Raw genomic sequence first — 288,358 nt, 5'->3', positions numbered from 1 at the left:
TATTATTACCAAAGCATTTGTAATTGCAATCATTTTCTGGGAGAAATTGAGCATTATCTGACAGAATTGCAGGGGTGCCATTACTTTTGGCCAGCAGTGTATGTTCAAAAAATAAATAAATAAAATAAAATATCACACGTCCTTGCGATGCGAGTATTGCGCATCTGCACAACGCGATAACAATGATCAAACTATATATCATAAAGGCCTCCTTTAGAAACAACCTTCTCTTGTTCACTCACGATTCCGAAAAGAAGAATTCACCTGATTGTCATGAATGGGAACAGGGGCATTTCCGGGGCCATTGAAATTAGAGGTGGGGCCAGTGCCCCTGTGGCCCCACCCCTAAAACAGCCACTGAATCTGGGTCACTTTGGTAGCCTAAGTAGTTTTACATCGAATATGAGTAAGATTTTTTTGAAATGTGACTGCTGTCAGTACAGTCCTGAAATCATAATTCTTGGGTGATGATGTAAATTTGTATTGCTCAGCAACAGGTAAATGGTTGAAGGACGACTTCGACAGCAGTGTGCGGTGTGCAGCAGTCTGAATGTAGCCTAAGGCAGAGTTCTTACTGCCACTATTAATGCATGAGTAAGTTGAGTTTGTTGTTCACATTGCTTTCGACATACAGTTGCACCCTTTTACATCAAATCCAATACTGTAGTTTTTCAAGTATTGCCTCTTCAAGTTGCTGTTTGTCACCACTCCACAGATTCTCAGTTGGGTTGAGGTCAGGGAATTATAGCAACACCACATCCACCAGGTATCTCAAAGCGAAGAGTTCTTTTTTTCATTCAAGTTTAAGTTAACATTGGTTCAGATGCTTTAGTTTGCATTAAAAGAAACAGATGAGAGGAAACATGCCTTTGTGTTTCATGGGGAGCATCTGCGTCTTATGCAGTGTCATGCTATGAATAAGTGAAGCTAACTCCTTCAATCCCACCCCCTCTTTTTTCTTGCTTCTGTCTTACATTCTATGTTATCTGTGAATAGAAAGGGTTGTGATGAATACAGCCTTTGTTGAAACACAACACAAGGCAGAAAATTGAGCGATCAATTTGTCAGAATACCATATTCCACCCTGAGTGCTGTTGCCATGGCTTTGGGAAAAGCAGTAAACATAGTGTGGTCTCAATCTTATATATATGAATAAATAAGTAAATGCTGTTTTAATACATTATTTCACATGATGCCACGGCCAATTCCAATCACATCCCAGATCAGGACGTACATTGATAGTTGATGACTATGAGATTACGGCAGATGACAGAAAATGAGATGAAGATGTGTAGCAGGACTAGGAAAGATTTAAATGTAAATTATGAATGCGGGAGAAATTGAGAGTGCCCCCAAAAATAAGAAATTGGGGGAAAAAATCTCCTCATGCCAGTAATAAATTGTCTCAGTGCAGGTTTTGCATTTATCAACTGCTCTTTGTAAAACAATCTGGTACATAAAGCGATACATTTTCCAGTAATTAACCTTGAGTGGAACCCGGCTGGCTAGGCAGAATCTCGCCTTCATCACACAGCATCTGAACAGCATACTTAGTAAATTAATTATTCAGGAATCTTCATTAGAGATGTGTTTCTAAATGCGTCCCTTTGGTCCTCACTGCTCAACATTGCCGATTGAAATCCAAACTTTTGAAATGTTTCGCAAAACATTCTGAGCATGCAGGCTGTGTGCAATATTACTGGAAATAAAATGTCAACAAATAACATACTTGTCTGAGATCTACACTTTGTCCCGAGGTGGATATTTTCCATCTCCATTTATATCCATATGTCTGTATAACCCTCCTGCCTTCTGGTGGCCAGGATGTGAACACCAGTAGGAGTATCACAATGTCCATTGAATGTCAAACGGGGCAAAAATGTGAATATTTTCTTTAGCAGTTTTGGGAGGATGGGAAGGTTTAATGGTATTTATTTTCATTTCAAAGAAAGATGAGTTGTGATACAAGTGTTTGCTGTTGGAAACATGCGTTCACAAAATTCTCTGCACCACTGGAGACAAAAAGCTTACAAATGACTCACATTATTTTGTGTTGAACGTGAATGACACCATACACCAGCCCTCCCGCTTGAAATGTCTATCATTGTCAAAGACAGTCAATGATTTAACAGTGAAGAACATATTCAATTTCTATTTATTTCAATAGTCTTATGACTAGATTTTTTTTTTTAATGTTCTGTCAACCACTTTTATTTTATATTGCAGGTAGCCAATGTTCCCTCTAATTTTTCATGTGTCTGAGCAGACACACATGCACCCTGAGCAGACTAAGAACCACTGTGAGCAACATCAGATGTGTACGCTGTGGCCACACATCAGTATTACGCCTGTTAAAAACCCTGGATCATTGCAAGTTACATTGCTTGTTACGAATGTTGTTAAGAATGAAAATACAGCATCAATTTGCATTAGTTTACTTTTAATATAATTGATTTGGCCCACTTAAAATAAAAATGACAAAAGTCTCATTGTTCATGAGATGTTTACTATGTTCTATGTGAGTGTCCCGCTATAACCATGGGAAGAGTCCTGCTTTGGCCTAGAAAAGGTCCAATTGTGGCATAGGTGAGTTAATAAGTAAAACTAGGGCTGTCAAATTTATCGCGTTAACGGGCGGTAATTATTTTTTTAAATTAATCACGTTAAAATATTTGACGCAATTAAAGCATGCACGGAATGACCCGTTCATGCGTTGCCTCAAGCAGTTTACATGACGCCGTTTTAGCACATTGAGAGCGAAAAGGCAGAGAAATGCGAGTGGACATAGGCGTTCATCGGACCGCGCCTTTTATTGGCTTAAGCTTTGGCAGCCACCACTGACAGTCATGGTTGCCCAACTTTCCATTATCCATTTGGGCGGAGCAGGAGACGTTCTTTTTCTTAACACGCCTAAATGAACACAATGCAGAACATACAGTATACCATTAGCAGCCACCAATGACAGTCATGGTTGCCCAACTTCCCATCATGCATTTGGGCGGAGCAGGAGAAGTTCTTTTTCTTAACACGCCTAATTGAACACAACGCAGAACATACTGTATACCATTTGCAGTCACCACTGACAGTCATGGTTGCCCAACTTCCCATCATGCATTTGGGCGGAACAGTTACGTTGCTACAGTATCATTTAGTGAAAGCACAAAAATAATGTTCACAAAAAGAAAAGCGCACCGTGCAAAGAGAACTGGCATTCCTAATCAAAATAGCTATGCAAAATACACATAAAACTTACTCTGACTTTGCCTTGGCTAGATCTCTTTGTTTGTTTGTTTGTTTGTTTGTTTGTTTGTTTGTTTGTTTGTTTGTTTGTTTTTTAACCTGTCCTGTTCAGCTGTTTGACACAGAGAATGGAAGTCTAAGTGCCCGGATAGTCTGAACAGTTTTAATGTTTCACATTGAGAGTCTGACATACTCCCATTGTGATAATTCAAAATACCTTTTTATTATGACAAAGCAGCGAACAGGAAGGGATTATGGGGGGACAGAAGAAAAGAAACAAGAGAAGAAAGAAAAGAAACATACACAAACAACAACAAGAAATACATTGAACATCTAGACTAATTACTAATATGCTGTTGCCATCGTCAGCGAGATGTATTTCCGGTTTACACCATGTGGGGGCCTATTGGCCAGTGAAAGAGGGGGACGGGGGTGGGGGTGTCTATAAGCTAAGTGATTGAAAGGGGTAGAGTGTACACAAATCAGTTCTGTGATCTAGAACCCAGTAATCGTGTGAATCTCTTATGAGTGTGAGCCCGTTGGCGACCAACCCAATGCCACCCCATCGCCAATCCTGGCACCAGGACCCCCAACCCGAGCATGCCCTACCACATCCAGTAGCATGCGAGCCCCACCCGGTGCGCGACAGCCACGCAGACGGGCGGAGAAGCCGTGCGGGCGCCAACCCAGGGCCACGGCCCCCACCCAGCCAGCCCGGGGAGGGAGGGGAGGCGGGTGGGTGGGGGGTAAGCGCAGTCCATCCCTCCTCCGGCAGCCCAGCAAAGGAGCCATCGCCCCCCCCCCGGGATCCAGGGTGGTCCCCCGGGCCACCCGCGCACCCATCAACCGGCCTTCAGGGATGGCAGGAGGGGATGCACCACCAACCCCACGCCTACCCCGACCGCCGTCCGCCCACCGGCCAACCGGCACGACACGCCACGGGACCCCCAGCGGCCCACCAAGCCCAAGGCAGGGCAGGGTCCCCCGCCGGTGCAGGCAACACCCCGCTGATACACCGGCGCCCAGCCAGCGACCCGCGACGGAGCCAGAGAAGAGAGGGGAAGGCGGAGGCAGGAGAACGCCAAGGAACTGCCACGGGGCGATGCAAGATCGGAGCCCCGACCCCCCACCCCACTCCCGCGGCCGGCAGCCCAGGCAGAGGGGAGGCCACACCCCAGGAGCCACGCCATAAGGAAAAAGCGTGGGACCCACCTACCACCCTATTACTGTGGCTGCCATCACCCAGCACCGTGATGGGATTGTGAGTGGAGGGTAGTGCAATGTATGCATTAAAATAGGAGAGCTTGGCTTGGGGCAGTGGGACCACAGCATGGAGATCTCTAATTAATTTAAAACTCACCATTGACACCTTGTGGTGTATTTCACCTTTCGTAGTTAAAGACACGGTGGAAGAACGGCAGGGAGCCCGATGTGAAGTCACCGCTCGGCGACGTCAACAATGGCAAGCTATTAGTTTATTTTTTGATTGAAAATTTTGCACATTTTATTCAAACGAAAACATTAAGAGGGGTTTTAATATAAACTTACTATAACTTGTACTCAAATTCATATTTTAAGGACTTCAAGTCTTTTTATCCGTGGATCCCTTTAACAGAAAGAATGTTAATAATGTTAATGCCATCTTGTGGATTTTGTTATAATAAAGAAATACAGTACTTATGCACAGTATGTTGAATGTTTATGTCGGTCATGTGTCTCATCTTTCCATTTCAACAATAATTTACAGAAAAATATGGCATATTTTAGAGATGGTTTGAATTGCGATTTATTACGATTGATTAATTTTTAAGCTGTGATTAACTCGATTAAGAAATTTAATCGTTTGACAGCCCTAAATAAAACATAATGAACAATCACAATGGAAGTATATCAAACTCCCATATTAAAACTGTTCACACAATAAGGACACTCAAGCTTCCTATTCTCCTTGTCTAAGCAGCTATACAGGACAGGTTAAAAAAAAAAACAGAAAAAAATCTCACTCAGTTTCACCGCTTCTATTTGCACATTCTGTACTCTATAATAAGGGGTTAGCATTTGCGTCCATACTCCGCTGCACTGTTGTTGGCTAGCTAACCTGCAAGGCTGCGTTGCGTAAGTGAAGTGAACTGTGTCACATTATTGGCTAGACACCTGTTGTTTATTGAGTTACGTTGCAAAATGGTACATAAAACCTTCCGTATATCAGCACAGGACTCCGCACCCACCGAGGTCATGCACCTCACAACTGTATACAATCGTGGTGTAGTAACCAACCAATGGGAGCGTCGCGTTGCCGTATCGAATGCACCAATAAGAGAGTCACGTTGGAGTATGGAACCCATCATAGAAGGAGTTTGACTTTTGGGGCAGGGGAGGAACACCATGTTGATGACCCCGAAAACGCAGTGTCAGCAATAAAATTAACTTACAAGAATATTTATTATAATAATATGACAATGAGCGTTTTTTGTTTCCCATCATTCTTGAAGGGAATTCTAAATCAGAATTCTAAATTTCGTCATCAATTGAAATATGGTATGCCCACTGGTGTCGTGCCAATGTAGTTAAAATTTGTATCCCCTGGGCGGAGCCATATGGAGGAAGATTTGTGTCTTTATTATTCAATCAAAAAAAAGTTGCTTCAATTAAAAAAAGGTTGCTTCAATCAAAATATATATTTTCAACCAAAAAAAAATAGTCGCTTAAATAAAAAACGTGTTTGAATAAAAATATAAATTTGAAACTCAAGATGCATGTGAAAGCTTTTTTTTTTTTTTTTTTTTTTTTTTTTTTGATTAAAGCAACTTTTTGATTGAAATAACGTTGATTTGTGTTTGGGCCACATTTTGAGAAGGACAATTTTGTCTTTATTATTCATTAAAAAAAATAAGAAAAAATAGATATTTTCAAAAAAAATCACTTCAATCAAAAAAAGATAAATTTCAATCATGGAAAAAGTTTTTGAATGCAAAAAAATATTTGAGATTGAAAATTTTGCATTTGAACACTTAATTTTTCATCGGAAAAGTTTGATTAAAGCAGTCATTTTTGTGTTCGGGCCATATTATTTGTGTCTAAATCATTTAATCCCCCAAAAAGTTGCTTCAATCAAAAAAATATATTTTCAATCAAAGAAAAAAAATCCTCTGAAAAATATAATTGCCCTCCCCTAATTTTTTTTTGGAAAATTATATGCAAAGCAAATGACCATCTAAGTTGCTAATCATATGATCTGTACAAAAAATAATTTTGACCCATTATATAAATATATTTTTTGTTCATTTCATTCATTTTTGTTGCAGTTTTATTGCTTTATAACTTTTATATATACAGGAAAGTCAATTACATGCAATGAAACTTTTCACCTGACCCCACTGGCCCCTCCTGAAAATCCGCTTATGGAGCCCACCAATGGGAGCGTCACATTGCCATATCAAACGCACCAATTGGAGTGTCGTTCTGCGGCGCCGACAGTAGTCCTAGTGACACCACAATACCTTTATGTTGAATTTTATTTTGTGCGTTGCATCGATTTTCTTGTGTGCTGAGTTTGTGCAAGCAGTGTGCGATTGCGCACGTGCGCAGTTTAGAGGGAACATTGCAGGTCGTCCCCGGATTACGAATGAGTTCCGTTCCTATGCTGCCGTTGTAACCCGAATTTCATCTTAAATCGGAATTAACCCTTAAGGTACCCCTAAATTTCAAAATAACTATCCAAAAACTCCAAAAGTATTGCATTTTATTTAATGATGGAGAATACACTGCCCTCTGGTGGCAGCGTTGGGTCTGGCTGGACTGTCGCCCTGTATGACTGAGGAGCAAACTCAGACGTCTGACATGGACAAAGGAGAGCTGTGCTCTAGTTCGGCCCACATAAATCTGTAAGTTGTTTCAGCTAGTATATGTTTGTGTATGCATTTTTAATTAAGTTTCGAGTTATGTTTAAACAATTTGATATGAGAATTGTAAATATTTTAGCATTCGTAGCATTTAAGTCCTTTGCTCCCAAAAACGTATAAATATGTTCTATTTTTAATTGTTTCAGTGTTCCAAAAACGTATTCAAACATCTTTTACGTTTTTTTTTCTCAAGAGACATCTCTAGGTTCTGATGCAACTTCGCTCCAAAGCACAATGGTCAACATTTATTTTAAAGCAATAAAACTGGCCACTGGAGGGCAGTAGCGCATTTGGTAAGAAGTCATATGTCAGGAAACGGAAGTCGGAATAATCAAGAAGCGTGAGAAAAATGCGGAGAACGACCCAGCCGGAAATGCGTACGGCCATATCAGTTCCCCTCCAGGAACACAACATGCCCAACACAAGCTCCCCAGGTAAACTCACCCACACAATTCCCCCCCCAGAATCCACCCACACAGGCCCACTAGGCGCAACCCGATTTAACGGAACGAATGGTCGAGCCGCACGGCCAGGGCGCCGGTGGAAGACGACCGAACGAATGACCAGGAGGACATCCAGGACGCCAGGTTTGGGAAGTCCGAGCAGGACGACCGGGAGGACGTGTCACGGATCGCGGGAAGGCAGGTGGTGTGGAAAACGGCAATGTTAAAACAAAACTTACTCAATTGGAGGGACTGGTACTCGAGGGCTTGGACAGGACTTGAAATTGACATTGACAATGACGCAACAAGGAGTGAAAAGAAACTGGGAGCTTATATACACACTCGCAGACAAGGGGTAACGAGACAACGAGGAACAGCTGGGTGACACAGGAGGATGCAGATTGGAGGATACCCTAGGAGCAGGGACAACAGGTGAAATCATGGGCGATCACAGGGACACACTACGAGGGAACCAACACAGAACCTAGGCGATGAACAACCAAGCGCGACGACCAAGAGGACATCAGGCGGCGGACGACCGAGCAGAACAATCGGGAGGACGTCCGGGATGCTAGGTGTTGGACGACTGAGCAGAACGATTGGGACCACCAGTGTAGCGGATGATGTTGTTGAGTCTGTGTTGCTCGTTGAGTAAAGTTCGCTTTGCCATGTTCGGCCGCTCGTGTCTCTCGTGACTCTCTAGTGCATGGGTGTCCAAACCTGTCCGCAAGGGCCGCTGTGGGTCCTAGTTTTTGTTCCTACCAATCGAGCACAGACAGTTTAACCAATGAAGTTTGTGCTAAAACAAGCAGCACCTGGCTGCAATCAACTGATTACACTTGTGAGACACCAGATTGGTGTAAAGATGTCATCTTGTTTTGTAGGAATGAAATCCAGCACCCACTGCAGCCCTATGTGAAATAGTTTGGACACCACTGCTCTAGTGTCTCGTGACTCAGCCGGAAACACGCACAACAGTGTCATCTCTCAGTTCAATAGTTTAGTTATGTGTAAATAAATTGTTACTTTGGTATCAAAGCTCTATTTGTCTTGTTGTTTATGTTATTTTGTAGAAGGAAAACATTATTCAGATGTTTGGGATGTCACAAAAGCAAAAAAAAGCTGTGTTAAAGTCGAAGTTATGTTTAAAATGTATGCTTTTACAAAAAGCTCAATTTCTCTTTTTTTTCATCAGAATTTGGAAAATTGCTAAGCTAAGCTATTTTCTAATGCTGATTTCCAAAGAATGAAAAAAGATATGAACTAACTTTTTTCCTGCTGAAAGAGGAGAGTCTAATCTTTCTTTTGGTGAGTTCCATGTTTATATAGCAATACAACAGAATTTTCTGTGGGCCTTGCAAAATCAGTCAAAATCCAGTAAAACGGCCGGGAACGAAGGGGGTTGCTCCGGTGAAAATGGGTGGGAGTGAATGAGTTAAGCTAGTGGACATTTTTCATAGGCAAATTAGGCTAATTTAATCTACTAAATTTACATATTGATCAGACTAGATGGACATTTCAACACTAATTTTTTTGTGTCAAGCGTTCCATTGTTACAGCTTTACAAATTTTCAAAAGTGAAGGAAGTAAAAAGCTTCAAAAATCACAATTGCCTTGTTTGCTGTCTGTGAAGCTGAAGAACTTCACGTTTAGTGAGGACAGAATGTAAAGTAAAAAAAAATAAGACAGTGTGAGGTACAATAAAGGTACTGTTAATGCGACAAAAAAAACAAAAAAAAAGAACGACTGGAGACAAAATAGCGGACAAGCCTCCGGCGTCGTAAAGTCGAAATCGTGTAAGTCAAGTACTTTGTAACCCGGGGACTACCTGTATTATATAATATTTTTAAATACTGATTACAGCATTCTCAACTCTCCAGCACTCGACTGTTGTCATAATATAAAAATCAAATGAAATCTTCAGATCTGCTCTGCATCACCACCAATGCAAACATGCAATCGATCCCTGATAAGGTGTTGTCATCCTGAGGGCTTGCTAATGAGCTTGTGAGCTGCTTAAGAAGTCCAAACCGTTTGGAGCAAAGAACCCCTTTCACCTGGAGATTCGGCGGGGTGGGGCGGGACCTTAACCTTCACTAGTGAGGGCCTATTTGAAAAGTGCTGTCAAGGCAAACACCAGGATAATTGCAGTGTTTTTTTTTTTGTCCAGACATTGAGATGCTCAGCAGACGGCGGCGAGCGATGGTATTTGCCCGCCACATCCCCCCTATTGTGACCAGACAAAAGTAAGTGATGCGAGGGAGCTCTTTTGATTTTAAACAGCTCAGGCTAAATGTCAAAAGCAATTAGCAAACAGCGAGGTTGGTGAGGTAGCGAGATAGCCTGCTGTTACTATGGCCTTTCAGGGCTTCTTGACTTTTGTACTTGTTGCATAAAAAAACTAATGCACAAGAAAAAGAAGATCATGAAGTAAAAAGTAGCATCATGCATTGGGTTTGGCTAATTTTACCCCCGGTCTGGGGTCTTCGTTGAAGGTTTTGCGCAGGTAGTACAGATACAGTGACCTAGTGGTTAGTATGTTTGCATAACAAGGTTCAAATCTCATTTTCTTGTTGATTTCCTCTGAGTACACTCGCTTCCTTCCACGCATTGTTTTTATTTGACTCAGAATTTCCCGTAGGTGTGAACTTAAACGTCAGTGCTTGTCTAGATGTTCCCTGCGATTGTCTAGCAGTCCAGGATGCATTATGAATCCCACTAATGATCTACGAAGGGCTAGAAAGTTGATAGTCAGTGAAACTGGTGGTTGCGTTTATAACAGCAGGTACAGTGGGGCAAATAAGTATTTAGTCAACCACTAATTGTGCAAGTTCTCCCACTTGAAAATATTAGAGAGGCCTGTAATTGTCAACATGGGTAAACCTTAACCATGAGAGACAGAATGTGGAAAATATATAAAACGCCCAAATGATGAAGTGTGTCCAAACTTTTGACTTTTGTTTCAGGGTCATCAACATGTTTTGACCCCCCTACCACAAAAGTCAAGCTCCGCCTATGGTTACAAACTGTAACTATAAAATGTACATAAAGGATGGTTATAAACTGTAGAAGTGCTAGCTGTCTTGTCACCTGTAGGCTCTGTTTCGAGTTTTGTCGCATTGTGCTGTAATTCCAAGTGGTTCCTTGAATTAGATGTGTAGTTTTTAGCGGTCGACAGTCATTTTGAGCCAGCGCAAAGTTTTCAACACACTGAGATATTTTTGTCATTTTTACTGGACAGGAATGTGAAGCAATGGCTGTATTTCCAGTGAGCAAATACTGCCGTTTGTGTTATCTCTCCTGCCTTTTGTTCGCGAAATGCTCTTTGTACATGACTACAGGCATATGAGGCAACAACAAAATAGTAACGCACAGGCAATAAGGAAACTATAATCAGTTTACTGGTTTGGAAAAATAAACTCGGTAAATTCCTGGTTACTGAACGAAAGTAATCAGATCACACTGTTGTTTAGCCTCAACTGGATTACCTTATTACTTTTCATCCTTCACACAGCCGCTGGAAACAGAAATGTTGTTTAATCCATCTGCAGGCGACCTCATGATTTTACGACACTATGCGTGTGTGCGCTGGTCCTCATGGGAGACGCAGCACTGGTCCTCATGGGAAACGCAGTCTTCTTTTAGCCAAAACAGTACTTTGTCCACCGGCGTCGCTAAAATCGACCAAAACTGAAAATCTACCAAGTGTTGCTTTAATATTTTTAGTGCTTTGAAATTGAATATGTATTATTGTGTCCAGTGTGCATGGATGCCAATAAAGTCGATTTCCATTAAAAAGCCCCTTTTAGCAAAATAATGTTCTGGTACTGATAAATTGCTGCTCCTTGTGCGTTTTCAAATAAGTTAATAACAACACAATAGGGCCTGGCATGATTATGCGTGCAACAAACTGGCAGCAGTAGATTATACAAATACTTAATTTCAAGTTAATCCCAAGAGCTGCATGATTACAGGACGGCACCGTCACTGTGTTCTCTGCAGGATTTAGCTAAAAGTTAATTTACTCCAACGCGCCGTAACGCCACTGTTCATTTGCGAAGCGACTCCCTTTGCGTCTTCTCTCGTCAAGTAAATGTCAGTCGGCCGCTGTCTGCCGTTAATGAAATCATTTGCTCGTTTGGAGTCTGCGGGTCCTGTGTTTAGTTTTAAAACTCATGAGGAAACAAGTTTGCCCTGAAGAGACACAGATGAACCTATTAAATCATTCACTGATTTCTTCACAACGTTGAATATAGATAGAAAAAACTGGCTTTATTAAATAATGTCCTCAGCCACTGCATCACATTTCGCGATGGAGAAATAATTCTGTCAGGACTCGATGAATTGGCTTTCTCTATGAGGCAATTGTACAGTCAGCAGAGTGTAATAACTGTCTATAATACAGCATTTGAAAAAAAAAGTTTCCTAAGAAAAAGGACTTATTATCCATTACAGGAACCTTTTACTGAAATTTCTTATAAAGAGAAACACTGCATGATTGCTCAGTAGATGGATGAATGGACGGACGGACGGACGGACATTTATCCCTTTTCACTTGCTGAATGTGCCGGTCCATTTTTTTCCTCTCAAACGCATGTTTGATTGATGACTTGAGCCGCCGTGCCCCCCAGCCACACACACGCACACCCCCACAGCCCCAACAGATTCATTTTATTCATTCAGATTCATTTTAACAACATGCCGCCTCCTCTTTGAAGAGAAGGGGTATTAGAATTTTTGTTCGGCCAGCAGCAGCCACCGTAAGTACTAAGGGTGTAACGGTACATGTATTTGTATTGAACCGTTTCGGTTCGGGGTCCTCGGTTCGGTACGAGGGCGTACCGAACGAGTTTCTGACGAAATGTAAAGTGCTGTCAAATTTAGCGCGTTGACGGGCGGTAGTTAATTTTTTTGAATTAACCCTTTAACACCGAACGTGTCGGCAGCGACGCGTTTACGCATATCGTCTTTGAAGCTTCATCACGCTGTAATTATGTCACCCACGTGCTGCTGGTTGGTCTCGTTTGAAAGTGTGGAAGTTGATGTCCACACCAGTTTTTATTTGAAGTCAATCGGCCAAGAAAAACGGGATATAATGTCATTTGAGTTTTATAGTTTTATTGCACTCATAAATATGCATTAAAACGCTGCATGGACCATGTATCCATCTCCATATTTCCATTATTTCTTGTCCTTTTTCAAAACCGAAAGCAGCACAAAAGACTACACATCCCAAGAGCCGTTGTGATGTCAAGAAGGACGAACCGAATGTGATCATTTTTAATAAATTTTCGAGCGAGGCGCCAACTATTGAAAGGGAGGCATGCAAGCAAGCGACTGCCGGTGTTGTGTCGAAAAATAGCCGCCCCGCGCGAGCGACTTTGAAACGTGCAGAATGAATCTAAAATTACATTTAGCGCAAGCTAATGCATTATTTCATTAACTCAAGGAAGAAGATGAGCCGTATTTGTCATTGTTTTCTTGGGATGAGTCGGCGTCTCGGCGAGTAGAAGTGACAGCAGCGCGCAAAGCCGCAAACGGCGACAGAGTAGGCTGTGTGACATTGTGTGTGACGCAGCTCCGTGATCTGTTCAAGAAGAAGCTTTATTGAGTGCCCAAAAAAAAAAAAAAAATACTTTATTGGGTCGCATGCCTGAAAATTTTGAGTTGAACTGAACTACTTGTCAATATTTTTTTAAATATTATATATAACATTGTATATATTTTTATTTATATATATATATATATATATATATATATATATATATATATATATATATATATATATATATATATATATATTATTATTATTATTATTATTATTTTTTTTTTTTTTTTTTTTTTTTAGGGCTGTCAAAATTATCGCGTTAACGCGCGGTAATTAATTTTTTTTAATTAATCACGTTAAAATATTTGACGCAATTAACGCACATGTCCCGCTCAGACAGTATTCTGCCTTTTGGTAAGTTTTACAGCAAGGCTTTTTGTGCTGTCTAACAGCAAACTCTTGTGGTCGCTTTGCGACATGGTTTATTGTCTTCTTGCCAGTTCAATATGGCTGCACGACGTCTCGGGCTGATGCCTACGTTGTAATGTTGTGCTTATATGATCCTTGGACAAGATTTGTCAGTAAGTATGGTTGTTGTAAAGAATGTACATATAATGTTAGTAAGCGAAATGTTATATTTTTTGTATGAGACGCTTTTTGTTTATGTTTAGTGAACCTGTATAGCGTGCTAAGCTAACGTTGTTGCTAATGCAATGCTTGTGTACTTTTTTTTGTAGTTTTTCGACGGTCTAAAGAGGACAATGGTTTGAGGCCATTTTATTAATAAATCAGATGAAAAAGGAAGAAGTCTGATTATTAAGGCATCATTCACTAGCTGTCTAGCTTTGGAAAAAGTAGACGCTTCGGAGTGATGACAGCATAGACAGATTTAAATGACAGTAGAGTGAAATGCCCACTACAGTCCTTATGTACCGTATGTTGAATGTATATATCCATCTTGTGTCTTATCTTTCCATTCCAAAAATTTATTTTACAGAATGTATATATAATTTACAGAAAAATATGGCATATTTTATAGATGGTTTGAATTGTGATTAATTGCGATTAATTAATTTTTAAGCTGTAATTAACTCGATTAAAATTTTTAATCGTTTGACAGCCCTAATATTTTTTCTTCACTATAATCTTTTCAATTTTTATGTAGATGTGTGTTGGAGAAGCTTGATTGCATGTACGTATATACTTTTGATAAGGTGATGGGTACAACACCTAACTTCACAAAAAGAGATATCCTCCAAAACCTTTTTGTGTTAGATGATATATATAATTTTTTTTCTCACTATTTTGCACTGTGTATTACCTGTTTTGACCACAGTATATGTAAAGGCCAAAAACGCCTATGACCATACCTGCTGTTTGTGTTGAATTGTCAAACATAAAACTATTCAATCTTATTTTTTTCTACTGAATGTTTATCCTAACAAGTTGAATTAATGTTATGAAGCTTCAAAACGGTTGGTCGAGCATGTTTGGTTGTCAATGGGACATCAACATTACAAATTTTGAAAAAAGATTTTGGGATTTTTTTGTCTTTTTGGGTCCAAAATGTGGATTATAGTTGGTCAGTGAAGAAAACAACAGTTTAGACATGAAGTTCGAGGTGTCCTGAAAAAAGGGACCCAACTTGGCCATTGTAAACAATTTTGTCTTTGAAATATAAAGGCAACATCAAATGCATGCAAATTCGGCCAAAATAGGCTTAGGTGTTAAAGGGTTAGTCACGTTAAAATATTTGACGCATTTAACGCAAGCACGGAATGCCCGCTCATGCTTCCCATAATCCCACTGTTACGTCCCACGGACGGCTGCTAAGGGCATAACATAAAACGAGACACGCACACAAGTTGCAAGTGGACACAAATTTATTCACACAAGTCGAACTCGCAATGTACAAAATATACAAAATGCGGAAGAAGCTGGCTTCAGCGTAAGCCCAGGCCAAAACAACAAACAAAATGAAACTACACTTGAACCCCACCTGCTAAGTAAACCCTGATCGTAAAAAAGAAAAAACAATACAGCCACTAACCTGGCTTCTACACTAAACAAATCGGGTTGAACGAAAACGGCAGTTTACCTCTACTGCTGCGGTGCTCTTATTTACAGTGGTGAACAAAAACGATCCAATAACGAATGAACACAAAATACCTCACCGAAAGAGCGGGAATGTAACAAAATAGCGATCAAATGCACAGGTGAATGAATAGCGAGCAAACAGCTGGCGAGGAGGTACGCGGCACGATTGCTGTCAAATGCAAAGTTGCGAACTCTGAGTGTTGACTGTAAAATGACGAGCGGTCAGATGACTTTTGTTAACGCTGCCTTGGTAAACAAGACTCAGGCACCATACAACACACACGCGGGTAACGGCCTAATAGTATTACCCAGAGCCGTATTACCGTGTATCGCATTGACGTGCGGTGAGGTTCATGGTTGGTGAGGCACTGACTCCTTTAGTGTCAGATTTCCAAATATATAAACCAAAAAGGGTAGCTTATTCAATTGGCTACTGGTTATTTCATATCTCATCAGCATTCTTCACAAAACACGCACACACGGTACATATTATCGATATGTAAAAGTAAGAAAATAACATGCATTTGCGATAATTCATGCAACATAAATGAGGGTAAAGAGTGGTGTACGAAACCACAGAATTCTGACCTTTAGGGAAATATTCAGTTTTTCAAACTTGTAATTCTGATACTTTAATCAATTTATTACAGATTGCCAAACAAACAGTGTGAAAAGAAAAAAAAAGAATATTTTATTTAAGGCCAAAATTTAGTTTTTAAATATTCTATTGTATTTTTCTTAGTCTAAGCTCTTTTTTTTTTTTTTTTTTTTTTTTTTTTTTATAAGATTGAAATGAAAACTGTTTGTGGTCTTGCGCCTGTCCTTCACCACAAAAACCGCCGTTACTTTGGAAGAGCATAGGTTTGGTCTCAACATTCGTAGGGACGATATAACAGCATAACCTGCATGTAGGTACACTTTTTGCTGGGGACGGGACATTAATAAGACCAAACAGATTGGATGAAGGGAGCAAAGGGCCACATTTCTCATGTATATGAACCTAGTTAATTAATATGCAAAATGATCAATGCAAAATACATCCTTATCTACTGATAATAACTTTTATGTGCATTGGTTCAGATGATACACTGTTCGATTCAAACCTTTGTTTTCAAAAAATACTAAAACATTTTGAAAACTTCCTGAATACATGTCTGGTTTTTATTAGCATAAACATAATGAAAATAATTCACTTAATAATGGTAGGGTCAATTCTATCCTTACAACATATGGAACTATTGAAAGATCTAAATTCTCTATATAACTGAACATTATATCATGCAAAAAAGGTAACGTTGCTTAAACGTTGGTGGGGACAATTTTAGCATCCTGAAAAGTTGGTAGTGTTATGTCCCTACCGTCCCTATGCAAACCTACGCCCTTTTTATAAAAGTCCTCCTTATTTTCCTTTACTTTAAAAAAATCTCTCCGCCTCAATGGAGAGGCTTGCTTCAATTAGATCGCTGTGTTCTATTTGACAAGCCAGAACACATAGTGGATGTGTCCAAATGTCTAGCTAACCTTTCATCTTTCTCAGCAAAACCATGTAATCGTTCTACATATATGCCACGTTTAGAAGAGCTTACACGCTCATCGTTACCACGAAATGCTAACTCCTGTTTAGCTAGGATGCAGGTTGCATTAATGAGGTATTTCAAACTCTTTACCTTAGCATTCTGGATGCTACCGTTGAGCTTCCGCTTTTCGTCAAAGCCAAATCGATCCTTGAGCTTCCAAAAGTTCTTAAAGCAATCAGGCTTTGAATGTGAGTGGTCGAGCTCTCGTGTTTGCTGAGGCTTCGTGGTAGTTTTTTAATGTCACAATATCTCGTGTTAGTCCAGACATTGGCACAAGTTGAGAAAAAAAGGCAGGGAAAGCAGCAAAGCCGATTTTTTCGAAGGACAGCCACATAGCCAGTCTTTTCGGGTGTACCAGTCCGTTTGAAAAGCGCGAGTTATCTTCTGTCCCGTAGTTTGAAGCAAACCTTTTAGCTCCGGTGTTGTTAATCACGTCCACTTTTGACGGAAAGTCCAGTTTCACGTACGCCCCCTTTCAGTGCGGCAGAGTACTACCTGCCGCAGCCTGTGCCTTTTCACTGCGGTTTTATTTCCCATCAGCAAAACTAAATATGTCGCTAACAAACATTAAACTTTAAGGGTTAAAGACATTAGCCAGACTGTGGAAAATCAGGTCAAATAAACGTATCTGGAAACATTATAATGGCGACATGCAGTTGTACGGCAACCAGCACGCTCCAATTCCATGTATCAACCCAGTTTGTTATGGATTGCGCAATCAGAGGTGAGGCTTTACTCGTTGCTGCCGCACCTCTCGTTTCATTTTGTTATTTGAACAGGAAATGGGCAAATTCAGCGATTTTGACAATAAAAAATGTTTGAAATGAGTCATACATAAAGAGCAATGGACAAATATTAATATAAATTTGATGCTATAATTATTTTTTTGTCATGATGACAGGTGAGGCTCTGCCTCACCTGGCGCCCCTGACCGCACGTCACTGGTGTGTCCGTATTGTCATTGATCGTAGTTTCTAAAGGTGGATTCACTCGCAAGTTATGGAAGCCCCTGTGCTTTCAGACGCTGTAAACTCATTGGATGAGTTGCATAAAAGCCGTTATTTGGAAAAGCTTCGGTCGATCCAGTCGCCAGATCCATATTTGATGCCCAAACCGATGTTTCCTCCAGTCCAGTCCCGTCCCCTGCGTCAGAGCTCTTCCTGAGACCACAAAATTTCCAATCATACTCCAGTTTATGTCACGATGAGGAGTTGCGTACCCAAAATCGGCACCGGCCCGAATATAAACTGACATTTGGTCAGCTGAGCGTCACTGTTGTCACGATTGTAAAATGAAACTTGATCGACAACGGGCCGGTGTGTGCCGAAAAATAGCTGCCCCGCGTGAAATGTCCACCCTGACGGGAGCGCTTATTTATAACGCTTTATTGACCTAAAAACATCAAATGTTTTCATGGACGCCTTACAGTAATGGATTTACAACTGTAAGATCAGTTTTAAATAATTAAGTTACACCAAATATTAGTACTGTATTTTAGTAACAAATCGTGGACTGGGCCACATAACCATCTTTGAACATAAGTGTATTAGTCTACAGGTTTTCACGACCATATCCAAATGACAATCACACAGGTATGATATTTATTAGTTCAAGCAGAGTAAAATAATACATATTCACGGTACAAGAAAGTCGTTTTCGTGTGGGCGCTCCCGTCAGGGGGGACATTTCACGCAGGGCGGCTATTTTTCGGCACAACACCTGTTGTTACGCTCACCTTCTTGCTGCGCGACTGTGGCGACAAGCTTCGTAGTTTCCGTCTGATTATGTCTGCGATCGTGTTGGCATCATATTGATGTTTTCGCCGCTGTAAACCGTGCTGCTTTCGAGATTTGCCCTTTTAACAATGGGCACACAGCAACTACTAAAATGACCGTTTATCTTCACTGTTACTGCAACCAACCGCCACACATGCCTTCACTATTTTGATTAATCAATGTAAACGATTCTCAGGAAGGTTTTTGGGTTCGTTTACCAGGCTGTGATTCCTTAGACAAGCAGAAAAACACGCAGTAATAGGAGGAATGTATGTTTGCGGTAATATGTAAATACGATGAATTGACGGACAATATGGCGGCACCAGTCAGGGAGGCGGAGTTGTGTCGTCACGTGATTGGGATCTATTGGCAGAGGGGGTGGAAGGGGCGCTCCCGTAAAGCCCCTAAGTAACAGGGCGCACAACTGAAAATGCCTTAATTTCAGGTAAAAAGGCGCATTTTTTTATTTTGCCATGCGCTCGTGTGTCACTGGTTAACCCTTCGCGTGCCAGTGCTGACACGCGTGTCATAGGTTGCCGACCCCTTGTGTAGAGCAAAGAGTCTTAAATGTCATTCTTAACACACCCCACACCACAGGATAATCTGAAGAAAATAATCTTTTCTTCAGACCAACTTTGATTGAAAGTGGTGAGTCCAATCCCATAAAAGACCAAATTATCACTATGCCCTGACAATCAATCCTGATTGTTTGTATGTGTGTTTCTCCTTCCAAACTACATATTTGCGAAGAGAGGATATGAGCAGCGGGTGCTGTGAATCGACAGCTGCGGGACTGCTGACAACACTCGGGTGGGTGTTGACACGTTTTGACTATTAACTGGTATTTTTGAACCTCATCATCTGTCAGTGCGTAGAAGAAACAGTACAGAAGCGAAGCCCCCGGTGCGACACATAATTTACTTGTATAATGTCACTGGGTTTTTTTTGCAGAGTGTGCAGAAAGGGCTGTCGCGGGCCACATCACGATCCTATAATCTGCGCAATAGCAAGAAAGTTTCAAGATATCCTTGAAGGTGTTTCATTTCCACAGGGGTTTGGCAAGGTTGCTGATTCTCGATGGTTGATTTGAATTTAAAGAGGACTGATTTATGGTGAATCACCAAGGGACTGTATTCTCTGGAAGCAGCTGGATGTTTAAGAGCGTTTAAGCGGCAGCCCAAATGGTGCGCACGCAAGCACAACAAGATGGATTTGGGCTCGATTCGCAGAGTGGACGCACAGTACGGCGTTAGGTGATTTGCATACGAGCAGAACAAAGAGTCTTGCGTATTTGAATGCAGAGAGAAACAGAACGAAGTGTGAAGACAGGCTGCTAGTGCCTCTCCAGCAACACTCGCTCATCAATATGCACATAATTGCTCCTCAGCTTCGGCAAGTCTGTTAATTGTTTTGTGCAACTCTATTATCGAGAAGACTTGTTTTACTTTAGGCTTGACCAACACACTAGGAAATGCTGAAACACGCATGCAAACGTCAAATACCTGAAGCGTACCTGACAAATATTAGCATATGTTTCCAGAAATAGTCATGTAAATTAATCGCGTCTCCCTAGGACTTAATAATGACCCTCAAATCGCAAAATACTTTGGCTCGAACTGAAGACAAAAAATAATTTTCGTTGTATTTATTTATGTAATTTAAATTTTTATGACGGAAGAAAGTGACACTTTTTTCTGTTCTGGGCAAAAGAGCTGGTGCTGGAGCACCACTTGAGGTCTGTTGTGTGCACGTGTCCGACCAGATTAATACATCATAGCTAAAGATGTCGATCGGGTCCGATCACGTCATTTTCAAAGCATCGGAATCGGCAAAAAAATATCAGACATGCCTTTTTTTTAATATATATATTTTTTTTAATTAAATCTCTTTTTAATTGGCTAAAGCCTTAAAATCCCTCCCTCAACAATTGGAAATATCGTGGGAAGCAATGTGGGGAAGAACGGTAGTGGTTTATCTTTTCCTTAACACCCTATGTTACTTCCCAACGCAGAGAAGATATATCAATTGGTGCCCCTATGCACAGTCATGGTTGCACTTCCCATCATGCATTTGGGCAGAACAGTTAAATGGCTACAATATCATTTACTGAAAGCTCAACAAATACACTAGATGGCAATATTTAGTCACAATATACAAAGTCACATTTATCCTTTAAGAATTACAAGTCTTTCTACCCGTGGATCCCTCTCACAGAAAGAATGTTAATAATGTAAATGCCATCTTGAGGATTTATTGTCATAATAAACAAATACAGTACTTATGTACTGTATGTTGAATGTATATATTCGTCCGAGTTTTATTCATTTTTTTCTTAATGCATTGCCAAAATGTATATGATCGGGGAAAATTATCGGGAAAGATTGGAATTGAATCGGGAGCAAAAAAAAAAAGCAATCAGATCGGGAAAAATGAGGATCGGCAGATACTCAAACTCAAACGATCAGGATCGGATCGGGAGCAAAAAAACATGATCGGAACAACCCTAATCATAGCATTTCTCGGCAACTATTACATTGAAGACAGGAGACAATCAAGAACATTTAATGCTAATCTCTGAGCACTGGCACAATTTATATGGTGCAATTACTAGATTCTCTTAGCCTAGATGAGCTGTGCAATATATTAAGCACATTAAAGGGCAACGGAAGAGCTTTCCGGATTTGGGTGTAATTTTACGAATATAAACTTTGGACGAGTTCGTCAAAACAACAATGACATTATCAACACGTAATTGCAAGGACAATTTGCGTTTTTTTTTTTTTTAGTTTTTTTGCACTCCGTTAAATGTCCCTTCCCAAACCCGGAAGTGTGACGTAAATTCCCCGACGCAACAGAAAACTAGTATCCACAGCTAGCATAGCAGCAACGACTATATCAGTGATATTTCCACCAAAGATAACCATTCAGGATCGCTCTTTCGTGACGCTACCGATGGCAAAGGCTCCCAGGAAAGATGATCTACAATTAATCCCTACATGTTTGAACCTGAGGCGTCAGATGACGACGATTTACTTGACACAACAGATGTCGTCATGACGCCAATTGACAGCTCAACACTTCACCAACGGGAGAGTCAGTGGTAAGCCTAAATCCAGCATCATTATTTTTCTATTTGAGAGAATGCGATTACATGGTTGTATATATTTTCCATTGCTCTCCACATACAGTTGTGGTCAAAAGTTTACATACACTTGTGAAGAACATAATGTCATGGCTCTCTTGAGTTTCCAGTTATTTCTACAACTCTGATTTTTCTCTGATAGAGTGATTGGAACAGATACTTCTTTGTCACAAAAAACATTCATGAAGTTTGGTTCTTTTATGACTTTATTATGGGTGAACAGAAAAAAGTGATCAAATCTGCTGGGTCAAAAATATACATACAGCAGCGCTAATATTTGGTAACATGTCCCTTGGCCATTTTCACTTCGATTAGGCGCTTTTGGTAGCCATCCACAAGCTTCTGGCAAGCTTCTGGTTGAATCTTTGACCACTCCTCTTGACAGAATTGGTGCAGTTCAGTTAAATTTGATGGCTTTCTGACATGGACTTGTTTCTTCAGCATTGTCCACAAGTTCTCAATGGGGTTTAAGTCAGGCCATTCGAAAACCTTAATTCTAGCCTGATTTAGCCATTCCATTACCACTTTTGATGTGTGTTTGGGGTCATTGTCCTGTTGGAACACCCAACTGCGCCCAAGACCCAATCTTCGGGCTGATGACGTTAGGTTATCTTGAAGAATTTGAAGGTAATCCTCCTTCTTCATTATCCCATTTACTCTTTGTAAAGCACCACTTCCATTGGCAGCAAAACAGCCCCACAGCATAATACTACCACCACCGTGCTTGACGGTAGGCATGGTGTACTTGGGGTTAAAGGCCTCACCTTTTCTCCTCCAAACATATTGCTAGGCATTGTGGCCGAACAGCTCGATTTTTGTTTCGGCTGACCACAGAACTTTCCTCCAGAAGGTCTTATCTTTGTCCATGTGATCAGCAGCAAACTTCAGTCGAGCCTTAAGGTGCCGCTTTTGGAGCAAGGGCTTCCTTCTTGCACGGCAGCCTCTCAGTCCATGGAGATGCAAAACACGCTTAACTGTGGACACTGACACCTGTGTTCCAGCAGCTTCTAATTCTTGGCAGCTTGGCATCTGCTTTTTGGTGATTCTCGGTTGAATCTTCACCCTCCTGACCAATTTTCTCTCAGCAGCAGGTGATAGCTAGCGTTTTCTTCCTGATCGTGGGAGTGACAAAACAGTGCCATGCACTTTATACTTACAAACAATTGTTTGCACTGTTGCTCTTGGGACCTGCAGCTGCTTTGAAATGGCTCCAAATGACTTTCCTGACTTGTTCAAGTCAATGATTCGCTTTTTCAGATCCATGTATGTATATTTTTGACCCAGCAGATTTGATCACTTTTTCTGTTAACCCATAATAAAGTCATAAAAGAACCAAACTTCATGAATGTTTTTTGTGACAAAGAAGTATCTGTTCCAATCACTCTATCGGAGAAAAATCAGAGTTGTAGAAATAACTGGAAACTCAAGAGAGCCATGACATTATGTTCTTCACAAGTGTATGTAAACTTTTGACCACAACTGTAGCTAAAATTGGATATTAGGTTATGGGACACAAATCAGATCTAAATATGGTAATGTTAGCCCAAATGTGGCTAAATAAATGATATGTTATTGATTTTTCAAAATAAATGACAAAACAATTTTATTTTCCAGGTGTTGCTGTAAACAACGTCGTGTAAACCTGTGTCGTCAGGAGATCCCAGACGTGAGAGCCAAACTTGAGGAGGCTGAAGCACTGACAGGGGCATGAATTACATTAAAAAAATAAAACCATAAATTGTAAACAACATTGAGATATTTTGTTGACTGTTTAATGTATTCTGTTGGTATATAATATATTGTAATTATATTACATTCTGAAACAATATTCAATAGGCCACAATAATAAATGATACCAGATTTATGTTGAATCAGCATCAGCTTTCGCTGTCAGATTGTGACACAACATAGGAAGCTAAGTTATACCAAGCAAACAATGGCACACATCAAAGAACATAATTTAGTAAGCAACACAAAGTTAGGATAGCAACGGACTAGCGCAACATTGAAAAATGATAATGGCAGTGGGAAATATGTATTTACTTTTTTCGGTAGCATTAAGGCTTCTCTATACAAAGATAAATCATTATTATTAAAATATGAAGGTAACTAGATTTTAAAAATGCGTACTATATATATGACTAGTTTATGATTTCATGTCATCAAAATTTGCTACATTTATTTCTCCTAAGTCATCGTCATCTGATGTCGCAGACGGAAGAAATTCAGCATCTGGCAGGCCTCATAGGATCTCTTCAGTCGTCATCACTGGACACCGCATCACTTGGGTCATCATATGACTCGACCCACTCTCTCTTGATTTTGGGAAACTGGGTGGCCACTGACTTGCAACGCTTTTTTCATTGTGTTGAGGGTTTCCGCCGCTTAATTTTTTATGTTTGGCTTAGTAAATGGCATGTGCTCTTTGGGTGTGTGCTTATCATATCGGAGCTGCTCACACGTTAAGGGAGCCAGGCGGTCATTGTTTATTTGAACTTGAGTTTCTCAGTATTATGCAGGGCTATCGATCAAGGGCGTAGGTTTGCATAGGGACGGTAGGGACAAAACACTACCAACTTTTCAGGGTGCTCAAATTGTCAAATTGCAACTTTTAAGCAACTTTATTTGCGTAATATAATGGCTTCAATTATATGGGTCATTTAGATTGTCTTTCCATGTTTTAATTGTTGTAATTGACCCTACCATCGTTAGGTGAATTATTTTCATTATGTTCACACTTACATGTACCTCCTTTCGCTTGCTAAATGTGCTGGTAAATTTTTTTCCTCCTAATTGCACATTTGATTGGCTGATGAACACACACACACAGACATTAGATATTAGGGATATTAAAGGTTGTTTTTTTTCTCCAGCAAGCAGCAGCCACTGTAAGAAATGTAAAAAGACGTCATTGTTGTGGAAGAGGGGGACACACCACTAATTTTGCTACTGAAAGTCCGACCTGCATCAGAGTTACCATGACATTAAACTGTGTGAACTTGCTAACCTGCAGAACTCGAGTAGGTAGCTGCTTAGAGAGAAGTGTCCTTTTGTATGTTTTCTACTGTTAACGTTAAACTATGAGAAATGTCGTGAACCGAGTTTTACCCCCTTCTTCCCAGTTTTACTTATTATTTTATTTATGTGATCTTAAGCAGCCCATTGGAGCTTTCATTTTTTTGTTGAGTTTGGCTGTGCTTGTGGACAAAAGCAGTTTTTTTTTTAACCTGAAGAACAGATCCATTTTTTATTTTTTGTTATTCCCTGACAAATAAGTTTTTTCGGTTATATTTAATTTCTTAATTTAGACAAAGTGGTCTTCAGACAAATGTTTACTTTTTGGCATTCCTGCATAGTTAAGAGATGATTACCAAGCTTGTATTTATTGTGTACGTTAATATAATTTATGTTCAAATAATGCGATTTAAATTTGCTCATAAAATCTGGACAGTTTTCAAAATGTTTGTTTTATAATTTTTTAAAACAAAGGTTTGAATTGAACGGTGTAGGCTGAACCAATACACATAAAAATTAGTATAAGTCAATACAGATTTATTTTTCATTGATCACTAAGAATGTCCCGTCCCCAGCAAAAAGTGTAAATGCAAGTTATGCCATATTGTCCCTACCAATGTTGAGACCAAACCTATGCCCTTGCTATCAATATAGTTGTGCTATATAAATGACAGAAAACTATATTTGCATTTGAGCACATTTCAGACCTAGTTGTTGTTTTTTTTAACATGTGTGTATGTACTCCTTACTTAACCCTTAAAGACCTGCAACATGAAGCAATTATCAGAGAATCCCAAATTTGAAAAATAAGGTCCTAATTAGTGATGCACGATAATGCATTTTTCAGCCGATACCGATAACCGATAATTTCCTCCTTGTTCCAACCGATAAACGATAATGTCAAGCCGATAATTTTATTAAAAGATTTATGTAAAATTTTAAAGTATACACAAGAGAAAATATTACTGTGCAAAAATATTATTGCTCTTTTTTTCCAACATCAAATGTGAACAAGTAGTAAATTCCAACATCTAAATAAAGACAGATTGTCTGACATTGTGTAATGGTAAACTTTTGGCAACAATTACTTACAGAGTAAATACATAAGTTGCACAAAAATGGCTTTAAAAGTAAGCCATTCCTAACGTATAACATTACTACACAGCAAAAACACAACTCCTTAAAACTAGTTAAATTCACTTGTTTTCAGTGTAAATCTATTGGAAATAAGTGAAATTAACTGCCAGCACTTCAAGTATATTTCACTCAGATTATCTCTAAGAAAAATAGCCAGATGAAAATAAGCTTAACAGCGTTATTTTAAGCGATAAATTATTATACATAATCCTAAAAAAAAAAAACTTGTCAGAAATGTTTATTCAAGAATATGTATGGTTCAAAACATTATTTGAAAGCAATTTTTTTCTTGATTTAGGTGAAAAATGACATTTTTTTTTTAGATGTTTGGGCTTAATAAGAACAAATGGCAATATTTAGTTCAAGTAAGTGGAATAATCTGGTGCATTCATCTGTTAACTAGTCTTCAACACTCAAACAAGATGGGGAAATTATTTGACTAGATTTAAGAAGAATGATCTGATTAAGACGTCATAAATTTAAAGCGTACTGAATGCATTACTGACTGGATGACTTCTTTGTGTGGTTTGGTGCATGTTAAAATTATCAACTAACCACTGTGCCGTCATGATAAACATGCTTTCTTGACATCACTTGTGTAACTGTCCGTGGTAAAACTGATGTGATCGGCATGTCTTTCACGAAGAATCGTGGTTGTATAAACTGCATTGTTTTTTCATCCAGGGGTTTGGCTATCGTGTCATTTCGGGAATTTCCTCCCGCCTGTGCCCTTCAGTCCGCCCGGCTGCCAAATTAGCACCCGTGCCAGGCCTCTGTCTTGAACTGGAGTGGCGGCGGCAGCTAAGTTCGTACCGGATATCCGCCCGCCCCGGCCGGCTCGCTGCGGCGTATTCGGTGCATGGCTCTGCTCTGCCCGCCTAGGGCGAGGCGGCGGCCTGCCGGACCAGCGGGCTCCGTCGGAAGACAGCTACTTGTCGACTATCGCTCTCGTTAGGTGTTTAGCCATAGATGGGAGCTTACCACCCGCGTTGGGCTGCATTCCCAAACAACCCGACTCCGGGAGGACCGCAGCATCTCTGTATCGTCACAAGCCCCGTAGCTTCTTTTATAGTTTGTGTTTACAATAGCTTTAGCATTCGCGCTAGCAGCAGCCTCGTATTCGTTCCAAAAATCATTGTAATGCAGTTTTAAATGGCTGCTGGGTTAGTGGTGTTCAATGAGGACGCTTTCTTTATGCCTCGTGGAACTGTTTTGTAGCTGGCGAGAGCGTCGTTTATTTCATTTCACACACGGGAAAATCAACGCACGCTAGTGAGAGCGCCTCAACACTGATAACACCGCCTCCTCTATGACGGCGTACTCCTCAACCCCTCCTCCCACTGGGGCTTCAGAGAGGGGAGGGGTTGAGCAGGCGGCGGTGGAGAAGTGGAGAAAACTGCTTGGTTTCGCACATTTGGAGGCTAAATCAGGTATATAATTATCGGATTGCATTATCGGTTGATTTTTTTTTTTTTATCTGTATTATCTGTGTGACGTCATAATTGCCATTATCGGCCGATAATTATCGGTAACCGATATTATCGTGTATCTTTAGTCCTAATGAAACTTTTTTTTCAAATTTGTAAAAATAAATATCAAAATGAATATGTGTAATAAGCGCTCTAATATCTATAACCCTAGCTAAATCCTGTTTTTTTTTTCTCATGGAACCTGCAGATGCATATGTTGACTTGCATCCATCTTTTTTTTTTTTCCAAAAAGAAATGTCAAAATTCTGAATTACTCTCACTGTCATGAAATTTTAGGTGTATCAAATGTGATACATTTGGCAATAAAGGGTTAACTCATTTGGTCTTTCGATCGCCGGCATCTCCCACTCAAAAATGAATTGGACTCCTACAGCTGTCAATGGATGGTTTTAATATAAATGTTACCTGGCACTAAATGAGTTAAATAGAGTGTGGTGTGGTTACCTTTTTCATATAGGTTCCAATAAATATCAGCCAAGTACTTCATTCTCTTAACATGGTCACAAAATAATAAAGGACATTTGTGCTAAATTTTGCAGTGGAATGAACACTTGACTTTCTGCATCCCTCCAATTAGGAGCCCTGTGATTACGTCACAACGTTAAGTATTAATAGATGGGTGAGCATCACCAGAAGAACCACTTTCACACATGCAATGGAGAAGGAAGGTGGACTTTTGTGGACTTGGAGCTTCCCATTCTACTGGGATTCTTTTTAAGACTACATTTTTGCTGCACAGAAGAGGAGGAGGATGGTGGTGATGATGAAGAGGAGCTGTCAGAGGACGAGTCCATTGGAGCGCCATGCAGAACCTTGAGCCCCCATGGAGACATGGCACAGCGGTTCCTCTCGTCCGCCTTCATGTTGACCGTCTCGCTGTCGTGCACCTACCTGTGCTACAGTATCATCTTCGGCCGCACCAGCGTCATCTCGGGCCGGGCGTACGAGGGCAGCCGATGCCCGCCGAGCCCCAACGCGGCCGGGAAGAAACTTCTCGCCCAGTCGGAGCACTGTGCCCGGCTGCGGGGGGTCCACGCCACATCCGCCGCCGAAGCACAGCCCGGTATTGTCGGCTCTCCCCCTCCTTCGACTCGCTGGGTGAAAAATTCGAGTTCAACGCAAAGGTACGGGAATAAAAAACTCCCCAGTGTCTTAATAGTGGGAGTGAAGAAAGGAGGAACCAGGGCGGTGCTGGAGTTCATTCGGATCCATCCAGATGTGCGCGCTCTCGGGACCGAGCCTCATTTTTTCGACCGGAACTACGACCGAGGATTGGGCTGGTACAGGTGGGCAAAGTTTTCCGCGTTTAAACATTCATTTCCATCATGTGTTATTCGCATTAACGCTGCGTTAGGTCAGAGAAAGTGAGAAAATGAATAAAGTCCCACTTAAGGGAGGTGGAAATGTATTTTTCCAGAAATGTGAAGATTTCAGTTAAGAAAAAAAAATAGAATTTGCTGTGCATCTCAAAGTTTGTATTATTAGGGTGAAAATAGCAATAAGGAAATAAATGATCTGCTAAATGATGCAGTGCACCGGCTTTATTTGACATGGAACGTTGTCTAGAATATTAATAGGATAATATCATAGGCGGAGTTTGACTTTTGGGGCAGGGGGGGCACAACATGTTGATGACCCCGAAACGCAATGTCAGCAATAAAATTAACTTACAAGAATATTTATAATAATAGATTGACAATGAGTGTTTTTTGTTTCCCATCATTCATGAGGGGAATTCTAAATCAGGCTGCTTAGGCAATACTTTTTGCCAAGATTGTGATTCACTGAATATGGTACGCCCGTCGGTGTCGTGCCAATGTAGTTACCCCAGTCAAAAATGGTATCCCCTGGGCGGAGCCATATGGAGGTAGATTTGTGTCTTTATTATTCAATCAAAAAAAGTTGCTTCAATCAAAATATATATTTTCAACCAAAAAAAGTCGCTTCAATCAAAAAAAAGAAAAAAAAATGTTTGAATGCAAAAATAAATTTGAGATTAAAAAAAATGCATGTGAAAGATTTTTTTTTTTTTTTTTTTGTCTTTTTTTGATAGAAGTCGTTGTTTTTTATTGAAGCAATTTTTTGATTGATGTAATGTCAATTTGCGTTTGGGCCACATTTTGGCTACACTGTAAATGCTAACATTCAAATTAATTAAATGTGATAAGTGATCTAAACTCAATTTTCATCAACCTGTTGTGAACACTACTTTTAAATAAGTAAGTAGTAATTTGGGGTTGGAGAACTTGCTTAACTTGATATATCCCAGTTAAGTCAAATTAGAAAAAATAATTTCTTGTACCCAGTGTCCTTTGGGCGTTCTATCAGACATGCGCAGATCTGCCCTGCCCACTTTCGCGCTCTTTCCAACACCTTTCTCAGTTATTTTCGCCATTGTGGGTTTACTTGTCCTCAGTACACTGATTTGGTAAGTACATATTTTACTCTTTTGTAAACCGTCGATTTGTCTTGTTGTAGTGTAGTAGCCTGTGTGCTGCCAGGGAGGAGAAGTGTCAATTACATCAAATATCACCGCTAGCAAGCATGCTATATGACCGTGACAGGAACCTCATCATTTTCAGAAACAAATGTAGACTACAGTTTATGGTAGACTCCCATTTTATGCCGGCCGGCGTTTTGAATTCTTGACAGACGGGGCTCGTAATGTTTTTAGGCGATGGGAGAGGTTTTTAAAACCGATTTAAAACAGTTACCGAGCGGTTTTAAGTTAGCTAGACCGAGGGGAGGTTCGCTTCCTGTTTTAAAAATAAAAACACTAATTCTATCGTTAGCGGGTGTTTTATTTTGTGAAACTAACAGGAAGTGCCTTAATCACTACGGCTAGCTTGAGTAGCGCCGAATTTGCACGTTGTGGATCTAAACGGCTACTTTCTCACGTAAAAATGTTAGAAATGTCGATAAAGTGATTTATTTACAGAGTTAGTGCTAGAATTAAGTCAGCTTCAGCCTGTCTATTTCGGCTCAGGTAAGAGCTAAATGCACAGTCAGACCTTATGTGCGCCAACGTAATCGGTTCTTGCGTTGGAGCAGGGGTCCCCAAACTACGGCCCGCGGGCCGGCCGGATACGGCCCGCCTCCACAATTGGTCCGGCCCCCTGAACCCCCCCCCCCCCCCCCCCAATAGTGTTATTATTTCCTGGCTTTTTTCTGTGAAGAACCCAGACAGGGTTATTTGGTTATTATCTATTTAATTAATTGTGTTATTATTATTCATTATTGTATGATATTATATTATGTTATAATTATTTTTATTTTATTTTGTTCCAAGAAGAATTCAGAAAGGGTTATTTAATTATGGCTTTCTGAAAAACAATAATTTTTTTACATTTAGGCACTGCTGCAATCGTCACACTTTTTCTGTTACAAACTGACCCGGCCCCTCATCAGAGAAGGGAAAAGTCATGTGGCCTTCACAGGAAAAGGTTTGGGGACCCCTGCTTTAGAGTGTTTGTCATCTGCCCTTCCATTTGCTTTTCTTCATGTGCAGTGCTCCCCCTCCATGTTTGATCAAACTGCACTGATAATTTGAAATTGTTTTAAAATGCATTAATCGCAAAAATCAGAGGACTAGATCACATTTCCCCCTGTTATTTCACCACTTTAACTTTGGTCTAACCTAATATAGGAATACAGATAGAAAGAGTGCAGAGATCACACTCGACGCCATAACAACCTGGTGTGTTTAAGGTTGGTCATTTATGTGCCTATATTTTGAAATTGTTGCCTTAATTTTGTGTTCTTTTTCACCATCCCCCAATCAGGCTGAAGCAAATGGTCAAAAGTCCACACATACCTCAGTCTCAGCAATTACAGGTATGTTTCATACACTGATCAATGAATCATTTAATATTTGTATTTGTTTCATGGGTTGGGATAACAAACATGCATTAATGTTTTTACAGATGGATTAAGAAATTAATTGTACATCTCAATTTGAATGTTCAAAAATAATCAATTACGTTAATTTAAAAATAACTCATTGTTAAACATTTTAGTTTGTGAATATTAAAATAATTTATTGCAGATTTTAATTTGTGATTAAAAATAATTGGACATTTTAATTTGTGACTGTTAAGAAAAAATTTAACTTTTTTTTTTTCTAACAAGTTCTCAATGCTGAAATTATCATGTCTTTTCAGGTCAACCAAAGCAGTATTCTCTAATGCAGTGGACTTGCAAGTACTGCACATTTTCTGCTGAAAAGAGCCTACTTGCTTAAGCATTACCGCTTAAAACATGGATACCACACTCGGACATCCCTACTCCCATGTCTTCATAAGGACTGCCTCTGCACATTTAAATCTTTTAATGCACTCAAAGTACACCTATCGACATGGCACTCTCAAAAAGATGCAGGCAAAAGTGGAGAAACTGCATTTGACCGTCAGTTGTGCAACTTTGTGGAGCCCTGCTCAGAAGCAGACTTCTTTACCCATTTGCGAGGACATCTTAAGCTGAGGCAAATGGTTACTTGCCCATATCAAGACTAACTTTCAGAGCAGTATTTATTCGACCTTCACTGCACACAAAAGCAAAGAAATGTGAAATGTGTTTGAGCCATAGTGTGGGTAGGACATTTGTGTCTAAATCATTCAATCCCAATAAAAGTTGCTTTAATAAAAAAAAACTTATTTTTAATCAAAGAAAAAGAACCTTTTGCAAAAATATATTTTTTTGAAAATATATATATTTTTAAATATATATTTTTTTTATTGACGTGTCACTTTTTTTTTAAAGGAAAAAGTTTAAAACTTTTTTTTTAAAGTGGAAAAAGTTTTGAACGCATTTCTTTTTTTCTTTTTGAAGTGGAAAAGGTTTTAAAGGCACTTTTTTTTCCGATTGAATCATTTTGACACAAAGATACGACTTCAACGCTACTTCCGACATGTTTGAGTGGCAGGTGACTACACCAATGGCATAAAAGAATGACTAATGGCCACCAGGGCTCCATCGAGCCATCGGACTCTGCTCGAGTCCAAGCCGAAAATAGGGCACTGGTACGGGGGGGGTGACATCGGCATCTCACCGGAGTGCCCGCGCTGGTATGGTGCGCTGCTGCTTAATGTGATTCAAGAGGGGAACTTCACCCACTGCCCTGACGTGACGGTTGGCAATCGGGGTCCAACCGCAGTGTCGCGACGCGCCGGTATGGGAGTGGCCGACGAGTGGCCCGACACTAGCCTGCCCAGTAGCCCGCGCCGGGAGCCCCGTCGCTTCAGCTTTGAATGAGTTTCGTGTCAGTCGCGGGCCGTCTACTCAACAGCCGGCCTCCGCGCCGGGGTAGTGATATCGGGGTCCGCCAGTGTGCCGCAACAGGGCACCGTACCATCGCCGGCACACCGGTGAGATGCCGATGTCACACCCCCGTACCGGTGCCCTATTTTCGGCTTGGACTCGAGCAGAGTCCGATGGCTGGATGGAGCCCTGGTGGCCATTATTTTTGCTTCCTGCTTTTATGCCATTGGCGTAATCACCTGCCACTCAAACATGTCAGAAGTAGCGTTGAAGTTGGATCTTCGTGTCTAAATGATTCAACCGAAAAAAAGTGCCTTCAAAACTTTTTCCACTTCAAAAAAAAAAGTGCCTTCAAAACTTTTTCCACCTTAAAAAAAAAGGTTTCTCAGGTGTATAACTCCAGTACACGTTTTGCATTTACTCTTTTAGTGATGTGAAAAAAACAAAGTATCTTGTTTACTGTTTCAGGTGTTAAAGTGAAATTTGAATTTGAACTGAGTTGTGTGTTTTAAAAAGAGTTCTGTATTTTTATGTTTATTTTATCACTGCTGCACAGTTTAAACCGTGGCACAATGTTGATTGTAGTTCCAGTTTTGATCACTAATATTGTTGGAGAAATCAGAACTGTTAGCTTTACCAGAGCTCAAGCTCATGTTGTAATGGGAAACTAGTTTGACGCCATGTCTTCAATGCTGAGTTAATGTCCTGAAATTATGATAATAGGATCTCGCCTGTTAGTCTTTGGAAATTACAGGATAGGAGTGGACATTGATGCAGTTCAGGTATTATTCAGTAATTTCTGTAGCAAAAGGTTATTTTAGGTACTTATACTTTATATGAGGTGCAAAATGTTTGCAAAAGTAGGTTTATAATTAATCCACTGATTGTTCATTGATACTGAGCGTTAACCAAACACCGTTCAGCCTGCCAGGAGCCAGTGTCTCTCATTAAATGCACTTTTGAGCATTTTAAAGTAAATTTTAATTCCATTGAATTAATCCAATGAGTGTTCTTCATTTATTGTGTTTTGGGGGTCATTACTGTTAGATAATGTGTTTTTAATGAAATTAGTATGTGCAGATGTAATTTCTATTGTGGAATTCTTTTAGGTCAAGAAAATTAAGTTGACCTGAATATGATGGGAGTACTGTGCACTCAAAATAAACAAGTTACTGTAATCCAGTTATTTTAGTTAGTTTGAGTACTGCCAACTCAATAAAAACAAGTGACTATAATCCAAATTTTTTAAGTTAATTTGAGTACTGCCAACTCACAATAATTAAGTTAATCAAATCTAATTCATCTAAGTCAACATAAATTAATTTTTTTAAGGCAGCAAGTTTGCATATATTTTTTTAGTAAAGTCAACTTTTAATATTTTACAGTGTAGGACATTTTTATCTTTATTATTCAATCAAAAAAATAAGTTGCTTAAAAAATATATATTTTTTAAAAAAGAAAGGTCTCTTTAATTTGAAAAAAGAAAAATTTCAATCATGGAAAAAGTTTTTGAATGCGAAAAAATATTTGAGATTGAAAAATTGAAAAGATTGAAAAATTTGCATTTGAACACTTAATTTTTCATTGAAAACGTTTTCTTTGATTGAAGCAATCCTTTTTGTGTTTGGGCCCTATTATGAGTAGGACATTTGTGTCTAAATCAGTACTTCTCAAATAGTGGGGTACTTGCACATCCACTCAGTGGGTGGCAGTGGCGCTCTCATTTTCAGAGTGCGCGCAGTATTTTTGAACTAAGGAAGAGCACTCAGCACACACTAGTGACGGGATCTGTCGTTCACTTGAGGAAACAAATCCATTTCAGTTCGTTCAGTAAAAAGATTCGTTCAAACGAATCGTTCAAACGAATCGTTCAACGAATCGTTCGCCCCCCTCATCTCCCTCCCCGCCCAAATGAATCGTTCGGTTAGTGAACGGGAAGTGACGTTGCCGAACGAATCACCAAAGACCGCTTCGCAGTATAACTGAACGGGAAGGGACATTGCTTGTTCCCTCCCTCTCTTGCACACAGGCTCCTCATTGACCACTCGTCGTAGTTTCAGAAATGAGTGACAGGCGATATCATTCTGCTTTCACAGCCTCGTCTCCCTCCCGCTGCTGCAAAAGCAAGGGAGAAAGTCCGCGTCGCCTGTCCTATTTCTATGGGATCAAAGTCATGGCTCATGCTTGCATTTCGATTTAGGACATGGTTAAACATTTTCCTTTTGTGGAGGGAGTGGGGGTTTGGGGTCAGGGGCGCACGGACTTTCTTTAGCATGATCTTGATCACATATACAATGCTGCTGCTACCAGCTAATGCGGCATGCTTGCTGTCACGAAAATAAAAATAAATCGAAAGTTTAATTTCTAAATATGGAACGACCAACACATCATATTTACCTCTCGCTCTGTTGTATTTTTGTTTTTATGCTCATCACTATTATTTTTGCTTACTATTGTTAAAACTAAAGTGTAAATAGCTAGTTGACAAATGCGCTGCTCTGAAATGAAAACAATACTACATTTTGATATTTGACAGTTTAATTGCAAATCAGTATTAAGAGGATCATATTGAATTTTTGCACTGGTATTAACAAATAAAATAATCCGGTCAGCTCCCCTGTCGTCCTCTCATCTCAGATCGTCAAATGCTGACGAGAAATAATTGTTTGCTCTTTACGATGTCGCCTTTCTACTCTCTTTAGTCTGTTGCGAAAAATGTAGACATATTGTGACATCTCCCGTGTCCGCGTGCGTTGTTTTTGAGTAGCACATGATGGACGGATGGACATAATTTGTCAAACCAACCAACACCCGCCACGCTTTGACATGAAAAAAATAAAACACTCGGGAAAAATTGACATGTATATACAGTTTCATTGCAAATCAGTATTATGTGATCATACTAAATACTCTTTTTTCTGTGCACATATGAGGTAAATATTGCTGCCATGAAGCCTCCATATAGTGACAGTTCTCTGCCCCCTTCACTGCCGTCACGCGACCGCAGCTCAGCTTTTGCTTGCCTCTTAGCTACCCGTGTTGTAAACTACTGTAAGTTTGATAATATGTCGTCATAGGTAGTCCCGAGTCTGTTGAGAAAAGTAGTACACCAAACCAAGCTCGCTAGGTTTGTGTGGTGTTTTTGTCTGTTTGAGCAGCATATGATAGGCTCCACATTAACAAATATGTGAGACAAAGTCATTTCCTTTCATTTTTTGACTCGTTCACCTCATTCCTGGAAAGTCAAGTTAGCAGCAAGCTAGGTCAGGAACCGGAGGACCGAGTCACTGAACGGGAAGTGACATATTTCATTCTTGCCCCCCTGCCTGCACGCTGGCTGCTTATTGGCCACACATGGAAGTGAGTGACAGACGCCCTGATTCTGTTTCCGCTCCCTCCCCTGCCCGCGATGAGGCTGGCGTCTGATTGGTCGTGTGCGATGTCAGAAGACGCTGCCGTTTGCTCAACGCCCTCCCACGCAGCAACAAGCCCCGACTTCATAGAACGAATCAGTGCAGATGGTGATTAGTTCGGTCTCGTTCATCCAAAGAATTCGTTCAAAAAGAACGAATCGTTCGCGACCGATACAACACTAGCAACAGATACAACACAGAAAACAGATATGAAGAGCAGTGTGCCGTTTTCCGACCGGACTCACTCACGCAGCGACCCACTGTCTTGTCCGGTTCTCACGTCACCGCCCGAGAAGTGCCATTTTCGGCTTGGGATCGTCACGACGACCGCCCTCACCTACGGTTCTACCTTGGCCGCCGAGAATGCGTTTTTTTTTCATGCCGTTTGCCTTTTAGCTTTGACTTTTAATACAGTGGGTGATGAGGAAAGACCACTGTTTACTGTGTCTAAAAATAATTATAGCAGACAGCCAGAAGCCAAATCAATTAAGATGCCACTTAAAGACATTAGACCCCAATCTCATTGATAAGCCGCTTGATTGTTTTTCACGTGCCGAATATTGCCAACAATCGTCCTGCTTTTCAGTGTTATATCAGTAAGCCAGTGAGCATTGTTAGCATGCTCATTGCAAAATAACTCCACACCAATGCAAAGGAGGTAAATACTGTGAGCAGCAAAAATAAAAACAGTCCTTCTGTCCAAGGACACTCTTTTTTTCTTTTATTCAGTTTTGTTTTTTCGGTCAAATTTTTTGGCATATTGTCCTCATGAGTGAATGTTTCCAATCAATTTTAATTTGTTATTATTTACTGACTTTATTACATTTTATTTTTCTGTATCAAATGGTAAAAAATGCACCTTGAGTGTATTTTTTACTGTTTGGATGTGACTTTTTTTTTTAATTCAGGCAAATTGATGCGCGTCAAGTCTTCTCTGTTTCAAACAAAACAATGTTGATAAAGTTATACTTTATTATAAGTTGATCAATGTTACTTTTTTTCTTTATTAGAAAAAAAAAGGACACAATGTTAGGCAGATGCATATTTATAATAGTAATTTTATAGACAAATGATACTATTTACAGTGGCAGCAGAGAGTTTGGGGGGGCCCGAAACATTTACGTCTTCCTTGGGGGGGCGTAACAGAAAATAATTGAGAAGCACTGGTCTAAATCATTTAATCCCAAAAAAAAAAAAAAGTTGCTTCAATCAAAAAAAAAAAAAGATCATTTGAAAAATAAAAATGCCCTCCCCAATTTTTTTTTTTTTTTTTTGTGAAAATTATATGCAAAGCAAATAACCATCTAAGTTGCTAGTCACATATATTTATTATAAGATATATATATACCTGCACTAACCTTTTCCAGCATGTCGTCAGATGTAGTAACAAATGGCAAGTCAAATTTTACGTCTGATGTCGAAAAGATCGTGTGTCGAGGTACCACTGTATATAAATAACTACAATGTGAATAAATACTTAATTAATGAAATTAAAATGAATAAAAAGAGAAATACATATTGTTTACGGCCCGAAGTAACACTCTAAAGTTTTGTTTTTTTTCATTGCATGCCATTGATGACGATATACGTCCAATTCAATTAAACCGTGAAGACAGGCAGTGAATGCTTATTTTTCAGCCAGTGCCATTGACGGCACTGGATGTCCAATCCATTTTGATTGGGAGAGGAGAATGAACAATCATTCGTGACAGCAATCGACACCCAATCGGTTTGAAACTGTTTCACTGGGTTGGACGACTATCGCCGTCAATGGCTGTGAATGTGCTAAAACACCTGTTCTCATTTGCACATTGAGAGCTGTTGTTCGACTTCTGAAATCTGACACAAACATCAGTAACACTTTACAATAAGGGTCCCTTAATTAACATTAGTTAATACATTTTTAGACAATAACTCTTGTTTAAGTAACATGACAATAATTCATTTAATCCCTTATCTAACATTTTATTAATATATTAATTAACATGAGTTAATGCGTTTTAAGACCATAATTAATGTTTAAGTAACATTACAATAATTAATATATTTGCATATCTAACATTTATTTATATATTTATTAACATGAGTTAATGCATTAGTTAATGCATAACCAGACAGTAACTAATAGTTTGGTAAAATCAAAAATACAGTTGTGGTCAAAAGTTTACATACACTTGTGAAGAACATAATGTCATGGCTCTCTTGAGTTTCCAGTTATTTCTACAACTCTGATTTTTCTCCGATAGAGTGATTGGAACAGATACTTCTTTGCCACAAAAACATTCATGAAGTTTGGTTCTTTTATGACTTTATTATGGGTTAACAGAAAAAGTGATCAAATCTGCTGGGTCAAAAATATACATACAGCAACACGAATTAGCAATTTCTTGTGAGTGATTATTGACTTGAACAATCATTGACTTGAACAAGTCAGGATAGTCACTTGGAGCCATTTCAAAGCAGCTGCAGGTCCCAAGAGCAACAGTGCAAACAATTGTTTGTAAGTATAAAGTGCATGGCACTGTTTTGTCACTGCCACGATCAGGAAGAAAACGCAAGCTATCACCTGCTGCTGAGAGAAAATTGGTCACCAAAAACATATCTGCCAAGAATTAGAAGCTGCTGGAACACAGGAGTCAGTGTCCACAGTCAAGCGTGTTTTGCATCTCCATGGACTGAGAGGCTGCCGTGCAAGAAGGAAGCCCTTGCTCCAAAAGCGGCACCTTAAGGCTCGACTGACGTTTGCTGCTGATCACATGGACAAAGATAAGACCTTCTGGAGGAAAGTTCTGTGGTCAGACGAAACAAAAATCGAGCTGTTTGGCCACAATGCCCAGCAATATGTTTGGAGGAGAAAAGGTGAGGCCTTTAACCCCAAGTACACCATGCCGACCATCAAGCACAGTGGTGGTAGTATTATGCTGTGGGGCTGTTTTGCTGCCAATGGAACTGGTGCTTTACAGAGAGTAAATGGGATAATGAAGAAGGAGGATTACCTTCAAATTCTTCAAGATAACCTAACGTCATCAGCCCGAAGATTGGGTCTTGGGCGCAGTTGGGTGTTCCAACAGGACAATGACCCCAAACACACATCAAAAGTGGTAATGGAATGGCTAAATCAGGCTAGAATTAAGGTTTTTAAATGGCCTTCCCAAAGCCCTGACTTAAACCCCATTGAGAACTTGGGGACAATGCTGAAGAAACAAGTCCATGTCAGAAAGCCATCAAATTTAACTGAACTGCACCAATTCTGTCAAGAGGAGTGGTCAAAGATTCAACCAGAAGCTTGCCAGAAGCTTGTGGATGGCTACCAAAAGCGCCTAATTGAAGTCAAAATGGCCAAGGGACATGTTACCAAATATTAGCGCTGCTGTATGTATATTTTTGACCCAGCAGATTTGATCACTTTTTTCTGTTCACCCATAATAAAGTCATGAAAGAACCTAACTTCATGAATGTTTTTGTGACAAAGAAGTATCTGTTCTAATCACTCTATCAGAGAAAAATCAGAGTTGTAGAAATAACTGGAAATTCAAGAGAGCCATGACATTATGTTCTTCACAAGTGTATGTAAACTTTTGACCACAACTGTATATATAGGCCTGTATAGGGTTAGGGTTTAGGGTTAGAGTTTGTTATCTTAAGAATTTATAATTTCTTAGTTAAGGAACACATGTGCTACACTTTACAATAAGGGTCCAAAAAGCATTCAGTAATGGTTAATAAAGGTTAAGGGGGGGAACTTAAGCATTTATAATTTCTTAGTTAAGGGGCACATGCGTTCGTAAGTATGGTATTATTTCACGTGAACGTACCTCATAAGTATTTCTTAACCTTAATTAACCATTACTGAATATTTTTTGGACCCTTATTGTGTTGTGATCCGCGGATGCGGAGAACAAGATTGAACCCAAAAACAGACAACAGAGGGGAAGCGTTCGGGGATTTATTAATCACAAGTAAAACAAAACACGCGAACGCGGTAAAAAGGGAATAACAAAAGCGGTCCGTGACAAATAGGTCGACAGGGATGAAAACGAAAACCGAGCGGAGGGCAGAGACCCAAAAAGACAAACAAAAATACACTCAATACCTGCACAAGGTAGAGGATCACAAAACTAAGACGTCCGACGAACTTGAAGGCAAATACAAAGCGACTCGAAAGCAGTACATGTGAATGGCGACCAGCAAGGGAAATATCTCGGCGTTCTTCTCCCGGATAGCCTGCGTTTATATATTATAGCTGATGAGCAGGGATTAGCTGCAGGTGCGATGTCGGCACGCCCCCATAGCTGGCTCTGCAACAAAAACAAATTCTGACAAGCAGCAGAACGCGACGTATTGTAAACTGTAGCATACGTATCACTTACGAAGCCACTCCTTTGTTGCCCTGGCTGTATGTTTGGGATCATTGTCATGCTGAAAGACCAAGCCACGTCTCATCTTCAATGCCCTTGCTGATGGAAGGAGATTTTCACTCAAAATATCTCGATACATGGCCCCATTCATTCTTTCCTTTACACAGATCAGTCGTCCTGGTCCCTTTGCAGAAAAACAACCCGCAAGAATGATGATTCCACCCCCATGCTTCACAGTGGGTATGGTGTTCTTCGGCTGTAATTGAGCATTCTTTCTCCTCCAAACACGAGAACCTGTGTTTCTACCAAAAAGTTCTATTTTGGTTTCATCTGACCATAATGCATTCTCCCAGTCCTTTTCTGGATCATCCAAAAATGCTCTCTAGCGAACTGCGGATGGGCCTGGACGTGTACTGGCTTCAGCAGGGGGATACATCTGGCAGTGCAGGATTTGAGTCCCTGGCGGCACATTGTGTTCCTGATTGTAGCCTTTGTTACTGTGGTCCCAGCTCTCTGTAGGTCATTCACTAGGTCCCCCGTGTAGTTCTGGGATTTTTGCTCATCATTCTTGTTGTCATTTTGACGCCACGGGGTTAGATCTTGCATGGAGCCCCAGATCGAGGGAGATTATCTGTGGTCTTGTAATGTCTTCCATTTTGTAATAATTTCTTCCACAGTTGATTTCTTTACACCAAGCATTTTACCTATTGCAGATTCAGTCTTCCCAGCCTGGTGCAGGTCTACAATTTTGTCTCTGGTGTCCTTCGACAGCTCTTTGGTCTTGGCCATAGTGGAGTTTGGAATGTGACTGACTGAGTTTGTGGACAGGTGTTTTTTATACCAATAATGAGTTAAAACAGGTGCCATTAATACTGGTAACGAGTGGAGCCTCATTAGACCTTGTTAGACCTCGTTAGAAGTTAGATCTCTTTGACAGCCACAAATCTTGCTTGTTTGTTGGTGACCAAATACTTATTTTCGACTCTAATTTGGAAATAAATTCTTTAAAAATCAAACTGTGATTTCCTGTACATGCCCCACTGTACATTAAAGCAACATGAGGCGACGTTTCAACCTTAATATAATCTTTTCACATCATTTGTGATGATATGTCGACTGACAACTAGTTGAATGACACTTCTTTTATATCTTGAGGGGGTCTTTATCGCTTTCACCGGCACTAATTATGTATGTGGTGTCCTTCGACAGCTCTTTGGTCTTGGCCATAGTGGAGATTGGAGTGTGACTGATTGAGTTTGTGGACAGGTGTCTCTTATACCGATAATGAGTTAAAACAGGTGCCATTAATACAGGTAATGAGTGGAGCCTCGTTAGAAGAAGTTAGACCTCTTTGACAGCCAGAAATCTTGCTTGTTTGTAGGTGACCAAATACTTATTTTCCACTCTAATTTGGAAATAAATTCTTTAAAAATCAAACAATGTGATTTTCTGTTTTATTTTTTTCTTCCCACATTCTGTCTCTCATGGTTAAGGTTTACCCATGTTGACAATTACAGGCCTCTCTAATCTTTTCAAGTAGGAGAACTTGCACAATTGGTGGTTGACTAAATGCTTATTTGCCCCACAGTAGGCCCATATATATTTTTAATTTTACCAAACCATTAGTTACTGTCTGGTTATGCATTAACTTATGCATTAACTAATGCATTAACTAGTGTTAATTAATATATTAATACATGTTAGATAAGCAATTACATTAATTATTGTAATGTTACTTAAACATTAGTTATTGTCTAAAAATGCATTAACTAAGGTTAATTAAGGGACCCGTTATTGTAACGTGTTACCCAAATATCAAACTTTAGAATTTTTAATATTAGTAATAGTAACTTGTCACTTGGGCGTCATGGATGCATGCAACTTTACAACACTGTCACAGAAGGATTTGACTACCCGAGCATGTGTACAAGAGCAAATGAAGGCCGTCAGGCAAACACGAGTGCGTGGACTACAAACGACGGCACTCAAACATTCCGGGCGTCATGTTTCATTATGTTTGATGCTCGGAAATGTACGCGCCGGCCAGTCTTCTAGAAAACACACCGCATCGCAACATGAACAAGTGAAGTGTTGAAAGCTGGAGCGTTGACGTTAAAAAAAAAAAAAAAAAGTCCATCAAGAGTCAAAGTGAATCTGTGGCCAAGTAGCGCTTTAATGTTTTGACAGCGTCATCTTTACTCAAATCCACTTTAATTGACACTTTAATTTCAAACCCTCGCAACGTCCCTGTTTGATGAACGACTCCTACAATCAATTACCAAAAATGTCACCCATTGATTTTCTCCTAACTGGATTTGAGGTGGGGTTTTTTTCCTCAATAGAATTACATTTTTGACCCTTGGATCAATTGGGTTGACTCAATTCACGTCAATCATCAAACGATTAAGTGCAAACACTTTATGGTTAACTACAGTTACGAAACAATTCTTTGCAGCAATCGAGATGTGATTGATTACGATTCCAGTAGAATTTGTTTTTATCTCAATGCGAGTCACTTCAACGTTTAGAGATCGACCGATATGAGTTTTTCAAACCCATTTTTGGAGCAGATATTCATTTTTAGTAAAAGTGTAAAAAAATAGGAGTGGGAACCTCTTGGTACCTCACGATACGATACGATTTGCGATACAAAACTCACGATAATGATGATCTGACGATATAGCGATACAACGATTTTCGATACATTTGTCAGGAAATCATTCTAGGATATTCTACAAAAAACTAATAAACAGAAAAACAAGCTTCTGCTGTGAATTGGACTGAGTTTATCACTAATAGACGTCCAATCCATTTGAACTGGGAGGGTGGCAGCGAATGAACATTCGTTCATTCGCTGCCATCCCTCCCACTTCAAACGGATTGAACGTCTATGGCTGTCAGTGGCAGCCAATGCAAGGCAATGAGTAATTTTGGGCAATTTAAGGTCATTTACCTGTTGATTTTCAAATTCTTCCTGTTGATTTTGGGGTATTTTATGGGTCACTTGCTGTTTATTTTGCGTTACAGAACAGGAAGTGACCTGAGAATCACCCAAATGAATAGGCAGTGACTCAAACTCAACAGGAAATTACCTGTAAATGCCCTAAAATGAAAAGCAAGTGACATGTAAATGCCCCGAAAATCGGACCGAATGACTGTGAATGCTCTAGTTTTGAATGAACGAACGTTCCCAGTCTAAATGGATTGGGCGTCGAGCACCTTCAATGGGCGCCATTTTTTTGTTTTTGTTTTTAATTGACACCTTTTTAAAACGATATCTCGATTCTTGACAGTAGCATATCGATAACTTTTTGGGATACAAAGTATAACGATATATCAACATTTCGATATTTTGTCACACCCCTATAAAAATTGATGTAAAAAAATTTAATTTTGAACACTGAACTTCATTGAAATGCCTAAAGCATGTTTATTGAATCAAACAAATAGAAACTAATAGGTGTAGAAATGCCTTAATTTCCTTCATTCCGAAACATCTCTTATAAAGTTGAATACAAGTTAAAATATAAATAGCTGTCAGGGAAATTCAACTTTGAACTTGAAGTGTTACCTCGATAGCTCGATTAGAGAAATGAATCAGACCCAACCAAAGATTGCCTGCTTCGAGGACTTACAGAAGACTTACACAAAAACCTGATATATAAAGGATACAATGGCGTGATCCGGCAAGGAGCCATGAACACGCAAGAGTACAAAGAAGTGCAATAGAGGCTGGACATTTATTCTGTTGAAAGGGCGTTACCCAAGGATGCTTACTGTGAAACGATACCTATGAAAACAAAAGTGAAACTTAAGTATCAACTCTGCTGGTTTTCCACAGAAAAACATAGTGACTTACAACCTTGAGAACCTGGCTGTGGCTGGCACCAAAAGGGAGTTAAAATCTGATAAGACAGTCTACAGAACATCTTTGTATTATGTTCAAAGAAATACAACACACGAACCTGGATGAATAGTCTAAAAAATTAATATAGTATCATACCAGTTATGTGTTTTATAAGCGTGAATAAAATTTCCCTCACAATTGTTCTCTAAAATTTTTCCATAGTAAATATATAGCCACCAATATAAAAACAATGCTAGACAAATGAAGAAACTAATCATAAAAATAACAAATGCAGTGGGGCAAATAAGTATTTAGTCATTAGTCAACCACGAATTGTGCAAGTTCTCCCACTTGATAATATTAGAGAGGCATGTAATTGTCAACATAGGTAAACTTCAACCATGAGAGACAGAATGTGGAAAAAAACACAAATGTGCACAAATCAGCTCTGTGATCTAGAACCCAGTAAACGTGTGAATCCCTTGTGAGTGTAAGCCCGTTGGCGACCGACCCTACACCGCCCCATCGCCATTGTTTATTTTTTTCCAACATAATGACTTTGTGTACAAATTTGGCAATCATTTTGTGCGGGGATTTTAATAAAATTTGATATCGTTGAGGTGTAAACATGACAAAAACTCCACGGTTATGGTTAATGCAACCAAGCAGGTAAAATGTTGAACAATACAAGATACAGTGGGGCAAATAAGTATTTAGTCAACCACTAATTGTGCAAGTTCTCCCACTTGAAAATATTAGAGAGGCCTGTAACTGTCAACATGGGTAAACATCAACCATGAGAGACAGAATGTGGGGGAAAAAAAAAAAAATCACATTGTTTGATTTTTAAAGAATTTATTTGCAAATCATGGTGGAAAATAAGTATTTGGTCAATACCAAAAGTTAATCTAAACACTTTGGTATGTACCCTTTGTTGGCAATAACGGAGGCAAAACGTTTTCTGTAACTCTTCACAAGCTTTTCACACACTGTTGCTTGTATTTTGGCCCATTCCTCCATGCAGATCTCCTCAGAGCAGTGATGTTTTGGGGCTGTCGTTGGCCAACACGGACTTTTAACTCCCTCCACAGATTTTCTATGGGGTTGAGATCTGGGGATTGACTAAGCCACTCCAGGACCTTGAAATGCTTCTTACGAAGCCCCTCCTTTGTTGCCCTGGCTGTGTGTTTGGGATCATTGTCATGCTGAAAGACCCAGCCACGTCTCATTCTTAATGCCCTTGCTGATGGAAGGAGATTATCACTCAAAATCTCTCGATACATGACCCCATTCATTCTTTCCTTTACACAGATCAGTCGTCCTGGTCCCTTTGCAGAAAAACAGCCCCAAAGCATTATGTTTCCATCCCCATGCTTCACAGTGGGTATGGTGTTCTTCGGATGCAATTCAGTATTCTTTCTCCTCCAAACACGCGAACCTGTGTTTCTACCAAAAAGTTCTATTTTGGTTTCATCTGACCATAACACATTCTCCGAGTCCTCTTCTGGATCATCCAAATGCTCTCTGGCGAACCGCAGACGGGCCTGGACGTGTACTTTCTTCAGGAGGGGAACACGTCTGGCAGTGCAGGATTTGAATCCCTGGCGGCGCATTGTGTTACTGATAGTTGCCTTTGTTACTGTGGTCCCAGTTCTCTGTAGGTCGTTCACTAGGTCCCCCCGTGTAGTTCTGCTCACCGTTCTTGTTATCATTTTGACGCCACGGGGTGAGCTCTTGTATTGAGCCCCAAATGGAGTGAGATTATCAGTGGTCTTGTATGTCTTCCATTTTCTAATAATTGCTCCCACAGTTGACTTCTTTACACCAAGCATTTTACCTATTGCAGATTCAGTCTTCCCAGCCTGGTGCAGGTATACAATTTTGTCTCTGGTGTCCTTCGACAGCACTTTGGTCTTGGCCATAGTGGAGTTTGGAGTGTGACTGACTGACATTGTGGACAGGTGTCTTTTATAATGATAATGAGTTAAAACAGGTGTCATTAATACAGGTAATGAGTGGAGCCTCGTTAGACCTCGTTAGAAAAAGTTAGACCTCTTTGACAGCCAGAAATCTTGCTTGTTTGTGGGTGACCAAATACTTATTTTCCACTCTAATTTGGAAATAAATTCTTTAAAAATCTAACAATGTGATTTTCTGTTTTTTCCACATTCTGTCTCTCATGGTTAAGGTTGACCCATGTTAACAATTACAGGCCTCTCTAATCTTTTCAAGTAGGAGAACTTGCACAATTGGTGGTTGACTAAATACTTATTTGCCCCACTGTATATAACCCAGTTTTAAATTGATTTTATTTTATTTTTTTCATATCAGCTGGTCGGATTAAAAAAATAAAAAATAAATAAAAGGCAGATACCGATACAAATACAAATTTCCAAATATCGGTGCTGATGATCGGCCCTGCCGATGGTCGGTCTATCTGTAATTATGATATGCGTCAATCCAATTACAGTACGATTCAGATTAATCACAATACAATTTCACAATGATACAATATTCACTCCAGTTAAAATGTGATTCACTAACATTCGAACTAATATGAGCCACACCATATATAAATCGTTACAATTAGTGCTGCAACAATTAATCGACTGACTCGAGTAATTCGATTAGAAAAAAAGATTCAAATAAAATTTTGCTGCTTCGAGTATTTGCTGAATTAAAGTGGTCTTGTAATGGTTTTTCTTTGAAGGTGTTTGCATTTAGTTTCATTGTTTTGGGTGGATACATTGCCCTCTAGTGGCAAGAGTGAATATGACATAACATATGAGCATATGAGCTAACGTCTTTTTAATGCATTCATAATTAGGAGTGGGAACCTCTTGTTACCTCACCATTCGATACGATTTGCGATACAAAGCTCAGGATAACGATGATTTGACGATATGACGATACAACGATTACGATACATTGGTCAGGAAATCATCCAAGGATATTCTACAAACAACTAATAAACAGAAAAACAAGCTTCTGCTGTGAATTGGATTGAGTTTATCACTACTAGACGTCCAATCTATTTGAAGTGGGAGGGTGGCAGTGAATGAATGAATGTTCATTTGCTGCCATCCCTCCCACTTCAAACTGATTGAACGTCTATGGCTGTCATTGGCAGCCAATGCCAGGCAATGAGGTAATTTTCAGCCATTTAAGGTCATTTACCTGTTGATTTTCAGTTACTTCCTGTTGATTTTGGGGTATTTTATGGGTCACTTCCTTTTGATTTTGAGTTACAGAACAGGAAGTGACCTGGGTTTCACCCGAATGAATAGGCAGTGACTCAAACTCAACAGAAAATGAACTGTAAATGAACAGCAAGTGACCTGTAAATGCCCCGAAAATCGGACAGAATGACTGCGAATGCTTTGGTTTCGAATTAGTGCTGCAACGATTAATCGATTAACTCGAGTATTCGATTAGAAAAAAAGATTCAAATAAAATTTTGCTGCTTCGAGTATTCGTTTAATTAAAGTGGCGTTGTAAGGGTTTGTTTTGAAAGTGTTTGCATTTATTTTTATTGATTTGGGTGGATACACGGCCCTCTAGTCTACCCCATTTCACATGGCTGAATCCATCAGTTCCCTGTTTAGACCAGCATAAGCTAAGTTTTTGTTTGAGCTAATGATTTTTTTGAATGCATTCGTGATTTAATTTAATATAAAAAAGCATTAGCATTTTATAGCATTTAAGCTAGCGGACTTTTGCTATGTAAGTTAGCCAATTGTTCTTATGTTGTACATGGATCCTCTTTTTTTATATATACCATGTGAGGCTCAGCTCAGGTATTTTACATTTTTATGTTCCTTTTCCGATTACTCGATTATTTGAACAAAATAGTTCATTGATTAATCGGCTACTAAAATAATCGATAGCCGCAGCCCTATTTCGAATGAACAAACATTCCCAGTCTAAATGGATTGGGCGTCGAGCACCGTCAATGGCAGCCTTACAGTTACCTGAGACACTATTATGGTGGAAGATTTTGGTAGCAACTTGTTGGTCCCTTTTTTTTTTTTAAACATTGCCACCTTTTTAAAATGATATCTCGATTCTTGGCAAGAGCATATTGATAACCTTTTGGGATACAAAGTATCACAATACATCACCATTTCGATATTTTGTCACACCCCTATTCGTAATTAAGTTATAGGTATATTTAGCTTCTTTTTTTTTTTTTTTTTTTTTTTTTTTTTTTTTTTGTGGGAATATGTGTTTGAATCATTTGTTAAGAGCATTGTTAAAAAAAAATAGAATAAAAAATAAACCTTAGCATTTTATAGCATTTAAGCTAGCGGACTTTGTTATGTAAGTTCGCCAATTGTTCTTTTGTTTTACTAAGATCCTTATTTTTTTTTTTTTTTTTTTAATACCGTCTGAGGCTCAGCTCAGATATTTTGTTTTTTTATGTTCCTTATCCAATTACTTGATTATTCGAACTAACTAGTTCATCGATTAATTGACTAGTAAAATAATCCATAACTGCAGCCCTAGTTACAATACAATTACAATACATCAGTCACAGATTTACTGCAGTTACAATACAATTTACATCACATATTCTAAAACGCCATTCACATTATGGTTTACTCCAGTTTCGATATGAGTGAAACCGATTCGATGGAAAACAATTTACTTCAAGTGTAACAAATTGCAAATCACTCAAAATTAACATTCCAATACAATTTCCTCCACTTACTAGTATATGATGTCATTCACTCCAATTAAAATTTGATGAGTGCACCATGTCTTTTGATTACGCCTACTTCACCTTTGCTCACTGCTATTTTAATGATGCAGAATCACAGCGAAATGTGTACTTTTCCTCGCTTCAATGCGAACCATCTCACTTTCCGTCCTCGTCAAGCTTTTTCTGACGTGTCCCCAGCCAGAGCTTCTTTCCTCCCCGAGCCAATTAACACGGATCCAGTGAGTATTTGTTGCCATGGTCCAAGCTCATACAACTTTGAACACTTTCCCCCACACCCCAAGGAAGTGTTTGAATCCAGGGAAATCAATAGACTTGAGAGATGCCCTTTCAAGTCTCCGAGATGAAGTTTGATCTTTTTAGGATGGAGGAGGCATCGTGTAGACACGCTTGTACAGTTTTCCATCCTGTGCTTAATGCAACAGGCTGCAACAGACTTGACTGAATAATTGGCAGTGATCCACTAAATAGTACATGTGGGCGTTCTCCGATTGCTGTCATTTAGTTACGAGCCAAACAAATTGAAATCTACGAATCAGAAGTGGAGCAAAAATGGATTTGAAACGATGTATCGTCCTAATTCTCAGTTATGTGATGGCCAGTTTTCATAAAATCCTGTCACAAATACAATTCAAGGTAAATAAGCAGTACAGGAGATGATTCAATAGTATAGTATAGGCCAGTCACGATAACAATTTTTAGTGGGCAATAAATTCTATCATAAATTATTGCGATATGCGATATTATTGCGCCCCACCCCAATTTTTTTAATCCCAATTTACAATAACACAGTAAGAATACGGTATATATTAATACCGCATTGGCCCGAATATAAGACGGTGTTTTTTGCATTGAAATAACACTGAAAAAGAAGGGGTCGTCTTATATTCGTGGTCTAGACATTACACCCATTCACGACGCTAGATGGCGCCAGATATCATTGAAGCGATGTTCTGTCATGACAGATCTCAGCTACTCTCCCCATTCACGAAGCTAGATGGTGCCGGATATCATTGAAGCGATGTTCTGTCATGACAGATCTCAGCTACTCTTTTTAATTTAACCAGTTTGCATTATTTTATTGCAATGTTTTTCCTTATTCAGATTTGTTGCAAGACTACAGTTACACTTAGACTTCACTTTGATGGTTAATGCATTTATTGCAATTTTGTTGTTTTATCACAATAGATTAGTTTATTTACATTTCAAAAACCAGAAGCCATTCATTTACGAATGTGATTGCACTTTAGTTTACACATTTAAATGTTCAGATATTAAGATTTGAATGAGGCAAAATAACATGCTTTTTTTCTCTGAAATATATTGTTATAATCATTTGTTTCGGATGTACTGTAATTATTTTCTGTATAAAAATTGATTTGGTGTTCAAAAAGTCTTTTTTCAAACTTGAGTCTTGAAAAAGAGGGGGTCGTCTTATAATCATGGCCGTCTTATATTCGGGACAATACGGTAATACTAAGTAATATTAAGTACACCCATTTAAATGCAATAAACGTTTAGTCAATATCAATACCGCACAGAAACACAGAATAAATGAAATGTCGTTTTCAAGAAAACATAAATTGCTCTTGAATAACTTAAGCATTTAGGCACAGAGGTATAAAGTTGTAGAAACACAAACAATTGCACTTCCACAACAAGAGACACATACATTAATTAAGTAGCAATAACAAAAATTTGACTTCACTAAGGCTAGGTTCATACGGCAGGTCTTTTAATGCACAAATCCGATTTTGTGTCATGTCTGGTTTTTTGGGGTGCCCGTTCAGACTGCCTTTGTCCAGGGAGCCCGTTCAAGTATCAGGCATCCGCACGAATTCGCAGTTGGAGAGTCAGCAAAGTGACCCGCGTACGCAGAAGCACCAAAACAAATTACACATTCTAGCTGTATGTCATTCCAGGGTGATCAGATTTTGATTTCCAAAAAGATAACACAAATAACAGACATCAATAATCCCAGTTTAGTCTTTTATTCAAAGTTTATATGGACTGATAGAATGCATACACGCACTTACATAAGCCTTGACTTGTGTGCGTGACATGACGTGGGTGTGGCAAGACATGTAACAAAGCATATGGATTACTGGAACCATGTCCTATGGTCTGATGAGATGGGTGTGCTTTCTTGTGTACCTTCAGAAGAGGCTTCCTCCTGGGGTGACATCCATGCACACCAATTTGATGTAGAGTGCGGCGTATGGTCTGAGCACTAACAGGCTGACCCCCCACCTCTTCAATCTCTGCAGCAATGCTGACAGCACTCCTGTAAGGAGTCACATGACATTTTGAAGGGAAAATGACAAGCAGTACTCAATTTGGACATTTAGGGATGCACGTGGTTCCCATGCGGTGTACTCACTTTTGTTGACAGGGGTTTAGATATTAACTCATTCACTCCCAGCCATTTTCACCGGAGAAGGTCCTTCGCTCCCAGCCGTTTTACTGGATTTTGACTGATTTTGCAAGGCCCACAGAAAAATCTGTTCTATTGCTATATAAACATGGAACCCACCAAAAGAAAGATTAGACTCTATTCTTTCAGCAGGAAAAAAGTAAGTTAATATATTTTTCCATTCTTTAGAAATCAGCATTAGAAAATAGCTTAGTTTGAGCAATTTTCCCATTTCTGATGAAAAAACAGATATTGAGCTTTTTGTGAAAGCATACATTTCAAACATAACTTTGACTTTAACACAGCTATTTTTCCTTTAGTTACATCCCAAACATCTGAATAATGTTTTCCTTTTCCAAAATAACATAAACAACAAGACAAATAGAGCTTTTGATAGCAAAATAACAATTTATTTACACATAACTAACTGAGATGACGAGGTTGTCGCCCCGACAACCAGGTAAACTTTTCACTCATCGCCGCCTGTCTCATAAAGATGGATTTTTTTGAGTCTCTGCGGGGTCTGCTCAGCGAGAAGCACGGACTCAACAACTTCGTCCGCTGCACTGGTGGTCCCTGTCATTTTGCTCAGTCGTCCAGCGCCTGGCATCCCGGGCGTCCTCTTGGTTGTTCTGCTCTGTAGTCCGCCGCCTGGCATCCTTCCGCCGGCACTCCGGCCATGTGGCCCGGCCGTTTGTTGCCGTTGAATCGGGTTGCGGGTCTTACCAAATGCGCTACTGCCCTCCAACGGCCAGTTTATTGCTTTAAAATGGATTTTCAGCTCTGTGCTTTGGAGCTCAGTTGAATCAGAACCCAGATATGTCTCTTATGAAAAAAAAAACGTAAAAGACGTATTTATACGAGGGCTGTCAAAATTATCGCGTTAACGGGCGGTAATTAATTTTTTCAATTACTCACGTTAAAATATATGACGCAATTAACGCACATGCCCCGCTCAAACAGATTAATATGACAGCACACTGTGATGTCCACTTGTTACTTGTGTTTTTTTGTGTTTTGTCGCCCTCTGCTGGCGGTTGGTTGCGGCTGATTTTATGGGTTTCAGCACCATGAGAATTGTGTAACTATTGACATCAACAATGGCGAGCTACTAGTTTATTTTTTTGATTGAAAATTTTACAAATTTTGTTAAAACGAAAACATTAAGAGGGGTTTTAATATAAATTTTCTATAACTTGTACTAACATTTATCTTTTAAGAACTACAAGTCTTTCTATCCATGGATCGTTTTAACAGAATGTTAATGTTAATGCCATCTTGTTGATTTATTGTTATAATATACAAATACAGTACTTATGTGCAGTATGTTGAATGTATATATCTGTCTTGTGTCTTATCTTTCCATTCCAACAATAATTTACAGAAAAAATATGGCATATTTTATAGATGGTTTGCGATTAATTACAATTAATTAATTTTTAAGCTGTGATTAACTCAATTAAAAATTGTAAGCGTTTTACAACCCTAATTTATACTTTTTTGGGAGCAAATGAGTTAATGGCTATATTTTGAGTTATTTTGAGGGGAAAATAAATTAACTCTATTATATATAAGCTGCACACAGACTACTTTTCTTTGTCTCAAAGTGTCATTTTGTCAGTGTTGTCCCATAAAAAGCTATACTTAAATATGTGCAGCAATGCGAAGGGTGTACTCACTTTTGTGATACACTGTATATCACCTTGCAGATAATGCAATCCCAGCAGTCACAAGTCTTGAAATTGCATTTTTAGACTCCCACCTCCACTATGGAGGACCAGATGGGACTGAATTAGATATGTAAATACATCTTTAAATAAATAATTATATGCATCATTATTCAATTAAAATTGGCAAACTTGGCAAAGTGCAGATGACAAGAAATTAGTCTTTGAATCTGCCGTTTAGCCCCTGCCTCTCATTATAGCTCTCTAGCGTCCCTGGCTGGAGCACGACGTCGGCAGGGTCATGATTTCATCTGATTTAGAATTCAGCCCATTGAGGGGGAATTATTCAGAACGAGAAAAATGCGACGAATACAGGAGCAAAATGTCATTGTTTCAATCTCTCTGCTCTTGTTGGCGTCATTTTGGCTCTTCGTTGCAGCACTTCATGAATTTATTAGCAAAACCTTCTGTCACTCGTCCTCCACTTGTTTGACCCGAGTAAAGAAAGCACCACATAGCGTATCAGAATATGTTTACTGGCTCTACATCGATCGTTTATCTAAAATCGACCCGTCTTGGCTTGATGTGCTGGTTCACCAGTCAAGTGTTAGCCCCGCCCACGGACTTTGACAGGTGAGTTTGACAGATAAAAGAAATTCATAAAGTGCTGCAAAACATGTCCGAGAAATAATTAATTGAATAGTTAAGTGATGTGTTTTTTAAAACATTAAATGGACTAGTATTTTAATAAATAAATAACACATTTAATGACACTTTTATTTATTTAATTGCAATTTTAATTGAATAATGACACATATAAGTATTTATATATTTAATTCAGTCCCATCTGGTCCTCCATAGTGTAGGTGGGAGTCTTAAAATGCAATTTCAAGACGGGTGACTGCTGGGATTGCATTATCTGCAGGGTGATATACAGTGTATCGCAAAAGTGAGTACACCCTTCGCATTTCTGCAGATATTTAAGTGTCTTTTCATGGGACAACACTGACAAAATGACACTTTGACACAATGAAAAGTAACATGTGTGTAGCTTATATAATAGAGTTCATTCATTTTCCCCTCAACATAACTCAAAATATAGCCATTAATATCCAAACCCCTGGCAACAAAAGTGAGTACACCGCATGGGAACTACGTACATCCCTAAATGTCCAAATTGAGTACTGCTTGTCATTTTCCCTCCAAAATGTCATGTGACTCGTTACAGGAGTGCTGTCAGCATTGTTGCAGGGATTGAAGAGGTGGAGGGGTCAGCCTGTTAGTGCTCAGACCATACGCCGCACTCCACATCAAATTGGTGTGCATGGCTGTCACCCCAGGAGGAAGCCTCTTCTGAAGACGGTACAGAAGTAAGCCCGCAAACAGTTTGCTGAAGACATGTCAACAAAGCACATGGATTACTGGAACCATGTCCTATGGTCTGATGAGATGGGCGGGCTTTCTTGTGTACCGTCTTCAAAAGAAAAAAAAGAAGAAGAAAAAAAAAAAGAAATGAAATGAAATGTTGTGTTTTTTTTGCCTAGGTGGCGCGACACACATTTACGCATATTTTGCATATTACGCATTACGCATATTTTCAAAGCGTCGGCGGGACAAAGAATGACTGCTAGGGGGCGCTACATAGTGTATTTGGAATTTGTCTTTACACAGTATCAAAGATTGCACCGGTCTTGATTTTGGTACATTTTGAAGCCTTCTAAGGGGGGTCAAATTGAGCTCAAAGGGGCTGCTGAACAAAGAACAACTGTAATAATAACAATAATAAAACCATGGAACCACAATAGGTTACCTAAAAAAAACATTGTCACCTGCATGTCCATAATGTTCACTTATGGATGTGTTCTAAGTCAAATAAAATCTAATGAACTTTTATTTGTTTAGACCAAACCACAACAACAGTTATCTCAACGATAAAACAAAACATATTTTAAGGTGCAGTAGCCTTACGTTGGATTTCGACTTACTTGAGCATTGTAGCATTTTTTTTTTTTTTTTTTGCCCCCCCCAGGTAAGACTAATGCCCACCCACACCTGGCATCCTGTTAACACCACTGGTGTTGTGGCAGTTCACATTCGTGCGTTTTTCTTTTGCATTCGTGTTGCTAGCAACTTGCCTTCGTGTTGTGGCAATTGGGGCTCGTGCTTTTGCAAATTTGCAGTCGAGCTTTGGCAAATGGGGGTTATGTTGTGGCAGTTTGCATTCATGCTTTTTTTTTCTTTTGCAAAGCGGTTGCATTTGGCATTTGTGTTGTGGCAATTTGAATTCATGCTTTTTTCAAAGTGTTTGGACTTTGCATTTCGCGTGATATTTCTTGGCCACCGTAGGTTCCTGTTCATTTGTACACTTACTCAAGGTTTAACAATCACTACCTCCAAAGGTAATCGTTTGATTTTTGTGAACACACTTGATTATTCTGTTCAGACTCGGCGGGGAATGTGCCATTCGCACCATCAGAGCCTCGTCACAGCATCGGCTGATTCATTTTTGGTAATGGCTGTTAATGCGACATTTCTTAAAATGGCTTCAATTCAGTGTCTTACTGCTCAAGGAAAGCAAATGTCAGTCATTTCCCTCTGCACTGCAAACCGTGAATAATTGTTATTCTAAAGTAAAGGCCTGCGGTTGGAGAACGAGCATTTCAAGGTCAAGGGTGTCATGCAGCTTTTTTTGTGAGTTGCGGAACTAGTCTGCTTTTTGTACTTAGATTTATCACTTTTTATCCATGCTGAACTCTCCACAGTAGGAAATCTTTGCATTTGATTCATGACCGAATGTCTTTACAGCTCTAATTTTAGAGTGATACTTTAATAATGGAGCAGCTCTCGACGGTCTATCTGTCATATTGGAATGAGAAAAGAGGAAGATGCCTTTTTTTGTCCTTTTTTTATGAGGTGCAGCAACTGAGACTTTATGAGAATCACTCAAGTTGAGGACATTTTCCCTCCGCGTTCAACCTTAGCTCTATTCCATTCATGGTGTGTCAGCTTTTCGGGGCATTTCGGGAGAAATGGGGCATGATTCCCCTAAATTAATGCCCAAAAGTTTTGACAGCAGTCCACTTGGACTGCCTGTATCTTACTCGTCTTCGACCTTCGACCTTATCCTCGATTTTACTATTTTGACCAGTGGTTCTTAACCTTGCTGAAGGTGCCGAACCCCGTGAGCTTCATACGTGCATTTACCAAACCCTTTGGACTTAGAATTTTTTTTTTTTTTTTCAAGCTAGCAAGCTAAAACCCAAGTAAATTTCCATTCACATTTCTTGTAATTTAGCTTGTTTTTATACAGGCCAAAATGTATGTTATCTTTATGCGTGCAGCATCATCAGATGGAGGAATATACAGTGGGGAAAATAAGTATTTAGCCAACCACCAATTGTCCAAGTTCTACTTGAAAAGATTAGAGAAGCCTGTAATTGTCAACATGGGTAAACCTCAACCATGAGAGACAGAATGTTGAAAAAAAAACAGAAAATCACATTGTTTGATTTTTAAAGTATTTATTTCCAAATTAGAGTGGAAAATAAGTATTTGGTCTCCTACAAACAAGCAAGACTTCTGGTTGTTAAAGAGGTCTACCTTCTTCAAACGAGGTCTAACGAGGTCTAACAAGGCTCCACTCGTTACCTGTATTAATGCCACCTGTTTTAACTCATTATCGGTATAAAAGACACCTGTCCACAATGGCCACACATGGCCAAGACCAAAGAGCTGTCAAAGGACACCAGAGACAAAATTGTAGACCTACACCAGGCTGGGAAGACTGAATCTGCAGTAGGTAAAATGCTTGGTGTGAAGAAATCAACTGTGGGAGCAATTATTAGAAAATGGAAGACATACAAGACCACTGATAATCTCCCTCGATCTGGGGCTCCATGCAAGATCTCACCCCGCGGCGTCAAAATGATAACAAGAACGGTGAGCAAAAAAAAAATAAAATAAAATAAAAAAAATGATAACAAGAACGGTGAGCAAAAATCCCACAACTACACGGGGGGACCTAGTGAATGACCTACAGAGAGCTGGGACTACAGTAACAAAGGCTACTATCAGTAACACAATGCGCTGCCAGGGACTCAAATCCTGCACTGCTAGACGCGTCCCCCTGCTGAAGCCAGTACACGTCCAGGCCCGTCTGCGGTTCGCTAGAGAGCATTTGGATGATCCAGAAGAGGACTGGGAGAATGTGTTATGGTCAGATGAAACCAAAATAGAACTTTTTGGTAGAAACACAGGTTCTCGTGTTTGGAGGAGAAAGAATACTGAATTGCATCTGAAGAACACCATACCCACTGTGAAGCATGGGTGTGGAAACATCATGCTTTGGGGCTGTTTTTCTGCAAAGGGACCAGGATTGATGATCTGTGTAAAGGAAAGAATGAATGGGGCCATGTATCGAGAGATTTTGAGTGAAAATCTCCTTCCATCAGCAAGGGCATTGAAAATGAGATGTGGCTGGGTCTTTCAGCATGACAATGATCCCAAACACACACCTAGGGCAACAAAGGAGTGGCTTTGTAAGAAGCATTTCAAGGTCCTGGAGTGGCCTAGCCAGTCTCCAGATCTCAACCCCATAGAAAATCTGTGGAGGGAGTTGAAAGTCTGTGTTGCCAAACGACAGCCCCAAAACATCACTGCTCTAGAGGAGATCTGCATGGAAGAATGGGCCAAAATACCAGCAACAGTGTGTGAAAAGCTTTTGAAGAGTTACAGAAAACGTTTGGCCTTCGTTATTGCCAACAAAGGGTACATAACAAAGTATTGAGATGAACTTTTGGTATTGACCAAATACTTATTTTCCACCATGATTTGCAAATAAATTCTTTAAAAATCCAACAATGTGATTTTCTGTGGGTTTTTTTCCCCATTCAGTCTCTCATGGTTGAGGTTTACCCATGTTGACAATTACAGGCCTCTCTAATATTTTCAAGTGGGAGAGCTTGCACAATTAGTGGTTGACTAAATACTTATTTGCTCCACTGTATCTTGTATTGTTCATCATTTAACCTGCTTGGTTGCATTAACCTTAACCGTGCAGTTTCTGTCATGTGTACATCTCAAACGATATCAAATTTAATGAAAAACCCCGCACTAAATGACTGCCAAATTTGTAGACAAAGTCATTATGTTAGAAAAAAAAATAAACAATAGCGATGGGGTGGTGAAGGGTCGGTCGCCAACGGGCTTACACTCACAAGGGATTCACACGATTACTGGGTTCTAGATCACAGAGCTGATTTGTGTACACTCTACACCTTTCAATCACTTAGCTTATAGACTTCCCCACCCCGTCCCCCTCCTTCCCTGGTCAACAGGCCCCCCACATGGTGTCAACCGGAAATACATCTAGCTGACGATAGCACTAACATATTAGTAGTTAGTGTAGACGTTCAATGTATTTCTTGTTGTTGTCTGTGTTTCTTTTCTTTCTTCTCTTGTGTTCCTTTTCTTCTTTTCCCCCATTACCCCTTCCTGTTCGCAAGAGAAAAAGAAAAAAGAGATAAGAAAAAAAGAAAGAAAAAAATAAACAACGAATCTTCTACAAATCCAATAAACAGTGTGAATTTACAACAAATAATTTTGCTTTTGATTTGCTTTTCACATTGGAAAATGAAATTAAACTTGATTCATTTCACACTTTCTATTTTTGTTTCATGTCGACATTCTCATTCTATCACATTCATGTCTCCCATGCTCTATTCATGGCGTAAAATGTGATGCAAATGTTGTTTTTTAATATAAACGTAGTGCACGTTACCCGTAGGTCTGTTGTACATCCTCATACCAAGTGAGAGTCAACCTCCACTGAGCAAACCAGTTTCTCTCGGACTAGCAGTTGAAAGAATTGGAAAAAAGCCTGTCAATTGGGGACTAACTAGTCCAAAACCTGGTCTAAAACGCCACTTTACCTAGATTTAGTCAGAGTCCAAAAATAGGGCCTTGTGTGTCTTAACCTTCACCGAACCCCTTAGAGTCTGACTCACCCACCCGCTCGAACCCTGGTTAAGAACCACTGATTTAGACGAAGCTCTCAAAAAACAGTGTAGCTTTGACTTTCGGGGCTGCAGGGCTGGATATTGTTTAATAGGCATAATTATTATTACTTACAAAGACAAATAGTTGTTGTCCAGAAAGAGACAAAGGCCATTCTTTCTAGTTTGATGAAACACAAAACAATTTTAAGGACAATTTGCGTGAACAGCCCTGTTTACAGTCACCGGCATTTATCAGTGTTAGTGTTGAAAAAACTGCTGTTGTGCCTGATTAGAAAGGCAGAACATATTTTGCAGCTGTGTCATTCAAAGACCAGTTTTCTCTTACATTTTGTCCTATTGGACACGTTTACATGGGTAGTTTTCCTCAGTCTGATTGGAATCAGTCGTATTAAGTGAATAGGATTTGATCTGTATACATGATGTTTGAGTAAAGAGTACAAGTACAATCTGTTCATGTGCTTTTGTTGTCGTAGCAAAAAACATAGCAGAGTAAGCAGACGCAGATTTCATTTTGATTTGTAGCGTGGGCAAAACCGTTATTGACCTATTAATTTATCAACTACAATTAGAAGAGATTGCATAAAAATGCAAACGGTAAACGGCAAACAGTTTTGTTTGTAACTGAACGTTTAAGCAACCAATTGTTAAGAAAAATAAGAATCGGTGTTTAGCAGTGGCACGGGAATAGTGGTGCTGAGGGTGCTGTAGCACCCCCTGGTGTAGGGGAGGGGGATTTTTTTGGTAGATTTTTTTGTTGTTAAAAATAAAACATCAGAACAGTATAGCACAGTGGTATGAAAAAGAATCTGAAGCTTTTGGAATTTCTCACATTTCTGCATTAAATCACCATCAAATGTGATCTATTCTTTGTCAAAATCACACACAAAAAAACAGTGTCTGCTTTAACTAAAACCACCCAAACATGTATAGGTTTTCATATTTTAATGAGGATAGTATGCAAACAAATTTGGAATTTCATTTTGTATTCGTATCTAACGCTCTTTTGAAAGTGTAATTTTAGCAAGCCAAAATAAATATTATTGCAAGCACAATCACTTATTTGTTTTACATATCTTAAAATGTATTCTACAACGTATTAAATAGTTGTAATCTGATTATTTGAACTAACTAATCGATAGATGCAGCCCTAGCTGACAAACAAAAAACGTCTTACCAAATCTTCATTAAAAAGTTGAAGGCAATCTGCAGGTATGGTAGGAAGTGGCCAATTTGATTTTATTAATGGGTGTCCTTCAATGACTAATTTGATCAAGCTATTTTAACCAATTGCTACTAAATTTGATAGCATACTAGACACTTTTCATTCTTTGTGAATGGCTTATGGTAGCAATGTTTGATTAATTGCAGTAAAAAAAAAGAAATGAGTCCTTTACAGAGAGGTTGTTAAGATGAATCCTTGTTTCGCTCCGATGAGTTGGTTTAATTTGTAACAACCTCCGCGTGAGTTTATCCCTCCCAAAATCCTTTTGCGTCTCTTGTCTCATAACGCTCCTCACTTGTGCTCATTTTGAGTTCATCGATTGTTAGCAAGGGGATGAGTCAAAGATGACCTTTTACTCGTGCTGATCAGAGGTGGTTAGTAACGGGTTACATGTACTCCGTTACATTTACTTAACTAACATTTAGAGAAAAATTTACTTCTAAGAGTAGTTTTACTTGGCCATACTTTTTACTTTTACTTGAGTAGATTTGTGACCAAAAGTCGTTACATTTTTCCTCATTATTCTACATATTAGATTTTTTTTTCTTTTTGCTAGCAATGCTATTGCCAAGAGCAGCGCTACTAATGTCACCAATGAGATGTCGTAACAATAATCACATGACTCCAATACACAAATCAGACACAAGTTTGCTATGCAAGCTATGATTATGCAAGCCTGTTCAATCACACGCAGTGGCGTTACCAGGATACCAGGTGTGGGTGGAATATTAGTCTTACCTGGGGGGGCAAAAAAATAAAATAAAATAAAACCTACAATGCTCAAGTAGGTTGAAATCCAGCGTAGGGCTACTGCACCTTAAAAGATGTTTTGTTTTCTCCTTGAGATAACTGTTGTCGTGATTTGGTTGAAACAGATAAAAGTTGATTTGATTTTATTTGACTTAGAACACATCCATAACAGAAAAGTATCGACATGCAGGTGACAATGTTTTTTTAAGTAACCTATTGTGGTTCCTCGGTTTTGTTATTATTATTATTATTATTATAGTTATTCTTTGTTCCGCAGCCCCTTTGAGCTCGATTTTTGACCCCCTTAGAATGCTTCAAATTCAATTCAATGCTGCACCAAAATCGGCAGGCAGGTGCAATCTTTGATACCGTGTAAAAACAAAATATCAAATACACTATGTAGCGCCCCCTAGCAGTCATTCTTTGTCCCGCCGACGCTTTGAGCCCTACTTTGACCCCCTCAGAATGCTTCAAAACTCACCTAACTCAACAACCAGGTGAACACTGGTGAAAACGTTGATAAAATGTAAAAAAATAATAATAATAAAAAATATATATATATATGCGTAAATGTGTGTAGCGCCCCCTAGGAACAAAACCAACATCTTAATTCTTTTTTTTCTTTTTTTTTTAAGGTGAAAGAGGAGGGAACAAGTTACGCAAAGGTTAAAATTTAGAACACATCAGTACTATATGAATGGGATACCATACGCGGTGCCCAGACTGACGTTAGTACTACATCCAGGTTTCTTTGAGTGGGAAGAGCGTGTCCGTGGGTGGGCACTGCCCACCCTTGCCGCCGCCGCCCCCCCCCCGGTAACGCCACTGAAATTCACACGTCTTTAAAACACCATAACAAATGTTTTTGACATAGAGCGCTGCCCTCAACATGAATCGAAAGCGCGGATCTCCCAGTTTTTATTTGTCACCGATTGACCACGGAAAACCGGAGATATGATCCTTTTAATTTCATATTAGTAACTATGAAGGAACTACAGTATTCACTATTTAAACTAGGAACTATTTTCTCCACTAGAGGGCAGGGCACTCATGCTCTTTGGACGAATAATGCTTCGTTACTGTTTTGTTTTTCTCTCTTTAATGATTTTTTTTTTGTTAATTTCTTTGGCCTAATGTGGTTTTGTAATGGGTTATTGTACAGTAACATTATAACTAGGGCTGTCAAACTATTAAAATTTTAAATCAAGTTAATCACAGCTTAAAAATTAATTAATCGTAATTAATCGCAATTCAAACTATCTATAAAATATGCCGCATTTTTCTGTAAATTATTGTTGGAATGGAAAGATAAGACAAGACGGATATATACATAACATACATAATAATACATAATATACATACGGATACTGTACATAAGTACTGTATTTGTTTATTATAACAATAAATCAACAAGATGGAATTAACATTATTAACATTCTGTTAAAGCAATCCATCTATAGAAAGACTTGTAGTTCGTAAAAGATAAATGTTAGTGCAAGTTATAGAAATGTTTTATCAAAACCCCTCTTAATGTTTTCGTTTTAATAAAATTTGTAAAATTTTCAAACAAAAAATAAACTAGTAGCTCGCCATTGTTGATGTCAATAATTACACAATGCTCATGGTGCTGAAACCTATAAAATCAGTCACACCCAAGCACCAGCAGAGGGCGACAAAACACCAAAAAACACAAATAACAAATGGACATGACACTGTGCTGTCATTATAATTTGTTTGAGCGGGGCATGTGCGTTAAATGCGTCAAATATTTTAACGTGATTAATCAAAAAAATTAATTACCGCCCGTTAACGTGATAATTTTGACAGCCCTAATTATAACATAGTTCATATTGATAACTGTGCAGAGAGGGGGGGAATCAAACAAAAATAAGCAGTTACTCAAAATGTTACTTAATACTTGAGTATTCTTTTCACTGGATACTTTTTGACCTGTACTTGAGTACATTTTTTGGATGACTACTTTCACTCTTACTTGAGTAATATTATTTTGATGTAACGGTACTCTTACTTGAGTAAAGTTTTTGGCTACTCTACCCACCTCTGGTGCTGATCAACAGACTGTATCTAAACTGTTTTTTGTTCTTATTCTTTATCAGTCTTTGCAAACTCTCAACCCCAAAGGACTAGTACGACATGTTGAGTTTGTTGTTTAAGCAATGCTGTCATGAGCAGATGTACCATGGACACAGGTGGGAAAAGGTGGTTAACTCGATGTCTTAAAACTGTTGTCTAAATAATTTGTTTACTCATTAGGGCAAAAAAAAAAAAAAAGCAGTCAACATTTTTGTCGTGGTGTGAGTCACTTGTTATCCCAGCGGATATGCACAGTGTGGAAGTATCACAGCATAATGGGCATTCCTTGCTACTTTGAATTAAAAGACATGGGTGTCGTCTTCCTCTATAACGATGTATCTGCTTCCCTAAGGGAAGCAAGAGTGAACCCCGGGACCTGGCGCTCCACAGCAGCTAGATAAATCGCAGAGCGACACAGCTAGCGGGTGCTCTCGGAGGTCGCTTCAGTAGTGAGCGCTCATTAAGTGAGGGAGCAGCGGGCGCCATGTGTTCCGCTCCTGACCCCAAGTACCTCAGAAGGAGCCTGCTAGAAAGGTGCTGTTGTTGTTGTTTGCGCCTCCTTGCTGAGAGTTTTACTAACAAATTGTAAAACTTGGCCGTGGTGCGCGGTCAGGGACAGTTTGGTAAAATTAGACCACTGTTGGATTGCTTTGGGACACATGTACTCTCATTATAGATTTTGTTCTACAGTTAAAAATTACTGGTGCACGATAATTATTGGTCCGATAATTATCGGTCCGATAATAGGAATTATGACGTCATCCCGATAAATCCAATAACATTTATAATATGTACTGTTCGGGCTTTACAGTTTTCACACTAGTATGGGAAATCAGTTGACCATTTGCGGGGCGTTGCTCCCACCTGCTGGTCAGAATAATTCACTGCATCTATTTTTTGTTACAGTAGTGTGGTTCAATCACTTACACAGTGCGGTGTCTAGCGGTAGCATTGACAGTCGTGAATGCTTTCTGTTACGTTTCCGCCTCGGAAATATATGTAAGTATTTTATGTTTATTATAACATATGGATGTGCAATATATGTTTACTTCTGTGGTGAAGGGTCATATGTACAGAACTTCATAAGTTGTGTTATAGAAGCCAGCCAATGCTTTAGTAGCTCAAGGTAGTGTGCTATGCTCTACATATAATAGTTGTGTATATAAGTGCAGTTTGCTGTATATTGAGCATTGAATATGTGTATTTTTCTGTTGTACTTTCACAATATTAAGATGAGTGTCTTCCCAAAAAAGAAAGAAAACACCGAGCCTTGTGGTTTATTTACATTTACATTTAAAAAATTATATATTTATTATCGGTTATCGGTATCGGCTTTGAGGAGCAGGAAGTTATCGATACCGGTTTCAAAAAAATGGATATCGTGCACCCCTATTAAAAATAACATGCAAGTTATTGTGTACAGTTGTGGTCAAAAGTTTACATACACTTGTGAAGAACATAATGTATTGGCTCTCTTGAGTTTCCAGTTATTTCTACAACTCTGATTTTTCTCTGATAGAGTGATTGGAACAGATACTTCTTTGTCACAAAAAACATTCATGAAGTTTGGTTCTTTTATGACTTTATTATGGGTGAACAGAAAAAAGTGATCAAATCTCCTGGGTCAAAAATATACATACAGCAGCGCTAATATTTGGTAACATGTCCCTTGGCCATTTTCACTTGAATTAGGCGCTTTTGGTAGCCATCCACAAGCTTCTGGCAAGCTTCTGGTTGAATCTTTGACCACTCCTCTTGACAGAATTGGTGCAGTTCAGTTAAATTTGATGGCTTTCTGACATGGACTTGTTTCTTCAGCATTGTCCACAAGTTCTCAATGGGGTTTAAGTCAGGACTTTGGGAAGGCCATTCGAAAACCTTAATTACCACTTTTGATGTGTGTTTGGGGTCATTGTCCTGTTGGAACACCCAACTGCGCCCAAGACCCAATCTTCGGGCTGATGACGTTAGGTTATCTTGAACAATTTGAAGGTAATCCTCCTTCTTCATTGTTAAAGCACCAGTTCCATTGGCAGCAAAACAGCCCCACAGCATAATACTACCACCACCATGCTTGACGGTAAGCATGGTGTACTTGGGGTTAAAGGCCTCACCTTTTCTCCTCCAAACATATTGCTGGGCATTGTGGCCAAACAGCTCGATTTTTGTTTCGTCTGACCACAGAACTCCAGAAGGTCTTATCTTTGTCCATGTGATCAGCAGCAAACTTCAGTCGAGCCTTAAGGTGCCGCTTTTGGAGCAAGGGCTTCCTTCTTGCACGGCAGGCTCTGTCCATGGAGATGCAAAACACGCTTGACTGTGGACACTGACACCTGTGTTGCAGCAGCTTCTAATTCTTGGCAGATCTGCTTTTTGGTGATTCTCGGGTGAATCTTCACCCTCCTGACCAATTTTCTCTCAGCAGCAGGTGATAGCTTGCGTTTTCTTCCTGATCGTGGCAGTGACAAAACAGTGCCATGCACTTTATACTTACAAACAATTGTTTGCACTGTTGCTCTTGGGACCTGCAGCTGCTTTGGGGACCTGCAGCTGCTTTGAAATGGCTCCAAGTGACTTTCCTGACTTGTTCAAGTCAATGATTCGCCAAAATTGCTAATTCGTGTTGCTGTATGTATATTTTTGACCCAGCAGATTTGATCACTTTTTCTGTTAACCCATAATAAAGTCATAAAAGAACCAAACTTCATGAATGTTTTTTGTGACAAAGAAGTATCTGTTCCAATCACTCTATCGGAGAAAAATTGGATTTGTAGAAATAACTGGAAACTCAAGAGAGCCATGACATTATGTTCTTCACAAGTGTATGTAAACTTTTGACCACAACTGTAGGCTAATCAAAGACGAGAAATTTCCCATTGATGTGAATGTTTGCAGGTTTTCACTGTCAGCCGCTGAGCTCCAGGGTCTTTCTGTGTGTATCGGCTCAGGTGAGCTCCAGCTCTGTCTGTATTGAAGAAGCAGATAAGACTCCTCCTGAATCCCAAAATGGAAGCCTTCGCAGAATTTTGATTATAATATTCAACAGAATAATGCAGCCAATACTGCATTCTTTTTCAAAACAAGAACTCTCAGGGTCAAAAAGATTATTAGTGTACTTGCAAAACCTAATGAGATCCAATATAAGAGCTGAATTTGTGTATTTGAAGTCATTAGCTTGTGCATTTAACGAGGTGTCCAGGATGGCGTCCGATAAACAAGCTGTCTTTTCTAATAGATTGTCCACTGCTCATTAAATGCGATGCACATAGTGAATAGATAATGCAGAATTAAATAATAATGTTACTTTTAACAGCCTCCACCAACTAATGGCTAACTCATTGGAAACTATTAAATATTGAAAATGCTGGATGCACAACTGTATATCTTATTAACTATTTACAACTAATTAAAGTTGTCAAGCAGGTGAGTACACTGTTTGCAATTACAGCAGCAGCACAGTCACTGCGTTAAGAGAATCGAGCGCATTGTCTTCGCCTCGCTCGTGGTCTTTTTTTCCCCGGTCATTAAAATGTCACTGCGGAGACTCCTAATGCATCTTGACTTAAACTTTAATTCTCCACCAACTCGGTGTGTAGGTGTGTGAGTAATTAGAAGATAAAGATGTAGGACTTTTACTGGATATGTGATTCTTCTTAGGACATGTGGAGTTTCTGTCGAATTGAGTTTTTGTTACTTTACACTTAGAAAAATCCAGGGGTGAAAGTAGGCCGGAACGGCGTTCCGGCATGAGTTTTGGAGCCGGAACGCCTTTCACACCTATCTCATCTCCAAGAAGAAAACAATCTACCAACATTAGATTTACATACACTACATACTACGGATGTCCCGATCCAGGTTTTTGCACTTCCGATCCGATACCAATATCGTTTTGCACTTCCGATCCGATACCGATACTGGCCGATACCGATACCGTCCTATCTGAGCATGTGTTAAAGTTTAAAGTTATTCAGCCTCCTTACTTAGTTGTCAGACTCATGTTGAAAAGGGTTTTAGTACTCTTGATAACAACTAGCCAGCTGAATTAGGTGAGTTTGAATAACACACAACGACTGGTAACAAGCAACCTGTTTATTCAGTGACAAACACAAAACAGTATAAATAACAAACAGAAATGGCATAGTCAGTCAGTAAAACGTGCAAATAATATTGTAAACTGTCTTAAAAAAGCAAAACACACAACATCAGTGGAAAATTCCCCAAACCCCCCCAAGCTATTAGATGCTTTTAATGTTTCGTGCATTAGTTACAGTAATTGTATAAAAAGCCTCTCAGGTTTAAATAAACGACTATTTCAGTATCAAGTTAACATTTAAAACAGTAAATAAAATACTCAAGTCCCCATTCTGTATAAGCAGCTTTAAACTACATTCAATTCATTTAATTTTGCGAATCAACTGTTAAAGTTGTTAAAATTGCTCCCATTATTCCATAATTTCCTTTCTGTCTACTTTCGACATGTGAAAGTTTTAAAACTGTTTTGAAGATAGATTCAAGTCAAGATTTTGTCGATTTAGGAGTATTGTAGCTGAAAAGTTAATTAGGTTCGCTTGGAAGGCTCACAACAGCCTACGAGGGAAGTCTCCTGCTTTAAGATGGCGGCTGTTTACTAACGCATCTAGTTTTCCATAGTTCAATGTTGCTAACGCCGTCAAGTCTGTCATTTTGCATCTAATTCTATATACATATGATATCTATTATCTGCAGTAAAACGATGTTGACGTGGTTTGTAGCAGCTGTCAGCAGCAGTCAGGTATTCTTGTGTTTTTATCCAGCGGCATGAGTTGAGCTAAAGCCGTGAGTCGAGCATTGGCATTACCCGGGTCTATGACAAGCATGATGTTTACTCTCGGGACGCAATGCGGTCCATTTCTCATTGCGTCCCGAAGACCGCGCTGTGTATTAGTTCCGCTTTACGTGACATATTTCAAGAATCGGAATTTGGATGTTTGTGAATCATTCTCGAATCTTCCACGGCCGAATCGCTCAAGGATGTAATGACGGCTGGGCATGTTGTACCGTGGTTCTAAGTGTTGGATGGTGCGTCTTTACTCACAAGAGATAATGGCTCATTATCCAGAGTGAATTCTTCGGCAATGACTCTTGTTATGCCCTGGGCTTTGGGACTGTCGAGTGCCAGTTTGTCACGCATAGCAAAAGTTTCTGCCAGTGTTAGTTGCGTAGGACCTTTCTTTTTGTCTTCGGTTTTCTTAACAGACTCCTCATATTGTTTGTGGTGGTATTTTGCTGAATGCTTGATATGGTTGGTTTTATTAAAACTTCTTACAGCTTTACCACCACACTTGACTTTATTGTGGCATGTGTTGCCTCTTCGTCTTTGTCGTCCTTTAAGGTAAATTGATCCCACATAGCTGACATTTTTACCAATAGTCTCTCGGTAAATTGGGAGACGGTAACGTAGTGTATTGAAGGTGTGCCATAAAATGCGGACCGGATTTTAAGGAAACCGAGGGCAAAAACTGGAATGGATTATGTAAATCGGTGCGCTGGAAAACCCGGACCGGACTTTCAAAAAAACTTGATGGGAAGTCTGGATCGGAATTTTTCCGTGTTGGCCGATCCGATACCGATGCACATTTTTTTGCCCATATCGGCGTCCAATCCGATCCAAATATCGGATCAGGACATCATTAGAATGTGGGAAAAAAAAAACAGAAAATCACATTGTTTGATTTTTAAAGAATTTATTTGCAAATCATGGTGGAAAATAAGTATTTGGTCAATACCAAAAGTTCATCTCAATACTTTGTTAGGTACCCTTTGTTGGCAATAACGGAGGCCAAACGTTTTATGTAACTCTTCACAAGCTTTTCACACACTGTTGCTGGTATTTTGCCCCATTCCTCCATGCAGATCTCCTCTAGAGCAGTGATGTTTTGGGGCTGTCATTGGGCAACACGGACTTTCAACTCCCTCCACATATTTTCTATGGGGTTGAGATCTGGAGACTGGCTAGGCCACTCCAGGACCTTGAAATGCTTCTTACAAAGCCACTCCTTTGTTGCCCTGGCTGTGTGTTTGAGATCATTGTCATGCTGAAAGACCCAGCCACGTCTCATTTTCAATGCCCTTCCTGATGGAAGGAGATTTTCACTCAAAATCTCTCGATACATGGCCCCATTCATTCTTTCCTTTACACAGATCAGTCATCCTGGTCCTTTTGCAGAAAAACAGCCCCAAAGCATGATGTTTCCACGCCCATGCTTCACAGTGGGTATAATGTTCTTCGGCATGATGTTTCCATGCCCATGCTTCACAATGGGTATGGTGTTCTTCGGATGCAATTCAGTATTCTTTCCCCTCCAAACACGAGAACCTGTTTTTCTACAAAAAAGTTCTATTTTGGTTTCATCTGACCATAACACATTCTCCCAGTCCTCTTCTGGATCATCCAAATGCTCTCTAGCGAACTGCAGACGGGCCTGGATGTGTACTGGCTTCAGCAGGGGGACACGTCTTGCAGTGCAGGATTTGAGTCCCTGGCTGCACATTGTGTTACTTTGTTACTGTGGTCCCAGCTCTCTGTATGTCATTCACTAGGTCCCCCCGTGTGGTTCTGGGATTTTTGCTCACCGTTCTTGTTATCATTTTGAAGCCACGGGGTGAAATCTTGCATGGGGCCCCATATCGAGGGAGATTATCAGTGGTCTTGTATGTCTTCCATTTTCAAATAATTGCTCCCACAGTTGATTTCTTGCCCAAGTCCGGTCCTCGAGAGCCCCTATCCAGCTTGTTTTCCATGTCTCCCTCCATGAACACACCTGAATCAAATGATCAGCTCATCAGCAAGCTCTGCAGGAGCCTGATAATGATCCTTAATGATACATTTGTTTCAGATGTACTGTCATTATTTTCTGTATAAAAAATAATTTTGTGTTCAAAAAGTCTTTTTTCAAACTTGAGTCTTGAAAAAGAGGGGGTCGTTTTATAATCAAGGCCGTCTTATATTCGGGCCAATACAGTAATCAGATTACTAGTTTGGAAAAATGAACGCCTTAGACTGCTCTTTACTGAAAGAAGGAATTCAGATTACAATAACGCATTACTTAGTAACATGTTAGTGACAACGCTGATTACTACCCCCTACAGGATTTGGGATTGTTGGTAGCACGAGGATTGATGGATATGTTTAGTTTTTTTTTTCCTTTGCATAGGACTTTTCCCTTATTCTAATTGCTATTCTTGTAATGCACTTCATTAGTCTGGTGTCATACTGTGAAGTCACAAAATGCAGATAGTGAAGTACCATACGGTAATGTGTGCTTCTTAGGTGTCAGTTGCACTATTTTAAGACACCATCTGCGACCTTTCACACTGTCAGCCCATTTTTGTGCAATTTGACAGCTTGCAGCAGACACCTTCCATACTCCGGTTCCATTCGTCACCGCAAGAGTATGCACACCTGTGAAAAAGGCCCACGAGTTGCCGTTTGCCGGGGGAAAAGGTGGCATTCTCATGAAAGATTAAGTTTGCTCTCCGGCCTCCAAGGTTCCGGCGCCCCCGACGACTCGCGATGAATAAAGCAAAGCGGATCGATAGCTGTGAGACTTTAGAGGTAACCTATGGCTGGAGTTTGAAAGGTTAGCTTTTAATCGAAGCTTGGCCACACTCATAATGAACAAATGTCATCTTTAATCATCCACACACTGAAGCACAGTGCTGTGAGAAATGGCAAAACAATGCTATGACACTTTCTTGTGCAGGTTGTAGACGCATTACTTTTACGATGATCACAGGTTGTACTCTGACTTTGGAAGTGATAGGTAAATCTGCGAATGACGAATTGCGAATTAAACCCAGGGCCTCCTACTTTAACACTAGAAGTCCCAGAGAACTCTGGTACTCCTAAATAGTCCCAAGCGAGGCCGATATGGCCTTTACCCGGGAAAATCCAGAAGTGGCCAAAATCATTCAAGTGCTTTTGAATTGGTAAGTCGCTGTCCCACAGACAACAGCCGTTCATATAGAAATGCAACCACTAGACATACATTGTGTTGGTATGCGGCCCAAACGGAGAACACACAGCGGTTGAACTGTTCATGTGATAGTTTGTGTCATTTCAAGTCAAGCTATAATTACTTATGGAGTTTTACACTTTTTACACCTTTTTTTAAACTCACTTCTTCTATACTCCACACAAAAACAGAAAAAAATGGCTCAAATGTGTATTTTAAATTCATCATCCATGCCCCTGATTCAGTCCTTCTAAACTATAGACACAACTCCTGCTTTACATCAAAATTGTAGTTCTAAAACATGTTTTTTTCAAAACAATGTACACATTTGGGCCATTTTTTTTCAGTTTTCCATAAATAAATGTAGCTTTACATGAACTGACACAAACTATCACATGAATAGTAAAGTCGTGGTGTGTTCCCTTCCGTTTGAGCCGCATACTAGCACAATTTATGTCTAGTGGTTGCATTTACATATGAATGGTTGCTGCCTGTCAGACAACGACTTACTAATTCAAAAGCACTTGGGTCATTTTGGCCAACTCTGGGTTTTTCCGGAGGAGAGGCCAATTCGGCCATTGCTTGGGAATATTAGGAGTATTTGTCCTGAGAAAGGCCGAGTCGGCCTCTGCTGGGTTTTCTAGTGTTAACTCATTCACTCCCAGCCATTTTCACCGGTCCAACCCCCTTCGCTCTCGGCCGTTTTACTGGATTTTGACTGATTTTGTAAGGCCCACAGAAAATTATTTTCTATTGCTATATAAACATGGGTCCCACCAAAAGAAAGATTAAACTCTCTTCTTTCAGCAGGAAAAAAAAGTTAGTTCATATCTTTTTCCATTCTTTAGAAATCAGCATTAGAAAATAGCTTAGTTGAGCAATTTTCGAATTTCTGATGAAAAAATTGAGCTTTTTGTAAAAGCATACATTTCAAACATAACTTTGACTTTAACACAGCTATTTTTTGCTTTGTGACTTCCCAAACATCTGAATAATGTTTTCCTTCTACAAAATAACATAAACAACAAGACAAATAGAGCTTTTGATAGCAAAGTAACAATTTATTTACACATAACTAAACTATTGAACTGAGAGATGACGCTGTTGTGGCCGTGACAGCCGGGGTAAACTTTTCCCTCATCGCCGCCTCTCATCAAGATGGATTCTTTTAGTCTTTCTTTTGTGGGGACCACTGCCTGGTGGCGGCGTTCGCCTGGAGAACTCGTGTTCCTAGGGGGGAACTGGTTTGGCCGTGCGCTTTTCCAGCTGAGTCGTGGGACACTGGAGGGTGCAGGGGACGCGAGCGGCCTAGCACGGCGGCGCGGGCTCTGCTCGGTGAGCAGCAGGGACTCAACAGCATTGTCCGCTGCACTGGTCATTCTGCTCGGTCGTCCAGCGCCTGGCATCCTGGACGTCCATTCAGTCGTCTTCCGCCAGCACCCCGGCCGTGCGGCCCAGCCATTTGTTCCATTGAATCGGGTTGCGGGTCTTACCAAATGCGCTACTTCCCTCCAGTGGCCAGTTTTATTGCTTTAAAATGGATTTTCAGCATTGTGCTTTAGAGCTAACTTGCTTTAGAACCTAGAGATGTCTCCTGTGAAAAAAAAAACATAAAAGTCGTATAACAACGTCTTTGGGACACTGAAACAATTAAAAATAGAATGTATATATACGTTTTTGGGAGCAAATGAGTTAATCAATAACTTCTGTTCTTTGTCATTTCCCCTCAAGGGGCCTCATGCCACGAACACTGGAGGGTCAGATCACGCTGGAGAAGACCCCAAGCTACTTTGTCACCAGAGAGGCACCACGCCGGATCTCCAGTATGTCCCAACAGATCAAGCTAATCGTCGTGGTACGCAACCCCGTCACCCGGGCCATCTCGGACTATACGCAGACTTTGTCGAAGAAGCCCGACATCCCCACCTTTGAGGAGCTGGCCTTCAAGAACAGAAGTCTGGGCGTAGTGGACACCTCGTGGAACGCCATCCGCATCGGTATGTACATTCTGCACCTGGAGAACTGGCTGCGCTACTTCCGCCTATCGCAGATGCACTTTGTGAGCGGCGAGCGGCTCATCACGGACCCAGCTGGCGAGATGGGCCGCATTCAGGACTTCCTGGGACTCAAGCGGATCATCTCAGATAAGCACTTTTACTTCAACAGGACCAAGGGCTTCCCGTGTCTGAAGAAGCCGGAAAGCAGCGGGCAGCCTCGCTGCTTAGGGAAGTCTAAGGGCAGGACTCATGTGCAAATAGAACGGGAAGTCATCGAGCAGCTGCAGGAGTTTTATAGACCCTTTAACGTCAAATTCTTTGAAACGGTCGGGCAGGATTTCAAGTGGGATTGAACAGGAACTTGTAGATGGGCAAGACCTAATACATTGCCTTGAAAACCCTAAAAATTTATAAAGGCTGCTCCACAAACTGAGCTTAAAGTATCCTAATAGTATTTACAGGAGATACAGTTATGAGACATTAATATGTCGTGCACAAGCAGGAAGAATTTCAAATACATTGCCCTGAAATCTTTATGGACAAAATGAATGATTGATTTCATACAGTATATGTATGCTTTTATGTACCGTAATTTTTGGACTATAAGCCTGCGGTTTCTAGTCCAGTGAGGCTTATTTGTTGATTTATTTGGGTTTATAGGTAACACTTTATTTAACAGCAGTGTCATAAGACTGTAATATGACCGTCATAATCGTGACATGACAATATCATGGGCATTACTGAATGCATATGACAGATGTCATTAAATGTCATCCAGCAAATTATGTCACTAACTCCATTTATGGCCAGCTCGGATCTTTTGCATCCATTCAAAAGTGAGATAATTTGCCAGATAACACTAAATGACATCTGTCATCATAATTATGTCGTCATAATTATGACATGACACTGTCATAAGCATTTATTCATGCTTATGACAGTGTCATGTCATAATTATGATTGTCTAATGACAGTTTTATGACACCACTGTCAAATAAAATGTTACCAACTGCCATAATTAGCAATGAATGAAACAACAGGAAGAGTAATTGAAGAATAATTAGCACAGAACATTCATTTTGATATTTACATTTGTAGCGCTGCAATGCATGCCAGGAGGCATGTTTGACAACAACAGTGTTGCAACAGCAGGTGGCAGCAGAGGTTGAATGTCTCTCCCAAGGGAGCAGTGATGCCAAATGAAGATTCTTGAAGTACAGAAGCTTTGCAACAAATTGGTTTGAAGTAGGGCTGTCAAACGATTAAAATTTTTAATCGAGTTAATTACAGCTTAAAAATTAATTAATCGCAATTAATCGCAATTCAAACCATCTATAAAATATGCCATATTTTTCTATAAATTATATATATATATTCTGTAAAATAAATTGTTGGAATGGAAAGATAAGACACAAGATGGATATATACATTCAACATATGGTACATAAGGACTGTAGTGGGCATTTCACTCTACTGTCATTTAAATCTGTCTATGCTGTCCTCACAAGCGTCTACTTTTTCCAAAGCTAGACAGCTAGTGAACGACGCCTTAATAATCAGACTTCTTCCTTTTTCATCTGATTTACAAATAAAATGGCCTCAAACCATTGTCCTCTTTAGACCGTCGTAAAACTACAAAAAAAAAAATTACACAAGCATTGCATTAGCAACAACGTTAGCTTAGCACGCTATACAGGCTCAGTAAACATAAAAAAAAGCGTCTCATACAAAAAATATAACATTTCGCTTACTAACATAATATGTACATTCTTTACAACAACCATACTTACAGACAAATCTTGTCCAAGGATCATATAAGCACAACATTACAACATAGGCGTCAGCCCGAGACGTCGTGCAGCCATATTGAACTGGCAAGAAAACAATAAACCATGTCGCAAAGCGACCACAAGAGTTCGCTGTTAGACAGCACAAAAAGCCTTGCTGTAAAACTTACCAAAAGGCAGAATACTGTCTGAGCGGGCCATGTGCGTTAATTGCGTCAAATATTTTAACGTGATTAATTTAAAGAATTAATTACCGCGCGTTAACGCGATAATTTTGACAGCCCTAGTTTAAAGCTTAATGGTGGTTCATATAGTCTAATGACAGTTGAGTGATGCCGCAGTCAAATAAAGTGTTAATATATTTTGGTGTGAATACCCCATAATAGAGTGAGGACAACTGCAGCTTATAGTCCAGTGCGGTTTATCAATGAGCAAATGCTGTTTCCGTTTCAAATTTGGTAGGTGACAGCTTATCATCAGGTACGCCTTATAGTCCGAAAATTACGGTACAAAAACTGTTAGGAACTTTGCTGTGGGATTGAATGTGTCACACATAAACTGGAAGTGGTACACGTTTGAATATAAATACTAAGCCCTGAAATATTCATGAAAGAGAGAGGACAAAATGAATATGATCTCATCCCAAAAACAGGATATGTACAGGAACAGAAATTAAGCTTAACCCTTTAAGGGGCCCTCATTTAAGAGTAAATTATGTATTTATTTAATTAATTAAAAATAAAGAGAATGACAGTACATATTCTTACTTATTTTACCTTTTTAAAACATTTATAATATAAATTGTTCATTTATGTATTTATTTATTTTAAAATGATTATCCTTTTATGTTTTTTTCACTAAGAAAATGGAATGTTAAGAAATGTTATTAATGTTTAAAAGTGTTATTAACCAGAGTGTACAGTATTTTATTTTCAGTTTGGCTTTATTAAAAATGTTTTCGTTCATAATTCTATGTATTTCTTCAAGAATAAACGCACAGTATATCATTATATACTTAGAATTGAGTCATATAGGCCACCTACGTAATCCAACATGTAATGTCCACATATGTGGACGCCAGGTCTTCATGAGATTATTTTTTATATGACCAACATAGAACCTCTTGGTACCTCACGATACGATACGATTTGCGATACAAAGCTCACGATAACGATCTGACGATATGGCGATACAACAATTATCGCTACGTTGGTCAGGAAATCATTCTAGGATATTCTACAAAACAACAACAACAAAAAAAATCCATTTGAACTGGGAGTGTGGCAGCGAATGAACTCCTCCTATTTCAAACGGGCCTAACCCACTTCTATGTTCGTCAGTGGCAGCCATTGCCAGGCAACAAGGTAATTTTGGGCCATTTCAGGATATTATCTGTTGATTTTCAGTCACTTCCTGTTGATTTTGGGGCATTTTACGGGTCACTTCCTGTTGATTTTAGGTTACAGGACAGGAAGTTGCTGTTGATTTCAGGTTACAGGACAGGAAGTGACCAAGGAATCTCCCAAACAAATAGGCAGTGACTCAAACTCAAAAGGAAGTGACCTGTAAATGCCTTAAAAATGAACAGAAAGTGTCCTGCAAATGCCTGGAAAATCGGAAAGAGTGACTGTGAACGCGTTTCGAATGAACAAATGATTATTTGCCTTTCCCAGTCTTAATGGATTGGGCGTTGAACGCCATCAATGGCAGCCATTAACTGAGACACTATCATAGTGGAAGATTTTAGTAGCAACTTATTAGTGGTTTCTTTAAAAAAAAAAAAAAAAATAGGAACCAACACCTTTTTAATAACGATATCTCAATTCTTGGCCTTGAGCGCATCAATAACCTTTTGGGATGCAATGCATCACAATATAGCTCCATTACGAAATGTTGTCACACCCATAATAAGTAATGGCCACTTGCCCATAAAGCAGGTTTGTCCAAACTTTTTGCAAAGAGGGCCAGATTTGGTGTTGTAAAAATTTGGGGGGGGCGACCTTGGCTGACGTCCTTTACGTAGAATGATATATTTAAGCAAATTTTAGCAAGCCATTCTGTGTGTCACATTTGCTTTATGATTATTTTTAATTAATAATTTCAACAATCTCAAAACTAGCCTTTGTGGCGTTCTCCTTCAACTCTCGGGCTCTTGCGAAATACTGCTGCTGTGAAATTCAACTAGCTTCAAGTTGCTTCAATTTCTCGCTACGCATCTTCCCTGTAATCTTGTTATACATGTCAGCGTGTCTTGTTTGGTAATATCGCCTCACGTTGAACTCTTTAAAAACAGCGACTGTCTCTTTGCAAATGAGGCAGACAGTTGTTGCGTATTTTAGTGAAAAAGTAGTCCAATTTCCACCTATCCTTGACGGGTCGGCTGTCGCAGTCAACGTTCTTTTTTTTGTGTTGATTGTCACCATTTTAGAAAATTGGGAGTAAAGGGTCACACGTGGTAATGTTGCTTAGAGTGCTGCTGCCTTTTAGTGGGTAATTGAGGAGCAGCATTTAGTGTGTAAGCAACGTCAAGTGCTGGTAGCAGTACTGCTGACCAATTTATTAAGTCTGTGTGCGGGCCAGACGTTATTGATTTTAAGATAGGGGCCGGGGGTCGGATGAGATTTGACCACGGGCCGCATTTGTTCTCCGGGCCGGACTTTGGACATGTCTGCCATTAAAGTTGTGACATCACTCCATTAAACTGATCAGAAGCAAGTTTGCCATTCTATGATCGCGCCAGCTATTTCAGTCATGTGGCATCTTTAAAGCACCATAAAAAATGAAGTATTTGACAGAGAGCGCTGCCCTCAACATGACTCGAAAGCGCGGATTTAAACCTCTCTCCCAGTTTTTATTTTGCACTGATTGACCAGGGAAAACTGGAGATATGATCCTTTTAATTTCATAATAGTAACTCTGAAGGAACTATTCACTATTCCAACTTGGAAATCTTTTCTCCGCTAGAGGGCACTCATGCTCTTTGGACAAATAATGCGTTATTTCTGTCTTTTTTTTCTCTTGCCGGAATTCAATGATGATGACAGCTCCGATCGGCCGCCTCAAAATAATACCATTGTTTAAAAATAAAAAAAAAATCAAACAAAAATAAACAGTTACTCAAAATGTTACTTATTACTTGAGTATTCTTTTCACTGGATACTTTTTTTTAGCTGTACTTGAGTACATTTTTTTGGATGACTACTTTTACTTTTACTTGAGTAATATTATTTTGAAGTAACGCTACTCTTACTTGAGTAAAATTTTTGGCTACTCTACCCACCTCTGGAAACTAAAAAGGAACAGTTGGTGAAAATTCGCTTAAGGTGCCGTTTATCTAAAAAATATATATATATATATATATATATATATATATATATATATATATATATATATATATATATATATATATATATATCTCAAAATCAGCTAGCGTGTAGCTGCCCCACACTTGCAAATGACATGAATAAATTAGCGGAACAGCAGCATTAATTCTTCAAGGCCTCCTTGGCGTTTGCGCCTAACGCCCATGCCAGTTGCGCCGCTTTAATATTCATTTGCTCCGATTACATCCCAACGCGCTCGGAACGCTCCGTTCGTTTTCCTATCGGTGCACTCCCAACACGGACTTTCGATCAGAGCAAAAAAACACGAGGTTGTCCGGTATTAAATTTGTCTAAATGACACTGAAAGTGACACAAATAAAAGGCTTGCTGCTTAATGAACCGCAATAGTATGTTTGTATTGCAAGGATTGGATTCAGGTAAAAAAAAAAAAAAAAAAAAAAAGATCAGATCTTTAAAATGTATTCATTTTTAAGAATTAACTCATTGGCTGCCATTGATGGCATTAGACGCCCAATCCAACTTGACCGAGGGGGTCGACAGCATCTCCTCAGTTGAAATGGATTTGATGCCCAGAACTGTCATTGGTAGTCAATGAGTTAAGTGAGAGAGATAAGATAAGAGAGATGTGACGAAAAATTTGGCACAGAAAACTATTGGCCAAAAAAAGATAAAAATGCATGATCGGTTTTCAGTTCAAATGTATTGAAGACTGAAAGTTTACCACAAAATAATGTGAAGAACAAGTATTTGATACACTGCCGATTTTGCTGGTTTTCCCACTTGCAAAGCATGTAGAGGTCTGTAATTTGTATCATAAGTTCAACTGTGAGGGACGGAATCTAATACAAAAAAACAGAAAATCATGGTGTATGATTTTTAAATAATAAATTTGCATTTAATTGCATGAAATAAGTATTTGATACATCACAAAAATGGAACTTAATATTTGGTACAGAAACCTTTGTTTGCTATTACAGATACCAAACGTTTCCTGTAGTCCTTGACAAGGTTTGCACACACTGCAGCAGGGATTTTAGCCCACTCCTCCATGCAGATCTTCTCCAGAGCCTTCAGGTTTCGGGGCTGCTGCCGGGCAACACGGACTTTCAGCTCCCTCCATAGATTTTCTATCAGGTTTAGATCTGGTGACTCGCTAGGCCACTCCAGGACCTTAAGATGCTTCTTAGGGAGCCACTCTTTAGTTGCCTTGGCTGTGTGCTTTGGGTCGTTGTCATGCTTGAAGACCCAGCCACGACCCATCTTCAGGGCTCTCACTGAAGGAAGGAGGTTGTCAGCCAAGATCTGGTGATACATAGCCCCATCCATCCTCCCCTCAATACGGTGCAGTCGTCCTGTACCCTTGGCAGAGAAGCAGCCCCAAAAAATGATGTTTCCTCCTCCATGTTTCACGGTTGGGATGGTATTCTTGGGGTTGTACTCATCATCCTTTTTCCTCCAAACACGACGAGCCGAATTTAGACCAAAAAGTTCCATTTTGGTCTCATCCGACCACATGACCTTCTACCATTGCTCCTCTGGATCATCCAGATGGTCAGTGGCAAACTTCAGACGTGTCTGGACATGCGCTGGCTTCAGCAGCGGGACATTGCGTGCGCTGTAGGATTTTAATCCATGACGGCGTAATGTGTTTCCGACGGTTTTCTTCGAGACTGTGGTTCCAGCTCTCTTCAGGTCATTGACCAGGTCCTGCCGTGTAGTTCTGGGCTGATCCCTCACCTTCCTCATGATCAGTGATGCCCCACGAGGTGAGATCTTGCATGGAGCCCCAGAACGAGGCAGATTGACCGGCAACTTGAACTTCTTCCATTTTGTAATAATCGCTCCAACAGTTATTACCTTCTCACCAAGCTGCTTGCTTATTTTCCTGTAGCCCATCCCAGCCTTGTCCAGGTCCATTATTTTATCCCTGATATCCTTACACTGCTCTTTGGTCTTTGCCATTATAGAGAGGTTGGAGTTTGTTTGTTTGAGCATATGAACAGGTGTCTTTTATACAGGTAACAAGTTCAAACAGGTGCATTTACTTCCGGTAATGAGTGGAGAACAGGAGGGGTTCTTAAAAAAGAACTAAGACCCGAAATATTTACTAGTTGGTAATATATCAAATACTTATTTCATGCAGTTAAAAACAAATTTATTATTTGAAAATTATACAATTTGATTTTCTGGATTTTTGTATTAGATTCCGTCCCTCACAGTTGAAGAGAACTTATGCTACAAATTACAGACCTCTACATGGCTTGCAAGTGGGAAATCCAGCAAAATTGGCAGTGTATCAAATACTTGTTCTCCCCACTGTAGTACTTTTGTGATGACGTAAGAAAGAAGAACAAGCAAGCAAGAAGCAACACGCTGGCTGACGCTGTCTTGCAAACACTCTCAGACGCATTTTGAGGTATCAAACAAATTTGCCTGGATAGCCATCTTTAAAATCTGTTCAGCTGAAGAATTTTTCCAGCTCATGTTTAATCAGCCACTTGTCCGACAAACACGCAGAATAATACGGCAGGTCGTGACCAATCCCAGTAGAGATTTTTACGTCGCCCTCTCGCGGTTGGCCGTGAAGGAATTTGAAGCCGCGGAAACAGCAACAGCCGAACCAAATGGTGTTCTGCTGGCACCGCTCCCGCAAGTCGGCCGGGAGCGGCCAATCCCACGAGTTCACTTAACCATTTGTACTGACTCCATTTTGAATGGTTTAAAGAAGGCTCACCGAAAACAGGTTGACAATTTATTCGTCGACAACGGTCAAAAACAAGGCATAAACAGACGACGGAAAGACAATGCTGGATCCAGGGTCGGCAAAACAATGGCTGCATAGAAATGTCCCCGAGAAGTGACAGTTGTTATCTAAATGTTCAGTCTTTTGAAAGCTCTTGCGGGGGCGGGCCGTAGGCAGGAAGAAGGGTGTGAAGAAGGAAGAAGAAGGGTGTGTGTGGGATTATTGTCTTTTGTTGATTGGACGGAAGGATTTGGGAGTTACTGTTGTCCAGGCAACGAGGATGTGGATTCTGCCCCCTCAGCATCAAAGGGGGCTCTTGGAGTCTTGTCAGTTGTGTTATCAGTTGGATATCGGGCGTTTTCCGATGCTACTTGTTTTAGGACAGAACGCCCTGCTCTTTGTCCTGGAGTGCCCGGGAGAACTGAGAGTTGGTGCGTCAATCTTGACGCACATTGAGCTTCTGTGATCAGATGGCGTTGTGAATCTTATACGCCCTCTATTCTGCTTCTTTTCATTAAACTATTGTATAATTGCTATTTATTTTGTATTATGTGTGTTAGAGTAATACAAACAGTCCTACAGTAAATATGAGAAACGATATTATTTCCTGATTGATTATATTAAGTGTGTTACAGTAATGCAAACAGTTATATGGTGCGTGCGAGAAAGGTAACTATTCCCTTCAGCCGCCATTACTGGAGTATTTACAGACCTATAGCAGCCCAGCGTCAATCAATTTAAACAGTAAGGTTAGCTGTTGTTGGATTTGCGTTGCAGGCGGCACTAGGGGTGTGCAATCTTAGGCACCCCACGATTCGATTCGATTCAATTACGATTAAGTGTGCTATGATCCGATTATTAAACGATGATCACGGTATTGACAATGATCACTGTTATCACGATTATCGATGCATCGCACATTACTACTTAATACAGTAGCCAAACAAATTTATGTCCATTATTCATTTAAAATATCCTAATGATTCAACAGGAACGATGGAATTATGCCCATACAACAAAAAGCTGCTCTTAAGCTGCTTTTTTATTTATTTATTTTTTACATGAAAGTGCAAAAACTTTTACCATTTTAAAGGGAGTACTTATTTTTCTCAACAATACAATAACATTTACACAGGTGGACTGAATTCCACATTTTCTGGAAACAAAGTGCCTTTAGAAATAAGACTTGTTTTTACCAATATAGTTTGTTTTCACAGAATTCTGTATTATTTCGCATGTTTGTAGTGTTGCCGCTGGACTTAATCGTGGTTTTACATAGCCTGGCTCTGCCAGACTATTCTCCCTGTATTTTTCAAACACTGATAGTATAGTCTGGAAACCATCCCATTAACGGCCTTTTCGAGCAGGTACAAAATCAATCGACAAATCAGATTCGTTTATTTGCGTGACGTGTTCTTCACGAGCAACGTCACTCTTGCGCGTCGAAAGTCGTCTCTTCAGCAGCACAGATGGTGAACGGCAGAGCCGAGAATATGTTCCAATCCACGGTAAAATCAGTTTTAAATGACCAAAAACACATCGACACGAGTCATTGACAACAGTCTGTCTCGCGCTAGCCATGTCGAATAAACTCCGCTCTCTTCGTATGTTTACTTCCGCGCGCAAGTCCATCGTCCTGCGGTCGCCATTTTACTAACGTCACGTCTGCCCGTCGCTGATTGGTCCACTCCGCTGTCTGTTTGCTGTGGCTTGCTCCGCCCTGGAAATTGTTTCCGTGGGAATGGTGGCCAGACTCAATAGCTGGAACAGCGTTGAGTCTGGTGTACCAGGCTAGGTTTTACACGCTCTGCATATGAAATACACGTTAGGCGAATTAGCTAATTAGCTTAGCGCTCGGTGCTAACTATTAACATCTCAAAAACAACAACAATAAAGGCTGAACAGTACAAGAGGGTTCGTGTACTCACCTCTTTTAGATGCACACGGGTCTTAGCAACACATTCAGGATATTTTTCAATTGAAATGCCTTAAAACTACTGCTGGACATCGAAATGACAAGGAGCAACGAACTATCTCTCTTCCCCTCTCGCTCTAAAAAAATAACATGCACAAAAGCGCGACCACCGGGTTTCGCTTTTGTCCCTGCCTCTCTCATACACAAATTTATTTTCCAGTCTTTTAAAAAGAAGTAAGTCTTTCTCTCAGTAACCAGCAGCATCCATCATAACGTGCGCGCGCCTGTAAAGGTGCCCGGCGGCAGACGTGTCTTGAATTTCGTTCTGCTACGAGCAGCTGCCATAAAGTTATGAGGGAAAAACATCGTTTTTGAACCTTTATGAATCGTAATCGAATCATCACGTGTCGAATTGCATTGCATGTAAAAATCGATTTTTTGGAACTCCTCTAGGCGGCAAACCTCAGCAATGCCGGAAGGGGTACTTACGGTCGTTTTGCTCGGATTAGTCAATAAGAAGAAACGAAAAAAAAAATTTCCTTCCACTTCCTCTGTGACGGAGGCTTTCGAGAAATTTAAAGATAAAAAAAATTGAATCGTATACATGAGCATTATTCGGCCTTTCGGTTTTCGGCCAATTGTTTCCAATATTCTGTTTCAGCCAAGAAATCATTACTTTTAATTTGTGGACTTGTTGTATCTTCATACTTCAATTATTCCGCACTTTGTTGATTTTGAATATCTAATGTTACGTGGCTGAGTTAGTCAAAATCTGTCAATGTTCTCTTCACTTTTCCAATAAAGCTCAGACTCGTCGGGATATTTGTCAAATCTATAACTCAAATGAATTTTCCCCAACTCTTGAGGTTTATTGTCCAATGTCAAAGTAAGAGCGCTATTGATTTTGAGCATCTGACGGGAGAAGATGAGTAAGGCAGCAAATCAATGCCTGTCAGATGAATTTTAGCAACGCCTTTAAGGATCCCCAAGCCCCAGCAAGAAATCATATTTTCCACCAAGACTTTTCCACATAATTTAAAGATTCACTATCCAATATCGAAACATGAACACTATTCATTTTGAGCAGCTGGTGTTTAATACATTGCATACATTTAATAATATTACCGTTAAACATTCCAATCACAAGGTAGAAAATAATCGACTTTTAACTCACATTTTTGATTTTTCAGAATTTTGATTGACAGGTCAATCGCGTCAGGCGTTTCGTGTCCCGCCGACCCGTCAGCGGCAAACGCGTCGTGTTTGCCAACTTTATCTTCCCTCAGTTAATTATATTTTTCCCCTCCCTGCCAAAGCCCAGAAAGCTGGAGGCTTTTTGACGCTAGACTCACAAAGTTTGGGTAATGTGATACTTTCCGTTTGACAAGTGATAAAACCTGCTCGGCGCAGCAATTTGGAGAAAATCTTCTTACGGCCTATCTTGTGTTTATTTGCTTATTAATGCAAGACTTGGTTTGTCATGCGTGCGTGTGCAATTGTGAGACTAATAGACGTACAGTATATTCAAAGTTCAAAGTGAAGGCTGACGATTGGTAATGAATGCAGAGCCTCAGGGATGGACGCACTAAGGGAGAACCCATCAGTGAGATGATAGTTCAACTTGTCATGGCGTCCGCTCAGGTTTAGCATTTCCATTATGTCTTTTTTTTTCTCGTCCTTCTTCTTCTTCCAGAGAAAATGGGTTCAATTCAGCCGGTGTCACCGTTCTGTCTATCAGCGTCGACCTCGGAATTAACATATTCATGTTTCACGACTTCCTCGTGGAATTATTGGCACTCAAAAGCCACAAAGTGAGGTACAAACTAATGAGATCCAATGCCAGGAATGTATTAGTAATGTTTGTTATTGCGGCCGCTGTTTGCAGTGCTGTTTCCAATATTTGTGTCTCTAAACGTGTTATTTATTACCGTAATGGCCCGAATATAAGACGGCCCTGATTATAAGACGACCCCCTTTTTCAAGACTCAAGTTTGAAAAACGACTTCTTGAACACCAAATTAATTTTTATACAGAAAATAATTACAGTACATGCAAAAAAAAATGATTATAAAAGTATAGTTGAGAGAAAAAGCATGCTAATTTGCCTCATTCAAATCTTAATATCTGAACATTTAAATTTGTAAACTAAAGTGCAATCACATTTGTAAATGAATGGCTTCTGGTTTTTGAAATGTAAATAAACCAATCTGTTGTGATAAAACAACAAAATTGCAATAACTGCATTAACCATCAAAGTGAAGTATAAATGTAACTGTAGTCTTGAAACAAATCTGAATAAGGAAAAACATTGCAATAAAATAATGCAAACTGGTTAAACTTGAGAGCAGCTGAGATCTGTCATGACAGAACATCGCTTCAATGATATCTGGCGCCATCTAGCGTCGTGAATGGGTATAATGTCTAGACCGCGAATATAAGACGACCCCCTCTTTTTCAGTCTTATTTCAATGCAAAAAAACACCGTCTTATATTCGGGCCAAAACGGTATCTTGTTTACAGTGTTGTCAAAGATTTTTTGAAAAATTATTTTAATTACTGATTACGCCTCAAAAACGAATCCAGTTACTTTATTGTTTACTTTATTATCAAAGTAACTAAGTTACTTCAAAAGTAATTTATCAGTTACTCTTTACCAATTTTTCTCTCTCTGCCGCTTCAACATAAGAACGACAACAGAAAAATGTCATCGCATGTAATTGACTTTCCGATAATTGAATTTAAAGGCGAAGATCAGAATTTTTCACATAGGGCATAATCTTCGAGTTAGGTTTAATATGTCGATGGAGTTCATTTCAACCTTCATTGACTAGCTAGGTTAGCCACTCTGGAGCCCTGAAACTCACAAATAACTGACAAACTGCATTTGTTGAAATCAACTCCACCGACTGCTAACGCGAAGATTAAGCCTTACGTCAAAAATTCTAAATTTCGGGTTAGGGTTAACAGCATATCAGTGCCATTGTGAGACGATGCAAATTGACTGCAAAATAATCAACAACACACAACTCAATTGCACTAAAGTGCAATAAACACAAAGGTGGGAGTGGACGCAGATGAGGGCGTACAACCCGGATGCACACCGTAGACACACACGGCCAATTTGGCCACAAAACGTGACACGAGACCAAAACAGGAAGTAAGTGTGAGCGGTTACCATGGAAACGGACACGTACCAGGAACCTTCCTAGCATTTGGTAATCAGGTTACTGGTTTGGAAACATGAACGCATTAGATTACTCATTACTGAAAGAAAGTAATCAGATTACAGTAAAGCGTTACAAGACTAATTGTTTATTCAATATCTTTTTTAGTTTTACCCAAAATGTATTTTTGTAATATACCATACAATTAGTCCTTCACGAAATTTTTTGTTGCTTAAAAAATATATATATACAACATCCCCTGTAATCGTTTAAATAGGAGGGGAAAAAAACAGATGATATTACTCAACATCAGGGGTGTCAAAGCTATGGCCCACAGGCCAACTGCGGCTAATAGCCCAGTTTGTAGTGGCGCGCAGCAATTGATGAAAATATCATTCAATATGGCCAGCACAAGAAATTTGAGTTCAGCCTATATTATGTTGCACTTCTTATCTTTAACACTAGAAGGAGCTAGTCGTTTAAACAGTGCCGCTCCACTGGCTCAGCAATATCGTAATACTACATATGGATTATTGTGTTGCTTGAGCCCTTAATTCATTCAAATCCATTTGAACTGGGAAGGCTGACATTGAGTGACCATGTTTTACTGCCTATCGTTCAACTGCTGCATATCGCCGTCAATGATTCTTGAAAATGAAAATAAATAAATACATTTTTAAAACTCGATCTCGTGTACACCAGAATGTTGTGATTGGGCCCGAATTCCGATGATGAGATTGGATCGGCGACATCCCTAATATAGTTCTGTACGATATGACGATACAGGTAGTCCCCTGTTTACGAGCGAGTTCCGTTCCTGCGCTGGCGATGTAACCCGGATTTCCGCGTAAATCAGAATTAACCCCTTAAATACCTCAAAATTATGGGGATTATGGGGACATCCTGTACTGTCATGCAGCTCCATCAACTCTTCAACAGTTAAACCCGGTCTATCACAGTGCACTACGTTTCATCACCAATGACAAATTTCTACACTCATCATTGTACCCTTTATCAAAACGTTGGTTGGTCCTCACTACAGTCAAGAAGAAATATCCATATCATGTTATTCATCTATAAGGCTTTACTGTGCAAACTTCCGATCTACCTCACATCTCTCCTGTCATTCAAATCCAGTAACTACAAAAAACGATCATCCAACTACTTAACCCTAAACATTCCATTCACTCGCACTAATGTTGGCAGAACTGGCTTTAGCTACTATGCTCCTCTTAAATGGAACGAATTGCAAACTACTCTTACACTACAGTCAATCATTCATCTTGTTGATTTTAAATCTCTTTTGTCTGATGTTTTTACTGATTATTGTAACTGTTTCCGTTAGTGTATTTTGTGTTGTTTGATATTTGTGAATGTTTCGTTGTGCTCAGGCCTCTCTTGTAAAAGATATTAATCTCAGTGAGACTGCCTGATAAAATAAAGATAAAATAAAATAAATAAAAAGAAAACACCCTCTAAATAAAAGAAAAGCTATCCAAAAATATGTATTATACGTCACTATACTATCCTCGCCAAGACAATGGAGCTAAGTTCGAGCTAGACAGTGAGCTAAGCTCCGAAAGGACGATGTCAGACGTCCGTGTAGTTTGCTGACTTTCGTCAGCTGTTCATGACAGCAGCACTTGCAGAATGAAACCAAAATTAAATTAAATTAAATTAGTCTTATCTTCAATAACAGCAATTCAATTTGTGTTACAAGAAGCTGCTGCATGGCAATAACAAACGATTAGCATGTATCAGTATCATCAAAAACAATCACATAAACTCGCCCCAAGTATTCGACCACAATGTAAAACAAACAATAAACAGTACAAAAGGGGTTATGTACAGTCCCTGACAAAAGTCTTGTCGCTTATCCATTTTCTAGAAACAATTGCTAATAACCTGACTTTTAATTACTCAATTGGTTTCAGAAATGGCTCGTATGAAAGCTAAGACCCTCCCAAATGATGTTGAATGTACCAAGATATATTTGTTTCGCTGAAAAAAGATTTATCATTTAATGAAGACATAAAGGTCAAATTTTGGTAAGACAAAAGTTTTGCCGCCTACAAAAAGTAGTAAATATCAACAAATTTTAGCTGCCTATTACATTCCTAACCATAAAAGGGACAAATTATGCAGCAGGATGCTGCTCCATCGCATACTTCAATCTCTACCTCAAAGCAGGGGCCATTTGGGGGCCCTAAGCAAAATGATGCCAAGGGGCCCATATTTTTGGCCCACCATTTCAAATGCATATTATGCCAATATTTTGTTTTACTACAATCAGCGGAAGCCGTACATTTGCAGTTGCCGACAAGTGACAACTTCCTCGGCTTTACTTGATTCGCTCCGGGCCTTCGCCCTGCAGCTAATGGCAATTACCAGTACGACATATGACAAGCTACGTGAACGTTAATGTCAGCTAACAAGCTCAGCTGACAACAACGTTCAAGTCAGAGTGTCTTGCACAACAACAACAACATGCTCTATTACCTTGATACTGTTGTTTCTTTTCTTCTCTGATTTTCTTCTTCTCTCGTTTCTCTGCTCCAGAAGGATAAATTCTCTTTGATATATTAGTGCATTTTCTGAGCAAGTTTGAGCACCAATCATCGCAAAGCAGGATCAACGTCACTCCCCAGGTTGCCAGATTGTAATGACAAGAAAATGGATGTTTGCATAGTTAAACGGCAAAGCGCGCCACATTATTCACACTGCTCTATTAACAAGGTATAAAAGGAGGTTGCCAGATTGGGGGCCCCCTAGTGCTCAGGGGCCCTAAGCAGCTGCATAGTCTGCATATAGGCTGGGCCAGCCTTGCCTCAAAGTTCCTCAAGGCAAAGGAGATCAAGATCGTGCAGGACTAGCCAGCCCAGTCACCAGACATGAACATCATTGAGCATGTCTGGGGTAGGATGAAAGAGGAAGCATGGAAGACGAAACCCAAGAATGTTGATGAACTCTGGGAGGCATGCAAGACTGCTTTCTTTGCTGTTCCTGATGACCTCATCAATAAATTGTATGAATCCTTGCCGAAGCTATGAAAGTCATACAAAATATTAAATTTGGATCTCACAGCACCACTACTTAATTCGCTTATGTTATGTAACATATTTTTGCATTTAAAGTACATTTTTTGTTCAATGTTCACACTACTTTCTGTAGGCGACAAACTTTTGTCTTGCCAAAATTTGACCTTTATGTCTTCATTAAATGATAAATCTTTTTTCATTGAAACAAATATGTTTTTGTACATTCAACGTCATTTGGGAGGGTCTTAGCTTTCATATTAGCCATTTCTGAAACCAATTGAATAATTGAAAGTCAGGTTATTAGCAACTGTTTCTACAAAATAGATGAGCAACCAGACTTTTGTCAGGGACTGTACAGCCGTCGCCTCCGGATTCTTCACAATCAACAAATGTGCGCACAGGCTGTCACCTCTTCACTCGGCTGCTTCCTCATGTGTGCGTGTGCTGTCACTACAGTGTGTAGGGTGGGTGGGTGTGTAAATGCTCCCGCGTGAGGGAGTAAAACCTGGTCTACGCTTCCTGCGCCAAAATAAAAGCATGCACCCCAAAACAAAAGTTAACATTTTGAAAAAAAATGACGAGACGCAGTCGAAATCGCATAAGTCAGGTCCGTCGTAACCCGGGGACTACCTGTATACTGAAATATGATTTCAGGTTGGCCCTTGCATACTTCAAGTTTTCTAAAAGCATCCCACGAAGAAAAAAGTTTCGACAGCCCTGCTCTACATTATATCGAGTGTCCAGAGAGAGCCTCAATTCTGATGCCCTTCAACTTCCTGCTGGATTAGAGCAAGCTCACCTCCTCTTTTGAACTCATTACGTTTCCGACGACTTGACACATTTCAAACGGTAGCAAAAAAACAAGCCGAAGAAGAAAAGACAGCAGGAGAGAAAAGCCGTGTGCGTGTTCTGTCAAGCTCTCGGCAGAGACGACTCGACAGTAACAAAAGGATGCGAGAGAAACGCGTGGCAAGTTGTGCGGTGCCTAGTTTGAAATGTAAGCGGATTATTCATGTCTGCTGACAACGCTGGGACTTCAAGTCAACTCCAGTCAAAGATGATTACAATAAAGCAGAGGTGTCCAGACTGCTGCCAGCGGGCCATTTATGACCCGCTGCCTAGTTTGTATTGGCCTGCAGCAAAAGTTGAAAATATCATTGAATGTAGCCTGCACATGATGCTTGAGTTCAGCTTACATTCGGTTGCACTTCTCAGCTTCAACACTAGATAGAGCTAGCCACTTTAACAGTGCCTCGTCATTAGCTCAGGGGTCAAAACCTGACAACATGTTGGAGTCAATGTAGGAAACTGTGGAATATCAGTTTTGGTTCATTTTGGGTTTTTTTGCATTATCCTTACACCCAGAGGTTGCGCTAGACATTTTCGTTGTCTGTCATTTTGACTGACAGGGTCATAAAAATCCGGTCATAATCTATTTTTACCCGTCACTTAAATTTTTAAAATGATAATGATGACATATTCAATAGTATTTAGTTTTCATTCATTTTTAATTAATATTGTAACGCTTGCTTGGCGGCGAAAAATTAGACACGGAAGTCGTGGTATTTTTCTCCCTCTTTTTACTCTGCTTACCACCAACAACACCAACAAAACAACAACTCCGCCCCCAAAGAAAAAGAGGCAGCTATATAGACCCCAATCACCAACGTCACACAATGATCTTAATTGTGGTTGTCAGGCCAAAATCTTCGAAATATATATTAAATGCATCTTACCAGATATAAAATGACTACTACATAGTCTGTGGTGATCGTTTGGCGCCCAGATTTCTTGTCGAATTACAGCAGTCCATCTCGCTCTCCTCTTCGGGTCTCTCAGAATACGGTAGAACTTCAAGTCTCTCCGTCTATCTACTCTGTTACTGCAACCAACCGCCACACACGCCTTCACCATTTTGATTATTAATGTTAACGAGCAGAAAAACACGTCGTAATAGGAGGCATGTAAGTAGCGGTAATGTGTAAACACGACGAGCTGACACACAATATGGCGGCTCCAGTCAGGGGGGCGGAGTTGTGACGTCATGTGATTGGGGTCTATACACAGGCGGCAATCTAGTCCACCAACTGGATGACGCGCTGGCACACCGGGTGCACCAATAACAACCTCGCGTTGATGTGTCAATCACGGTACCGCCGCCAGACCCCGGTGACGCTACAATATTCTGACAGAATAGCCAACGACGTCATGCATTAAGAGAGACAATAGCTAATTAATATGCTCACTCGCCACCCTGTGATCTGGGGTGTGAATTGCAACCTGTCAAAAGGACGGACTTCAGTTTTTTCCGTCACCGTTTCAAAAAACCGGTCAACGACGGAAAATATTTGGTTAACGCGACCCCTGCTTACACCTCTAGGTTATTTTGTTGCATGTAACTCTTAAAGTGCCTATGACAGCAAAAAGCATGTTTATTTCATATTTCACGTTGTATTTTATGCTCCTGAATGAAATGGACCACTTGGATGTGTGTGGAAGCGATCGTTTTATTTATTCAATTTTTGAATCCTGCACCATGGAAATGAGTGATTTCCGGCTCCAGTCTCGGGTTGCGGACAAATGCGAATGTGACGTCACTCGGGTCAGCATCTCACAATACAGCATTGCTTTATAGCAGTGTTTTTCAACCGGAGTGCCCCAGCACACTACAGTGCCTGACAAAAGTCTTGTCGCTTATCAATTTTGTAGAAACAATTGTTAACTAGAAACTGCAATTTCGGGAGAAATTACACCTGATCTTTCCTCTGTGGAGATACAAATCTAAGCCCCACGCAGGTCTATCACTAGAATGGACAAACATGCCTAACAATGGCATGAAACAAAGTAAACGCCATTAGAAATGAATGGGAAATTTGGACGTCCATGGCCGTCAATGGCAGCACCCTCCATAAGCGTCAATGCAATCGGGGACATTTGGGGTACACGTCCTATTGATATCTGGTCATTTCCTGTTGATTTGGGCAATTTTTTTTTTTTTTGCCATTGAAAATGAATGGGAAAATATTTGGAATTCCATGGACGTCAATGGTATCAACTTACATAAGCGTCAATGAAATACAAGTACATTGGCATCAATAGAATGAACAAACATGAAGAAATGCCATTGGAAATGAATGGGAATTTTCGACGTCCATGGACATCAATGGCATCACCCTCCATAAAAGGCAATGCAATCGGGGACATTTGGGGGACACGTCCTATTGATATCTAGTCATTTTCTGTTGATTTGGGGAAAAAAAAAATTCCCATTGAAAATGAATGGGAAAATTTTTGGACGTCCATGGACGTCAATGGTATCAATTTACATAAGCGTCAATGGAATCCAAGTACATTGGCATCAATCGAATGAACAAACATGAAGAAAATCCATTGGAAATGAATGGGAAAAAATTTGGACGTCCATGGACGCCAATGGCATCACCCTCCATAAGCGGCAATGCAATCGGGGACATTTGGGGGACACGTCCTATTGATATCTAGTCATTTTCTGTTGATTGGTGGGGGGGGGTTACCCATTGAAAATGAATGGGAAAATTTTTGGACGTCCATGGACGTCCATGGACGTCAATGGTATCAATTTACATAAGCGTCAATGGAATCCAAGTACACTGGCATCAATAGAATGAACAAACATAAAGAAATGCCATTGGAAATTAATGGGAAGTTTGGACGTCCATGGACGTCAATGGCATCACCCTCCATAAGCGGCAATGCAATCGGGGACATTTGGGGGACACATCCTATTGATATCTGGTCATTTTCTGTTGATTTGGGGAAATTTAGTTTTTTCCTCATTGAAAATGAATGGGAAACATTTTGGACGTCCATGGCCGTCAATGGCATCGACATCCATAAAGTCAATTGAATCCAAGTACATTGGCATCAATAGATTCGACATGCATGGCAGTCAATGGCATCAATGCAATGTAAAAAATTCAATTGGAAATCCCATTGTAAGTGAATGGGAAATGTTCTCATTAGAAATGAATGGGACAGTTTTTGGCAAATTCAAATTTATCAAAATTCTGTATAGAACTTTTATGCCCCTCACCGTCACGGAATTTTTGATGCCCAAATTATGTGATTTGGTCAAAAATTTAAGGACTAGATACATTTTGAAACTTTTCTTTGTTTCCCATTAAAAATGAATGGGCCAGTTTTTGGCAAATTGCCGGGAAACCGTACATTTTATCAAAAAATTTACGGGTGTCATTTTTATGCCCCTCGCCATCCCGGAATTTTTGACGCCCATCTTGTGTGTTTTCGTCAAAAATTGACGGACTAGTAACAGTTTGAAACTTGTGTTTTTTTCCCATTAAAAATGAATGGGCAGGTTTTTGGCAAATTTCCGGGGAACCGTATATTTTTTCCAAATTGTATTAATAACCTTTATTCCCCTACCTGTCCTGGAATTTTTGATGCCCAAATTGTGTGATTTGGTGAAAAATTGTAGGACTAGATACAGTTTGAAACTTTTTTTTTCTCATTAAAAATGAATGGGCAAGTTTTTGTCAAATTTCTGGGGAACCGTAAATTTTTTCCAAATTCTGTATACAACTTTTATGCCCCTCACCGTCCCGGAATTTTTGATGCCCAAATTATGCGATTTAGTCAAAAATTGTAGGACAAGTAGCGTTTTGAAAATTGCTTTCTTTTTCGGAAAATTGCCATTTACGGGCAAACGGAAAATTTTGGGGGGACTTTTGAAAAAGTCCCTGCGTCGCGCGAAAATTCCGGATGTGTCGATAATTGAATGGTGCCGATCGGTCAAGCGGTTCGGGCTGCGCAGCGCGCCGAAGGATTCCCATTCAAAAAAAAAACCTGAATAACATATAGGGGGAGGCCGTAGAATCTCACTACCTGATCTTTCCAAAGGAAAGACCAGGTAATAACCTGACTTTTAATTATTCCATTGGTTGCAGAAATGGTTCATACGAAAGCTAAGACCCTCCCAAATGATGTTGAATGTACAAAAATATATTTGTTTCAATGAAAAAAAATTTATCATTTAATGAAGACATAAAGGTCAAATTTTGGCAAGACAAAAGTTTTGTCACCTACAGAAAGTAGTGTGAAAATTGAACAAAAAAATGTACCTCAAATACAAAAATATGTTACATAACATAAGCAAAAAATTAAGTAGTGGTGCTGTGAGATTCAAATTTAATATTTTGAATGACTTTCATGGGCTTGAAGGACTGCATCCATGCAGTTCAGCAAGGATTCATACAATTTATTGATGAAGTCATCAGGAACATCAAAGAAAGCAGTCTTGCATGCCTCCCAGAGTTCATCAACATTCTTGGGTTTCGTCTTCCATGCTTCCTCTTTCATCCTGTTCATGTCTGGTGAGGAGGATCTTGATCTTCTTTGCCACCACCAAACTTCACTTGTGTTTTCTGAGTGAATCTCGAATTGTTGTATATAGTCGAATTGTCCCAAAATATGATTCTAATTCACATAATAATGCTATTTAAGATTTTTATTATGCCGTCACAGGCACTTTAACCTATTCGCTGCCATTGACAATTCTAGACAGCAAATCCATTTGAGGCAATTGTTCCAAGACTGCAAGGGAAGCTCAGCTTTCCCTAAAATGTCAAAAAATAAGCGATCAAATGTATACTATTGTCTGCACATGTCATTGACTAAATATGTGCTACAATGCGCTCAACTTTTTTTCAGAATTAGCTTCTTATCACTGGTTCCGATGCGGCTTGCATTTCATTCATTCGCGCAGCTTCACAGTCTTTTAAAAAGTGTGGAAGCTGTGCTTCTCTAGAGTTAAGAATACATTGTTCCACTACAGCGAAACGAAACGGGGGTCTATGGAAAGTGGGTGGGGCTCGGCTGGGTCGGGTGCTCTGCTTCTCTGCATGATGTTAGAATGATCTGTCTGAGGCTGAATCATTTTTTGATTGACAGTGAAATGAGCGAATAACTGATCTTGTCGTTTTAACATCCGCAAGAGGTTTCTGTCAATTTTCACTCCGTTATTCTGAGTTGAACCAGAAACTTTCATAATGATCCTAGCGACACTTCCATTGTTAAAAACGACTAGCGAATATCAAGCTTATATCTGCTGTCTATTGTAACTGTTTGTGTTTAGCGACTTGACTTCTGGCACTCTCGATTCTTTCCCTACCAAGCAGTGGGTGCTGCTGAGCCTGTCCACCAAGCAACACGTCACTTCTGCTCATTAATATTCATGACGTTAGCTACTGTTGCTAAGGGAGGACACGCGACCGTTTGTCCCCAACAGGAAATGAATGGAAATCGTGTACGAAGGAGATGTTTACAGAGCTAAGCCTACCAATTCTCTCCGAAAATGATGTCCCTGGTGCCAAATTCATTTGCAAAGATGTGGAAGAACATAAAAATGTTCAGTTAAAGAGATGGCTTGAGTGTCGATGGCTGAAAAAGACGGAAAAAAACGAGCCGACCTTAGCATAGCCTTAGCTTTTCTATCGACACCTTTTTCTTACGCGACTGACAATGACATTCTCCCGTTTTAACAAGCTATCCTTTACCACCAGCCCTGTCTTCCTTTTTAATTATATCCTCTGGTTGTCCTACGTCTCTGACCGTTCTTGGGGGTAATTTATATCATTAGTTTTTGTGTAGCGATCGTAAATGCTGCTCAGTGACAGCCAACGAACACTTTTAATTTTTTCATAGATCACAAACCTTAATTCTATAATTTATTTACACTTCCACCTTAGTAAAGTTTTTTTTTTTTTTTTTTTTTACAACAAAAAGGTAACAGTGGCAGTCAGATACCATTTTAATTCTTTTCAGGTCATTCATTGTCAGACAGAGGCAGCACAGCCCAACATGACGCTAAAAAATAAGTTAAAAATATTAAAATGGCTTATTTCTTTGTCCTCTGAAAGACCACACCAACCCAACAAAATGTTTACTGCATACTGTATGAAATGTGAATGAATTCACCGAGCTGTCGTTAGAAGTACGTGCAAGTTCTTCACATTTTTTCCTCTGAGTTTTTAGTTTCGGGAAGTATGAAGAAAACATCCTTCATATGTCGTAATGTCTAGAGTCGTTTGTACAAGTTCTAAAAAAGCAATGTGTGATCGGCATCTTCGTTTTTGAAAGATTACCGGAGAAAAGTAGCAGAATTTACATGGTTTCTATGCGAGGGTGGGTCTATAATGTCCCACTTCTGCTTTACGATGCGACGTCACGGTCTAAAAATTGCATGCGTGCGGTACGCCATTGGACGTCTATTGCTGTGAATGGCAGCCAATGAGTACTAGTTATTGCAATTAAATTGCAACTATTTAATGAGCATGGCTAAGCATCCAAAAAGGATGGCGCTATGGTCCGTTCATCGCTGCTCACAGCTTCAATTTGCGGTTGATTTCAATCAGCGCTATTGTGCTGTGAAAGGAATGAGCTCAAGTAGGAATTCATTGCCGCTTATCATGGTGAAAGATGATTATTCACCGGGCCAAGCCAGCACAGTGACTTTACATCTCACTGCAGCAAAGTGTTTCTGATGCTTTTATTTTCACAGCTAAAGAAAGAGATGTCAATCACGTTTTGACGGCACTAGGGGAAAAATTTCTCGAGGGGTTTTCAAGGGCTGTCTGCAGTTTGTTTTTCGCTAAGTTTGCTTTGCTTTGATGAAGTCGACTCAAGGTTTTTGCTGGAAAATTTCAAAGACGAGGAGTGAAAATTTTCAATAAAGTCGCTCTTAGGGATGGGAATCGAAATCCGATTCCAATTCCGAAGCGGTTCCTAGTAGAGGTGGGAATCTTTGGGCACCTAACGATTTGATTACGATTACGATTCAGAGACTCCGATTCGACTATAAATCGATTATTGATGCCCCCCTTCCCCCATCTTAATTTTTTTCATGTTTTGTATATTTGTTCCAAAATTGTTCAAAAATCCTCTCAGGCTAAATAAACCAAACTACTATTTTAGTATCAAGTTATCGGTTAAAAACAGTAAATAAAATACTCAAGTCCCCATTCTGTATCAGCAGCTTTAAACTACATTCAATTAATTTAATGTTGTGAATCAACCGTTAAAGTTGTTAAAATTGTGCCCGTTATTCCATAATTTCCCTCATGTCTACTTTCGACATCTGAAAGTTTTAAAACTGTTTCATCATTTAAAGATAGATTCAAGTCGAGATTTTGCCAATTTAAGGGTATTTTAGATAAAAATTAATTAGGTTCTCAACAACTGAGCCCTCTAGACAAGTCTACTGCTTTAAGATGGCGCCTGTTTACTAGCGCAGGAAAGTTTGTCATTTCACATCTAGTCTAGATATATGTGATATCTACCATAGCCGTATGTTGCCGTATGTTCGTAGGAACTAGCAACTGGACGCTGTTTGTAGCGGCTGACGGCCGCAGTCAGGTATTATTGTTTTTTTCTACCTAGCGGCATTAGCTGCACATGATATTTACTCGGTCCGTTCCTCATTGCGTCCCGAAGACCGCGCTGACTGCGTTTTATTTCCGCTTTACCTGGTATTATTCAATCATCGGAATTTGGATGTTTGTGAATCGTTCTCGAACCTTCCACGGCCGAATCGCGAATAATTTAAGAATCGGAAATTTTTCACGCCTCTAGTTCCTAGTGTTTCGAGGCCTCGACATCACAATGAAAAAGCCTTAACAATCCCTTTAACGATTCCTAAAGATGCATATTGCGTCGTGACTCTCTTGTTGTCCAGACGCATCAAACTAGCATGGCGCCAAGAACCACCCGCTCCAAAGTTTGGCAACACTTCACCAGGAAAGAGGGTGAAAATGAAAGGTTACGATGTTTTAGCACGAGCATTGCAGCCGTAAACATAACAATGACAGCAAGTAGGTTCAAACGCTCGAAAGTGTGTCTTCACTTCACGAGGAAAAATTACAACAAAACGACTTGCAGTCTTTGCAAGGTGGAGATAACTGCATCGGGAGGGAATAGACTGCACTGTCCTCACCAAGACAGCTATACAGCTAGCTAAACTCCGAAATGACGATACAGAAGACGTTGGTATAATTTGCTGACTTTATTCAACCATCACTTGAAGAGTGAAACTAAAACTAGAAATGAAACAAATCAATTTCGTCTCCAATAACAAACAGGTTTGCATCAACGTAAATCAGCGATGATTAGCTGCTAATACAGTAATAACAAAATGGTTAGCATGCGTTCGCTAGCATTAGCACATCGTTCAAACCACTACACAACTGGATTTAAGTGTCCGATCGCGAGTGGAAACACACAACAACAACACATAAGATGATACATACAGGCGTTGCCTCTGTAGATATTTTACAAACATAAACAAAGAACGTAGGTTCGTAGCAGTGCTTCCCTCTCTCACTAACTCGCTCACTCGCTTGGATGCGGCATTTCTTCTTCTTCGCGTGTAAGCGAGCTCTTCTTCACGTGAGCGCATTCTTCTTCGTGTGAGGAAGCGCAAGGTCGCCCCCACTTGAGCGTGAAAGCGCCATAAAAACTAAAAGGCATGCATTCAATATACTGGTAAATAACACACTTTAACAGGGGTCCCCAAACTACGGCCCGCGGGCTGGATACGGCCCGCCCCGACATTTGGTCCGGCCCCCTGAACAATACCAGAGAGCATTTTGTTTTTTGTTTTTTGTTTCTAAATAGTATTATTTATTTTCTGGCCTTTTTCTGTGAAGAACTCAGAGAGGGCTATTTGGTCATTATCTATTTGATTAATAGTGTTATAGTGTTATATATTATTTATTAGGGTTGTTCCGATCATGTTTTTTTGCTCCCGATCCCAATCGTTTTAGTTTGAGTATCTGCCGATCCCGATATTTCCAGATCCGATTGCTTTTTTTTTTTTTTGCTCCCGATTCAATCCAATCATTCCCGATAATTTTTCCCGATCATATGCATTTTGGCAATGCATTAAGAAAAAAATGAATAAAACTCGGACTATTATATACATTCAACATACAATACATAAGTACCGTATTTGTTTATTATGACAATAAATCCTCAAGATGGCATTTACATTATTAACATTCTTTCTGTGAGAGGGATCCACCGATAGAAAGACTTGTAATTCTTAAAGGAGAAATGTGACTTTGTATATTGTGACTAGATATTGCCATCTAGTGTTTTTGTAGAGGTTTCAATAAATGATACTGCAGCCATGCCCAAATGCATGATGGGAAGTGGAACCATGACTGTGCGTAGTGCGACCAATTGATATATCTTCTCTGGGTTGGGAAATAAAATGAGGTGTTAAGAAAAAGATCAATTACTACCTTGCTTCCCCACATTGCTTCCCACGATATTTCTAAGCGTAGAGAGAGGGATTGTAAGGCTTTAGCCAATTAAAAAAAGGCTCCAAAGGCTGCCAAAATTCACTCTACTCATTTTACGCTGCCTTTTAGCTCTCTTTATAAGTAAAACGGCGCCATTACAGATTGAGCGTGACAATGCGTGAGTGGGTCGTGCGCATGCATTATTTGCTTTAAATATTTTAACGTGATACATTTTTTAAAAAATTAATTACCGCCGTTATTGGGATATACTTGATAACCCTACCTTAAGCCTAAACTAAAGACTCTGGATGAGTGTAACATTTTATGTCTGTAACGTTAAATACAATTAGAAAACGATTTAATTAAAAAATATATACAGTATATATTAAAAAAAGGCACGTCTTATCCGATATTTTTTTGCCGATTTCGATATTATGAAAATGACGTGATCGGACCAGATCGATGCCGATCGATCGGGAAATCTCTAGTTGACAGGTATGTTTATGTCGCTAGAGTCATACTCTGGAAGCCCGGTAGCGTAACCATGTGACGTCACCGCCCTGCGATGTCAATAACAATGGCAAACTACGAGTTAAACTAATTTTACATATTGTTAAAAAAGGAAAACATCAAGAAGGGTTTCAATATCAAATTATTTAACTCATAACAATGTATTTCTATCTTACGGCCTCCCTGTGAGTTGAGTTCCCTGTTCTTGCATGGGTTTTCTCCGGGTATTCCCCAAAAATGTGCTGATTGAACACCCCAAATTGTCCATAGACGTGATCGTGTGCGTGAATGGTTGTTTATCTCTATGTGCCCTGTGATTCGCTGGCAACCAGTTCAGAGTGTACCCTGCCTCCTGCTCATTGTTAGCTGAGATAGGCTCCAGCACCTCGTTGGGATTGGCGGTTCAGAAAATGAAGGAATGTTAAACTAATGAGGGAAAATGGATCTCTTACAGACCCAAACATGGCCATATAAATTCTGGTAAGAAGCATTAAAGCCGTGCTAGAAGTTTATTTTAAAAAAGAAAGAGAAGAAAAAACTGTTTCTCTACCCTCCAGCTAAGAAGACATTACAGTAAAACAAAGGTGCGCAATCCGAGTGAAAGAAGATGATTCATGGGGCCAAGCCAACACAGCGGCTATTGTTAAATGTTCTGAAAACCCTCAGTGGCCTTTCCAAAGCTTCCCCGCCCAAACTCTGTCATGCGTTCTTGCATCTTTGCCCAACGGTCCCGAGACGGAACGATATGTCAGATCTTCAGCCCCGCTTGGTTCATCACAGAAAAGGTCACTTAGATCCTTGCACGGAGAACCTGAGCGGCATCCGAAAGGAGTGTTGACTCTTTAGAGGCTTCATTTGGATGCAGGATAAAGACTTTCACTTTTCTGTTAACTTCTATTAGGTGAATTGCAAGGACTATACATGAAAATGGTTAGTCATCTTCACGTCCATACATACTGACTGGGTAGTTGTTTTTCGTGTTAACTGGATTACTCAAAAACACTTCTGTGAAATGTGTTAGTTTTGTGATTCTCAATGTGTGGTACGAGTAGCACTTCCTCTATTGGTATGAAAAATATCTACTAAATTTAATTTTCAAACATGTACCGTTCAGCTGAATCCGTAAAAACATGTTGTAATACCATTTACCATGATTTTCGGACTATAAGCCAGTGCTTTATAGTCCAGTGCGGCTTATTTGTTGATTTATTTGGGTTAATAGGTAAACATGTATTTGACAGTGGTGTCAAAAGACTGTATAAAACCTAATAATTATGACATGACACCATCATGGGCATTACTGAATGCTTATGACAGATGTCATTAAGAGGGATCTGGCAAATTATGTAACATTTATGTCCACCTCGGATCTTTTACATCCTTTTAAAAGTGATATAATTTGCCGGAAGAAACTACAGTAAATGACATCTGATATAAGCATTCATTAACGCTCATGAGTGTCATGTCATAGTTATGATTGTCGTATGACAGTCTTATGGTGGCAATGTCAAATAAAGTGTTACTAAATACCATAACTAGCAATTAATGAAACAACTGGGACAATAACTGAAGAAATACTTAGCACAGAACATTAATTTTGGTTGTTATTTACATCTATAGCGCTCCAGTGCATGCTAGGAGGCATGTTGGACGACAACAGTGTTGACAGCAGGTGGCGGGAGAGGTTGACTGTCTCCCCCAAGGGAGCTGTGAAGGCCAAATGAAGCTTCTTGAAGCAATGAAGCTTGGCAGCCAGTTGGTTCAAAGCTTCATGGTGGTTCATTTAGTCTTATGACAGTCTTATGACACTGCTGTCAAACAAAGTATACCGGTAAATATCTTTTAATATAAATATCCCATAATACATTGAGGACAGCTGCGGCTTATAGTCCAGTGTGGCTTATCGATGAACAAATGTCGTTTTCGTGTCAAATTTGGTGGGTGGCGGCTTATAGTCAGGTGCGCCTTATCGCCCGAAAATTAAGGGTAGGTCAATTCTGAAGTACATTAACATAACGATTTAATTTTCTAAGTACAATGTTAATGGATTGGATGTCACACAGCAGTCACTTCAGCAGTCAATGCAACACTTGGTAACTTTTCAGTTTTGGTCGATTTTAGCGACCCTGGTGGACAAAACCGGTAGTGTTTTGCCTTAAAGTGCGTATGACAGGATAAAAAAAGTCTTAAAAAGCATTATTATGTGAATTACAATCACATTTTGAGACGATTCGACTATATACAACAATTTGGCAAAGCGCAGATGACGAGAAATTTGTCTTTTACTCTCCCATTTAACCCCACCTGCCATTATAGCGTTCCCTAATGGAGGATGACGTCGGTTAGCCTGGTACACCAGACTCAACGCTGTTCCAGCTATTGAGTCTGGCCACCATTCCCACGGAAACAATTTCCAGGGCGGAGCAAGCCACAGCAAACAGACAGCGGAGTGGACCAATCAGCGACGGGCAGACGTGACGTTAGTAAAATGGCGACCGCAGGACGATGGACTTGCGCGCGGAAGTAAACATACGAAGAGAGCGGAGTTTATTCGACATAGCTAGCGCGAGACAGACTGTTGTCAATGACTCGTGTCGATGTGTTTTTGGTCATTTAAAACTGATTTTACCGTGGATTGGAACATATTCTCGGCTCTGCCGTTCACCATCTGTGCTGCTGAAGAGACGACTTTCGACGCGCAAGAGTGACGTTGCTCGTGAAGAACACGTCACGCAAATAAACGAATCTGATTTGTCGATTGATTTTGTACCTGCTCGAAAAGGCCGTTAATGGGATGGTTTCCAGACTATACTATCAGTGTTTGAAAAATACAGGGAGAATAGTCTGGCAGAGCCAGGCTAGACGTCGGTAGGGTCATGATTTCATCTGATTTAGAATTCGGCCCATTGAGGCAGAATTATTCAGAACGAGGAAAATGTGACGAAGAGAGCAGCAAAATGTCATTGTTTCAATCTCTCTACTCCAATATTTTTACAGGATATTCTTTTTATCCAAGTATTTTTCTTCAATTGCTAAATAAATGGTAGGGTCATTACAAATAACAATCTTGTGCTAAATGGAATATGAAATATTAAAAATGCATTTATTCCGTACGACATGGCAAAATTACTCCATAATGGGCAAAACTGTCGACTTCCCCTTTACTGTCGCACCTCCCGAACGATATTTTATGCCACCGTATCAAATTCGGCTTTTGTCATTTCCCTGCTCCCGCTTCGGAGAATGTGACAAACCAAGAGGCGTGACAGCTAGCCGACATGCTAACCCGAACCGAGTGACGTCTCAAAGTCTTATTTGCGATCAGCAACCCGCCCGGCGGCGAGCGAGTTACAGCTCGTTCAGTGCTGCGGGCAGAAGAGCTCGTTTGCGGGGAAGCAGCTGGACAATGACCGCCGGACAAACCGGCCGACGTTGGAGTAATGCTTAGCTGCCACATGGTCAAAACGAATATGGCGTAAATTAATGCTTAACGACACGGCAAATATGTAAACAGTGAGAGAGCGGCGTGCAGTTGTTGTCTGCAGCTAACAAGGCAGGATGTGTCGTCGGAGAACTTTTTTACATGTTCATCCATGATCAAACATAAGTAAATATTCCCTTATTTATAGAAAGTTTGTAGTGTTGTAATCGCTGTATGCGCGGCCATTTTAACAGTTAATTTCTGATGGGGTGGAAAATTTGACAGAACACTGGGCGCACGAAGAGGGCCAAAAGCCAAGTACAGCGTTCTCCCAGCAGGGGTGGTGTCACCCGAGTGGCATTCTCGGTGGACAAGGAGCATTGGTGGACAAGGAGCATTGTCAGCCACAAAATGCAAGCAGCCTCCGTATTAAAACCTGTGCCATGATCCCAGTATATGACATAATGACATAAATGATTTTTACTCACTTCCTCGTGAGTCCAATGGTCCCAGAGTTGTCACACACTTGTCTTGGCCGATCTCGGGGTGGACGGGAACGTTCTGAAACCCAAAAAGGCTCACATGCCTCTCCCTGGTGCAGCTACAAAAGCCTGCAGCCGTTTGGCTGGCGTGATGGGAAAAATAAACGAATTAATCTGCAAAATCAACTGAATCCGTAGTCCATCTGCATGCTATAAAGCAATGCTGTATTGTGAGATGCTGACCCAGGTGACATCACATTCGCATTCGTCCTAAACCCGAGACTGGAATTAGTTACTCATTTTCATGGCGCGGGATTCAAAAATTGAATATTTAAAACGATCGCTTTAACACACATCCAAGCGTTCCATTTCACTCAGTAGCATAAAACACCATGTGAAATATGAAATAAACGTGCTTTTTGGTGTCATTAAGGAAGACTGCATTTCCCATGAGGACCAGCGCACACCCGCACAGTGTCATAAAATCATCAATCAATCAAAAATCAATCTACTGGTCGTCTGCAGATGGCTAAAACAACATTTCAGTTTTCAGCGGGTGTGTGAAGGATGAATAGTAATGAGAAAATTAATCCAGTTGTGGCTAAACAAAAGTATATGACAGTTAGCAACCGTGTGGCCTACTGAGGCTAAACCCCTTCACCCCACCCTAACTCGTCAGTGCTGACAAGCTCAGTTGTGGAGAGTGGGCTCATCACGCCAGCTAGTGAAAGCCGTGCCAATGTTTATTCTCTATATTATGGTAGCCTCCCTTTTTTTCCTCCTCAGACAAAACGTTTTGTCTCTTTTGTTACTCTGCCATCTTTGCAGAATTCGTGCAAAAACGTTCGCATTAACTTCTGTCTTTCTAATGAATGAGGAAAGGGGGAAGTGACACATGCCGTAAAGCAATCAGCACAGGGTTCCTGCCATCCTCCCCAAAGTTGATTAGTGCTGGTGAAAGCGATACAGACTACCTCAAGATATAAAAGTGGTGTCATTCAACTATTTGTCAGACAATATACAGTGGGGCAAATAAGTATTTAGTCAACCACTAATTGTGCAAGTTCTCCCACTTAAAAATATTAGAGAGGCCTTTAATTGTCAACATGGGTAAATCTCAACCATGAGGGACAGAATGTGAAAAAAAAAAACAGAAAATCACATTGTTTGATTTTTAAAGAATTAATTTGCAAATCATGGTGGAAAATAAGTATTTGGTCAATACCAAAAGTTCATCTCAATACTTTGTTATGTACCCTTTGTTGACAATAACAATACGTTTTCTGTAGCTCTGCACAAGCTTTTTACACACTGTTGCTGGTTTTTTGGCCCATTCCTCCATGCAGATCTCCTCTAGAGCAGTGATGTTTTGGGAATGCCGTTGGGCAACACGGACTTTCAACTCCCTCCACAGATTTTCTATGGGGTTGAGACCTGGAGACTGGCTAGGCCACTCCAGGACCTTGAAATGCTTCTTACGAAGCCACTCCTTTGTTGCCCTGGCTGTGTGTTTGTGATCATTGTCATGCTGAAATCAATGCCCTTGCTGATGGAAGGAGATTTTCACTTAAAATCTCTCGATACATGGCCCCATTCATTTTTTCCTTTACACAGATCAGTCGTCCTGGTCCCTTTGCAGAAAAACAGCCCCAAAGCATGATGTTTCCACCCCCATGCTTCACAGTGGGTATGGTGCAATTCAATATTCTTTTTCCTCCAAACAAGAGAACCTGTCTTTCTACCAAAAAATATTTTGGTTTTATTTGACCATAACACATTCTCTCAGTCCTCTTCCGGATCATCCAAATGCTCTCTAGCAAACCGCAGACAGGCCTGGACGTGTACTTTCTTCAGCAGGGGGACACGTCTGGCACAGTGCAGGATTTGAGTCCCTGGCGGCGCATTGTGTTACTGATAATAGCCTTTGCTACTGCGGTCCCAGCTCTCTGTAGGTCGTTCACTAGGTCCACCCTTGTGGTTCTGGGATTTTTGCTCCCCGTTCTTGTTATCATTTTGACGCCACGGGGTGAGGAGGGAGTTGAAAGTCCGTGTTGTCCAACGACAGCCCCAAAACGTCACTGCTCTAGAGGAGATCTGCATGGAGGAATGGGCCAAAATACCAGCAACAGTGTGTGAAAAGCTTGTGAAGAGTTACAGAAAACGTTTGGCCTCCGTTTTTGCCAACAAAGGGTACATAACAAAGTACTGAGATGAACTTTTGGTATAGACCAAATACTTATTTTCCACCATGATTTGCAAATAAATTCTTTAAAAATCAAACAATGTGATTTTCTGGGGGGTTTTTTTCACATTCTGTCTCTCATGGTTGAGGTTTACCCATGTTGACAATTACAAGCCTCTCTAATATTTTCAAGTGGGAGAACTTGCACAATTAGTGGTTGACTAAATACTTACTGTATTTGCCCCACTGTACTATCACAAATATTATGAAAATATTTTATACAGGTTGACAAGTTACCTTGTGTTGCTTTAAATCAGTGCCCTGTATGAATGATGGCTGTCATCCCACCCAGTTAAAATGGACCGGACGTCGAACACTGTCAGTGACAGCCAAAGAGTAAATATTTTTAACCCTTATATATTGTGCTATTCAACTCACATAATAGATATTGTAGCAAGACATACCATAGAGCAAAGGCTAGTAAACAGTATATCTCCCTACTGTCATTGCAGCTAATGAGCTGTGTTACAGTTTAACTCTCCCTTTGCCCGCGGCAGCCACTTACAATAATGAGCAATAATTACCCGAACAGCGCATTTATAATTGGGATTGTGATAATAGTTTTTTTTTTTTATGTGCATGCAAAATGCAGTTTGATTGGTTTCAGGGAGCTGTTTTGTACTGTGTGTGCCTCAAGAGGAGCGGTCATTTATATTCAAATCCTCACTGCCTGCTTCTATTGATTGCACTGCTTCTTAAATTATTATTACACCATGAAATGCTCTCACATGACAGTCTTTCATATTTGACTACAGTTTAAAATGCACTACGTGGAGAGTTCTTATGTTACGCTTGTATAGCTAAAAACAATCATATGGGTTGAATATGGTTGAATTTATATTATTTTAGTTACCTTCTTAGAGGTCTGAGTACAAAGCTCTGAGTAAGATGCAGTGCAGTGGTGTCCAAACTACTGCCCACAGGCCAACTGCAGCCCGCTGACCAGCTTTTATTGGCCTGCAGCAAGTTATGAAAATATCATTGAATATGGCTTGCATAAGAATATTACATTCAGCCGACATTCTGTTTCACTTCTCAGTTTTAACAATAGATGGAGCTATTCACTTAAACAGCGCCTCTTCATCAGCTCAGGGGTCAAAACCTAAAAACCATGTTGAAATCAATGTAGTAAGCAGTGTAGAATGTATGGGGCGCCATTTGTAAAGCAGCACGTGCGACAAATTACGACATTTTCTCACATTTAGCGCCACACAGTGTTTAAAACGTGGTGCAATTTATTTTTTGTCACTTTTTTTTGCACATTTACATTATTTAACAACTTAAATATTAATTTTTAAATAAGAAGTTTTGTACCTGAATGTTTAAATCCAGAAGAAAATATTTAATTTAAATCTTAAATTTATATCCAATATCCCAAATGCTAAATCTGGAAACGGTTGGGACTAAATATTTTGCTTAATATGCAAATTCACATGACTGGAGACCGGAAGTAACAAAATAAAAGCTGGAGGACACAAAATGCTCTTTAAATAGCTTCTCCTAAATATGTATTTTACCTATACAGTGCCCTCCATAATTATTGGCACCCCTGAAAAAGATGTGTTTTTTAGCTTCTAATATATATTTTTTAATTCAAATAATATGGGACCTTAATGGAAAAAAAGCGAAAAATCCAACCTTCAATCGTGCAAAAGTGCATTCATTCAGTGGGGAAAGTACCCCACATAGAGAAAAAAAAATTATTTGACATCAAATAATGTGTGTCACAATTATTAGCTTTCGGGCAGAGGGCAACATATTTTAACATAGCATCACACAAAAATACACACGGTCCAAGGCTTCAACTGGGACTGTGTGCTTTGGTCAGATGAGACCAAGATTGAGCTTTTTGGCAACAAACACTCTAAGTGGGTCTGGCGTGCCATGAAAGATGCGCATGCTGAAAAGCACCTCATACCCACTGTGAAGTATGGAGGTAGGTCAGTGATGCTGTGGGGCTGTTTCGCTTCCAAAGCCCCTGGGAACCTTCTTAGGGTGCATAGCATCATGAATGCTTTGAAATACCAGGACATTTTAAATCAAAATCTGTTGCCCTCTGCCCGAAAGCTGAAGATGGGCCGTCACTGGGTCTTTCAGCAAGACAATGACCCTAAACATATGGCCAAATCTACAAGCTCCTCCCATGGCCATCTCAGTCCCCAGACCTTGTTTTGTTGGCAAAACGGGGCGGTACAAAGTATTAACACCAGGGGTGCTAATAATTGTGACACACATTATTTGATGTCAAATGTTTTTTTCTTTATGTGGGATGTTTTTTTTCCCCACTGAATGAATGCACTTGTATTGACGATTGGATTTTTCTCTTTTTTTCCATTAAGGTCCCATATTGTTTGAATAAAAAAATATATATTAGAAACTAAAAAACACATCTTTTTCAGGGGTGCCAGCAATAATGGAGGGCACTGTATATTGTTATTATCCCAATGACTCATGTCTAAGAGCAGACTGCCACCATTGAGTAGGTTTTATTCATTTTCAAGCAACGTAAAGAGACAGTCTGAGCTGCTCCACCAGCTTTTATTTTGTTACTTCCGGTCTCCAGTCATGTGAATTTGCATATTATGCTGAATATTTAGTTCCGACCGTTTCCTGATTTAGCATTTACGATATAGGATATGAATTTAAGATTTAAATTAAATGTTTAGTTCTGGATTTAAAGAATCAGATCCAAAACTTCTTATCTAAAAATGAATATCTAAGTGGCTGAATAATGCTGTAAATGTGCACAAAAAAAAGTGACTAAAAATTTCACACCATTTTAAAAACTGTGTGGCGCTAAATGTAAGAAAATGTTGTAATTTACAGCATGTGCTGCTTTACAAAGGGTGCCCCATATGAAGGTCAGTATTTTCTTTAAAAATAATAATAATAATAATATTAATAAACTTAATAATCTAATGTGATAAATCGAGCTATGCTGATCGTGATGTGACTTGACTTTTTTTTTTTGCTGTTACTGGACTTTGTCTTTTATCTGTGAAGTTATTTAGTTGCTTGTACCCCCTGTATTTGTTTATTATGACAATACATTCTCAAGATGGCATTTACATCATTAACATTCTTTCTGTGAGAGGTGTTGGGGCAAAGTTGCAAAAGTCGATGCGGACCAAAGTGCGACCAAGAGACGGAAGTGGAGTGAAGGGTTTTTATTGAACAATGGCTATGGCTGTGGCTGTGGCTGAGGTTCAGGCTGTGGCTGCGAGGGCTTGGAGGGTGGATGTCCTGGTGGCAAAAATTAGGCAAAGATTAGGCAAGAGTTCAATGAAAGATCATCAAAAACTACAGGAGTAGTTGGCCGATGTACCAATGGAGACTGACGGAATCATCTGGCACCTGCTTGCTGCCCAGGCCGCGCCTTATAAGCAGTGTAGATTGCGATGAGCTGCAGGTGCACTCCCAGGTCTGCCACACCCAGCCTGCCAAGGTTGAACTCATGCCACATAAAAACAGGAAGTGTAACAACAATAAAAGCCAGTAGAGGGGAGTGTGGGCTAGGACCACCACAAGAGGGATCCACGGATAGAAAGACTTGTAATTCTTAAAGGATAAATGTGACTTTGTATATTGTGACTAAATATTGCCATCTAGCGTATTTGTTGAGCTTTCAGTAAATGATACTGTAGACATTTAACTGTTCTGCCCAAATGCATGATGGGAAGTGCAACCATGACTGTGCGTAGCGGCACCAATTGATATATCTTCTCTGCGTTGAGAAATAACTTGTGTGGGTGTTAAGAAAAAGATCAACTACTACCTTTCTTCCCCAAATTACTTCCCACGATATTTCTAATTGTTGAGAGAGGGATTTTGAGGCTTTAGCCAACAAAAAAAGGCTCCAAAGACTGCCAAAATTCATTCTACTCATTTTACGCTGCCTTTTAGCTCTATATATAGGTAAAACGGCGCCATTATAGATTGAACGTGACAATGCGTGAGTGGGTCGCGCAGCGCATGCGTTAATTGCATTAAATATTTTAACGTGATTAATTTTTTAAAAAATATACCGCCATTAACGCGATAAATTTGATAGCCCTACTTTAAGCCAAAATTAAAGACTCTGGATGAGTGTAAGACATTTTGTCTGTAACGTTAAATAAAATTAGAAAACGATTGAATTAAAAAATATATATATATTTAAAAAAGGCTTGTCCGATATTTTTTTGCCAATTCCAATACTTTGAAAATGACGTGATCGGACCTGATCGATCGGGACATCTTTAGATCGAAGTCCAATCCATTTTGACTGGGAGGGCTGGCAGCAATCGTTAATAAAGTTTAAAAACCTGATCATTTTTTATGCGATTCCGAACATCTGTTTAACAAGGTAAAGTCGAAGGATTTCAAGTTGGCCCTTGTGTTCTTTGATTTTTTTCAAAAGTTTTTACTCCCCTGATTTATCACATTCATGGTCGCATTCAATTGACAGCTATCCCAGCAGAATTTGTGGAAGAAAAAACATTCTTTTTTTTTTTTTAATCTTCAAACCGTTTTTAACTAAAAGGTCAATTTGACCCTCAACATAACAGGATTATCCACCGGCAGCAGCACTGCAAACAACCGCATCTGGTTGGCGACGCAGTCCGCTCCAAAAGTGTCGTGCTCTTGGCTTTATTTCTCAGCATTGATATTACAAGCACACATTGGGCAGGTTGTTTGAAACGCTTCTAAGCGCAGCCCGAAGCCAGAGTGTTCTTTGAACGCTGCAGATCAACGCGTCTCCAGAGATGGGGAACGACGGTGCTTACGCCGGCTCGCTTTTGAGCTGTTCCTTTTCAAACACTGCTGATTCCCTCAAACGCCGCGTGACCGCCACAGTGCACGAACACCAAATCAATCCCATGGATTTTGAGGACAGGGATGGAAAAGGTTTTAGCTATCTTAGCGGAGGTTTAACGAGACTAAGGTTGATTTAGGTTTTTGTACGGGTGATGTTTCTCTACACAGCTCAATGGCATTATGTGTATTAGGGAGGAAATCAGAGGTTCAGGAGACAAATTGTTGCATTTATTCATTCGCATTCTAAAGCTGACCTTGACAAGTTGACATTTTAGTTATTCGTGTTTTGAAATGAGTACAAACAGTTTATCACACACGATTAGTGAATAATTGTTGAAAAAAGAGGCATCAAGTTGTTTATTGTCAATACCAGTAAAAGTTTAAAGAATGACTACAAACAGTACAGTAAAATATGCAAACTGAAAATATAACTAGTCACGGTCATATACAGTGTTTTCAATTTTACTTTGATAAAGTTATTAGTAGGGCTGTCAAAATTATCGCGTTAACGAGCGGTAATTAATTTTTTAAATTAATCCCGTTAAAATATTTGATGCAATTAACGCACAAATGCCCTGCTCAAACAGATTAAAATGACAGCACAGTGAAAGGTGTACTTGTTATTTTTCGGAGTTTTGCCGCCCTCTGCTGGCGCTTGGGTGCGACTGATTTTAAAGGCTTCAGCACCCATGAACATTTTGTAAGTAATTATTGACATCAACAATGGCGGGCTACTGGTTTATTTTTTGATTGAAAATTTTACAAATTTTACTAAAACGAAAACATGAAGAAGGGTTTTAATATAAAATTTCTATAACTAGTACTAACATTTATCTTTTAAGAACTACAAGTCTTTCTATCCATGGATCGCTTTAACAGAATGTTAATAATGGTAATGCCATCTTGTTGATTTATTGTTATGATAAAGAAATACAGTACTTATGTACCGTATGTTGAATGGATATATCCATCTTGTGTCTTATCTTTCCATTCCAACAATAATTTACAGAAAATATGGCATATTTTATAGATGGTTTGAATTGCGATTAATTGCAATTAATTACGATTAATTAATTTTTAAGCTGCAATTAACTTGATTAAAAATTTAATCGTTTGACACCCCTAGTTATTAGTTACAGTTACAAAGGACTTCTCCCAAAAAGTAATTGAGTTAGTAACTCAGTTACCTCTTTGTAAGAATAATTAGTAAATTCTTGTAAATAAATGCTTAAATCCCCGACTTTTTTTATAGATATGGACGTAAAACAGTCTCGATTCTTGGTTAAAAGCAAAAAAACGTGCACTAAGCATTTATTTTACGTAAATATGTCGAAGTACAATCCTATTCTGTTAGTGAATGCAGCTAGCGGCCGTCTGATGTTAACAGAGGTTTTCTGGTGAAAAGTCTTGTGTATAAATGCTCAAATCCCCGAATTCTTAATAGATATGGACGTAAAACAGTCTCGATTCTTGGTTAAAAGCAAAAAAAAAACCAAAAAAAAACTGCAGTAAGCATTTATTTTATGTAAATATGTAGAAGTACAATGCTAGTCTGTTAATGAATGTTGCTAGTGGCCACCTGATGTAAACAGAGCTTTTCTGGTGAAAATTCTTGTGAATAAATGCTTAAATCCCCGAATTCTTCATAGATATGGACGTAAAACCGTCTCGATTCTTGGTTAAAAGCAACACACACAAAAAAAAAGTGCAGTAAGCATTTATTTTACGTAAATATTGCGAACTATGAGGCCAATGCCGTAGCAGCTAACTTCTCCCTTTAATTTTTTCCACAATGTTTCAAAATGCATGCATAGTACAAAAAATATAATAATTACCTTGAACCCTCGAACAAATCACTCCTCAGACAATCCTTCCTGTTTGTATACGGTACAGCTTTCGTACTTTTATCCTAAAGCTGGGTTGAATGCTGCATGTGTCGCTGCGACCGACTGCAAATAACTGAAGCGGATTGTGGGATGCCTGGCCACCTGCTTGAAGGCGTTGCGCGTTGCGCAGTGGCTGGCCGAATTGACCCGTCAATACAATTATGAAGTCTATGTGTAGATCACACTTTTTTCATTTTTTAAAATGTTACCTTTACTAGAGTGTCACGGTATAAAAACTTTAACTTTCAAATGCTGTGAGAAAAAAGACTTTTTGTTTTTCCTGTTGTTCTGCTCTGAGACCCCCAATTTGGCCAACTTTCAAAATTGTCCGATAAGCATGTGTGATACATTATTGGAAAGCTTAAAATCTCAATTTTCTGGGGGAAGAAAATTTTTGAACAGGAGGGCTTTTTTTTTTAATTTATTTATTTTATGTTTTTTAAACAGCAAAACCCTATCTGGAGGTGAGAGCAGAATTACAGACACCATGACTTTAACGAGATATTATCGCATACTTACCTTGTTTCGATCCAAAAACTCAATGTAGCATGTATCACCAAGTGTCAAGACACAGCTGTGAATAACAACAGCTGGATTTTTGGGGATTTTATGGGTTAGGGTTAGAAATCGCAGACATCAAGAAGTGATCGAGATTTTCTTTTTCATTTATTCAACTTTTTTTTTTCAATTTTTCTTTGTTTGGATCGATTATTTATCATCTAACATATCGGAGAAAATGCAACAGTAACAAAAAAAATACAATTAAGCGATAGTTATGAGGTAGATATCCGTGAATTTTTTTACAGATGCCATTTTTTTCACTGTCACATAATTATTTAAAAGTTTAAAGTATGTGAGTGAACAATTTTTTAAAGTAGTTTTTTTTTATTTATTTTTTTAAACGAAATATGAGACATCAATTAATGATTCTAAGCTAAAAACGACAGCAAGCATTTTGAAAAATAGATATAATTGGTTACCTTCGTTTTATGGCTGGGTTGAAACAAAAGCGGCTGCGCGACGTCTGTAAACGGGGGTTTTCGGGGTAGAACAGACAAATTAAAAATAGTTTGGAGGCTTAGTACGCCATGAATCTGCTATGGCAGCATATAGACATATTGTTATATCAAACACAACAGCTGTTTTGGCTTAAACAGCAGTTTTTTTAAAGAGGAGTACAAGAGCAGAAACTGCTTTTACAGCCTTGTCTTTATATACATATATATACATATATAAAATGGTATTGTAGCATCTACAAGGACAACATCAACTTGGTTATGATGCATACACAGGAAAACAGCACATTATTTTCAATTAATTGTACCCACCTGGACACCACGAACTGTATGCAAAAAAGAGCTTAAGTTGACGCTCGCCACGCTAAATGCTAATGCTAACGGGAATGTGAATGTTATGCTAACACTCCAAACCACCTAGCATCGTGTTTGCAACGGCGTCACCACCCATTTCCGTCCTCCTTGCTCCCGCTGTGCTTATTCCCAGGCAGCTGTGACAAAATCAGTCAACAAGCGGTTCATTCAACCCAACTGTAGTAAAGCCGCTAACACGCCCTTTCACATCCTCAGTGGCGGTAACGATGTTGCAAAGATGGGAAAAGCAATTAATTAGATTACTCAGTACCGAAAAAAAATAATGCTGTTAGTAACGCCGTTATACTATAACGCCATTATTAACAACACTGGTCATATACAGTATTCTTCATCCTCTGCATGGAGTGAGTAGCAGCAGCACATTGGCCACTCAGTTATTGCAGTCAGACATAAACTGTTGAATTCTTTTTAGTTTTATTTCCTGATGTTATCTATGCCAGCTCTAAGTAAACATCGTATGAGTTTTCAAGTCTGCATTCTTTACACCTTGCATGTAGGTAAGAGTGTTTGCAGTTTTGCACCTAATGATGTGTGTGTAATGATTTTCCAAACCCCCCACCTTTTTTTTTCTTTAAAGCAGACCTACTTTGCACTTTTACAGATTTTTTACATCAAAAGTTTCTGTCTAATTACGAAGACATGAGCTCTTGGTCGACAGCAGCACATTCCTTTGAGCCGACGTGTCCAAGCGGATCAACATCATCGTGTCTTATTCATAATGTATTACAAAGCATGAAGCAGCTTTTTGATCTTCACAATGGCCTGCAGAAGGACATTGTCTTTTCTTTTTTTTAAACTGATGATAAGCTGTGTATGATTGACTGCCTGCTAATCGCCGTTGCTGTCTGTGAAGACTTTGATGACTATTAGCTAAGGTGGGGGGCCTTGTGTCACATGACTGAACTCAAGTTAGGCTCTTATCGCCAATTTTAAGACTTAGGACTTGTTCGGCTATAACTTATGAAAGACTTGGCGAGACTTTTAATTCATATTCATGAGTGTCGCCTTGATATTGACTTGTATGGAGCGCCGTTTGTAAAGCACCACATGCTCAAACTTACGACAACATTTTCTCACATTTAGCGCCACACAGTGTTTAAAATGGTGTGAAATTTTATGAGGCACTTTTTTTTTTTGCACATTTACAACATTATTGAGCAACTTAAATATTTATTTTTAAATAAGAAGTTTTGGGCCTGATTGTTTAAATCCAGAATTAAATATTTAATTTACATTTATCCTAAATGTTAAATCAGGAAACGGTCGAAACTAAATATTTAGCTTAATATGCAAATTCACATGACTGGAGATCGGAAGTAACAAAATAAAAGCTGGTGGAGGAGCTCAGACAGTCTGTTTACGTTGCTTGAAAATTAATAAAACCTAGTCAACGGTGGCAGTCTGCTCTTGGACATGAGTCATTGTGATAATAACAATATATAGGTAAAATACATATTTAGGAGAAACTGTTTAAAGAGAATTTTGTGTGCTCCAGCTTTTATTTTGATTAGAGATGTCCCGATCGGGTCCGATCACGTCATTTTCAAAGTATCGGAATCAGCAAAAAAATATCGGCCATGCCTTTTTTTAATTTTTTTTTTTAATTAAATCGTTTTCTAAATGTATTTAATGTTACAGACATAATATGTTACACTCAGCCAGAGTCTTTAGTTTAGGCTTAAGGTACCAATAACGGCGGTAATTAATTTTTTAAAAATGTATCACGTTAAATATTTAACGCAATTAATGCATGCGTTGCACGACCCACTCACGCATTGCCGCGCTCAATCTGTAATGGCACCATTTTACCCATTTAGAGAGATAAAAGGCAGCGTAAAATGAGTAGAGTGAATTTTGGCAGCCATTGGATCCTTTATAATAGGCTAAAGCCTTACAATCCCTTTCCCTACGATTAGAAATGTCATGGGAAGCGATGTGGGGAAGCAAGGTAGCAATTGATCTTTTTCTTAACCCCGTATGTAATTTCCCAACGCAGAGAAGATATATGAATTGGTAGCACTACGCACAGTCATGGGTCCACTTCCCATCATGCATTTGGGTTGAATAGCTGCAGTATCATTTACTGAAAGCTCAACAAATACACTAGATGGCAATATTTAGTCACAATATACAAAGTCACAAGTCTTTCTATCCATGGATCCCTCTCACAGAAAGAATGTTAATAATGTAAATGCCATCTTGAGGATTTATTGTCATAATAAACAAATACAGTAATTATGCACTGTATGTTGAATGTATATATTCGTCCGAGTTTTATTCATTTTTTTCTTAATGCATTGCCAAAATGTATATGATCGGGAAAAATTATCAGGATTGATTGGAATTGAATCGGGAGCAAAAAAAAGCAATCGGATCGGGAAATATGGGGATCGGCAGATACTCAAACTAAAACGATCTGGATCGGATCAGGAGCAAAAAAACATGATCGGAACAACCCTAATTTTGTTACTTCCGATCTCCTGTCATGTGAATTTGCATATTAAGCTAAATATTTAGTTCCAACCGTTTCAAGATTTAGCATTTAGGATATAGAATATCAATTTAGGATTTAAATTAAATATTTAGTTCTGGATTTAAACAATCAGGTCCAAAACTTCCTATTTAAAAATAAATATTTAAGTAGCTAAATAATGTTGTAACTTGGCAAAAAAAAAAAAAAAAAAAAAACCACTATGTTTTAAACACTGTCTGGCGCTAAATGTGAGAAAATGTTGTCATAATTTTAAGCATGTGCTGCTTTACAAACGGCGCTCCATAGACTTGGACTACATGTCACTGCTTGACAAGCCACCCAGTTTACATTTCAAAACCTTCCATAGATTACATAAATAAAGACAGTGCAGCAAAAGCTAACTAATGCAGATTAAAGCCTGACTCTTGCAAGCTGCTTCATTAAATCTTTTGACCTTTTCTTGTTAAAACTGTACTACAATGTGAAAAAAGCAGCGCGCAGTTGTTATTGAATGCGCCCCGCATTTCAAGTTTCAGTGAATGCATTTCAAATGTATAAATTATTTTAAAGTCATTTCACCGCATTCATGGCCGCACCCTCATTAGCCTTCATTTGCACTCCTCATGCTCCAGAGCTCATTAGCATGCTAACGGTAATCTTTTAGCCCCTTGTGCTTTCCCCGACAGACTATGTAAATAAATAGCTGCGATTAAACATAAATTGCTTTGAACTGGGTCCCCTGGGGGATTTTTTATGTTAGCCTCGTTCATTTATTTGCAATAGAAAATACTTTTGTACAGGGGCGTTACCAGGGGGGGCAGGGGTTGCAGTGCCCACCCACGGACATGCTCTGCCCACCCAAAGAAAACTGGATGTAGTACTAACGACAGTCTGGGCACTAAGTATGGTATCCCATTCATATAGTACTGATGCTGAAGTTTTAACCTTTGCGTTGTTACCGCCTCTTGCACCTTAAAAAAAAGAAAAAGAAAAAAAAATTGAAATGAAATGTTGGTTTTGTTCCTAGGGGGCACTACACACATTTACACTTTTTTTTTTTTTTTTTTTTTTTTTTTTTACATTTTATCAAAGTTTTCACCAGCGTTCACCTGGCTGTTGAGTTTGGTGAGTTTTGTCGCAATCTGAGGGGGTCAAAGTAGGGTTCAAAGTGTCGTCGGGACAAAGAATGACTGATAGGGGGCGCTACACAGTGTATTTGGAATATGTCTTTACACTGTATCAAAGATTGCACCTGTCTTGACCTGCCTGCTGATTTTGGTGCATTTTGAAGAATTCTAAGGGGGTCAGATTGAGCTCAAAGGGGCTGAGGAACAAAGAATAACTATACTAATAATAATACAACTGAGGAATTACAATAGGTTACCTAAAAAAAAACATTGTCACCTGCATGTCCATACTGTTCAGTTATGGATGTGTTCTAAGTCAAATGAAATCAAATAAACTTTTATTTGTTTAGACCAAATTACAACAAAGGAGAAAACAAAACATGTTTTAAGGTGCAGTACCTCTATGCTGGATTTCGACCTACTTGAGCATTGTAGCTTTTTTTTTTTTTTTTTTTTTTTTGCGCCCACAGGTAAGACTAATGACCACCCACACCTGGCATCCTGTTAACACCACTGCTTTCGTAGTTATTAGCATATTAGTAGCTAGAGCTTTTTTTTACAAGCAAAAATAATTTTATTGTTGTCCCCAATTTGGTTTCTTTTTTGTTTGTTTAAAAACAAAAGCTTGTAGGGCACTTTTTTAACTCACTGGCTGCCAATGACGGCACTAGACGGCCAGTCCATGTTGACTGGAAGGGTTAGAGTCATAGGCGGAAATTGGGGGAAGCGGGGCGGGGCGGGGGGGGGTTAATGCCCACCAAGGTGGCCGAAATATGTCATTGCATGCAATTGATTTTCCCATCAATGAATTTAAGGGGATTTTTTTTTCAACAAATTCTGTGCAGTTTGTCAGTTATTAACCTCTGGAGTGGCTAAGCTAGCGCGAGTCAATAGTGCCTGCTTAGCATACCAATAAAAAATAACATGCATGCAAGAGAATCACGGAAGACACATGCAAACAATAGTGTTGGCTATGTTTTCAGGGTAAAGTTATTCAAACTTATTAAATTGCATGTCAATAATTGTAATATGAGCAGCAACATTTGTTATCCAGCAGCTCTGCAGGGAGCGTGCAGTCTAGTCAAGCAGCGCAGACACACATCTGTTTTTTCATCGCTATTTATTTTTTGCGGGAACGAAAGGGACTCCCCAGCAGACTGAGCACAAGTGGCCAAAGCACTCCTCTCTATCGTGGTTACATTACGCATCTTAAAAAACAATAGTACTACAGAATATAATGAATTGCGGCAGTTTGGTGTGACATTGTTTTAACCACATTGGTATTCCGAACAATGGTCTGCAATGTTCATTTATTTGACTAATTTAGATCCTCATTTTTTATTGGCATGCTGTTGAGGTAATTATCGAGGTTTGATTGATTAAATATTTGCTTGATTGATTGATTGAATATTTGCTTGTGCTCATATATACCATAAATAATACATATTGCCATATTTTTCTTACTAATATAACCAGTAAATGATTATTGCTTGCTATACCAGGTTGTAGTATAATGCTTAAGTGTTACAAAGAGTAAAAGAGAGTCGGGATGACAACTGCCTTGCTTCATGGCCGCATCATTGCGTAACTAGACCTTCCGAGGCATCTTCAGCACCTGGTGTCTGGACTTTCGTCTAGACCTTCGAGGACAATTTTCCATCCGAGGACATCTTCCATGGCCGCAGCGTTGCATAACTGAAGTGTCTGGGTCATTTTGACTGTTTACATGATTGTTTTGACTGTTTACATGATTGTTTACATGAGCCCTTGCCTATACACGTGTATTTACTTAGTTCCACCTAGGTGCACACACATATCCAATCGAAAACCACATGGGTGTCTCCAGCTTGCTCTCCCCCTCCCTTAGGGCGACACCCACTTTTTAAGACAAACCCCTAAATAAAATACCAAGGAGGATTTTTTTCTTTAGATCAATTTTGGTGACTGTCACTAGTCACTCTTTTGCTCTCCTTGGTCAAGAAAACTGAGTGTCTTCTCTCCTTATTTTTGGGTAATTTTACAATGTCTACCTAAGGATCTATTTTTGAACTTGACACATGCTAAGCAGGCACCATTGACCTGCACTAGCTTAGGCACTCCGGAGCCTTGAAACTAACAAATAACTGACAAACTGCACGGAATTTGCAAGATCTCACCCCATGGCGTCAAAATGATAACAAGAACAGTGAGCAAAAATCCCAGAATCACACGGGGGGACCTAGTGAATGACCTACAGAGAGCTGGGACCACAGTAACAAAGGCTACTATCAGTAACACAATGCGCCGCCAGGGACTCAAATCCTGCACTGCCAGACGTGTCCCCCTGCTAAAGCCAGTACACGTCCAGGCCCGTCTGTAGTTCGCTAGAGAGCATTTGGATAATCCAGAAGAGGACTGAGAGATTGTGTTATGGTCAGATGAAACCAAAATAGAACTTTTTGGTAGAAACACAGGTTCTCGTGTTTGGAGGAGAAAGAATACTGAATTGCATCTGAAGAACATCATACCCACTGTGAAGCATGGGGGTGGAAACATCATGCTTTGGGGCTGTTTTTCTGCAAAGAGACAAGGACGACTGATCTGTGTAAAGGAAGAATGAATGGGGCCATGTATCGAGAGATTTTGAGCGAAAATCTCCCTCCATCAGCAAGGGCATTGAAGATGAGACGTGGCTGGGTCTTTCAGCATGACAATGATCCCAAACACACAGCCAGGGCAACAAAGGAGTGGCTTTGTAAGAAGCATTTTAAGGTCCTGGAGTGGCCTAGCCAGTCTCCAGATCTCAACCCCATAAAAAATCTGTGAAGGGAGTTGAAAGTCCGTGTTGCCCAACGACAGCCCCAAAACATCACTGGTCTAGAGGAGATCTGCATGGAGGAATGGGCCAAAATACCAGCAACAGTGTGTGAAAAGCTTGTGAAGAGTTACAGAAAACGTTCGGCCCCCGTTATTGCCAACAAAGGGTACATAACAAAGGATTGAGATTAACTTTTGGTATTGACCAAATACTTATTTTCCACCATGATTTGCAAATAAATTCTTTAAAAATCAAACAATGTGATTTTCTGTTTTTTTTTCCACATTCTGTCTCTCATGGTTGAGTTTTACTCATGTTGACAATGACAGGCCTCTCTAATATTTTCAAGTGGGAGAACTTGCACAATTAGTGGTTGACTAAATACTTATTTGCTCCACTGTACATAAGCAAGTTAATGTTATTGCTGACACTGCGTTTCGGTGTCATCAACATGTTTTGCTTCCCACCAAAAGTCAAAATCTGCCAATGTTTAGAGTAAGCATTTACAGCCATTGCCCTGTTTTAAGTGAATTGGTCGTTTAGCGCCATCAATTTCCTACAATGAGTTTATACGATGAAAAAAAAATCAGCTTTAGAGACTAATAATTACTAATATATAAGTCATGCGACTGGCTGCCAACCAGTTTAGGGTGTACCCTGCACCCTGCCCGTTGTTAGCTGGCATAGGCTCCAGCACCCCTGCGACCCTTGTAAATATAAGTGGTTCAGAAGACGAATGAATTGATATTTAAGTTTCTTTAACAACCAAAATAGTGACTTGGAGTGTGAAAGGTCAAGAGGTCAAACGAAAATCACAATTTGTTTATGACGGGTTATGAAGATGTGTTGATGAACTTTTCTGTTTGACTTCCAGTAGTTTATTTTCTAAAAAAAAAAAAAAAAAAAAAAAAAGTTCCCGTTTCCTTTTGTGGGTAAACATAATGAAAGTGGAATTGATTTATGATTCAAGGACCTCCTTGCCAAACAAGCCAATATAAGGCTTTCAATGGTGCTCTGAAGCAAGGATGATGTCTTTGAATTCCCAAATTCATCGTGTTTTAAATATGCCAAAAGATTCAATAAATCATGTGTAAAGAATCTCTGACAAGCCTGCGATGACCGGCGCGGTCTTTTCTTCTTTATTAAATCGACACGGCGGCGGTCCAACTGACAGAAGATCCATCTGCGGAGTTACCAACCCCACCCCCCGTCCCCGTCCCGTAGCCGCCTCCTGCAACTAAATGGGGATTAATTACAGAGCTGTTCAGTGTGTTGGGACGGGAAATGATGTGCTGCAAGGAACCACGTTTAAAGGCACTCCATCTCAGTTACTGTGGCACATTTCGTCACTTTTCATTTCTATCTTTCTATTTATTTATTTTATTTTCCTTTCATTCTTCATTCCCGCTTCCTATTCATAGAAAGTTTTCTTGAAAAGCTGTATTAGAACTTTCTTTTCCTAAATTTGGGATTTTTTCCCTACATTTTCTTCCTTACATATTCCAGCCTCCTAAAATTAGTTATTCGTTAATTCTCAGTTCTTGTGGTATTATCACTCCTGAAAAATATGACTTTTCATTGTAATGTTACGACTAGGGTTGTTCCGATCATGTTTTTTTGCTCCCGATCCGATCCCGATCGTTTCAGTTTGAGTATCTGCTGATCCCGATATTTCCCGATCCGATTGCTTTTTTTTTGCTCCCGATTCAATTCCAATCATTCCCGATAATTTTTCCCGATCATAGACATTTTGGCAATGCATTAAGAAAAAAATGAATAAAACTCGGACTAATATATACATTCAACATACAGTACATAAGTACTGTATTTGTTTATTATGAATTATATTATTATAAATCCTCACATTATTAACATTCTTTCTGTGAGAGGGATGCACAGATAGAAAGACTTGTGACTTTGTATATTGTGACTAAATATTGCCATCTTGTGTATTTGTTGAGCTTTCAGTAAATGATACTGTAGCCATGCCCAAATGCATGATGGGAAGTGGAACCATGACTGTGCATAGTTCTACCAATTGATATATCTTCTCTGCCTTGCGAAGTAAGGTGTTAAGAAAAAGATCAGTTGCAACCTTGCTTCCCCACATTGCTTCCCATGACATTTCTAACTGTAGGGAGAGGGATTGTAAGGCTTTAGCCAATTAAAAAAAGGCTCCAAAGGTTGCCAAAATTCACTCTACTCATTTTACGCTGCCTTTTATCTCTCTATATAGGTAAAACGGCGCCATTACAGATTGAACGTGACGATGCGTGAGTGGGTCTTGCTGCGCATGCATTATATGCGTTAAATATTTTAACGTAATACATTTTTTTAAAAATTAATTACCGCCGTTATCGGGATAAATTTGATAACCCTACCTTAAGCCTAAACTAAAGACTCTGGATGAGTGTAACATATTATGTTTGTAACGTTAAATACAATTAAAAAACGATTTAATTTAAAAAAAAAAAAAAATATATATATATATATATATATATATATATATGTATAAAGGCATGGCCGATATTTTTTTGCCGATTCCGATACTTTGAAAATGACGTGATCGGACCCGATCGATCGGCATCGATCGGACATCTCTAGTTACGACTTCATTGACGAAAAATACACGTCTTTTTGAGTGCCATACTTGCGAACCACATATGATTTATCACCTCTCATCACATTTCCATGCTTGTTAGCATGCTCACATTTGATTAGGTAGATCAACATGCAAATATGTATGACATTATGTAATAACCAAAGACAACACTTTAGTTACGATAATGCATGGAGACGGTGAAGACGAATGTGCTAATGAATTATGAATACATTTGCTCTGCAGCTCCAAGGAGAAATGTAAAATAGCACCAATAAAAAGGAAAAAGCGTGGTGTGAATGTTGTTTTTATGGCACTACAAATTATCTAACCTCCTGAAAGTGTATACATATAAGCAAAGGTTTACTTGTTCATAAGGTTCGTATATTTGGTCGCTGGGCCTTCCTTTAATAACGCCAATGTTTAGACCAGTAGAGAAAGCCTCGCTGGCCTTGATCATTCACTCACCAGCGCCGCCTGTCACATTGCGTAATGAACTCACTCTCATAATGTGTGAAGAGCGACAGTGTATCGTACTTCCTCTGTACTTGCACCCCGACTGGGAAGAGCAACAGGCAGCTGGCGGCTGCAAATGGTTTCACACACGCCATGATGTTAAACATGCTAATTTGTTCCGAGAAACACTGATTTCTGAAAAAATACTGTCAAAGTAACTTACAAATGGTGGGCTATCTAACAAAGTCCCTGATTCGAGGGCACTCACTTAAAGACCAAATGTGAAGGAAGGTTGGCCAACCATGTTTTTGAATAATATCAATGGCTAAACAATTATAAGCATATTTTCGTTATTCTGTTTTAACGCAACCCTTCCAGATTCTTTGTTTAACCCATAGCAACGCCCTTGACAACGAAAATGCTTTTCTTCGACAATCTTCGGAAATTACGTCACACCAAGAACTGCGAGGGAAGTCCGCCATACACACAGTATTGTTGCATTGCTTCTCGGTAAGATGCCACGGCAGTGTTTGGCGATGTATTGTGCTCAATCTAAAGAAAAGTTGTATGAGTGGCTGAAGGATAGCAGGGCACGTAAATGGACATCATTTGTTTGCACTAAGCGAATGAATTTCACGCCATCATCAAGTCGTGTTCTCTGCTACAAAGACATCGAATATGCCTGCTTCCTCAACCGGTCTGCTTATGATCAAGGCTTTGCTGCTGAGATTGAAGAGGTGGGGGGTCAGCCTGTTAGTGCTAAGACCATACGCCGCACTCTACACTAAATTGGTGTGCATGGCTGTCACCCCAGGAGGAAGTCTCTTCTGAAGACGGTACACAAGAAAGCCCGCAAACAGTTTGCAGAAGACATGTCAACAAAGCACATGGATTACTGGAACCATGTCCTGTGGTCTGATGAGATGGGCGGGCATTCTTGTGTACCGCGCAATGCTGACAGCACTCCTGTAAGGAGTCACATGACATTTTGGAGGGAAAATGACAAGCAGTACTCAATTTGGACATTTAGGGATGTACATAGTTTCTATGGGGTGTACTCACTTTTGTTGCCAGGGGTTTAGATATTGCCATATTTTGAGTTATTTTAAGGGGAAAATAAATTGACTCTATTATGTAAGCTGCACACAGACTACTTTTCATTGTGTCAAAGTGTCAGTGTTGTCCCATGAAAAAATATACTTACTGTAAATGTCTGCAGAAATGCGAGGAGTGTACTCACTTTTGTGATACACTGTATAGAAGGGATCATGTAATAACGTGATGAACATGAAAAGTAACGTCCGTTACTTTGCCGAGTAACTAATTACTCTTACATTGAGGTAACGGCATTACTAACTCAATTACTTTTTGGGAGAAGTAATTTGTAACTGTAACTACTTTTTTAAAGTAAGGTTAACAACAGTGGAAGCTCAACACGCCTCACCACCTTCAGCCATAACCAAAGGATCGAGCACTGTCTGCTGCCCAGGACCCAGTGTGGTCCGCCTGGTCCATCCGAGTCACCCCAACCAGCTTCGGGAATCAGGCAAGGGTGCGCACAACCACTCTTTCAAGACCAGTGTGGTTGCAGCGGGAAAGAAGAAGCATGATTAAATTCCTTCTTTGAGCCACACAAAGTCAACACTCGGGAAGGGAAAAGTTGCCAAGGTCCTCGTTCATATTTCATTTCATTTTTTTTCCCTCTACTTTTGGTGTTGTTCTCATTTGAGCTTCCTTCAGGGAAGCCGTACAAAAAATATGAGTTGGAGATAATTTATGATATTCATTCTCTGTCAATGAGGCTGTTTAATAAAGTGTAAGCTTACGCCGCAGTCTGCTCTTAACCGTGATTCATTACTGACACACATAAGCCTACCGGTACATGAAAATAAAAGCGGTGCCTGAGGAACATTGCTTTTCAAATTGCCTTTGCATTCAACTCAAATGAATCTGCGATTGTACTTTATTCAACAAATAAAATTAACCTGTTTATATTAGGGCTGTCAAACGATTAAAATTTTTAATCGAGTTAATCACAGCTTTAAAATTATTTAATCATAATAATCGCAATTCAAACCATCTCTAAAATATGCCATATTTTTCTGTAAATTGTTGTTGGAATGTAAAGATAAGACAAGACATATATACTTTCAACATACTGTACATAAGTACTGTATTTGTTTATTATAACAATAAATCCACAAGATAGCATTAACATTATTAACATTCTTTCTGTGAAAGGGATCCACGGATAGAAAGACTTGGGATTCTTAAAGGGTAAATGTGAGTTTGTATATTGTGACTAAATATTGCCATCTAGTGTATTTGTTGAGCTTTCAGTAAATGATACTGTAGCGACTTAAAGCAGAAATGTGAAGTAATTTCATAACATGCCAAATAGGGTCACAATTAAAGTAATTAAACATTGTCCAACAAATAAAGCATGAAAAAATAATTTATATGTTGTATATTTGACAAAATAATCGCGTTTCCGAAGTTCGAGCCTGAAAGGGGATGAACCAGGAAGTGATACGTCACACCGAGAAGAGTGATGGCAGCGCTCCATACATGCGGCCGCCATACAAAGCCCTTCAAACAATGATTCAAACAGCGATATAACCGATAGATCGAGCGCAAGGGAGTAGATCCAAGTTTTTGAAGAGTTGGAGGAAGAAGAGGAGGTTGGAATTTTATGTTGGACCTAACATGTATTAGCCAGACGCTAATCAGGATGCAAAATATGTGCCTAGACTACCTGACATGGAATGGAGACAAGATCCATCGAGATTACAAGATTGGTAAGATATAGGCTGTTATTATTTTCATGATTTGAAGATGCAGGCATTTGCACATAATTTTATGTTTTTGTCTATCCGATGACATTGTTTAAAAAAATAATAATCAGACTTCATGTTCATATTGGCAGATCCGGTAGCTCTCGTGCATATAAAATAATAATATAAAAACGTTGGGGGGAAAGAAGGAGACGAGTCATTGATGGCTTTCTCCACTTTATTGTGGCAACAATAAGAAAACAAAATAATAGCGGACTGCCTTCACATTCGACCGCGAAGTTTTGCTTCTCGCTCATCTCCGCCTCGCCTCGTACTACCAGCTACTACTACTTCCAGTCCCAGCGTCTCTTAAACGGATCATGCATAGTGTCTTGTTATGAGCTTTTTGTTGACAAAGGTATTGAACACACGATGTGCTGACAACTTTGTTTCTTTATTAACACATGGAGCTATCAGTACAAACACAGCTTGGGGCTCTCGGCAGGAAGTGGCGTCTAATGGCGTGAGGAAATGTTTTTTCACACAAGCGGACAGATTACAAAGCATCACTTCAGTGTTGTCCCGAGACTACATTTCCCATGATTCACTGCGTGACTTGAGTCGCTCGCTGATTCGCTGCGAGATTGACTCGATGTCAACACGCTAGTTGTCACCTGTCAGCGGCTCTCGTAAAACACAAACTAGAAGGCTATCAAGCGATCACCGTGAAAGAAACGCCAAACTGTACAAATGCAATGCAATGTTTGAAGCATGACTGTGGAAATACATAATACAAATACAAATAAATGTGCACAAACTCACCGGCGGTGTGTGTCTCTTACGGCAACGTGACCATGAATTACCGCGACGCCGACCCGCTTATATGCACATCCACACCCCTTTCCCGATTGACAGTGGATTAACCCTTTCGGACAAGATCGTAGGTGACGCACAATTTAAACACGCTTAACCTAGCGAACACAACAACAACTATGATCAGGGATTGCCACGAGTTGGCTTTCGGCTAACATCGCTAGCTTCTACTGTACATTCCGCAACAGTTGGCAGCTCTGCATTGACAAAGTCATCAGTCATCTATCCAAAAATCACCCGTCAGACAGCGGCGAAAACATCAATAGTCGTGATGCCAACACGATCGCAGACATCAGACGGAGACTACGAAGCTCGTCGCCACGGTCGCACAGCAAGAAGGTGAGCGCAACAACAGGTGTTGTGGCGAAAAATAGCCACCCCGCGTGAAATGTCCCCCCTGGCGGGAGCGCCCACACAGAAACAACTTTCTTGTACCGTGAATATGTATCACTTTACTCTGCTTGAACAAATAAATCTTGTACTGTGAATATGTATTATTTTACTCTGCTTGAACTAATAAATGTCATACCTGTGTGATTACCATTGGGATATGGTCGTGAAAACCTGTAGACTAAATACATTTCTGTTCAAAGATGGTTATGTGGCTCAGTCCACGATTTGTTACTAAAATACAGTACTAATATTTTGTGTAATTTAATAATCTAAAACTAAAACTTACAGTCGTAAATCCATTACTGTAATGCGTCCATGAAAACATTTGATGATTTCACTTCAATAAAGCGTTACAAATAAGCACTCCCGTCAGGGGGGACATTTCACGGGGGGCGGTTATTTTTCGGCACACACCGGCCCGTTGTCGAACCACCGATCACGTATCATTTTATAATCGTGACAACGGTGACGCTCTAGCTGCCCAAATGTCGGTTTATATTCAGGCCGGTGCCAATTTTGGGTACCCGACTCCTCATCGTGACATAAACTGGAGTATGATTGGAAATGTTGTGGTCTCAGGATGAGCTCTGACGCACACGGGACCAGATGGGAGGAAACATTGATTTCGGCATCAAATATGGATCTGGCGACTGGATCGACCGAAGCTTTTCCAAATAACGGCTTTTATGCAACTCATCCAATGAGTTTACAGCGTCTGAAAGCACCGGGGCTTCCATAATTTGCAAATGAATCCACCTTTAAAAACTACGAACATTGACAATGCGGACACACAATGACGGACAATATGGCGGCACAATACAGCGATCACGTGATTGTGTGACGTTGTTGATTGGGGTCTATAGTTGTCGTGGAGGAGAATTTAAATTAAAGCTTTTGCCAATTAAAAGTATGTACTCCAATAGTCCACTCACTTGACGCTCCCGCTTAGCACTATATATAAGCGGCTCCATTGTAGGCTATTTGCGTCAATGCGTGAGTGGGTCGTGCCGCGCATGCGATAAATATTTTAACGTGATTCATTTTTAAAAAATCATTACTGCCCGTTAACGCAGTTAACGCACAGTATATTACTTCAATGTTTCAAGTGCCGATATGTCCACGTAAAAAAGTAAACTTACTAAATAACTGGTTTGTCTACAACCCACCGTTAATGGCAGCCATTGAAAAAAATTGACTTAACTCTCAAATATTTTGATCATTTTCTTATAAAACTCTAACTTTTTTCCTGTATTTGGCATTGGACGCCACATGAACTCTGTTTTGCTCACGCATCCTCCTTTTTTATTTAGCCGCTAATTAAAAATGCATGAAAGGAGACTCTTAAGGCCGCTGCAAGCTTCACACAGTCAAGGCCTCTCTGCTATGTTTTATTCATCGCCGTGTTTCCTTACATCATAATTATAGCCGCGGACTTAAAGAGTTGGCCTTCGAGTCACAGCCGATGTTTCCCAGAGGACCGTCTCTCCGGGGACGACTTCTTCACCTTTCTTTTGCAGCGCAGCTAAAATGAGCTCTTTAAGACACTCATTAGGTCAGCAATGATTCCGCATCCTCACCAAAATAACAGGGATGGAAAACAGTAAGTTGAGCATATTGTTGGATTCATTCTTATGAATTACAAATTAGTGTGAAAACATGTTATTTACTGGGTCAGTTTTTTATGAGTGACTTACAGTCACCCACTGGTTTTGCCTCGGTTCAGAATATGAATTGGTGATGAAGATGATGAAGATGAAGTTTGGTGCAACCTCGCAGGAAAAAATAACTTTCTGGGTTTTAGGCATCCAGCGAGCCTGACCTGAACCGGCAGGGGTTGCTAGGACTGGTGACGACTCATTAGTCGCTTGTTCCCCCTGGCATTGAAAAGTTCCTTTAAAATGGACGACTGGCTGTCTTGAGTGGTCGTTTTGCCCCACTGAGCGAGGATATTACTGCAAATTTACGCCGCCGGTATTCATTGTTATGCTCCAAATGTGACGGCTTTTCTTTCTGTTAATTAATCGAGCAGAATACGATGGATTTATGTTTTTTCCAAGTTGCCACGAGCATGACACGAGGCTATTCGGTGGCAGGGAGCACTGTCTTTGCCAGTAAAACTGGAACAAAACCAGTAGTTAACGACACTTCCTTATCATGGGAACTGTGCCCGTGGGTGTAAAAGAGGGCTGAGAGGCGCATGGTTCATTACAGTTCAACTTCATTCTCCTTTTGGAGTAAATTCATGACAAAAGTGAAATGTCTAACTGTGTGCTGTGGTGCAGAATGTGTTTTTAATGGCTTCAAATGCCATACTCTTACATACCTGTCAAGTTGTACGGTTTTGGCGTAATTTATACAAGTGAGCACAGATTTTTAAATGTGTATGCCATACGTTCAAAATCTGTATGTTTTTCATGCATTACGTTGTTTGTTTTTTTTTTCCGTTCAGATTTTGTCACCGTTTCGGCAACGAGACAATGTGCAACTACGTTGGTTGAATGACGCCAGAAAAGTCAGAGACGGTGAGAGGGAAGAGTGTTGTGACGCTGTAGCAAACGCGATGCTAGGCTAGGTGGCTCGAATTTTCCTGACTGTAGCCGACAGCCTACATTCTACGCCTAGATATCAAATGCTTATAGACCCTACTCACGTGACGTCACAGCCACGCCCCCGCGCCATGTTGTCCGTCTACTTGTCATGTTAACGCATTACCGCTTCGTAAATTCCTCCTATTATGGCGTGTTTTTCTGCTCGTTAACATTAACAATCAAAATGGTGAAGGCGTGTGTGGCGGTCGGTTGCAAAAACTGAGAAGATAGACGGAGAGACTTGAAGTTTTACAGTATTCCGAGAGACCCGGAGAGGAGAGCGAGATGGACTGCTGCAATTCAACGAGAAAACTGGGCTCCAAACGACTACCACAGATTATGTAGTAGTCATTTTATATCTGGTAAAATGCATTTAATCTATATTTAGAGGGTTTTGGGGTGACAACCACAATTAAGATCATTGCTAGGCTAATCGCCGACAACATACCGTTTCAAATTCAAAATGCTTATTTGTTCCACCATCTTTATTTTTCGAATAATATTTAGTTGGTAACAAGTGAAAGAAGCTGGCCTCGTCTACGGATCATCGGTTAAACAGGGGTGTCCAAACTTTTTGCAAAGGGGGCTTGATTTGGTGTGGTAAAAATGTGGGGGGCTACCTGGGCTGATTTACGTAGAACAATACATTTAAAGAAATTTTAGCAAGCCCTTCTGTGTGTCACATTTGCTTTATTATTATTTTTTTTAATACATAATTTCAACAGTCTCGTCTTTGTGGCGTTCTCTTTCGACACTCAAGCTCTTGCGAAATACTGCTGCTGTGCTAGCTTCAAGTTGCTATAATTTCTCGCTGCGTATCTTTCCTGTAATGTTGTCGTACATGTCAGCGTGTCTTGTTATTATCGCGTCACATCGAACTCTTTGAAAACAGCGACTGTCTCTTTGCAAATGAGGCAGACACAGTTGTTGCGTGTTTTATTGAAGAAATAGTCCAATATCCACCTATCCTTGAAGCGTCGGCCATCGCAGTCAACTTTTTTCTTTTTTTGATTGTCGCCATTTTAGAAATCACACAGGGTAATGTTGCTTAGGGTGCTGCTCTTAATGTTTTTCAAAGTTTCGTGAGAATAGGCCGCGTTTCTGTGGAAAAGATAGTTGTAGATATCAGGGTAGCAGATGTCAGGCAGAGAGGGCGAAGACAGCGGGTCGAAAAATATCGATTTAGGCATCAAATATGGATCTGGCGAATGGATAGACTGAAGCTTTTCCACATAACGCCTTTTATGCAACGCATCCAATGAGTTTACAGCGTCAGATAACACCGGGGCTTCCATGAATTGCTCTATAACTTGCACGACTAATTGAAAACAATGAGAATAGGTCAAAAAAATGATGGACAATATGGCGGCCGGATACAGCGACACGTCATTTTGTGACGTAGGTGAGTAGGGTCTATAGAACTACATGCGAAATGACAGACGACGGCGTTAATAAACAGCCGCCATTTTGAAGCAGTAGACTTCTCAGAAAGGCTTTGTTGTAGTGAACCTTCCTCGCGAACTTAAGTAACTTTTTATCTAAAATACTCCTAAATCGGCAAAATCTTGACTTGAATCTATCTTTGATTGATGAAACAGTTTTAAAACTTCAACATGTCGTAAGTAGACAGAAGGGAACTAATGCAAAAACGGCAGCAATTTTAACAACTTTAACAGTTGATTCACAACATTAAATGATTTCCAAACATAGCAAAAGTTACAATGAATTTTTTTTTTTTTTTAATGAAAAAAAAAACATGAAAGGTAACACCAGTTAGCAGTTACTTTGCCAGGTAACTAATTACTCTTACCTTCAGGTAACGGAGTTACTAAATTACTTTTTGGGAGAAGTAATTTGTAACTAATGAATTACTTTTTAAAAGATTAACAACACTGGTCATAAAGATGAAGACTGCAGATTGAAAAGTGACGAAAGCGGAGATTTCATACTGCCAATTTGTTGCCGAACACAATTTGTCTGCAACTATTGCTGATCACTTCTCAGAATTAGCAAAAGAAATGTTCCCTTACTCAAAGATTGCATCAGTAAGTTAATTTTATCAAGTCAAACTGAATTGCAAGCTGAAGTGCCACGAAGTGCAGCCATCAAGACATAATAGAAATTGCCAAAAGTGCTACATACAATTATAACAAATGTCACAGTTAAATTTTAGTAATCATGATGTAGCTGAAGATATTGTTCTTTGATTGCACCAGGTCATATGTTACAATATTACCAATAAATTCATATTATTTTAAAAATTGAGTTTTATTTTTGTTTCATATTGCACGCTATATACAACGTTCTAAGATTAGTCACCAATTTGTAATGGCATACGTGACTATTTGTAAGATTGCCAAAGGCCTCTGGTTGACAGGTATGCTCTTAGAAAATATATAATTCTACATCTGTAACAATATTTTGAAAATTTTGTAAGCATATGTGTTTTTACTGGGTCGCAGTCAAAATGGATTGGACGCAGGGGCGGAATTTAGGGGGGTGCTGGGCCCCTTTTGCAGGCCTAAAGTTGGCGTGATTGGGCAAGGGGAGGCTCAAACAGAAAGGTAACATGATGCGTGGAGCTGCAATACATTACATATATACAGTGAGAAAAATAAATATTTGAACACATGCGATTTTGCATGTTCTCCTACTTAGAAATTACGGGCGGGTTTGAAATTTTCATGGTAGGTGCTTGTCCACTGTGAGAGATAATCTTTTTTTTTTTTTTTTAAATCCAGAAATCACAGTATTTGATTTTTTTTAACAATTTATTTTTACTATACCGCAGCAAATAAGTACTGTATTTGAACATCTGTCTATCTGAGCCTCAAAGACCTGTCGGTCACCTTTAAAAATTCCGCTTACTGACTTTTTGAGTAACTGCATATAAACACATTTCCACCCCATACACCCCAAAGACCTGTCCAAAGACACCAGAGACAGAATTGTAGACCTCTACACGACTGGAAAGAGTTATGGGGAAATTGCCAAGCAGCTTGATTATTATATAAGACCCACCATTCGAGGAATTATTAGAAAAATGGAGGAAGCTAAACATGACTGTCAATCTCCCTCGGACTGGGGCTCCATACAAGATATACCTTGTAGGGTCTCAATGAATGGTGAGGAATCAGCCAAGAACTACACAGGAGGAGCTGGTCAATGACCTGAAAAGAGCTGGGACCCCTTTTCCAAAGTTACTGTTGGTAATACACTAAGACGTCATGGTTTTAAATCCTGCAGGGCACGGACGGTTCCCCTGCTTAAACCAGCACATGTCCTGGCCTGTTTTAAGTGTGCCAATGACCATTTGGATGATCCAGAGGAGTCATGGGAGAAAGTCGTGGTCATATGAGATCAAGATGGAATTTTTGGTCTTAATTCCACTCGTAGTGTTTGGAGGAAGAAGAATGATGAGTACCATCCCAAGAACACCCTGCCTACTGTGAAGCATGGGGTTGGTAGCATCATGCTTTGGGGGTGTTTATCTGCACATGGGACTGGACAACTGCACTGTATTAAGGAGAGGATGACCAGGGCCATGTACTGTGAGATTTGGAGGAATAATAATAATAATAATAAATTTTATTTGAAGGCGCCTTTCTGGCACTCAAGGTTGCCGTACAATCATTTAAAAAACTGACAAATTAAAGACAAAAATCAGTAAAAATACTTGAGTATAGAACGTTCAAAACAATAAAATACTTATCTATGAAAATAATTAGCAGCACAGTGAAACACAAAGAAATCAGGGATTATTATGGATATGCGAGTCTGAACAGGTGAGTTTTGATTGATAAAGGGGGAGTGAGTCTATGTTCCTGAGGTCGGGTGGTAGTGAATTCCAAATCCGGGGAGCAGAGCAGCTGAATGCCTATGGTGCTGAGGAATAAAGGGGATTTTAAGGGGGGGCCAGGCCCCCCCCTGGTGGCCAAAAAATATCATTGCTTGTAATAGACTTTCCTATATATATACATATATATATATATATATATATATATATATATATATATATATATATATATATATATATATATATATATATATATATATACAGTGGGGAGAACAAGTATTTGATATACAGTCAGTGGGAAAACCCATTGGCAGTGTATCAAATACTTGTTCTCCCCACTGTGTGTATATATATATATTTTTTCAATATATATATATATAGTAAAGCAATAAAACCGCAACAAAAATTAATGAAATTAACAAAAAAAAATATTTTTATAATGGGTCAAAATTATTTTTCGAACAGATCATGTGACTAGCACTTTAGATGGTCTTTTGCTTTGCATATAATTTTCATTAAAAAAATATTCGGGGAGGGCAATTTTATTTTCAAATGCTTTTTTTCTTTGATTGAAAATATTTAAAATAGTAAATATATTATCAATCAAAAAATAAATAAATAAATAAATAATAGCTTTCACATGCATTTTTTGGGGAGTTTTTTGAGTTTCAAATTTATTTTTACATTTAAACACTTTTTTTTTGATTGAAGCGATTTTTTGGGGGGTTGACAATATATATTTTGATTGAAGCAACTTTTTTTTAAAATTGAATGATAAAGACACAAATCTACCTCCATATGGCTCCGCTCAGAGCATACAATTTTTGACGGTGGTAACTACATTAGCACGACACCCGCGGGTGTACCATATTCAATGGATGACGATGTTGGCAAAAAGTATTGCCTATGCAGCCTGATTTAGAATTCCCCTCAAGAATGATGGGAAACAAAACAAAAAAAAAAAACGCTCATTGTCAACTTATTATTATAAATATTCTTGTAAGTTAATTTTATTGCTGACACTGCGTTTCGGGGTCATTAACATGTTGTGCCCCACCTGCCCCAAAAGTTAAACTCCGCCTATGTGCTGAGTCGAGCGGGGGGGGGACACACAAGTGTATGGAGGTGGAGGACTTAAAGGCAGGGGAGGGAGTTGTAATATGGAGGAGGTCGGAAAGGTAGGGAGGAGCAAGGTTGTGGATGGCCTTGAATGTGAGGAGGAGAACTTTGAACTGGATGCGGAAGCGGACTGGGAACCAATGGAACTGGCGGAGAACTGATGTGGTGGATGAATGGGGTACGGGTTATAATGCGAGTGGCTGAATTCTGGACCAGTTGCAGTTTATGGAGGGTCTTTTGAGGGAGGCCAAGGAGGAGGGAGTTGCAGTAATCCAAGCGGGAAGTGACAAGACTATGAACCAGGATGGCAACAGAATGGGGGGTTTGGGAGGGGCGGAGGCAGTTGATGGTGCGTAGGTGGTAGTTGGCAATCCGGGTAATATTATTGATGTGTGAAGAGAGAGTGTATTGTCTAGGATGACACCCAGGCTCTTAACTTGGGGGGAGAGTGAAACAGTGGATTTGTCGATGGTGAGGGGATGGCTATGGTATTTGGATATGGTGGATTTGGAGCTGATGAGGAGCACCTCGGTTTTACTGCTGTTGAGTTTGAGGAAATTTTGGGTGAGCCAGTTTTTTATTTCGGTGATACAGTCAGTCAGGAAGGTGGGCGGGAAAGAGGAGGAGGGTTCGGAAGTAAGGTAGAGCTGGGTGTCATCGGTGTAACAGCAAAATTTGATGTTGAATTTACTAAAAATATTGCCAATGGGAAGGAGGTGAACAGTAGGGGCCCGAGGACAGAGCCCTGAGGGACTCCGGAGTTAACGGGTGAGGGAGTGGATTTAAAGAGCATACGACACCAGAAAAAAAGTCTTAAATGGCATTATTATGTGAATTAGAATCATATTTTGAGACGATTCGACCATATACAACAATTTAGCAAAGCGCAGATGACGAGAAATTAGTCTTTTAATCTGCCGGTTAGCCACGCCTACAATTATAGGGCTTTAGCGTCCCCAACAGGTGGATGACGTCAGCGGTAGACTAGGCTCATCGGTTTTACTATTCAGCCCATTGAGGGGGAATTGTTCAGAACGAGGAAAACGAGACGAAGAGAGCTGCAAAATGTCATTGTTTCAGTCTCTCTACTCCCAATATTTTTACAGGATATTCTTTTTATCCAAGTATTTTCCCCAATAGCTATATAAATGGCTTGAGAAGGACCAGTCAGCCCGTGGAGGGGGAACTATTCACAATGAGGAAAACGCGACGAAGAGAGCGGCAAAATGTCATTGTTTCTGTCTCTTTACTTCAATATTTTTACAGGATATTCTTTTTATCCAAGTATTTTTCCCCAATAGCTATATAAATGGCTTGAGAAGGACCAGTCAGCCCGTCGAGGGGGAACTATTCACAATGAGGAAAACGCGACGAAGAGAGCGGCAAAATGTCATTGTTTCTGTCTCTTTACTTCAATATTTTTACAGGATATTCTTTTTACCCAAGTACTTTCCCCAATTGCTAAATAAATGGCATGGTCATGACAAATAACAATCGTGTGCTAAATGGAATATAAAATAATAAAAATCCATTTATTCAAGACGACATGGCAAAATTACTCCATAATGGTCAAAACAGTCGACTTTACCTTTACTGTCACACCTGCCGAACGATATTTTATGACACCTAAATCGGACATATGTCATTTCCCTTCCCCGGCTTCGGAGAATGTAAACAGACCAGAAGGAGTGACAGCTAGCCGACATGCTAACCCGAACCGAGGGATGTTTCAAAGTCTTCGAAGTGGAAAATCACACATAACTAGCCTGGATTATTTGACATGACGACCCGGTTGTCGAGTTTCTTTGCGGATCGGCAAACCGCCCGGCGGAGAGCAATTTACAGTTCGTTCCCTGGAGGAGGGTGGCTGGAATAGGGAATGGGACGTACTACGTCACTGTTTGGACGCGCCTCCATGCTGGCAACATGATTTACTTCCGGTTCGGCAGAGTCAATGCGGATTGTAACGTGTGGTAGTGCTAAGCTAACTCTTTCGGTGTTTTAGAAAGAAAATATGGGTGCTTATTGTTGCGTTACCGGGTGCAACAGCATCTCCTACGACAAAAAAAGGGGTTAGGAAAAATGGACTCACTTTTCACCGTTTTCCTGCATGGAGGACCAAATATCAGATCACGAAGGTACGACGGATGGCTGGATTGCAGCGGTTCGTCGGAAAAGCATTTCTTATGATCATATTTCTGCTGGAATGAGAGTGTGTTCCTGTCATCTCTACTCTTGTAAGTTGAACGATTTATCCACTTTTGGTTTCAATACGTTTTTCTTTTTTTACACCGTTGTGTAAATCTGCCTCGGTAGCAATGCTCGCCTACTACGACTCACCTACCTGTTGTATTCCTAGGTAAACCTGCTGACAACACATCCCGATTTGTCACCATCTCTCTTCTTGGATCATTTGACAAAGAAAATTTGTTCAATGGAGTGGTTCCATTTGTCCTGTGTCGGACTCAAACAAGCCCCTGCTGCAGACGCCATCTGGGTCTGCCCTTCTCGTCGATGAACTGCGGGCTTTTAACTTGTGAAAATGCAAGAACTGTAATGCACATATTTATTCTGCCTGGCTATTTAACTATGGCCAGTGACGTATTATTATTATTATTTTTTTTTAAACCACTTTGACAAAGACACGTTTCATTGTAATGTTGAATTTATATATTCTATTATTATTTTTAAATTATAATATTCTTATTTGCACTTATGGAGACTTTAGACTGTCAATTCAAATAGTGTTGGAAAAGTTGCAATACCTAAAATAGAAATGCAAGAACTGTAAAGTACATATTTTTACACCTTTATTTACCTAAGGCCACTGGATGTTTTTTAACTGCTTTGAAAAAATACAGGTTTTGTTGTGATCTTGTATTTATATAGTATATAGCTTTTTATAATGTATTATGTATTATAATATTTGCTGCCCCCTGCCAGAGTGTGGGCCATTTTGTACTAAAAGGATTTTAAACTGTCAGTTCAAATACTGTGTTGGAGACTAGTACTTGCAATACTTAAAATGGAAATGCAAGAACTTTAAAGCACATATTTATCCTGTCTGGCAATTTACCCAAGGCCAGTAAATAGTGTTTTAAACTGCTTTGACAAAGACACGTTTATTGTGATCTTGTATTTGTGTATTACTTATAATTATATAATATTTGCTGCCACCGTCAGAGGGTGGGCCTTGTTTGCACTAATTTAAAGATTTTAAACTGTCAATTCAAATATCGTATTGGAGAAATTGCATTACTTGAAATAAATCTATTGTAACTTATCAGTCCCAGTTCTTGTCTACAACACTGTCCAAAAATTGTCAATGCATATTCCAAATAGAATGACAAAATTAAGTCACCTGACTTTGTAATTATTACACCTGTTTATTATGAAGACCTGAAGTAAACAACAAGCAGTTACAGTTTGTCAAGAAGTTGTTCAAGTCATGTTTTGGTATTCATATTTTATTGACTTTTCACAACAACACTTTGTAAGAGCAGAGCAAACTGAAGTTTCAGCGTGCACTCTTCGCCTTTCCAACCTCTCATAACGCTCCGATGTGGTGCGCTTGACCTCAGAATAACCCAAGAAGAGATATGGTGACCAATCGGGATGTGTTGTCAGCATTTCATATGCAGGTTTTCCTAGTAACACAACAGGTAGGTGAGGAGGAGTAGGTTAGCATTGCTACCGAGGCAGATTTACACAACAGTAAAGAAAAAAACAAAAAACGTATTGAAACCAAAACGGATAAATCGTTCAACTTACAAGAGTAGAGATGAGGGGAATACTCTCATTCCAGCAGAAATATGATCATAAGAAATGCTTTTCCGACGAACCGCTGCAATCCAGCCATCAGTCGTGCCTTCGTGATCTGATATTTGGTCCTCCATGCAGGAAAACGGTGAAAAGTGAGTCCAGTTTTCCTCGCCCTTTTTTTAGTCGTAGGAGAAGCTGTTGCACCCGGTAACACAACAATACACACCCATAATTTCTTTCTAAAACACCGAAAGAGTTAGCTTAGCACGACCACACGTTACAATTCGCATTGAGTCTGCCGACCCGGAAGTGAATCATATTGCCAGCATGGAGGCGCGTCGAAACAATGACGTAGTACGTCCCATTCCCTATTGTTGTGTAGCTAACGTGCTAACTGCTAATGAGCGTGAGGATAGCTTTTTACATGCCTATCAATGATCAAACGTAAGTAGTCCTTTATTTAAAGGAATTTTATAGTGTTTACTTTGTAATCACTGTATTCGTATTTGACATAATACAAAACAAGATGTTTACTCACTTCCTTGTAAGTCCAATGGTCCCACAGTAAATATCCACGGTGAATGGGAACCTTTTGAAACTCCAAAAAGGCGCATACGCCTCTCCCGCATACAGAATGATTTTTCTGCAGCCGTTTGGCTGGCGTGATGCAAAAAATAAAAGTATTAATCCGCAAAATCAGCTGAATCCTTCGTCCTCATACACAACAGTACACTGTAGCGTGAAGAGGACGTCTTCTACCGTACACGTCACAGCGCCCTCCTCCTCAATGCGAGACCGAAGCCGGAAGTCACTCATTTTCCTGGCGCGGGATTCAAAAAACTAAATAAATATAGCGATCGCTTCCACACACATCCAAGCGGTCCATATCATTCAGGAGCATAAAATACCGCGTGTATTATGAAATAAACATGCTTTTTCGTGTCACAAGCACTTTAAGGGACTTGAGTTGTATGTAATGAGAACGTCCAGAAAGGTAGGGTGAGAACCAGTTCAACGGGGTGTTGGTGATGCCAATAGTGGATAGACGAATAAACTCTTTTCCTCAGTTAGAGCATTGAAAATGGGTCGTGACTGGGTATTCCAACACGACAATGGCCCGAAGCCATAACCAAGGAGTGGCTTCGTTAAAAGCATATCAAGGTTCTGGAGGGGCCTAGCCAGGTTCCAGAGCCTAAACCCAATTAAAAAACTATAAATGACAGTCCGGAAACCTGATTAATCTATCGAAGATCTGTGTGAACAGTGGTGCAAAACCCCTGCTGCAGTCTGTGCAAACCTGGTGAAAAGTTACAGAAAACGTTTAACCTCTGTAATTGTACACAAAGGCTACTGTACCAAATATTGACATAGATTTTCTCAGGTGTTCAAATACTTATTTGCAGAAGTATAATACAAACATGTTGTTAAAAAAATCATACACTGTGATTTCTGATTTTTTTTTTTTTTTTTTTAAACAAGCACCTACTATGAAAATTTCAAACCGGCCCATCATTTCTAAGTGGGAGAACTTGCAAAATTTCAGGCTGTTCGAATACTTATTTTTGAAATTGAAATAGAATTGAAATTTGAAATTGTCGAATAAAGTCAAGAACTATGACGAATCTCCAACTAGCTGAATATTTAATACGCAATCGAAGTGCTGCAGCCAAGTGTTGATAAATGGCTCTTGCGTAATTGATGTGAATATGGGAGCAAATACAGGGTGCTCATTAAGAGGCATTACACTGACGCTGAACAGTAAAGACGCACAACCCAGCCAGGCCCTTGTATTGTATTGTTGCAATAAATAACACTTTACCTATTTGACAAGCCTCATCAAATTTTTATTCTTCCTTTTATACAAGGTAGCGAGCGTGGGGCAGTAATAATGCAAACATTTATGCACTTACAAGCTCCTCCTGTCACAAACGCTCCTTTTAAAGGATTCACTGGGAAATAAAAACGGCCGGCGTGATGAATTGTTGCTCTCACACTGGTGACACACTGTGAGGATGACAAACACACAAGGTCTTGTTATCCCAAACTCATGATGAACGGTCTAAAAATAAGGTGTATTTGAAGCTGTCTATTTAGTTGTTGCGTTTGTTTTATGAATCTTTCAGGGGAATGAATCGAATTTCATTGACATTTTTAAACTACATAATTTTACAGTGACTTTAAATTAACAAAACTTTGGTCTTTGACTTTTTGGGTCACCTGGGCCTACTACTCTACTGTTTAAATGTTGTCATATTGAAATTGTTTTTTTTTAAAATTCTCCCAGAATCTAAGTGAATAGCACAAATGTAATCGTGCTGGGTTCATAATGTATATACTGTACAGTATTCTTATGTTTGCAAGTCTATTTTCACAATGTGATCATGGAGCCACTGTGGAAAGCAGCGCCCCCTGGTGTGAATAAACAAAAACTGATTCATATAAAATGACGTAATTTTCAATCTTTTCAAAATTTTATTTGACGTAGGTAAACCAGCAACATGTACACTTGTTCGGTTGAAGAAATCTTTAAAAATTAAAAAAATGAAAAAAGTGCATACATGATAAACAAGAAAAATAAATTAACAGAAAAGCTGGGTAATGATTAAAATGACATTGTTTTTTTTAATGTATACGAAAGCATAAACATTTAAAAACAATGAAAAACAGCCTCAGTAAACTTGTCATGTTTTTCATAGATTTATTGCAGATTGTAGGGCTGTACCTAAACTAAAAAAAAAATTAAAAAATTGAAAAAATTATTTCCAGTCATAAGTACAACCTGGCCACATGATGTGCTTTCATTTAGCATTGTAGTGTCATTAATTAATAGGTCTATCAAGAAAATAAAAAAGTGAACATTGAAAATATCCAGTTGAATTGGGAGACATTCACTTTTACAGCTCCTTATTTTCTTCATAAGGCTTCTTAAAAACATTCAGTACATTTCATACTCTTCCAAGACTTTCTATATATAATATACATTATATAAGCACTGCAAGTTTAAATAACATTTATCGTTCTGAATTTGTGAATATATTACCAGCATGTATTTTTGTCATTTGGTGTGTGAAATATGATCATCCCGCCATCATTTCCTCACAGTCGAATGTCATACTATAGTATAAAACTAGAAATGTTTGATCGTTATTGCATTTTGCTACTATTACTACTGAGCTAGTTAGTCGTCACAACACATTTACAAACAATGCTCTTGCTCTTGAAGGGGGTAAACATTTTGAAAAACAAACATGACAGCTGTAGTGTTGAGCATTGCTGGTGTACAACTGTAAATATAGTTGTTTTTTTTAAGTGGAAGTGAACAAAGTAAACAGTGGTGATCTTGAAAGATGTGCAAAAAAAGCTGTGTGATATTGAGGGACATGCTCTAGCACTAGAGACTTGCATAGTTTATGACAAGCATGCTAATTACTGTACATGCGTCCCTTCACAAGGTGACTATTACTACTACTCCTAAGCGACATGATGCTACTTTAAGACGACGGGAAGACGGGTTTATTGCGTTTTTTTTCCAAAGAGGAAGAGCCTCTTAAATAGGTCAAATGCGGCTGCTTGATATGAGATGGACACACGTCACAGTGTAGAGGTTAACATAGAGGCAAAAGGCGGCCTGTTACAAGTTGTTACTAGTCATACCAATCTTAAATCATTTAAAAAAAATATATATTTCGCTTATTACCGTATTGGCCCGAATATAAGGCGGCCCTGATTATAAGATGACCCCCTCTTTTTCAAGACTCAAGTTTTAAAAAAAGACTTTTTGAACACCAAATTAATTTTTATACATAAAATAATTTCAGTACATCTGAAACAAATGATTATAACAATATATTTGAGAGAAAAAGCATGTTATTTTGCCTCATTCAAATCTTAATATCTAAACATTTAATTATGTAAACTAAAGTGCAATCACATTCGTAAATGAATGACTTCTGGTTTTTGAAATGGAAATAAACCAATCTATTGTGATAAAACAACAAAATTGCAATAACTGCATTAACCATCAAAGTGAAGTCTAATTGTAATTGTAGTATTGAAACAAATCTGAATAAGGAAAAACAATAAAAATAATGCAAACTGGTTAAACTTGAGAGTAGCTGAGATCTGTCATGACCAGGGGTCGCGTTAACCGAATATTTTCCGTCGTTGACCGGTTTTTTAAAACGGTGATGGAAAAAACTGAAGTCCATCTGTCATTTTGACAGGTTGCAATTCACACCCCAGACCACAGGGCGGCGAGTGAGCATATTAATTAGCTATTGTCTCTCTTGATGCATGACGTCGTTGGCCTTACTCGGAAAAATGTCAAGGCAACCGAGTGTCCGAAGTTTCTTCAAAAAGCCCCAAAACGACGATGGTGTTGATAAAAGAGGTGGAAAAAAGAGGGACTGATGCAGTAGAGGATGAAGGACAGCCTCTGCAGCAATCCCACTTGAGACATTTGATTATGCACAAGCGGGCACGCAGTAGCGTATCGCACGCAGGCTATTTTTAGACCGTGACGTCGCATCGTAAATCGGAAGTAAAGCCGAAGTGGGACATTATAGACCCACTCTCGCATAGACCCAACGTAAAAAGTGCTACTTTTCTCCAGTAATCTTTCAAAAACGAACATACCGATCACGCATTGCTTTTTTGGAACTTGTAGAAACGACTCTAGACATTACGACACATGAAGGATGTTTTCTTCATACGTTTCCGGAACCAAAAACTAGGGAGGAAAAAAATGTGAAGACCGAATCAACTTGCGCGGACTTTAACACCAGCTCGGCGAATCCATTCACGTTTCATATGCAGTAAACATTATGTTGGGTTGGCATGGTCTTTCAGAGGACAAAGAGGTAAGCCATTTTTATATTTTTAACTTTTTTTTAGCGTAACGTTGTGCCGTACTGCTTCTGTCTGACAATGAATGACCTGAAAAGAATTACAATGGTATTTGACTGCCACTGTTACCATTTCTGTTATATATATAAAAAAAACAACTTTAGAAAGGAAGAAGTGTAAATAAATTATAGGATTAAGATATGTTATCAATGAAAAAATTACAAGTGTTCGTTGGCTGTCACTGAGTAGCATTTGCGATCGCTACACAAAGCTAACTAAATTACGGTAGAAGAACGGTTAGAGACGTAGGACAACCAGAGGATATATAAGAAAGACAGGGCTGATGGTAAAGGATAGCTTGTTGAAACAGGAGAATGTCATTCTCAGTCGCGTCGATAAAAAAGCTAAAGCTATGCTTAGGTCGGCTCGTTTTTTTCGTCTTTTTCAACCTTCGACACTAAAGCCATCTCTTTAACTGAACATTTTTAGGCGGAGAAAAAGTTACATATTCATCTGCTTGATGTGTGATGGCACGGTGTGGATTCTATGTTAAGCTTGTTCGGACAGAATATTAATTAAAAATGAATGAAAACTAAATAGTAGTGAATATGTCATTATTATCATTTTAAAAATTTAAGTGACGGGTAAAAATAGATTATGACCGGATTTTTATGACCCTGTCAGTCAAAATGACAGACAACGAAAAAGTCTAGCGCAACCTCTGCTCATGACAGAACATCGCTTCAATGATATCTGGCACCATCTACCGTCATGAATGGGTATAATGTCTAGATCGCGAATATAAGAAAACCCCCACTTTTTCAGTCTTATTTCAATGCAAAAAACCCCGTCTTATATTCGGGCCAATACTGTAGTTGTTTTCTCCACAGCGGGTGAATAGGCAATAGTTAATCCATTATCAAATTAATCGTCAATCAGTCAGCGTTTGTGATTTCTCAGTTACAATTTTGGAAATCTGTACACGTGTACCAGAGATGGGTAGAGTAGCCAAATTTTTTATTGAAGTAAGAGTAGCGCTACTTCAAAATATCACTCAGGTAATGAGTAACAGTGATTTTTTTTTTGTTTTAAACAATGGTATTTTTTTTTTCTCAGCACATCATCATCTATATGAACTGTTATTATTATACTGTTCCATAACCTATTACATGACCATATTGGGCCAAAAAAAATGAACAATAATCTTTAAAATCAAACTAGAAAATGAAACATTACCCGTCCAAAGTGCAAGCCTGCCCTCTAGTGAAGAAAAAAAAACATTTCCTACCATGAATTGAAAACATCTGTGTCAAATAAATCGGCTGCCAAATAAAAACTTCCGAGAAAGTTTCAAACAAATCTGCGCTTTTGAGTAATGTTGACTATGTCATATAGTTTGATTTTTACTTCTTTAAAGACGCCACGTGATTGAACAGGCCGGCCTAATTATATTATTGTTATGTCTTATTGGTATAATGGAGTCATGTGATTATTGCTGCGACATCTCAATTGGTGAAACGGGTAGAGCCACTGTTGGCATCTCTGGCAAAAATAAAGTCAATATGTAGAATAAATAGGAAAAATCTAGTGCTGCAACGATTAACCGATTAACTGGAGTATTCGATAAGAAAAAAAAGTATTCAAATTAAATTTTGCTGCCTCGAGTAATCGTTTAATTAGTGACGTTGTAATGGTTTGTTTTGAAAGTGTTTGCATTTAGTTTTATTGATTTGGGTGGACACACTGTCCTCTAGTCTGCCTCATTTCACATGGCTGAATCCAGCTGCCCCATGTTAAGACCAGCATAAGCTAAGTTTTTGTTCAAGCTAATGTTTTTTTTTTTTTTTTTTTAATGAATTCGTAATTTAGTTTGAAGGTATATTTAGCTATCCATTTTTTGTGGGAATATGTGTTTGAACTATTTAAGAGCATTGTTTAAAAAAAAAAAAAAAAAAAAACGGTGGCATTTTACAGCATTTCAATTAGCGGACTTTTGCTATGTAAGTGAGCCAATTGTTCTTTTCTTTTGTTGTACATACGTATATCCTCATTTATTTATTTTTTTTATACCGTTTGAGGCTAAGGTGAGGTATTTTCATTTTTTTATGTTCCTTATCCGATTACTCGATTATTCGAACTAGTTCATCGATTAATCGACTACTAAAATAATCGATAGCTGCAGGCTTTGAAAAATGTAATGACTAGTATCGCCCAGAGTAGCGGAGTAAGAGTAGCGTTTCATGTTCACAAATCTAAAATAAAATTAAAAAGTGTGGGGTGGAAAAACTACACTTAAAAGTAAAATTTTCTCAAATATTTACTCAAGTAAATGTAACGGAGGTTGCTACCCACCTCTGGTGTGTACGCAGATTTGTGTAGACTTTTACACACTGGACTGTCAAATTCAAAACAAAAAACACTTGCTCTATCAAGAAAATGCATCAGAATGAGGATATTAAGGTTTCGTACATTGTTAATTCTCAGATTAGAAAATACATGTTATTACTATAAAAGCATTTTTAGGCAGAAAAAGTATGCAGAGGTTACAAGTTAGGTTAGACGCTGACAAATGGGTTCTACTGAGTTTTGCTTTGAAATCAGTCAGAATGGAGCAGCACCGCGGGGTGAGGGATGTCATGTCACGTGACATGGATGTACCCTTTTATTCTAGTCGCTAGGCTAAGACATGAAACCACATGATGCTGAGAAGACGCATGAAAAGGTTACATTGTTAAAGTTTCTAGTGTTGTCTCTACATGAGTTATTGGAAGAGAGGAAACTAGTCATCTACTCAAAGTGCAGAACAATACAACATTCCTACTCAGTGATGCATACAGTAGTAGACTAGTTATGAGTTTGCGTTACTAGTGTTGAAAAGGCGCTTGATAACATTTCCATTTTTTCTTTTGGAAAGCCATTAAAATCAAGAGTTCATAACATACACTGTACCTCCTATACAGACATATTTATAGCTAATATTTAAATATTTTCTATTTTTAAAAGGTCATCATTCCAAAATGTTTTAAAAAAAAAAGTTCATATAAAAAACATTTCAACAAAAATATTTTTAAAATATCTGAAAATTCTTGAACAAATCTGACTCTAGCTACGATGGATGTTGGATATGTTGGTCATGATGAAGCCACTTTTTCTCCATAGCTTTGTTAGATCAAATTCAGTAGTGCTGAAATTATTTTTAAACAAATCTGTAGCTATGAAACACTTTTTGCGGGTGTTGCTAACTTTGTATGTGGAATCTACTGCAGATTACATTATCGCGATATCATAAAAGAAAAGTTGAAGTCCATAATTCAATTAAAATATAGTCTTAGGCTGGATCCAAACTGCATGTTTCAAGTGAGTTGTCAAGTGGCTCAAATGTGATAAGCGCGCCACAATCAACCATAACCTTACAAATGTGGGTTAAAAAAACTGATATGTATCAAATATCTGCCTATATGAATGCAGCATAAACACCCAAATTGGATGTCCCCTACCCTGACTTGTCAATAAAATACACCGATTGATGTACAGTGATACCTCAGCTCACGAACATAATTGGTTCCCAGAAAGTGTGTGTAAGGCGAAAAGTTCGTCTTCCGAACATTTATTTCCCATAAGAAACCATTAAAATGAGAATAATCCGTTCCCAGGTCCCATAAAACATAATTTTCTACTAAATAAGCCTTAAAACTACACAAAAATATACCTTATTTTATGTATAATAAATGTGCTATTGTATTATAATTAAAGAAATAAACTGTACTGTATAATAAAGTCGTTTTATTTACCTTTGTGATGGTAGTTGATGGCTTGATGGAATGGAGTGGGAGGAGGAGGGAGGGAGGGAGTTACTGTTTGGAAGGAGAGTGTTACAGGCAAAGTGCGCAGTTAGCGTAGACTCCACTGCTGTGCCCCCCACATGCTTTTGGTTGTTAATAAAAGTGCCCACAAAAAGCCATCCGACGCCTCTGGGTGTTTGTATGCACGCCGCCACCTTTCTGGAGAGGAAATCGGGCGAACCGAAGACAACCGACGACAACGAGCCAACGTGACTCGCCGGTCCACTTGTCACTATACGGTGGGAAGCTGAAAGCACCGCCAATTACCAGTCGAGGGCGAATTGGTAACACGAGTCACCTTCCATAAGGACTCTAGGTAACTCTTTTTCGGTCCCATAATAGCAAAAGTACACTCAATATGGTCCAAAATGTCTATCAAACACAAACCAGGTCCGCACTCAACGAAAGTGAGGGGATGAACTGGGACGCCGTGAGCGTGCGTCAGCTTCTCGTGGCGCTTTTCGACCGCGTGAATTGGTTCGTCCGCCGAAAACTAGTTCGTCAGCAGAGACTATATGCTCGCGAATTTAATGTTCTTGAGGCGAAAAGTTTGTGAGCTTAAGCGTTCGTGAGCTGAGGTATCACTGTATATACATCCGATTCTGTCCCAAAAAATACATACACTGGTTTAAAAACAAAAAAACGGTCAAATTAGACACACAAGCAAAATAGTTTTTGACAGTTGCCTGTTGGGCACATGAACTTGCAGTGTAAATCCAGCCTGTTTTTCCCCGTGAGTTAGCATGTACAGTTTGAATAATTATCGCTATGTGTAAAGGTAGTAGGCACAAAGAATGTACAGTAGCTGCATTCAGAAAGAAGTACGTACGTTAACCTTGTCACTGAGGCCGCCGGGTGGCTCGCGCGGGCGATTGCGTGCCTAGCGACAGTTTCCGGGAAGACGTCTTCTTTTCGAGGGGCTTCTTCCCGTTAGCGGGAGACTTGAGACTCACGTCGGCCGAGGAAGATTTTGACTTACCGACGTGCAGCAGGGATCGACCGAGTGGGCCCGAAGGCTTGAGGGGTTCCGATTTTGTAGTTTCAGCATTCGGCGGAAGAGCCGGGGCGTCCGATGCTGTTTCATGTTCAACGCCAGCATCCTTGACCTGTCCGTTCTGCTTGCACGTCCTCTCCGAGGCCTTTTTGAAGAGCAGCGTGCTCTTCCCCAAGTCAGCCGACCGGCGGCTTTCCCGTTGTCGCAGGGCACTCTTGAAAAAGGACAAGCCTTTCTCCTCCGACTTGCTGCTTCGCTGCAGGTCTCTGGAGGACACACTGGGCGAGCGCAAGCTGGTGACGGAGGAGCTGCTGCTGGAGCTGCGTACTGACCTTGGCTCGGGCCGGCTGCCGTCCGCTGCCTTGTGGAAAGAAGAGCGTGCCGTGACGCTTTCTCGCTGCATGCTGACCACAGAATCCCGACTGTAGCTCCTCTCGACCAGACGCTTGCGGCTGTTCTCTGAGTTTTTCTCAGGAACACCAGGGTTCTTCTTAGTTGTTGAGGAAGGCGACGCTGACGATTGAGGTGTGGAGCGCAAGCAGAGCCGATGTTGCGGCGTGGACTGAGGCTGGAGCGACTCCTTGGTTTTGGAGGGGGTCCCGCTGGGTGTAGAGGGGCTTTTCTTGTCGCTCTTATCTTTAGCGGTGGTCACCTTTTTACCTTTCACAGGTGTGCTTGTGGGCGTCTCCGAAGGCGAAGGTTTTTGGGTGGAGCATAGGCGCTTCTTAGAAGTTTTTCCTGGCTCCACTTTGGTGGTTTTGGTGGCGCCAGCGCTTTCCGCCTTGGAGACAAAACTGCCAGTGCTGCTCTTACGCTTCTGCTCCTTGGCAGGGGCATTTTGAATATTTTGGTCTATCGCTGTAATCTGGTTGTTGTTTTCCGTCGTCTTCTCCACAGGCGTAGGAGCACGGCAATACATCATGTCCAGAAATCTTTTGTTATTCTCTTGCTCGCTGTAGTTGGTTTCCACCGCGGACAGTGGCGTCCTAGCACCGAAGTAGCGTTCGTGTCGGCTGTAGCTGCCAAAACAGGAAGTGGACACACGGTCGTCGCAAGCCTCGCCGATCCTCTCCAGAGGCGGAGAGCAACGCGAGTCCAGGGAGAAACGAGAGGGCGAGTTGGGGCGCATTTGAAGCTTGGCTGCAAGCGACCACGAGGGCTTGATACTGCTGTCGCTGAAGGCCAACGGGCTGGCAATTGACGATCTGGAAGTCACGCTCTGACGTTGGATGCTCCTCACGAAGGGTCGCACGGAGAAACCACCTTCAAAACAAAGAGATATTTATGAAAGACAACTCATGCTAGTGTTACGAAGAAAACTGTTACATATTCCATTTCCTCGCTCTATGTGCGAGTTCACGTATCGGCTTATAAAATTTGTTTTGCTATTTACAGCACAATGCATAGCAGTTCCCAATATACAGTGGGGCAAATAAGTATTTAGCCAACCACTTATTGTCCAAGTTCTCCCACTTGAAAATATTAGAGAGGCCTGTAATTGTCAGCAGAGAGACAGAATGTGGGAAAAAAACAGAAAATCTCATTTTTTGATTTTTAAAGAATTTATTTGCAAATCATGATGGAAAATAAGTATTTGGTCAATAACAAAAGTTGATCTCAATACTTTGTTATGTACCCTTTGTTGGCAATAACGGAGGCCAAACGTTTTCTGTAACTCTTCATAAGCTTCATAAGCTCACACTGTTGCTGGTATTTTGGCCCATTCCTCCATGCAGATCTCCTCTAGAGCAGTGATGTTTTGGGGCTGTCGTTGCAACACGGTCTTTCAACTCTCTTCTCCCCCTGTGGCGTCAAAATGATAACAAGAACGGGGAGCAAAAATCCCAGAACCACACGGGGGGACCTAGTGAATGACTTACAGAGAGCTGGGACCACAGTAACAAAGGCTACTATCAGTAACACAATGCGCCACCAGGGACTCAAATCCTGCACTGCCAGAAATGTCCCCCTGCTGAAGAAAGTACACGTCCAGGCCCGTCTGCAGGTCGCTAGAGAGCATTTGGATGATCCAGAAGAGGACTGGGAGAATGTGTTATGGTCAGATGAAACCAAAATAGAACTTTTTGGTAGAAACTCAGGTTCTCGTGTTTGGAGGAAAAAGAATACTGAATTGCACCATACCCACTGTGAAGCATTGGGGTGGAAACATCATGCTTTGGGGCTGTTTTTCTGCAAAGGGACCAGGAAGACTGATTTGTGTAAAGGAAAGAATGAATGGGGCCATGTATCGAGAGATTTTGAGTGAAAATCTCCTTCCATCAGCAAGGGCATTGAAGATGAGATGTGGCTGGGTCTTTCAGCATGACAATGATCCCAAACACACAGCCAGGACAACAAAGGAGTGGCTTCGTAAGAAGCATTTTAAGGTCCTGGAGTGGCTAGCCAGTTTCCAGATCTCACCCCATAGAAAATCTGTGGATGAAGTTGAAAGTCCGTGTTGCCCAACGACAGCCCCAAAACATCACTGCTCTAGAGGAGATCTGCATGGAGGAATGGGCCAAAATACCGGCAACAGTGTGTGAAAAGCTTGTGAAGAGTTACAGAAAACGTTTGGCCTCTGTTATTGCCAACAAAGGGTACATAACAAAGTATTGAGATGAACTTTTGGTATTGACCAAATACTTATTTTCCACCATGATTTGCAAATAAATTCTTTAAAAATCAAACAATGTGATTTTCTGTTTTTTTTTTCCACATTCTGTCTCTTATGGTTGAGGTTTACCAATGTTGACAATTACAGGCCTCTCTAATACTTTCAAGTCGGAGAACTTGCACAATTAGTGGTTGGCTAAATACTTATTTGCCCCACTGTATTTGAGAGAAAAAGCATGTTATTTTGCCTCATTCAAACATTAATATCTAAACATTTAAATATGTAAACTAAAGTGCAATCACATTCGTAAATGAATGGCTTCTGGTTTTTGAAATGTAAAAAAAAAACCAATCTATTGTGATAAAACAACAAAATTGCAATAACTGCATTAACCATCAAAGTGAAGTCTAACTGTAACTGTAGTCTTGAAACAAATCTGAATAAAGAAAAACATTGCAATAAAATAATGTAAACTGGTTGAACTTGTGAGTAGCTGAGATCTGTCATGACAGAACATCGCTTCAATGATATCTGGCGCCATCTAGCGTCGTGAATGAGTATGATGTCTAGACCGCTGAGACCTGTCACGACAGAACATCGCTCTAATGATATCCGGCGCCATCTCGCATCGTGAATGGGTATAATGTCTAGACCGCGAATATAAGACGACCCCCTCTTTTTCAGGCTTATTTCAATGCAAAAAAACACCATCTTAAATTCAGGCCAATACGGTAAGTGTCTGCCTCTTCCGGCTCATATGTAACTCTGTCAAATACAATACGAGACAGGGCTTTAAGCATGTTGCCAAACACTGGTAATAGTAAATTACATAAGGGTGTGTGTGCTGGCCACAAGCTCCCATCTTGGACAAATGCTGACACGGCAGTCTGCAGCGCGAGCCCCTCATTACGTGAGCCACAAATAGCAGGCCGGGTCACATCTGTTTCAGTTTCACATGGCAGGCAAGCTTAGCCAGAGTGGAGGACCACCTCGCCTTGCCCTTCAACGCTGCCAATCAAATTTCAGCTTGTTTCACTGTTTTTATCTTTACAGCAACAATTCAAAAAAAAAAAAAGGAGGAAGTCCCAAAAGTTGACCTTGGTTTCATTTTACTCTTTCAACGTTGTTACTGGAGAGGCCATATTCCAAGGAAGAAATACGATAAGCTACAAAGAAAACTAAAGTGTTTCTTGACACCCACTGAAGTCAAAACCAATGTTGTGAATACGGACTTCAGAAGACTACTTTATATTCGAACTGCAAAAGGTTTTATTTTTTACAATTTGAAGCAGTTCAGTCTTCGTTATAACGTGCTTACTTCCAACAAAATACCCCAGGGATGAAGAATTCCAACACAGTTTTTAAAGGTACGTCATGGGTGGAGAAACTAAATTACACCCTTTGTGACACCAGAAAAGAGCAATGTTTTTTTTTTCTCTCCCACACTTTCAGATATTCCTCACCATCGTCTTCACTACGTTCTCCAGCGAACTCCACCGACTCCGCCAGCGAAGCCAGTGAGGTGCGTCTAGATGAGGCCCCGGACGCTAGACTAGCAGGTTTGCTACCAGGCAGCCTGTTGATCCAGTGGTCGCACAGAGAAGAACTGGTAGACCCTGAGTGATGGATGAGAGTTCCTTTTGAATATCAATCTTAACATTTTCACGCACAAATTATGATTTGTTTTCAAAGTAAAACAACAGTGCACCCAGAAAGAATTCATAGTAACTTTTGTCCATAGTATGCAAGTCAAATTTTTGGTTTGATTCTTGCTGGCATGCACTGTCAACAGTAGGCACTTATATAAACGTTGTTTCCCTCCCCTCCTACTCAACACATTTTTGAATATGGCTGTATGTGGCTAAATAACAATTTGGATAATTATTTATGTTATTTGTAAATAATTTATTTGGTTCTATATAAGGAGTTGTTGTTATTTGGTTAGGTATGACAGGATTGCTATTTGTTTATTCAGGTTTGGTGGGACGGGTTTGTGACGTCATGTCGTGCGATGTGAGTGGGCAGTGGAGGCTGTTTTGGACGAGTAGTAAGTCGGCGTGATGGCAGGAAGTATTAAGGATAGGGCTTATATAATTTTTTGACCTACGTTCTTTATGTCTACCTCCTTTTCAGTCTATCTCAGTTGCTCTTTTTTGTTTGTATTTGATATCAAGCCGTGGATTCATTTTTGTTGCGTAAAGAGCAGCGACGTGAGAGCGTTTCTTGGCTCGCTGTCTCGCGGTGAGGAGGAAGACAAGAGGACACCGTCAGATAGAAAGGCCTTTCGTTGCGGATTCTACAATGGCTTTAAAATAAAACATTTAAAAGAGTGAAACTCTATGAATATTTGCTAGATACACTTTATGTAAAATACTCTGACATAGTCTGACCTGCAACAGAGCTATTGGCAGACCAGGAGGGAATGGCAGTCCTGCGTTGATAAAACAATATGTAGGCAGTCTGTTGACACACATCTTCATCAGCCACCGGTGCAACCTCGCTGTCGTCAAAGCAGTACCACTGACCGTCAACTGAGTTTTTGCAGTAAGCTGTGAGTGCACACAAGAGGCACCGCTTTAAAAATGTTCCACATCACTGAGACTTTTTTAGCTCGGATGCCTATGTTACCAGTGTAATGGCCCCCATGCATGCTTCCGTGGTGGTTGCATACAGCGTAGAGATCGTACAGAAAGTCATCAGGGTTCCTTCCCAGGCCGTAGGGTCTTCTCCACGGTGACCAGTGAGAGGGTAGACTCCAGCTGCTCTGGCTTCTCTTCACCATGTGAGGTGCCATGTCCATACCCATGAGAGGAAACCTCACCATATTCTGCATTTTCACCCTGCGCTCACCCTCCTGAGGGCAAGCAAAACCCCATTCGTTTGTCATCTAAGATACAAAGTCATGCTTTTTCATCCACTTCACAGTACCTGCCTAAACCTTTTGAGATGCAGTATGAGCACATCCGGCAGCGTCCACAGGCTGAGCTTGATGCGCCCCTGTTGCAGCTGTTTGCAATGGGGGCAACGCCAGGCGTCATCCGGGGCCAGCTGAAACACATGAAACCCAAAGTAGCAATCATCAAGGACAAGCTGGTTAAAGTGGAAAAAAAGAGGTGTTGGCTTTTTCCTCCCTTTCTACATTATTTTCTAGCAACAGTGAGTCAAGCCACAGTATTTATGTTGGTCCTTGCTTCAAGTGTCTACTTAAGTCCAAACGTAGCATTAGGAGTCAAATACGCTGCAAAACCACAGAGCTGAAGACTGCTTTTAGCACCACACTGTGCACAGAGATAAACATGGAGAAAATCTTCCCACTGACGTGCTTTAAGTAAAACAGACAGACATACAAAACACTACTATTTTAATGCAAGTGAGCATTGGGGAACTTTTTCTTGATCAATGAATGGGTTAAATTACCAATTCAAACAAACAACAACAACTCAAACTGTATCATTGTTGTATTAGTTTATGTTGTTTAGACATGAAACCTTGCTTTACTCCTGTTTACCATCCGTTAAGTGTGGCACACGTTAATACTGTTGATGTTTGATTGATGAAATCACGCTCTGTCCAGGTTTGAGCAAATGAATATCAGGGTTTCCCCTACATATAAAAGATTGTGGCGCACCGCCACACCAAAATAAAACCAGCTACGCCTTGCAAATAACAAGTTTTTTAATTTTTTTTATTTAAAAGATATATTATTAAATTATACAAATTATAAATTAGAATGTGTCTAAATTAATATCTATAGCTCATTATTTACGCACTTTTTTGCCAATAGTCATTTCAAATAGCACGTTAAATACAAATTGCTCCTTTACATAATTTATTTTGAAAATCACATCTGTTCTTCTGTTGCAAGCAGTCTCACTACGTTGGCACAGTGTTGGAAATCGGGAGAAAAATCCACAGAAAGGTATTTCAAGTTAATGAATATAATTCTAGTTTAGGCCTGTGAAAACGACCTTCTTATTAACATTGATATGATTTTTTGGTTCTCTATGGCGTGTTTTACCCAAATCGTCACGTCCTAGCGTAGCATTTGTTCGTTGCTGATGTCACTTCTAGTATTTTCAGAGTATTTTGAAGTATTTAGAAAAGATTTAAGTTGTCAAAGGACGAGGGTCCGCTAACAGAAGGACTATTATTGTTAGTAATGTAGTGCATATTAGGGCCAAATAAAGAAAAAGAAAAGCGATGTAAGTCGTACTACTGTGACGAGGAAAAACAGTCGTATTATTACGTAAGGGTAATGTAGCTGTAATCAGCTACGCATTTTACATACATGTACCATAGCTGAGAGCTACAACGAAGCATTAGCATAAATCATTCTATTGATTATAATTTGACGTAGATGAGGCAAAATATTTAGGATATCCTTATTTATTACACAGATTCTAAAACACAAGATGCTTTCAATATTGTTGATTTTAACGGAAGCGGCAACGGACTACGTGAAGTACGTAGCTGCTTATTCAGCTACATTAGTCCTAAGTAATAATCCGATTTTTTATTCTCATACTATTAATCCGACATTCATTCTCGTAGTAATATTTCGACATTTTTTCTCTTGCCTCATCTACATCAAATTATTATCCATAGAATGAGTTATGCTAATGTTGCTAAAGTAGCTCCCAGCTAAGGTAATTGTATGTAAAGTGCATAGCGGTTCACAGATACTTTACTCTTACGTAATAAATGTATGATGTTTTTTTCCCCCTCGTAGCAATAGTACGACTTACATCTCGTTGTCCTTTTATTTACTCATTAATTTATTAAGCCCTAATACATCATCATAAATGTAGACAGTCTAGTTTCGAAATATTTCAGTATCCCGGCTAATCAAACATTTCAAATAGATTTTTTATGGTTCTTCTTGGAAAAAATTAATGTTAAATAAAATTCTCATTACTTATGAAGCAATTTCGCCACGGCACAACATGTGGGGCTGTCCGACTTCGATCCAGCCCACCACCACCACAGCTTCAAAAAATCCTCGGGGAAACCCTGACTATTGTGAGATTTTACCTGCTCCTCTTTAGTGTAGACATGGAAACACTGAGCCAGAGTACAGGCCTGTGGCTGGTGGTGCTGCTCTCTGTGCAGGTACACACTCTCAGCGTCGGGTATGTACTCCTCCTCCGTGTGTCCAAACAGACTGCGGTTCAAAGAAAGTTCATTTACTTGTTCTGTTGTTCTTGAATTAAATGAAACTTTATGTGTGTGGCAGAATAATCCCCACGTACTAGTCTTTGGTTTCTTTGTCCCACTCCACCACAATCTTCACATGGGGCGGTCCACCCTGTCCACAGGACTTGTATGCTCTAAAAGCCCACAGCCAAAACAACAACTCATGTAACTCAGGTTAAGTGACTTCAGTGAGTGCAAAGTGGAGCGTTCATTGAGCCAAACTGCAATTCCACACTATTTCTTGTTACAGACGAATGAGTTCAGAGTTCACCATATATATCATGACAGCTGCTCTAAGGGGTAAAATTCAACTATGATTTTGACAGATGCATCGTTGTGCTTGAACGGTGTTCTGGCTTGCTTTAAGCAGGCCAAGGAAAAAAAAACATGTTAGACTGGCATTTTAACAGACATGCTTGGGCATGTCATTAAAACATGCTGCAAGACTATAAACAACATGCTTCTTGTGCATGTGATTGATGATTAGATTGTTTTCCTTGAAGTAAAATTTGAGATACCAAAGAGCAGGGCTGACCTGTCAACTGTGGGGTGACACAAGGGTCGCTCATCTTGTGGGAGGAGGTAGGTGATCCCAACAACGCCAACCACGCGGAGGCTGAAAGGCCCCACCTGAGTGCAGAGATTGTTTTGCAACCTCAATTCCAAGATGGGACAATATGTCAAATATAAAAACAGAATGATTTGCAAATCACGTTCAATGTCTTCTACACATACATGATATTTAATGTTCACACTAATAAATGTTAATGCTTTTAGCAAATAATCATAAAAAACGAATTTCAGGGCTACAAGCAGTGTTGTTAATCTTACTGAAAAAAAGTAATTATAGTTACAAATTACTTCTCCCAAAAAGTAATTGCGTTAGTAACTCAAGTTAAGTTAGTTACTCGGCAAAGTAATTGGTGATAATTACTTTTTTTTTTTTTCCTCAAGAAAAAAAACAAAACAAAAAAAAAAAACAAAAAAAAAAAAACAAAAACATTGGCCACACTATGTGAAGTTTTTTGTGAAGGTTTTTGGTACAATTGGCCCGAGCCCAATTCTTTACCCTAATTTACCCTTTACTCTGAATCAACTGTTAAAAGTTGTTAAAATTGCTCCCATTATTGTATTAGTTCCCTTCTCTCTACTTTCGACTTATGAAAGTTTTAAAACTGTTTCATCATTTAAGGATAGATTCAAGTCAAGATTTTGCCGATTTAGAAGTATTTTAGATAAAAAGTTACTTAGGTTCGCTAGGAAGGTTCTCTACAACAGAGCCGTCCTAAAAAGTCTACTGCTTTAAGATGGCGGCTGTTTACTAACGCATCTAGTGCCGTGTCTGTCATTTTGCATCTAGTTATATCTATATACAGTATATGTGATATCTACCATGTCTACCATATCTACCATAACATGCGGGCGTAGTTTGTAGGCTATCGGCTACAACATGTATTATTGGAGCTACTTAGCATCGCGTTTGCTCGGCGTCACAACTTTCTTGCCTCCTCCCCACTCCTGCTCTGCTCTGTCGTCTCGGTGAGTCCGTCTCCCTCAGACTTTTCGACCAATATAATAACGCATAGTAACGCATGCCTTTCCGTCCTCAGTAACGGTAACGGCGTTGCCAAGATGAGAAAAGTAATTAATTAGATTACCCACTACTGAAAAAAATAACGCCGTTAGTAACGCCGTTATATTGTAACGCCGTTATTAACAACACTGGCTACAACACATTCCAAAAGAGTTGTGAGAGGTGGCAAAAAAAAGACTGGGAAAGTTGAGGAATGCTCAAGGAATGCTGATCAAACACCAGTTTGGAACATCCAAAAGGTGAACAGGCTAATTGGGAACAGAGGGTGCCATGACTGGGTATATAAAAGGAGCTTCTGTGAATTGCTCGGCCATTCACGAAGATGTGGCGAGGCTCACCGCTTTGTGAACAAGTGCATTAGAAAATAGGTCAACAGTTTAAGGACAATGTTCCTCAACGTATAACTGCAAAGAATTTAGGGATTTCATCATATCAGGTCATCAAAAAAGAATTTAGGGATTTCATCATCTCAGGTCATCAAACAGTTCATAGAATCTGAATTCTACGTTACTGATTATTAAATCGGAATTAACCCTTTAAGTAAACCTAAATCTAAAAAATCACTATCCAAAAACATGTATTATACGTCATTGTACTATCCTTGCCAAGATGTTCGAGCTAAGTCCAAGCTAGCCAGCAAGCTAAGCTGTAGTCTTTCCCTCTCTCTCTCACGCCGTTGTGTAAGATACTGTGAGGGACAATAAGGTACTGTTTACGCTAGAATACGATTTGCGCTACAAAGCTCGCGATAACGATGATCTGACGATATAGCGATACAACGATTTTCGATACATTGGTCAGGAAATCATTCTAGGATATTCTACAAAAAACTAATAAACAGAAAAACAAGCTTCTGCTGTGAAGTGGAATGAGTTTATCACTAGTAGACGTCCAATCCATTTGAACTGGGAGGGTGGCAGCCAATTGAACGAATGTTCATTCGCTGCCATCCGTCCCACTTCAAACGGATTGAACGTCTATGGCCGTCAGTGGCAGCCAATGCCAGGCAATTAGTAATTTTGGGCCATTTAAGGTCATATACCTGTTGATTTTCAGTTACTTCCTGTTGACTTTGGGGTATTTTATGGGTCACTTGCAGTTTATTTTGCGTTACAGAACAGGAAGTGACCTGGGAATCACCCAAATGAATAGGCAGTGACTCAGACTCAACAGGAAATGACCTGTAAATGCCTTAAAATGAAAAGCATGTGACCTGTAAATGCCCCAAAAATCGGACCGAATGACAGAATGCTCTGGTTTTGAATGAACGAACGTTCCCAGTCTAAATGGATTGGGCGTCGAGCATCGTCAATGGCAGCCTTTTTTTTTTTTTTAATTTATAATTGACACCCTTTTAAAACGATATCTCGATTCTTGACAGGAGCATATCGATAACCTTTTGGGATACAAAGTATCACGATATACAGTATCACAATTTTGATATTTTGTTACACCCCTAGTTTACACGACTTTAAAAAAAGGAAAAAAAAAATCAACTGAAGACGAAATCACTTAAGTTGGAACTCGGCGACTACCTGTACTCAATTAAATATGGGCTAAAAATGATTTCCAAATCATTGTATTTTGTTTTTACATTTTACCACAACATCCACACCTCACTGTAATTGGGGTTGTAGAAAACTATAAAGTCAGATTATACCGGATGTGTGTGTGTGTGCGGTACGGCTCCGCCAAGCTCCGTGTTGACTGTGAGCTCCACAGTACGTCAAAAATGGAACAAAACATACCAGCTGCGCACAACTGCTGTCCGGCAGCTCTGTCCCATCGTGAGATCTTGCGTGATCGCACGCGACAATGTGGCATTAAAAACAACGCAAAGAGAGCGGTGGACTTCATTTGAATGCAAATCTTTTCCCGAATTTTTTTTTTTTTTTTTTTTTTGCTTTTACCATGGGTTTGAGACACCCCGATCACGTCAACAACCCGTTCTCTACTATTTAATTACTTTTTTTAATTACATAACTTGTAGAGGTGGGACTCTTTGGGCACCTAACGATTCGATTACGATTACGATTCAGAGGCGACGATTCGATTTATAAATCGATTATTGATGACCCCCCCCCCCGCTATTAGCTGCTAATGTTTTGTGCATTAGTTACAAAAACTGTAAAAAAAAAAAAAAATTTTTAAAAGCCTCGCAGGCAGTTAAAAACAATAAATAACATACTCAAATCCCCATTCCGTATCAGCAGCTTTAAACTACATTCAATTAATTTAATGTTGTCAATCAACCGTTAAAGTTGTTAAAATTGCTCCTGTTATTCCATAATTTCCCTTTTGTCTACTTTCGACATGTGAAAGTTTTAAAACTATTTTAAAGATAGATTCAAGTCAATATTTTACCGATTTAGGAGTATTTTAGATAAAAAGTTCGCTACAACAGCCTTGCAGGGAAGTCTACTGCTTTAAGATGGCGGCCGTTTACTAACGCCCGCATCTACCGTAATTTCCCGAATATGACGCGCACTTTTTTCCCCCAAAATCAACTTGTAAACTCATGGTGCGCATTATAAACGGGTACATGGATGGAGACAGAAATATATATGTATTACATATATATATAAACCGATTTTTTTTCATTGACACAGCCACGTTGTGTTGAAGAAACGTATGCGGCGACCCGTTGCCGACCATTACGGTACGTGACGTCACCGTTTTGTTTCGGTAATACTTCACTCTAATCGGCCGAATGATTTCGTCTGTGTTAAATTCTGCTTTTTTCACTCTTCATAAAGCACAGAATTTAGTTTCTTAAACTCATTTGAGTCGACGTTTATTGCAGCTCCGCAATTCGGACTATAACAAATGTAAGGACACACACTTCCTATGTCCGTCAACTATATCGGTTCCTCGGGAAACTCAAACCCAAATAACAATAGTTCCTTTTGTTACTGTCGAGTTGACAGCTATGAGCGCTCACGGATTTTCGACTTACGTTCTCACTTTCATTTTACCGTATCAATCCATGGAAGAAACATTTATTCATCATGAGGAAACGAGCAAGTTATACAGCAGCCTTTAAAAGAAAAGTCACATCTGTTTTGTTTTCTCCTAGATTCTGGTAAGTTGGAGAAGTTGTCAAATCATATTATTACCGTGAATATTGGCAGTTTACGGTAATGTTTTGAACTACCAATGTGCTATGCTTGTGCTGTGTTTCACCAGTCAGTAAAATGACATCTCTGTATCTGTACACAAGCTCTGTTTTCTTCTAAAATTAGGGTGCGCGTTATAAACGGGTACAATAATTTTCCCTAGATTTTACAAGTAAATTTGGGGTGCGCATTATACACGGGTGCGCCTTATATTCGGGAAATTACGGTAGCTATCTCCACATGTGCTGCTATCGCCACAGAGTCTATTCTACATCTAGTCTTATATAAATATGATATCTACCTTAACATTATGTATTGTGGACGTACTTTGTAGCAGCTTTCGACAGCAGTCAGATATGTTGTTGTTTTTTTTAATCTCGCGGCATGAGTTGAGCTAGACCCGTGAGTTGAGCATTGGCATTACCCGAGCGGCTGGGTAATGACAAGCATGATGTTTAGCTACTCTCGCTCTGTTCCTCATTGTCCCGAAGACCGCGCGGCGCGCTGAGTGTGTTTTACTTCCGCTTTACTTGACATATTTCAATAATCGGAATTTGGATGTTTGTGAATCGTTCTCGAATCTTCCACGACCGAATCGCGAATAATCTAAGAACCGGAAATTTTGCACACCTCTAATAACTTGCATAACTCATAGTCCATTCTTATAGCTTCTGCTATGGCGTTCCATGCGGATTCCTTTTCAAATTTGTCCTTATAAAAAGGATCTGCTGTGTCGTAAATCACTTTGTGACTTTCCACCTCCATAATGAATCGTTCATCGTCCATGTTCGCTGGTGTTTAAACCGTGAATAAGCACCTGGCCTGTTGACTCCAGGCCTGGCTCCACCCATTTTGACGGATGCGTCTTCGGTAAAAATAGAAAATAGCCCAAATCATCTGGCGGGCTCCGGCATGGCGGAGCTTTTCCACAGTCAATCCATAGTGCATATGCAGCCGGTATAATTTGAACAATATGATAGAATGGAAACTAATTGGCTCCGCTGCTATATCTTGGCGGATACGTACCGCACACGCATCCGGTATAATTTGGCCTTAACAAAGAATTCGCGCTATTTAAAAATCAAAACAAAACCATTTCCTACCTGAATGTAAACACCTGGTCGTAAAAGGTGCCGCATTTTTTCCAGTATCTCCTTCTGCAGCATGTCCCACGTGGCTGTTCGCTCCATGTAAAGTACAAAAGGCAGTCCAAACCTAAAATAAAAACACTGTGTGATCTGCTAATTGCTTTGTACAATTGATTATCTACTTTACTGTTTGAGTATTTGTTCATTAGAAGCAAAACAGGAATTACTTAAGAAATGGTTGCATCACAGAAAAGATCCCAGGAATACCTTTTTGCCTGGTGTCCTGTGCAGGCTCTGTTGCACACCAGCAGGATCATTTTTTCAGGTGCAAGGTTCTTATTGGGCGATGCCATAGGGGTCCCACTCCCCTGCATAAAAGATGACGAGCGGACATTTTCCACACTGCACCTCAAGTTGTTGTGTGTCAGGTTGGCCAGTAGACTTCCTATATAAAGCAATTAGTTATATCAGGCAGATCCTTAGAAACATTTTATCCATGATTGGACGTTTTTCTTTCTAATTGAGTATATATTTTAACTGTGCCATTTGTGAGCATTTGTGTCACTTGAATCATGCAGTGCAAATACTGCCTTAAGTCTAATGTTGAGCAAAGCGAAAAATTAAAAAAAAGTTGCCTCTTTTTGTGCGTAGGTTGTCCAGTTTAAATGTCTCCGGTGTCTCGAAGGCAAAGATGGAGTCGCTCTCTTGGATGATATCCAGGTCGTCGTCATCGTCACAGAAGGAACGATGGAAGCCGTCGTAGTACATTTCAGTTAGAATGAACTAAAACAAAAGGCACGTAAACATGTGTACATTTCAAAGCACGGTGGATGTTGTTGACAAAAAGCAAAAGTAACACCTGGTCCATTGGCATCTTGGTCTCTCGCGAAACGGCGTCTCGGAGGCGGTACACTGTGCTGTTAAGGGGTACTGCCACTCCTATCCTCAAACAGTGAGAGTACTTTCCCTGGTAGACCACTGTGATGTATAGCGGCCTGGTTATTAAAAAAGAAAAAAAAAACATTGGTTCATTGAGTTTAAATGGGTTCTGTTTCTTGCAACAAGCCAAATGTGTACAAAAGTCAGAGCCACCATCCCTTTGTTTTTCACAGTAATGATGCAGTAAGCCATAGGATATACAGTGTATCACAAAAGTGAGTACACCCCTCACATTTCTGCAGATATTTAAGTATATCTTTTCATGGGACAACACCGATACAATGACTTTGACACAATGAAAAGTAGTATTGTAGTAGTAGTACAGTAAGACAGAAGTCCTTATAATAGGCCCGAAAAGTGTGAGATAGTCTTTAGCTGCCCAGATAATCATTCTGGACAATGTAAGTGTAGCCTCCAGCACCACAGTTGAAAACCTAGGAGTTTTATTCGACCCTGACTTATCGTTTAAAGCTCACATTAAACAAACCTTCTTTCATCTGCGCAACATAGCCAAAATTAGAAATATTTTTATCTAAAAGCGATGCAGAAAAATTAATTCACGCGTTCGTTACATCGAGATTGAATTACTGTAACTCCCTACTTGCAGCTTGTCCTAAACGTTCTCTAAAAGGTCTTCAGCTAGTCCAAAACGCGGCAGCAAGACTTTTAACAGGAACCAATTGAAGAAAGCACATCACCCCTGTGCTCCAGGCCCTTCAATGGCTTCCAGTCGAGTTTAGAATTAAATTTAAAATCCTCCTTCTTACATTTAAGACCATTAATGGGTTGTGGCCATCTTATCTCACCGATGCTCTGGTTCCATACCGCCCCAACAGAACACTCCGCTACCAGAATGCAGGTCTACTGGTAGTTTCCAGGGTTTCTAAAAGTACTGTCGGAGCTAGAGCCTTTAGCCACCAAGTCCGTTTCATGGAATCAGCTTCCAGCTAATATTAAAGAAGCCGAGACAGTCTGCACATTTAAGATTAGATTAAAAACGTTCCTATTCGACAAAGCTTATGGTCAGGCAAGTTGAAGTCGGAGTAGACTCACAGTTTAGTCTAAGCTGCACTAGAAGCTAAGGGAAGTACAGCCACTGAGTTCTATCTCCTTTTTCTCACTCTACCTACCACTTGTCTTACTTTATTTCTATTTTCCAATGTTAATATCTAGTTTTTTAGTCTCTTCATCACTAGTCATCCGGTGTCCCCTTTCCCCCCTCCCCTCTGTGGAGTGGCTATTTTTCAGCTGCAGCCTCCTGACTTTCCGGACCCCTGGCTGGATGGACGTCCTCGTTGCTACCCCCGTCTCATCTTGCTAGATGGACCTTTTCTTGTTCCTTTACTCCACTGCATCTTTACGGATTGTAACTTCGCCTGCTAATTCCCATTAGCAGTCCTGGGGCTTCCTGTCTATCTGTCCTGGGAGTGGATCTCTCCTGACTGTGGTATTCCCCAAGGTTTCTCATTTTCTCCCAAAGACTCTGGAGTTTTTGGAGTTTTTCCTTGCTGACATGGAGGGTCTAAGGATGGTGGATACCCAGGACTTGAACTTTATTTATTCATCTTTGTTGCTTCATTTGCTGTTCCTGATTGTGTATCATATTGCCTCTGCAAAGCCCTTTGAGACAACCTTGTTGTGATTCAGGGCTATACAAATAACATTGAATTGAATAGTAGTAGTTAATATCTAAACCCCTGGCAACATAAGTGAGTACACAGCATGGGAACTACGTACATCCCTAAATGTCAAAATTGAGTACTGCTTGTCATTTTCCCTCCAAAATGTCATGTCACTCTTTACAGGAGTGCTGTCAGCATTGCTGCAGAGATTGAAGAGGTGGGGGGTCAGCCTGATAGTGCTCAGACCACACGCCGTACTCTATTTTGAGTTATTTTGAGGGGAAAATAAATTAACTCTATTATATAATGCAGGAGTAGTGTAGTAGTTCCAAAAAAAACGATACATGCATCGCGATTCGACACGTGACGATTCGATTACGATTCATAAAGGCTCAAAAACAATGATTTTCCCTCATAACTTCATGACAGCCGCTTGTAGCGGACCGAAATTCAAGACACGTCTGCCGCGCGGACACCGTTAATGGACGCACGCATGTTATAATGGATGCTGCCTGTAACTGAGTGAGAGATTTACTCTTTTTCAAAAGACTGGAAAATAAATTTGTGTATGAGACATGCAGTTATTTTTTAGAGCAAGAGGGGAAGAGAGATAGTTCGGTGCTCCTCGTCTTTCAGATGTCCAGCTGTAGTTTGAAGTCATGTCAATGGCGTACCGCACGCATGCTATTTTTAGACCGTGACGTTGCATCGTAAAGCGGAAGTAAAGCCGAAGTGGGACATTATAGACCCGCCCTCGCATAGAAACAACGTAATTTGTGCTACTTTTCGCCAGTAATCTTTCAAAAACGAACATGCCGATCACGCATTGCTTTTTTTGGAACTTCTAGAAATGACTCTAGACATTACGAAACATGAAGGATGTTTTCTTCATACGTTTCCGGAAACCAAAAACTCGGGAGGAAAAAATATGAAGACCGAATCAACTTGCGCGGACTTCAACACCAGCTCGGTAAATCCATTCACATTTCATATGCAGTAAACATTTTGTCGGGTTAGCATGGGCTTTCAGAGGACAAAGAAGTAAGCCATTTTTATATTTTAAACTTATTTTTTTAGCGTAACGTTGTGCCGTACTGCTTCTGTCTGACAATGAATGACCTGAAAAGAATTACAATGGTATCTGACTGCCACTGTTACCGTTTCTGTATATATGTATACATATATACGTATATATAAATAAAACAACTTTAGTAAGGGGGAAGTGTAAATAAATTATAGAATTAAGATTTGTTATCAATGAAAAAAGTGTTCGTTGGCTATCACTGAGTAGCGTTTGCGATCGCTACACAAAACTAACTAAATTACCTCCAAGAACGGTCAGAGACGTAGGACAACCAGAGGATATAATATGTAAGAAAGACAGGGCTTGTGGTAAAGGATAGCTTGTTGAAACAGGAGAATGTCATTGACAGTCGCGTCGATAAAAAAAGCTAAGGCTATGCTTAGGTCGGCTCGTTTTTTTTCATCTTTTTCAGCCTTGGACACTCAAGCCATCTCTTTAACTGAACATTTTTATGTTCTTCCACATCTTTGCCAGTGAATTTGGCACCATTTCCTATTGGGGACAACCGGTGGCTTGTCCCTACTTAGCAACAGTAGCTAATGTCATGAATATTAATGAGCGGAAGTGACGTGTTGCTTGCGGTACGCCATTGAAAAATATCCTGAGTGTGTTGCTAAGACCCTTGTTTGTCTACAAGAGGTGAGTACACGAACCCTCTTGTACTGTTTAGCTTTTATTGTTGTTGTTTTTGAGGTGTTAATAGTTAGTGCCGAGCGCTAAGCTAATTAGCCAATTCTCTAACGTGTATTTCATATGCAGAATGTTTAAAACCATGATTAAGTACAGCGGCAACACTACAAACATGCCAAAAAGTACAGAAATCTTTGAAAACAAAGTATATTGGTTAAAAGAAGGCGTATTTCTAAAGACAATTTGTTTCCAGAAAATGTGGAATTCATTCCACCTGTGTAAATTTTATTGTATTGTTGATTGAAATAAGTACTCCCTTTAAAATGGTTAATGTTTTTGCACTTTCTTGTGAAAATAAATAAATAAAAAAACAGCTTACAGGCAGGTTTTTGCTGTATGGGCATGTTTCCATCGTTCCTGTTGAATCATCGGGATATTTTAAATAAATAATAGACAAACATTTGTTTGTCTGCTGTATTAATTAGTAATGTATGATGTATCGATAATTGTGATCGTCAATACCGTGATCATTGTTCAAGAATCGAATTGTAGCACCCTGAATTGTAATCGAATCGAATCGTGGGGTGCCTAAGATGGCACACCCCTATTATATAAACTGCACACAGCCTACTTTTCATTTTGTCAGTGTTGTCCCATGAAAAGATATACTTAAATATCTGCAGAAGTGTGAGGGGTGTACTCACTTTTGTGATACACTGTATATACTGTAGGTTCTTTTTTGAAGAGGCATTTGTAGAATACATTAAGGGCATTATGTAAGGCAGGGGTGTCCAAACTTTTTGCAAAGGGGGCCAGATTTGGCATGTTAAAAATGTGGGGGGCCGACCTTGGTTAACGACCTTTACGTAGAACAATATATTTAATCAAATTTTAGCAAACCATTCTGTGTGTCACATTTGCTTCATTATTTTTTAAAATAATTTCAACAATATCGCAACTAGCCATGAGGCGTTCTCTTTCAATTCTCGGGCTCTCGCGAAATACTGCTGCTGTGAAATTAAACCAGCTTCAAGTTGCTTCAATTTCTCGCTCCGTATCATCCCTGTAATCTTGTCGTACATATCAGCGTGTCTTGTTTGGTAATATCGCCTCACATTGAACTCTTTAAAAACAGCGACTGTCTCTTTGCAAATGAGGCAGACACAGTTGTTGCATATTCTAGCGAAGAAATAGTCCAATTTCCACCTATCCTTGAAGCGTCGGCCTTTCGCAGTCAACTTTTTTTGTTGATTGTCGCCATTTTAGAAAATTGGGAGTAATGGGTCCCAAAGGGTAATGTTGCTTAGAGTGCTGCTGCATTTTAGTGGGTAAATAAGGAGCAGCATGTAGTGTGTAAGCTACTTCATATGCTGGTGGCAGTACTGCTGACCAATTTATTAAGTCTGTGTGCGGGCCAGATGTTATTGATTTTATGACAGAGGCTGTGGGCCAGATGAAATTTGACCAAGGGCCGCATTTGGCCCCCGGGCCGGATTTTGGACATGTCTGATGTAAGGGATCACCACATATTCAGACAGCCCTACAAAATGAGAACTCACTCTGTGGGACTACATGTGTCGACCAGCATAAACCAAGGGCCCCTGTACTATAACAGCAAGACTTCCATTAGTCCACTTACCGCGTGTGTGGCAGTGGGATGGGTAAGGAGATGCAGAGGAAGGGGTCAAAGGTATTGCTCTGTTTTTGGCAATGGGGGCAGGTGAGGGAAGACCTTAAAAAAACAACACCTATGAATTAAATACTGTAGATGTAGGGTGAGGGATAAAGCAGCAATTTTACCTGTACTGAGCCTGGAAGAGCTCCTGAACAAATGAACCAGCCGAGAGGGGCGGGGAGGGTCCCTCTTTGGTTTGGTCATCTTCTTCGATAGGTGGCTGAACAAGCAAAAACATGTTTTTATGACAGCAGAACTGGGGGTCATAAATAATGCAGGTCCAGCAAGCTTTTACAGTAGCCTCGCAGCTACAGATCCAAATACCATTTGCTCCAATGTTAAGTTTCTCTGGCTGTTTTACATAACATATTTACACAGATCTGCGCAATTTCATGCCATGTTGAAAGCTTACCCTCAAGGTTGGCCTGCCCATGGGGTTGACAGTGTTGAGGTCCTCGTGCACTCGGTCTAGCAGCCACAGTAGGAACTCCTGGGCGTCGTGCTGAGAGTTACCTTTAAATTGAGTAGCGTTCCTGGACACAGCGTTCTGCAATCACATTTAGAAAAGAGAGAGCACTTATGTTCCTACCGACCGATTCTGAATGGCAACAAAAGTTCTCTAAAACAGCAAACCACACCAGTGTTAAGGTAATGATACACTCAGAGCCTGTTTACACACCCTGTCATTCAGATGTTAGTTACAGATCAAAGTAACTGACCAAAGATGAATACTCACTTGATTGTTTAAATGTTTTCATACTTCATCTCATATTTATTATGAGAAGGATGCGATCAGCTGTAGTTCATTTGAACTTCCTATAATCTAGTTTGCAAGAAAGTTTTTTTTTTTTTTTGGGGGGGGGGGTCAAACCTCTTAAACTACTGAAATGCAAAGAAAACTGTTTTAGCACAGTTTTAGCACAGTTGTTTCATTCAAAATTGTATTTTTTTAATGATCTGCAAAATAAAAAAACAGCAATAACCTCAACCTAAATGTCCTAATTTTTAGTTTCCCCCATTTCCACACATACTAGATGCCAAACCTCAATTTTAACTAAGTTAATGTAAATATTTACTTTTTAAAAAAAATAATAATAAAGATATAAGTAACATACATTCAGAAAAATAAGTACAAATGACTTATATTATGCTGAGTGAAATGGAATATATTTTGAAGATCGCGCAGGCATTGACTTTTTTTTAAATCATTAGGAAATAAAGAAGGAGACTAACATAAATGAACAAATATCAGTCCAAGGTGCACATTGACAGTTAAGATGTTCTGAAACTCCCCAGCAGAGCAAATAGAACAAAATATGATAAATAAGCCTCTTCAACTCTTTCGTTACTCTTAAAGATTTGATCTATTTAATATTGCATTGCCCTTTTTAGTCGCATCAATTCAAATTTTTTTTTTTTTTTTGCTGATCCAGAAAACATGCCCATTTAAACCAATCAGAGCTAACTATCTCTGCTGATCAGTATGTCAGCCAATTGAAAGGATAAATGAGTCCAGGCGTTTTGCTTTGCTGTGTGCATTCGCATATTGACGACTCTTCATCAGACTCAGATAACTGCAGCAGCTGGGGAAACGTCCATGCAGTCCGTGTAAAAAAATCTATAATAAAAATTGTTGGAAACGGATTACACTACACAAGCACTTTATTATACTTATTGTTAACATTTGTGTTTGTAAATCTGATGTTGGTTAATTGTTTTCGTCTTGGAGATGAAGTGCATGTGTGGAAGCTTGGCATTTTGTTTTTTTTTTTTTACATAGCGTTCAAAGCACTGTATACCGGAACAGCATTCCGGCCCTGAATCTTATGCCAGAACTGCGTTCTGGCCCTGAATCTTATACCGGAACTGCGTTCCTGACCGTTCTGGCCCACTTTCACCCCTGGGTCTAAGACTAATAAAGGTATCGGCAAAACAGGACATCCCTAGTTCATACTGTGTGCCAGGCATACCTTAAAGTCTCGGCTGTGTTGGGGGGTGTACTCAAAGGTCCACAAGGCCCGTACAAGGTCAGACAGTTGTTCTGTCACTTCCCCCTTGGCCTGGGAACCTTTCTTCTGCAGATGGACACCATTTGTCTTTGGTTTGTCCTCCTCGTTTGCCGTGTCTTCCCTGTAGTGCTCCAGGACGAGGTACTCGGCAAAAAGCTCCGTGTTGCTGAGGCATTGCAGAATAGCATTCATGAAGCAGGTATTGCCATGGTTCTTCAACCCGGCCACGCCAGGAATCCTCTCGCCGGAGAGGAACAGCCCGAGGTCACCGTCGTGCAAAGGTGCTTCCTGAAGTCCGGACTGAAACGCGGAGAAGCCCCCATCGTCATTGTCTTCGTCCGTATGCACTTCCGAACCAAAGTGGGACAAGGCTGTGAGCGTCCTCAAGACTCTGCTCATAAAACTACCCACGGAGCGCACCGAGCCTCGCCTGAAAAGCTTTTTTCCGAAGCTCGTCTTCTTGTCCTTGGTGGCGGCTTTACACGACATGATTGTACCTTTACCTCCCAAGTCAAGGGAGACCTTCAGCGGCGTATTGTCCGCCGACGCTTCATCGCTCAAACAACCCGGAGCCGCGTTTAACTAACTATTCGCCAGGCGTACCATTGCCACTGAAGTCTCTTCCCACGAGAGCGGTTTGGAAGATACTGAAACAACCGCCGTGCTCGGTCGTTTCTTCCTCTTGTCGACTGCGAGCTCCGGCCGGAGCCGCCTCACTTTGCGACTGGTTGTCGCATAGCGACGAACCAACTCCGGCTTGCCTTTTGGTGAAGAGCACTGGTGTTAACCGAGGTGGCTAACGCTAGCTACACAAATAGGGGCCGAAAAATCGGCGCCGGTCGCGTTTAGACGAGAGGTCAACGTCCAGCGAAGAGCCATAGTCAGCCATGGTAAGAGCAGAGTGACATTCCATGTAGCGAACGTGTCAAAGTTTGAATTATTAGAACATTTCTAGCGAATTTTGAAGGCACGACTCGGTTGCCAAAAAGCGGAATGCCTCCTGATACTTCTTCTCGTTGTTGTTTGTTTTGGCACAAACGTGTCAAGATGAAGATGGGGATTTAGCGCCCCCTATTGCCCAGGAGAAAAAAAAACACTGGTAGAAGAAGGGTTCTCTGCTCTTCCTATGGATGGTGCAAGAAGCACGTAGGTTAAGAACATAAAATACACGAACACTTTATTAGGTACGAATGCACAATTTAAAATTAATACAAAATAGCTCTTACAAAAATATGTGGAATAAATGAACAGAATCATAAGTATTCATTGTGTTCTCACAGTCAGCGTCAAGTGCATTTGAGACAAAGTTGGAATTACCCCTTGAACTTTACATTCATGTTTTTCAAGAACCGTATACACTGCTGGCCAAAAGTATTGGCACCCTGCAATTCTGTCAGATAAGGCTTAATTTCTCCCAGAAAATGATGGTAATTACAAATGCTTTGGTAGTAATATCTTCATTTATTTTTGCTTGCCATGAAAAAAAACACAAAAGAGAATGTAAAAAAAAAAAAAAAATCATTATCATTTTACACAAAAACTCCAAAAATACCGTACAAAAGTATTGGCACCTGATGTGGCAAAATGTTACATTATGCTTTTGTGATGTATGATTGCTTCTGTGACATAGATTGTAACAACTTCTATTGTTTTTCACCTTGTTCCCATAGTTAGGAAACACGCTTGAGAATCTCACGAGATAACTTGTTTTGCACCATAGTATTGTTTTACTACACGCCTGGGTCCCATAGTTACACGCCTGGGTCCCATAGAGATAACTTGTTTTGCATCCATAATATTTACCATTTGTTGGCATCTGTTGCAGCACAGCTCATTTGTCCCATGTGAAAAGCCCTTTATCAAGGGGCTGAACCAAAAGTAGCTTAAATGTTTGTGATTGGACGGGGCCGTGCCGCTCGAGGGCGGAAGTTGGCCTCTCCGCCTTCGGGGGGCGTGTCCCTGCAAAAACCGAACATTTCCGGGCGACCAGTGAAGTCCGCTAGTGGATTAAGTACGGATCGCCCAGCTTTTGTCCTTTTGACGCTTTACTGGAGTGTTGTTGGCTTCCCACTCGTTTGTCACGGTAAGCGGTTTTCATTTTTAAGGGACAACTAGTTGTGCTGTAACGTAACGCGGGGATTCTGAGATTGACTAACTCAAATCTAGCATCACGTTACCATTTGTTTGCTTGTTTTTGATATCTGTTTGCTTGCTTTTGTGGGATTGTAATCAATAAATCTAATTTATTCTGCATTTTCTAATCAATAAACATCATCTATTGAGCAAAAGTGTGCCTGTTACTGATTCACCGTAAACCTGGAAATTTCAGAAAACAGCACCCTTTGAAAAATCATGTGATGCTTCTCTAATTTGTGGATTTAACAGCACCTGTTACTTACCTGTGGCACATAACAGGTGGTGGCAATAACTAAATGACACTTACAGCCAGTTAAAATGGATTGAAGTTGACTCAACCTCTGTCTTGTGTCCTTGTGTGTACCACATTGAGCATTGAGAAAAGAAATAAGACCAAAGAACTGTCTGAGGACTTGAGAAGCGAAATTGTGAGGGAGCATGGGCAATCTCAAGGCTACAAATACATCTTCAATGACCTGAATGTTCCTATGTCTACCGTGCACAGTGTCATTTGTAAGTGTAAAGCCAATGGCACTGTGGCTAACCTCCCTAGATGTGAACAGAAAAGATAAATTGACGAGAGATTTCAACGAAAGATTGTGCAGATGGTGGAGAAAGAACCTTGACTAACATCCAAATTCAAGCTTTCCTGCAGTCCGAGGGTACAACAGTGTCAACCCGTACTATCCGTTGGCGTCTGAATGAAAAGGGACTCGATGGTAGGATACCCAGGAAGCCCCCACTGCTTACCCAGAGACATAAAAAGCCAGACTGAAGTTTGCCAAAACTTACCTGAGAAAGCCAAATAAAGTTTTGGAAGAATGGTCTCTGGTCAGATGAGACAAAAGTAGATCTTTTTGGGATAATAATACATAAAGTTTACAGGGAAAAAAACGAGGCCTTCAAAGAAAAGAACATGGTCCACTCAGTCAAACATGGCAGAGTTTCCCTGATGTTTTGGAGTTGCTTTGCTGTCTCTGGCACTGGACTGCTTGACTGTGTGCATGGCCTTATGCAGTCTGAAGACTACCAACAAATTTTGAAGCATAATGTAGGGCCAAGTGTGAGAAAGCTGGGTGTCCCTCAGAGGTCATGGGTCTTCCAGCAGGACAATGACCCAAAACACACTTCAAAAAGCATTAGAAAATGGTTTGAGAGAAAGCACTGGAGACTTCTAAAGTGGCCTGCAATGATTCCAGTCCTGAATCCCATAGAACACCTGTGGAGATATCAAATCTCAGAGACCTGGAGCAGTTGGCCAAAAAAAAAGGTCTAAAATTCCAGCAGAGCATTGTAAGAATCTCATTGATGGATACCAGAAGCGGTTGTTCGCAGTTATTTTGTCTAAAGGTTGTGCTACCAAGTATTAGGCTGAGAGTGCCAATAGTTTTGTTCGGCCCATTTTTGGAGTTCGTATAAAATGAAATAGATTTTTTTTTTTTTTTTTTAATTCTTTGTGTTTTTTATTGCAAGCAAAATAAATGAAGATATTACTACCAAAGCATTTGTAATTGCAATTATTTTCTGGGAGAAATTGAGCATTATCTAACAGAATTGCAGGGGTACCAATACTTTTGGCCAGAAGTGTATAAGTATTACGTGTTAGATATGCATATAGTTCAAGTACCCACACCAAGCAGACAATAGAGTGATACAGTAAGTGCAATACAAAATTGATGGCTGGTATAGGACAGTTTTGGCGTTGTGCCATTTTAAGATGACGATCTTAGTCAAGATGCAATATGCATCAGTTTCCAATCAATCAAATCATGACGGATAAATAAAATAATTAGTCACAAGCAATTAAAGAGCGTGCACATGAGAACAGGTCACATATAAATAACCTCTTCACTTGGTATTCAAGCAGGCAGAGGGAGCCAGCTGGGGAACTTCTCTCATGATGTGTCCATGGAAACAAGGCAAAGAGGGGGGAAAAGTGTCATGCTTCATGTTATTTTGCCTTGGATTATGTCAAAATGTTGCAAAATTATAAAGGGAAACCAATCGTTTTTTTTTTTTTTTAATGCAGCCAAAAGAGTCTTCGGGTGGTTCTCTTCCTCGTGGGTACGCCTGTCAATCACAGCTCAGGCCGGCAACATTGGGGAAGTGCCACATGTTCGAGGAGGTCCTCAAACACCGGCAAGAAACCAGAGGCAACCCATCAGAGGTTTTGATTTGAATTAAATGTGATGATTAAAATAGTGAAGACTGGGTTCGTTTGAAATTGTTAACATAGCCTATTATCCACTTGAATATGTACTAACTACTCAACATGCTTCTATATTGTTTTGACCTTCACATGCAAGTGTTCAGTGCTTTAGCGTCGTTGTTAGTGGTATTTGAATGAAAACTTAATGAGTAATATTTTTACTATGCAGTACTATATTTAAAATCAAATAAATGAAATCATATAAGCTACTCATTTTATTTTTTTTAAGTTCTCTTATTTTTATTTTCCATCTAATCGCAAGACACAAATGCGACTCGTTCCACCGCATTCTATTTACCATTTGCTGGAATAGTTTCTGGGGCTATTTTTTAAATTCAATAGCAGAGAGTGCAGACATTTATTTGAAGGCATCATTTAATTAAAACTATTAGATTATTTAGTTAAACTTGTCAATTGTGTGAGGGCAGAGCAGCTCTGCTCTCTCCTGATTGATTAAGAATTACAAATCATGTCCATCTATTGACAAAGCACCCACCTTTTAACCAAGCCATGATGTCTTATTTGAGGATGGCAAACAGATTTTTGGGGCTACTATGAAGTGCTATGATGTTTTACCAATAATTGTATCATGAAGCCCCATTTGTGCGGGACTGGCACATATGAATTAATTTTCTCCAAGCTGCATCTCTATTGCTTTGTGATGAAAAAACGTCAGAAATTGCATATAGAGCAAGGAGAGGCACCTCTCGACTGAAAGCATATAATTATGTCCCCTGTGTCTATACAAAGCACTTCCACACACGCTTGTGCATCCTTATACTCAGACAGGTGATCAATATGCCTTACGCTAGGATGTAATGTGAATATGTTGGTGTTGGTGTTATACTTATATAGTAGCGTCTTATTTGGCAGATTGGCATATGCTGTGTATTGTGTGACAATGGCACAATAGAGTTTAACATTATCTGAATCACATTATTGTTTTTCAGCTAAATGTTAATTGATTCTCCATTGGCCAAAAAAGTTAAGAATCGAAATTTAGAGGCATACCATGACATTAAGTTCTATCTTAATACTAATATAATGATACAAGATTCACAAAGGACGAACGTCAAACCCCTTAAGGTCTAAGACACCTTTTTTAGAGTCCTAATTAGATGTCTGACAAAAAAAGTTTTTCTCTGCCTGAAGTGGGTGGCGGTATGAAACTTTTGATGAGTTAAAAGGGCAGAATAAAGTTAAAAGTACATGAAAGTCACTGTGACTGATGTCCAAGACCTGCACTTGCTGTCTGGTTTGAAGAGAAAAAGCCTCCTCAGTCATCCCTCAGCAACAGTCAAATGGTGCGTTCAGGTTCATATGGAAGATGCCGTTATTTGGGAATTTCATTCAAACACCTTTATTTTACCATACGGGAACAAATAAACACGCGTTTTCTGTTATTCTGAGCGGCAAGCGAGCAAAATAACATGTACTTTTGAACACATGGGAAGAAAAGATTTGCTACTTTTGAATTTTTGGGTCAAAATGCAACAAATCATCTTATAGAAATTCCATGCCAACTAATACAAGAATCATTTTTTTCCGTCAAATCGTCACACTCGTAAATCTGACCCCCCCTTAAAACTGGTATTCCCCACACTCTTTGGGGGACTTAAACTTCCCATTTCACTTCCGATGCCCATATTTGGTCGCTCATCTGGGGAAAACGTGAGCTTGCCAAAACGTCTCGAAGGTCTAAAATGAGATTTTCTGTGTCGCCTGTCTCAAGAAAAACATCAAAATCTTCACTGGCAAGTTGGTAACACTCTCGAACCGAGTCATTGTGCCGCGGAGAGCAACTCGGAGCCGCGGCGACAAAACATTTTGAGAGTGCACAACTGCCCGGAGGAGACTCACACAGGTAAGCTAAACTGGACGTTTCGTCTTCTATTTAATTGCCCAAAACGACTTGATTCACGTTGATTTTTATGTCAAAACATATTTTTAAGACGAGTTTTTCTTTTGTTATCTTACATTCCTATCACTAGTTATGAGCTTTATTGATTGTCACCTGTTGAGCTATTGAAATAAAAATTGAGTTTAATTAAAATGAATGTAAAGTTCACCTATGACAACAAATACATATATGGTTGATAATGGAATGTTCATGCAATATTGGTGAAACGATATAATATTTTGTGCATGCTAATATGTCCTCAATAACCAAAAAGTTTAAATTTATTGTGATTATGATAGTGGGGAAAACTGACATATTGAAATGTACTTTTTTAATTTTAATTTTTTTGCTGCCCCCTCCCCCTTTCACCCCCATTCTGCTTTTATAAATTCCTTGTGTATTGATGTTTGGGAAATTAAAACTCTGTTACTATATTTCTATAATTTACATCTAGATGCACGTTGTGCATCATCTCTTGATGGGAGACGTGTTATTTGGTCAAGGGATGAGGAAAAAAAACTGCTACAATGTGTTTTGAAGTGCAGCCAATAATTCCATATACCGGCTGAAATCAAACAATGCAGATAGATACACAGGTGGGCAGTGATAGAATGCAACTGTTTGCAACATGTGCGCACAAGACTGAAATCTCCATACCTAAAAATATCATCTGATTTGCAACTTTCTCGTTTTACCATTCGAAGCTGTCTGAATCTGCTTTAGACTCATCCCCACACACCAATTAGTTGTGAATTAATCACTGCCAACCTTTTTTTAATCATATTGTGCATCAGTCTTATTTATAGTGATGCATAGTGTTTTGTTCTCTCTGGCACTCAAAGAGGCACCACAACAATATTGCTGGGAAGTACGCTTTTAATTACAGCTTGAGGGAATGGCCTTGTCTCATTTTCTTGAAGTATAAAGGGTGAGTTATTTCCAAAGTATTGGGGATAAGAGTGTGTGAGGAGTGACAAGGCCTTGTGTAATTTTTGATCGTCACATAAACTGTAGGGTGTCTGCCTCGTCAGGCGATGTGTATAAGAGCTCACAATTCTACTGGATTTTCCACGCCGGATCAATGGTCGAGCCAAATCAGCTTTCAGGTGCTTCGAGCACACAGCTACTGGGAGCTTTTGAGAATAGACTGACTGGATTTCTCTTTATTTTCTCTCTCTGTCAGCTCTGAAGTGGCGTACGCACATACCACTCATTCGACTAAACATTGAGATTTGTGTGCCCCTTCCAATCAAAGTCAGTAAGGGCTCGATTGTCCGATGTTGCTGAGAGATTAGCCTGCACAATTATGGCGGTGTGGAATTAAGAGTGGTATTTGCTCCTAGATCTGATTGGATAACAGCTGGGGCTGACAGAACTATTGAACCATTTCAATATTTCTGATCACAAATGCTTGTCCTCTGTGATCAAAACGTAAAATTGGAATGGTAGCCAATAAGGAAACTGCCTGAAGCTAACACAGTTGCCAAACACGAACAGATGAACAACTGGTTGTGCTGAGGGTTTGTATAAACTGTTGTCACAATGGACCGGTAGTCTGGTGTGAGTGTCTGGGCATGAGTTGACGCCAAAAGAACCTCCTTGCCAGTTTCCATGTTTTTTATTGGTGTGTTTGACTGTTTATCTAGTATACTGAATTGCTTTAAGTTCATCAGTGAGAGCAGCTCACCTTTCCCACATCGAATGTCTTAAAGCAACACTAGGTCATTTTTCCACCTTTATAAAATATTTTCATAACAATTGTGATGATATGTCGTCAGGCAACTAGTTGAAGGACACCTCTTATACAGTGGGGCAAATAAGTATTTAGTCAACCACTAGTTGTGCAAGTTCTTCCACTTGAAAATATTAGAGAGGCCTGTAATTGTCAACATGGGTAAACCTCAACCATGAGAGACGGCATGTGGGGAAAAAACCCCAGCAAATCACATTGTTTAATTTTTTTTTTTTTTAATTTATTTGCAAATCATGGTGGAAAATAAGTATTTGGTCAATACCAAAAGTTCATCTCAATACTTTGTTATGTACCCTTTGTTGGCAATAACGGAGGCCAAACGTTTTCTGTAACTCTTCACAAGCTTTTCACACACTGTTGCTGGTATTTTGGCCCATTCCTCCATGCAGATCTCCTCTGGAGCAGTGATGTTTTGGGGCTGTCGTTGGGCAACACGGACTTTCAACTCCCTCCACAGATTTTCTGTGGGGTTGAGATCTGGAGACTGGCAAGGCCACTCCAGGACCTTGAAATGCTTCTTACAAAGCCACTCCTTTATTGCCCTGGCTGTGTGTTTGGGATCATTGTCATGCTGAAAGACCCAGTCACGTCTCATCTTCAATGCTCTTGCTGATGGAAGGAGAGTTTCACTCAAATCTGTTGATACATGGCCCCATTCATTCTTTCCTTTACACAGATCAGTCGTCCTGGTCCCTTTGCAGAAAAACAGCCCCAAAGCATGATGTTTCCTCCCCCATGCTTCACAGTGGGTATGGTGTTCTTCGGATGCAATTCAGTATTCTTTCTCCTCCAAACATGAGAACCTGTGTTTCTACCAAAAAGTTTTATTTTGGTTTCATCTGACCATAACACATTTTCCCAGTCCTCTTCTGGATCATCCAAATGCTCTCTAGCGAACCGCAGACGGGCCTGGACATGTACTGGCTTCAGGAGGGGACACGTCTGGCCTTTGTTACTGTGGTCCCAGCTCTCTGTAGGTCATTCACTAGGTCCCCCCGTGTGGTTCTGGGATTTTTGCTCACTGTTCTTGTTGTCATTTTGACGCCACAGCGTGACATCTTGCACTGAGCCTCAGATCGAGGGAGATTATCAGTGGTCTTGTATGTCTTCCATTTTCTAATAATTGCTCCCTCAGTTGATTTCTTTACACCAAGCGTTTTACCTATTGCAGATTCAGTCTTCCCAGCCTGGTGCAGGTGTACAATTTTGTCTCTGGTATCCTTCGACAGCTCTTTGGTCTTGGCCATAGTGGAGTTTGGAGTGTGACCGACTGTGGTTGTGGACAGGTGTCTTATATACCGATAATGAGTTAAAACAGGTGCTATTAATACAGGTAACGAGTGGAGCCTCGTTAGACCTTGTTAGACCTCTTTGACAGCCAGAAATATTGCTTGTTTGTAGGTGACTAAATACTTATTTTCCACTCTAATTTGGAAATAAATTCTTTAAAAATCAAACAATGTGATTTTCTGTTTTTTTTCCACATTCTGTCTCTCATGGTTGAGGTTTACCCATGTTGACAATTACAGGCCTCTCTAATCTTTTCAAGTAGGAAAACTTGCACAAATGGAGGTTGACTAAATACTTATTTGCCCCACTGTATATCTTGAGGGGGTCTGTATCGCTTTCACTGGCACTAATTCACTTTGAGGAGGGTGGCAGGAACCCTGCCACACAAAAAAAACTAGAAATGTTGCTGCTTTACGGCATACGTCACTTACAACCTTTCCCCATTCATTATAAATATGGAAGTCTATGCGAACGCTTTTGCCTGAATTCTGCAAAGATGGCAGAGCAACAAAAGAGACAAAAAGTTTTGTCTGAGGAGGAAAATAAAGGGAGGCTACTAGGATAATCAAGAATAAACATTGCCCCGGCCTTCACTTGCTGGCGTGACGACTGTCAACGCTGACGAGTTCGGGTGGCTTGGGGGGGTTAGCTACACGGTTGCTAACCATCATATGCTATTTTTTAGCCACAACTGGAATCATTCCCTTCTTACTATTCAGGATTCACACAGCCGCTGGAAACAGAAATGTCGTTTAATCTATCTGCATGCGACCGGGACATTTATTTTTGATTGATTGATGATTTTACGACACTGTGTGGGTGTACGCTGGTCCTCATGGGAAACGCAGTTGTCCTTAAGGCAAAACACTACCGCTTTTGTCCGCCAGCATCGCTAAAATCGACCAAAACTGAAAAGTTGCATAGTGTTGATTTAAAGTGCCTGTGACACGAAAAAACATTTTTATTTCATAATACACGTGGTATTTTATGCTCCTGAATGAAACGGACCACTTGGATGTGTGAAGAAGCGATCGATATATTTATTAAATTTTTTTAATCCCGCGCTACGAAAATGACACTTCCGGCTTCAATCTTGCATTGAGGAAGAGGGCGCTGTGACGTGTACGGAGGAAGGAGTCCTCCTCACGAAATACAGTGCCTTGCAAAAGTATTCGTCCCCCATGAACCTTGCAACCTTTCGCCACATTTCAGGCTTCAAACATAAAGATATAAAATTTTAATTTTTTGTCAAGAATCAACAACAAGTGGGACACAATCGTGAAGTGGAACAAAATTTATTGGATAATTTAAACTTTTTTAACAAATAAAAAACTGAAAAGTGGGGCGTACAATATTATTCGGCCCCCTTGGAACTATATTTGGTAACCAAAGTGGCTATACAATGCCATTTTCAATTGATCAGTAGCGCAAGATCTCGACATTTGTTCGATTTATAGTAGTATTGGTCTTAATCAGAGGTGGACAAAGTAGCCAAACATTTTACTCATGTAAGAGTAGTGTTACTTCAAAATAATATGACTCAAGTAAAGGTACAGTACAAGTAGTCATAAAAAAAATTACGAAAGGACTTTTAAATTCTTTGTAAGCTATTGTATTGTGCTGTATTATTTAGAGATGTCCCCCCTTGAACCTTGCAACCTTTCGCCACATTTCAGGCTTCAAACATAAAGATATAAAATTTTAATTTTTTGTCAAGAATCAACAACAAGTGGGACACAATCGTGAAGTGGAACAAAATTTATTGGATAATTTAAACTTTTTTAACAAATAAAAAACTGAAAAGTGGGGCGTACAATATTATTCGGCCCCCTTGCGTTAATACTTTGTAGCGCCACCTTTTGCTCCAATTACAGCTGCAAGTCGCTTGGGGTATGTTTCTATCAGTTTTGCACATCGAGAGACTGACGTTCTTGCCCATTCTTCCTTGCAAAACAGCTCGAGCTCAGTGAGGTTGGATGGAGAGTGTTTGTGAACAGCAGTCTTCAGCTCTTTCCACAGATTCTCGATTGGATTCAGGTCTGGACTTTGACTTGGCCATTCTAACACCTGGATACGTTTATTTTTGAACCATTCCATTGTAGATTTGGCTTTACGTTTTGGATCATTGTCCTTTTGGAAGATAAATCTCCGTCCCAGTCTCAGGTCTTGTGCAGATACCAACAGGTTTTCTTCCAGAATGTTCCTGTATTTGGCTGCATCCATCTTCCCGTCAATTTTAACCATCTTCCCTGTCCCTGCTGAAGAAAAGCAGACCCAAACCATGATGCTGCCACCACCATGTTTGACAGTGGGGATGGTGTGTTCAGGGTGATGAGCTGTGTTGCTTTTATGCCAAACATATCGTTTTGCATTGTGGCCAAAAAGTTCAATTTTGGTTTCATCTGACCAGAGCACCTTCTTCCACATGTTTGGTGTGTCTCCCAGGTGGCTTGTGGCAAACTTTAAACGAGACTTTTTATGGATATCTTTGAGAAATGGCTTTCTTCTTGCCACTCTTCCATAAAGGCCAGATTTGTGCAGTGTACGACTGATTGTTGTCCTATGGACAGACTCTCCCACCTCAGCTGTAGATCTCTGCAGTTCATCCAGAGTGATCATGGGCCTCTTGGCTGCGTCACTGATCAGTTTTCTCCTTGTTTGAGAAGAAAGTTTGGAAGGATGGCCGGGTCTTGGTAGATTTGCAGTGGTCTGATGCTCCTTCCATTTCAATATGATGGCTTGCACATTACTCCTTGAGATGTTTAAAGCTTTGGAAATCTTTTTGTATCCAAATCCGGCTTTAAGCTTCTCCACAACAGTATCTCGGACCTGCCTGGTGTGTTCCTTGGTTTTCATAATGCTCTCTGCACTTTAAACAGAACCCTGAGACTATCACAGAGCAGGTGCATTTATACGGAGACTTGATTACACACAGGTGGATTCTATTTATCATCATCGGTCATTTAGGACAACTTGGATCATTCAGAGATCCTCACTGAACTTCTGGAGTGAGTTTGCTGCACTGAAAGTAAAGGGGCCGAATAATATTGCACGCCCCACTTTTCAGTTTTTTATTTGTTAAAAAAGTTTAAATTATCCAATAAATGTTGTTCCACTTCACGATTGTGTCCCACTTGTTGTTGATTCTTGACTAAAAAATTAAATTTCATATCTTTATGTTTGAAGCCTGAAATGTGGCGAAAGGTTGCAAGATTCAAGGGGGCCGAATACTTTTGCAAGGCACTGTAGCCGTACTGTTTTATGAGAAGGACTAAGGATTCAGCTGATTTTGCGGATTAATACGTTTATTTTTCCCATCACACTAGCCAAACGGCTGCAGAAAAGTCTTGCTGAACGAGGGAGAGGCGTTTGCGCCTTTTTGGGGTTTCAAAAGGTTCCCATTCACCTGTGGATATTGGCCAAAACAAGCCCTAGTACTGTGGGACCATGGGACCTACGAGGAAATGAGTAAACATCATGTTTTGTATTATGTCAAATACTGGGATCATTTTAATATGTAGGTGGCTGACATGGTCCTTGTCCCCTCGGCCGACGACCGGCGGCTTGTCGCCCCCCCCGCCCCCTACCGGGAGAGCAATATACTCGGCTTATTGCCCTCTTCATGTGCCGGGTGTTCTCTCAAATTTTCTGACCGATCAGAAATTGCAACTTTTTGTTAAAAATAGCTGCGAATACAGCCATTACAAAGTAAACACTACAAACTTTCTTTAAATAAAGGACTACTTACGTTTGATCATGGATGGGCATGAAAAAAGCTCTCCTCATACACATTAGCTGCACATGTTAGTTGCACAACAACTGCAGCTGGTCTCGTATGACTCTCTGTTAACATTTTCTTCGTGTAGTAAAGCATTATTTTGCCATATTCGTGTTGACCATTTGGCAGCTACATTCTCCTCCGATGTCGGCCGGTTTGTTCGGCGGTCATTGTCCAGCTGCTTCTCTGGCGAACTCTCCTGTCCGTAGAAGCAGGGGAACGAGCTGTAAATTGCTCTCCGCCGGGCGGGTTTCCAATCGGCAAAGACAATTGACAACCCAGTCGTCATGTGAAATGATCCGGGCCATTTATGTGTGATTTTCCGCTTCGAAGACATTGAAACATCACTCTGTTCGGGTTAGCATGTCGGCTAGCTGTCACGCCTCTTGGTTTGTTTACATTCTCCGAAGCTGGGGAAGGGAAATGACATAAGCCCGATTTAGGTGGCATAAAACATTAATTAATATTCGGGAGGTGCGACAGTAAAGGTGAAGTCGACAGTTTTTACCATTATGGAGTAATTTTGCCATGTCGTTCTGAATAAATGAATTTTTATTATTTCATATTCCATTTAGCACAAAACTGTTATTTGTCACGACCATGCCATTTATTTAGCTATTGGGGTAAAAAACTTGGATAAAAAGAATATCCTGTAAAAATATTGGAGTAGGGAGACTGAAACAATGACATTTTGCGGCTCTCTTCGTCGCGTTTTCCTCGTTCTGAATAATTCCCCATCAACGGGCTGACTGGTCCTTCTCAAGCCATTTATTTAGCTATTGGGGAAAAATACTTGGATAAAAATAATATCCTATAAAAATATTGGAGTAGAGAGACTGAAACAATGACATTTTGCGGCTCTCTTCCTCGCGTTTTCCTCATTCTGAATAATTCCCCCTCAATGGGCTGACTGGTCCTTCTCAAGCCATTTATTTAGCTATGGGAAAAATACATAGATAAAAAGAATATCTTGTAAAAATATTGGAATAGAGAGACTGAAACAATGACATTTTGCGGCTCTCTTCATCGCGTTTTCCTCGTTGTGAATAATTCCCCCTCAATGGGCTGCATACTAAATCAGATGAAATCGTGACTCCGCTGACGTCATCCACCTGTTGGGGACGCTAGAGCCCTATAATGGTAGGCGTGGCTAACCGGCAGATTAAAAGACTAATTTCTCATCATCTGCGCTTTGCTAAATTGTTGTATATAGTCAAATCGTCTCAAAATAGGATTCTAATTCACATAATAATACTATTTAAGACTTTTTTTTCCTCCTGTCGTACGCACTTTAACTCATTCATTGCGAGGTGTTTTTATTAAAGAAGGGTTACCGATTTTTACACGCACACCTTGATCAGTGCTGATTCACTGCATGGTTAAACGTCAGTAGCTGCGTCATGTTAAAGTTTTGATTGTACCAAATTTTCTGGATGCGCTGTGGCAGTGTAAGTATAGTATAGTGAGGTATAGTGAAGTATAGTGAAAAATAGCAACATCTGCTTTGCTTTGGATACTCACTATCTTGAGGTAGTAGGAAAGTAGGCTAATTGCCACATATTTGCTCTAAAGAAAATTTAAAAATGCTCCCTTTGTGCCCTTTGTAACTGACAAAAGTGCAACTTAAATTTTAAGAAGTAAATAAGCTCAGGCACCTCTGCGACTCTAATGAGAGTACAGAAAATGAATGCATACATAAATAGAAGCAACTCAAATTACCTACCGTATGTTTCATGATACCCTGATGACAGGGTTTCCCCTAGGATTTTTTTGAAGCTGTGGTGGTGGGCTGCATCGGAATCGGACCGCCTCACCATGTCGTGCCACGGCAAAAAAGAAGAAGAACCATAACAACGATAAATTTGAAATATGTCATTAGCAAGGCAAATGTCGTAGCTCTCAGCTAGGGTACAAGTACTTAAAATGCGTAGCTGATTAACAGCTACGTTACCCTACGTTATTATATGACTTTTTTTCTCGTAGCAATAGTGTGACTTACATCTCGTAGTCCAGGGTTCGGCAACCCAAAATGTTGAAAGAGCCATATTTGACCAAAAAAGCAAAACTGATGCAGTATGTCTGGAGTCGCAAAAAATTTAAAGCCTCTCACAAGCCCTATAAATTTATAATGAAAGCAACACTGGCTGTATGTATGTATAAGCTACGTATATTAGCCTACTATCAAAATGACTAATGTGATGATTAAATGTTTATTTTCCCTACAGTGGATCCTCAAGAGAATGACGCACCACATGACTACCTGTACCATGTGTTGTACGATGCCACCTCAAGTTTAACTTCATTACAATATTAATGAATTGAAAGAATGTTTGGTCATGGTTGTCCTCCTACAGAAACCATATTAAAACAAAAAATATATTTCCCTCCCTACAGCTACAGGGAGCCACTAGGGCAGCGCTAAAGCGGCTCTAGAGCCGCGGGTTGTAGACCCCCGTCTTAGTCCTTCCTTTTCCTTTTATTTGGTCTTAATACTTACTACATTACCACAACAATAATAGTCCTTCTGTTAACAGACCCATTTCAAGGAGTAAGGGGAAAATTCTAATAGCCGTGTAAAGAGTTTTACTAGTTCCGGTGAGAAGGTGAAGTTTTTTTTGTGTTATTGTTCGTGAACTACTTTTCCACACAAACGCACATCGAGGTACTATTAACTTCGCAAGGAGAGGTATGAGAGCCATTTTTCGAGTGTCCCAGAGCTCGCGAACCTTGAAATAAAGCACATTTTTCAAAGTTTCATCAGTCGTGATTGCGTATATCCATTTTCCGAAACAGCCTGATAGCACAGATATAAGTACGCTTGCACCTCGTTGTTGAAGTTAGTGCGGCGGCGCTCCGAAAATAGAGCAAGGCCGTGCCTCTCGGCGCAAATTCATTCAAACTTAGTCTTCTGTCCAAGATGGCCGTCCACCGCTCACTTTCGCCGAAAAGTCCGATCCAAACTACTGTAATGCCCGGGATATGGGGAAGAAGGAGAGTAGTCTGTATTGGCTTACCCACTTTATTGTGGTAACAATAATAAAGAAAAACAAAATAACAGCAGGCTGCCGCAACATGCGACCGCTGTCTCTCGCTATCTTGCCCGTTCTCCCATTCTTTCTACTCGCTTCGCCCTGGGTCACATCTGCCCAGTCTGATGGTGTCTTAAGGCGGTAGCGCTTAGTTACGGACATTACAATACACAATGAATAGGTTGCCGCTGAACAATTCACACTTGACTGCCGCTAGTTTGAAACAGCCTTAAAGAAATTTAATAACACAAAAAAAAAAAAAAACTCATTTGCAGGGCGTGGCGGCTTTTATTTTGGTGTGGTGGTGCGCCACTGGTCTCTATGTAAGGGAAACCCTGACGAGCTGCAGCAGTAACACATTATTAACAGCCTGTTGCAAATTCATTTACTGTAACTTTCAGTCTATACGCAAGCCGCACCTGATTATAGGTCACACCTACAGACGGAACGGGAATCTGTGGTTGAGCAATGGTAGTACGAGTGCTCGTAGTGTATTTTCTTTTTGTTTTTATTATAATTTTTACAATAAACGTGATTGAAGTGTTGTTGTCCAGTCTAGTCCCCTACAAATGAGTAAGTCTGATCGGTACAGTAAATACTGTAAACTCAATCTAAAAAAGTAAATAGGCATCACGTCATGCCCAAGTCGCACGCATGCCATTAAAGTACTGGTACTTTTCCCCAATGTCCGAAAGCCTCGAGCTGGGTAGATTCCAGGTCACCTTACCCGGTAATGTTTCGGTATATTGTGTCTGGAAGCTGCTTTAAAGAGGGGATGTGGTCCATAGGTTTCCAGTACTAATATCTGAACCGGCCTAATTGTTGGAGATGACAGAAGCGCATGGTATCTGTTCATGGTCATTGCAGCGAATGAAGTTCTCCACCTCAAGTTGTCGTCAATCATTGGCAGTAAAATTGCAAATGAGTCTGTTACTCAGACTTTATCACACGTGAACCCCTACACAATTGATGGCACCTTCAAGGGTGTTTAGCATCTGCTTTAATCCACCTAGACATGAAAAGTAGCCCAGTCTTAGAAGCCCTAAAGAGGGCCTCTATATGTCCAACTGTGTGTAGGTTTGGCTACGTTTAGGAAAGCCCATTAGGACATCAAGGCTCCTCTGCTGGCCTTTAGTGAAATTCCATTTACCTGTATTTACTAGCTCCTTTTCCTCTACCGTTACCATAGCGACACTCAGTGAGGCGCCTTTGGCTGCCGGGCTCATTGGCTTGCACAGTAGAGACACCGGTAGGCGAACAGCTCCCTGGCATGCCATCGGCACGATGTATGGAGAAAGACATTTACTTGGCCTTGACTATGTTTCCCTAGCAGCTACTTAAACCCCCAACCCAACATGCCACCCCACACAAATTGCCGTCCCTACCAGTGAGACCCGTTTTGTCACCACAGAGGGGGAATACGGTTGGTGGAGGTCCATGGTTGTAATTAAAATTAGTTCAAATGGGTGGATGCTTTTTGTTGTCGCATGTTGCCTGTCAACACGGGCCACGCTGCCAATGTAGTAACGCTTTCTGCTGGGTGTGTGACCCCATCCACATTGCAGCGGAGAAAACATTTTCACTTTCAACGATACGCTCGGGGAATCTTCGTGAAGATGCCGTCAAGTCACGACGATTGCCCAGCCGAGCGTTAAAAACATTCAACCTTTCTCCACTTGGAGAGGCAGAAAATGGACATGCACTTAGATGTGGTATTACTCACAAACTGGACTCGTGCTTAGAGATAATGTTAAAATTGTTTGTTGGTGTGAACATAATGCAGCCTAATGAAAAAAAAAGAAAAAATGGAAAACTCGATACGCTGCTACAACAGTGGTCCACAACCTTTTTCTTAAACACCAACATCTAAATAACACTTTTTTTCAAAGACTATGGGGAGGTACAGCAGTTGTAGGTGTGTCGTTGTACTTTGTAAGTTCCCACACTGAACATTTGTGAGCTATTTCTCTAAAAACGGGCACAAATACAATTTTAGGGTGCAAACCGCAACGTGAAGGTTTCTGAGGTGCGTGTTTATTCATAAATTGTTAAGAAAATATATTTGATAAAATACAAATATTGTCTCCACATCAAAATCCCATTCTAATAATGCGAGAAGCATTTGGTTGATGGTAGAATAGCTCACATTTTAGGTGAGGAACAGAAAACTGTATACAGTGGGGCAAATAAGTATTTAGTCAACCACTAGTTGTGCAAGTTCTCCCACTTGAAAATATTAGAGAGGCCTGTAACTGTCAACAAGGGTAAACCTCAACCATGCGAGACAATGTGGGAAAAAAAAACAGGAAATCAGATTGCTTGATTTTTAAAGAATTTATTAGCAAATCATGGTGGAAAATAAGTATTTGGTCAATACCAAAAGTTCATCTCAATACTTTGTTATGTACCCTTTGTTGGCAATAACTGAGGCCAAAAGTTTTTTCTGTAATTCTTCACAAGCTTTTCACACACTGTTGCTGGTGTTTTGGCCCATTCCTCCATGCAGATATCCTCTAGAGCAGGGATGTTTTGGGGCTGTCGTTGGGCAACACAGACTTTCAACTCCCTCCACAGATTTTCTATGGGGTTGAGATCTGGAGACGGGCTAGGCCACTCCAGGACCTTGAAATGCTTCTCACGAAGCCACTCCTTTGTTGCCCTGGCTGTGTGTTTGGGATCATTGTCATGTTGAAAGATTTTCACTCAAAATATCTTGATACATTCACACAGATCAGTCTTCCTGGTCCCTTTGCAGAAAAAATGCCCCAAAGCATGATGTTTCACAATGGGTATGGTGTTCTTCGGATGCAATTCAGTATTCCTTCTCCTTAAAACACGAAAACCTGTGTTTCTACCAAAAAGTTCTGTTTTGGTTACATCTGACCATATCACATTCTCCCAGTCCTCTTCTGGATCATCCAAATGCTCCCTAGCGAACCGCAGACGAGCTTGGACGTGTACGGGCTTCAGCAGGGAGACACGTCTGGCAGTGCGGGATTTTAGTCCCTGGCGGCGCATTGTGTTACTGATAGTAGCCTTTGTTACTGTGGTCCCAGCTCTCTGTAGTTCATTCACTAGGTCCCCCCGTGTGTTTCTGGGATTTTTGCTCAGCGTTCTTGTTATCATTTTGCATCTTGCATGGAGACCCAGATCGAGGGAGATTATCAGTGGTCTTGTATGTCTTCCATTTTCTAATAATCGCTCCGATAGTTGATTTCTTTACACCAAGTGTTTTACCTATTGCAGATTCAGTCTTCCCAGCCTGGTGCAGGTCTACAATTTTGTCTCTGATGTCCTTCGACAGCTCTTTGGTCTTGGTCATAGTGTAGTTTGGAGTGTGACTGACTGAGAGTGTGGACAGGTGTCTTCTGTACTGATAATGAGTTAAAACAGGTGCCATTAATACAGGTAACGAGTGGAGCCCAACAGGTGCCATTAATACAGGTAACGAGTGGAGCCTCGTTAGAAGACGTTAAACCTCTTTGACGTCAGAAATCTTGCTTGTTTGTAGGTGACCAAATACTTATTTTCCACTCTAATTTGGACATAAATTCTTTAAAAATGAAAAAATGTGATTTTCTGTTTTTTTTTTCCACATTCTGTCTCTCATGGTTGAGGTTTACCCATGTTGACAGTTACAGGCCTCTCTAATCTTTTCAAGTAGGAGAACTTGCACAATTGGTGGTTGCCTAAATACTTATTTGCCCCACTGTTTATTCCTCATTTGTGCTTAAGCCACATGCTACAAATTAAAAGCTACTCAACTTTATTATCAGAAACCACCTTTTGTGGCGGAACTAAGTAGCTACCATTTAAATGGGATTCCGACAACAGCAATTCTGACAACTCTCCTTATCACTAACATGGGTTGTTTTTGCCCCTTATCTGCATTTCCTTTATAATGCTGTTTTTATCGGAACTGGAGAAATTTTCCACTGGTTTCTCTCGGCGAGATGCACTTAAAATGACCCATTCGTGCTATGTGGCAGAGAAGATGCAACACTTGAGGCTAATGGAGTGGATGCTCCGTGCGGGTGGCAGATATAAGCATTATGGATCGATAAGGCTCGGGCCCCAAATGCAACTTGCACAACCTCATGTTTGACTTGGTCCAAGGAAGCGAGTCGGCTAATTAATTCAACTGTTGCACTAACAATGTGTGTGCAAAACATTGTGCTGCAGAGATCCAATGAAAAATATGCCTCTTTCTAAATGTATAATTGTTAAATTAAACAGCAAAATTTACCAAGTCAATACTTAGTCAATCAGGTCTTTCATAAATTTCATCTAAGCAAGTCCTAAAATTGGTGAGTCTTTCAAAACTTGTGACACGACACCCATCACATCTGGCAATCAGAAATCTAATTTGCGTAGATTTCTAGTCTTCAACTAATGTTGTGACTTCTGAGTTTGTGAATGACTTCCTTTTGATTCGATTCAGACCAAAGCAATCCGGTTAATCATATTCATTCACTAATCTGTCCACTTTCCCCTTCTGATAATTGTTCTCCATTACACTTGGCTAATAGTAGCAGCCATTGTTCTGCTTTAAGTGCCTCCGCCTGAGGCCCGTCTCTCACCAAGCTTCACAGACATGCCCTGTCAACTTTTTAAGAGTGTTAGACCGAGTCGGGCCGACTGTGTGGAACTGCATCTCCATCAATCAAGCTGGCTCTTTTGTGCATCTTGTCAGCTATCTTTTGTGAGCTTGCTCTTTCTCACCTCTCTCGCTTCGCAGCCTCGCAAAAACGGCTTTGCGAGACGCGCAGGTTTCGCTGAAACCACAGGTCTAAGTGCTCCATTACTACTGAAAGCCTAAAATCCGATTCTGATTACCTATTGGGCTGAAATTTGCCATGATTGATTAACATGGGGGTAAATGATGTCCAGTAACCACTTTTTAAGTTGCCCGATTCCACTCTGAAGTAGACATGTGCCGATTACCAGTTTCAAGGTATACCGGCGTATGAAAACGTCAAGGTTTCAAAACCGCAAAATTTTTGGGTCATACCGTCCCTAAGGTATTAGCTATTTTTTATGCCCCAAAAATACATGGAGTAATCCCTCGCTTGCAGCTGTAAAGCTCAACACTCCCCCACCGGTTGTTGCTAAGTGTCAGTGAGTCAGCTATGCTACATGACGGCTGGAGGGGGTGAAACTCCTGAAGTTTTTCCTCCATCGAGGAAATGAAAACGAACAATGTTACAGACGGCCACGGTTTAGAGGAGGAGGGCCAACCGACATGTACATAAAACACGTTTGCGGAGGGTGGCTGCTAAGGAAGCCATAACTCCGATATGATTTCGCATTAAACAAAAGGAAGCAATACCGCCGATATGATTTCGCATTAAACAAAAGTAAAGGTTTGTAAACACTGTCATGTTTCCCACAGCTACGAGAGTTAACTCTAGCGTGTTTAGTACGTCTAGCGGTGGTAAAATGTGGTGTTTTTTTCTCTCTGGCAACTGTCTGTGTTGAGAAAGAAAATGTGTGTATAATGTAAACATGATACGAGTCTTACAGACGTGCTTTTTATGAAAAATAATTCAATTATTTTTGTTTTGATGCTAACAATATTGAGCTGTGGGTTTAGGCTTACCTGAAGGACTGCATTTATCTTAATTTTATTTAGAATATTTTAGTTATTATTTTTTAAATTTTTTAAAATTAATTTTACTTACCGGTAACACTATAATTAGTTATTATTTTTGTTATTTTTAAAATTAATTTTACTTACAGGTAACACTATAATTATGTTCCAATTTGCTAATATGTTTTGAAAAAATAAAATCCTGTTCAATGGTGAATTTTTTGTTTGTTTGTTTGTTTACCCAGATACAGATACAGTATATCAAAGTAACACATTTTAGAGCTGTAATTACAATACTGTGATGCCGTGAAACCATGATATTTTGTCTTATCGGCACATGCCTACTCTGAAGTTGCCTGATTTCCTGTTTTTATATTTCACACTATGCCATGTGAGCAAGACTTTCGAATTGTGCCACATGTAACCACGCAAACATTATGTTGAATGGTGGCCGTTAAGAGGGTATCCTCCTGTGACATTTACAGGAGGTGATTATTAATGGACTTCGATGAATGAATTAAGCAAATGTGACCAGCAGTTACAATCCATGTGAAAGCTAAGTACTGTCTGGGATTTACGCCGCGGGAATTTATAAATCTTCAACCTTTTGTCGAAATTAATATTTTAAAAAGTGTGGATATGCTTAGGTAATACCATAACGTAGTCCTGGGATTATACATTAACACTTATAGTTTTCTTCTTTCCCTTTCAGCTTAAGGTTTTGACTCAGGCCAACGTGAGCCAATTTATGAAATATCATTTATTGATATTGCGAGGAAAATGCGGGGTGCACTCACCGTCTTGCGCCGCTCGGCTTCATTAAATCCATCTGACTTTATTTGAATCAATTCTGCGGAGAGCTGTCATGTTATGAAGGTTACATAACTCTGTTAGTCTTGAAAGACAACCTAGAAGTGGAAATTAAAGTGAAGGTTGTGGCAAGTGAATGCTGAGAAAAATGAAGTGCTTCTGCAAAAATATTGCAACGATTGTAAACTAATGTATCTTACTCTTTGTGTCACTATCAGAAATTTTATTATTCCCATAAAGACAATTTATATGATTGTGGCGAACTAAAGATGCTCATACATTGTACAATTTTAGAAGTAATTTAAAGTCACTTATATGAAACAGAGATTACTGCAAGTACTCACACAGTATTGTACATTCAGGTTATTTTTTCCCTCTAAAGTCCACTGAGGAGCTTATTTTTAAATTTTACAATATGATATAAAACATGTTAGCCACCTGTTGAGCCACGTGACAGAACAATCTTTAATGTGCAAAAAGTTAGTAGGAAATCATATGTGAAAAGAAAACGGATGGCTGCTATAAACAAGCCTCTGTTCATCCCTTATTAATCAAGCAAATTTAGTCAAATCCACATTCCTGATTATCATAGATATTAATTCCACTAAACTCCGACAGGTTAGAGCTGCACCATGAAACTTGTACGTCCTCCAGGTGTCCCTGAGAAATTAATTTAAATGTCCAGATGATTTTTCTCAGCAATGAGCTAAATGAGCATGAATGTCAATCAAATACTTGGCCGACACCATAGACGGGTGTCCACTTCCTGATGTGGGATCTGGCAAAGAGGGGAGGGGCTCAGCTGCAATAGAAGGTTACCAAGGTGATCATAACTGGCAAATGAAACACACTGGCCATAGTGATGCCCCGAGCCGATAGTCAGTAACTGTATCTGCACCCAATACGGCTATTTTTTTGAGTATTGGACCGTAAACGGCTGGCATCTGATCCAGTTTTCACTTGTGTTCAGCACCATCACACTTTTCGGCTTCTGTAAATCAAACCACTAAGCAAAGGGTCGGCAACCCAAAAAGTTGAGCCATATTGGACCAAAGAAAAACAAAAAAAAAATATGTCTGGAGTCACAAAAAACTAAAAGCCTTGTATCGAGGTGCAACAATTAATCGATTAATCGACAACTAATCGATTAGCAAATGAATTGACAACTATTTTCAGAACAGATTATTTGTTTAGGATCTTCTTCACCTTAAACTTGTCTAAATTCTAGAAATCATAACATACATATAACTTTTCAGTTGTAAAAGTTATCAGATTTGTTCAGTCAAAGTAGGACATAAACAAAAATCTGCTTTTACTTTGGAAAACAACAATTCACATTTTTGCCATTCCTTACTGGCTAAAATAACTTCTGAATAAGGCTGCAACAACTAATCGATTAAATCAATTATTAAATTAGTTGCCAACGAATTTGTTGTAGACTACAGTTAAGTCAGGAAGCTGAAATAAAATATTATTTTTGAAGGAAAAAGTCATCCATTTTGTCTTCATTGTTACTTACAACATGGTTAAGACAACTTCAAGGTAAATTGTGAAGGTAATTAAAAAAAGTGACATTTATCCGATTAATCGTTTATCGTCCGATTAATCGATTATGAAAATAATCGTTAGTTGCAGCCCCAGCTTTATATAAGCCTTATAATGACGGCAACACATGCTGTATGTATCGTTATTATATTCAGGGATGCACATATTTTTTTTGCCCAGGTTCTCAGAGGAGGACCTGGAGATGTGACTTGGTCCTCATTGAGCTTGGGAGCCGACCCGCCTGATGCGATAAAATTATGACAAGCTTTACTTAGAGCCAATTACCTTTATTTAATTATATTAACAATTAATGCTTGATTAACATCAACTGGCACAACAAAATTACCATTACTTTGAAGTGAAATGTAAAGAAATAAACATAAAAGCACTACTAATTCAAAATAAAGGGCATTATGCGGCTCCCACATTAACTCCAAGCCTTTGTAAAAGTGGGATGTCCTCCTCATAAGAGCTCATTGAACGTGCATGTTTAGCTTTGTGAAATGGGAGCAAAAACACGTTAGTAAGCGCATGGCGATGTCCTTCATTAACTTTCCGTTTCCGCCACTTGTCCATAGGGCGAATGGGGTGCTGTCTGACATCGATAGTTTGCATAATTGCCACATGCTCTGTTTTTTTCGTGCTTTTCAAAGTTTGGATGGCTGAAATTCTTTGACCCTACATAAAATGCGCTGCTCTTATCAGCGACATTGGGATTCTCACGGCAAATTTTGTACCACATTTCCGTGCGAGCATCATTTGCTTCTAGCCATGGTACCTCCTGCAGCCACTTTTCAGCAAAAGTCCTTTTTTTCGGTAGCTCCGGTGTCATTGACTGTGCACGACGCCCAATCCATTTAGACTGGGAACGTTCGTTTATTGGAAACAAGCATTCACAGTCATTCTGTCCGATTTTCAGGGCATTTGCAGGTAATTTCCTGTTGAGTTTGAGTCACTGCCTATTCATTTGGGTGATTCCCAGGTCACTTCCTGTTCTGTAACTCAAAGCAAACAGGAAGTAACCAATGAAATACCCCAAAATCAACAGAAAGTAACTGAAAATCAACAGGTAAATGACCTTAAATGGCCCAAAATTACGTCATTGCCTGGCATTGGCTGCCACTGACGGCTATAGACGTTCAATCCGTTTGAAGTGGGAGGGATGGCAGCAAATGAACGAATGTTCATTCACTGCCACCCTCCCAGTTCAAATGGATTGGACGTCTACTAGTGATAAACTCATTCCAATTCACAGCAGAATCTTGTTTTTTTCTGTTTATTAGTTGTTTGTAGAATATCCTACAATGATTTCCTGACCAATGTATCGATAATCGTTGTATCGCCATATCGTCAGATCATCGTTATCGTGAGCTTTGTATCGTATCGTATCGTGACGTACCAAGAGGTTCACACTCCTTGTTATAAAAGCAAAAGTGTAATATTTGTAAACAGAGCATTTCTTGAGGAGCTACCAGCAGTTCTCACTTTAATACAAAAAATGTTTTGTCATTCACTGGTTTAATTTTTTATTTGCATTATTTTACTGGTGTAAATGTACTTACTACAAGTGTCAGATCGGTATTAGATTGGTATTGGTAAAACGTATCTTGAAAAAAATCGAATCACATTGGAAGTAAAAAAAATCAAAAAACACAAGTAACAAATGGACATGACACTGTGCTGTCATTTTAATCTGTTTGAGCGGGGCATGTGCGTTAAATGCGTCAAATATTTTAACTAGGGCTGTCATAACGATTAAAATTTTTAATCGAGGTAATCACAGCTTAAAAATTAATTTATCGTAATTAATCGCAGTTCAAACCATCTATAAAATATGCCATATTTTTCCGTAAATTATTGTTGGAATGGAAAGATAAGACACAAGACGGATATATACATTCAACATACTGTACATAAATACTGTATTTTTTATTATAACAATAAATCAACAAGATGGCATTATTAACATTCTGTTAAAGCGATCCATGGATAGAAAGACTTGTAGTTCTTAAAAGCTAAATGTTAGTACAAGTTGTAGAAATTTTATATTAAAACCCCTCTTAATGTTTTCGTTTTAATAAAATTTGTAAAGTTTTCAAACAAAAAATAAACTTGTAGCTCACCATTGTTGATGTCAGTCATTACACATTGCTGAAACCCATAAAATCAGTCGCACCCAAGCGCCAGCAGAGGGCGAAAAAACACAAGTAACAAATGCACATGACACTGTGCTGTCATTTTAATCTGTTTGAGCGGGGCATGTGCGTTAAATGCGTCAAATATTTTAATGTGATTAATTAAAAAAATTAATTACCACCCGTTAATGCGATAATTTTGACAGCCCTAATTTTAACGTGATTAATTAAAAAAATTAATTACCGCCCGTTAACGCGATAATTTTGACAGCCCTAATTTTTTGCTTTTGCTTTTTTTTTTTTCTACTGGCTTTAATGTCTTGTGTGTGTCAGTACCCAGATATTGAAGTGGACCCGCAAATTTGCTATATGCTGAGATGATGATAATGATAGAATCAAACTTTTCAACTGCATGATTACAGGCTCCAATGACTTTGCAAACACCTTTCTGTGCTCTATATGATGGCGGTTTAGTGTTTTACACACACTATTCATCTCAACTTTGTTTAATAAAGAATATAGCAGAGCTGTCATAGTGCTAAACATAAATATTAAACAAATAGAATAGACGCCACGTATGCATCAAAATTCATGAAAGCATAAAACACAACCAATGAGAAAATGTTAATGGAAAACATTTACGATACTACTGGCGGGATCAATGTTTCGTCTCGACAGCTTGTCAATCCCAGTGACTTCAGCTTCATGACAGCAGCAGCAGCCGAAGGAGGTACTGCTTGGGGGCGTCCTCAGATGATTTGTCACATTCTTACTTTGTCCCAGCTTTGGGAGGCACAAGCCTCGCAATGCCCAAGAATGTATCAATGTAAAGTAAATAAAACCTGACACATTGTCTCTGAATCACTTGTCACCCTCCTTGTCCTTTGGGGCCAACAGTGTAACGCCATGACGACGCTGCTCGACCTGAAGAGTAGCGTCTTGCGCCAGGTGCAAAGGAGCCAGTCGCTCAGGACTCGCAGGGAATCACCGCCTGCTGCCGGTAGCCCTCTCTCCAACTGCCCAGAGCCCTTATCCCGAAGGTGAGTCAAAAGGGAACACATGGATACTCAAAGTTTTGGCCTGACAAGTATACATTGCTATAAAACAGGGGTCCCCAACCTTTTTTGCACCACGGACCGGTGTGATTTGGGTCTTTTCTTCACGGACCGGTGTTCTGTCAAACCCCCTTATAAAATTTTGCTCCCAAAGCTTTTATGGCACATATTTTATGGCATTTTCATTTTCAATTGGACTCTCAATGTTATCCAGCGGTGCTAAAAAAAACTATTTACATCATAAACATATATGTGCAACATGAAAATGGCGTAAATTAATGCGTAACGACACGGCGAAGTCGTTAAGTGAGAGAGCTGCGAGCAGTTGTTGTGTGCAGTTAACATGGCAAACGTACGTTAATATTCCTTTCTTTAAAGAAAGTTTGTAGGGTGTACTTTGGAATCGCTGCATTCGCGGTCATTTTTAACGTAGCGGGCATGCCAAATTTGTCAGAACACCGGCAATGTGCGGCAGAAAAATACAGCATATATAAAATAACATTTGTTTTCAGCCCCATCGTGTTAAGTGCAGGGCAATTACAACTCAACCGCTGAATCAGTGGGAGGCCTGAACTTGTTTTGTTGAGACGAGATGGTCCCGAGATGGGAGAGTGAGAGAAGCTAGCTTCACAAAGATACGATGTTGGAAATTGTAGCACAGTTTTCAGTGCGCTCCTAGCGATGTCAGGATATTCCGAAATGACTTTATTCCAGAACCTCGGTAGAGTTGTTGTCTCAAATGTACGTTTAAGGTCGCTGTGATTTGTGATCACTACAAGCTGATATTCCTGTTGCACAGACATGCTCGAATCACTCGGTTTATTCACATACGGGTCACAAATCCACTCCTTCGCAGTTTGTGGGTCTTCAGTGATTGGGAAGTAGCATAGATTTTGTTTTCTTGGAGGTTGTAGGCTCATCTTCTGGCTCGTCAGGTGCCCTTTTCCCCGTAAAAAATCTGTCCAAAGACGTCTGTTTTTCAGTCATTCTAGTGTGGGGGCTATTTCCGGGAACAAATGTGATGCGCCCGCCCTACGTCATACATTATTATCGAGCGCACATAGATATACAAAAACAAGATGTACTGCTAACAGTCCAATCAATGCATTTCTATGACAACCTCCTATCCTGTTGTTGTATATCTAGAGTAGACAGGGATATTGGTGTGATAAGCGGCACAGGCCAAAGTCAATCGGCCAGAATGCAGTCGTCAATAAATTATGTATTATTTCTGTGCGGCCCGGTACCAAATGCGTTACGGACCGCTACCGGTCCACGGCCCGGTCGTTGGGGAAGCCTGCTATAAAACATTATAAACGGTATTAACCCTTCGTAGTGCACTCATTTAACTTATTGGCTGCCATTGACGGCGCTAGGCGTCCAATCATTTTGTATTGGGAGAGGCTGGCAGCGAACAATCGCGATCATTACACAAATTGAACACATCGGTAAGAGAGTTTGCCACATGCTCATGTTTATCACTCTCACACAAAGCCGTTGGTGTTCATTCTGGAGTTCTAGACTTGTCTCGCACTCACCAAAGAGCTGGCACACTATAACCATTCACTGTCAGGCTCCAATGATTTCGTAAATACCTTTCTTTGCTCTATATCACCTAACACCATGTGGTATCAAGGTCCAGTTAGCCTACTGTTTCGAAATGTATTGTTTGTATCGATGCAAAATCAATCAATATGTGGCTTTTGAGTTGTTCCTATGTATATAAATTCCCATAAACACAACATGTCAGTGGTGACTCACTGTAGTGCTGCAGAAACTAAATTTGTCACAAGACTCAGATCAAGCTGACTATTATGCATTATACGCACTAAATGTAAAAGGGCAAGCCACACTGAAACAGCTGATGTACAGTGAAGAAAATTTGTATGTGAACACCCTGCTATTTTGCATGTTCTCTTAATTAGATATCATGGAAGGGTCTGAAATTTTCATGGTAGATGCATGTCCACTGTGAGAGACAATCTAAAAAGAAAAATCCAGACATCAAAATGTATTTTTTTTTTTTTTTTAACGATTTATTTGTGTGATACAGCTGCAGATAAGTATCTGAACACCTGAGAAAACGAATGTTAATATTTGGTACAGTAGCCTTTGTTTGCAATTACAGAGGTAATACCTTTCCTGTAGTTTCACCAGGTTTGCACACACTGCAGGAGGGATCTTGGGCCACCCATCAGTCAGGTTTCAGGAGTGTCCCTGAGAAACACGGAGTTTGCGCTTCCGCAAAAGGTTTTTTATTGGGTTTAGGTATGAAGACCGGCTACACCATGCTAGAACCTTGTTATGTTTCTTACGGAGCCACTCCTTGGTTTTCCTGGCTGTGTACTTCGGGTCATTGTCATCTTGGAAGACCCAGACATGACCAATCTTCAATGCTCTGACTAAAGGAAGGATGTTGTTCCCCAAAATCTCACAATACAGGGCCCCAGTCATCCTCTCTTTAATACAGTGCACTCGTCATTTCCCATGCTCAGAAACCCCCACCCCCCCCAAAGCATGATGCTACCACCCCCATGCTTCACAGTAGGGATGGTGTTCTTGCGACAGTACTCATCATTTTTCTTCCCCCAAACACGGTTAGTGGAGTCATTCAATTTATTTGTATAGCCCTCAATCACAACAGAAGTCTCAAAGGGCTTTACAGAGGCAATATGATACACAATTAGAAATGAAGCAACAAAGATGAATAGATACAGTTCAAGTCCTGGGTATCCCCTATCCTTAAGACCCTCCATGCCGGCAAGGAAAATCTCCAAAAACTCCACAGTCAATTGGGAGAAAAATGAGAAACCTTGGGGAGTACCACAGTCAGGAGAGATCCACTCCCAGGACGGATAGACAGGAACCCCAGAACTGCTAATGGGAATTAGCAAGCGAAGTTATAGTCCGTAAAAATACAGTGGAGTAAAGGAGCAAGAAGAGGTCCCTCTAGTCAGATGAGATGGGGGTAGCAGTGAGGACGTCTATCCAGCCAGGGGTCCGGACAGTCAGGAGGCTGCAGCTGAAAAATAGCCTCTCCCCAGAGGGGAGGGGGGAAAGGGGACACCGGGTGACTAGTGATGAAGAGACTAGACAACTAGATATTAACATTGGAAAATAGAAATAAAGTAAGACAAGTGGTAGGTAGAGTAAGAAAAGGAGATAGAACTCAGCCCCCAGCATTATAGCTTCTAGTGCAGCTTAGACTAAACTGTGAGTCTACTCCGACTTCAACTAGCCTAACCATAAGCTTTGTCGAAAAGAAACGTTTTTCATCTGATCTTAAATGTGCAGACTGTCTCCGCTTCTTTAATACTAGCTGGAAGCTGATTCCATAAAACAGGGGCTTGGTGGCTAAAGGCTCTAGCTCCGACAGTACTTTTATAAACCCTGGGAACTACCAGTAGACCTGCATTCTGAGATCGGAGTGTTCTGTTGGGGCGGTATGGAACCAGAGCATCGGTGAGATAAGATGGCCCCAACCCATTAATGGTCTTAAATGTAAGAAGGAGTATTTTTTTGTATTATTATATTTGTAGTATTATTTTATGACTGAAGGAATTTAGTCCTCCCAGCCCAAACCCCACGGGGAGGCCGGCAACAGAACGGAAATGTGCTCCGCCACTCGACGCCCCCGAAGAGCCAGGCCAGGAGGAAGCCAAACTCCGCGCGTTCCTGTGTTAACCCTTTGCACACTGACTGCATGTTTCAAAAGCTTGAAGAACACTCGCCGAAAACAGGTTGACAATTTATTCGTCGACAATGGTAAAAAACAAGGCAAACACAGACGACGGAGGGACAATTCTGGATCCAAAACAAGGCTACATGTTTCCGAGCAGAAGAAATCTGTCTTATCTCAGTGTCCAGTCTTTTTGAAGTCTTTGCTGACGCGGGTCTTGTCGAAGGCGTTTCTGGGCGTTGCTTTTGGGCCGCCCCCGCTGTGGCCGGTTTTGGGCGGCTTAGGTTCGTGCGCGGATTGGGACGCCCGCTATCAACTTTGCTGCCCAGGCTGGTTGTACTTGTTTTAGGACAAAGCGCTTTGTCCTTGGAGTTTGCTGGGAGAGCAGATTACCCGAGTTGGTGCGTCACTCTTGTGATAAGACGGCATTGTGTATCTCTTCTATTTCTTCTCATTAAACTATGGTGTGCTATTTATTTTATATTAGTAGTGTAGTCCTACCGTAAATATGAAAATGATACTATTTCCTGATTAATTATATTACGTGTGTTAGACTAATGCAAACAGTTAGACGGTGCCTACGAAAACCTGTACCATATGTATGTGTTAGACTATATATGTGTTAGACTAATGCAGACAATTATATGGTGTGTGCGATGACGATATCGTTTCTCCTTCATGACCAACAAGTTCTATTTTACTCTCATCTGACCACAAAACCTGCTCCCATGACTCTTCTGCATCATCCAACTGGTCATTAGGCAAGCATAAGGCCTTGACATGTGCTGGTTTAAGCATGGGAACCTTCGGTGCCATGCATGATTTCAAACCATGACGTCTTAGTGTATTACTAGGGCTGTCAAACGATTAAAATTTTTAATCGATTTAATTACAGCTTAAAAATTAATCGTAATTAATCGCAATTCAAACCATCTATAAAATATGCCATATTTTTCTGTAAATTATTGTTGGAATGGAAAGATAAGACACAAGACGGATATATACATTCAACATACGATACATAAGTACTGTATTTGTTTATTATAACAATAAATCAACAAGATGGCATTAACATTATTAACATTCTTTTAAAGCGATCCATGGATAGAAAGACTTGTAGTTCTTAAAAGATAAATATTCGTACAAGTTGTAGAAATTTTATATTAAAACTCCTCTTAATGTTTTCGTTTTAATAAAATATGTAAAATTTTCAGTCAAAAAATAAACTAGTAGCCCGCCATTGTTGATATCAATAATTACACAGTGCTCATGGGTGCTGAAGCCCATAAAATCAGTCGCACCAAAGCGCCAGCAGAGGGCGACAAAACTCCAAAAAAACACAAGGATCAAGTGGCCATCAGAGGTGGGAATCTTTGGGCACCTAACGATTCGATCACGATTACGATTCAGAGACTCAGATTCGGTTATAAATCGATTATTGATGCCCCCCTCCCCCCATTTTTTTTTTATTTTTATTTTTTATGTTTTGTATATTTGTTCCAAAATTGTTCAAAAATCCTCTCAGGCTGAATAAACCAAACTACTATTTTAGTATCAAGTTACTGGTTAAAAACAGTACATAAAATACTCAAGTCCCCATTCTGTATCAGCAGCTTTAAACCACATTCAATTAATTTAATGTTGTGAATCAACCGTTAAAGTTGTTAAAATTGCGCCTGTTATTCCATAATTTCCCTCATGTCTACTTTCGACATGCGAAAGTTTTAAAACTGTTTCATCATTTAAAGATAGATTCAAGTCAAGATTTTGCCGATTTAGGGGTATTTTAGATAAAAAGTAATTAGGTTCTCTACAGCAGAGCCTTCTAGAGAAGTCTACTGCTTTAAGATGGCGCCTGTTTACTAGCGCGGGAAAGTCTGTAATTTCACATCTAGTCTAGATATATGTGATATCTACCATAGCCGTATGTTGCCGTATGTTTGGAGCAACTAGCAACTGGCCGCTGTTTGTAGCGGCTGACGGCCGCAGTCAGGTATTATTGTTTTTTGTTTTTTTTTTACCTAGCGGCATTAGCTGCACATGATATTTACTCTCGGTCCGTTCCTCATTGCGTCTCGAAGACCGCGCTGACTGCGTTTTATTTCCGCTTTACCTGGTATAATTCAATAATCGGAATTTGGGTGTTTGTGAATCGTTCTCGAATCTTCCACGGCCGAATCGCGAATAATCTAAGCATCGGAAATTTTGCACGCCTCTAGTGGACATTACACTGTGCTGTCATTTTAATCTGTTTGAGCAGGGCATATGCGTTAATTGTGTCAAATATTTTAACGTGATTAATTAAAAAAATTAATTACCGCCTGTTAACGCGATAATTTTGACAGCCCTATGTATTACCAACAGTAACCGTGGAAACGGTGGTCCCAGCTCTTCTCAGTTCATTGATCAACTCCTGTCGTGTAGTTCTGGGCTAATTCCTCACCTTTCTTAGGATCATTAAGACCCCACGAGGTGATATCCTACATTGGGCTCCAATCCAATTGAGGCTGACCGTCATGTTTAGCTTCTTCTATTTTCTAATGATTGCTCCAACCTTTTTCACCAAGCTGCTTGGCAATTGGTCCGTAGCGCTTTCCAGCCTTGTGGAGGCGAACAATTGTGTCTCTGGTGTCTTCGGACAGCTCTTTGGTTTTGACCATCTTACAAGTTTCAGTCTTACTGATTGTATGGGATGGACAGGTGTCTTTATGTTGCTATCGACCTCAAACAGGTGTGTCTGATTTAGGATAATACACGGAGTGGAGGTGGACTTTTAATAGGCGGACTAACAGGTCTTTCAGAGTCTGAATTCTCACTGATAGACAGGTGTTCAAATACTTATTAACAATAAATCGTAAAAAAAATCATGCATTGTGATTTCTGGATTTTTTTTTTTTTTTTAGATTATCTCTCTCACAGTGGACATGCACCTACGATGAAAATTTAGGACTCCATGATTTCTATGTGGGAGAACTTACAAAATAGCAGGGTGTTTAAATACTTATTTTCTTCACTGTATATTACATAATATCATAGTATTATTTTAAAGAACAAGGAAAACTAATGGTAAAAATATTTGCTACAATTATATCCTAGTGTTCTCTGTGGTCAAGAAAACAAACAAACACCCTCTGCCATTTGCAATAGCATGTATTTGTGAATATGTATTGTTTAATAGTATGTCCTACTTTGAAAGCTGTGCATTCTTAATTTTATGCAACGTGTTGCTGAATGCACTCGTTCGTCTTTGTCTTGCTTTTTGATTCAACACAAGTTTGCCATGTGCTTGTCTCGTAGCAACCAATCAAGCGACACAGGTGAAATCACCCCTCCCAAATCCCTCTTCCCATCACCATCTCAGCCTTGTTTTGAAGCCTCATCTGCAGCAAAAAAAAAGAAGCTAATAGTATGAACCTGGGGTTCCCATAGCAACCTAAACCCAGGCTTCGCTGCCTCGACGTGAACTTCCCATGTAATGACGCCAGTGTTTATTTTTAACACAGAAGATGACCTCGGGTGCTGCGTTGAACCTGTTTATCTCCTCGTGTATCACTCTGATGAGGTATTTTAATAAATGCATAATTCTATTGGCTCCGCCGGGATCCTTTTTTTTTGTTTTTTTTTTTTGTATCATTCCTTTATATAGTCTTCTGAACTGTCACTACGGTGCATGTCATTCCTCATTTCCCATATGGGCTCTCTGGTGTCAAAGCCCCCCCGCTGAGTCCCCGCCACACGCGTATGCTGGAGGCTCGTCATTAGAGACAGGCTGTTGATCTTTGTTAGCCATTCAAACCAATTTAAACATGTTTGTATCCTGTTTTTTAATGACAATGGTAGCTGGTCAGGTCCATCATTTGTATTGGAGAAATTTTTAGTTTTGTATCACTCTGTGAGTGCCTGTTTAGGGATGCGACAATCAGTCTCCAGTCCGCAGCGGTGGACTTCATGCTTTGCATTTCTGCTATGCTGGGATCTCATTAGCAGGTTTGCTTGCTTCGTGTCACTGCTTTTTAATCAGTGCCAGTGCAGAGGACCTCTACACTGGGGGAATGGACCTCCATGGAAAAGAGGAAACAGCCCACTAATGCTGTTTATGATTTATTGTTAAGTCCGTACTCATTTTGTTCGAGGTACTGTACATCGATGGCAAGAAGAAGTGTCTCCTGCCTTTTTCACCAGATATATAAATCAAACTATTTAAGGTCACTATACATCCTCTCCTTCCAAAAATACACCTCCCACTAGGGCTTGGTAATATGGGGAGAAAAATGGCTGTCATACATTTGTGAAAGCACAATTACAGTACACCAAATAAGTAGGACACTACAGCAAAAGACAGTTTTTACTGATGGGCCGCAAGGGACGTGGGTGGGGCAAGTGTATGCTTGGGCTGCTGCACACAGCTGAACTCTCGCACCGTGTTCAGAGTTTGACGAAAGGGAAGCAACATTTTTTTGGGGGTGGAAAAATGACGTGTTCCAATATTTGAATGGGCCCACGAGCAACTTATGCAGGAAATCTTGCAAGCCCAAAAAGGTTCACAAGCCTTCTAAACACAATTTTGATCTTGTTTTGACTTATCAAGCATCGGCACTTAATTTGCGGCCATATCCAACATGTTTGGACTTTTAGTCAGGCATTAACGATATATATACAGTGGGGCAAATAAGTATTTAGTCAACCACCAATTGTGCAAGTTCTCCTAGTTGAAAAGATTAGAGAGGCCTGTAATTGTCAACATGGGTAAACCTCAACCATGAGAGACAGAATATGGAGAAAAAAACCCGAAAATCCCATTGTTTGATTTTTAAAGAATTTATTTTCAAATTAGAGTGGAAAATAAGTATTTGGTCACCTACAAACAAGCAAGATTTCTTCTAACGAGGCTCCACTCGTTACCTGTATTAATGGCACCTGTTTTAACTCATTATCAGTATAGAAGACACCTGTCCACACCCTCAGTCAGTCACACTCCAAACTACACTATGACCAAGACCAAAGAGCTGTCGAAGGACACCAGAGACAAAATTGTAGACCAGCACCAGGGTGGGAAGACTGAATCCTCAATAGGTAAAACTCTTGGTGTAAAGAAATCAACTGTGGGAGCAATTATTAGAAAATGGAAGACATACAAGACCACTGATAATCTCCCTCGATCTGGGGCTCCATGCAAGATGGCGTCAAAATGATAACAAGAACGCTGAGCAAAAATCCCAGAACCACACCGGGGGGACCTAGTGAATGACCTAGAGAGAGCTGGGACCACAGTAACAAAGGCTACTATCAGGAACACAATGCGCCGCCAGGGACTCAAATCCTGCATTGCCTGACGTGTCCCCCTGCTAAAGCCAGTGCACGTCCAGGCCCGTCTGCGGTTCGCTAGAGAGCATTTGGGTGATCCAGAAGAGGACTGGGAGAATGTGTTATGGTCAGATGAAACCAATATAGAACTTTTTGGTAGAAACACAGGTTCTCATGTTTGGAGGAGAAAGAATACTGAATTGCATCCGAAGAACACCATACCCACTGTGAAGCATGCGGGTGGAAATATCATGCTTTGGGGCTGTTTTTCTGCAAAGGGACCAGGACGACAGATCTGTGTAAAAGAAAATCTCCTTCCATCAGCAAGGGCATTGAAGATGAGACGTGGCTGGGTCTTTCAGCATGACAATGATCCCAGACATACAGCCAGGGCAACAAAGGAGTGGTTTCGTAAGAAGCATTTCAATGTCCTGGAGTGGCCTAGCCAGTCTTCAAATCTCAACCCCATAGAAAATCTGTGGAGGGAGTTGAAAGTCCGTGTTGTCCAACGACAGCCCAAAACATCACTGCTCTGAAGGAGATCTGCATAGAGGAATGGGCCAAAATACCAGCAACAGTGTGTGAAAAGCTTGTGAAGAGTTACGGAAAACGTTTGGCCTCCGTTATTGCCAACAAAGGGCACATAACATAAGTATTGAGATGAAGTTTTGGTATTGACTAAATACTTATTTTCCACTCTGATTTGAAAATAAATTCATTAAAAATCAAACAATGTGATTTTTTTTTTTTCCATATTCTGTCTCTCATGGTTGAGATTTAACCATGCTGACAATTGCATGCCTCTCTAATATTTTCAAGTGGGAGAACTTGCACAGTTAGTGGTTGACTAAATACTTATTTGCCCCACTGTATGTTTAAAAAAATAAAATAAAATAAAATAAAATATATATATATATATATATATATATATATATATATATATATTGCATAGATTTTGAAAAGCCATAGCAATAGGTGAAAATCAACAAAAATCCCTCATCAACAGCACTAAATCGTTTCTTAGCAATAGATGTCTATCATTGTCAATGGCACAGAAAGCTTTGAAAAGTTCTGCTCATGTCTATTTAACAGCTTTTGAATGCATTTCAAGTGTAGGCACTGAACTAAAGTCCAGTTACGAAAAACATACTCTTTGTGCTTTTACTCAATACTCATGAGAGCACATTGAGCCAACGCATTTGCTATTTGGCGCTCAAGCAACCATTCTTCAAGCCGACATTACTGCTCCCTGTCAAAGGAGAACACTGTATTCTTTTGCATTCATATTGAGAAATCAAAAAAAACTAAATGAGTGGCGCATTAACAGAAATTAATTTGTCAAAATAAGGAATGTAGTAGCACAGAAGCTCTGCTACAACACTGAACAAAGGCGAACAACATGTACCCTAATGTTGCATACATCCAGAAGAGATTTCCCTTGATAATGCTATTCAGAGATGGAGTCTTAATTGACCCATCTGATCTCACGTGTGGTGGCATGTCAAGGCGAGGGCGAGAAAAGGTGGAACTAAATCCTATTATTAATCTATTTCTGTTGGATTTTTTTTTTTTGTCAAGAGCCACTGAATCAAGCGGTATTTCTTCTACGTGAGCACTTTCCATCGGTGAAAGCTTCCTGCCTAATCAATTGTGTAATTAGAGCACATTAGTGTAGAAATGAGTGAGGGTAGGGTGTTAGTCCTTGTCATGCACATCTTCCGGCAATGACAAAAGCTGCAGAGTTGATACAACGCTAGTGACAAGCGTATGACAATCGGATTTCTTTAACAAAAAAAAAAAGCATGGTGTTTGAACGGAAGGCATCACATGGTCTTTCATGCCGTCGCCGACAGTGATGCGTGCACGAGTAATTGCTGAGTTTGTGCTGCCACATTATGTTGAAGTTTGAAAACGAGCGGCTTCCTGTCACTTCCACTTTTTCAATAAGATTTGTTCATGTTTGCTTCCCATCTCCTCGCCAGCCCAGACGGGCGAAAACGTAATTGAAGCGTCCAAATAAATTCAGAAAAATACATTGGAATCAAAACAACATAAGAACCTGTTTCCTAGCAACATCAATCCACTTTATTTATTCCGGTGACGTGGGCAATACTGATTGTCAAGTGTGTTGTGTTTATTTCATTGTATCAGATGAGGCATTATCTTTTTTAAAGTACTTTAAAAAAAAAAACAAAAAAAAAACATCTTGTTCTGAAACTTGGGAACAAAAGATCCACAATGTTTTGCTAAATCCCTCCGGCAGCAAGACTGACAGAAGACTGAACAGATTTGTGCTCACTACAATACTCACGACAATTAAGAACGGATGTGGAGGGATTTGAAGGTCTCAGAGCACAAGAATCATGATGGAGTGGAGCTTATATGTATTGTATGCAAAAAACCAAAACCCCACAAAAACTAATACCATTATAACAATTCTTTGGTCAAACTCACTCATTATAGCTACACTCCGACAAACCATATTCCATCCTTAGGAGTATTCAGGGTTCCCGTGGGTCATTAAAAATTACTAAAATGTCTTCAATTTAAAATCCAGAGACTCAAGGTCTGAAATTTTAAATTTAATGGAAAATTGCGGTCGATATCAATTTCAAGACAATACGTTCAATGCATGGGAACTCATTGTAGCCTGCCATAAAACTTCTAATGGTGTGTATTTGTTTTATTAATGGCCTCTAAATACGTGAGTTTGGGATTAATAGTGCATATCTGTTCTACAGTACGTTGTCCGCAACATCGGCGTACATCGGAGACTTAAGTTGTGGCTATGGTGAAATTGACCTTGGTCAAAATAACAGTGCCCGGTGCAAAGTAGGACAATAAACAATGTCAATAAATCGAAAAGGTGATATACAGTGGGGTAAATAAGTATTTAGTCAACCACCAATTGTGCAAGTTCTCCTACTTGAAAAGATTAGAGAGGCCTGTAATTGTCAACATGGGTAAACCTCAACCATGAGCAACAGAATGTGGGGAAAAAAAACAGAAAATCACATTGTTTGATTTTTAAAGAATTTATTTCCAAATTGAGTGGAAAATAAGTATTTGGTCACCTACAAACAAGCAAGATTTTTGCTGTCAAAGAGATCTAACGATGTCTAACGAGGCTCCACTCGTTACCTGTATTAATGGCACCTGTTTTAACTCATTATCGGTATAAAAGACACCTGTCCACAATCTCAGTCAGTCACACTCCAAACTCCACTGTGGCCAAGACCAAAGAGCTGTCGAAGGTCACCATAGACAAAATTGTAGACCTGCACCAGGCTGGGAAGACTGAATCTGCAATAGGTAAAACGTTTGGTGTAAAGAAATCAACTGTGGGAGCAGTTATTAGAAAATGGAAGACATGGAAGACATACAAGACCACTGATAATCTCCCTCGATCTGGGGCTCCATGCAAGATTTCACCCCGTGGCGTCAAAAGGATAACAAGAACGGTGAGCAAAAATTCCAGAACCACACGGGGGGACCTAGTGAATGACCTACAGAGAGCTGGGACCACAGTAACAAAGGCTACTATCAGTAACACAATGCGCTGCCAGGGACTCAAATCCTGCACTGCCAGACGTGTCCCCCTGCTGAAACCAGTACACGTCCAGGCCCGGCAGTTCACTAGAGAGCATTTGGATGATCCAGAAGAGGACTGGGAGAATGTGTTATGGTCAGATGAAACCAAAATAAAACTTTTTGGTATGTACATGGTATGGCATGTATAAAGAGATTTTGAGTGAAAATCTCCTTCCATTAGCAAGGGCATTGAAGATGAGATGGGGCTGGGTCTTTCAACATGACAATGATCCCAAACACACAGCCAGGGCAACAAAGGAGTGGCTTCGTAAGAGGCATTTCAAGGTCCTGGAGTGGCCTAGCCAGTCTCCAGATCTCAACCCTATAGAAAATCTGTGGAGGGAGTTGAAAGTCCATGTTGCCCAACAACAGCCCTAAAACATCACTGCTCTAGAGGAGATCTGCATGGAGGAATTGGCCAAAATACCAGCAACAGTGTGTGAAAAGCTTGTGAAGAGTTACAGAAAACGTTTGGCCTCCGTTATTGCCAACAAAGGGTACATAACAAAGTATTGAGATGAACTTTTGGTATTGACCAAATACTTATTTTCCACCATGATTTGCAAATAAATGTTTCAAAAATCAAACACTGTGATTTTCTGTTTTTTTTTTCCACATTCTGTCTCTCATGTTTGAGGTTTACCCATGTTGACAATTACAGGCCTCTCTAATATTTTCAAGTGGGAGAACTTCCACAATTAGTGGTTGACTAAATACTTATTTGCCCCACTGTATCGTGGTACTTTATAGCTCAAAAGGTTATCGATATGTTCCCACCAAGAATGGATGTACAGTTTTAAAAATGTGTCACTGTTTATACAAAATGAGTTGCCGGCAAAATCTTTAATTGGAATAGTGTCTACATAAGCTCGTCGGCTTCCACTAATTGTGCTCGACATCCAATTCATTTTGACTGGATTGGATGTCTAGCTACGTCAATGGCACTGAAACTAGAACATTCAAAGCCAGTCTTTTGTGGGCATTTACAGGTCACTCCCTGTTCATTTTAGGGCATTAAAAGGTTACTTCCTGTTGAGGTAATTATCGAGGTTTGATTGATTAAATATTTGCTTGATTGATTGATTATTTGCTTGTGCTCATATATACCATAAATAATACATATTGCCATATTTTTCTTACTAATATAACCAGTAAATGATTATTGCTTGCTATACCAGGTTGTAGTATAATGCTTAAGTGTTACAAAGAGTAAAAGAGGGTCGGGATGACAACTGCCTTGCTTCATGGCCGCATCATTGCGTAACTAGACCTTCCGAGACATCTTCAGCACCTGGCGTCTGGACTTTCGTCTAGACCTTCGAGGACAATTTTTCATCCGAGGACATCTTCCATGGCCGCAGCGTTGCATAACTGAAGTGTCTGGGTCATTTTGACTGTTTACATGATTGTTTACATGAGCCCTTGCTTACACACGTGTACTTACTTAGTTCCACCTACATGCACACACATATCCAATCAAAATCACATGGGTGTCTCCAGCTTGCTTCCCCCCTCTCTCAGGGCGGCGCCCATTTTTAGGACAAACCCCTAAAAAAATACCAAGGAGGATTTTTTTTCTTTAGATCAATTTTGGTGACTGTCACTAGTCACTCTTTTGCTCTCCTTGGCCAAGAAAACTGAGTGTCTTCTCTCCTTATTTTTGGGTAATTTTACAATGTCTACCTAAGGATCTATTTTTGAACTTGACACTTCCTGTTGTTTTTTTGAAACATTTCCTATTCATTCGGGGACATTCTTGAGTTACATCCTTTTCAGTAACCCAAAATCAACACGAAGTGACCTGTAAATGTCCCAAAATCAACAGGGAGTGATCCGTAAATGCCTCAAAAGGAAAAGAAAGTGACCAAAAATCAATAGGAAATGTTGTGAAATGCACTAAAATGAACTCATTGCCTGGCATTGGTTGCCACTGACAGCCATAGATGTCCTATTTCAAACGGAATTGATATCTACTAGTGATAAACTCATTCCAATTCACAGCAGAAGGATGAAAATACAGGTCGTGCCCGGGTTACGACCTACTCGACTTAAACGAGTTTGACTTTACGACGCAGGAGTCTCGTCCTCCAGTCGTTTTTTTGTTGTTTGATGTGCATTAACAGTATCTTATTGTGCCTCACAGTATCCTATTTTATACTTTACTTTATTCATATGACATGTTCTGTCCTTACTAAATGTGAAGTCGTTCAGCTTTACTTACAGCAAACAAGGCAATTGTGCTTTTTGAAGCTTTTCACTTTCTTTACTTTTGACAATTTGTAAAGCTGTAACTCACATATTTACGCAGATTATGTTTAAAACGACACAACTAACACGAAACAATTGGTATCCAAATGTCCATCTAGTCTGTTCAATATGTAAATTTAGTAGATTGAATTACCCTAATTTTCCTAACAAAAGTTCGCTAGCTTAAATGCTACGAATGCTAACGTATGTACAATTCTCATGGCAAATCACTACACATAACTCCACAAACTGAAGCTGTAAACTTAATTACAAATGCATACACAAACATATATTAGCTGAAACAACTTACAGTCCTATGTGGGCTAAACCAGAGCGCAGCTAGCCTTTATCCATGTCAGATGTCTGAGTCTGCTTCTCAGTCACACAAGGCAACAGTTCAGCCAGATCCAACGCTGTCACCAGAGGGCAGTTTATCCTCCATCATTAAACAAAATACAATATGTTTGGACTTTTTGGTTAGTTACTTTGAGATTTACTTAAAGGGTTGCGGCAACGCTTAAAGGGTGACCAAACGTCCTCTTTTGCCCGGACAAGTCCTCTTATAATGTGCTCTCCGGAGCGTCCGGGCGGGTCTCATAAATTCATGAAAATGTCCGTTTGCCCGGACAAGTCCTCTTATAATGTGCTCTCCGGAGCGTCCGGGCGGGTCTCATAAATTCATGAAAATGTCCGTTTTTTCTGATTTTCACGGGACCAATTTGAAGAGAATCCCTCCGGCCGCTATGGGGCAGCGCCTGCCTGCGTTGACGTGGCTCCTACTAGTAGGGGCGGGAAAGGGAGTAAATCTTCTTGTTTTTTGTTGGCAGTTTACCCTTTGTTTCATGGGGAGTTACCACCATCTACTGACGGTTGACGGTTTGGCGAGAGATAGACTACATTAAGGAGTTTTAAGACTTGGCTCCATACACCTTTCTGTAAATTTATCTCCTGTTAATGTCGATCACGTGTCTTCTGTTGAATATTGGGTTATATGTGTACACAGAGATGCAGTATATTGTATGAGTCTTGTAATTGTTCTGTGTTCGTTTATTTGGTTGAATGTTAGTATTCTAATTTTACAATTAATATGTCTATAATGACAACTGTTGACTTCTGTCGGGGATTTGTACTGGCGTAATCTGTGAAATCCCGTTTGGTGTCGCATCGTTGCTCTGCCGATGATTGTAAACTTTTATAGCAAAGTTTGATTTTGCCTCGGCTCCCGGTACTCGCTAATAGGGTAGCTATCAGTGAGCTCAGCCGCACTAGGCATTATGGGCAATGTAGTTTTGAAGAGCTGCATTTGGAAACATGCCGGTTGAATAGCTTGTCAGTTTATTTCGGTTATTTATTGTGTACAATCTAGAACATTGAAAGAGAATAAAAATTGAGTAGGAATAACAATTTGTCAATGACAATTGTTGTGATAGTAATTTATAAAAATGTTGAGTTGGCAAATAGCCTACCGTGGGTGTGCATTGACTGGACTACATTTCCATGGATATGCATTATACTAGTATTTTTTTTATTTTTCATTTTTTATCATTATCCGTTTTTTTTTTAAATATTTAAACATTTCCATATACTATATAATATATACTATATGGCAGTAGGCTTTTTTTAATAAAACTGAATTTTTCTATCCAGACGGAGGAGGCACACTTTAAATACATATATAAAAGAGATATAGGCATCTTTGAGTGAACTTCTAGTAAAATTCAAGTATCTCGAGGCAGGGCAGAGTGTCCTCTTTTTTGGAAATCAAAATATGGTCACCCTAGGTTAAAGGGAAATTCGGGTTGCGTCGCCAGCGTACAAACAGAACTCGTTCGTAACCTGGGGTCTACCCGTAGCTTTTTTTTGTTTGTTTGTTTGTTTATTAGTTGTTTTGTAGAATATCCTAGAATGATTTCCTGCCATGTATCCATAACTGTTGTACTGCCATATCGCAAGCAAATCATATTGTATCGTGAGGTACGCAGAGGTTCCTACCGCTAGTGCAAAGTCTGCAAACAGACTTTTTCGTGAGGGGCAATGGGTGTCAAGGCCATTGAGTTTCACATGACGGTAGAAAAACACCAGTTACAGTAAAATGAAATTAAGTTTTTTTTCTTTATCAGAAATTGTTGCAACATGTTTTGGTCTTAAAGAGCATACGACAGGAGAAAAAAGTATTAAATAGCATTATTATGTGAAGAATCATATTTTGAGACGATTCGACTATATACAACAATTTAGCAAAGTGCAGATGACGAGAAATTAGTCTTTTAATCTGCCGGTTAGCCACGCCTACCATTATAGGGCTCGAGCGTCCCCAACAGGTGGAGGACGTCAGCGGGAGACTGGGCTCATCGGTTTTACTATTAAGCCCATTGAGGGGAATTATTCACAACGAGATAAACGCGACGAAGAGAGCCGCAAAATGTAATTGTTTCAGTCTCTCTACTCCAATATTATTACAGGATATTCTTTTTATCCAAGTATTTTTCCCCAATTGCTAAATAAATGGCTTGAGAAGGACCACTCAGCCCTTCGAGGGGGAAAAAGGAACGAAGAGAGCTGCAAAATGTAATTGTTTCTGTCTCTTTACTTCAATATTTTTACAGGATATTCTTTTTATCCAAGTATTTTCCGCAATTGCTAAATAAATGGCATGGTCATGACAAATAACAGTCTTGTGCTAAATGGAATATGAAATAATAAAAATGCACTCATTCAGGACGACATGGCAAAATTACTCCATTATGGTCAAAACTGTCGACTTCACCTTTACTGTCGCACCTCCCGAACGATATTTTATGACACCTAAATCGGACATATGTCATTTCCCTTCCCCGGCTTTGGAGAATGTAAACAAACCAAGAGACGTGACAGCTAGCCAACATGCTAACCCGAACCGAGTGATGTTTCAAAGTCTTCGAAGCGGAAAATCACACATAACTAGACCGGATTATTTGACATGACGACTTGGTTGTCGATTGTCTTTGCGGATCGGCAAACCGCCCGGCGGAGAGAAATTTACAGCTCGCCCGGAGGAGGGCGGCTGCAGTTGTTGTGCAGTTAATGTGCATTAGGAGAGCTTTTTACATGCCTATCAATGATCAAACGTAAGTAGTCCTTTATTTAAAGAAAGTTTGTAGTGTTTACTTTGTAATCGCTGTATTCGTATTTGACATAATACAAAACAAGATGTTTACTCACTTCCTCGTAAGTCCAATGGTCCCACAGTAGTAGGGCTTGTTTTGGCCAATATCCACGGTGAATGGGAACCTTTTGAAACTCCAAAAAGGCGCACATGCCTCTCCCTCATACAGCAAGATTTTTCTGCAGCCGTTTGGCTGGCGTGATGCGAAAAATAAACGTATTAATCCGCAAAATCAGCTGAATCCTTAGTCCTCATACACAACAGTACGGCTGTATAGTGAAGAGGACGCCTTCATCCGTACACGTCACAGCGCCCTCCTCCTCAATGCAAGACCGAAGCCGGAAGTCACTCATTTTCATGGCGCGGGATTCAAAAAACTAAAATATAGCGATCGCTTCCACACACATCCAAGCGGTCCATATCATTCAGTAGCATAAAATAACGCGTGTATTATGAAATAAACATGCTTTTTCGTGTCACATGCACTTTAAATGACATTTTTAAGGTCTTAAAAATGTCTTAACAAGCATTAAATTTGACATATGAAATGGTGCTGACTGACCAATCCATTTTAACTCGGACTTCCTATTTCAAATGGGTTGGACTTCTACTAGTGACGAACTAATTTAAAGTCAAAGCAGAAGGATGAAAAGAGCCACATGATGGGATGTCTATCATTGCCAATGGCACTGAAAGAGTTAGACTTAACTTGGTTGATCAACCCAACATGTCCAGCTATTTTTTCTACCCAAGATGTGGGAGCTCAACCAGCTCTCTGCATGGCTGCCATTAGTCTTCATCAATACCTCAGGGTTTGCCATCTGCTCCCCCCGCCATGGCGTGAGTCAGCGGGTGGCGCCAAGGATGGGCTGCCACACGCCCGCTGTGATGCGATGACGCCAATAAAAGCGTGACGGGGGCCTCACATGGATTGGCTCCACTGAGCATAATATGACGATGGAATGGGAAACGTGTGGGTGGCCAGGGATTCGGGAAAAGGCTGATCCCCACAGCTATACCGCTGCTCACATCAGAGGTGATTTCCATCCAGTTCAGCGGGGGGTGGAAAGGTTCCCGGTGAGAGATATTTGGAAAGGGTTTGTTTGTGAGATTCCAAAGGTGTTGGAGCCTGCTAGGCCATGCAATTTCCATTGTTCCTACTTATCAGATTTAAACTGAGCAAAACGGCAAAACTGGAGAGTCGAGTTCATTACGCCATCAGTCATAATACAACTTACCGCGTACGTTAAAGTGGTTCTCAAAGTGTGGTATAAGTGCCACCCGTGTTTCTTGGGCTTCCTCTAGTGCAGGGGTCAGCAACCCAAAAGGTTGAAAGAGCCATATTGGAGCAAAAAAATAAAATAAAATAAATGTCTGGAGCCGCAAAATATTTAAAAGCCTTATATACAACTAGGCCTGTTGCGATAACAAATTTTAGTGTGTGATAATTTATCTAATAAATTATTGTGATATGCGATATTATTGCGCCCCCCCAATTTTTTTTAAAACCAATTTACAATAACACAGTGAGAATACAGTATATATTAATAGATCAAGTACACCCATTTAAACGCGATAAATATTTACTCTTAAATTCAAAAATACTTTTTAAGAAATCACAACTAAAAACAATAGACCATGCCTCTTAAGTAAAAGACAACAATATTAATACCGCACAGAAACACAGAATTAATAAAATGTGTTTTTCGAGAAAAAAAGATAAAATTGCACTTAATAATTTAAGCGTTTAGGCAAATGAAAACTTTTCCCCTCATAGCTTCTGCTATGGTGTTCAATAAGAATGCAACGATACAGTTAAGTCACGGTTCGGTACGATTTTCGATATGGGGGACATGATTTTCGATCAGATTCAATACATTTAATGCTCTGAAAAAAAAAAAAAAAAAACAATTGTATTTTTTGTGGGTTTTTTGCTAACAAGCAAAAATTAAATTGCCATTATATTAACATGCATTTTAGTGCATAATATTTATGTGCTTACTTCTTACTGATCTGAAGAAATTTTGTATAAAAGTGCTGAGAACAATCTTTACTGTTTGAAAGTGAGGCGGGGCACACTGTTGATTGCTACAGCTCTCTTAGCAGCTAGGTTTACTACATGAGCAAGACATCCTATTTATGGTCCGAATCCATCTGTGTCATGTACTGAATTAACAATATTTGCAGCATTATCTATAGTCACTGGTATGGATAGATTTGGCCTTCTTAAATTCCATTCAGTCATGGTGGTTTATAATCCATCGATGTAATATATGGACTACATGTCCCATAATCACTCTGGGCTCATGTAGCCAATGGCACGGGACGTAGCACATCTAGTTTGCTATTTCATTATGTCTAGTGTGTGCAGGCATAAAAAAGTTAGCAAACGCCACAGAAGCCACGTCTGCTCATTACTGCACAACACCAGCATATGACATTTGACTTTCATAAACAGGACTAGTTTGAAGCACAGCGCTCTTAATTTGCCACTCAATGTTCATCATGTCAGCTGTCCATTGTCAAAGCGAGGTTGTTCGTAGCAGCCAAGTCAGTAACAATGTTTTGGCGGATTTGGTTGTAAATCTCCGGTGTTGTGCCGAAAAATAGCCGCCCCGCGTGAAAGGCCACCCCTGACGGGAGCGCCCACATTTCAACAACACCAGCATGCCGGAGATGGTCCGCAGTCAATCCGGAGCACTGACGCGGCCGGTATACGTTGAACAATAGGATATAATGGGAACGATTGGATCCGGCGCTATTTTTTGCCGGACCTGGAACGAAAATGCATTTTGCGTAGTTGGTAACAAGGTATCCGAAATTTTAACAGCACGTCTGCCGCGCGCACGCACGTGCACGCGAGGCGATAAATCGCAGCAGAAAAATTACCACCTTCATTTTTATTTATCGTGCGATAAATGGAATTAATGCATATTGCGACAGGCTTATATACAACCCCTAGCAAAAAGTATGGAATCACCAGTCTCAGACGAGCACTCACTCAGACATTTTATCATGTAGAACAAACTCGGATAAAAAGCTTGATAAAATAATTAGTTCAAAAGTGCAACTCTATATGAAATCACTCCATTTTGAGGAAAAAAATATGGAATCATGAGAAACAAATAACAACCAAAACACATCTGTAGTATTTAGTAGCACCACCTCTGGCTTTTATGACAGTTTGCAGTCTCTGAGGCATGGACTTGATAAGCATTTTTCATCAATTTGGTGCCAACTCTCTTTGATTGTAGTTGCCAGATCATCCTTGTGGGTCGGAGCCTTGCTGTGTACCATTTTCTTCAATTTCCACCACAGGTTTTCAATATGGTTGAGATCTGGGCTATTTGCAGGATATAACGTTGACTGGACGAGTCTTTCTCTAAGGAATGATTTAACAGTTTCAGCTCAGTGACATGATGCATTGTCATCTTGGAAAATGACAAACATATTTTCAATTGAAGGGATAAGAAAGCTGTCTAAAATTTCTATGTAAACTTGTGCATTTATTGAAGACTTAACCACAGCCATCTCCTCAGTGCCTTTGCCTGACATGCAGCCCCATATCATCAAGGACTGAGGGAATGTTGATGTTTTCTTCAGGCAGTCATCTTTGTAAATCTCACTTGAACAGCACCAAACCAAAGTTCCAGCATCATCACCTTGTCACGAGTCAAGAATCTGCATTGGATTCCATATATATTTCCCTGCACTTTCTCTATAAAAGTAACATTTACTGGCCACCACAATGTTTTTTTAATTAATTTCTTTTAGTGTTTCTGAATGCTAAAGGGTTGCATTTTTTTTTTTTTTTTTTTTAACCTGTCCTGTTCAGCTGTTTGACACAAAGAATGGAAGTCTAAGTGCCCGGTTAGTCTGAACAGTTTTAATGTTTCACATTGAGAGTCTGACATACTCCCATTGTGATCATTCAAAATACCTTTTTATTATGACAAAGCAGCGAACAGGAAGGGATTATGGGGGGACAGAAGAAAAGAAACACAAGAGAAGGAAGAAAAGAAGCATACACAAACAACAACAAGAAATACATTGAACGTCTAGACTAATTACTAATATGCTGGTGCCATCGTCAGCGAGATGTATTTCCGGTTTACACCATGTGGGGGCCTATTGGCCAGTGAAAGAGGGGGACGGGGGTGGGGGTGTCTATAAGCAAAGTTATTGAAAGGGGTAGAGTGTACACAAATCAGTTCTGTGATCTAGAACCCAGTAATCGTGTGAATCTCTTATGAATGTAAGCCCGTTGGCGACCAACCCTACGCCGCCCCATCGCCAATCCCGGCACCAGGTCCCCCGGCCCGAGCATGCCCTACCACATCCAGCAACACGCAAGCCCCACCGGGCGCGCGACAGCCACGCAGACGGGCGGAGAAGCCGCGCGGGCGCCAACCCAGGGTCACGGCCCCCACCCAGCCAGCCCGGGGAGGGAGGGCAGGTGGGGGGGTCAATCGCAGCCCATCCCTCCTCCCACAGCCCAGCAAAGGAGCCATCACCCCCCCCCCCCCCCCCACACACACACACACCCGGGATCCAGGGTGGTCCCCCGGGCCACCCGCGCACCCATCAAACGGCCTTCAGGGATGGCAGGAGGGGACGCACCACCAACCCCACGTCCACCCACACCCGGGCCACGAGCCACAGCCGCAGCCCCCTCAACCGGCACGGCACACCATGGGACCCTCAGCGGCCCACCAAGACCAAGGCAGGGCAGGGTCCCCCGCCGGTGCAGGCAACACCCCGCTGATACACCGGCGCCCAGCCAGCAACCCGCGACGGAGCGCAGGGTGGATGTCCAGTCAGAGAAGAGAGGGGAAGGTGGAGGCAGGAGAACGCCAAGGAACTGCACTGGATTCCATATATATTTCCCTGCACTTTCTCTATAAAAGTAACATTTACTGACCAACACAATGTTTTTTCAATTAATTTCTTTTAGTGTTTCTGAATGCTAAAGGGTTGCACTTTTGAACTAATTCATTATTTTTTCAAGCTTTTTATCTGAGTTTGTTCTACATGATAAAATGTCTGAGTGAGTGCTCGTCCAAGACTGGTGGAAGGCAACACATGCTGTACTAGTACGTATCTATCTTAGGTATCTATATTTGCCAGCTATCAAAATGACTAAGTTGGCTACCAATACATAATGAACCTTCATAATCACCGTATTTTCTGCACTATAAGTCGCATCGGAAATCCTTCAATGTTCTCAAAAGCTGACAGTGCGCCTTATAATCCGATGTGCCTTATACAGTTGTGGTCAAAAGTTTACATACACTTGTGAAGAACATAATGTCATGGCTCTTTTGAGTTTCCAGTTATTTCTACAACTCTGATTTTTCTCTGATAGAGTGATTGGAACAGATACTTCTTTGTCACAAAAAAAACATTCATGAAGTTTGGTTCTTTTATGACTTTATTATGGGTGAACAGAAAAAAGTGATCAAATCTGCTGGGTCAAAAATATACATACAGCAGCGCTAATATTTGGTAACATGTCCCTTGGCCATTTTCACTTCAATTAGGCGCTTTTGGTAGCCATCCACAAGCTTCTGGCAAGCTTCTGGTTGAATCTTTGACCACTCCTCTTGACAGAATTGGTGCAGTTCAGTTAAATTTGATAGCTTTCTGACATGGACTTGTTTCTTCAGCATTGTCCACAAGTTCTCAATGGGGTTTAAGTCAGGACTTTGGGAAGGCCATTCGAAAACCTTAATTCTAGCCTGATTTAGCCATTCCATTACCACTTTTGATGTGTGTTTGGGGTCATTGTCCTGTCGGAACACCCAACTGCGCCCAAGACCCAATCTTCGGGCTGATGACGTTAGGTTATCTTGAAGAATTTGAAGGTAATCCTCCTTCTTCATGATCCCATTTACTCTCTGTAAAGCACCAGTTCCATTGGCAGCAAAACAGCCCCACAGCATAATACTACCACTACCGTGCTTGACGGTAGGCATGGTGTACTTGGGGTTAAAGGCCTCACCTTTTCTCCTCCTAACATATTACTGGGCATTGTGGCCAAACAGCTCGATTTTTGTTTCGTCTAACCACAGAACTTTCCTCCAGAAGGTCTTATCTTTGTCCATGTGATCAGCAGCAAACTTCAGTCGAGCCTTAAGATGCCGCTTTTGGAGCAAGGGCTTCCTTCTTGCACGGCAGCCTCTTAGTCCATGGAGATGCAAAACACGCTTGACTGTGGACACTGACACCTGTGTTCCAGCAGCTTCTAATTCTTGGCAGATCTGCTTTTTGGTGTTTCTCGGTTGAATCTTCACCCTCCTGACCAATTTTCTCTCAGCAGCAGGTGATAGCTTGTGTTTTCTTCCTGATCGTGGCAGTGACAAAACAGTGCCATGCACTTTATACTTACAAACAATTGTTTGCACTGTTGCTCTTGGGACCTGCAGCTGCTTTGAAATGGCTCCAAGTGACTTTCCTGACTTGTTCAAGTCAATGATTGTTCAAGTCAATAATCACTCACAAGAAATTGCTAATTCGTGTTGCTGTATGTATATTTTTCACCTAGCAGATTTAATCACTTTTTCTGTTAACCCATAATAAAGTCATAAAAGAACCAAACTTTATGAATGTTTTATGTGACAATGAAGTATCTGTTTCAATCACTCTATCGGAGAAAAATCAGAGTTGTAGAAATAACTGGAAACTCAAGAGAGCCATGACATTATGTTCTTCACAAGTGTATGTAAACTTTTGACCACAACTGTATATGGATCAATATTGGTTAATCATGGCATGACATTCCATTTAGCTCAGCTCCATCTTGTGGATGCATAACGCAACGCCAACCCCGACTACTACTACTTCTATTACGCCTTATAATGCAGTGCGCCCTCAACATGAAAACATTTTTAAAATACGCCTTTCATCAACGTTGCGCCTTTTAATGCGGAAAATACCGTAAGTGTTTATTTTCCCTGCAGTGATTTGTATAGAGAATGACGCACCACGTGACTACAGTGCTCAGCTGTACGATGCCGCCTAAAGTTTAACTTCATGACAATATAATGAATTAAAAGAATGTTTGTGTCATGTTTGTCCTCCTACAAAAACATATAAGACTATATTTTCCTCCCGCATCTTTTTCCATTTTCAAACATTTTTGAAAAAGGTCCAGGGAGTTCTAAAGAGCCGCATGCGGCTCTGGAGCCGCAGGTTTCTAACCCCCACTCGACTGGTATGGAAAGGATTGACGGAATTAAATGTTTAAAGTTTTTTTTTATACACTGCTGTGTGTTAATCAAGTGCAGTTGAGTTGAATTCAGGTCCGATTCCGTGGCATCAAACTTTAGAAATATGCAATCAAAGGAATTTCCATGTCCTCTTACCATTAGACAGCGTTCTGACATATCTGTCATTTTTTTTTTTTCTTTTTAAAATCTTTTTGTTGTCAGCACACACAAAAACAATTAATGGATGATGAATTAAGGGAATTTTTTGCTCTTCGCACTTAGGCTTACTGTGCTCTGTGAAAAAAAATAACATCAGAGAGGAACGTATAAGTAGCTGATGTTATGAGACAAGACAGACAATGAATCTTAAAAGAAGAGGATGATTCTAAACGCCTCATTCATTAAATCATACCTCCCCTCCCATTTCCTTGGCAGGATTTCTGAGGAGAGCATGGAGTTCTTTGTGCGTATGAACAGCATTCTGCAGAAACAGGAGAACATGCTGCAGGCCGGCGAGGCCGAGGTAACCTCCTGCCTGACTTTCACCTTTCCGTCTGTTCCGCAGGCCAAAAACACGCGAGCTAGTAAGAAGCGAGTGGGCAGCGCTGCAGTCCATGCTTTCCGCCATGACGTCTGTGAACAGAAGGGTCTAGCGTTTGTTTTGGAAGTTTGTCAGTGAGCTGCTGTCAGTGGTTGTGTTGTGCCTCCGTTCTTAGTGTGTGAATGATTTATTAGCATCTTGACAAAGAGTTTGTCATCACCCAAATGACAGTCTTCACACTGTTTATCTAAAACATGAGGATTTAAAAAAAAAAAATCATAGTTTACAGAATCTGGACAGTTGTTTTCATGACATAACTCTAAAATAAACAACACAGAGCACACTCGGAGTTATTCAAAAAATGTCCTTGTGATGTAAAAGCCACATTTCCACTTGCCTGTAATGCAGTACTTCTCAAATAGTGGGGCGGGCCCCCCTAGTGGGGCGCAGAGCGTTGCCAGCGATGGCGCATGTGACCTCAGGGAACATACTTTTTTGCCATAATAGAATAATGTATCATTTTCAATGTGTGCGCAGTATTTTTGAACAAAACAAGAGCATACAGCAAAGAGCACTGGAGATATGACGAGCTAAGACGAGGAAATATGACTAAGCGTATGTAGCGTTTGGCTTTGACTTTTAATACAGTGAGAGACGAGAAAAGACCAGTCTGTGTCTAAAAATGTTTGCAACACACAGCAGGAAGCCACATCAAATAAGATGTCACTAATATACATTAGACCCCACTCACATTGATAAGCCACTTGATTTTTTTTCAGCCAAGACGTGCCGAATATTGCCAACTATCGTCCCGCTTTGTTTCGCAGTGTTACATCAGTAAACCAGCGAGCACTGTTAGCAGAGGCGTAGCAAGGGTCCCCGGGGGCCCCAGGCAACAAGCAACATGGGGCCCTTCGAGCGTGTGCAAGTATGGGGGACAGTTGGACTTGGAGCAATATTATATTTAATAAATGTCTAATAACGCCTCAATCTCATAGAGCGCTTTATAGGACACTCAAAGTGCCCCCCCCCCCATTGCCGCCCACTCTCACTTTGAGTCACGTGACACATATATATACTCGCGCAGTATAATGAACACAAAGGTGGGGGGGTGCCAGTGCGTGCTGTGTGGACGTGCGGTCATCTTGGCCATTAAAGTGGCGAAAACTAAGTACTTTACACTGACTCATATGGATGTACTTACATTCGTTTATGGACGCACTCATTTTAACAGGTGGCCGTCCTCTGCTCGAAATGCGCACTTTACGCCTATTCTCGCTAATCTAAAAGGAGTATCAAAATTGCTAATAAAATCGTTTAGGATTATTTTATATGCATATATGTTCTATTTTTCTTATAGAGTATTCGACGAGGAATACGATAGACCCACTAATAGACTTTTTGGGAAAAATCCCCATTTCTTAAAGTAGTCACATGAATAATTAGGTGGCCTGTGAAAGTCAATGTAAAACAACTCGGCAAGGACTTTCCAGAGAGTACTTGGTGAGTCACTCTTTAAAAAATCATGTGGTATTAATAGCTGATTGGATTTTGTTTACCATGTATAATCTACCTGACATGGTTAGTGCTGATTGGGATTGATAACAGAATCGTTAGATAATCTGCCAAATGATTCCATGGTATTGAAACACTCCCTACACTTGTCGCTGCAACAGTTCAGTAAAGCTGCGTGTGCTAAATCTGTTGGACCTCTGGGGGCCCCTGCTGGCTGGTGGCTCCAGGCAATTGCCTGGTTTGCCTAATGGGTCACAACGCCTCTGACTGTTAGCATCATATAAGGTGGCATACCAAGTTGCTCAGTGCAAAATAGCAAAAATAAAAACTGTCCCACTGTCCAATGACACTGTTGTTTCTGTTCGAATAATTTTTGTTTTTACGGTTAAATTGTTATTTGAATGTATTATTTATTGATTGATTTTATTAAAATTTATTTTACACTATTAACAGGTCCAAAAATATACCGTGAATGTGTTTTTACAGATTAAATGTGACTTTTTTGTTTTTTTAATTCAGGCAAAGTGATGCACTTTGTCTTTTCTATACATTATTGTAAGTTGAGCTATATATTGTTTCTTTAATATTAAATGGGCACAATATTATGCAGAGGTATACTTATATTAATAATTTATTGGCAATTGATACAATTTACAGTGGCGGCAGAGAGTTGTGGGGGGGGTGTGAAACGTTTACGTTTTCCTGGGGAGGGCGTAACAGAAAATAATTGAGAAGCACTGCTGTAATGGATGTACAGTACAATGAGCTTTGAGTTGCTGCGCTATGTAACAACCTTAGCTTTGTCATGTCAAATGTAAAGGAAAAACATCCTCTTAGACAATTTGATTATTAGGGCTCCCTCTGAGAGCCTATTGAGGATTCACTATCAGACTGTTCCCATCACAGTGCCAAAGGGGAGCCTGCACTGTGCCACCGCCACAAGAGCACGTGGACCAGGCTTTTATCCAGGAGAGAATCAGCAGGACGGAGGTTTGTTCGCTCCATTTTTTTTTTTTTTTTTTTTTTTTAATCTTCGTTTTACAAATGAAAAAGCAGTGACAGAAAGAATAAAAATGGGGCAAAAATGCAGTGCCGTGAAAAAGCTAGGGGAAAATTTTAATGTATATTAAATAATTGCACATTTTCCACAGGGCCTATAACTTTTTTTCATTTCACAAAAAAACAATTATTTATAGCAAATAAATAATCAGGAGTGTCCAAACTTTTTCCTACATTGTACATGAGTATTTTTAGTGGAGCAATGTTTTCCCCTTCTCCATGCAGCTGGACTTGATCTATGAGGAGGTCGTGTACACAGTCATCAACCGAGTTGGGGTGCCTTCATCAGAACATGTGACGAGTGACGAAGAGCTGTTTGCCTACCTCTTAAAGGTATCTTAACGAGGGCGTAGGTTTGCATAGGGACGGTAGGGACATAACACTACCAACTTTTTAGTAGGGATGTGCCATCTTAGGACCTTGACGATTCGATTCGATTACGATTCAGGGTGCTACGATTCGATTATTGAACGACAATCACGGTATTGACGTTGATCACGGTTATCACGATTGTCGATGCATTGTACATTACTAATTAATAAAGTAGCCAAACAAATTTATGTCCATTATTTATTTAAAATATTATAATGATTCAACTGGAACGATGGAAACATGCCCATACAACAAAAAGCTGCCCTTAAACTGTTTTTGCAAAAACATTAACCATTTTAAAGGCAGAACTTATTTCTCAACATACCCATACACAGCTGACCTTGAGATACTCTTTTTCACAATAAGGTGCAAAAACATTAGCTGTTTCAAAGGCAGTACTTATTTCTCTCAACAATACAATAAAACTTACACTGGTGGAATGAATTCCACATTTTCTGGAAACAAACGGTGTCTTAAGAAATAAGACTTCTTTTAACCTATATTTGTTTACAGATTTCTGTTCTATTTCGCATGTTTGTAGTGTTACCGCTGTACTTAATCCTGGTTTTACATAATAATAATAATGATAATGATAATACAGTACATTTTATTTCTAGAGCGCTTTTCAAAACACATAAAGACGCTTCACAAGAGACATGGAATTACAGTACGATAAAAAGGTGATTAAAAGGATAAATTAAAAGCACAATAAAAAGAAGTAAAAATATAACAGAGCTAGGGGTTATGGTGGGTAAGAAAGAGTGAACAGGTGTGTTTTCAGTCTAGATTTGAAAAGTGATAGGGTAGATATGCTGCGAAGATCAGGGGGTAGGAAGTTCCAGAGCTGGGGGGCGCAATGACTAAAAGCTCTGGAACCAAAGGTGGAGAGGCGGACACGGGGGATGGAGAGGGGAAGAATATTTTGCATCTGGAATAACTTTTGTACACCACCAAACAACGCACAAATTGACATGTTAGCGAATTAGCTAATTAGCATAGCGCTCGGCGCTGACTAGTAACATCTCAAAATAACAACAATAAAGGCTAAACACAACAAGAGGGTTCGTGTACTCACCTCTGATAGACGGACACGGGACTTGGGAGCAAAACACTAGGGACTTTTTCCAGTTAACACGACTTGAACCTACTGCTGGAAAACTGAACGACAAGGAGCAACGAATTATCTCTCTTCCCCTCTCGTTGTAAAAAATAACTTGCGCAACTGGTGGGTCCCTGCCTGTCTCATACAGTCTTTTGAAAAGAAGTTAATCTCTCGCTCAGTAACCGGCAACATTCATCATAACGTTGCGCGTGCGTTCGTTAAAGGTGTCCGGGAAGCAGATGTGTTTTGCATTCCACTGTCATAAAGTTATTAGGGAAAATAATAGTTTTTAAACATTTCTGAATCGTAATCGAATTGTCATGTGTCAAATCGTGATGCATCTAAGAATTGATTTTTTGGCACTCCGTTACTTTTTAGGATGCTCAAATTGTTGCCACCAACTTTTAGGCAACCTTATTTGCATTATAATGCCATCAGTTCTATAGGTCATTTAGATTGTCTTCCCATATGTTGTAAGAATAGAATTGACCCTACCATTGCTAAGTGAATTATTTTCAGACTTACATTTACCCCTTTTTACTTGCTGAATGCGCCGGTCCATTTTGCCCCCGCCCACACACGCGCACAGCCCCGACGCAAACAACATGTCGGCAACATGCCGCCTTCTCAGCCCCCTTCGAAGAGGAGGGATATTAGTTATTTTCGGCCAGCAGCAGCCACTGTACGTAATGTAAAAATGATGTGGTGGTGGGGAACACACCACTAATTTTGCTATTGAAAGTCAGACCTGCATCCGAGTTAGCATAACATTAAACCGAACATGTTAAAACTCAAGTAGGAAGCTGCTTAGAGAGAAGTGTCCTCCTATATGAGTTTTCCACTCTTAACGTTAAACTGTGAAAAATGTGGTAAACCGAGGTTTACCCCTTGTCCCCAATTTTCTATTTTATTTTATTTATGTGATCTTGAAGCAGCCCAAAGGAGATTTGATGTTTTGTTGAGTTTGGCTGTGCTTTTGGAAAAAATCCGCAGTGTTCTAATGTAAGGCTCCATTTTCTTTTTTTTTTTTTTTTTTGTTATTCCCTCACGAAGAAGGTTATTCAGTTATATTTATTTACAGTGGTATGAAAAAGTATCCGAACCTTTTGGAATTTCTCACATTTCTGCATAAAATCACCATCAAATGTGATCTGATCTTTGTCAAAATCACACAGATGAAAAAACTGTCTGATTTAACTAAAACCAGACAAACATTCATAGGTTTTCATATTTTAATGAGGATAGCATGCAAACAATGACAGAAGGGGGAAAAATAAGTAAGTGAACCATCACATTTAATATTTTGTGACCTCCCCTTTGGCAGCAATAACTTCAACCAGACGCTTCCTGTAGCTGCAGATCAGTCTGGCACATCGATCAGGACTAATCTTGGCCCATTCTTCTCCACACAACTGCTGTAGTTCAGTCAGATTCCTGGGATGTCTGGCATGAATCGCTGCCTTTAGGTCATGCCACAGCATCTCTATGGGGTTCAAGTCTGGACTTTGACTAGGCCACTACAGAACCTGTATTTTGTTCTTCTGAAACCATTCGGAAGTTGATTTAACTTCTGTGTTTTGGATCATTGTATTGTTGCAGCATCCATCCTCTTTTTAGCTTCAACTGTCTGACAGACGGCCTCAGGTTTTCCTGCAAAACATCCTGATCAACCTTTGTATTCATTCTTCCATTAATGATTGCAAGTTGTCCAGGCCCTGAGGCAGCAAAACTGCCCCAAATCATGATGTTCCCTCCACCATGCATCACGGTGGGGATGAGGTGTTGATCTTAGTGAGCTGTTCTATTTTTCCTACACACATGACGTTGTTTCTTACTCTCAAACAATTTAACTTTGGTTTCATCAGTCCACAAAATATTTTGCCAAAACTTCTGTGTAGTGTCCAAGTGCCTTTTTGCGAACATTAAATAGGCAACAATGTTTTTTTTTTTTTAAACAGCAGTGGCTTCCTCTGTGTAGTCCTCCCATGAACATCATTCTTGGCCATAGTTTTACTTATAGTTGATGTGTGTACAGAAATATTAGACTGTGGCAGGGATTTCTGTAAGTCTTTAGCAGACACTCTAGGGTTCTTTTTGATCTCTCTGAGTATTCTGCGCTGAATTTTTGGCGTCATCTTTGGTTGATGGCCACTCCTTGGGAGAGAAGCAATAGTGGCAAACTCTCTCCATTCGTAGACAACTTCTCTGACTATCGATTGATGAACATCCAGACTTTTAGAGATGGTTTTGTATCCTTTCTTAGCTTTGTACAAATCAACAATCCTTGATCACAGGTCTTCAGACAGCTCTTTTGACCGAGCCATGATGCACATCAGACAATGCTTCGATCTCATCAAAACAATTCTTACCAGGTGTGTGTTTTATAGTGGGCAGGGCAGCTTTCAACAACTCATCAGTGATTGGGCACACACCTGACTTAAATTGTTTGGTAAAAATTGGTTTCGAGTGCTCTTTAAGTCTCTATAGGCAGAGGGTTCACTTACTTATTTTCCCCCTTCTGTCATTGCTTGCATGCTATCCTCAGTAAAATATGAAAACCTATAAATGTTTGGGTGGTTTTGGTTAAAGCAGACACTGTTTTTACATCTGTGAGAGTTTGACAAAGATTAGATCATATTTGATGGTGATTTAATGCAGAAATGTGAGAAATTCCAAAAGGTTCAGATACTTTTTATACCACTGTATATACACAATGTTGAGTGGTCTTAAGACAAATGTTTATTTTTATTTATTTATTTATTTATTTTTTTTGCATTCCTGGATAGTTGAGATTATTAACAAGTTTGTATTGATTATGTTTGTTAATGTAATTTATGTTCAAATATTGCAATTTAAATTTGCTGATTAATTAGGTTCATATTCGTGAGAAATGTAACTCTGACCCCCGTTCAATAATCTGTTTGGTCTTACTAATGTCCCCTCCCCAGCAAAAAGTGAACATGCTGGTTATGCTGTTATATTGTCCCTATAATGATTTGTTTACATAAATTGGTGTCGGTCAATTCATCTTGAAAAGTGATAAATATAATTGTAGATAAAAATGAATAACAACTGTTCGATAAATGTTGCTCGGATGTGTAAACGTTACCAATATCTTTTTATGCGGTTCTTATTTAAGACAGCTATTTACAGGTGATTCATGCACGTTAGCTTTATTTGCTTAACAGTGAATTATTGATCAGCAGACAAGCAGCAGAAAAGCAGTAAAGAAAGCTGCGATAGTGCGATAGGTTTTCTGTTATTCTGTCATGCTGCTGAGTGCAGGCTTCTTTTGTGTCCGCAGAAAGTGGCTTTTATTCAAAGTGTATAGAATCCGTTCCCAGGCCGACTGGCTCTCATAAAAACATTCTATTTTCCTTCCTTTCTTGAAAAAGGTGTTTGATATGGGCGAGGAGGAACATGACATCATACTACAGAAAGTGCAAGAATCCAAGGTGAGCACAGGCAGCCTTGATGCATATTTCCACGTGTTTGTAAAAAAAAAAAAAAAAAAAATCTTGTCCTCATAGTTGCTATTGTTGCTGCTATTTACTCCTTTTTCTCTCCAGAGAGCCACTTTTTCCTTGAGAGCTTCTGTTTTGAAAGCCAAGAATCTGCTGGCTAAAGACGCCAATGGTTAGGAATTCAAACATTTAATCTCTTTCTGCCCAGAGCTAATAATATTCTCCATTATGCCACTGAAAAGCTTTTTAAAGGCACTCATTGAAACGGCAAGTTGTTTACCTCTCATTAGCTAATTCAGTGTCATTTGCATGAATGAGTGCAGTTGAGGAAAGAATGCATTGAGTTTAGGTGTTTATTTTTTTCCAGGCAAAGAAATCATGCTTGTATGAGTGAAAGGTGTTGTGATAAGTGTTTATCGCTTGGCAACAACAAATAAATCCGCTATCAAGTATGGCAATTTGTTTTGTGTCCAGGCTACAGTGACCCTTATTGCATGCTGGGCATCTTGGAGGGGCAGAGCCCACGAGAGACTGAGGAAAAGAAGGAAAGGAAGTTCAGTTTCAGGAAGAGAAAGGACAAGCTGGAGAAACGCTCCAGCACCAAGGAAGCGCTGCCGGCTAGGTGCATCCAGGTGACCGAAGTCAAGCCGGAGACGCTCAACCCAGTTTGGGATGAGCACTTCGTTTTGTGAGTTTGGCACTTTTTTTTGTCCTTTTAAGATGATGAAACATGAGCATAGGCAGTGAGCATTTTTCTTCTATATTTGTCTCCACAGTGAAGTTGATGACGTCCACAATGACTTGCTCCATTTGGATATTTGGTAAGATGACTGCACTTCCAAGAATTTCAATTAGTTGTTTCGCAGACACTTTTTGTGGGAAAAATAATATTTAAAAATGATTAATAATATAATATATATGTGGCAGGAAACACAGACAAGGCTGAAAAAGCAGTTTCTGCTCTTGCACCCATCCTTAAAATAAACTGCTGTATTTTAAGCCAAAAGAACTGTTGTGTTCGATAGAACAATATGTCTATATGCTGCCATAGTGAATTCATGTTACAATAAGCCCCCAAACTACTTTAAATTTGTCCGTTTTACCCCGGAAACCTCCGTTTACAGACGTCGCGCAACCGCTTTTGTTTCAACCCAGCCATAAAAAGAAGGTAAGTAATCGTATTTATTATTTGAAATGTCTTTGAAATGTTTTTAGCTTAGAATCATTAACTGACGTCTAATATTTAGTTAAAAAAGACAAAAAAATTATTCACTCGCATATTTTAAACTTTTAAACAAATTACGTCACAATGAAAAAAATTGGCGTCTGTAAAAAAGTCATGGATATCTACCTCATAACGATCTCTTAATTGTATTTCTGTCGTTACTGTTGCATTTTCCCCAAATAATCGATCCAAACAAAGAAAAATTGATTAAAAAAAAGTTTAAAAGGGTAAATTTATGAAAATGAGAATCTCGATTACTCCTCGATGTCTGCGATTTCTGCATCGCGACCCTAGTTAAATTACCATGTTTCACCCATAAAATCCCCCCAAAATCCTGCTGTGGCCATTCATAGCTGTGTCTTGACACTCGGTGATACATGCTACATGGAGTTTTTGGATCAAAAAGAGGTAAGTACGCGATAATAGCTAGTTAAAATCATGGCATCTTTATGCTCTCGCGTGCTTTCACCTTCAGTTAGGATTTCGCTGTTTAATTTTTTTTTTTTTTTTTTTTTTTAAATGCCCTCCTGTTTAAAAAATGTCTTCCCCCAGAAAATTGAGATTTTAAGCTTTCCAATGATGTATCACAGATGCATATTGGAAATGTTTTTAATTTGGCCAAATTAGGGGTCTCAGAGCATAACTTCAAGTCACCTGAATGTTTTCTGCCATATATGTATATATATATATATATATATATATATATATATATATATTTATATATATTCGGGCTGTCAAAATTATCACGTTAACGTGCAGTAATTAATTTTTTAAAAATAATCACGTTAAAATATTTCACGTAATTAACGCACATGCCCTGCTCAAACATTAAAATGACAGCACAGTGAAATGTGTACTTGTTGTGTTTTTCAGAGTTTTGTCGCCCTCTGCTGGGGCTTGGGTGCGACTGATTTTATAGGCTTCAGCACCCATGGGCATTGTGTATGTAAATATTGGCGTCAACAATGGCGGGGTACTAGTTTTTTTTTTATTGAAAATTTTACAAATTTTGTTAAAATGAAAACATTAAGAGGGGTTTTAATATAAAATTTTTATAACTTGTACTAACATTTATCTTTTAAGAACTACAAGTCTTACTATCGATGGATCGCTGTCAAAATTCTCACGTTAACGTGCAGTAATTAATTTTTTAAAAATAATCACGTTAAAATATTTCACGTAATTAACGCACATGCCCTGCTCAAACATTAAAATGACAGCACAGTGAAATGTGTACTTGTTGTGTTTTTCAGAGTTTTGTCGCCCTCTGCTGGGGCTTGGGTGCGACTGATTTTATAGGCTTCAGCACCCATGGGCATTGTGTATGTAAATATTGGCGTCAACAATGGCGGGGTACTAGTTTTTTTTTTATTGAAAATTTTACAAATTTTGTTAAAATGAAAACATTAAGAGGGGTTTTAATATAAAATTTTTATAACTTGTACTAACATTTATCTTTTAAGAACTACAAGTCTTACTATCGATGGATCGCTTTAACAGAATGTTAATAATGGTAATGCCATCTTGTTGATTTATTGTTATAGTAAACAAATACAGTATTTATGTACCGTATGTTGAATGTATATATCCATCTTGTGTCTCATCTTTCCATTCCAACAATAATTTACATAAAAATATGGCATATTTTATAGATGGTTTGAATTGCGATTAATTACGATTAATTAATTTTTAAGCTGTAATTAACTCGATTAAAACATTTTTAATCGTTTGACACCCCTAATATATATAAATAAATATATCTATATACAGTGGGGAGAACAACTATTTGATACACTGCCAATGGGAAAACCCATTGGCAGTGTATCAAATACTTGTTCTCCTCACTGTGTATATATATATATATATATATATATATATATATGGGGGGAAAACGGGAAAACACAGACAAGGCTGAAAAAGCCGTGTCTGGTCTTGCACCCCCCAATAAAATAAACTGCTGTATTTTAAGCCAAAAGAACTGTTGTGTTTGATAGAACAATATGTTTATATGCTGCCATAGCAGATTCATGGCGCAATAAGTCCCCGAACTATGTTTAATTTGCCCGTTTTACCCTGGAAATCCCCATTTACAGACGTCGCGCAACTGCTTTTGTTTCAGCCTAGCCATAAAAAGGTAAGTAATCGTAATCTTCTTCGAAATGTCTGTCGTTTTTAGCTTAGAATCATTAATTGATGTCTAATATTTAGTTTAAAAAAAAAACGACTTTGAAAAATTGTTCACTCGCATATTTTAAACTTTTAAACAAATTACGTCACAATAAAAAAAAAATAGCGTCTGTAAAAAAGTCACGGATATCTACCTCATAACTATCACTTCATTGTATTTTTTTCATTACTGTCGCACTTTCCCCAATATTTTAGATGATAAATAATCAGTCCAATCAAAGAAAATTTGAAAAAAATGTTTAAAAGGGTAACTGTATGAAAAAGAAAATCTCGACCACTCCTTGATGTCTGCGATTTCAGTATCGCGACACTTGTTATAATGACCATGTTTCACCCATAAAATCCCCAAAAATCCAGCTGTGGCCATTCACAGCAGTGTCTTGACACTCGGTGATACATGCTACATGGAGTTTTTGGATCGAAACAAAGTAAGTCCCCGATAATATCTCGTTAAAGTCATGGCGTCTGTAATTCTGCTCTCGCGTGCTCTCACCTCAAGATAGGGTTTTGCCGTTTAAAAACTTTTTTTTTTTCAAAAATGCCCTGCTGTTCAAAAATTTTCTTCACTAAGAAAATTGAGATTTTAAGCATTCCAATGATGTATGACACATGCATATCGGACAATTTTGAAATTTTGCCAAATTGGGGGTCTCCGAGCGGAACTTCAAGTCACCTGAGTGTTTTCCGCCATATATATATTTATTTTAATTGAGACCTGTCATCCATGTATTTGGACATCACATTTTGGGGCATGTAGGTCATACTTGTACACCAAATTGTGGCCTACATAACCCAAAATGGTAACTCCATGAATGTCGTTGCCAGTTTTATTATTATTATTTTTTCTATTACAACGAATAAATGGGTTAACGCAAAGAGAAGAAAGCTAACTCTCTTTTTCTTCTCCAGGGATCATGACGACGACGTCTCGGTGGCGGAGGCCTGCAAAAAGCTCAATGAAGTCAGCGGACTTAGGGGAATGGGAAGGTATTTTGAGTATTACTGTAAAGTTATAGTAGACACTTCACTTCATGACTTAAACAGAGAGTGAGAAAGATAAGGGTTATTGTTACGTATCGCCCATTGTGAATTTTGATAACGCAATTGTACAGTACAATAATACTGGTATGTATCAATGTGGGAACTTTTCGAGCAATGGGAATTCGTCACCAGGTATTTTAAGCAGATTGCAAAGTCTGTACGTGCCAATGGATCGTCATCATCCGGCTCTGAGGAGAATGCAGACGATTTCCTAGGATGCATCAACATTTCTTTAAATGTGAGGAAAAAAATCAAATATTTAGAAATTAAAGTATTCCCTTTAGTCGTCTTTTCACCTGTTCCGATTTTCCTTATCTGACAGGAAATTCCCGTCGGAGGTTTTGACACTTGGTTCAAACTGGAGCCTCGCTCGAGTGCCTCCAAAGTGCAGGGTGAATGTCACCTGATACTAAAGCTGTTCACAAGCCAGGTGTGTGAAGCAAGTGTCTGCTGAGTTGCTTTCATTCAAAGGAAAGTGTTCATGCTTTCATTTTGACAGAGAGACACGACGCTGTCGAAAAAAGAGTCCAACGTGTCCATTCATAAGAAGCTGCTGAGTCAGATTGTTGAGTATGAGCACGCTCATGTCAAGGTGAGTTTCAACATCATTTGAATGTTGTGCTTTGCCATTGCGAAAAGAAAATGAGCGGTTTAATTATTCAAAGAAGCCACCGTTTTATAACGGTTTGGAGATACTGTTGGCTAGCAGAAATTCAAATGCGATTGACTTGAGCACTGTGACTATGGTAAATACATTATACCATAGGCAGGGGTGAAAGTGGCTAGAATTTCTTGCCGGAACTCCCCGACGTGAAGGCCGCCACGGAGCCAGAAATTGTATTTATCTATTTTGGGGGGGGTTAAACCTCCTAAAACTACTGAAACGCAAAGAAAACTGTTTTGGCATAGTTATTTCTATAACACATAAAAAAACTGATTTAAATTCAAAATTGTATTTTTTCAATGATTTGCAAAATAAAAGAACAAAAACAGCAACAACCCTAACTTCCATCTCCTAATTTTTACTTTTCCTCATTTCCTCACATAGTAAATGCCAAATCTCAATTTTAACTACTTATATTAAAATTGAAGTTAAAGAAGTAATGTGAAGTAATTTCATAACATTCCAAATAGGGTCACAATTAAAGTAATTAAACATTGTCCAACAAATAAAGCATGAAAAAAATAATTTGTATGTTGTATATTTGACAAAATAACCGCGTTTCCGAAGTTCGAGCCTGAAAGGGGACGAACCCGGAAGTGATACGTCACACTGGGAACAGCGATGGCAGCTCCATACATACGGCCGCCATACAAAGCCCTTCAAACAATGATTCAAACAGCGATATAAGCGATAGATCGAGCGCAAGGGAGGAGATCCAAGTTTTTGAAGAGTTGGAGGAAGAAGAGGAGGTTGGAATTTTATGTTGGACCTAACATGTATTAGCCAGACGCTAATCAGGATGCAAACAATGTGCCTAGACTACCTGACATGGAATGGATACAAGACCCATCAAGATTGGTAAGATATAGGCTGTTATTATTTTCATGATTTGAAGATGCAGGCATTTGCACATAATTATATGTTTTTGTCTATCTGATGACATTGTTAAAAAAAATAATAGTCAGACTTCATGGTCATTTTGGCAGATCTGGCAGCTCTCGTGCATATAAAATAATACTATAAAAACGTTGGGGGGAAAGAAGGAGATGAGTTGTTGATGGATTTTTCCACTTAATTGTAGCAACAATAAGAAAACAAAATAATAGCGGACTGCCGCCACATTCGATCGCAAAGTTTTGCGTCTCGCTCATCTCCCCCTCGCCTCCTACTACTCACAGCTCTCCAGTCCCAGTGTCTCTTAAACGGATCGTGCAGTTTCCTGTTATGAGCTTTTTGTTTACAAATGTATCAAACACACGACGTGCCGACAACTTTTAACACATGGAGCTAATGAGTACAACACGGCTCGGGGCTCTCGGGAAGAAGTGGCGGCTAATGGCGTGAGGAAACGTAGTTTTTTCACACAAGCGAACAGATTACAAAGCACCACTTCAGTGTTGTCCCGAGACTACATTTCCCATGATTCACTGCGTGACCTGCGCGCTCGCTGATTCGCTGCCAGCAGACATTAAAAGCAACACTTGTCACCTGTCAGCGGCTCTCGCGAAGTGGAGAAACACAAACTAGAAGACTATCAAGTGATCACCGTGAAAGAAACGGCGAACCGTACAAATGCAATGCAATGCTTGAAGCATGAAGGTGGAAATACATAATACAAATACAAATAAATGTGCTCAAACTCACCGGTGGTGTGTGTCTCTTACTGCAACGTGACCGTGAATTACCGCGACGCCGACCCGTTTATATGCACATCCACACCTGTTTCCCGATTGAGAGTGGATTAACCCTTTTGAACAAGGTCGTAGATGACGCACAATTTAAACACGCTTAACCTAGCGAACGCAACAACAACTATGATCGGGGATTGCCATGAGTTAACTTTCAGCTAACGTCGATAGCTTATACTGTTCATTCCACAACAGTCCATTCCACACCGCCGTGGCATCTTAGCGAGAAGCAATGCAACAAACAATACTGTTCTATGGCGCACTTCCGTCACTTCCCGGTGTGACGTAATTTCTGAAGATTTCCGAAGATTGCCGAAGAAAAGCATTTTTGTTGTCAAGGGCGTTGCTATGGGTTAAACAAAGAATCTGCAAGGGTTGCGTTAAAAAAAATAAATAACAAAAATATGCTTATAACTGTTTAGCCATTGATATTATTCAAAAACATGGTTGGCCAACCTTACTTCACATTACTACTTTAATGTAAACATTTACTTTTGCAGTCTTTTTTTTTAATAATAAAAAGATAAGTATCATACAATCAGAAAAATAAATAACAAATAATAACTTACAAAATGCAGAGTGAAATGGAATATATTTTGAAGATCGTGCAAACATTGACTTTTTTTAAATCATAAGGAAATGAATAAGTAACCAAACATAAATGAACAAATATAAGTCCAAAGTGCACATTGACAGCTAAGATGTTCTGAACCTCCCTATCAGAGCAAATAAAACTAAATATGATAAATAAGCCTCCTCAACTCTTTCCTTGCTCTTAAAGATTTGATCCATTTTCTGTTGCATTGCCCTTTTTATGTCGCATCAATTCAACAAACTTTTTTTTTTTTTTTTCTGTTCCAGAAAACATGCACATTTGAACCAATCAGAGCTAACTATCTCTGCTGATCACATGTCAGCCAACTGAACGGATAAATGAGTCCAGGCGTTTTCCTTTGTTGCGTGCATTCGCACATTGACGTGACTCATCATCGTCAGACTGATAACTGCAGCAGCTGGGGAAACCTCCATGCCGTCCGTGGAATAATATAAATATTAAATATCGGTGGAAACAGATTAAGCTACACAAGCACTTTATTATGCTTGTTGTTAACACTTTTGTATGTAAACCTGATGTTGGTAGGTAGATTGTTTTCTTCTTGGAGGTGATATGCATTTGTGGCAGTTTAGGATTTTTTTTACATAGCGTTTTGACAGTTGCTGTCATACCGTTCCTACTTTGAATCTTATACCGGAACTGCCTTCCTGACCGTTCTGGCCCACTTTCACCTCTGACCATAGGGGATCCAATCAGAATAGTCTGATTTGATGCTTAGTTGTCAGCTTAGTTTTCTGGCAATACCATGACATTCTGATCTGTATTAATGTCACAAAAAGAGTTAAATATTTCTGAACCTAAACTTTCTGCCTAACCATAACCACTCATTGTCAAATGCTTTGCCATGGTGTGGCGTAGGAAGTTCCATTGAGATAGCAAGAATAATCCCTACCCACTAACCTATCTTGCCGTGGAGTGGGGGGGGGGGCATGTTTTCATAGTACGTCTCTTTAAATACAGTAATTTGAAGACTCAACTTGACACCCTTTTCTAGCGAGAGCCGTACAACTGGAACGGGCAGGTCAGCCCCCCGGCGTGGACAGTGCTGACTCACCATGCCGTGCAAACCGATCTCACTCGTCTCCAACAGGCCATAATGTGAGTTTCTATTGTACAGGAATGAAAATAAAATTGGCAATTAACATGCTAAAATGTTGCATTTTCTTACTCAGTCGCTGGCAGTGCTACAGCGGCCATCATCGAACCCAACGGGTGTGCTATTCCCTGCTGCTGCGCCTCCTGAGGGCCATCGATGCAGAGTGGGACCCTCCCTCTGTGAGAGGAGACCTGGTAGGTTATTCACCTGAGGAGGACGTTGCGGGGTGTAAGGGTTATCATCTAGAGACATCCGCATCATTAGTTGGACATTCATAGAGATCTTTGGTTCAGCCAAAAATGTCCCACCGTATAAGCCGTGGCCGATTCCTGTGTCCAGGAGAGGCAGCTGTCAGACAGCTTCAGGCTTTACACAGAGCACTGCTTGTGCCTGATGAAGAACATGCGGCAGGTTTTCCCCTGCACCAGCGCCGCTGCCATTACACGATACGAGCTCATGCTGAGGTAATGTCCCTGCTGCCGCCACACCGCCATCGCATTACATCGTATCACTTCACATCACGTCTGACCTTTTCACACCAAGAGGCCGCCACCCACCAGATTTCATGCCCGTTTTCCATTGCCCAGCTCGCTTTTGTCACTCTACCACAGGGATGCCCGATTCGTTTCCATCATCCAACCATTTGAGGGTTAAGTATTGATTCATTGTTAACTCATTGACAGCAATAGATATGAAATCCATTTCAAATGAGATGGTGGCTGAGTGGATATATAAAATGGCCTATGATTGTTTTTACAATTGGACGATAAGTCAGTATTAGAGTATATAATATTAACAGATCTCTCGCACACCCCCATATTGGATGTAACCCCAGACCATGATTTTGCCACCACCAAACATCTCTGTTTTCTGAGTGAATCTCAGATCCATGCGGGCTCCAGTAGGTCTCCTGCAATATTTACGGCGACTGTGGTGTAATTCAATGGAAGATTCATCTGAAAAATCCACATTTTGCCACGTTTCCAGCATCCATCCGTTTGACAGGCTGTGGACCTTGGCAAATGCCACATGTTTTTTTAATTGTCTGCACCCTGAGAGATCTGCAGGGTGGAAAGCAACATAAATAGTCTGAAATATCAACAAATCGCAGCTGCCTCTTACTTTCCTAACCATAAAAAGGGACAAATACATACAAAATATTAAATTTGGATCTCACAGCACCACTACTTAATTCGCTTATGTTATGTAACATATTTATGTATTTAAAGTACATTTTTTGTTCAATTTTCACACTACTTTCTGTAGGCGACAATTTTTTTTTGTCTTGCCAAAATTTGACCTTTATGTCTTCATTAAATGATAAATCTTTTTTTCAGTGAAACAAATATTATTTTTGTACTTTCATCATCATTTGGGAGGGTCTTAGCTTTCATATGAGCCATTTCTGAAACCAATTGAATAATTCAGGGCCGGCCCAGGCCATTTGCGGGCCCTAGGCAAAATAATGCCAAGGGGCCCATATTTTTGGCCCACCATTTCGTCACAGTGTACTGTGAAACCCAACCATGCAATCCAACCCATACGTCCATGTTTTGTATATTAATCAAATGTTTCGTTTTTCTGCTCCAGAAGGATAAATTCTCTTCGACATATTCGTGCATCTATTTTCCTAGCAAGTTTGAGCACCAATCATCGCAAAGCAGGTTCGATGTCACTCCCCAGGCTGCCAGATTGTAATGACAAGAAAATGGATGTTTGCATAGATAAACGGCAATGCGCACCACGTTATTCACGATGCTCTATTAACAACATATAGGTGGAAAAGCGCTATACAAGTATAACACCATAAAATGAGGGTGCCAGAATGGGGGTCCCCTAGTGGTCAGGGGCCCTAAGCAGCGGCATAGTCTGCGTATAGGCTGGGCCGGCCTTGGAATAATTAAAAGTCAGCTTATTAGCAATCGTTTCTACAAAATGGATAAGCGACAACACTTTTGTCAGGGACTGTACTCCGGTGCGACTTATATGTTTTTTTTCTCTTCATTGTGCATTCTATGGCTGGTGCGACTTATACTTAGGTGCGATATATAGTGCGAAAAATACGGTAATTGGTTTTCAAAATAGTTGTCGAATAATTTGCTAATCAATTAGTTGTCGATTAATCGATTAATTGTTGCACCTCTAATGCCAAAGATACTATGTGGTCAATGTGAAATCAGTTCATTTTTCGAGAAAATCTGGGTTCCAGCACTGTTAATGGCAGCCACAGAGTTAAAGGAAAAATGAACAGAACAGCCCATGTGTTCTAGACTTCAGAGAAAAATCCTACAATTACATGTACTCTACTTACATGCTGATTATAGTTTGTAATAAACATCAAAATGGTGGTCTTCCTCCTTCACCAGGGGGATCGGTTACATGCAGAACATGCGGGCGTTTAAGACCGTTTGCCCCTTGCGTAACCAGCTGCACTTGGACATCACATCCGCTGTGAAGGTAACGACACTTAAAGTGGAATGGCACTCTGGACTCTTTTAAATAGTTTAATTGTACTGATCCCACTACTGCAAATGGCTTCACCTTCTCAACAGAAAGGAACCTCTGAGTGGTACGAGAGTTTAATCGCGCAGTACAGGCCAGAGGATGGGGTAATGTAGAGTATATTTCACTTTTAAAGTGTACTTAATTGTCCTAAGTGGTAAGATTAACGTGTTTCTGATATAGTCACTGGAAGAGCAGCTGAAAAAATTGGTTATTGTGGTGGATGCCGTCTGCACAGACATGCAGAGAGCTCAGAATATCTACAACAAACTTTTCTACAGGTAACCACCGAGTTGGAACTTTTGCTCACCTTTATGGATATTAATATTCAAGTTTGGTGTTTATTTATTTTTGCAGCGCAGTCAAAGTGGATTTCTTCAGCGTGACATACAGGCAGCTGGAGAAACTGGTACATATGTCTTATAAAAGTATCTCAGAGAACAGGATTTACAGGAAATTTTTTTTTACCCTTATAGCCTTGTTTAATGGGGACGGTCGTGTCTCATTCCGAAGTTATAATAGCTTAGAATTTTTCATTATAGAGAGAAATACGCCTATTGTGTATGTACACAGTCTTGGATCTTTGAATTCAGCTCATGAGAAATGGGCACAAAAACAAGCATAGTTTTTTTCTGTTCAATATAAATCACTGCGCCATTCCAAACTACACAAGCTTCATATCCCTTGTACTTTATGTAAAATTCTGCTAACCTTCCAACTCTTACATGATAGTAGTGTAACCCTAATTTGAAAACGACCCCGGATTTTTGACCTTCCGAGCTACTAGTACGATGTGGGGTCAGTATTATGTTAATTACCTCAATTCTTCCATAAAAACTAGGGGTGTAACGGTACACAAAAATCTCGGTTCGGTACGTACCTCGGTTTTGAGGTCACGGTTCGGTTCATTTTCGGTACAGTAAGAAAACAAAATGCAAAATATAAATGTGCAAGTTGTTAATTACACACTTTTGTGCTTTCAACAATAGGAACATTAGCCTATACAAAGCTAGAATTCTGCTCAAAAAGTAGTGGGTATTTAAAGATAATCCAACAACAATTTGCCTTTCAGACCCCGCGTATTGGTCAGCTTTCTTTCTGAAAGAAAGAAGAAAAAAGAAGTCCTGTGCTAAAGAGAAAAGCAATCCCAATGACAAAGATTTTAACATGTATTTTACAAATGTAATGCCTCAATGAAACTTTTACTTATGAACGGTTTTCAAAAGCTTTATTGGTGGATTTTCTCAAGTTAAAGCGCCACACAGAAATTAATAAATTTAATTGTGTAAGCACTGAGCAGGATGTGTGCATTATTTTTATTATTTAATTACAGGTGTTTTAGCTCATTTCAATGTATTTTATTTAAATGGGCTATTATTTATTTTGTGTTTATATTTTACAAATGTGATGTAGTATTCATTTATGTTGTATATTTTATGTTGTACAACTTTAGTGCCTATGTGAATATTAGTTCCTACTTGTTTTGTTGTGGTAGGAGGATTTTGTATTGAACACGGAGCCGTGTTGGCTATTATTACAGCAGAGAAGACAGCAGTAAATCAACAAAGACAAGTCAACTGTGCCCCGATCTACCACTCAAGAGATCTGATGGACTCAAAACGTAGGTTATGATTGCATATTAGTTTGAAAATCGACCGGATCCACCGTATTTTTACATGAGTGACTTCCGGCCCGATCCTAGCGACCGGTAGTAGTATTGATGCAGGAGGGCAGCGTCTTGCATCAAATAATCAACTCTGCCGTTCTCGTGCGTCGCGTTGAGCCGCTTCTGGGATGCGTCTAACACGCGGCCGCACTGCGACTGGTGTGCATTGGCTGACTGACTTTAACGCCCGCGTTTCACTGCGTTATCGCGGCGGGATCGCTGACGCGACGTTCACGTTTCTAGTGTGTTACCGGCCACGTTGCCGCACCGTTGACATTTCTTAACTGTCCTACCTTCTATGGAGGAAGCCATGTTTGCGACACCAATATGATGTGCACCGGGTCCAGGCTGTGACAACATTACAAAGACTGTTCTGTCCCAGCAAAAGCCGGGGCCTTATGGAGTATAGTATGTATGCTCAACAATCCCAGTGGTGATAAACAACAAAAAAAGGGCTAGACTGATGAGAAATAAAAAACGTTCAATCAACTCTGCCAACCTGTTAAGCATAGTATGTCATTCCCAAAACTCACCAGTGAATCCAGTCTGGCATCTCCAATTGGCTCTGCTAAATATAAGATCTTTAGCTGGCAAATCTGTCTTAATTAATGATTTTATCAGCAAACATAACCTTGACATGTTGTTCCTAACAGAAACTTGGTTAGATCAAGATAAGAGTTCGACAGTTCTGATTGAGGCAACCCCCACAAACTTCAATTTCTTTAGTGCGCCAAGAACCCATAAGAAAGGAGGTGGGGTTGCCAGTCTGATCAGGGACAGTTTTCAATGCACGAATATTTCATGTGGTCAGTTTGATTCCTTTGAATATATTGTCATTCAGCTAAAAAGCCCTGGCAGAGCTGCCTTGGTAACAATTTACAGACCACCGAAGTATAACACAATGTTTTTTGATGAGCTTAGCAAATTACTGTCTTCCGTCTGCATGGACTTTGATTGTGTTGTTTTAGTGGGTGACTTTAACATTCATGTTGATAATCCTGAAGAAGGATGTGCTAGAGAGCTTTTAAATATTTTGGATACATTTGGTTTATCTCAGCATGTCACAGTTCCAACACATAACAGAGGGCACATACTGGACTTAATAATATCCAAAGGTCTTAACATCTCTGAGGTCACAGTGAATGATGTTGCTCTGTCTGATCACTACTGCATTATGTTTAAAATGACCACCCCTGTCCATCCTCTGAAAAGGGAAACAGAGGTGATTAGGAAGTGTTACATAAGTGATAACACATGTGCGTTATTCACACAGGCCTATGCCTCATCATTAACCCCTACAATAGCTCCAGTGGAAGAACTTGTAAATAGTTTCAGTTCCAGTGTGATGACTGTAATGGACACTATTGCCCCGATTAAGACAAAAACTTTGTCAAGAAAGAAGAGGTCACCCTGGAGAAATGCCTTACTAGCTATAAAACAAAAGCAAGTTTGTAGACGAGCAGAACGCAGATGGCGAAAAAACAAACTCCTAGTTTTTTATGATATCTACAAAGAAAGTCTTCGCAAATACAACCAGGAACTGAAAAATGCTAGACAATCATATTTTTCAGAGATCATTAGTAGAAACACCAACAATACTCGCACACTATTTTCTGTTGTTGACAAACTGACAAACCCACAAGCATCACTACCTCAGGAATTGGCATCTGAGGTGTCCTGTAATAATTTCGCAGCATTCTTTACACACAAAGTACTAAAGATTAGACAGACTGTGTGCAACTCCGGATTAACAAATGTTACACTAAACGCCTCCCAAAATGTCCTCCACGTCAATCTTAGACAGTTTAGCCTCCTGGACTATGCCACTTTAACAGAAATTGTGTCGAAATTAAAGCCCCCAACATGCTGCCTTGACATCCTTCCTTCAAACTTTTTCAAAACTGTTTTTCATTGCATAGCCCCAGACATACTTCAGATTATAAATACTTACCTCCAAACAGGAGAGTTTCCTCAGACTTTAAAAACTGCAGTAATAAAACCTCTCCTAAAAAAACCTAATCTGGATGCCTCAATCATTAGTAATTACAGGCCAATATCAAATCTGACATTCCTGGGGAAAATTATCGAAAGGGTTGTCTTTGAACAGATCCAGACTTTTATGATGCAAAACAATCTTTTTAACTCATTTCAGTCTGGATTTCGGCCACAACACAGCACCGAGACCGTGCTTATCAAAGTCCTAAAAGATATTCGTCGGAATACCGATGCAGGCAAATCATCTGTTCTGCTACTATTGGATCTCAGCGCCGCATTTGACACGGTTGATCACAACATACTACTCAGCAGATTGGAACAGTGGGTAGGGCTTACTGACACTATTCTTCAGTGGTTCACATCCTATTTACATGATAGAGATTTCTTTGTGTCAATTGGAAACTATCAGTCAGAACGAACCAAATTCACGTGTGGAGTCCCTCAAGGGTCAATTCTTGGACCACTCTTATTTAACATCTATATGCTTCCGTTAGCTCAGATAATGGAACAGTATGACATCTCCTATCACGCCTATGCTGATGACACACAACTGTACATTTCTGTGTCCCCACATGATTATAGTCCCTTAGTCTCCCTGAGTAAATGCATTCATCAAATCAATGAATGGATGTGCCAGAATTTTCTCCAGTTAAATGTGGAGAAGACAGAGGTGATCATTTTTGGGCCAAAAAAGGAAAGGTCAAAGATAAGCAGCCAACTTAGCACAATGTCCCTTACAGCTACAAATCAAGTCAGAAACCTTGGCGTAATTATTGACTCAGACCTAAAATTTGATAGCCATCTAAAGTCCGTCACTAAATCAGCTTATTACCACCTAAAAAATATTACCAGAATTAAGGGGCTTCTGACTCAACAAGACATGGAAAAACTTATGCATGCATTCATTTTCAGCAGATTGGACTACTGCAACGGTATATTTACAGGTCTTGATAAAAAATCAGTCAGGAAGCTGCAGCTAGTACAGAATGCTGCAGCCAGAGTCCTCACAAATACAAGGAAGCTGGACCACATTACACCGGTTTTGAAATCACTACACTGGCTTCCAGTGAGTCAAAGGATAGACTATAAAATACTACTGCTCGTCTACAAAACACTTAATGGCCTTGGACCAAAATACATGCTTGACTTGTTAGATTCCTATGAGACATCTAGACCCCTAAGGTCGTCTGGAACGGGTCTTCTGCATGTTCCAAGAACAAGAACCAAGCAGGGTGAGGCAGCATTTAGTTATTATGCTCCTCACCTCTGGAACAAGTTACCCGAACGTCTGAAGTATGCTCAAACTGTTAGCTCCTTTAAATCAGGGCTAAAAACGCTTTTGTTTGGCACTGCATATCCATAACTGTCTATATATTTCAACCTACCTGCCTTCTATTCCTCTTTTGCTTATCTCCATTGCTGATTTCAATGATTATTAGTAGTAGTAGTTTTTGCTTTATTTTTATTGTTGTTTTATTTTTATTTATTTATTTTTATTCTGTGATTAAATGCGATCTTTTGTCTTGGTTTTTACGTTGTGTTGATTTAAATGTGATTTTTATGGTCTTCATGTGATGTAAAGCACTTTGAATTGCCTTGTGTTGAATTGTGCTATATAAATAAATTTGCCTTGCCTTGCCTTACCGTGTTGGTCCTCATTAGAGTAGAGAAGACGGAGTAAATATAATCTACACAAAGAAACTGTAACCCGATCGACTCACAGCCTCAAAAAGTAAGGGTTACATTACGTTAGAAACTCGTTCGGTACGCCTCCGTTCCGAACCGAGGACCCCGAACCGAAACGGTTCAATACAAATACATGTACCGTTACACCCTTAATAAAAACCTAAAAATAGTTCATAAATTATTGACCTGGTTGCTTAATGAGACTCTCCAGGGGTGCAACCTTTTGCATACAAACTATTACACTATTTTTTTGTCTTGTTACAGGTGGCTGATGATGTCAACGTGGCCATGGAAAGACTTTGCGGCACTCTTGAGCAGGAAAGTTCCAGACTGACTCAGACGATGGGCGAGACGGTCTTTGAGCTTTTCGTGTCTCTGAAGAGCCTCAAAGGCTTCCGGGAGTTCCTTCCTCTCAAGTCTGTCTTCACTCTGACTCCCTCACTTTCATTTTCCCAGCATCACCATACTTTTATTCATACATGACATGAGTCATTCTTTCATTGTTTGCTGTTTTCTTCTTCCGCCTCCTCTGTAGAGATGCAAAAATGTTGGCCTTAACGGTATTCCACAACTGGTTCAAGTCATCCATTCACAAATTCCTGCAGATTGTTCACGAAAGGTCATGTGACAGGATCTGCAAAGCGGTAGAAACGGACAAGGTAAGACACTTTGGTGCTCGGTTCTCAAGTGCAGTAACCATGGCGATGCATCTCTGCTTCATCCGCTCCACCGGGGCCACATTTAGTGATTGCTTCTCTGTGACCAAGCAACGGACATGTTTTTATTTTCGGTGCGCTTCCAGTAACAAATTTTCTACCTATCCTTGAGTATTGCCACACATAAAAGCAATAATTCTGTTGTGTTTCATAGATATGATGTTTGCGGCAAGTGAGCTCAAAAACAATAAAATCAATTAAAATCGCCACATGCACAGCAACAATTATAAGGAGGTTCTAATAATATAAATACAGTAATAAAATTTTATTTTTAAATTCATGAACTAATGGTAATTTCAAAAAATATATATGGCGGAAAACACAGACAGGAAAAATTAGCTTCTGCTCCTGCACCCCACTTTAAAATAAACTGCTGTATTTTAAGTCAAAAGAACTGTTGTGTGTAGTGGACCAACATACACATGGACACTGGTGTTTCAACTTAGGTGAAAATTCAATTTAATAAAAGTCACAAAAGAAACAGATTCACAAAATATCTTGGGCCCAACATAAAAGAGGCCAACATAACAAAACAACCAAACTGACCTCCAGACAGATCTCTGTGGCCGTTTAAATCAGGGCGGACTCGACTCACGACCACCTGCAGGAGGTATGAAAAATTAACCAAACATTGTCAACTTAATAAAACAACAACAGATGGAAAATATACATATATTTAAAAAATAACTAATGTGCATTTAAACAAACAGTGAAAACTTTACCCCAAACAGTCATAATTAAATCAACTTAAATATCCCCCCTTTAGAATGGTAGGTGCCACATCTTACGCAGCTGTGGTCGTTACCTCAAATTGGCAAATAAAGTCCAGTAAGCATTCAGACAATATTAAAGTGTGCACCCATTAGAAAATACATGTCCAAAAATATATCACATAAATAATTAACTAAATCTTGAAACACTAAATGATGGTGGTAGTGGTAGCCACCACAGTTTGATAGAACAATATTCCTATATGCTGCCATAGCAGTTTCAAGGCGCATTATGCCTCCAGACTATTTTTAATTTGTCCAGTTGTCCCTGGAGACAGACAGACACCGCGCAACCGCTTTTGTTTCAACCCAGCCATAAAAAGAAGGTAAGTAATAATACTGTATTTATTTTTCGAAATGTCTATGATTTTTAGCTTAGATTCATTAATTGATATCTATTATTTAATTAAAGAAAAAAACGGCTTTAAAAAATTATTCACTCGCATATTTTAAACTTTTTAAAAATTACGTCACGATGAAAAAAAATAGTGTCTATATATAGGTCACCCGCAGTACCTTCCACATAACTCACTTAATTGTATTTTTTTTTGTTTTTTGTTTTTTGTTACTGTCGCATTTCCCCTGTTGATGATAAATACGATACTATAAATAATAGATCCAAACACAGAAAAATTTGTTAAAACGTTAAAAGGGTAAATATTTGAAAAAGAAAATCCTTTTATTCTCAGTATCTTGCATTCACATTCTATAATCATATTTGAAAAAATATTTTAAACGCCAACTGCAAAAATTAAAATATGCTATTGGAATTTGACCCCTTAAGTTCCCCTGGAAATATTTTTTTCTTTGCACAGATTAACATGAAGCCAAATCAAAAACTGTATGCAGTAAAGATATCATTAACTTTACAGCTAATTCCCAATTTAGCCATGTTTTTTTTACAAAATTAAACACAGGGCTAAATTAAATCTACATTTACTCTTACACCAAATTCCTTTATTACTGTACATCCACTCACATGTCTTAGCGCATGCATATTGATTATCAAAGATTTGAGTAGACAAAGGGGTATCATCTTGAAGTGTTCGTTATTTATAATGTACTACGATGGGTGTCCAAAACTTTTTTAAATGAGAAATGTAAAGCAAATTTCAAAGGTCTAAAAATGTCTATTTTTCACTGACCTTTTTTGACCTACTTTTAAGGTGTCAAAAAAATGCCTTCCAGTTCAAAATTTTTCTTTCCCTAGAAAATAGAGATTTTAAGCTTTCCAATGATGAATGATGATTCCAAATTGGGGGTCTCAGAGCGGAACTTCAAGTCACCTGAGTGTTTTCTGCCATCTATGTTTTAAATACAGTAACTTTTAATATAAAAATGTATGAATTTACGGGAATTTATTTAGTACTGTATGTTTTTAGAATAAGTATAAACATTTCCTTAATTTTCTGACTATAAATCACTATATTTTGATAAATATTATTTTATATATATATTTTTTCTAACCCAGTGGCTTATAGTCCAGTGTGACTTGTATATGAATGAATACTGTTTTCTTTGGTGGATGCGGCTTATAGTCAGGTGCGATTTATTGTCCAAAAATTTGAGTAATATGCCAGTTAATGGTAAGTTGCATACATAAAAACCTAATGGGTAAGTAAGAACTGTTAATAACCTTTATTAGTATCATCACAGATTACATTATATTATATTCAATCTTCAAATTCAATTGCCTTTCGTAATTATCGTGCTTTAAAAAAAATTATCGCCCTCAAATATTGGCTTACAAAATGTGCTTTAGACATCGTAATCGGCTGAATTATTATCATAATTTTTTAATTAAAAAAATAAAAATAATTGTTGTACATGTGTTATGTACAATAAATATTACATGTGTGATAGTTACTATACATATTATTACTTATATATTGGTGTTATTATGATTACTGCAACTATTATTGTTATTAAAGTATCTGTGTAATCATTATGATTAGTAGAGTTGTGGAATAAGTGTTTTGTTGTCATCATTGATGTCATCACTGTAATCATGGCTGTTGTTGCCATCGTTGTCATTTTTGTTGTGGCCAAAACTGTCATTTTCATCGTTAGTGTTGTCACTATTGCTCTAATCTAATTGAGTCCAGATTTTATCGTTATGAACAATTCTTTGAGTAAAATAGAATTGCCGGTGCTGATGGTGACAGTTAAATGGCTATACATATCTATGGCGGAAAACACAGACAAGACTCTTGCACTCCTCTTTAAAAGAAATTGCTGTATTTTAAGCCGAAACAACTGTTGTGTTTGATAGAACAATATGTCTATGCTGCCATAGCAGATTCATGGCGCATGAAGCCCCTGAACTATTTTTAATTTGTCCGTTTTACCCTGAAAACCCCCGTTTACAGATGTCACGCAACCACTTTTGTTTCAACCCAACCCAGCCATAAACTTAAGGGAAGTTATTATATTTTTTATTCAAAATGCCTGTCATTTTTAGCTCAGAATCATTAATTGATGTCTAATATTTCATTTAAAAAAAAAAAAAAAAACGACGTTAAAAAATTCTTCACTCGCATATTTTAAAATTTTAAACAAATTATGTCACACAGAAAAAAATGGCGTCTGTAAAAAAAAGTCATGGATATCTACCTTATAACTATCGCTCAATTGTATTTTTTTTTTTTTGTTACTGTCGCATTTTCTCCGATATGTTAGATGATAAATAATCAATCCAAACAAAGAAAAATTGAAAAACAACGTTAAAAAGGGTAAATATTTTAATAAAATAAATAAAATATCCATTCCGACAAACATTCATCTCCAGGTTGTGCTGCGCCGCAGTAATTTTCATTACCATCTGGATGTGGCTGTGTTGGATGCCGCTAGGTCATTCTTCACCTGTAACATGTCATCACAGACCTTGCTGAGGCTGACATGCACTCCGGCGATAGCGCTGGCCGCAGTAGTGGCTAATTCCACTGATCTCTCTTGGCTATCCAACACTTTCATGATATTCCGACGAATCAAGTGTGCTCTGAGCCCCCCTGCAGAAGAATCGCTGCCAGCAGCGCAACAAAAATATACACATCTTCGAGGGCGGCCGTGGCGCAGTTGGTAGCTGGAGTTGTCCATGGACCAAAGGGTTAGTGGTTCGATTCCCGGCTACGACTGCCCACTCTCGAAGTGCCCTTGGGCATGGCACTGAACCCTGATTTTCCTCCAATGGATTGACAGCGCCTTGCATGGCAGCAGCCCCACTGGTGTGTGAATGGGTAAATGTGTGCTAACGTAAAGCGCTTTGGGCATGGTAACCATGCAGATAAATGCTCTATATAAGTACTGTCCATATAACGACTGTCCATTTCGATGTCTTCAACTTTGCGTGTGGTCAGACACAGCGGCCGCCATTTTCCCCAGCTATCCTCCATATATCCAAACTTGAAAGTGTTTCCCGGGCAGTCGCGTTGTCCAGGTTCTGATCACATTGTAGAAATGATCTTGTCCGGGGCACTCAGTGACGGATTGACCAGTTCCATGTCTTTACAGAATGTCACAATACTACTATTAAAAGTCATTAGAAGTCAACCGTCTGTGCACTTACAGCCAAACCGGTCCTTGTGATGTCTGGTTAAGTTCTGTTTGCATTGGCTTTGAGTCTTTTTTTTTTTTTTTTTTTACCCTCCTTTGTTGACTTTTATTGAATCAATTAAATGCATACCTAATGCATCTGTTTTTGATTATTCTGTCTATTTCAGATGGAAGCAGTGCAGCAAGGCAAGCACAGCTCTTCGGCCACGGAAGTGACAGCCTGTTTCCGACAGGTCCGTGATATCTGGCTCCAGCTGGCCTGGCCGGATTCTGCGGGTGCCTTCATCTTTGTCACCCGCTTGACCGACGTGAGTGCGACTGGCCAAAAAATGTGCACGTTAAAATGTCAAATATTGACGGATAAAGGAACCCACAGGGCAGCAAAATATGGCTACACTATTATTTTTGTTGTTTTAACCCTTTCATGCATTGGTATTGTTATTAAAGTCCATGTCGAGTTGCAACTCTTTTACCATTTTGTTGAGTCCCGAGTCTGACTTGAGTTGAGTCCCTAATGGAGGTTATCTTGCCATTTTCCAACTTTTTCTGCATTCAATTTCCACGTGAAGTTCCCAATTATGCAACCCCGTGACAAATCCCGGCTTTCATGTTTCAGAACTTTTGCAGCGAGGCTGTGTGTTACTCTGAGATGCTCACGCGTAAGATTGAGAGAAGCCAGCTGGGCAGGGACCACAAGGGCTTCATAGTTCAGGTAACGCCAGTAGCATGGAGTCATGATGTGTGTGGTAAATGGCAGCGTGCCCCCATGCATGGCATCCCAGCAGGAGGACGAGAGCGTGACATTGTGAAAAACTTTTTTTTTTTTTTTAAATAGCAAGTTGTTGCCTGTCAGTGATTTCACAGCGACACCCTGCCCTTTCTGTAGCCCTGCTTCTTGTCCTTCGGCCTTCTCTCCACCTCCGCCCTCTCTCTCTGTCTTCTCCTGCGCTCCTCTTCCTCGCTACCCGCTTAGCTGTGCGTGGCCCTAAACGACGTGGAGCACGTCCGTGTATTTCTGGGTCACCTGCCCCGCGACCTGGACTGGCCGGGCGTGGAGCGTGCCATGGAGGAGTCCTGCGGCGCCGAGGGCAAAGAGCAGGTGTTCAAGGCCCTCAACGGGCAACTCTTCAATATGGATCAAGACCTGCAAAGGGAAGCCAAGCGTCTCATTGCGCTGCTCACAGACAAGGTAAAATATTCCAAATGTTATCACTTATCGTAGATTGATACAGTATATGGCGGAAAACACAGACAAGACTGAAAAAGCAGTTTCTGTTCTTGCACTCCTCTAGAAAATAAACTGCTGTATGTTAAGCCAAAACAACAGTTGTATTTGATGGAACAGTATGTCTGTATGCTGCAGTAGCAGATTCATGGCGCATTAAGCCCCCGAACTAATTTTAATTTGCCCGTTTTACCCTGGAAACCCCCGTTTTTGTTTCAACCCAGCCATGAAAACAAGTAATTATATTTATTATTCAAAATGTCATTTTTAGCTTTGAATCATTAATTGATGTCTAATATTTTGTTTAAAAAAGAAAAGACTTTGAAAAATTATTCACTCGCATATTTTAAACTTTTGAACAAATTACGTCACAATGGAAAAATGGCATCTGTAAAAAAAAAAAGTCACAGATATCTACCTCATAATTATCGCTAAATTGTATTTTTTTTAGGGCTGTCAAACGATTAAAATTTTTAATCGAGTTAATTACAGTTTAAAAATTATTTAATTGTAATTAATCGCAATTAATCGCAATTCAAACCATCTATAAAATATGCCATATTTTTCTGTAAATTATTTTTGGAATGGAAAGATAAGACACAAGATGGATATATACATTCAACATACGGTACATAAGGACTGTATTTGTTTATTATAGCAATAAATCAACAAGATGGCATTAACATTATTAACATTCTGTTAAAGCAATCCATGGATAGAAAGACTTGTAGTTCTTAAAAGAAAAATGTTAGTACAAGTTATAGAAATTTTATATCAAAACCCCTCTTAATGTTTTCGTTTTAATAAAATTTGTTACATTTTCAATCAAAAAGTAAACTAGTAGCCCGCCATTGTTGATGTCAATAATTACTTACACAATGCTCATGGGTGCTGAAGCCTATAAAATCTGTCGCGCCCAAGCGCCAGCAGAGGGCGGCAAAACTCCATAAAACACAACAAGTGAGCGTTTCACTGTACTGTCATTTAAATCTGTCGGAGCGGGGCATCTGCGTTAATTGCGTCAAATATTTTAACGTGATTAATTAAAAAAATTAATTAACGCCCGTTAACGCGATAATTTTGACAGCCCTAAATTTTTTGTTACTGTCGCATTTTCCCCGATATGTTAGATGATGAATAATCGAGCCAAAAAAAAAAAAAAACATTTAAAAGGGTAAATATATAAAAAAGAAAATCTCGACCACTCCTTGATGTCTGCGATTTCTGCATCGCGACGCTTGAAATATTTCCATGTTTCACCCAAAAAATCCAGCTGTGGCCATTCACAGCTGTGTCTTGACACTCAGTGATACATGCAAAATGGAGTTTTTGGATCGAAACAAGGTAAGTACACGATAATATGTATTTTTCTTGCCCCCCCAAAATTGAGATTTTACGCTTTCCAATGCTGTATCACACATGCATATTGGCCAATTTTGAAATTTGGCCAAATTGGGGGGTCTCAGAGCGGAAGTCAAATCACCTGAGTGTTTTCCGCCATATAGATTTTAACAAAAATCACAATGGAAATTACGCCTATTAAATTTTGAGGTCAGTAGTATACTGCTCCTTGATACCTAGTATTGTTGCTATGCAGATGATGCCTGAGCTTCGGCGTTACATCCAGCACATCAGCTTGTCTCCTGACTCCATCAACAACGACGATGTAAGCCCTCAAATCGATTTGCGGATTTTTGCATCATGTGACCCGGGTGTGTGTTTATGTTGTCGTGACAAGGCCGTGGACCCCCTCATGAAATACCTGCAGGAGACTGTGGTCATCCTCAAGGAAACACTAGTGAAGGACAACCTCACACGGTAATTACTGCCTCTCACCTCCCCTTCACTATAAATGTTTGTATTTTAAGAGGAACAATGCATGATTAGCACAACTATTATGATTCATAATTATACCTTTCTGCCTAATTGCTTTCCCCCAGGATGTGTGTATGTGCTGCCAGTGATTTGCAAAGGTAGCACATAATCTTAAAACAACATGATGATAAGGCCAAATTCAAATTATACATTAAAAATAGACGTGATTGCTGTATTTTTCGGACTGCTTTTTTCTCTCTCCAATTGTACCCTGTTCTTTACAAGCAGGTTATTGATGGAGCTATATAATATATATAAATAGATAAATAAATAAACATACATATATATATATATATATATATATATATATATATATATATATATATATATATATATATATATATATATATATACATATATATATATACATATTAGACATGTGCCGGTTACCGGTTTCACGGTTTACCGTGGTGTGAAAACGTCGCTGTTTCAAAACCACTAAAATTTTCCATCATACCTTAGTGCGGTATTCGCTATTTTTCATGTGCCAAAATGCAGCCGAAGTGGCTTGGTGCGGCACCGCTCACCCCTTCTCGTTTGTTGCCGTGAGTGTCACTAAACAGCCAGCAAACCCAAAAACAAATCCTCCAAACACAAGGCGTACTTTTCTTCAATTTATTGAGCTCTCAAATCGTGGTGAAATATACAAATAAATACATTTAAAACGTTGTACAATTGTATTTTTCCACGTGTGATTAGATTCAACAGGATAGCAGTAGCACCATTAAAAAGTTCGCCAAAAACAAAACACACATTTTCCTTTCAAATTCAATATACAAACTAAAACTTAAAAAGACGAATGTTAGCCTAGGCTAAACTGGGAGAGCAGCTTCTTTTATGTCTCACAGCCGCTGAGAGAAAAGCTTGAATGAAGGGGGGAAAGAAAAAGAATCGCGTCAAAGATCGCTAATTGAGAGAGGAGGTCTCACTCCTCACTTTTTTTTTTAGATGAAACCTTTCCTCAACAATATTTACATTTTAACTAATTTATAAAACTAACTTATACATTTTTAACTAACTTATTAACTTATGAATTCTTTGTTCTTTTTAACACAAAGGCATGGCATCATGTAGACTAGAGTTGACACAGTGGCTGAAAATGGCGAAACTTCACTTGAGCTTCCCCCCTCAAAAAAAAGTCATACAGTATATATTTTTAATTTTATTTAGAAGTGTTTTTACTTTTTATAGCAATTATTTTGTTCTTACTCTAATATTGAGCAACTTGAGCTGTGGGTACAGTCTAGGTTCTATTTATTTTAATTTTATGTAATATTTGTTATTTTTTGTTTATTTATTTTCACATTATATTCATGTTCCAATTTGCAAATATGTTTTGAAAAAATCCTGTTCAATGGATTTTTTTTTTTTTTTTTTTTAAACCCATACATCTCAAAATTTTGGAGCTATAATTGCAATACCGTGAAACCGCGGTATTTTTGCTCACGGTTATCGTACCGTCAAAATCTCATACCGGCACATGCCTAATATACAGTATATATGTATGTACAGTTGTGGTCAAAAGTTTACATACACTTGTGAAGAGCATAATGTCATGGCTCTCTTGAGTTTCCAGTTATTTCTACAACTCTGATTTTTCTCCGATAGAGTGATTGGAACAGATACTTCTTTGTCACAAAAAAACATTCATGAAGTTTGGTTCTTTTATGACTTTATTATGGGTTAACAGAAAAAGTGATCAAATCTGCTGGGTCAAAAATATACATACTGCAAAACACGAATTAGCAATTTCTTGGGAGTGATTATTGACTTGAACAATCATTGACTTGAACAAGTCAGGAAAGTCACTTGGAGCCATTTCAAAGCAGCTGCAGGTCCCAAGAGCAACAGTGCAAACAATTGTTTGTAAGTATAAAGTGCATGGCACTGTTTTGTCACTGCCACGATCAGGAAGAAAACGCAAGCTATCACCTGCTGCTGAGAGAAAATTGGTCAGGAGGGTGAAGATTCAACCGAGAATCACCAAAAAGCAGATCTGCCAAGAATTAGAAGCTGCTGGAACACAGGTGTCAGTGTCCACAGTCAACCGTGTTTTGCATCTCCATGGACTGAGATGCTGCCGTGCAAGAAGGAAGCCCTTGCTCCAAAAGCGGCACCTTAAGGCTCGACTGAAGTTTGCTGCTGATCACATGGACAAAGATAAGACCTTCTGGAGGAAAGTTGTGGTCAGATGAAACAAAAATCGAGCTGTTTGGCCACAATGCCCAGCAATATGTTTGGAGGAAAAAAGGTGAGGCCTTAAACCCCAAGTACACCATGCCTACCGTCAAGCACGGTGGTGGTAGTATTATGCTGTGGGGCTGTTTTGCTCCCAATGGAACTGGTGCTTTACAGAGAGTTAATGGGATAATGAAGAAGGATGGTTAGCTTCAAATTGTTCAAGATAACCTAAAGTCATCAGCCAGAAGATTGGGTCTTGGGCGCAGTTGGGTGTTTCAACAGGACAATGACCCCAAACACACATCAAAAGTGGTAATGGAATGGCTAAATCAGGCTAGATTTAAGGTTTTCGAATGGCCTTCCCAAAGTCCTGACTTAAACCCCATTGAGAACTTGTGGACAATGCTGAAGAAACAAGTCCATATCAGAAAGCCATCAAATTTAACTGAACTGCACCAATTCTGTCAAGAGGAGTGGTCAAAGATTCAACCAGAACTTTGCCAGAAGTTGGGGATGGCTACCAAAAGCGCCTAAAGTGAAAATGGCCAAGGGACATGTTACCAAATATTAGCGCTGCTGTGTGTATATTTTTGACCCAGCAGATTTGATCACTTTTTTCTGTTCACCCATAATAAAGTCATAAAAGAATCAAACTTCATGAATGTTTTTTGTGACAAAGAAGTATCTGTTCCAATCACTCTATCTGAGAAAAATTGAGTTGTAGAAATAACTGGAAACTCAAGAGAGCCATGACATTATGTTCTTCACAAGTGTATGTAAACTTTTGACCACAACTGTATGTACATGTAGTCCCCAGGTTACAAACGAGTTCTGTTCCTAAGCTGGCGACATAACCCGAATTTCCGCGTAAATCGGAAGTAGCCCTTTAAGTACCCCTAAATCTCAAAATAACTATCAAAAAAGTATTGCATTTTGTTTAATGATGGAGAATACATTGCCCTCTGGTGGCAGCGCTGGGTCTGGCTGGACTGTCGCTTTGTATAACTAAGAAGCAGACTCAGACATCTGACATGGATAAAGGATAGCTGCACTCTGGTTTGGCCCACATAAGACTGTAAGTTGTTTCAGCTAATATATGTTTGTGTGTGCATTTGTAATTAGATTTACAGCTACAGTTTGTGGAGTTATGTGTGAGCAATTTGCTATGAGAGTTGTAAATATGTTAGCAGGGTTTCCCCCAGGATTTTTTGAAGCTGTGGTGGCTGGCTGCATTGGAGTCGGACAGTCTCAAATGTCGTGCCACGGCGAACTAGCGTCACATCATGACAAATGAGAATTCCCCCCCCCCTTTTTTTTCCCCAAGAAAAACCATAACAAAGCTCTCTCCGAAATATTTAATTAGCCAGGCTAATGTCGTGGCTCTCAGCAACGGTACATATACATAAAATACGTAGCTGATTACAGCTATATTAACAAACATAATAATACGACTTTTTTTTCTCGTACCAATAGTATGACTTACATCTTGTAGTCCTTTTACCTTTTATTTGGCCCTTATACGTACTACATTACCACAACAATGGCAGTCCTTCTGTCAACGGACCCATTTCAAGGAGTAGGGGTAAATTCTGTTGTAGCCTTGTAAAGAGTTTCTCTTGTTTCGTTGAGAAGGTGAATAGTTTTTTTTTTGTTTTTGTTTGTGAACTACATTTCCACACGGACACACATTAATTAATTACGATTAATTAATTTTTAAGCTGTAATTAACTTGATTAAAAATTTTAATCGTTTGACAGCCCAAATTTTTTTTTTTTTTTTTTACAAGTAAGCATTGGTGCATATTATAGTATAGAAATTACTGTGTATATATATATTGTTTTTTTGAATTTGCAAAAATGGTGGGTGATTGGGGACTCCAGAAACCCAACAATTAGGATCCGTTTTTATGGAAATCATATGTTTAACACTAGGGTTCTGCAGAGCCTATGGGAGCTGCTTCTGCGCATGATCCTGGACTCTGTCAGAGAAAACCGAGGCGTCCAGGTGGAGTTCTACAACCGATTCCAGTACACTGTAGAGGTCAGTTCAGCTCTTTTTTCCCGAGAGGAATTTTACCACAAAGTTTGATGCTGTGTGTGTGAATGTATTAAGTGACAAGATTTTTTTTCTTTTATAGACCTTATTGCAATTCCTCCAAGGAAATGGTTTATCCCAAGAAGATATGAAGACTGGGGACTACAAGGTCAACTAAAATATTATTTTTGTTTTTGGGGCACATGTATACATTAGGGCAAATAAGTTTTTAGTCAACCACCAATTGTGCAAGTTTTCCTACTTGAAAAGATTAGAGAGGCCTGTAATTGTCAACATTGGTAAACCTCAAGTCAGAATGTGGGAAAAAAACAGAAAATCACATTGTTTGATTTTTAAAGAATTTATTTCCAAATTAGAGTGGAAAATAAGTATTTGGTCACCTACAAACAAGATTTCTGGCTGTCAAAGAGGTCTAACTTCTTCTAACGAGGTCTAACGAGGCTCCACTTGTTACCTGTATTGATGGCACCCGTTTTAACTCACTATCGGTATAAAAGACACCTATCCACAAGCTCAGTCAGTCACACTCCAAACTCCACTGTGGCCAAGACCAAAGAGCTGTCGAAGGATTGCCTGGTACACCAGACTCACCGCTGTTCCAGCTATTGAGTCTGGCCACCATTCACGCGGATACAATTTCCAGTGCGGAGCAAGCCACAGCAAACAGACAGCGGAGTGGACCAATCAGCGACAGGCAGACGTGACGTTAGTAAAATGACGAGGAAGGACGAGGGACTTGCGCGCAGAAGTAAACATACGAAGAGAACGGAGTTTATTCAACATGGCTAGCGCGAGACAGACTGTTGTCAATGACTCGTGTCGATGTGTTTTTGGTATTTTAAAACTGATTTTACCGTGGATTGGAACATATTCTCGGCTCTTCCGTCACAATCTGTGTTGTTGAGGAGACGACTTTCAACGCACAAGAGTGACGTTGCTCGTTAAGAACACGTCACGCAAATAAACGAATCTGATTTGTCGATTGATTTTGTACCTGCTCGAGAGGCCTTTAATGGGCTGGTTCCCAGACTATACTCTCAGTGTTTGAAAAATACAGGGAGAACAGTCTGGCAGAGCCAGGCAAGTCGAAGGACACCAGAGACAAAATTGTAGACCTGCACCAGGCTGGGAAGACTGAATCTGCGATAGGTAAAACGCTTGGTGTAAAGACATCAACTGTGGGAGCAATTACTAGAAAATGGAAGACATACAAGAGCACTGATAATCTCCCTCGATCTGGGGCTCCATGCAAGATCTCTTCCTGTGGCGTCAAAATTATAACAAGAACAGTGAGCAAAAATCCCAGAACCACACGGGGGGACCTAGTGAAGGACCTAAAGAAGGCTGGGACCACAGTAACAAAGGCTACTATCAGTAACACAATGCGCCGCCAGGGACTCAAATCCTGCACTGCCAGACGTGTCCCCCTGCTGAAGCCAGTACACGTCCAGGCCCGTCTGCGGTTCGCTAGAGAGCATTTGGATGATCCAGAAGAAGACTGGGAGAATGTGTTATGGTCAGATGAAACCAAAATAGAACTTTTTGGTAGAAACACAGGTTGTCGTGTTTGGAGGAGAAATAATACTGAATTGCATCCAAAGAACACCATACCCGCTGTGAAGCATGGGGGTGGAAACATCATGCTTTGGGGCTGTTTTTCTGCAAAGGGACCAGGACGACTGATCTGTGTAAAGGAAAGAATGAATGGGGCCATGTATCGAGAGATTTTGAGTGAAAATGTCCTTCCATCAGCAAGGGCATTGAAGATGAGACGTGACTGGGTCTGATCCCAAACACACAGCCGGGGCAATAAAGGAGTGGCTTCATAAGAAGCATTTCAAAGTCCTGGAGTGGCCTAGCCAGTCTCCAGATCTCAACCCCATAGAAAATCTGTGGAGGGAGTTGAAAGTCCGTGTTGCCCAACGACAGCCCCAAAACATCACTGCTCTAGAGGAGATCTACATGGAGGAATTGGCCAAAATACCAGCAACAGTGTGTGAAAAGCTTGTGAAGAGTTAAAGAAAACGTTTCCCTCCGTTATTGCCAGCAAAGGGTACATAACAAAGTATTGAGATAAACTTTTGGTATTGACCAAATACTTGTTTTCCACAATGATTTCCAAATTCGTTAAAAATCAAACAATGTGATTTTCTGTTTTTTTTTTTCACATTCTGTCTTTCATGGTTGAGGTTTACCCATGTTGACAATTACAGGCCTCTCTAATATTTTCAAGTGGGAGAACTTGCACGATTAGTGGTTGACTAAATACTTATTTGCCCCACTGTATGTAAAATATTAAAAAGGTGTGTATTTATGGTCAAAATGTTTTTTAAATTATATTTATATTTTTATTATGAAAAAAATACACATCTTGTTTTATTAAAATGAATTAAATGAGCAAAACACAGAAAATCTTGCATCTTTGTCCTTCTTGTAAACATGTCCCTCAAGGCTCTGGAGGAGGAGCTAAAGCTGAACAAATGTTCCTCCTTCGAGCTGATCGAACAGTACTACCTGGAAAAGATCTCCCTGCAGGTGCGTTCCGCATGGCCGGGCATCGATCTGAACGCCAGACCTTTGTTTTCGTTGCACGCATATGTCAGTTTTATGTTGTTTTCTAAAAACTTTATCCATATGATAGTAGAGTATCCCAATTCTGCTGTTAATATCAGTCAGAGTGAAATGAATGCTAGGGGTATTCCAAAGCATGTTCAGTTGGATGCAGCCATATACAACCATGTGCGTCTTCTGTATTGGATGTCATTAGATTGTGCAGATTTTTCCAAATAAGCACCCAAAATGTGCATATATCACCTGCCCTCAACCCATGGGGGCTTTTATCTTGGCTGTGAGATATACTAATGAGACTCAGAGATGTTTTGTTTGTGTGTCTGTTGCAGAAAACCCTCAAACACACACGCTTCGGTCGTATAAGTGTCAAGTGCTACTACGATGCGCCTGAGCAGAGGCTGACTGTGGAAATCCTGCACGCTGCTGACATTATGGCGCTGGATGCAAATGGTAAAAGCGAAGTGTCATCTGAAGAAGAGTGCACATATAGCAACAATCGTTGCTATATGTTGCTATATATGACTTGTTTCTGTGTTGTAAGTGGTAATATTCGAAAGTTACTGTATGGTCAATGTAAAAAAACTTAGTGGAGAAGTGGCTCGTGAGTGGCACACAATGAGTTAGTAACCAGTTTTGGAAGGAACTGTTTTGATCAGTTTTATTGGGAACCTCGGACTTAAAGACTTGTAGACTGTAATAAGCAGAAATTGTTTTCTTATATTAAAATATGTTATTAGAAACACATACAGTGCCCTCCATATTTATTGGCACCCCTGGTTAAGATGTGTTTTTTAGCTTTTAATATTTTTTTTTATTCAAATAATATGGGATTTTAATGGAAAAAAAGAGAAAAATCCAACCTTCAATACAAGTGCATTTATTCAGTGGGGAAAAAATCCCACATAAAGAAAAAATTATTTGACATCAAATAATGTGTGTCACAATTATTAGCACCCCTGGTGTTAATACTTTGTACAACCCCCTTTTGCCAACAAAACAAGGTCTGGGGACTGAGATGGCCGTGGGAAGACCTTGATTTTGTGTCTGGTGAACCATTTCTGTGTAGATTTGGCCATATATTTAGGGTCATTGTCTTGCTGAAAGACCCAGTGACGACACATCTTCAGCTTTCGGGTAGAGGGCAACAGATTTTGATTTAAAATGTCCTGGTATTTCAAAGCATTCATGATGCCTTGCACCCAAACAAGGTTCCCAGGGCCTTTGGAAGCAAAACAGCCCCACAGTATCACTGACCCACCCCCATACTTCACAGTGGGTATGAGGTGCTTTTCAGCTTTTTGTGGCATGCCAGACCCACTTAGAGTGTTTGTTGCCAAAAAGCTCAATCTTGGTCTCATCTGACCAAAGTACACGGTCCCAGGCTTCAACTGGGACCGTCTTAACCATCTTAACCAGGGGTGCCAATAATTATGGAGGGCACTGTATATTATTGTCATTGATTTAAAAATCTATAATATTTAGTACATGTTTTGACCTACGGAGGGCGCCATGTTTTACGCGCGCAATGCACGCTGGGGGTGATGACGCGATTGGATTGGGCTGGGAGAAAAGTTGTGCTAGCTAGCAAGCGAAGCGAGTAGGACGTCTGGCATGATTTTGTCACATTTTGCTGCTGGTTTTGTTACAGAGATGTAGGATGAGTTCCCAACGCTTTACCTGCATCCAATTCCAGCTCATCAGCAGTTTCTTTAAACTGATCCTAGGCGGCTTGCCGCCTTTTTTTTTGTTTGTTTTTTTTTTGTTTTTGTTTTTGTAATTGATCCTAACCTACTGTCATGGACCCTTTTTGTGTCTCCCTTTTCATGATTTCTTTGTGTGTTCATTAAAACCTTTAATGCAATCCCTAAGTTATTGTTCTCTACTTTCTGTGACTATAGTACCTAGTACTGGTGTCAACAATAATCGATGCGGCGATGCATCCCGATGCGGGCCATGGACGATGCGATTCGATGCGGGCAACAAGCCGAATCGATTCAGCACATATTAAAATATATAAGTCCGTTCAAAAATCTTCTGGTGATGCAATGGATTTGGTTTCCCCATTTGTATTATTATTCTCATGTTTACCTGTAGAGGGAGCTACTGTACAAGCAATGCAGGGGGGACGAGGAACCCAAATCGGTTTCCTCACGGGAGTAACATCACAGACATGCGCAATTGCGCAGTGGCAATCGAGAAAGCAGAGAGATAAGACATAACAATAATGGCTGAAGCGGAGAAAGAGGGAGCGCGAAAGATTATTGACGCACCAAAGACATTGAAAGCAGGCATATGGAGACATTTTGGCTTCTATGAGGTTGGTGGGAAACTTGACCAAACTTATGCGGTGTGTAAAAAATGAAAGGCTGCTACTGTGTGTAAAAAAAAAAAAAAAAAAAAAAAAAAAGAAATCCCTGGTCTCATTCAAAGCACTAATTAAATGCTGTGATGTTTTTTTTTATTTTTTTTTATATATATTACTATTTTCATTTGACTACAACCAACAATGACACAAGAGCCTATAAAAAGTTGTTTAATGTCTGACCGCTTGTGTTGCCTCATGATTCACGAAAAATATGCTTGGCTTTAGCATTTTAATGCATCCCAGGCTTTAATGCATCGTGATGCATTGCCGAATCGAACCGAATCGTATCGTGGCCCTCTGAATCGAATCGAATCGTGGCCCTCCGAATCGTAATCGAATCGAATCGTGGCCCTCCGAATCGTAATCGAATCGAATCGTGAGGGCAGTGCCGATGCACACCTCTAGTACCTAGTGCCTAGTCCATAGCCTTAGTCCTGTGATCTACACGCTCATCTGTCGCACGGGAAACGCGGGTTTGAATCCCGCAGGAGACCTTCATTTAATTGCTGCTCATTTTGTGAAATATCGCCAGTGTTGTCCTACTCATCACTTTTCCGCTCCGATTCAAATTGGAAGGGCAGAACCGACGACATGTTTATGTAGCTAACGAGTGACATAGTGGAAGTATGGCAGCGCTGCCCAGTGAAGTCACCGCACAGAGTGCATTGCATCTTCAACAACAATGGCGACGAAAACGAAAACATTTAGAGGGGTTTGAATTAGAGATGTCCCGATCGATCCGCATCCTGGGTCCGATCACGTCATTTTCAAAGTATCGGAATCGGCAATAAAAATATCGGCCATGATTTTTTAAAATATATATATATTTTTTTTTAATCAAATCGTTTTCTAATTGAATTTAACGTTACAAACATAATATGTTACACTCATCCAGAGTCTTTAGTTTAGGCTTAAGGTAGGGTTATCAAATTTATCCCGATAATGGCGGTAATTAATTTTTAAAAAAATGAATCACGTTAAAATATTTAACGCAATTAATGCATGCGCTGCACGACCCACCCACGCATTGACGCGCTCAATCTGTAATGGCGCCGTTTTACCTATATAGAGAGATAAAAGGCAGCGTAAAATGAGTAGAGTGAATTTTGGCAGCCTTTGGAGCCTTTTTTTAAATTGGCTAAAACCTTACAATCCCTCTCCCTACGATTACAAATATCATGGGAAGCAATGTGGGGAAGCAAGGTAGCAATTGATGTTTTTCTTAACACCTTATGTTATTTCCCAACACAGAGAAGATATATCAATTGGTAGCACTACGCACAGTCATGGTTCCACTTCCCATCATGCATTTGGGCATGGCTACAGTATCATTTACTGAAAGCTCAACAAATACACTAGATGGCAATATTTAGTCACAATATACAAAGTCACAAGTCTTTCTATCCGTGGATCCCTCTCACAGAAAGAATGTTAATAATGTAAATGCCATCTTGAGGATTTATTGTCAAAATAAACAAATACAGTACATATGTACTGTATGTTGAATGTATATATTCGTCCGAGTTTTATTATTTTTTTTAAAATGCATTGCCAAAATGTATATGATCGGGAAAAATTATCGGGAATGATTGGAATTGAATCGGGAGCAAAAAAAAAGCAATCGGATCGGGAAATATCGGCAGATACTCAAACTAAAACGATCGGGATCGGGTCGGGAGCAAAAAAACATGATCGGAACAACTCTAGTTTGAATACCAAATTATTATAACTACCTAACTAACCTCTTCTTGTAAGAACTACAAGTCTTTCTGTCTGTTGTTCCCTTTACCAGTATGTCTGCACCTTGAAGTTCAGCTAGATTTCTTTCTTATAGCCGCATGTTCTTTGCTCTAATTATATCTGACATTTTAGCGCCTCACAGCACGTGGAGCTGTGAACTGCATGTAATTTCGAAATTCAGCATGATCACATTTAAATGGGTTAGATGTTATTTATTTATTTTGTGTATTCTGATTTATTTCGGATCCATTCCTCATGACAAGTGAATTTTGCTTCTGCTTTTGATTATCAGGTCTTAGCGACCCGTTCGTCATTGTAGAGCTTTGTCCACACCACCTCTTCCCGCTGGCCAAGAGCCAGCGAACGCAGGTGAAGCTGAAGACGTTACACCCAGTGTTTGACGAGCTCTTCTACTTGTGAGTTCTTGTTCCAGCCCGTGTCATTTAAAGGTCATGCCGTGGGGGCTTATGTGCTTTAAAAATTGTTATTGCTTCACCACTCCATTTCGTCTTTGCAAAGGTCACTCCCTTTCTACCCTTTATCTCCACCTATTATTAGCAGTGTTACTTTAGTCGGAGGATTATATTGGATTATGAAACCAAAGGTAATAGTAATTAAAGAGGAGGAGTGTATTTTGGGCAGTTTGACGAAGGTATAAAAGGTAAAGATAATAAACTCATTGGCCAATGAGTCCTAAAAAAATATTGTATGCATTGACAACTTTTGCCAATTTATTAGGGATCCCTATGGACATATTTTGAAAAATCAACGACAATAGTTTGATTTTGTGAGGTTTGGAAGGTTTAAAACCGATTGTTTTGTTGTATTGTTATAGCGGTGTAACCAAGGGCGTAGATTTGCATAGGGACGGTAGGGACATAACACTACCAACTTTTCAGGATGCTCAAATTGTCCCCACCAACTTTTAAGCAACCTTATTTGAATTATATAACGATTATAATAGATGATAATTATCAATGATGATAATTTATGTCTTCCCATATGTTGTATGAATAAAATTGGCCCTTCCATTATTCAGTGAATTAGTGTATTTTCATTATGTTCAGACTTACATTTGCAGTGGGGCAAATAAGTATTTAGTCAACCACTAATTGTGCAAGTTCTCCAACTTGAAAATATTAGAGAGGCCTGTATTTGTTAACATGGGTAAACCTCAACCATGAGAGACAGAATGTGGAAAAGAAAAACAGAAAATCACATTGTTTGATTTTTAACAAATTTGGAAATCATTGTGGAAAACAAGTATTTGGTCAATACCAAAACTTTATCTCAATACTTTGTTATGTACCCTTTGCTGGCAATAACAGATGGAAATGTTTTCTGTAACTCTTCACAAGCTTTTCACACACTGTTGCTGGTATTTTGGCCAATTCCTCCAAACAGATCTCCTCTAGAGCAGTGATGTTTTGGGGCTGTCGTTGGGCAACACGGACTTTCAACTCCCTCCACAGATTTTCTATGGGGTTGAGATCTGGAGACTGGCTAGGCCACTCCAGGACCTTGAAATGTTTCTTACGAAGCCACTCCTTTGTTGCCCTGGCTGTGTGTTTGGGATCATTAGCCACGTTTACATGCTGACTTTTATTCATACCGATTCAAATCATTCCGAATGGAAATTTCACATCAGCTGTTTACATGTCACTTCATCTATTCCAATCCAGCGTTTACATGTGACTGCCTTTATTCCGAAAGGACGTTTGACAACTGCCGTCTGACATGCGCAGATTAATCAAAACAAAGCGTCACGTTGCAAAACATGGAGATCGATCGTCAGATCAGCTGCTGTTTTAACTTTTCGAGTGGAAACAAAACTTCAGAATGATACGTCGTTCATTTAAAAAGTTGTGTGGGTGTGCTGTGCGTGTGCTTGGAAGCCATGTTGCAAGTGACGTTACTTACGTCACCAAGTGACGTCACCACGTCAGTACGGAGCATGCGCAGAAAGAACGCAGCCAGACACCATTCCGCTTCCCTGTTTACATGATATAATTTTACTTCTAATCGGTTTGGGAAAAGGAATATTCCACCCCTGTGAATCGGAATGAAATTCCATTCGGTTTGGGCCTGTTCATTCCGAATGAGGTGTTTATATGGAACACATTTATTCGGTTTGAACATATATTCCGATTGTAATTGGAATATTTGGCTCCATGTAAACGTGGCAAATGTCAATCTGAAAGACCCAGCCAAGTCTCATCTTCAATGCCCTTGCTGATGGAAGGAGATTTTCACTCAAAATCTCTCGATACATGGCCCCATTTATTCTTTCCTTTACACAGATCCGTCGTCCTGGTCCCTTTGCAGAAAAACAGCCCCAAAGCATGTTTCCACTCCCATGCTTCACAGTGGGTACGGTGTTCTTCAGATGCAATTCAGTATTCTTTCTCCTCCAAACACGAGAACCTGTGTTTCTACCAAAAAAGTTCTATTTTGGTTTCATATGACCATAACACATTCTCCCAGTCCTCTTCCGGATCATCAAAATGCTCTCTAGCGAACCGCAGACGGGCCTGGACGTGTACTGGCTTCAGCAGGGGGACATGTCTGGCAGTGCAGGATTTGAGTCTTTGGCAGTGCATTGTGTTACTGCCTTTGTTACTGTGGTCCCAGCTCTCTGTAGGTCATTCACTAGGTCCCCCTATGTGGTTCTGGGATTTTTGCTCACCGTTCTTGTCATCTTTTTGACGCCACGGTGTGAGATCTTGCATGGAGCCCCAGATCAAGGGGAATTATCAGTGGTCTTGTATGTCTTCCATTTTCTAATAATTCCTCCCACAGTTGATTTCTTTACACTAAGCGTTTTACCTATTGCAGATTCAGTCTTCCCAGCCTGGTGTCGGTCTACAATTTTGTCTCTGGTGTCCTTCGACAGCTCTTTGGTGTTGGCCATAGTGGAGTTTGGCGTGTGACTGACTGAGATTGGGGACAGGTGTCTTTTATACCGATAATGAGTTAAAACAGGTGCCATTAATACAGGTAACGATTGGAGCCTCGTTAGACCTCGTTAGAAGAAGTTAGACCTCTTTGACAGCCAGAAATCTTGCTTGTTTGTAGGTGACCAAGTACTTATTTTCCACTCTATTTTGGAAATAAATTCTTTAAAAAAATCAAAATGTGATTTTTTTTGTTTTTTTTCCCACATTCTGTCTGTCATGGTTGAGGTTTACCCATGTTGACAATTACAGGCCTCTCTAATCTTTTCAAGTAGGAGATCTTGCACAATTGATGGTTGACTAAAAACTTATTTGCCCTAATGTATACATGTGCCCCAAAAACAAAAAGAATATTTTAGTTGACCTTGTAGTCCCCAGTCTTCATATCTTCTTGGGATAAACTAAATACTTATTTGCCCCGATGTACCCTTTTTCACTTGCTGAATGTGCCGGTCCATTTTTTCCCCCCGCAAACGCACGTTTGATTGGCTGATGAGTGATGACTAGAACGAACAAAACACGCACACTCACACAACCCCGACAGAAATACATGTCAACATGACGCCTCCTCCACCCCCTTTAAGACGAGGGACATTTTTTGGGGGCTAGCTGAAAGTCCGACTTGCATCACAGTTAGCATAACATTAAACTGTGTGAACTAGCCAACCTGCAGCTGACATTCCTCCTGTACTGTACCCCCCCCCCCCCAAAAAAAAAAAAACACAACTACTGTAAATTTCCTTTTTAAGAAGACAGTGGGATTTCCCCCAAAATACAAATTTTAACTTTTTTACTTTTTACACACATCAGCATATTTGTAAGATATGTAGCCCTGACCCCCGTTCACTTAATCTGTTTGGTTTTATTAATGTCCCGTCCCCAGCAAAAAGTGTACATGCAGATTATGCTGTTATAGCGTCCCTACCAATTTTGAGGCCAAACCTACGCCCTTGGGTGTAACATTGCCCTTATGAAGTCTAATCCTGAGATGATTTTACTTAGATAAACAATCATCATTTATCACATGCAGCCACGTGAGCCCTGAACAGTACAGGCACAGATTCGCCTGCTTGACATTCACCGTAATGGACTACGACTGGCTGTCAACCAATGACTTTGCCGGAGAGGCTGTGGCCCCGCTCAGCGACTTCTGCTGGCCGGGGAGGCCCAACGCCACGGCGGCCGGCAAGAGTGTGCAGCCCTTCATCCTCCACCTGTCTCGCAGCAAACCCAGCGGTGCGCAAAGTCTATGCTTTTAAACTATTAATGCACCTTTCATTTTTTTCTGTACATGAGAACACGTAAGGCTTTTGTGTAGCAAATTTGTTTTCAGATTTTTATTTTAAGAAAACATTTTCAAATAGTTTATAATTGGTTCTTGAGCAGTGGTTCTCAAACATTTTATAGCAAGTACCACTTCTCCAAGTACCACGATCAGTGCTAACATCAACTCATTGGCTGCCACTGATGGCACTAAACATCCAATTACCCGTATTGGCCCGAATATAAGACTGTGTTTTTTGCATTGAAATAAGGTTGAAAAAGTGGGAGTCGTCTTATATTCGGGGTCTAGACATTATACCCATTCACGACGCTAGATGGCGCCAGATACCATTGAAGCGAATGCTGAACTAGAGGAGTCATGTTCTGTCATGACAGATCTCAGCTACTCTCAAGTTTAACCAGTTTGCATTATTTTATTGCAATGTTTTTCCTTATTCAGATTTGTTTCAAGACTACAGTTACAGTTAGACCTCACTTTGACGGTTATTGCGGTTATTGCAATTTTGTTGTTTTATCACAATAGATTGGTTTATTTACATTTCAAAAGCCAGAAGCCATTTATTTCCGAATGTGATTGCACTTTAGTTTACATATTTAAATGTTCAGATATTAAGATTTTAGTGAGGCAAAATAAAATGCTTTTTCTCTCAAATACATTGTTATAATCATTTGTTTCAGATGTACTGTAATTATTTCTGTATAAAAATTTAATTTGGTGTTCAAAAAGTCTTTTTTTAAACTTGAGTTTTGAAAAAGAGGGGGTCGTCTTATAATTAGGGCCGTCTTATATTCGGGCCAATACGGTAATTTGGATTGCCATTCCCTACTAGCGAAAAATGCGCATTGACACCGGTCCTTCCCAGTTCAATTCAATTTAATTTTATTTTATTTGTATAGCCCTAAATCACAACAAGGTTGTCTCAAAGGGCTTTGCAGAGGCAATATGATACACAATCAGAAACAGCAAATGAAGCAAACAAAGATGAATAAATAAAGTTCAAGTCCTGGGCATCCCCCATCCTTAGACCCTCCATGTCGGCAAGGAAAAACTCTAAAAACTCCAGAGTCTTTGGGAGAAAATGAGAAACCTCGGGGAGTACCACAGTCAGGAGAGATCCACTCCCAGGACGGATAGACAGGAAGCACCAGGACTGCTAATGGGAATTAGCAGGCGAAGTTACAGTCCGTAAAGATGCAGTGGAGTAAAGGAACAAGAAAAGGTCCATCTAGCCAGATGAGACTGGGGTAGCAACGAGGACGTCCATCCAGCCAGGGGTCCGGACAGTCAGGAGGCTGCAGCTGAAAAATAGGAAAGGGGACACCGGGTGACTAGTAATGAAGAGACTAGACAACTAGATATTAACATTGGAAAATAGAAATAAAATAAGACAAGTGGTAGGTAGAGTTGAGAAAAAGGAGATAGAACTCAGTGGCTGTACTTCCCCCAGCATTACAGCTTCTAGTGCAGCTTAGACTAAACTGTGAGTCTACTCCGACTTCAACTTGCCTGACCATAAGCTTTGTCGAATAGGAACGTTTTTAATCTAATCTTAAATGTGCAGACTGTCTTGGCGTCTTTAATATTAGCTGGAAGCTGATTCCATAAAACAGGGGCTTGGTGACTAAAGGCTCTAGCTCCGACGGTACTTTTAGAAACCCTGGGAACTACCAGTAGACCTGCATTCTGAGAGCGGAGTGTTCTGTTGGGGCGGTATGGAACCAGAGCATCGGTGAGATAAGATTGCCCCAACCCATTAATGGTCTTAAATATTAGAAGGAGGATTTTAAATTTAATTCTAAACTCAACTGGAAGCCACTGAAGGGCCTGGAGCACAGGGGTGATGTGCTCTCTTCGATTGGTTCCTGTTAAAAGTTGTGCTGCTGCGTTTTGGACTAGCTGAAGACCTTTTAGAGAACTTTTAGGACAAGCTGCAAGTAGGGAGTTACAGTAATTCAATCTCGATGTAACGAACGCGTGAATTAATTTTTCTGCATCGCTTTTAGATAAAAATATTTCTAATTTTGGCTATGTTGCGCAGATGAAAGAAGGTTTGTTTAATGTGAGCTTTAAACGATAAGTCAGGGTCGAATAAAACTTCTAGGTACTACTGTGGTGCTGGAGGCTACACTTACATTGTCCAGAGTGACTATCTGGGCAGCTAAAGAGTCTCTCACACTTTTCGGGCCTATTATAAGGACTTCTGTCTTTTCGGGGTTAAGTAGAAGATAGTTAGTGCTCATCCAGGCATTTATATCTCGGACGCAGGTGCTTAGTTTGTCCACTAAGTTCAAATGAACTGGGCGTCTATTGCTGTCAGTGACAGTCAATGAGTAAAATACATTAGTGTAGTTGACCAAAATATTCAGAAAAGTAATGAAATATTATCTAAAATGTAATCTATAATATTATAAACCACAGTTTGAATATTAACACTACTGTATTTTTCGGACTATAAGTCGCAGTTTTAGTTTGGCTGGGGGTGCGACTTATACTCAGAAGCGACTTATGTGTGAAATTATTAACACATATCATTTCCCCATCTACTGTTCTTCTCCTAGCTCTTTTGCATGCATGCGTGGCTTTCCTAAGTCTTGTGTTCTCAGTGGAACAGAATTTGCATAAAACTGTTGCGTTTAAGTTGCATTTGTATGTTCAACGATCAAAAATATTCATTGTTTAACGTTTGCAATTTGTGTGTGTGAAACTATCTGCAGTTGGGGATGGGCATTAAACTAGTTTAAAGTGGCATTAAAAAGCATTAAATGATTGATATTTGCTGATACCTGTAGAAACCTTTTGTTACTATTCTAACGTACCTATTTAGTATTTTATCTAGGGCTGTCAAAATTATCGCGTTAACAGGCGGTAATTAATTTTTTTTAATTAATGACGTTAAAATATTTGACGCAATTAACGCACAAATGCCCCGCTCAAACAGATTAAAATGATAGCACAGTGAAATGTGTACTTATTGTGTTTTTCGGAGTTTTGTCGCCCTCTGCTGGCGCTTGGGTTCGACTGATTTTATAGGCTTCAGCACCCATGTGCATTGTGTAATTATTGACATCAACAATGGCGGGCTACTACCGGAAGTTTATTTTTTGATTGAAAATTATACAAATTTTGTTAAAACGAAAACATTAAGAGGGGTTTTAATATAAAATTTCTATAACTTGTACTAACATTTACCTTTTGAGAACTACAAGTCTTTCTATCCATGGATCGCTTTAACAGAATGTTAATAATGCTAATGCCATCTTGTTGATTTATTATTATAATAAACAAATACAGTACTTACTGTATGTACCGTATGTTGAATTTATATATCCATCTTGTGTCTTATCTTTCCATTCCAACATTAATTTACAGGAAAATATAGCATATTTTATAGATGGTTTGAATTGCGATTAATTCCGATTAATTTTTAAGCTGTAATTAACCCTTTAAGGTCTGGGCCTATTTTGTCTTATTTTGCATGCCTTTGAAGTTGCCTTTATATTTCAAAGAAAGAATTGTTTACGATGGCCTGGTTTGGTCCCTTTTTTTGTGACACCTTGAACTTCATGTCCAAACTGTTGTTTCCTTCACTGACCAATTATAAATCATCATTTTGGGCCCAAAAAGACCAAAAATTCCAAAATCGTTTTGTCAAAATTTTTAATATTGATGTCCAATTGACAACCAAACATGCGTAACGAACCGTTTTGAAACGTTGTAATATTTATTCAACATGTTAGGATGAACATTCAACCCAAAAAACTTAGAATAAATAGTCTTATATTTGACAATTGAACATAAACAACAGGTATAGCCATAGGCGTTTTTTGCCTTTATACATGCTCTAGTCAAAACAGGTTATATACAGCAGACCAAACAGTGAAGAACAGTGAAAAAATATACCATCTAACACAAAAAGTGTTTAGAGGCCATCTCTATACGAGTTTAGGTATTGCGGCCCATCACCTGATGAAAACTATGTACACACAATCAAGCTTCTTGAACACACATTTATATACACAAATTAAGAAGACATTGTGGGAAAAAAATATATATATAACATTGGGAAAAAAAGTATTTTCAAAAATATTTACAATAAATAAGTTAAATTTTTTTCAGGCATGCCACTCCGAAAAGCAGTTTCGTCCTGGAATTAGACACAGGGCTACATCACACAGCTCACACTTCCATGGGGTGTCAGTCCTCTTTCATTCCTTCCACCCTTCCATTTTCATTTCACTTTACTTTCATTGTCACTATAAATGTACATGAAAAAAAGTCAGTATTTATGAAAATAATAAAGTATAAAATAAAAATATATACAGAAATAAATAATAATGGAAATCTATATGTATGACAATAGAAAGAATACCATAGCTGAATATGTGCTACATCCCTAATCTTCATATAGAAGGAAGACCACAAATTATACTTTGATCCGATATGCACATTTTATTATTATATACACAAACACACACACTTATATTGCATCAAAATTAACTTTGTCTTGCAATATCAAAAGAAACTTTCAAAAGAAACTTTTTCAGCAGCATAAAAAAAAAAAAAAAGTGGGTTGGCTTACCTCTGCTCGTCGATGGCGTCACCCACGTGTTCAAATCCGTCACTATCTTCACTCGAGGACTCTTCCGAAGAAGACGATGATGACGAATTTGGACCATCCTCTTCCTCACGTTGATCAAAAAGCACAATTGCTTGCGCTAAATTTAGTTATCCGTTCATTCTCAAAGTCACACAAAGTCGCTCGCTCGCTCGATTCAAACGGCCGTCGGTCGCCACCTCGCTGCTTCAGAACACTCCTCCCTCTCGTTCGGTGGAACCTCGCACGGCAGTTATATTTATTTAAAAAAAAAAAAAAAAACGCATGTTGTGCTTCCACTGTGACTTCGAAAGGGTTCGTTTGATTTGTGTATTTTTTCATGGAGCTTCCGTTTTGAAAAAGGACAAGAAATGATGGAAATATAGACATAAACAAATTATCCATGCAGCATTTTAATGTTTTTTTGAGAGGACAATAAAACTATAAAACTTAAATGACAATATCTCACGTTTTAGTTGGTCGATTGACTTCAAATAACAACGAGAGTAAACCGCAACTTCCGCACTTTAAAACGAGACCAACCAACGGCATGTGGGTGACGTAATTAAAACGCGAGGGCGCTTCAAAGACGACGTGCGCTGAGGACGCGCCGGCGCGTCCTTCGACTCTCAAGGGTTAACTCGATGAAAAATTTTAATCGTTTGACACCCCTACTTTTATCATCAGTTGTTGAATACTGTTGAATCTGCCTGCTCCCATTTTTTGCTCTTTCAATTCAAACTTTCCTTGGAATCTTCTTCTAACTTATTCAAGTGTTTTTGTCAAGTCTATAGTGATGATGAGATCATGGTTTTTCTTTTTTTTCCCCAATATTATATTTTTTTACTTTTCTCTTTCTCTTTTGCAGAGAAGCCTATCATGCGGATGCTGGACGCTCGAACGGGTGACAGAGAGGCTCAGGAGTTTGTCCGCAGGCTGAAGGAGATTGAGAAGTCCATGGAAGAGGAGTAAAATACAGGAAAGGCAAAAAAAAAAAAAAAAAGCCCCCGGGCCAACGCGTATCGATGTTTTTTGATTACGTGTCGCCACCTGTGCTCTTGTACCGGTACAATGTTTACAATTTTGAGGTTGTTGCCATTGTTTAGTTGTTTTTTTAACAATGTTGCAAGTTGTTGTTTATTATCTACACAACACCAAAATGACGATTTGCGAGGGAGTCACTGTGCGACCTGGCACTCCCTCAGTTCAACTTCATTTTAGGAAAAAAAATCTACACATGACTACTTTTTGTAACGTTCTTTGTCGTATATTTGATATGATAGAATTCCAAACTATTTTGTGGAAGTAGCACTCAAAGTCGGAATCTTTACCTCACGTGTGTGTGTATAAGGTGATTTTGGAGAGGATTTGTTGGTAAGCGGGAGCAAGCGTTGCACGCCACAGCTCAGGGTACCAAATGTGGGGAGAATCATTGCAAAGTGGTGGTGTTGTGTTCATTTACTGTAAATGGATGGTATTAAGTAATTAATATTCTAATTTAAGAAAATATATATATTATGGATGTCAGCCAATTGTTGACAAGCCTGTTATCATGAGATTTTAGTAGGATTTTGTCCAAAAAGTAATTCACTTTAATTCATGTGTTTTTTTTTTTATTAATTATTGTTCTAAATTGTATGATTCTTTAGTTAATATATCATAATTCAAACAACTTTGAGGTGTTTTTGTACCATAAGGGTAGTGTGCCTTGGTGGAATGGGTACATCTGTAATTTTATGCAGAATAAGAAATTTTAATCATTTATAACCGTTTGAGAAATGTTGGAGGACTAAACTCTTGTCATGTTGGTAGTTGTTGTACTAATTATACAGTATTGGTTTGCTGAATTTATGCAAAACTATATAAAGTAGATGTCAACAGCCTGTTGTTAGAATTTAGACGGATTTTGTACGAACATCAATTTACTAAAATTTGTTGAGATGCTTCATTTGGTTTATCGATGAATGTTCTAAATGCATCAGTATACAATAATTAATTTCGGAAGGATTCATATTCCATAATCCAAAGCTGATTTTCAGTCATTTTTGTCGAATGTCAGCCATCTTTGTGGAACTAGCAGATTTTCGGTTTCGTGCAATTTACTTCACACAGGTCCATCTTTTTTAATTATATTAGTATACTTTTAATCATTTTCAGACTGTTATACTCTATTATCACATTCTGATTGAGTATTATTTAAAAAACATCATTATGCAAAACATATCAATCATAGATTTATAGGTGCTTCAAAATTTGGTTGGTTATTTGTGCATTATCCTACAAAATTGTCATGACAGGTTAAAAGATCCAGTCAAGCTTTCAAGTACTATGTTTGTATCATTTTGAACAATTCATGAGCAGTTTCTTTTAAAGTTTTACTTGACCACTTTTTTGTTGTTGTGATAATTCAAACAGTCAAGCCGAACTGAGTCATTTGGCCATGTCAAACCAACACAAAAGTTGTGATTCATAGCGTATTTTAGATCTGCGGTCTGTTGAAGTGATGAGTCTGCTTTGTGTAGTACAGCTATCTGAAAGGGAAAAAAATAATCACCCTGAGGACAGTGTCGGAGCGAAATCGTAATTTAGTTGGGAAAAGCGAGCTGAGTGCACTTAATAGGCTTGTGTAGCATTCAGACAAGGACGCTAAAAGACGTTAAGTTGCGAGCGGTGCATTAACGTCGAAAATAGCTCGCTCTTACTATTATTGGTTACATCTCTAAATAAAAATCCCAAGAATGCTATCAAAAATAAGCGGTAAACAGTAATATGGTCAAAACATGTCCCTTGTGGCCAATTATAAATCTACAATTTGTACCAGTACCAAATAAATTTTTACAATCACATGTATTCCAAAAATGCTGCAATAAAAAGGTTGTGATACCTGCCAATGTTAGAGTAAATGTCCAGAAAAATGCATGATGTTGAGCATGTTCTAAACAGTGTTCATACACAGTGGGGCAAATAAGTATTTAGTCAACCACCAATTGTGCAAGTTCTCCTAGATTAGAGAGGCCTGTAATTGTCAACATGGGTAAACCTCAACCATGAGAGACAGAATGTGGAACAAAAAACAGAAAATCACATTGCTTGATTTTTAAAGAATTTCCAAATTAGAGTGGCTGTCAAAGAGGTCTACCTTCTAACGAGGTCTAACGAGGCTCCACTTGTTACCAGGCCTGAACGATATTGGAAAAAACTATTGTTGCGATTTTTTGGGGGTTTTGCGATATGTTGCGGTATTGCAATATTAAAAAAATATATATATTTTTAAAAAGAAATTTTCACTAGATGACTTGAATAGCTGTTTGGAGAGACTTTGGATGACTCACCATTACCACAGTGTACAGTGATCCCTCGTTTTTCGCGGTTAATGCGGACCAGAACCCGCCGCGATAAGTGAAAAGCTGCAAAGTAGCACCCCCCCAATTTTAAAAATTTTTTTTGTGTGTGTGTTTTTTGTGCTCAATGTATTTATTCATATTCAGCATTGGAAAGATACATATAAGACATGTTTTTTTTCTCATTTTTTCCCCCAAAGTGATTTAAAAAATGTATATAAATAAATGTTGTTTAAGCACTTCAAATGCCATAATTATGATCAGTTACAAAGATAACTGTCCAACCAAATCATTTTTGAACAAGAATAAAGTACTGTAGTAGATAAATGCTTGGCTTTATTAAATGCTTCTGTTTATCTCCCTTAGCTGTGACCGTTGGAGTCACATGTAGAAATTTCAAACTCCTCATGATCACTTCTGACATATATAGTCTCCACACACACACATTCATTCCAGCGCGGCTTACTTGCAGAAACTGTTTAACAAGTTAAACGATGATTGACAGATGCCCATGTGAAGTCTGCTTCTTTGGCCAGATCAAAGCCATGGTTAACTTTAATAAGCAAGTGCCGCAGTGACTGAGAGGAACAAAGGGCTGGGAGAGGGAGGGTGTGAGGCGTATGTGGATTACAAAAAAAAAAAAAAACTATCTCACGTGCTTGCGATGGGACTCGCACACGCGGACATCGGGATGGCGATGTTTAAACGATATATCGTTCAGGCTTACTTGTTACCTGTATTAATGGCACCTGTTTTAATTCATTATCGGTATAAAAGACACCTGTCCACAATCTCAGTCAGTCACACTCCAAACTCCACTATGGCCGAGACCAAAGGGCTGTCGAAGGACACCAGAGACAAAATTGTAGACCTGCACCAGGCTGGGAAGACTAAATCTGCAATAGGTAAAACGCTTGGTGTAAAGAAATCAACTGTGGGAGCAATTATTAGAAAATGGAAGACATACAAGACCACTGATAATCTCTAATCTGGAGCTCCATGCAAGATCTCACCCCATGGCGTCAAAATGATAACAAGAGCGGTGAGCAAAAATCCCAGAACCACACAGGGGGACCTAGTGAATGACCTACAGAGAGCTGGGACCACAGTAACAAAGGCTACTATAGAGGGAGTTGAAAGTCCGTGTTGCCCCACGACAGCCCTAAAACATCACTGCTCTAGAGGAGATCTGCATGGAGGAATGGCCCAAAATACCAGCAACAGTGTGTGAAAAGCTTGTGAAGAGTTACAGAAAACGTTTGGCCTCCGTTATTGCCAACAAACGGTACATAACAATACTAACAAAGTATTGAGATGAACTTTTGGTATTGACCAAATACTTATTTTCCACCATGATTTGCAAATAAATTCTTTAAAAATCAAACAATGTGATTTTCTGTTGTTTTTTTCCAAATTCTGTCTCTCATGGTTGAGGTTTACCCATGTTGACAATCACAGGTCTTTCTAATATTTTCATGTGGTAGAACTTGCACAATTAGCGGTTGACTAAATACTTATTTGCCTCATTGTATATATTTGGTCTCTGTCAGAGACCAAGAACAAATGTTGCACATTAAAGTAAAAACAATCCAATGGAGAACAAGAGGCTTAATAGGTGTCTTATTAAGTAATGCGTTTTTTTGGGGTTTTTTTTTTTGATAACGATATCCTTAACACAACAACCTACTTACCCAACCTGATCTCTAAGATTTCAAATTGACCAAATTAATGGGCCGTTTACATAATGACTCTGCGAGAATCTGACACATTTCATGTTTGCATTTACATGGTTCCGTCTCCATTGGAACGATGTCGCATTTCCGCGTGATAATGATGTAGTATTCATGCCGGGCCCTAGGGGGCAGTGCAGTTTTACAAGGCGACAGCCAATGATTCTGTTAATCCTTGACAACAACCTCCTCAGCCCGGAAGACAACATACCCACCCACTCGAAGCAATGGCGTCCACACTTATTTTTTTCTTTTGCTTCAAAAGGCACAAAAATGTGTTCATAAAATATATTTGAATTAAAAATAATATTAAAAACAGTCCATTAAAGCCGACAGTTCACCATGTTTGCTGTTCTGAATGTTTACAAGCAGCGACTGCGCATGCATAAAGTGACATGCAGGTGCTGACGTCATCGGAGTGAGAGCATTCCATTCATATGGTTGCGGAGCAATCCATGCAATCGAATCATTCTGCTATGTAGGCCGGAATCAAAATTTTGCATCTTTGCCGTCTGTTTTCACCATGACCGTGTAAAGGCAAGGCCATTCCGCAACATAATCGTTGCGTCTTGGTGTCGCAGCCTCACGATGTAAATGGCCCCTTGGAAAGGAGCTTTCCATACAATAGTGATGATATGTGAAGTCATGGAATTAAAATGCATGATGACATTATTAACAATAAAAACACGATACATTAATTTAAAAATAGAAGGCAAAATAAAATGGACCGTGATACAGTACTTAGCTTTTTATAGAATATTTCATCTAGAGTCTGTCCATCCCTTGGCACCTTCGGAATTTTAGGAAACAATTTATTGCGACAATCTGAGAGATGTTTTATTTTGAAGGCACTTTCACACCATAAAACACACATCATCGAGATCAATGACATTTCCATTGGAAAAATAGAACCAGAAATAATGAAGCATTTTCTTAAAAGCATTTAAAAGGACAGCTCACTTATACAAAACAATGGCAATGACTATGACTAAGAGTTAAGTGTAGCGGGTAAACAAACATTTGCACTGACAGCATTTTTGATGGTGTTGTAAACTCTTACAGTAGCTTCTCGTATTGTGTTGTGCAGTTTTTTTTCTGTGGAGTTACAATGCTGAAGAGGAAAAGTTTCAATCAGTCTTTGTTGAACCTAACACAAACTGAAGACAGTTTTCTGTGCAACTGTTGGTAAAAGAAACAACGCTACGTCGGGTGCGTTTGAACGTGTCTTGTTATCGTTGCGGTGAATTCTTTGTCTTGAATGTGTAAGGGCCTGTGTTGCTGTTGATTAAATTATCTATACATTTGAGATCTGTCAATGGCCTTGAAATAAATGGTGTTTACATTTCAACTGGTGTTGCTCGTTCATGAATTCATTCAGTGATGAAGCCTGGCAATGTACAGTGAGGAGTTTCCCACGTAGAAATGATGGGCAGGTTTGAAATTTTCATGGTAGGTCCTTGTCCACTGTGAGAGACAATCTAAAGAAAAAAACTCCTGACAGCACAATGTATATTATTTTTTTAACTATTTGTAATATACTGCTGAAAATAAGTATTTGAACACCTGTCTATTAGCTAGAATTGTGACCCTCAAAGACCTGTTAGTCGCTTTTTAAAAGTTCCACGAATAAGTGGAGTGGAGGTGGACTTTTTGACCTGTTCGAGGCACTTAGCTGCATAGAAACACCTGTCCACCCCATACAATCAGGAAGACTCCAATTTCTAACATGGTCAAGACCAAAGAGCTGTTCAAATACACCTCAGACAGAATTGGGACCTCTACAAGGCTGGACAAGGTTAGAGGGGAATTGCCAAGCAGCTTGGCGATATAAGATCCACCGTTGGAGAAATTAATAGAAAATGGAAGAAGCTAAGCATGACTGTCAATCGCCTTCGGATTGGGGCTCCATGCAAGATTTACCTCGTGGGGTCTCAATGACCCTAAGAATGGTGAGGAATCAGCCTAGAACTACACAGGAGGAGCACCATTTCCAGGGTTACTTTTGGTAATACACTAAGACGTCATGGTTTAAAATCATGCATGGCACGGAAAGTTCCCATGCTTTAACCAGCACATGTCCAGGCCCATTTTAAGTTTGCTAATGAGCATTTGAATGATCCAGAGGAGTCATGGGAGAAAGTCATGTGGTCCTATGAGATCAAAATGGAACTTTTTGGTTTTAATTACACTCATAGTGTTTGGAGGAAGGAGAATGATGTGTACCATCCCAAGAACACCATCCCTCCTGTGAAGCATGGGGGTGGTAGCATTATACTTTGGAGGTGTTTTTCTGCATATGGGACTTGGACGACAGCACTGTATTAAGGAAAGGATGACCAGGGCCGTGTTTTCTGAGATTTGGGGGAATTACCTCCTTCTTTTAGTTAGAGCATTAAAAATGGGTTGTGACTGGGTCTTCCAACATGACAGTGGCCCAAAGCTGACAGCCAGAATGACTAAGGAGTGGCTTCGTAAAAAGCATATCAAGATTCTGGAGGGGCTTAGCCAGTCTCCAGACCTAAACCTAATAGAAAATCTTTGGAGGAAGCTCAAATTCCGTGTTTCTCAGTGACAGCCGAGAAACCTGATTGATCTAGAGACGATCTGTGTGGAGCAGTAGTGTAAAATAAATAATACAAATAAATAGTTCAAAAAATCTTACACTGTGATTTCATGATTTTTTTTTTAAAGATTGTCTCTCACAGTGGACAATCACCTACAATGAAAATTTCAAACACGCCCATCATTTCTAAGTGGTAGAATTTGCAAAATCGCAAGGTGTTCAAATACTTATTTTCCTCACTGTTGATGCACGATAATATTGGTTACCGATAATTATCGGCTGATAATGGCCATAATGACATCACGCCGATAATCCAGATTTTAAAAAATTCAACCGATAATTTAATCTGATAATTATATACTTGATTAAGCTTCCAAATGTGCGCAATCAATGCAAATTTGTCCAATTCTGTGCCTGCACCTCAAGCCCTCCTAAAGGTATTTATGTGCAATTAAGTATTTACTTTGTTAGTATGATTAATATTAATTAATTATTAGGGTTGTTCCGATCATGTTTTTTTGCTCCTGATCCGATCGTTTCAGTTTGAGTATCTGCCGATCCCGATATTTCCCGATCCGATTGCTTTTTTTTTTTTTACTCCCGATTCAATTCCAATCATTCCCGATAATTTTTCCCGATCATATACATTTTGGCAATGCATTAAGAAAAAAATGAATCAAACTCGGACGAATATATACATTCAACATACAGTACATGACAATAAATCCTCAAGATGGCATTTACATATTTAACATTCTTTCAGTGAGAGCGATCCACGGATAGAAAGACTTGTAATTCTTAAAGGATAAATGTGACTTTGTATATTGTGACTAAATATTGCCATCTAGTGTATTTGTTGAGCTTTCAGTAAATGATACTGTAGCCATTTAACTGTTCTGTCCAAATGCATGATGGGAAGTGCAACCATGACTGTGCGTCGTTGCACCAATTGATATATCTTCTCTGCGTTGGGAAATAACATAGGGTGTTAAGAAAAAGATCAACTACTACCTTTCTTCCCCACATTGCTTCCCATGATATGTCTAATTGTTGAGAGGGATTTTAAGTCTTTAACCAACTAAAAAAAGGTTCTAAAGACTGCCAATATTCACTCTACTCTTGATACGCTGCCTTTTAGCTTTATATATAAATAAAACGGCGCCATTATAGATTGAGCGCGACAATGCGTGAGTGGGTCGTGCAGCGCATGCGTTAAATATTATAACGTGATTAATTTTTAAGAAATTAATTACCGCCATTAACGCGATAAATTTGATAGCCCTACTTTAAGCCAAAACTAAAGACTCTGGATGAGCGTAAGACATTTTGTCTGTAACGTTAAATACAATTAGAAAATGATTTAATTAAAAAAAAAAAAAATATATATATATATATATATATATATATATATATATATATATATTAGGGCTGTCAAAATTATCGCGTTAACGGGCGGTAATTAATTTTTAAAATTAATCACGTTAAAATATTTGACGCAATTAACGCACTAGCCCCGCTCAGACAGATTTAAATGTCAGTACAGTGATACCTCAGCTCACGAACATAATTGGTTCCCAGAAAGTGTGTGTAAGGCAAAAAGTTCGTCTTCCGAACATTTATTTCCCATAAGAAACCATTAAAATGAGAATAATCCGTTCCCAGGTCCCCATAAAACATAATTTTCTACTAAATAAGCCTTAAAACTACACAAAAATATACCTTATTTTATGTATAATAAATGTGCTATTGTGTTATAATTAAAGAAATAAACTGTACTGTATAATAAAGTCGTTTTATTTACCTTTGTGATGGTAGTTGATGGCTTGATGGAATGGAGTGGGAGGAGGAGGGAGGGAGGGAGGGAGTTACTGTTTGGAAGGAGAGTGTTACCGGCAAAGTGCGCAGTTAGCGTAGACTCCACTGCTGTGCCCACCACATGCTTTTGGTTGTTAATAAAAGCCATTCGACGCCTCTGGGTGTTTGTATGCACGCCGCCACCTTTCTGGAGAGGAAATCGGGCGAACCGAAGACAACCGACGACAACGAGCCAACGTGACTCGCCGGTCCACTTCTCACTACGGTGGGAAGCTGAAAGCACCGCCAATTACCAGTCAAGGGCGAATTGGTAACACGAGTCACCTTCCATAAGGACTGTAGGTAACTCTTTTTCGGTCCCATAATAGCAAAAGTACACTCAATATGGTCCAAAATCTCTATCAAACACAAACCACGTCCGCACTCAACGAAAGTGAGGGGACGAACTGGGACGCCGTGAGCGTGCGTCAGCTTCTCGTGGCGCTTTTCGACCGCGTGAATTGGTTCGTCCGCCGAAAACTAGTTCGTCAGCAGAGACTATATGCTCGCGAATTTGATGTTCTTGAGGCGAAAAGTTCATAAGCTTAAGCGTTCGTGAGCCGAGGTATCACTGTATAGTGAAAGGCCAACTTGTTAATTGTGTTTTATGGAGTTTTTCCGCCCTCTGCTGGCGCTCGGGTGCGACTGCTTTTATTGGCTTCAGCATCCATTACCATTGTGTAAGTAGTTATTGACATCAACAATGGCGGGCTACTAGTTTATTTTTGGATTGAAAATTTTACAAATTTTATTAAAACGAAAACATTGAGAGGGGTTTTAATATAAAATTTCTATAACTATACGTACTATACTATACTATACTAATATTCATCTTTAACAACTACAAGTCTTTCTATCCATGGATCACTTTAACAGAATGTTAATAATGTTATTGCCATCTTGTTGATTTATTGTAAACAAATACAGTACTTGTGTACCGTATGTTGAATGTATATATCCATCTTGTGTCTTATCTTTCCATTCCAACAATAATATACTGAAAAATATGGCATATTTTATAGATGGTTTGAATTGCGATTAATTGCGATTAATTAATTTTTAAGCTGTAATTAACTCGATTAAAAATTTTAATCGTTTGACAGCCCTAATATATATATATATATATATATATATTTTTTTTTTTTTAAAAAGGCATGTCCGATATTTTTTTGCCGATTCCAATACTATGAAAATGACGTGATCGGACCCGATCGATCAATCGGGACATCTTTATTAATTATTATACATCATTTAGATGTTGAAATGTAGTATTTGTTCACGTTTGATGTGGAAAAAGTAGCAATAAATTCTATTTTTGCACAGTAATATTTGCTCTTGTGTATAATTTAAAATTGTATATATGTCTTTTAATAGAATTATCGGCTTCACATTATTGGTTATCGGCTGGAAGGTGGAGGAAATTATTGGGTATCGGTATCAGTTGAAAAATGCATTATCGTGCATCACTAATTGACGGTGATGAAATATCATATGGATCAAAAAGTGTAGCAGTCTGTGTGTTACTTTGGCTGGATTTAGCCTGTTTTTGCTTTACCGTTGTTTTTAAGTTACACTGATTTCCCAGAAAATCTCCCATCCATTGACATTTAACAACTCATCTTCCTTCCTTCCCTTGCCTCCATGACATCAAAAACTAGTTGTAATGTCACAGCATCCCCACAGGAGACACACACACACACAAAAACACGACAACGTGTGAGACGAGGAGCCTGGAGACACGTCCTCCGCCATCTCCCGAATGCCACTCGGTGAATTTTCGAAAAAGCTTTTGTGTGCGGTCACAGGTGTTGCACTGTGAGGACCTTGTCATCTGCTCACTAGAAACGAGACCAGGGATGTCCGAAGTCTCACCCTGGGGCCATTCAATATCACTTTTTTTTAATCCTCTTTTTGCTGAAGTGAAAAACAATGGTTTACTGCCTTTTTGGGATACAATGCAAACAAATGCAACAGAGCCTCAGCTGTCAACTATCCACTATCCACATACTATGGTGCATCTTTATTTGTACTGTCATTATGAAGTTCCAGTTTTAACCACCAGATGTAATTGTAAACGTAATCCAAACAAAATTTTTTATTGTGGGGTTCTTTCCGTGCTGCAAGTAAATTCAAATAAGACGTTTCGTTTCATTGCTAAAAATGCAAATAAACAATACCTAACCAATGTTACAAACTTTAGAATGAGTTGCAGCTTTATATGTCTTTTTATTTGACCTATTTCATCACTGAAAAAATAACCACCAAAATAACATTTTGACTTTGTGACACTTTGAAAAAATTTGACCAGGTGACACTTAGAATAATTTTGACACGGTTGCAAATACTTTTGTCTTTTTTTTTTTTTTTTTTAATGTACTTTTTATTTTATCTTTTAAAGGTAACATTCGACATTTGTTTTATTATAATAATAAAAAGACAAAGTTGAACAATCAAAGATGCATACCAAAAATAGGGCTGTCAAAATTATCGCGTTAACAGGCGGTAATTAATTTTTTTAAGTAATCACGCTGAAATATTTGATGCAATTAACGCACATGCCCCGCTCAAACAGATTAAAATGACAGCACAGTGCAATGTCCACTTGTTACTTGTGTGTTTGGAGTTTTGTCGCCCTCTCCTGGCGCTTGGGTGCGACTGATTTTATGGGCTTCAGCACCCATGAGCATTGTTTAATTATTGACATCAACAATGGCGGGCTACTAGTTTATTTTTTGATTGAAAATTTTACAAATTTTATTAAAACAAAAACATTAAGAGGGGTTTTAATATAAAATTTCTATAACTTGTACTAGCATTTATCTTTTGAGAACTACAAGTCCGTCTACTATTGGATCGCTTTGACAGAATGTTAATAATGTTAATGCCATCTTGTTGATTTATTTGTTATAATAAACAAATACAGTACTTATGTACCGTATGTTGAATGTATATATCCATCTTGTGTCTTTCCATTCCAACAATAATTTACAGAAAAATATGGTATATTTTATAGATGGTTTGAATTGCGATTAATTACGATTAATTAATTTTTAAGCTGTAATTAACTCGATTAAAAATTTTAATCGTTTGACAGCCCTAACCAAAAATAAAATAAAACTCACAGATATGCCAGGGCATAGACGTGAAGTCTATGGCCAGGGGGTATAAATATTCAAAACATTGTATATCAAAGAAAAAAAAACAAAGAATAAATAATAATAATAATAATGATAAAGAATAATTCAATTATTTACAAAAAAGATTGTAATTTTACAGATATTGATTTTTTTCTGATTTTAGATAATAATAATTAATAAAATTAATCAATAAAAAGGACATACTCATTCTTGAGTTTTTTTATAGAAACAAAAATGACAAGGTGCCCGTTGGCATTAAAAAGTTGGGACACAAAAATGATCTTATTCTGCATCCAATTTTCCAAGGATAAAGATTTGTTTTTATAAAGAATTGTTCTATTTTTCCTACACTTAAGTGGACATGAAAGAAGAAAAAAAAGACAGAGAAGAAAAAAAAAGTTGACGTTGGAAAAAAAAAGTGCCCTGAAAGGACACGAAATAATTTTGATTCTGTTGAGGCAAAAAAAAAAAGAATGCCTGGGAAAAAAAAAAAAATGAGGTCGAAGCAAAAAATAAATAAATTAAGCATTTTTTTTTTTTTTTACATTGAAGCAATATAAAAAAAAAAATACCACCTGCTTCTAGAAGTCCCAAGCTCAAGGTTGAAGCTTAGGGGAGACCATGCATTTGCAGTGATGGCACCCCGGCTGTGAAACCAATTACCACTTACTATTAGACAGGCCCCTTTACGTACGGATTTCAAATCACGCCTTAAAACATTTTATTTTTCTTCAGCTTTTAATGTGGAATGACTGTTTATGACCTCGTCTCTTATTTATTTTATTTTTTTGTTTTTCTTTTATCTTGGAATGTTAACTTATTTTGCTGTTTTATGTTATGTAAAGCACTTTGGACTCCTTTGCGGAGTTTTAAAATGTGCTATATAAATAAAGTTG

General features: G+C 39.6%; 3 protein-coding genes and 1 long non-coding RNA gene across 6 annotated transcripts; 3 read left to right on the top strand and 1 right to left on the bottom strand.

Annotated features, from left to right (window-relative positions):
- Positions 1–28,029: 28,029 nt before the first annotated feature.
- hs3st2 (heparan sulfate (glucosamine) 3-O-sulfotransferase 2) lies at positions 28,030–78,142 on the top strand. Its single transcript, XM_057860726.1, has 2 exons — positions 28,030–28,652; positions 72,849–78,142. The coding sequence occupies exons 1-2, from the start codon at positions 28,198–28,200 to the stop codon at positions 73,465–73,467; spliced, it is 1,074 nt and encodes a 357-aa protein (XP_057716709.1). The 5' UTR covers positions 28,030–28,197; the 3' UTR covers positions 73,468–78,142.
- On the top strand, positions 29,545–32,776 carry LOC130931738 (uncharacterized). Of its 2 annotated transcripts, none has more exons than XR_009067293.1 (3): positions 29,545–29,794; positions 30,719–31,200; positions 31,527–32,776. It is a non-coding gene; the product is annotated as an uncharacterized LOC130931738 (long non-coding RNA). The 2 variants fall into 2 exon arrangements; XR_009067294.1 differs by lacking the exon at positions 29,545–29,794 and having other exon boundaries at positions 30,539–31,074; positions 31,149–31,200.
- A 63,233-nt stretch (positions 78,143–141,375) lies between the features above and the next one.
- Positions 141,376–171,138, bottom strand: usp31 (ubiquitin specific peptidase 31). Its single transcript, XM_057860723.1, has 16 exons — positions 170,093–171,138; positions 168,535–168,669; positions 168,248–168,342; positions 168,087–168,179; positions 163,032–163,167; positions 162,808–162,955; positions 162,440–162,617; positions 162,188–162,299; positions 156,910–157,004; positions 156,431–156,508; positions 156,213–156,342; positions 154,110–154,229; positions 153,810–154,035; positions 153,572–153,730; positions 152,645–152,797; positions 141,376–149,830 (listed from the first exon to the last, which is right to left on the bottom strand). The coding sequence occupies exons 1-16, from the start codon at positions 170,618–170,620 to the stop codon at positions 148,413–148,415; spliced, it is 3,804 nt and encodes a 1,267-aa protein (XP_057716706.1). The 5' UTR covers positions 170,621–171,138; the 3' UTR covers positions 141,376–148,412.
- A 4,997-nt stretch (positions 171,139–176,135) lies between these two features.
- On the top strand, positions 176,136–277,657 carry baiap3 (BAI1 associated protein 3). 2 transcript variants are annotated; one of them, XM_057860724.1, is made up of 34 exons: positions 176,136–176,340; positions 197,204–197,346; positions 222,971–223,058; positions 225,498–225,581; positions 225,876–225,983; positions 230,520–230,579; positions 230,694–230,760; positions 231,063–231,276; positions 231,365–231,409; positions 234,910–234,987; positions 235,174–235,279; positions 235,364–235,471; positions 235,541–235,633; positions 239,004–239,107; positions 239,182–239,299; positions 239,445–239,569; positions 241,472–241,562; positions 241,658–241,714; positions 241,791–241,888; positions 241,965–242,016; positions 247,219–247,370; positions 247,490–247,613; positions 252,160–252,300; positions 252,609–252,704; positions 252,966–253,181; positions 254,815–254,883; positions 254,956–255,035; positions 259,205–259,313; positions 259,411–259,476; positions 261,780–261,863; positions 262,229–262,349; positions 266,297–266,420; positions 269,989–270,194; positions 275,706–277,657. In XM_057860724.1, the coding sequence occupies exons 2-34, from the start codon at positions 197,213–197,215 to the stop codon at positions 275,807–275,809; spliced, it is 3,522 nt and encodes a 1,173-aa protein (XP_057716707.1). In that variant the 5' UTR covers positions 176,136–176,340; positions 197,204–197,212; the 3' UTR covers positions 275,810–277,657. The 2 variants fall into 2 exon arrangements, with proteins under 2 accessions (XP_057716707.1, XP_057716708.1); XM_057860725.1 differs by lacking the exon at positions 176,136–176,340 and having other exon boundaries at positions 197,230–197,346; positions 222,971–222,998; positions 223,101–225,581.
- The last annotated feature ends 10,701 nt before the right edge of the window (positions 277,658–288,358 follow it).

Source organism: Corythoichthys intestinalis, chromosome 16 (genome assembly GCF_030265065.1).
Source record: "Corythoichthys intestinalis isolate RoL2023-P3 chromosome 16, ASM3026506v1, whole genome shotgun sequence".
In the NCBI taxonomy this organism is placed as follows: Eukaryota; Metazoa; Chordata; class Actinopteri; order Syngnathiformes; family Syngnathidae; genus Corythoichthys; species Corythoichthys intestinalis.
Note: the sequence above shows the minus strand (reverse complement) of the source record. Positions and strands in the feature narration are given on the sequence as shown.

Coding starts and splice junctions, on each gene's coding strand:
- hs3st2 (XM_057860726.1), top strand. CDS start 28,198: ATGGCACAGCGGTTCCTCTCGTCCGCCTTCATGTTGACCGTCTCGCTG. Junction 28,653..72,848: donor CGAGGATTGGGCTGGTACAG/GTGGGCAAAGTT, acceptor TTTCCCCTCAAG/GGGCCTCATGCCACGAACAC.
- usp31 (XM_057860723.1), bottom strand. CDS start 170,620: ATGTCGTGTAAAGCCGCCACCAAGGACAAGAAGACGAGCTTCGGAAAA. Junction 162,956..163,031: donor CCAAGATGCCAATGGACCAG/GTGTTACTTTTG, acceptor CTTTTGTTTTAG/TTCATTCTAACTGAAATGTA. Junction 154,036..154,109: donor ATCTCAAAAGGTTTAGGCAG/GTACTGTGAAGT, acceptor GCTTGCCCTCAG/GAGGGTGAGCGCAGGGTGAA.
- baiap3 (XM_057860724.1), top strand. CDS start 197,213: ATGACGACGCTGCTCGACCTGAAGAGTAGCGTCTTGCGCCAGGTGCAA. Junction 197,347..222,970: donor CCAGAGCCCTTATCCCGAAG/GTGAGTCAAAAG, acceptor TTTCCTTGGCAG/GATTTCTGAGGAGAGCATGG. Junction 231,277..231,364: donor TGGGATGAGCACTTCGTTTT/GTGAGTTTGGCA, acceptor TTGTCTCCACAG/TGAAGTTGATGACGTCCACA.